General features: G+C 38.3%; 1 protein-coding gene and 2 pseudogenes across 5 annotated transcripts; all 3 read right to left on the bottom strand.

Moving 5' to 3' along the window:
* Positions 1–46656: 46656 nt before the first annotated feature.
* LOC118983170 (COMM domain-containing protein 3-like) lies at positions 46657–60516 on the bottom strand (annotated as a pseudogene).
* A 3540-nt stretch (positions 60517–64056) lies between these two features.
* On the bottom strand, positions 64057–287354 carry TP63 (tumor protein p63). Of its 5 annotated transcripts, none has more exons than XM_037038458.1 (14): positions 287259–287351; positions 199870–199998; positions 198932–199064; positions 135819–136073; positions 93724–93910; positions 91674–91789; positions 90450–90559; positions 89657–89793; positions 87696–87778; positions 84558–84694; positions 71159–71316; positions 68914–69058; positions 67461–67554; positions 64057–64586 (listed from the first exon to the last, which is right to left on the bottom strand). In XM_037038458.1, exons 1-14 carry the CDS (start codon positions 287318–287320, stop codon positions 64290–64292), a joined length of 2043 nt encoding a protein of 680 aa, XP_036894353.1. In that variant the 5' UTR covers positions 287321–287351; the 3' UTR covers positions 64057–64289. The 5 variants fall into 5 exon arrangements, with proteins under 5 accessions (XP_036894353.1, XP_036894429.1, XP_036894489.1 ...); XM_037038534.1 differs by having other exon boundaries at positions 89669–89793; XM_037038652.1 differs by lacking the exon at positions 67461–67554 and having other exon boundaries at positions 64481–64586; positions 287259–287353.
* LOC118979458 (acyl-CoA synthetase short-chain family member 3, mitochondrial-like) lies at positions 233398–262808 on the bottom strand (annotated as a pseudogene).
* Positions 287355–288358: the final 1004 nt, after the last annotated feature.

The raw sequence follows: 288358 nt of genomic DNA, 5'->3' as shown, positions 1-288358 counted from the left end.
GTCTTGTTTTGAACCTGGTTGATTCCTTCTGACGCATGGAGACAGGGAGCGTCAACCACCTCTGAGCTCACTGCTGGGCTGAGCTGCAGACGCCTGCTGTCAGAGCTCCCCCAGTTCTCCTCCTGCTGGCAAATCACAGTGTTTTCTGTGCCCGCTGCTGACCTCTGAGGCCAGACGACGTCAGGTCTGGAACAATCCCATCATTGATTCTGCCTTGCTGTGCAATGGATGATGACATCAGCCGTGTGAAAAGTTGGCTTAGTGAGTCACCTCTTCCTTCAGAGACCTTGTTAAGGGCTCACCAGAAAAATAACCAAACAAAATGTTCCTGCCCTCTATTTTCCTGACACACATTCATGAGGAGGAAATGTGAATGCTCCGTTCAGTCCACATATAACACGTGTTTTTTTTTGGCCACTTTATGTGATTTATCTGGGGGGACAGGGAAGAAAAGGTGAATGGGATGACTGTAGCCCTCCAAAGGTAGGTCACCACAGAGAATGTCAAGGATACAGGAGAGCTGGACAACCTTTTCAGTCTTTGTCCTAAATTGACTTCTGCTCTGGGATGGCCGACCAGCTGCCTCCTTCATCTAAGTCTCCACTTCGGAAGTGAATTGAATGCCTTCCATCTATCTGCAAACTCTCGCCCTCGGCCCCTCCTGTCAGATTTAGGTGCCTTCCCTGTTGGTGGCAGGGTGATGGCACGTGCCCTGGAAATTTTATCTAGACCCTACTTAAACCCTCTTTGCTCTTCCCAAGCTGATTTTACCTCTGAATCACTATATGATGGTGGGTGGGGATAGAAATGAGAACCGGGCAAGAAGCGTTACCTGCTATGTCTCATCTTTTTCCATTTGTAAATCATATATCCCATTGTTTCAAAGGGTTGTGATCCTGGTCGGCATTTATTACGTTCTTTTATGGTCTCACAACATTTGATGATCATACATAATTGCACAATTATCCTGAGAGACACAGTGCAATCTGCATGCTGTAAGCAGAGAAAAGGAACAGGTACAGGGAAGGTAACATCGTGAAGCTCTGCCCATTTGTGAATTAATTCTTTAGTCAGTTTCTGAGTGGCCACTCAGTAGCAGTTTTAGGGAAGTATTCAGAAATGACTAAGGCTTTAATCTTTTCTTCATGGAATTCAAAGTAGTGGGAAAAATAGATGTAAACAAATGAAGACTATAAAGCTAGGCAAGGGCTGCAACAGAAAGGTTATGGCCCAGGCAAGAACAAAATAAGCCATGTAAGTTCGGAGAAGGGAGTGGTTGGAGATCGGGGGGCTTCGCCCAGCATGTGACAATCTGAATGTCGAGTGCCGGTTCTGCCACCAAAATGCAGAAATAAATGAGCCATGTGATCTCTCATTTCACCACAGTGTCCTCAACTGACAAAGTGTTGAATTAGAACTGGATGATTCCTTGCACTCTGTAATGTTGAGCTGTCAGAATAGTTGGGAGAGCTCCTACTAAAATTGGTCTTTTGGAGGTGGGCTGGATGGGGATCTCTACTACAGATCGCCCCCAAGAAAAGCACTGTAATAAATACTGTGAAAATCCAAGTAAATACCAGTTTAAAATGAAGCTTTATTCTCCTGTGAGGAGATATAGTTCCGTGGGTGCGGTGCAGCCATCAAGAACCGCGCCTCTTACTAGGAAGCATGTGAGCAGCAGGTGTCAGAGAAAGCCGAAGTGAACCCCGTCCTTCAGACTGACGTTAATGAGCTCTCCCAGGGGCATCTTCTTCTCCTACCCGTGAGTCCAGCACGCTTCATGTGCCCTGGAACCAGTGCGTTCACTCAAACCCTTACATGTGCATCTCAGAAATGGAAATAATTAATAGAGTCTTGCCACCTGAGGATATTCAGGTGTGTTGTCTAAAAGGCCTGAAGAAGTTGGTAACATCAGTCAAGTTTTTATTAAAACCAGAAAGCTATGTAATGCTTTAGGAAAAACATCGCTTCTAATGTCAGATGGAATAAGGTGTCAGAAGCGTTGGGAATGCTCATAAGCAAATAATCTCTAACAGGAGTGAATGGGGCTCATTTAAAACCAGACAGCTGAAATAGGACACCATGCAATAAATGTCCAACACACACTTATGTTTGTTCCTTGTACCTGTTTTTGGTTCCTGAAACTTTGAAAATGCCTTTGAAGGTCTTTGGCAATCATACTGCTTAGATTTAGAATAAATATGGAGTCCGAGGCTTAGAAACCAACTTCACTTCTTCTAGTCACCAGAGTAATGTTCTGGGCTTTCACGACATCCCAGTGTTTAGCAACATCTACCCAGCAGATCCCAGTATTTCTACTGTACTTGGAGTTCAGAGTTTCAGGATGTGTTTTTCTCACAAGATAATAGGAATTAGAATTCTACTTCCTTGAAGCTAATATTGAAAATTAAATAAAAACTATTTAGTCATATTCTCTCCTCCATGTCCAAGAAGAAAGTGTAACAACATTTTTTAGCAGAATTGCATTCTGAGTGGTCTTAATTTTCAGTTTATTCTACCTCTAGCTGCTTAGCACCAAGTGAAGACCAGGCATGAAGGCATTGACTAGAGACAGTCAAGATTCAAAGAACAATGTCCCGTGTTCCTTCATCAGTCACCATTGTGATCACTAAGCATCTCACAACACCCTAGGGAAACAGAAAGCCAGAGTAGATGAACAAATTGACCTAAGTCAAAGATAGAGGGTAGACGTGTTTCCTGAGTAAAAAAAAAAAAAAAAAGTGGTTGTACACTCTAAGGATATTTTGCAGTTCTGGCCAGTTTTTATGAATAGCTAGAAGGCAGGAGGAATTAGTACAAACTTAAATGACCCCAAGTCTCAACACTCCTCCACGCCCTAGTGGAAATGCAGAAGGAGGCTACCGTCTTCAGCAAGATGGTTGCTGCCACGCTGGGGAGTGTGCCAGGTCTGCTCTCAGCTCTGTTCGAACACGCTCTGGCTTCCTGGCGGGGAGCACTTTGAGCCTCCTCTGAACTTCCAGGCCACAGGGCTGAGCACAGGGTATAGTTTTCTTCCAGACGTTTGGCTTCTGAGTAATGTTTTTCTTGTCTCTAAGGGTAATAAAATTGTCAGATGTTGTTCCTTGTACCATGAACTTGGCTTTGAAGCACCAGTGAGCCACTTCAAAGGCTCAGCACCACTTGGAGATGTTTTTCCTGGGGACTCTGCACTGTGAAGGTGGGCCCATCCACCTGGGACACCTTGCCCACCGAGGCACCTACCAGTGAAAGGCTAGTTGTTGGATATGGCAAATGCGACAAATGGCATACTGAAAACTTCACACTGCCCTACCTTTACATTAATGTAGCTGGGATTATACCAGTATTCTAACGCAATATCATATGGGTATGATTTCTTAGCACAGTCGGCATAGACTATACATCATGCTTTGGACACTGTGGGGGAAACATGCAGAATGACTTACAAATTAAATAGGAAGATATCCGAATGGCCTGCAAACTCAAACTCATGGGTGCTTTTGGTGATTGGATTGTTTATCTGAAGTCCACATTGAACTATTCAGAGCTGGTTAGACTGGGAAGATCAAGCCTGGGGTGGCCCCTTCAGAATGACTCATCACCACAATAAGGCTCTATATTTGGAGCTCCACAATTGACTGGCACTACCAGTAACAAGCTCCAAGGTGGAAGGGGCCTTAGAGAGTATTTGGTCCAGCAACTCTTATTTAGAGTTGTGGAAACTGAGGCACAGAAAGGAAATGTATTTATTCAACTTGACTACAAGTTTCTGGTAGAATCAGGATTTAAAAGCAAGTAGCCTAAATCCCAGGCCAGAGCCCCGTCCTAAGAGGAGTCCAAGGTGAATAGCAGCAAGGAGGAGAGGCTTGTGCCCCCTGGACTTATGCCCCTTGCAGGCCCTTGCAGGGGCATATGCCCCTTGCAAGCAATACCTACCTGATGAGTTAGCAGGAGAGTTAACTGATACAATAGAAGGAAAATGCCAAGCACACAAGAAGCAATCATTAAAAGGCAATTGTTATTTTTACTACATATGAGAACACCTGAAAAGAGGGAGAATGAATAGGGCTGTGATTAGCAATCCTTTTCTAGCTCTCATGACTTTTTTTAAAAATGCTTTCTCCCATGAAGCATCTTGAAATCTTCAGAGTTAACTTTCATGTAATTAGATTTAAAAATCATCTCTGGCCATAAATAACATACTTTTTTGCTGGGAGAGGGGCCCAGGAGAAGAGAAACTTGTTATACCGAATCGAGAGAGTGTTTTCATTCCCAGCTGGTTGTCAGTCACCAGTCTAGAAAGGAGATTCTCAGCTGACTCCCTAGCGTCCCCTGCACTGGACCTTCCTGCAGCTTTCCCAGTCCTCTCTGTCCCAGCATGTTGAAAGGCACAATTTGAACCTAGTTCTCTTCCTAAGCTTTCTCTCACTTGCTTGTCTACTGTATAGAAAACAGACTCATTGATAAGCAGCAGAGGGCACTGTCAACATATTTTGCTTTAAGGGGTAAAAAAGAGGTGCCTCTGTGTATTCATTCATTTATTCATTCATTCATTCAACAAATCCTGATTTAACATCTGTTTTTGTGTTCAGCATTGACAGGGAGGCTAACCAAAGCTAAGAGGTGGCGCTTACAGTGCAGGTGGGAAGACTGCGTGGTGGGCGTGGTACCTATGTAAACACAAAGGAAGTATGTTTTGGAGGGTTTTGAAGACAGCAAAGTTCAGGGCAGGCCTAACTAGCAAGGGAAGGAGTTTTGAAGAAGTTGGTCTAGAGCTCTTCTTTAAATAAAGAGTGGGGCATGGGATGGCCAAGACGGAAGGAGCGGAAGGAAAAATGGGCAATGACAAAGGGTCAAGCCCCCATGAACATCCACGCTAGAGCTGCGACAGACACTATTCTGACGAGCATTATCTCCAACACTTACAGTAATCATCACACCTCACACAGGCAGGTGATTTCATAACCACGATTTCATTTGGCCCTTCTTGCAATTCGGTGACTTTGGTTCTACAGGTAGGTTAACCTAATTTGGCTAATGAGAATATTGAATTTCTCAGAGGGAAAGTGACTTGCTTAAGGTCACACAAGCAGTCTCTGGTATTGCTGGGATCCAAAAGTAGATTCCTCACAGTTAATGCAACAGGAAACCAAAGCTCTTATGGCACAGATTCGCACAGCAAACGAGGTCTGATGTGGAGAGTAAAAGGATAAGTTTCAGCTGTTGGTCTGGCTTCAGGTTACTGAGGGCTTGGCTGAAGGCTAGACTGCGGTATTGGGGCTTGATCTTGGAAACCTCAGGAAGGCTTCTGAGGTTTGGGGAAGCTAGAGATGGGTGGTTATTTACTATAGTTGCATAGCAAAGTTGGCATAGGAGGGATTAGAAGGAAAAGGACAGGAATCGGGGAGACCGAGGAAGAAAACACCACAGGATTAGAGGCCAAATCAGGGAGTGGCCTGATCCTGAGGAGAGGCGATATTATCATTGGCGTCAGCGGCTGGCACATAGAAATCTTACAAAGTAAACTGACTTCAAATCCATTGTTTTTAAGTTCCCTACAGACAGCACATCCCCTCATTGCCCACACCCAGGGAGGTCCAACTCTACTTCTGCACCTCCCTGCGCCCACACAGAGGCCCTTAGCCCATCACTTTCAGGCACCAGGTGAGGGCAGCCTGATCAGGCTCACAGATATGGGGCTTAAGAGGTAAGAACAAAGAAGAGACATTTTGAAGAAAAAAGCAATAAAGATGGTGCCTGACAGAATCACCAAGGAAAGAATATGTACATCATGAGTCTGAGATTTTGAGGTTAGTAAAAACAATAACATCATTAATACAAATAGGGAAATGGAAAAAAACAACAAAACAAAACCTAGTTTTATAGGAATGTGACCTTATTGGACATGAGGACTTCCGAGTCACAACTGGACACTCAGTTAGAATGTTTTGATGCAAATATATTTCCCACTCTATTTATTAATTTCTTTCTTTTCAGCTCTCACCTGAAACTTGCACAATGTGGGTTTTTTACGGCTCTGCTGCAAGTAGGGCAATCAAGGGGATGGGATAAAACCGCCAGGTCATTAGTGTTACAGCCCTTACTGGCAGACCGTGTGCTTGGCGTGATGGGGGAGCCCCTACCCATTGGCCAGGGCAGCCGCAGGGGAAAGCTCTTAGACCGAGTGCACAGAAGGCCAGCACGATAACTGGGTGGAGGAAAAAGCCCTCCTCCCCCCTTCTAGTCCCCGATTGGGAGTGGGACCAGGGAAAGGCAGACACACGTGCCACAGAAGTCGAAATGGTGGCTGGGGAAGATGCTGGACCAAGAGGCCCGTCAGTCTAGCCGGGGGAAGAAGGATTGTTTGGCACGCATACCCACCGGCATGAGAAAGCACCTAGTGCATCCCACACCCAAACTAACATAGTCCCAGAGGAACAAAGAAGCACTTCTCGCCCACCTGGTGACGCACTGGCCAGTGCCTTTGTGCTACCTTGAGGGCCCAGCAGCCACATGGCTCATGGCCACGCCGGCTCCACGCACAGGCCCCAGGAGGGAAACTAAAACAGACGGTAGCCAAGAACAGGCAAAGCTACCTGGACGACTACATAGCAGCTGCCTGCAGGCTTCAATGGACTGTATTTTACGGGGGAACACTGGCTTTTGTCTCGGTCTTGTGGAGGAGATGGGCTTTGAGATGGGTGTCTGCCAGTCCCCCTGACATTGCAGCACATGAATAAAACCCCTTTTCTTTTTCATCAGCATCTGCTTCACCAGTTTGGCTTTTGTGGCAACAGGCAGCCAATCCTGTGTATTTGTTTGGTAACAAGTTATGCTTAAAACCCCTCCACTGACATCAAAATGAATTCAGTGGTTTGTTTGTTCTTATGGCTCACAGAACTTTGTGCTTTGGGGCCCTGCCTACCTCCTCTACATGTTGCCATCTCCCCACTTTCCCTCCCAATCCCCAGAACTCCCCTCTCCTGCCTCTCAGATGTTTATAATCTGTTCTTTGCCCAGAACACTCTCATACTACCCTCCACCTCTGCAACTTTACTGGGAAACTCTCCCAGTACACTAGTCAACTGGCTTGCTCCTACTGGGACCGGGGAGTCTCGAACCCAGGATAGTCTCAGGCAGACCTGGGAAGCTGGTCACCCTACAGCTGGTGGCCGCTTTTTCCCTTCATACTTCTCCTTCGAGGAAGTCTCCCCTGAGCTGATACAGCTCCAGGCTAAGTTCCGTTTCCCTGCTGAGCAGCCCAGCTCCACCCTTCACTCCCCTGCTGTGACCCTACTCGTTTTCCAAATTACAGACTGGGTTTTCATGTCCATCTTTCCTGCTGTTCACAGTGGCTGTCTTTGTGCCACCTCCAGATCACGTCACTCCTCTGCTCAAAATCCTCCCCGGGCTTTCCATCTAACTGGCTAAGTCACTGCAGAGGCTCATGAGATCTGGGCCAGTTACCTTTCCGCTCCTACCTCCCCTGGACTCCTGTGAGCTCCAACAGCCCTGGTCACCCTCCCGTTCCCACGACACACTCAGCACGCTTCTGCCTCTGGGCCTTTCCATTTACTGCTGTTTCCGCCTGAACTGCTCTTCCCTCAGGTGTCCACACGGCTCATCTACCGTGTCCATCAAGTAAAGATTCAAGCTCTCTTTCTTAGGGAGGTGTTCCATGACCTTGCTTTATCCTTGAGCTCCTCCACCTGACATTCCTTCTCTCCATTTCTGCTTTATTTTTTCATAGCACTTATCACCACCCAAGCTTCCTATTTACATTTCATCTAATTTATTTTGTCTATTGTCTGTTTCTCTTCACTCAGAATATAGTTTCTAGGGCAGGAATTTTATTCATTGCTTTATTTCCAGAGATCAGAGTAGTACATGGCATGAAAATTCAGGAATATTTATTACATTCATGTAAACGTGATTACATGAAGAAGTGAACCAACACAGTGGGAAAAAGTGGTTGACTAAGTCACAAGTTTTAGCCTAGCCCCTCAAGGATTTGGATTTTGATGAAACTGCTTTTCTTTTCCCTTCTAGTTCAATTTTTTCCCAGCTGTAAAATGAAGGTACTGGACCCAGGACTTTTTAAGGATACACAAGCAGTAGTCTCTTCAAAGTCCACCAGGTGTCAATGAAAGGGTAAAAACCAGAATCCACATTTGTTGTTAAACAAGGCTCAGAAGCAAGATAACATCAACAAGGGAAAGACAAGCATTGCACAAGTTACAATTGAGAAAAAAGTGTTTAAGAGACACGAAAATTTGAGTTATAAGGAAATGCCAAGAAGGCAAATGGCTGAGCCAAGCTGACACAGACAGTTCATGATATGGCTGGGACTGAGCTCAACCCAGGGATGCATTGCCCCCACAGCCTGGAAACGACACCCAGGGCGGGTCAGCCCCCATCTGATTACAAAGCCCCACCTGATACAATTTGTGATTAGAGAACTGCTTGGAAATCTTTGCTCGTACCCGCCTAATGGCCTCCAGAGTGGGCGGATTGTCAAATTAGTCATATGAGAACAGAGGTTTAATAGAACCGAGATCCAATCTAGGCGCTTTCATTTGGAAAGCTATCATCCCTTCAAAAAAGGAAAGTAATTCAAGATGCACACTGTTTTTTGTCCATTGCATGCTGTCTCGGGTGGGAGAAATGCACGGGTCACCATCTCAGGGAGGGTACTTGGAGAGATGGTAGAAGGGGCTAAATTAGTCCACTTAAAGAAGACATTGCGAGTGTTACAGCTGCCACACCCCGAGTGCCAGGAACCAGACTGGTTATTCAACTTCTCCTGTGTAGCTACTGTGTAGATACAAACTTGAGCCCAATAAGGTCAGTGAGTTACTCGCGGTAACCAAATCCACGGTGTTGCGGTGATTATCAGGCTGACCTTCCCCTGGTGTTGTGGTTGAATAGGATTCGCTAGTGCCACCTTATTTGTACGTGTTAGTAGCAAGTGTTGCAAGTTTAATTGTCACTGTTGACATGTCTCCTTGGCAGTTCTGTGTGTGTACCTGTGTCCCACCCCCCTCAGTCCTTTCAAAGAGGCTCTGGGAACTTATATTCTAACTAGAGGAAGTAGTCCTGGGCTGGATGTAGAGCCAGCTAGTAATCTCACAGCCCTAGTTCACAGCGGACATTGCATTGAATGCTTTGTAGGGTTCTAACACCCTGGGGAATGGTGCCGTGGGTTCCATTGCACAGATAAGGATACAGAGGCTTGCGGAGGCTAAGTAGCCAAGTCAAGGCCCCAGTGAGAACAAGTTGCCAAACCAGGATTTAAGGATTTGTTCCCCAAACACCTTTAAGAAACATTTCTTAAATAAAATTATGGGAAGAGTACCGCTGTATAAAACAGGAGACATCCGGGCTGCTTGGGTAGAAGCAGGAACCTGGACTTTGGAGCCCCATCCACTTGGCTCTCCTTGTCTGCCTCTGCAGGCTCCCGAAAACTGTGGGGGACATATTCCAAAAAGCTCTCTGGGGGAGTCTAAGTTGCTCCCAGCTCCAAAGCGCTATGCATCTATGATTGCAAGAAGCTCCTACTCACATTAGATGCAGGCAGTCGACTCCTTCCTCTCAACAAGTACTGGCACTAGTCCAACCTCAGATACAGGAATCTGAATATTTTCATAATTTACAGAATCATACATAGGATGTTAAAGGTGGAAAAGACCTGGGAAATCAGCAAGTCCCAAAACTTCATATACTTAATATTATGAGAGTAAATTTAATTTTTATTGGCTGATAGAAGCCCAGAAAAAAGAAATGATTTGCTCAGGAAAGTCAGTTCATCAGTTTTGCTCCTTCTCCCAGACAGGTGACATTTACAACACACAACAACTAGTTTGTTCTAGCTGAGGCGGGGGCAGGCGAGGCCTTTCACGGCAGGACTTACCCTACCGGTTGCTGGATTGTGAGAATGCTCCAGGGGTCCTAGAGCAGGGATGGAGGTGGCTAAAGCAGCAAGGATGGAGATGGTCCAGGACCAGGGCTGAGCTGGGGGAAGTGGTTATGTAGAAACAGTCTGGAATCATTTAATCACCAGTATAGCCATCCTGGTACACAATGGTAGACCATCAGTCCTAACCTTTCAGGATTCCTTCAGCAGAATACTCAAAGTTGCAGGGTTACTTAGTGATTGCTAAAACTTTTAAGGCAACTGGTACGTGCTTTGCCACACTGTCAATTTGCTTTTTTTTTTTTTCAGGATGGGATAAAAGAGGCAAGGAGGAGCAAAATTTCTGCCAGCCAAGTGTCACATCAAAGAATTCCACCCATATGCACCCAGGTGCAGATACCTGAGGGGCATTGCCAGGAAGATACAGCTCTTTCTCTGGTAATTGGGTTGACATCATCCAGCAGCCTCAGAGGATTTGAATCCCTTCCATGACTCCTGTCACCTCCTGTCTGGTTGGAAGCTGGGTAAGTATGCAAAAATAAATGCAAGGAAACTTAAAGTCTCTCATAAGGGAGAGACTTTCTCCTAGGTTCTGATCCAGATGCTGAAGAAGAAAAGCACCAAAGCCCGAGTCGCCTTTGATTGGGCACAAAACAGGGCTGAGTTTGTTCACAGAATCATAGGCTCATGGGGTTAGAAGACTCTTTAATGGTCACTAGCTCCAGCCTCCTGTTGAAGGCGAGAATCTTCAAAATGAGCCATCTCCAACCCCAACCAGGAATAAAAGATGCTCTGTTCCTGAATAAGCCTTGGCCTCCCTTGCTTCCAGATCTTTCTACATATAGTTTCCTCACCATGCAGTATCCTTCCTCTTTCCCTGCTACTCCTTGGGCCTATGTCCTACTTGCTTTCCAAGTCTCATTCCAGGAAATATTCAGATAAAAGGATGCATTAGCTGTCCCTTAGAACATTTCTATAGCCACTGGAACTTCAAACAGGTAGCATATTTTCATTCTTTGCCTCCAATGGCTATGAGCTACATCAGTGGAGAAACAGCTCTTGTTATGCTTACTCAGCAGGGCCTAATACCAGGCCTACCATGGGATCTCACACAACAAAGGTGCTCAAAAATGCAAATGAATGAATGAATAAATGGATGGATAGCTACATCCTGGCTGCTAATAAAGTTTTTACATTCATAATCTAACATTATGTTTGCACCATGCTTAGGAAGATGGTAAGACTTTTTATATTTGTGGGAAGTAATACTTTATTTCCTATTCTATGGATGAGAAAAACAAGCTTGGAAAGAAAGGAAAAATAAAACCCTGATGTATACTTAGAATATATACGAAATATGTATATTCATTGTGCTAGGTACTTTCAAAACTTTTATCATCTTTACCTTATGATCAGCCTTTGAAAAGATATTTAAATCACATTTTAACAAGTACTTATTTTTCAAATGCACACACCCTTTTCAGTGTACAGTTATGTTAGTTTTGACACCTGCGCAGAGTCCTGTGGTCGCCACTGCAACCACAGCACAAAACTATCCCATCACCCACACGTTGTCCTTGGCAGCCGTTCCCTCCCAACCCACATTTTCTGGCAATCACTGGCTTGTTTGCAATCCCTAGAGTTTACATAATCACATTTTTAAAAAATAAAACCAAAGCTCAGAGAGTTTAAGCAACTTGCTCAAGGTAAGCAGCTAATGGGTGATTAGATTTTGCCTTTGAAGCCAGACTTCTGATTCTCTGTAAAAATGGAAAGCAGGCATGTGGAGCCAAAGAAAGCACATCCCTGGCTTCATCCCTTACCTCTCTCCCACCTACCTCCCACCTACCTCAGAGTGGGCCCTGTCCCTAGTCAGTGTTGTGTGAGAGGCAGGGCAAACACAGCCTCATTACTGAGGGCAAAATCTGATAAAGCTCCAACTCTGATCATTCAATAGGTGCTGAGGGAAGACTGTGTTCCTTCCTGGTGGAATCATTTGAAAACCATTATAATCTGCAGGCTGCTTGGCAGACTATGATATAAGAGGTTGGTCTTTTTCCAGTGTCTTCACCGATCTCCCAGACAAGAGGGTTCTGAGAGGAGGTCACGGCTAAACATTTAGCCTCCCAATTCACCAGCTTCCTCACCAAGGCCCCAGGGCCCTTTTCCAGACTGGGGTTAAGAGAAAAGGTGAGCTTTGCTTGCTCAAGGTGGGTGCTGCTGCTAATTGGGTTGATGTAATTGACTGTCACAATTGTTCACCTGGGAAGCCGGCCATGGTCTTAGCATGAGCAGCCTCACCGGGCTAGCCCGCCGCTGTGAGCACAGAACTTACTGGAGCTCTGAAAGCAAACAGGATTAGAGGCCGCTTCAAAAGTGGGAGAGGGCCATATCCCTGGGTGGTGCTGGCTCCCAGGGCCAGGAGGGATAGAGAAGTCGTTTTATCTTCCTACTGCATTTAATCAGGGGTAGCAGGATATCGGTGCTTCAAGAGTCTAAAGATAATCTCTTTTCTAAATAAAAAAAGAAGTACTTGTTTGGAGCTGAAGGAAGGTGAGCTGTGATCAGCCCTGGCAGATAAAGGAAATAGCCGTCAGTGTTCTGCACTGCATCTATCCCAGGCTGCACTGCAGCCTTCTCCACCAGCCTGAGACCCCACCCATCTGTCTTTCTTCCCTCAGAAGACACTTCAGGAAGTAATTTGCAATTCATGAGGGCTGATCCTTCCCTTCAGGTGACAGCCTTTGCTGCAAAATGCCATCTAGCTCTACCACCTGACAAACTTTAATTTGCTTGTGAGGGCTTTTTAAAATCATTAGCTATGACATTTTAGGGGCAGGAGTCTCCAGAGAACCCAATCTTTGCATCCTGTGTTCTCTACTCAGGCACTGCAGCAGTGATAATTGACCAAATCCAAGGCTCTTGGCTAAAATGGAATAGTGCTGTTGGCTGGAGGGTCATCCCATAAATGAAAAGTTTGCAAGTTCGATCCCCAGTGGGCACATGCTTACAAGAGGAACCAATCAATGTTTCTCACATTGATGTTTGTCCCACCTCCCTCTTTCTCTAAAATCAATTAAAAAAAAAAAAAAACATGGTGAGGATTTAAAGCAAAAATTTACAGGCTGTGAAAATCCAAGTTTCTGGTACAGTTACTAGCTAGCTGGGTGATCTTGAAAGACCTACCTTCTGTATAACATTATCTTCTCGTCTGTGCAATGAAATAAATGATACCTATCTTACAGAGTTGTCAAGAGACTATTGCATGCCAAGTGCCATACAAAACACACTCGACAGCAGTAATTATGACCATCCCTATCATCGTTATCACCATTACTCAACACAGTTTAGTTTAAACAATGTTTGGGTATTTTTGTAAATTATATACTTAAAAAGTTCTCTGCTTTTGCTGCCAATCCACGATATAATACATGGGATGCTTCGGGTAGTGCCCTGTCTTTGTTACTGAATGGCACTTCTGCCCAGAGAGCCCACTGTCTTTCACCTTAAACTTGGTTATACACCCAGAGCGCAGAGCCCAGGGCCAAAACTCCAGTCCCGATGCTTTTCTTCCGTACCTTACCTTGGTCTCTCTAGTCCCCAGATTGAAGTTCCTTCCTAAATGGAAAGCAACTTCTAGCTAAAATGAAAATATGGTGGAAACAACTTCAAGAGACCACACACCAGCAATGGAAAAATGAAAACCCCAAATCTTTTCCTTTTCTTACCCCAACAACATTCTCAGTTGAATGGTGTAGGCGCTGAAGATGGGTGCCGTTCCTCAGACCAAGACTGAGCATTTGCCCATCTCCTTCGATCTTTGCCTAGTCCATACAGAATTCCCTTGTCATGACGTCTGGGCATCAGAGGAGAGGGTGTGAGGCCCACAGAACGTGTATATCCAAATCATAAGTGAGATTATTTGAACACAGAAAACTATCTTTCTTCTACTAGAATAGGGCTGGTTGATGTCTTGATTCACTCTTTGGCTATTCCCAGAATCTAAATGGTAGTCAATCCCTTGTCTCATTCTGTTTTGAGCTACCACTCTCCCTTCCCTTTAATACTGGGCCAAGTGCCCTGACCAGTGTGGCTTGGTTGGTGGGCAATGTCCCACAGAGCAAAGGGTCACGGGTTGGGTTCTGGTCAGGGCACATGCCTGGGTTGTATGTTTGGTCCTGGTGGGGGCACGCACAAGACACACTGATGTTTCTCTCCCTCTCTCCCTCTTTTCCCCTCTCTCTAAAGACAATAAACAAAATCTGTAAAAAAAATTGTGCCAAGTGAAGGAGGCTACGAATCAGGTAAAAAATTAACTCATAAGACACTCCCTTACAAATCCTGGCAGTTTGTATGAAGTCAAAGGTTAATTTAGCTGGTGTTTTTACCAATTAAACATACATAAAGTTTTCATCACACAATTACTTGGGATTTAAAGATCAATCTTTATCTCAGGGCTTTGAGCTAGCATTGACATTGACTCTGAATTCTCTTACCTCCTTTGGGAGGAGAGGGGAATTAAGGATCAGGAGAAATTTTAAGATGTAAGAAATGGTCAGTTGACTGAACTTCTCATTCTGAAGTTCTTCCAGGCACCTTACAGTCTCACCACCTTATAATCCCTTGTCCCTTAAATAAAGATCATAATTACTCTTTTCTTAAGGTAAGAGAAACTGTATTTAAAACATATGAAGAAGAAATACCTCAAACCAAAACTACTTGTTTCTAAATGGTGGGATTATAAATAAACTTACTTTTTTGTTTTTATTTCCATATTTTCTCATTTTTAACACAGAACAATGTATCAATTTTATCCTAAATAAGTATCATAATTACATAATTTAAGGCTGTGTACAGTGAAATACAAGTCTTCTAAGTAAAGAGACATAACACATGTGAGTGTTACTGCCATTCAGTTATTGTTCAGTATCTCAATCATACTGTAAATTCTTAGGCCCTGTGGCACATTTTCCTGACAACTAGACCCCCTAATGGGCCCTAGTTTCAAAGGGTACTCAGTGAAGCACCTTGTCCTCTCCTAGTCATTTAAAGGCACAGTCACATAAGACTGTGCATTCCTGCATCGGTGCAGAATGTAGCCAGTAGCTCAGTCATATAATCACATCAGTCTATTTAGCTTCTCAAAGTCTAGGCCTGGCCGAATGAAGACAGCTGATGGGTGAAGAAACCTGGGGTAGAGAATAGGGCACTGAGTCACCACATTCTCACCAGACCTCAACTGTAAGGCCTCAGCCCACTCAACAGCCTTAGGCAAAGTCCCTTGGCCATTGTTTCACCACCTGTGCCCCCCAGTGCTGACCAGCAATCCCCTCTGGCACCTAATAAGGGAAAGCTAATGACAAAACTTACCTTGCAAGAATGCTGCAGAGACCAATCATAGGGGTGAAACCACAGCACCAGAGGCACTGTGACTCAGTGGTGGAGCTGACTTCCAACTCCTACTTCTGATCACCCTCCAGCCAAAAAATGAGATGACCTACATGACAAAGGCCAGGAAAATTCACATGGAGCAAGCCACAAGAATAGTACATGGCAGTGGCAGGTCCTTAAAGTGCTCAGGAAAGCAGTGGTTACACCTGCAGTGTCTGGAAGGAAAGGGAAGAGGCCAACCGGCTCATCTATCCCTTTGTTCATTTTATTGGTGTATCGTCTGCTCCTGACATATTAAGATCTGTGTTACTTGCTATGGGGAAATCAAAGATGAATCATATAGTCCTTGCCCTCGGGTCCAGTTAGAGGAAAAGATTAACCATATAATATTAAATGCCTTATAGTTTCTATAAAAGAAAATATACACAAAAGCCCTGGAATTACAAAGTTATGAGTAGCTTTCAGCTGAGAGGGGAAATGAAAGCTTCTCATAAAAGTTAATCTTAGCTAGGTCTTGAAGAATGACTAAGATGCTGCCTCCAGTTTCTGGAGAACCCCCCTTTCATCCACAGTTCCCACTTTTGGTCAGTACAAAGCATCCAGTTATAGGGACAAATGCAAATACGTGACAGGAACAACTAAGGCAGAGTAAATGGGCCAGCTTTTTTGAAAATTAATTTCATTTTCTAAACAACATTCCATGGTTCTCCCTAGCCATGCCATTCTCTAAAATTATTCTGAAAGGTTCACCTCTGTACTTAAAACCCAGAGGAAGATTGGTATTCCCAAAGTAGTCCAGCAAGTCAAGAAAGAGAGAGGGGGACATGTAGGAGTTAATTTAAGGCATCCTCAAAAAAAGAAAGAAAGAACCCACATCTTTTCACTCAGGGCTCCAGGATGCTTTATCTTAGAATTCAGAAACCCATCCTAAGTTGGCTCTGGGTGATCCTCTCACTGCATTTGTCAACTTCATTACTTGATACAGCTTGACACCAGGATGGCTGGGAACCACCCAACAGCCATCTGTGTGTGTATGCATTTTCTAAATGTTGTCCCTTCTTGTGTTTCATCTTTTGTTTTGTTTTTGTTTTTCTCATTTCCCACTTTACCCTGGCTGTGGGCGTGCAAGGAGATGTAAACCTTCCTGTTTGGCATCTTTAGGGGGACCGTTCTGTACCTTGCCTACATGGGAGTCTCCAGGGCACTGATGTTCACTTTTCTTTTTCTTTTCTGAGAATAACCGCCATGAGCAAAGCTGTGATATCTTCTATGCCTTTCAATTCTTCTAAAGAAATAAGGAAATACAATGCAGGAATAACAGATGAGAAGAGGCAGATACTTGGGAGACCAGAACGCATTTTCTTTTCTTGTAGGCAGATATGAACAGAGGTAGAGTGTGAGCCAATGAGCATGGACCCATTGCCACTTATTAGTCAGCAGACCATAGGAACATTGAAGTTGTATTCCCCTCCAGCCGATTTTCAGATGATAAAATAGTATTTCAGGGAGCTTATATTATTAATAGGAATAATGAGAATAAACTACAAATATTCTGACAGTAATCAGTGCTCTTGTAAACTTGTAGTGTTAACGCAGGAAATGTCCAACCTGTAGAGAGTTTTTATACAACTTTATGTGATCAAAAACTGATGATAATGGCCAGGAATCAAGACCAACATAATCTGGAGAATCACAGTTTAAAGTTTCCTTTTATGCATTTTAAATGAAGGAGGGACCACCAGGAAGATTAGGTGAAGGTGGGGAAAAGGCAAGGCAGGCATTAGATTATACTATAGTTAATAAGATTATGTGGTCTCTTGAGGCTGGTTACAATAATTTCAAAGGGGTGTTAACCTACATGCTCAAAAATAATGGACAGGGTTTGCTTAAGGCAAAGATAAATTCTTTTACTAAAAAAAGTCATATGCCTACCCACCATGATGTGGCCAGTTAGGAGTTATAATCAGATGACCCTGTAAGGTTAATTTTTGTAGAATCCCTTTTTTACCCACAATTCTTACTTCCGGCCATAAGTCATTCAGAAGGAAATATTGATGACCAACTTCAGTCAGATAGCGAGGTCTCACAGTGCTAGGAAGGCTTGTTCCTAGGAATTCTCATTATCAACGTCATCTTGTTGAAATGGTGGACCACTGGGGGTGGCACACTGACACAGCCCTGCATAAGAGTTTGTTACCGAAAGAATGGGGTCCTGCTGCCCTCTGCCAACCTCTGGGTCAGGGGTGTCAGATTCATTTTCACCGGGAGTCACCTCAGCCTTGAGGTTGCCTTCCAAGGACCGAATGTAATTGTAGGACTGTATAAATGTAACTACTCCTTAATAAGGAGAAAGGAGCTCAGCACTGCAGCCTAGAAACGAGGTGCCAAGCCAGGTAAAACAAGGTGGAAGGCCGGATTCAGCATGTGGGCCTTGTGTTTGCCACCTGTGCTTTAGGCAAAATTCCAGAGGCAAAAATTCGGTGGTAAAGGAAAGGAGTCTTTATCCAAAGGATTCACAATTTTGGAATAACAGCTCTCCACTCCCATTAGTCACTGAAGCCTATCGATTACTACTAGACTCTTTAACTCTTTATTCACAGCTTTAATCACCTGAGCCTATCAATGAAGGTTAAACTCTTCCTCACCTGAGTTCTTATACCATTCCCCTTGTTAGTTTTAATTATCTTATTTCTATAGGGTTAGTTTACAAACTAAAACAACATGAGATACAAAAGCTATACAACTCTGGAAGAGTGGCAGGCTTTTTCCTCAGAGCTAGTTCCATCTGGAACACCCGAAGAAGAATAACCCTCTGCCAGGCCAGCCCTAGGCTAAGCTGCCCCTCGAGTTTCTTCTCATCCAAGATACCCTCTGTTGGGAAACACAGGCAGCTGCAGCACAATCTTCCGGGCATCCTTGAGGAAGAAAAGAGAGAGCCAATGAGCCAGCCCCAAAGCCCTAGAGCACAGGTGGCAAACATGAGGCCCTCGGGCCAAATCCGGCCCTCCACCTCGTTTTATCCAGCCCGGCACCTTGTTTCTGCCCGGCGGCAGCACTAAGCTGCTTGCTTCTAGTTAAGGACGAGTTACATTTATACAGTCCTAAAATTACATTTGGCCTTTTGAAGGCAACCTCTCAGCTGATGTGGCCCCCGGTGAAAATGAGCGTGACACCCCTGCCCCTAGAGCTCTAGCTCCCCGGAACCCTAGAGCCTGAGAGCCCTTCTTTTATTGCAAATCCTCTGCCCATAATTCCATGCACTCTGGATACACTGAATTTCTCAGCCAATCTTGTCCTAGACTGCTTACCATTGCCTCAGGCAACCTCCTCCTATCGCTCCTCCATACTCCTCCCCAGTGATTTGATCAGATCTTTCTATATCAAGTTGAGGACAAATTTTCCCAAAAAGGGAAAGCAAGGGTAAGTTGAAGGCAGTCACATCTTTTGGTCTTCATTGCAGAAAACCCTCACAGTCATTTCTATTCTGTGAACTATCATGATCCAAGTTTTGCCATCTGTCACATTTTCTGTATTTTGCATCTAATATAACATTTACATAAGCTATTAAAAGATTACTAAAAGTTATCTTACACGTGTTCAGTAATTAGAACTAGTTGGACTGTAGTAGGAATGAAAGGCCAGGTACGGGGGGGTAATCAGAGGGGAGAGTCCTGGTACCTAGTAATGGTCAAAACTACCAGCCCTTAAATGACCACTCCCTTAAGCATTAACTCCAGGAAGATGACATCTAGACTTCAGCTGTGTTTCAACTCCATACCCAGAAAAGCAGCAAAATCACACTGAGTGATGCCATGGCTGGTATCAGAACCAGTTGCATTGATTAACAATCCTCTGGCCCCAACCAATCAGTGAAGACCACAAAGAAGCAAACCTGGAGAACTGGTGAATGTTCTCCTGAGATACTCTGAGGCCCCAGACAGCCCTCAGGAGAGAGAACCCAGTGCACACTCTCTCTTTTCCAGAGCACATCTGCATCTCTCCTCCCTCTTGTGTCCCTCAAGGCACATACCTCTCTCCCTCTTTGTCCTAAGCTCCACAGGCCCTTCTCCTACCTCTGCAACTTTCTCAATGAGCTTCCCCTTATAGTTTGAGTTTCTTGTCTCTAAATTTTTTCTTGTCTCTAAATTTCTTGTCTCTAAGTACTGAGGTTGCTGAACTGAGGTCTGGCCAAACTGATCGCCAGTGCCTGGTGCCATTTTTCTACTGCTAACAGGATTATATAGAAAAAAAAGTGTAACTGTTATTATGGCTAACATCATTAACAGACTAGGAAAGGCAATAAACAATTCACGTCTAGGTTCAACATCAGTTTGTAGGTATATAGGCCTTGTTGATGTCTTGGGATAGCTGCCTGCCTCTGATGTCAGTGGCTTCTCGTCTTTCAAGTCCTAAAGTCTCGGATCGTATAGGAGACTTTTATGTCTGTTTTAGGTGGAAGCAAGTGTCAGAAACAGGTAGATGTGCATTCATAGCTAGGTGCCAGATAAAGTCCCTTCCAACAAGGTTGAAGAGTGTCTTTTTATCTGATGTCATTTCCAATAAGCAAAATCAGTGGCAATCAGTCAGTGATCTTCAAAGTCTTTGTCTCCTGGGAGCCTGGTGTGAAAGAGTAGTTACTAATTTGGCATTTTCTTGAAGTGACTTTATCAAACTTTGGCAATAGTTTGATAAGATGTCTCCTTTCAATATCAGCTTATAAATTTCTTCATCTAACCTAAGTTCAGCTTAAATACACTATGATTCATGAGGGAATGTAAAATTTTTTTTTTTTAAAAAATGGGGTTTGTCAAGGAGGCTGAGAGAACCACATGGCTGCCCTGGGTTTCCCATAGTCCTGGCTATTTGATTTACTACCATTGTTTGTTTACCCATGCAGTGTACTCTAGAAGTTTTTCATCACTCATTTTACAATGCTTCTCATGCAAATTAGTATAAAAGACAAATTTTTGAGATGTTCCAGGGGCCCTTCTGGTACACCACAAGTAATTCCTAGTTATATTAAAATTTTAATTCTTAAAACCTCAATTGTCAGTGAAACTTAAGTAGCAGGCAATTAGCATTCTTTAACTTGAAAGATCTACAAAGACATTTTATAACCTTTTATAAATGTAAATGCTTCTACTGACAAATATACTGAAATATACTTCTACTGAAATATACTTCACAAGCCCAAAGTAAGTAAACCTATGCTCAGTGTCAATGATTTTTTTTGTAAACCCAAATAAAATAATGACATGTCTGTTTTTATTTAAATCCACAAACATAAACTAGCTTATCATTACTAAGGATTAACCTTAGATCACATGAACTTGATACACATTTGACTTAGTTTCTATATTTCTGAGAATTTTAGAATACACAATCTTTACAAGTGCTTACCTTTAAATTAATTTTAACAGTATCATCTGGAGGTAGAAAACTATCTCTCATTTACAGGGTATGTAGATAAACATACATAGAGAGACACAAACAAAGGCCTTTTAGCCATGAGAAAAACTCATCAGTTTATAAAGGACTGGTTGTATCTAAATTTTGTCTTGGAGGCATCTACAATTATATGTTTTTGACAAGTCGAGTTCCATATGACCTCCCCCTTTTAAAACGAGGATAGCCATCAGCCATTTTTAATACCTCAAAGAGTTGGGTTGACACCTAAATGACATCATAAATTAATCCATTTATCTAAATCCTCTTTTTGAAGCTTTCAGAGGCCAATTAAATACACTTCTCAGTTATTCGGCATAACTTTATTGCTGGCTTTTTCTCATAGTGCTTGCAAAAGGTTTTTTAGAAGTATCAAAGGAGCCTCATCTCTGCCATCTGAGTCTGCATGGGAGGCACACTGTCCGGGGACTCGTTAGCCTCACAGGCATGACTTCCCTTGTTCATTCCAGTTTTTCCTCTGAGACCTGTGGAATCTGAACATACCCACAGGGAAAACCAGCTTTTGCAGGCTCCTCTCCAGAGGAGCCAAATGCGGTGGCTCTACTCCTAGGACCACGTCACACCTTTCAGGGGTGGCTAACCTTCTGCCAGCTGGCCTCATGCAGCCCAGGATGGCTGTGAATGTGGCCCAACACAAACTTGTAAATTTCCTTAGAACATTATGAGATAGCTTTATGATTATATGTCACAATTTATTTAATGTATGGCCCAAGACAACTCTTCTTCTTCCAGTGTGCTGCAGAGATGCCAAAAGGTTGGACGCCCCTGATTTTTTCCTTCGGGCAGCCTCACAAAGATTCTTAGTCACACAAGAATACCTGAGCAAAGGACTGCAAGAGCTTCTCAGATGCTCCAGAAACCACAGCACTTTCCAGGGCACAGACCTCTCTTTCAGGATGCATCCATTTGGGACGCCCGTCCTTCTTCCTGGGGCTCTAGCAGGCTTCTCCAGGACCAGTTGCATCACCTCACTGCAAGCCTCGCTGCATGCATCTTCCCCACCTACAGATTCTGGGATCTGCATCAACTTCTGTTTCCCCTTCACCATTAACAGTGGGGAAGCAAGTGTCTTTTTTTTTTTTTTGGTGTGGGGGGAACTAAAGAAACTTCAGTCCCTCATTTAACTGCCAAAGTATTTTGTTTGTTTGTTTGTTTGCTTTTCAGACTCTTGTTAGGTAGAAGTTTAGGAGGAAGGATGGGAGAGGGTCCATAGTAGTCGCAGAAAAAGCTCCTAAATATCTTTGATTGACAGCCTCAGGCCACATCTATTTTAATAGGATAACAAGAGGTGGTCTGGAGCAAGATAAAAATCTGAGTTAACAGACCACCACCTATACTTATGCTCAGGAGGTCATGTGCTCCCTTAGAAGACTATGCAGCACATTCTCCCACCAAATCAATATGTAATTCCCTCACCCCACCCCACAAATTATATTAGTCCTCAGGACCAAGAGACTGGGTGCCCATGCCTTTCTCACTCACATTGGCTAGGCAGTTCTCTTCCATGAGAATGTGTCACTAATAAACTTTGCTTACGTACTAATAGCCTTATTGATCTGTAACTCTTTACTGATTTGGCAAGAACTGAGCTTCCCACAACACTCTCAGTAAGTAATACAATTAAAAAGCTGAAATTAAAAGCAGCCACTTATTTTTCTTCTCCTCTTCTTGGATTATCTCAACCTTTATCCACCTCAACTATTTTCTAAAAATAGCCCAAATTAAGTTAGACTTTCCTACTTAAACAAAGAAAGTCTGGGGTTCTGAGAGAAAAATTGCCTGAGTTCACCTAATGCAGGGCGGGGCACAATGGGCCATTGCTGGTACCTCACACCAAGTTCGGGTTCATGGGGTGGTCCTGAGTGGGCTTCTTTTGAAATTCTGCCAATTCTGTCAAGTAAATGTTGACATAAGAAATATACAAATCTGTAGAAGATTTTTATGAATTTGAGTTCAAACTTGTGATAGTTGCTGGGAAGCAAGACTTCAAATGCTCTGGAGAATGACAGTTTTTCAGTTTCTTTTATGCATTTAAAGTTAAGAAAGAGCCACAAAATACAACCAGAGGCTTTGAAATAAAACACACACACACACACACACACACGCACACACACAAACTGACAGTAACCAGAGAGGAAGGGATAAGGGGGGGAAAAGGGAAGGGTCAAGTCAAGGAGCATGTATGAGGGACACATGGACAAAGCCAAAGGGGGGTAGGATTAAAGGTTGGAGGTTGGGATGGATGGGGTGGGGGAAATGGAGACAACTGTACTTGAAAAACAATTTTTAAAAAATTAAGGAAGAGCTCTGGCCAGGCAGCTCAGTTGGTAAGAACATTATCCTGATCCGCCAAGGGTGTAGTTTGATCCCCAACCAGGGCGTGTACAAGAATCAACTAATAAAAGCATAGATAGGTGGAATAACAAATTGAAGTTTCTCTCTCTCCCCTTCCTCTCCTTCTCTCTAATCAATCAATAAAAATTTAGAAAAAAATAAAATTAAACTAGTAAGAAATATAAGGAGGATTATAGGAAGGTAATAGAAAGCATGGTAAAAATTGAATTACAGGATAATTAACAGGATTATGTGCTTTTCTGAGAGTGGTTATACTTATTCAAAGGTGTGTTAACTTGCATCAAAAGGATAGACAGGGCTCACTGAAGGCAGAGATAAACCTTTTACTAACAAATTTGTATGCCTGGAGTGTGACTGACTCTGATCAGTTAGGACTGTGCCACGCTGGGAGGTTACTTTCTGCAGAACCCCTTTTCAGCCCACAGTAGTGTGTTACATCACACTACCCTCTCCTCGCACAAAAGGGAGCTACAGAGTTTCACATATAAGGAGACATTTTGTTTCCAATCCTGACACACGGGGGCCTCTGTAGGGTTTTCTGGATAATAACAATCTTACTTGTAACAATTCTATACTTTAGAAAATGTCTTCTTTGCTTCAACATGACACTGAAAACCCCCAACATATTAGTGATTCAGAATTACTAGCACTATTTTGTAGATGAGGAAAATGAGACTCAGAAGGAATGCGTTAGCTACCAACCGTTACATGACTAGATTAAAGCTACTCTCAAATGCAGCTCTTCACATTCTTAACATAGAATTAAATTTGAAGGAACTATGGGAAAGAACGTAGTCATTTTGGGATGTTGCCCTGAGGATCAATGGCGGCGGTAATGGTGGATTGCTGGTAGAGATGATTTCAAGCCACCACGTAGTGAAGGGAGTGAATTGTAAGATTGATGCTCCGGTGCAGCTAAGTCTGACGGAGACTGGAGCAAGGTTGCAGGTCCAAATGTCTTTGAAATGATCAGAAGGCTGAGAATGATAAATAAGGTCTCTGCCAGGTCATTCTGGTTCAACGTGCTCCTCACTTGTACCATGTTTCTCTTTAATTTCAAGATAGAGTTGGGGGTAGGTACTGATCTCTATCAAAAACAAACCATTGCCTCCTTTAAACCTAAATTAATATTTTATGAGGTAAAAGACCTTATCTAGACTGGCGCCGGAATAATTTAATGGTTTTCTGAACTAACTGTACCCAGAGGCATGTGCATTGAATAAATTGAGATAAGCTATGCTTATACCCATGTGGGTAACACATTTCTTCTTTCCACCATCTTCTATTGCGGTCGTCACCCGAGAAATGTGACTCAGTCTCACCTGAAGGGAAATGGAACTGATGACATGTGGTTTGTGACTAAGCATTCCCAGAAATGAAGGGTTGATCTTTTCCCCTGTGGCAAGGTACAGTATGGCAGCTGTTTCCCTGAGACTCCCCTGACTTGGTTGCCAATTTCCTTGATCCCAGACGGTTAAGTACCTAAGGGAATGAATCTATGTTGCAAGACTGCCAGAAAACAACCATTTGACAGCTCTGCTCATGCCCATGATAAAACATTGTTGATTTATGGTGAAAGTGGAGCTGATCCCAGAGAACTGATTTTACAACAGTGCTTTATAAATACTTGGTAAACTCGAATGAGAGTGAGCCATTTAAGGATGGTAAAAATTCAAGAATTGGTAACTCCATCATTCTTGAACATGGCTGCACATGGAAATTGCCTGGGGAGTTGTAGAAAATTAGTAGTGTCTGGACATCAGAAATTTTGAAAGATTTCCCAGGTTCTATGACAAAGCAGAGTTTAAGAACTAATATAATACCCTTTTATTGTGGGAATTTGTTGTCCATGCTCTCTTGCTTCTAATACCCCATTTCATTGCTCTAACCATTGTCTACCACGGTCCAGGTGGGTTTTCTTTCCAGTGTATTGAAGGTATCAAGAGTGTTAGATCTAGGCAGGCCTATGAGGCATGAAAACCACCTGGTGAGAAAATGGCACCATGGGAAGCTGCCTGCAGACCCCACCCAGGAAGATTAGGGTCTGGGGTCGGCTTTTCCAGCATAGCAGGATGCAGCTTTCACCCAGCAACCTGCTCTAGCCGGTCAGATTCTATTACCCCAACTGCAGGTTTAAAAACCTGATCTAAGCCCTGGCTGGTGCGGCTCAGTGGATTGAGCGCGGTTTGATTCCCAGTCAGGGCACATGCCTGGGTTGCAGGCTGGTTCCCTGCAGGCCAACTCCCAGCAGGGAACGCAGGAGAGGCAACCAGACATTGATGTTTCTCTCCCTCTCTCCTTCTCCTCTAAAGATGAATAAATAAATAAATAATTTAATTAAAAAAAATCCTAAAAAAACTATTAAAAAAAACCTGATCTAAGACTGATCTAAGAACAATCAAGCAAGTCCCCCCCCACCCTTGGTTGGCTCCCCAACCTTCCTTGTTTGGCCCCACTTTCCTCTTCACCTCCCTCAGTTGGCTCCACTTTCCCTCTTCTTCCCTGCTAATAAACCTTGCTCTCCTTAGCTCCCTGCATCTGTCCAGTTTCTTGAGCGACTCTGACCTAACAAAGGTCACACAGCTTGTCAGAAGCTCATGTCCGAATTCTAACTTGGTGCTTTCTTCTAATTAATAGCTAATGTTCTCCTTGGAGTGAGTGATGGTTAACTGTTAGGCAGAGGTGTTCATGTTTAAAAGAACACATTTGTATAACAGGTGACATTTGTGGTGGAATATTTGGACTCTGAAATCTTTTCACTGTTTTATCAAACAGCTTATATTTTAAAAAGCATGGCTGTAGAGAATTATTTCTAATGGTATTTGCATTAAATCCACCTTAAAAATTTTGTTAAAATGCAGATTCTCAACCCCGACTCAAGAGGATCTGATTGGGTCAAACTGCACTTTAAAGCTCTCTCTGGTGGTTCTTAAATCTCCTGGAGCTAGAGAACCATTTTGCAGTGTTGTTGCCTGTTGTCCAACTGCCCACCTTGTGGTTCTTTACTCTGGGATTTAGAATAAGATTTATCAGTTCTGTTAAAACCTTTCCCCAATTCTGCAAAGCAAGAACCTATAACACTCCTCAAAATCTGGTAGTTGACGTATAAGAGATATTTTTCCCAAGATTTCAATAAGTCTGAGTGTCAGACAGACAAACCTGGTGAAAATAAGAACCATGGCAACACCATAATATGTCTTTATATGTATATACAGGTTCTGGTTATATGGAGTCAAGAAATGTCTTACGCTTCTAATGTAAAATCATTACAAATGTTTTCTACTTATTGCAGAACTGTACATGACAGACTACAATGAATTAGTAGCACATTCACTGATCGAATTTATTTTCAGAAGAATCGAGCCATAAGTTCTACTAATTGTCAATGTAAATTTGTGTAAGTCACTTAAATTTTCTGATCTCCATATTTCATTTCCAAAAATGGATCAACACCTGCCAAGCCAGTGTAATAATGTATTGTAAGTTTCAGATGATATGTTCAGTATGAAAGAACATCATTTATTATTATTTTTTGTTCAGAAAAACATTGATTTTGTCCATCTTGTGTTAAGCCATTTTATTACACTCTCCTTTTTTATAGGAAAAATGGGGGAATCGAGCAAAACGGAAGGAAGACTTAGACATGATGACAGGGTGGCTACTGCTGGTGGGAGGGGGCATAAGAGGACTAAAATGTAATGTAAAATATATGTATATAAAATAAAATAAATGATACGGTAAAAATGCATTATTTTATTCTATAATTCTGTACAATTATAATTTAATTAATTAAAATTTATGAAATGATAATGTTATACACAACTATAAATGCCAATAAAACTAATTAATTCTATATAAATATAGTCATTTCATGGAAGATACAATGGAGTCTTTTTTGGTAGTCTTCAAGAATTGGGACCTTGCTTTTCAATAGACCACTGTTTTCTTGTTTGGTTTTTGAGACGAATGTGTAAGTCTCTATCCCTTTTTTAATCCTCACTTGAGGACATTTTTAAAATTTCTTTTACAGAGAGAGGAAAGCAGAGAGGAAGGGAGAGAGAGAGAAACATCAATGTGAGAGAAGCGTTGATCGGTTGCCTCCTGTCCGCACCCTCTAGGGATTGTACACGTCCAGACGGGGGGCCCATGTGCCCGTGTCCAGAGTAGGGATCAAACCCGCAACTTTAGGCGTGTGCCCTGACCAGAAATTGAACCTGTAAGCTCTCAGTTATGAGACAAATTTCCAGCCAACTACACCACACTGGCCAAGGCAAAGGATGTGTAAAATCTTAAGAGAAAATTCCTTTGATAATATTTATCAATATAGTACAATAAAATAAATCTGGGAAATAGACTGCATAGTTTCAATATTTTTATCCTGGGACCAATGTAATATATTTTATTATAGTTAATCTGAATTTGTTTACTGATACATAATGGAATTTTATGTAGTGACTGAACAGTCATGTTTTCAAAGAAAGTTTATAGACATGTTCACAGTGATAAATAGAAAAAGAAGCATGTGGATTGTATATATAATACTATACCAATGATACTGAACAGAAAGTGGGGTTCTGCTGCTGGCTGCCCAATGGGCAGCTCTGGAGGCAGAGGTTTGGTGAGAAAGGAAAGGGGTCATTCATTCAAATGTTACACAGTTTTGGAAGAATGACAGTCTTCTGCTTTAGAGCCCATTCCCTCTAAAACACCCAAAGATAAGTAACCCCACAACCTTTTGCCAGATTAGTTTAAAGCCATGCCTGGAATTCCTTCTGCCATTTAAAATACCGGCCTTTGGGAAAAACACACGGCTGCAGCATGATCACCAGGCAGTTTTAAGGGTCCCCAGTTGCTGTCTGTGTTCAGGGGTCTTTCTGGAGTCAGTGTGCTCACTAGAGTCCTAGTTGTGCACACTGCCCTTTCCTCTGCCCCTGCCCACGTGCCCCAGCACCTGTGCCCTGTCTTTCTGGCCACAAGTCAGCCGATGCATCTATGCACCTGCCCAGGCAGGACCACCATGCAACACAGTGCCAGTTGCCCACACAGCCACAGCTTCTCACACTGGGAGGGCGGCTCCAGTGTCACTGCCACACCACATGGTCTTCCAAGCCTGCTGGCCTGAGAACACTTGAGTCCCTGACCAGGCCACCAAGGGGAAACAGAGGGTCTGAGCTTCCACCTGCCCTCTATTTAAAAATCTGGGACCCAAAACCTATGTGCCCCACAAGCATCTAGCTTTTCTAGTCAATCCTGGCTAGACTGGTAGGTCACACCTCCCCCTGACCACCATGACAAACTGGCACAGTGTTGCTGTGACCTCTCCAGCCCATGCATACCCTGTGCGAGCTTCCTACCACTGTGTCACAAGCTGGCTAGTTTGTTACCTCTACCCAGGGGTATGCAAATCTATCGCGTGCTGGCTGGGGCTTCAGTCCACCACGTCCGGCACTTCCCCACCACGCCCTTCTCAGGGGAAGGTGGGCTCTCCTGTGCCACTTCGGGGTTTCCTCCTCACTCCACAGCGATCTTGCCAGATTCCCCCTGTAACACCAATATCCTAAGATATATAAAATACAAATTAATTCAACAAATATTTTTAGTACATTCTAACATAATGGAGAAATTTTCTCAGAGTCTTTGGTGGTAAGCACAACTGTTGGATAAAAAACAGTCCATTGTATAATTATTCCATAACATGTGTGACCAAGCTGTCCTTAATGGCAATTTTGGTTACTAGTATTCCTTTATTATTGTTACTGTACGGTGAAATCACAACAGAAGCCCTAACTCATCAGAGTGTTACCGAACAAGGGTCCGAGGGGGGGCAATACTTGGCCCACCGAGGGATGCCAAAAACTACTTCAGAAAACAGAGGCCCCTCCCAAGGACGGTACACTAATATCTATAGGGCTCTTCTGTCCGCCGCCAATTGGAAAGACATCTCTCAATGCCAGAGATTTGTGAAAAGGAAACAAAATGTTTATTTAATGCTATTCAGGCCTAATGACTTCCTTAACATATTAAAGTCTTTAAGGGTATACACCTACACACACACACACACACACAGCGCTCCCTTCTCCCACTGTCCCAACTTTGGGTACCGTAAATTAGGAAAAGAGCACACGTCCGTTTTTCAGGTCACTGGCACTGTGAGCTGTGTTGCCTGTCCAGGCAGGATCTCCAATTAATCCAGAGTCATGTGGCACCTTTCACTGGCAAGAGTTCTTTGTACCAAGTTCCAGTCAAAGTCTCTCCCGCTTTCCAGGCCACTCAGCCAAAGGGAGCCCCCCAAAGCCACGTGGGCCTCTTCTACCAAAGTCGCACTCCACCAAAAGTGCGCGTCTTTCTTCTCCACCCGGCCACAGGGATCTCCATTCTGGCAAAGCTGCGTGGTCTTCCCTTTCACCTGGCCAAGAAGGGGTCCTCACTCTGCTGAATCCGCGTGGCTCTCCCTCCTAATGGCTGCAGGGGTCTACATCTTTCCAAAACAGCGTGGCTCTCCCCTCACCTGGCCAAGAGGGGGTTCCTCACTCTGCTAAAGCCACCTGCCTCTCTCGCAGGCACTCTCTCAGAGAAGCAGCCCCAGTTCCCACCTGGGAAGCAGCCACTCACTTCTCCCTGACCCAAAACTTGGCCACAGCTATTTAACATATCTATGAAACCAGTTAAAGGTTATAGATATGTTAAGTGACCATTCCAGAGGTTAGCTTGCAAAACTGCTGCTATGCAAAACAGCTCTCAATGACCCTGCTGAATTTGTCCCTTCCTCCAACTGACACTTGCGGGGGGGGGGGGGGGGGGGATGGNAATTTGTCCCTTCCCCCAACTGACACCTGGAGGGGTGGTGAGAACATCTTAATATTTCCTCCAATATTCCTGTACACTTTGAGTTCTGGACACCATTCCAAATCTTTTCTGCCCCCCACCCTTGGCTGCACCCTGTATCAAGAGGATCTTCTCTGGGCCCTCGGAACCTGTACTTCCTATTAGGCAATAAGCAATGCTGTCAAATTTGTGTCTGTGTGTATTTGTATAATACATGCACATGTGTACTACTTGGTATCATAACATTTTAGTTATTTTTAGTTTATAGACATTGCAGCTCTGTAAACAACCAAAGATGATGAAAAGAAAGAATGTTAGTTCAAAATGCATCCACTCTGTTGAGATAGTGCCTAGAATCTAAAGAGTAGGAATGGAATGACCCCGAGAACATAGAGAGAAAAAGGACCCAAATCTGAGAGAAAAGTCTAATTGGTCAGCTTCTGGTCACTGTCCATCACTACTTTGATCAGGCTCCAAGACAGGGCAGTTTCATGGAAGATTTTCCTCTCTGAAACTCTTTGAGGAACATAATTATTATTTTTTTTGTCTTTTCTATTCATCTGACTGTGAGCTGAGGGCCTCCCTAGACCAGGCTTTTTGCCATCCTTAGGAAACTTCTTTTTCTGTCAGTTTAAAGACTGGCAGCAAAAGATCTGAAAGATTGCCTTTGCCTTTGCCGGGGCGGGGGTGGGGAACAACTGAGTTCCTAACTAGTTCTGGAGGTAAATTGGTAGCTCCAATAGGAAAGTTAAGGAATCTTAATTACCATAGTTTTAAAGTTTAAGTTCAATGTATGTTTCTATTCTTACAAACGATCATTCAGTGAACTTTCTTACACATAAATATTTACATGTATCTTTGATAAGATTCTCTAGTAGATTATTAAAAATGAAAATTCTAGGTTAAAGGGTAAGATGATTTAGCATGCTGCCCAGCTGATTTCCTCAACGATTGTGCTTGTTTATATTCCCATTGAAGTGAATAAAGTGCTTACTTGACCTTACCTGAAACAAAAGTTAATTATTGAAAATTTATAAACAGGAATCAAATAAAGATTTTTTAAACCTTTTATTACCAATGCAATTTTGTTGTTTTTTCTTTTACCATTAAGTATGAAGTTACATCCTGTTTCCATGGATGGATGCTGCGTAGTAGTGACAGTTCAAGGCTGGACAGGTTCATGGTGCTCGTGCAGACGGAAAAATATTCACGGAGCCCATGGGATGTCCGGCCTGCCTTTATTCATGGGAGTGGGAGCCATACACACTGCAAGCTGGGTGTCTATCTGCATGTCTCTGCATGGCACATATCATGGCCCTTGCTCCCCAGCATGGTACCTGTCGTGACACCTGTCCCCTTGTGTGTCTCTTCATCATCAACCCCAGCAGGGAGTCCCTACCTGTTTAAGTACTAGAGGGGGACAAGGCCAGAAAACTGCCAGAATAATACATAATAACATAATTCTGTGCATGTGAGCCCACTTCATGTTATGGGAACAGTTTATTGGACCCAGCCTTAAGGCCACGAGAACACTGGTTATCAGGCCCCTCCAAGGCTATGGGAGTATGTCTGGGGAATTAACCCTTAGTTACCCAGACACCTGGGTGAGGAAGCCAGACTGTCTCCATTTACTCTACAGATGCCCTTCTTCAGTTCAAGAAATTGCCTTCTACTCCTAGGTTGAAGAGAGTTTTTTAATCAGAAATTGGTGTTGAATTTTGTATTTCTACTTAAATGATCACCTTTTCCTATTCAGTTTATGGGATAAAAACCATTGACTAAAATGTCTAATCATCAACCAAACTTGCATTGCTGAGGGGAAAACATTTAGTATGATATATTATCATTTTTATATATTGCTTAGTTGAAGTTGCTAATACTTTGATAAGAATTTTTCTGCATTTGTGTTCCTGAAGAATATTGGTCTTTTAGATTTTTTAATAGTATTTCTTTCATTTGATTACAGTTTATATAGTATATCTAATTTTAACCTGAGTCTTTATATGTAAAGTGTTATTTTGTAGACCACATATAGTTGTATAGTCTTTGTTTTTATCCATTCTGATGTTCAATCTTCCCAAGTATATTTAGACCATTCTCATTTTAAGTGATTGTTGATATATTTGAATTGAAACCTATTTCTTATTGGTTGCAATTGTTTTTTGTTTCTTTTTTCCTCTTTTTTATTCTTTGGTTAATTTATTGTTTTATATGATTGCATTTATCTCCTTTCTTAGAAAATCTATTATACTTATTTTAAATTATTTCATGGCTGCTCTGGCCTTTGTAATAGTCATTTCAAGTTAATCCAAGTCCACCTTCCACATGACACTAGGCCCCTTCACCTGTAAGGCAGGTGCCTTGTGACAGACGGTTCTCAGGTCCTGCCCCCTAGTTCTGATGACACTTGTGTCATACATTTTACTTAGCTATACACTATAATACCCAATATGTTTTTATCATATGTTTAAAAATAGTTATCTTTTAGATCAAGTAAGAAAAAACATTTTATTTACTTTTATTTGCTCCTCTTGTGATATTCTTCCTTTTAGGAATGTTTGAACAATTTTAATTTACAAGCCATTTGTGTCCAGAAAGTGTTTTGTGAGATGTTTAAAAATGACAAACTAAATTTAAAAAATCAAACGTAGTACTATTTAAATGTGCCCTCATTTCCTGTGTTCTGGTAAATTATGACCTGGGGAGCTTGTTCATTTTATGTGACTTACAAAATTATTGCTCAAAAATTGTTCTTAACATCCTTTTATTACCTTTCTAATATTTGTGTCAATAATCATGCCTGTTCTTCTTTCTAACACTGGCAATTTCTACCTTTTTAATTTTCTTTATCAATTATTTTAGAAGGTTTATTAATTTCATTGATTTTTTTCAGAAACCAACTCTTGGCTTGTAATATTCTCTACTGTACCTTTGGTTTTTATGCATTATTTTATACTCTTGACTTTATTCCTTAATGTTTTCTTTGTGGTTAATGTTATTTTCCTAATGTTCTAAAATGAAAACTTAAATCATGTTCTATAGCTTTTTTTTTGTTTCTAGCTCATGCCTGTAAAGCCAAAAGTTATTGCTTTATGTTAGTTATAGATGCATACTATGAGTGCAATATGTCACATTTTTGTATGCCATTCAAAATATTTTGTAATTTACATTGTAATTTATTAATTGACCTATGAGTTAATATGCAAACATTTGAGAGTTTTACATCGTATTTATAAGTATACTGGGTATTATATTTTATAGCGAACTTAGGCTCTATTGTTTTTAATACTTTGAGACATTAAGATCATGTTTATTAATTATGTAGTTCACACTTCTATTTGTACTGATTTTGTCTGCTTTTTCTATCCGTTATTGAAAGTCTTAAATCTGCCCCGGCTGGTGTAGCTCAGTGGATTGAGCGTGGGCCTGTGAACCAGAGGATTGCGGTTCGATTCCCAGTCAGGGCACATGCCTGGGTTGCAGGCCAGTTCCCTGCAGGCCAACTCCCAGCAGGGGACGCACAAAAGGCAACCATACATTGATGTTTCTCTCCCTCTCTCCTTCCCCTCTAAAGATAAATAAATAAATAAAATCTTTAAAAAAAAAAAGAAGAAAGTCTTAAATCTCTCACGCCCATAGGTAAACACAGCTCACCTCCTTGCACAACCACATAAAAATTACAAATATTGAACAACCATCACTCAAAACCATCAGAAATTGACTTGAATAGAAGTCTGACAACTATGGAATTAAAGAAACCACATCCATCCAGACTGGTAGGAGGGGTGGAGATGCAGAAGGGGCTGGTCCCACATCCGTGTGTAGTGGATAAAAATTCAGGAGGTGGAGCCAAGATCAAGGAGGAATAAGTGGAAGCTACACTAACCTCCTCCCAGGACCAATCTGGAATCACACCTAAATTGTAAAGAAATCATCTAGCATAACCAATGGAACATTAGCAGGAGAGAAGCCTGATAACCAGGAACAGACAGAAAAAAACCACTTTACCACAACATGACTGGTGGGGACTGCAGAGAAGACTTGAAAGGGCTGGCTGGGCTCCAGTAGGTGGCAGCTGAAGAGCTGGAGGGGTATTTCAGTGGCTGGGTTCCCCACTGAGAGTGTGGGGTATAAACCCCGAGCTGGGCTCCCTAGCTTATAGCACCAGAGCCAGAAAGGAACCCAGATAACAAGTTGTGACTAGCAGCCGAGGTTCTGTCAGCCAGGGAGAGAAAACTGTAGACATGGAAAACCTCCTGAAGGGCCAAAGCACAAAATTTTACCTGCAGTCACCTACCCTAGACACCAGCAAAGGGAGGGCAGAGTGGACTAGAGATGATTGAGGAGAGTCTGAGATTAGGACCTCTGGGGAGAACAGCTGCCAGGATCCCTGTGCTGAGTTACTCCCCAGGCTGTAGGATCCATCACTCTCAGATAGAACACTTCTCTCTGAATGGTATCAGCCTGAGGGCAAACAATACCCCTACCCCCAAGAATCACTCTGCTGCACCCCAGCATGATTAAGCCAGGCTGCTGATCACAGTTTGATTAGATTAACAGCTGATCACTTTAAGGGCTGATCAGTTTAACAGCTAAGGCAGAAAATGCAAAGCAGTCACAATAGGAAGACAAAACAAAAAAAGAAAAGAAAACAAACATCCCATATAAAATAACAAGTAAATTTTCCAGAAGAGCTAGGTGAAATGGAAGTGATCTATTTATCAGATAGAGTAATGGTTATAAGAATTATCAACAAGCATGAAAAAAGACATATAAACCATAAAAAAGGACAAGTCAGAAGTAAAGAATGCAATATCTGAAATAAAGAATACCCCAGAAAGAATTAACAATAGGTTAGACAAAGCAGAGGACAGAATCAGTGTTTTGGAAGGTGAGATAGAAAGAAGCACCCAAGCAGAGCAGCAAAAGGCAAAAAAATTTTAAATGAAGACAGCTTGAGGAACATTTTGGACAACGTGAAGCATAACAGCACTTAACATAATGGGATTACCAGAAGGAGAGCAAGAAAGGGATTGAAAACCTTTTGAAGAAATAGTGACTGAAAGCTTCCCTAATCTGGTAAAGGAAAAAGTCACACAAGTCCAGGATGCACAGTGTCCCAAACAAGCCAGACCCAAAGAGGCCTACACTGAGACACATCATAATTAAAATGACAGGGCTTCGAGACAAGAAGAGAATCCTAAAAGCTGCAAGAGAAAAGCAGGGAGTTGCCTGCAAGGGAGCACGATGAAACTGGCATCTGATTACTCAACAGAACCATTTCAGGCCAGAATGGAACAGCATGAAATATTCAAGGTGGTGAAAAGCAAAGACCCACTACCAAGGCTACTTTACCCAGCAAGGCTATCACTTAAAATCAAAGGAGAAAGTGTCTCAGATGAGAAAAAGCTAAAGGATTTTAACACCAAGCGGTACTGCAACAAATGTTAAATCACTTGTTTTATAAAGAAGAAGAAAAAAAGAAAGAAAGCAAAAAAAAAAACAGAGGAAAATAGTCTAACAATAAAAAGCATTACCTAAGTATCTATCAATAATCACCTTAAATGTAAGTGGCTTAAATGCTGCAACCAAAAGACAGAAGGTAACTGAATGGATAAGAAAACAAGACCCATATATATGCTGCCTCCAAGAAATCTATCTCAAATCAAAAGATAAACACAGACTAAAAGTAAAGGGTTGGAAAAAGATATTTCGTGTAGATGGAAGAGAAAAAAAGAAGCTGGGGTAGCAGTACTTATATCCAACAAAATAGATATTAAAACCAAGGCTACAGTAAGAGACAAAAAGACACTACGTAATGACAAAAGGAACAATCCAACAAAAGGATATAATTCTAGTAAACATTTACACAGCCAACGTAGGAGCACCTAAATATATAAAACAAACTTTTTTGGACATAAAGGAAGATATTGACTGAAATATAGTCATAGTAGGGGATTTTAGTATCCCCTTGACTTCAATGAATAGATCTTCCTTGAAAAATTTGAAAGGGATAACTCAGGAGCAAGGAAAGCCAACCCCATTCCAGGCCCCACTGCCCAGGGTTACAGTGCCAGAAAGATAAATTCCCGTATCTTTTGGCTCCAAGGACTGAGTCAGAGTGAGGAACTTCTGGAGTCCCAAGCAGTCCCCCTTAAAGAACCTACATATGGGCTTATTCAGACCTTACTCAGATGAACTCCCTCTGAGCTCCAGCACCAGGGTAGCAGCTTAAAAGGCACCAGTGGCATACAGGGAAGAACAGAAGTGTCTGGCATCAAAGTGAGAGCTGGGGGACAGTTTTCTTCCAGACCAAAAAACGAACAGAGGCCATTGTTGTTTTTCTAAACACTCCCCTCACAGAGCCTCAGAGCTGGCAGGTAGGAGCCATCTGAGACTACATCAACCTGGCTAACAACATGTTTGCCCCACCCTGGAGATCCCCTGAGACTTCCTTCCCACCCAAATTATGGGCCCACCCAATCTGTTAAAACTGACTTTTCCAAATGAATGGCTTTTCTTGGCTCATGATTCACAACTTCCTAAATCCTATCAAACAAGCAACACCAGACCTCAGTGAGCCTCTAGCCCCCATACCTCTTGCTAAATGGCCCCAAGCTCAGCACTAACAAAATCAAGCCAAGATCCACAGCTTAGCTTCTCCTGAGAACTCCAAGCCCAGAATAAGTAGCAGCCATCTCAGATTGGTTTATAGTTCATCCAGGGTGGAACTGGGCATAACACAGGTGGGGACTGACCTTGGCCACCACCATCCAGAAACCCCAGAGCCTGTGCACCCAGTGGACAGCTACAGACCATGTTGGACCACCACCACCTTGCCCTTGAACAGCTGATCCTCCTTGGAGGGCAGAGGTTGGTGGTCAGAGGTCATAGCCAGTCCTTGCAGCTGACTGGATAAATACCTCACATTGACCTGCCAACAGCATTAAAGGCTCAACTATAAGAGGAGGATATACTCAGCCCACACGAAAGGTGCACCTTGAGTACACAGCTTGGGTGATAAGGAGGCTGTGCCGCTGAGCCTTGCAGGACACCTACCCCAATTAGCCACACTACCAATAGAGCTCTACCTAACACATAGAAAAGTGGCCAGAGGCCATTCCCCAAATCAGGAGACAGAGAAACATGACCCACGTGAGAGAAAAGATCAAAACTCCAGAAAAAGAACTAAACAAGAGGGAGATAAGTAATCTATCAGATGCAGAGCTCAAAACACTAGTTATAAGGATGCTCAAGGAACTTAGTGAGGACCTCAACAGCATAAAAAAGATCCAGTCAGAAATAAAAGATACACTAATTGGAATAAAAAAGAATTTTCAGGGAAATAACAGTAGAGTTGATGAAACTGAGAATCAAATCAGTGTTTTGGAACATAAGGAAGCACAAAACAACAAATCGGAACAAAAAGAAAAAAAAAAGAATCCAAAAAATTGAGGATAGTGTTAGCAACCTCTGGGACAACTTCAAACATTCCACCATTCACATCATAGGGGTGCCAGAAGAAGAGAAAGGGCATGAAATTGAAAATCTATTTAAAAAAAATAATTTTAAAAAACTTCTCTAATTTGGTGAAGGAAATAGATATGGAAATCCAGGGAGCACAGAAAGTTCTAAACATGGTATATACAAAGAGGCCCACTCCAAGACGCATCATAACCAAAATGCCAAAGGTTAAAGATAAAGAGAGAATCTTAAAAGCAGCAAGTGAAAAGAAGTTAGTTGCATACAAGGGAGTTCCCATAAGACTGTCAGTGATTTCCCAAAAGAAACTTTTCAGGCTAGAAGGGATTGGTAAGAAATATTCAACGTCATGAAAAGCAAGGACCTATAGCCAACATTGCTGTACTCAGCAAAGCTATCACTTAGAAAAAAAGGGCAGATGAAGAACTTCCCAGACAGGGAAAAACTAAAGGAGTTCACCATTACCAAGCCATTATTTTATGAGATTTAAATAGACTTATTTAAGGAAGAAAAGAAGATTCAGTCTATGAACAATAAAATGGCAATAAATACATATTTATTAACAACTGAATCTAAAAAACAAACTAAGCAAACAAGAAGAACAGAGATGGAATCATGGATAGAGAGAGCAATTGATGGTTGCCAGGTGGGATAGGATGTGGGGGAATGGATGAAGAGGTGAGGAGATTAAGAAGTATGAACAGATAATTACAGAATAGCCATGGGGATGTAAACCCCAGTACAGGAAATGGAGTAACAAAACGACTCATACTCATAACCCATAGACATGAACAATGGTGTGGGGCTTGCTTGAGGGCCAAGAGGGTGCTGGGTGGAGGGGAGCAGAGGGGTAAAAACTGGGACAACTGTAATAGCATAATCAATAAAATATAATTTTAAAAAGTTTCTCACCTTGACTATATTCATGTCACATCTTACTTTATATATCAAGATTGTGTTTTTAGGTACAGATTTATAATTTTTACTCTTATTATTTCTTATAAAGCTTTTTGCCTTAAGGCCTACATTGACTAATATTATTAAAGTAACATTAGGTAAATTTGGTGATTATTTGCTTAGTGTATCATGTTCCAATTTTTACTTTAACGTTTCTTTATATTTAGGTTTAAGCTGTGACTCTTATTACTTTAATCAAATATGAACTAGGTAGTCAGCTTACAGATAATGTATCGTGTATTTTTTAGTTTAAATCTGCCACCCTACTCCTTGCTTTTTATTTGCCCATCCTATCCTTTCTTCCCTTTTAGTACTTTTCTTTGTAATTTTTCCAATTATGATTTTATTTTTTAATCTATCAGTTTATTAGGTATAAATTATCTTTTTCTTCTTTTAGTGTTTACTCTAAGAATCTCAGTATGAATCCTTAAAATTATTAGTGCCAAATTTTAATCAGCATTTTTGTCCATTTCTCAGAAAATGTGAGGACTTAGGGACATAAATTCCATATTTTCCTGAATTCAGCCTTTTTTGATATTATTAATTATTTGAATTTTATCCATATTTTAAACTCCACATTTTTTAAACTATCACTATTTGCTTTGTATTGTATACTATTAACATTTTATACTATTGGTATTTCCATTTAGCTACAAAGTTACACTTACCAGTAATTTCTTTCTTATTTACATTTGTCTAGAATAATTTGCTTGCATTTCTATTCATAATCTTTTTCCTTCTCCCAAAAGGACCTTTAATATATTTTTTATTGAATACTTGCTGCTAATAAATTTTCTCATTATTTGTAATTTTTTATTTTGTTATTCTGAAAGATATTTTCACTTTATATATAAATTTAGATCAGGATTTTATTTTTCAATATTTTTATAATGTCATTTTCTTGTCTTCTGGCTTTCCTCATTTTTTTGAAGAGCTATTTTACTAGTCTTTTACCTCTTTGAAAGGACTATGTCTGATATTCCTGATACTTCTAAAATTTTCTTTTTGCCTTTTTTTAGTAGCTTTCCACTGATATGTCCAAGGATGGTTTTGTTTGTGTTCATTCTGTCTGAGATATATAGAGCCTTTTGAATCTGGATTAATTTCTTTTTGTCCATTTGGAAAATACTCTTATTCTTTCTCTATGTTTCACCTGTTGGGTTGTTTATGTTTTTTCCTCTTCATCATTTAATCTTATTCTTGGCCTAACTAGTAATTTTGGATTGAATACTTGACATCGTATATAAAAACTACTGCATCTCCGTATCTCCTTTTCAGGAGGGCGTTTTATTTTCTTTTGGGTCACAGATAGCTTACAGGTAGATCATCTCAATTCTAGAAGACATTGTGATAGTTTGAGGCTCAGTTTCAATCTTGTTTGTCCTGGAACCTTTCCAGTTTCCCCTTTCTCCTAACCAAGTCATGTGAACTATGTAATCTTGTGTTGTTTCATTGTCTTCCTAGAAATTAATGTTAATTTTCATACTCTAGTACATTAACTATATTGACTTTGCTTTGTATATTTACTTCTTGTTCTTATAACAAATATTCATTTGTAATTTGTCTTACTGTAGTTGTGCCTGTTATTTTAAAGATTCCTGTCTACTCCTTAGAATTTATTTAGTCATCATTTATATAACCCACCTAGACTCTTTGGGGAACAAATTGGGCTCTAAGTAGGGCAATGAATACAAATTCCACATTTCCTAATTTGGACTTGCAGTCAAATATCAGAGAAGTAAGAGGCAAAAAAGAAGAAGAAGAAGAAGACTGGAATTATAGAGAGTAGAAAAACTATGTAACAGTGTGTAAGCGATGAGCTATAAAAACACAGACAAAGGAATGTTATGGCTTGTCTAGAATGATGAAGGAGAACATGAGGGTGGCATTTGATTGGACACCTGAAGAATGAGAAAGATTGCCAGAAGAGGACCATTATTTCAGGCTAAGATAACCATACGAATAAAGGCATAAGAAGAGAAAAACGAGGTATTTGAGAGAAAAGCGTGGTGGAGAATGAAATAAATAATGTGGAGGATATTGTTGTAATAGTGTGCTGGGAATGAGTAAGGCTGATTTCAAAACAAATTTTTGTAATCCTGAAGCCAGTGATTCTGTTTCTAGAAATCGGACTCATTGTTATTCTTTGGTGATTTTAAGATTTGTGCTGGTTCTGTAATTACCTCTCAAGGGATGTGTTTACTAAGTAAAAATCAAGAGACAATTGCTGCCTCCAGGGCTAAGAGTAACCAAGGAGAGAGAGGCACACCTGCCTTTTTGGTCACCAGTACTAATATTTTACTTTCTTGGGTTTGAATAGTAAGCTGAAGCCTGAGGTTGGAGTGGAATGTAGGCCACTCTAGGGTGATGACTCAGGCTGACTGTTAGACTTGCAAAACCAAATGTGGGTGGTTTTGTTGTGTAATCGTTTGCCTTCATCTTTCTGCCTTTTAATGGACTGCTTTGACTGTCTCTTTATGCATATGCCTGTTAGAAGTAGGACCTGCATGGAGTTTCTTAATGGAAACTCATCAAATCTAAAGTCATGATTTAAAAAGCCCTATTTAGTTATAGAATAAGAAGAAAGAAAGAAAAGACAAGAGGGATCATTAAAACCAGGTTGAGCAGTTGGTATTTTATTTTGAGAATTTAAAGTCCAGAAAAAGAATGATTTGCTCAAATTTGTTTTCCATTTCATGTGAATTTTAAATATGAAATTTAATGTAAAGAGCTAGTGTTTATATGTAGTGTTAGTGAGCAAATTCAGATATAAAGAGAAAAATATGTACTAAACAGTAATTAAATCAAAGATTGAATATTTTGTTTACCATTTAAAAAAATCAAACCTTCTCTCAAGCAGAATGCCACAACTTCAACTGTTTCTCAATATTTCAGTCAACATTCTTCAAAGAAAAAAAACAACATGTATTGAACATCTACCATATGCCAGGTTCTCTGCTAACTTCAGAGATAGTAATGACCAGAAAAGTTACATGCACAATTCCTGATCTCTCAGAGCATAGAGTCTAGTGAAGATCATCAGACAATTGTTAAATAATCACACATATGGAGAAAGCATTCTGAATCTGAGCACAGTACTCTGAAAAAAGTACAATTCTATGAGGGCCAAAAATAAAGGCATTATAAATAAAACCTCTATTCTTTGTGGGCCTCAGGAGTGGCTGGCAAATAGGGAATTGGTATTTTGGACAGAACAGGAGTCTTAGAATTAGATTGTTGTTGTCAAGACAATTAGGGCTTCTGCATCATGCCCCACAAAAACCAAAGGTTCCTAAGAGGTTCCTAAAGCTAGGTTTGTTCTTCTCCTACCTAGACCAGCGCCTTCACTAGTCCTTTGCTTTCCTCCAATCCATGTCCATGGCGCTGCCAGAAAGAAAATTCTGAAACTCAGTTCCTACAGTACCTCAGTCTGAAGTTTCTTCTTTACAGGGTTGGATTTCTTTGCTCCGTGGCAGACAGGGTTCTCCATGATCTTCCCAGGCTTCAACCAGCCTTACCAGATATGCCTTTCATCACTCTTCACACCCCATGCAGCCCAAATTCCAGGCTCAGTTAACATTCACTTTCCTGAAACAGGCATGTGCTATTTCCTTTCTCTGGGAAGAACTCCCCACCTTCTTTGCCTGGAAACTCCCCACTCATTCCACAATATCAAGGTCAAATGTGACTTTCTCACTGAAGCTTTCTCTTACCCCACAAGGCAGAGTTAGTCATTTTTCTCTTGGTGATACCTCAATAGCTTGTTCTAGTTACACCTCTCATCCCATTGTGCTGTACCTATTTAGTTTTATTTTGCTTAATAAATTAGATGATGAAATTTCTGAGGGTGAGGAGTAGGTCTGATGGGTTTCTATAATCTTACTTTAGTTCCTTCCAGGTACATACTTAATACCATGTTTTGCACACATTAATAAACAATTGTGCAAGGAAGGAAGAGGCCTGAGGGTCTCTGATGCTTGCCTTTTAAAATTGCAACTAAATGATGATCTTTCACGTATTGCTAAAGTTTGATGGTTATTAAAAGCAAGACTTTGAGGGCCAAATTAGGGAATTCTTTGATTCCTAGGACATCAAGAGTGGCTCCTAGCCCATAGGCAACTGCGCAAATTGTAAAAGAGTGACATTTCTTCAAGACCTTTATTTATTTTTATTGGAAAAGTGGCATTACATGCTGGTTTTGTTAGAACAGAACACTTTTTTTCAGGTCTTCATAATTGTTGTCACAAATACACAAGTATGTAATATCTACAGTAAGGGTTACAAGTTTGAATGTACTGATCAACTTGCATTGACTCTAAAAAGTGAGATTTGGGAAAGAAAATATGATCTCTGTTATAAGAACAACAGATTCTTGTTTTAATAAAAACAGATTACAAGTTGATCTTCAAATAGACATCATGACCATTATCATCATCAAGAACAAATGCCTACTAAATATCCAGAATATGTAAGCAATTGTGTGAGCCTTGGGGAGGATGAGAACCCATCAGGCAGAATTGATTTCTTCGGCATCTCGATGTTTAGATGGAGAAGAAATCAATCAATCTCAATATTATCTCTTCTTTCTTACACTTTATTATCCCCATCCACTTTGGATTTTTGAGTTATTTTATATATTCCATTTTTAAAGCAGAATCTTCTGGGGCTTCTGCTACTATTGGACCTAATTTTAAGCCAAGGGGTTATTTTTAGCATTTGTTTCATATACAACAAGACCAATGGAGGTAGGCAAGTGGAAGAGTCTAAACTGACTCCTAAGTTAATGGATTAGGCAGAAGAGAAGAAAAAGTTCGTGCTACTTACTAAAATAATTACCATAGGATAACATTTCGTGCTCATGATCATATTTTTTTCCTGGCAGTTTAGCTATATGTGCACATACCTGCCTATTCAAATCAGCAGTTGTTCTAGTCTTACTGCCTTAGGAAAAAGAAGTTTCATGATAAAATTAGAAATTGATTTGCTGGTGCTTTCCTGAATTTTGGTTATAAATTTCCAAACCTAAATTAGAGAATTTAGACAGAGACAAAAAGATTTCAAAGAAGACAGGAGTTGGCTCTTCATAGCCCATATACTTTTTAAAAATTGGACAGAAAGAGACAGGATGTGAAAAGGATGAGAATGTAAGCATCGTTGACACTGAAGAGAAGAGCCGTGCTTCCTTCTCTAGAGTCTGCGGAAGGAGCAAGGCTTCAAATACGGACATAGTCTTGTGTGAATCTAGGCAGGAGAAGCCCAGAACAGAGTCAGAGAGGGTTATCGTGCTTCTAAGCCTGCCATGGAGAGAGCTGCAGGCCTGGATGAGCATTCACATGAGAGAAAGTTCTAAGAGAGAACGCTTACAGAGTACTGACTAGAGGCCATCTTGGATCATGGAATTCTTAGCAGATATCTAAGTGGACAGATGGCTGAATAGACCTAAGCCCTCCAACAGAACTTAGAATAAGCATCAGGCAAAAAGGAAGAAAGCCTTTTGAATTGACCGAGATTTTTCCATATTGGCAAAAGGAGAGCTTGAAATAGAAACTGTCGAGGTTTAATAAAAATAAAAGACAAATTTCTTGCATGTTTAAGATCATGTACTTAGATTCAGATATGCTAAAAAGTAGGGAAAAAAGGAGTAGGTGTGTTGGGAATAGTCAGAGGTGTGAAGTCAGCATGATTGAACATTGATGACTCTGATGGGAAAGTCAAGTGATATATGCAGAGTATCTAGAGTACAAAGACATGAATCATGTGATCCTGACCTTCAAGACATTCACAGATGCCCCATATTGATAACTGTCTTCTTTAAAAGATCAGTGATAATCCAAAGGATCATAGGCTAAGTGTAACAACTGCGTTCATATGAAGAAATGATCAGTGAAGGTTTAGTTGTCAGGGAAGGCCCCCGACAGAGGTGGGACTTAAACTTGGCAAACAAAATGAATAGATAATGACTTAGCAGTTAAACTGTGCATGATGTTTGAGAGTCAGTGAAGACTTGTTGCATTATAGCAGATGATTCCATTGTGTTAGAACATAGGTAAGACATGTTGCAGGGGTCTGCCTGGTCCAGGGAAGAGGAGGTATGAAGCACTCAGCTATGGATTGGACTTCAGACTGTAGTCAGTGAGGAGTCATCAGAGGGGTGTGAATGGAGGAACTTTTCATGAAATGAGATACATTAAAACAATTTCAAACAGTGTGTAATTTTGCTTCTAGAAAACCAGGCAGGTTTGTTACTTACGTAAGATCATCTTGGAGCGGTTACTTTGATGGGAGAGACTCTACTCCAAAAAGGCAGAAAAACTAGAGATATAAACTGGAAAACAGTAAAATAAAGTAACTGTAGATTAAAAATACTCTGGTAGTACATCTGCAGCCTCGTCTTTAATTTAAAATTTGCTTATAAAGACTTGCTTTGCAAATAGTAGAGATCATTACTACTGCTGACTGAAGGACAACATAGCAATGTGAATGAATGAGTAACCAATGTCTACTGTTAACATTTAGCTTGCTCATTGACCTTGGGGGTTGTGTGAGATCCAGAGCTGTTTCTTGAAAGTAATTCTCATAGATGTTCTTGTGCTCTCAGGAGCATGTGGAGAAAACAGTAGTCTTTTCAAATCATAATACAGATTTAGCACTGTCAAACTTTCCACTAATTTTCTATCACTCTCCAATTAAATAAAAGTCACACTGCTTACCTTAGGTTACATGGCTCTATGTGATTTGGTTTGGTCCTGGACACTATGCCTTATCTTCTAGTACTCACAGTTTACTTCACTCCATTGTAGGGCCACTGGTTTCTTCTTGTTTCTGTAACATGTCATATTCTTTTCCATGGCCTTATCTCTTACTAAGAAGTCTTCTCAGACACTACTCAGATCTTTCCATGGCTCACTCATTCGTGTCTCTGTTCAGTTGTTCTTCCCAGAGAATACAGATCTCAAAAGCAAAAAGAAAAAACTTTTGGGAAATGCAGCTAATAAAATCCCATTAGGATAAGATCTAGATAATCTCAGAACAATATATTTGGGTTTATTGTTTGTTTTCTAATTAAATATTTTTTATTAAATATGCATCCCAGGCTTTGGTATATTTTACTTCCAGTAGCCCGTAGTTATGGCTGCATTTGGGAGATCGCTCCTGGGTCCTTTATTGAAAAACATGAATAGCTTAGAAGTGCTTGGAAGTTTATATACTCTTTGGAGGCCTTTTACCAATGACCCAATAGGTCCAGGATTATGAAAACTCAAGCACTTTGGCCTCATGTTGGAACCTTTTTGCGGCAGCTTGACATTCCAGAGTTCAACTTCAAGTTGAAGTTGAAGCTGCTCCCTCCTTTGTTTGACACTGTACCCTTGCTTGCTTGGCATTTCCCCTCTTTTCTTTGCTATCTTACCCACCCTTTTACTGTTTTCCCTTGGAGCACCTTGTCAATAAATCACTTGTACCTTATGAATCTTTTTCTTGGTCCACTAGTGAGAACTCTAACCTAAGACAGTGCATCACCTAGTTATTTGTATAAATGAGAATACATTGGTCACAGTTCATTCACTTTTGATAGGCATCCATTTACATTCTTCCCAGACATGTAAATATGAGATTTTTATTCCATGGAGCCAAGTACTAGGGAAGACTTACTGCAAAGGAATAGTATTTTGCAGCAAGATCACCTTGGGGTGTACAGATTCTAGTTACTTGCTTCATGGAGCTCAAGCATAGATTTGACCTAACTCATTTCCTCCCCACATTTTTGGCTGGTAGACAAGGGCAGGGAGGAAGGAGAAGCTGAGTCACTAAGCCTTAATTCACTTCGCTATTTTGGCCCTTAGAGCTTGATTTAATAGAAGAAGCTTTCAGTGGGATTAGCTTTACCGTAAAAAAGCATCCTGGGTCTCCTTTCAAAGTAGGCCCTTGGCTGTATTGGAGCAGTGTTAATACTTAAGGCTCTTTTAAAAAATTTGGTGGAAACTTGTTTATTCAAAATGTAAATACTGTGTACTTCCTTTTACAAGACTTGAAAAATGGTCAAAATGGATCAATGCACAGTTAATACTAAAGATTCAAATACTTAGGCAGAATTTCCCTCTTAATTCTTTCACAAGTATAAAAATATTAAAATTTATAAATGACACAAATCCAAAAATATTTTTTTCTTCTAAAAAGAATGATATCCAGCTCACACAAACAATGGTTCTGCAGATGGTAAAGAGTTCCTGGTGTTCTTCTAGACCTGGGCAGATCGCTAACTTCTCCAATTACCATTGAGTTGCTCTATTCAGGCTTTTTGAAGCATCGTTAAGTTCCCCCACTAAGTCCTGTAATTGTTCCATGTTGCAATTAAAACTAATCTCTCGGTGGGATTGGGAATGAGTGTTCTTAGTATTTGATATTTCAAATACCATGAAACATCAATTATATGAGAGAGAGATCTGCCTTCCCAGCAGGGTTTTAGGGAATACTTACTATTATAGAATACTTAATATTCTATGCAAAACAGCTCTATTCACTCTCTATCAAATTTACAGTCTCCTAGATGTGTGCTTGGAGTCCATTTGTCAGCTCTTTGCTTTGCTGCTTCCAGTACATAAGACGCAGCTGCTGCCTGATAGAGTCTTAAAACCACTGGGTGGATACGTTTCAAGCCTGGCTGATCTAACATGACCTTGTCCCCCTTAGCATCCAGCAGATTTTGGAAAGCTTCCTGGAGGAGAAGCATGAAGGCATTGGAGTCAAAGGAACCAGGATCAGCCAGCGTCTGGAAGCCTTTCTGCACAGACTCCAATATTCAAGGCCTTTGAAGGATAAACGTATGTCTCTCCAATGGGACCCACAGAAGTCACCTTCTCCTATGTCATCTCTGTCTCTGCCATAGAAATATTGTTAGAACAGCAGTGTGTGGATGCATCGGCACAGGTTACTGCATCAGACTGGAACAGGCCTTCACCCCTGAGGCTCAGGTCGGGTTCCCAACACTCAGAAGATTTAGGGAAGCACAGACTTGTCTCTTTACCGCATATGACCTGAACGGTGAAGGCAGGTTGCAGACCTGACTTCATACTCTAGGAAGTAATTTTCACTGTCAGGATCTTACGAGTGACTATTGCTTAGCTGAAGCCAAGCTGGGGCATGCTTGGCACAAGAAAATCAGTGAAGCTTTTAGGAATTTTATTATTACCGTTGAGTGATAGAAACAATATTGCAGTAGATGTGAAGAAGACGCCTGGAAGTGACCCCAGCTAGATCACTGATGAGCTGTGTGATTTTAGAAGACTTGACTTAAGTCCCTATGGGGTCATCACTGCAAGCATTCTCTGGTTTAGTCATTCTCTCAGTAGTACCCAAGGTTTCTCTGATCGTTGGGTGGTCCTCCATAAGCTACTCTCAGCACAGAGGACTGAACCACTACTCCTATGGCATTTACCCCATGTTGTCAGATCTGTTCTGCTCTTCCCTCCATATCTTGGGAAATAGAAAAAGAGCAAGTTACTTCAGGGGTAATAAAACGATTGCCTAAATATTCTGGGAAGTAGCTGGTCCCACTAGCAATTTTTAAATACTTAACTGAGTTGTAGAGCACCAGAAAAAGTCTTTTTCCAAATTCTGTAATCTTTTCAAAGGCAAAAATTTCTAAAGTAGATGTAGTAGCCTCTGCTCCTGGCCTTTAGTCACATACAAATGTGACACTGTAGGTTCCCATTCATCTCCCTAGTTTAATTAAGTCAGGTAGTGACTGGCTCCCTACACTGTCACCCAAGTGGTTTGCTTGTGATACTCATCACACAAAATAGTCCAAATGCTGCTGCTTCTCTGACACCAGCTCACATCTCTCTAACCAAAAGCACCTTTCTTCCTCTAGTCTTTGCCAAGTAGTTCATATCACAGTCTCACTGTGAAAGCCCTTGTAGGTATTTATTTGTTTTTCTGTATCTTCTGCTACCTTCATGCCACATCATCGAGCTTAAGGTATTTGTTGACACTAAATCTTCTCTCCACAAGAGGAAGTATGTCTCTGGTAAGCTGATGGTCAATCAAACCATATATTTCTAACTACAGAGGTATAGATATAGAGAGATATGTGATGTTCTTTTCCATTTTTTTCTCCCAGAGGATAAAGGAAGTGTGGTTTATATGCTATATCACAACAATTAAAATTATTTTTGCACTCAGAAATACAACGAAAATGAAAAAGTCTTAAACTCAAACTGAGTTGTGTAGGTCATTTTTACTGAATCGTGGAAATAGGAATACAACTAAGTGCTATACAATCATTCTTATGGTGGATAATCTGGGAGATGTTGCCATGGAGGTGATGTTTGAGTTAATCCTTTAAAGATGGTAGCCCTGAAGGATGTTTGCTGAGATAGATGAAGGTGAAGTCAGGGCATTGTATTAGAGAGAACAGCATGACAAAGGCACAGAAACATGGCAATTCAAGAACTGTCTGTTTATTCTACAAATAGGTCTTGAGTGACTACTACATTGGGATTCATCAGTGAACAACACAAAGAACGCTGCCTAGTGAAGATTACATTCTAGCACAGAATGTTGAGTAGTTAAAATTGGTTGGATGACATTAGACTTAAATAATAAACCAATGACGGGCTTTGCATGGGATTTATCCTGTTGCCAATGGCCTTTGAAAGAATATCCCTTCAATAAGGGGCAAGGATCATTGGGTATAATCTGGGGCTGACAGATTTTGCAACTGCCTAGCACAAGGCTACAGTCTTCTGCTTCCTAAGTGTGTATTGTGCAGCTCAAAAGGACTGATCCACTAAAAATATACTTGTTAATTTGGAGATAGTAGTACCACATAAGAGAACTCTAAAGTAGAATGCAAAGACTTGGTGTGATCCCTGATTCTACCACAACTAGCTTTTTAAACTGAGGTGTATATGTAGTAACTTCTCAGAGGCTCAGCTCTCTCAACTGTAAACTATAGCTGATAATATTTGCTTTACCTTTGTTTATTTCACAAGGTTGTGGAAATTAAAGGAGACAATTGACATAAAACTTGTTAGTAAAATTCAAATCAATATCTATGAAAAATAGAGAGATTTAATACTTACTTATGCAATCTAAATCATAAGGCCTCTTATCAGGTTTTCTTTAGTTTTATTTTTCTTGGTAGGTTAGTTAGTTATTTATAATGAATGATCTGGAGAATTACCACTTCTTTTCCCTTGTGTTGACATTGTCTTTTATTTACTAAGAAATTAAAAGAGGATGCCTCAGCTGGGAAAGGCGTGATATGAAGGAATAATGTCATGGAAAACACCTATAGCTTTTGCACATATCTTTGCTTTTATCCCAGGGATTTCCATCAGCATCTCCCGCAGATTTTACCTAAATGATATTAATTCTTATGGCCTCTTAATGTTACTCATGTAATGTCCGTATGTAGTCAAGTCCTCGTTGTCTTCCTCAAATGGTGAACAACCTGCTGTAGAACTGTATGTTTCTAGCATGTTAATGGTGGAGGAAAACTTTCATTCTCTTAGAGATAAGAAAGATTGAGACCTACATGTCTTTTCCAAGGATTCACATAAGTTCAAAGCAGAGGGGAGACTAGAATCTATGTTTTGGACCCTCCAAGCTGGGTTGCTCCCATGCCTTATTGTATAGCTCCTCTCATGTCTATCCCTTCTTTCTTCTCATTATCCTGGATTTAAATTTCCACGTGCCTCTGAACATGAAATGGAGAAAGAAAGTCTAATATCTTCCTTCTAAAGTGTGGAAGGACCTTTTTTAGGGAAAGTTCTTCTGCAAAACTTTGAGACTCAGCCTGGGAGGTTTAAACTGGTAAATTCCCAGGACTCACTTATGACAAGTATACAGAAGTCTTCTTATTTTAAAAAAATAATAAAATAAAATAAAATTGACATTTAGAAACTATTGAATATGTTTTAAGCTTTAAAAAATGCTTTGTGGGTATTAACTCATCTAGTTATCACAACAAAGTATAATGATGTACCACAACTATTCCCATTTTCCACATGAGGCCAACTAGGCAAAGAAGTTAAGTAACTTCTCTAAGGTCACCAACCAGTGAGTGTGGAAGTCTAGATGAGAACCAAGAAAGTCAGATTGCAGAGCTTAAACTCTCATTCACTCTTTAATTCAGCATAAATTTTCTCTACACACTCTTCAAAGCAAAATACTGACTTACCTACAGTGTGGGAGATGTCATATGAAACCATTAGGCCCTGGCATTTTCTGGCCCCAGGAAATTGTTCAACTGAGGAGGACACTTGACGCAGTCCTGCTAAGGGTACTAGGCTTAAAGTAAGAACTATGTTTTTCTTGGGTCCAGGAACACCTAGGTTTTCCAAAAATAATTTTTGATAGGCAACGGGACTGTCTATATATACATTTTTATTATATTTGATTGACTATACTATTACAATTTTCCCAATTTTCTACCTTTTTCCCTCATTCACCCAGCACCCCCCACCTTCTCAGGCAATCTCTACACCATTGTTCATATCCATGGGTCTGAACTCATGTGTATGAGTTCTTTGGCTACTCCATTTCCTACACTGTATTGTACATCCCCATGCCTATTTTGTAAGTTCCTATTTGTACTTCTTAATCCCCTCACCTATTCACTTATTCCCCCATAACCATTCCCATCTGGCAACCAACAAGACACTCTTGGTATCCATGATTCTATCTCTGTTCTTCTTGTTTGCTTAGTTTGTTTTTTAGATTCGGTTGCTGATGAATATGTATTTTTTGCCATCTTATTGTTTGTAGTTTGGATCTTCTTTTTCCTTAAATAAGTCCCTTTAACATTTCATAAAATAGTGGCTTGGTGATGGTGAACCCCTTTAGTTTTTTTCTGTCTGGGAAGTTCTTCATCTGCCCTTTTTTTCTAAGTGATAGCTTTGCTGGGTAGAGCAATCTTGGTTGTAGGTCCCTGCTTTTCATGATGTTGAATATTTCTTGCCAATCCCCTCTAGCCTGAAAAGTTTCTTTTGAGAAATCACTGACAGTCTTATGGGAACTCCCCCATAGGTAACTAACTTCTTTTTTCTTGCTTCTGTTAAGATTTTCTCTTTCTCTTTAAACTTTGGAATTTCAATTATGATGTGTCTGGGAATGGGCCTCTTTGTATTTATCATGTTTGGGACTCTGTGCTTCCTAGACTTGAAGCTCTTTCCTTCACCAAATTAGGGAAATTTTCTTTCATTATTTTTCCAAAACATTTTTAATTTCTTTCCCTTTCTCTTCTGTTTCTGACATCCCTATTATGCAAATGGTGGAATGCTTGAAGTTGTCCCAAAGGTTGCTTATACTATCCTCAGGTAGTTGAGCCTTGGTTACTGTTGGCAGGTCAATGGGTGGGATTTATCCAGGCCAGTCAGCTGTAAGGATTAGCTTTGACCACTGACCACCAACCTCCACCCTCCATGAAGGATTAGCTATGCAGGGGCAGGGTTATGGTTCTTCAAAATGGTCTGTTGTTAACCATTGGTTTCACAGGCTCTGCAGTTTCTGGGCAGTACAGGTCAAGGTCAGCCCTGACCTGTGCTATGTTCATGGCCTCCCTGCCTGAGCTATACAGCAATCTGAGATGGTTGTTTTTTGTGCTGGGCTTGGAGATTCCCAGGGAAAACCAACATGTGGATCTAGGCTGCTTGCTTCTCGTGCCAGACCGGGTCCCCTTAAGAAGTGGTATGGGAGCTGGGAGTTCACTGAGGCTGGCCTTTGATTGTTTGAGAGAATTTGGGAAGTTGTGAAGCATGAGCTAAGACCAGCCATTCATATGAAAAAGTGGATTGGGTGGGCCCATAAGTTGGATAGGACAGAGTTTCAGGGGATCTCCAGGGCAGGACAGACTGTGTTAGATAGGTTGATGAAGTATCAGATACAGCACCAGCCTGTGGAATCTGTGGATCTGTGGAAGAAAGGCTCAGAAAAGGGACAATGGCCCACCTTTCTGTGGGAGAAAGTTGTCTCCCAGCTCTCACCTTGATGCCAGACACTTCACTTTCTCCCTTTATTCCACTGGTACCTTTCAAGATGCTACCCCAGCATTGGAGCTCAGAGTGAGTCTAATTAAGTTTGTGCATGGGTTCTTTAAGAGGAACCGCCTGGGACTCCAGAAGTTTCTTCCACTGACTCAATCCCCACCAGTTTTCTCAGCCAGAAATTATGGGGGCTTACCTTCCTGGCACTGGAACTCTGGGCAGGGGAGCCTGGTGTGGGGCTGAAACTCTTTGCTCCTAAGATAACCCTCCAGAATTTTTATTCACCACACATTTATGTGGGTCCTACCTGTTCCATTTCTTCACCCCTCCTATCAGTTTTGATGAATGTGTTTTCTTTAGTTCTATAGTTGTCAGACTTCCATTTGACTTGATTTATGGCAGTACTGAGTGACAGTTGTTCTATATTTTAGTTCTAATTTTGACATGGTCATGTGAGGAGGTGAGCCATGTTTACCTATGCTACCATCTTGACCAGAAGTTAATTTTTTTATTAAAATGATCTGTGTAGTTAGAGATGTTGTTATTCATTAATCCAGGCACCACAATGAACATCATTTTTTAATAATTCAAAAACAAAATTAAAAAAATGAAGTGGTGGAGGCAGCAGAAAGGGATCTGTATAGCACCAATAATATAAAAATCCATGATTGGTTCCAATACATCTATTGTATGGATTCCAGAGAACTTTTCAAGCCTGGAGTATTTGTGGCTTCAAAAAGCAAGGGAACAAGAAAAGAGTAAAGCAAATAGAGGACAAGAGAAAGATTCACTTACAAGCAGTACCTAAAAGAATTCATTGCCAAGTTCCACTGAGAAAGAGAGAGTAACAAGAACAAGGACCAGAGGAGAATCTTTCTGTAGCACAGAGAAGAAGTCTCTTCTAAGTAGAAGTTTGGTTTTGTTTTACTAAAAGTGGGAAAGAAAGGTCAGGATCAACTGGTTATTCCTTGCTATTGACCACTTGGATGCAGCTCTGCTGTGAGATACTGGACAGTCTCACTTCCTGCTGAGACATTGTTTCCTACTTCATTAAATGAAGAACTTAAACAAGATGATTCCTAGGTTCTTTTTGGCCTGTGTTTCTAAAATCATAATGTGGTATCTTTCTCAACCCTGAATTTCACACAGTTCCTTGCACAGACTAGATACTATCAAGGAAAGCTGAATGACACTTTGAACAGAAAACACAAATGGAACCCTCATAGCACCAAAGCCCACATGCCACCTCTGTGCAGACCTTTGCTGAGCTCAGTCTGACCATCAGATTCTCACACGTTGCCAAAGTTTACCACTCTGGTTCCTCATTGTGAATGCACCCAATTCATTCAACAGGAGGAGGAGAGCCTGGTATTACACAAGAGTACTACAGAAATAATTGGAGTAGAGTTCGTAAGAACGTAGTCTCTTAGCCAAAACACAGGGACTTTTCCTCTGGGCAGGAAATAATGCATTACAGTCATGGGACAGGGGCAGACATTCACCACTGCTATTCCCTAAGGGAGGTCAAAGTGCTACAGAGGCTGTGATGATGAGCAAAGACTGTGGCATTGCACCCCAAGACAAGAAGTAACGAGGCTAAGGAGGTGAGATATGGAGGAGAAATGCAGCCTAGCTATGTTTCATGAATAAGACACTATATGAAGGAAGGAGAAAGGCAGTACCCAAGAAGACAGAATTCTCATTCATTGCCAAGTGCTGACTGAGCACAAGCCAGCCATGGGGCAATACAATGCCTTCTGTGGAGCTTTGGTAAGATTGTACCTGGATGTTACTTCCAATTCTGTATGTGACACTTGAAGTTATCACAGGTTTGAGGCTGGGAGTCATAAGAGTGAAGAGGCAGGCAACTAATTCCAAAAAATGGCTTGAAACTCCTGGTCAAATACAAATAACTCTGATGCCCTATCCTATGCACCAGAGAGGGGATTACCACTGACTTAGAAACAGCAAGTTTGAGTAGAGAATGAGATAGGATGTGGATGTCTTTGGTAGAGAGGAACAGAGAAAGACAGGTAAGAAAATAGGAAGGTTCCAAAGAAAATTATCACACCATTCTGCTGAGAGTCTTTGCTGCGTATGAATAGATTAGGTAGAGTGAAACACCTTAGAGTCCATGAAAAAGAAGAGGATGTTAAAATGCCTCATCCCAAAAGTAGTAATGGAAGAAAAAATACAAATGTGCACACATGCACATTTCCCAGTGGCCTGAAAATCATTTTGAACAGTAGGTATTAGATATACTTCCCCTGGGGATCCTGCTTCCTGAGTGGTTTCATAAAGTGAATTTCCTAGAATATTTTTTTTCCAAATTCCATGTTGGAAATTTACAAATATCAGGATTTGTTTTAATATACCAAACAAGTTGGCACCTTGATGCCACTGTGATTCCAGAGTTCTTGGGAACAAACGCTCTGAATATATCCATCACCTGCTTGGCAGGAGGCCCAGTGGAATGACACAGCAGAATTTCTATTCATTTTATAGCCCAGAACCTAACAAGGGGTTGAACTTTGTGTCCTTTCTCCTTTTTCTCTCATTTAAAATTCTGTCTTTTCTGTACCCTAGGTATTATAAATGCTTTCTCTAATTTTTACTCATTAATGGAGATGAGTAGTATTAAGAAGGTGCTGGTAAGTTGGTAAACAATTGAATACGACTGATAGGAACTTAGCTGAAAAGTGGTAGGAAAGAACAGTCAACTCAGAGAAGGTAGTACCTAGAGTTTAGAAATATAAAACTATTGTACCAAGTCATCATAATTTTTTACAGATAAGTCGTGGTATTCCAAAAATTATGGTGCCACAGTCAGATGAGTTGAAGACTCATAAAATTCTTAATTTACTATCTACTGTTCCCTAAACCAAGCTTTTTTGCTAGAAATTTCTTTCCCTTTCTTGGTCCTGTGTCTCTAACTTTTACTCAAATTACAAAATGTTGTACCTTGAAGATCCTAGACCTAAAATTCTGATCAGAATCACACAAGAGAAATTTACCTGCCAGTACTTGCCACCCACTTACTTGGCATACAAATCCCATGGAGAGTTACAAATCTCATAAATTTCAAGTACACACCCAACATTGACTCTAAAAGTACCAGTTTAAACTACCGCTTTGAACTACCCTTATCTGAAAAAAAATCTATTTATCCACCCATGTATCTTCCCATTTATTGGGGGAGGGGAGAGAGAGCTTTGAGATTTTAATTTGTCTTAAAATTATAACCACATATCTATTGGCAGAGCTGTTTCATGCCAACCTTCAGGTCTCTCCTAAAAAATGCTATCATAATACTAACAAGTCAGGCATTCACATCCCTCATTTTACACATGCTGAAACTGAGGTGTAGGGGGTGAAATATCTGGACCCAGTCACCACACTTTATTCAGTCTGGTGTTCTTTCCATTCTACTTTGTATTTGCACAAAAATTTACACATCTGCATCACCATGAGTCTGAAACACCAGGCAAAAACGCAGTACTGTTTTCCTTAGCCATGCAGAAGCTTTTAATTTTCATGAGATCCCATTTGTTTATTCTTTCCTTTATGTCCCTTGCTCTAGGGGACATATCAGTAAAAATATTGCTGTGTGGAATATCTGAGATTTTCCTGCCAGTGCTCTCCTCTAGGGCTTTAATGGTTTCACGGCTTATATTTAAGTCTTTTATCCACCTTGAATTTATTTTGGTGTATGGCGTAAGTTGGTGCTCGAGTTTCATTTTTTTACATGTAGCTGTCCAGTTCTCCCAACACCATTTGTGGAAGAGGCTATCTTTACTCCATTTTATGTTACTGCCCCCTTTGTTGAATATTAATTGACTGTAGAGGTTTGGGTTTATTTTTGGGCTCTCTGTTTTATTCCATTGGTCTATGTGCCTGTTTTTATGCCAGTACCATGCTGTTTTGTTTACAGTGGCCTTGTAATACAGTTTGATATCAGGTATTGTGATCCCTCCTACTTTGTTCTTCTTTCTTAAAATTGCAGCTGCTATTAAGATAAAAAGAGAAGCAACAGTTTGGGAAAACATATTTGCCAATGATACCTCAGACAAAGGTTTAATCTCCAAAATACACAAAGAATTCACACGACTGCACTCAAAGAACATGAGCAACCCAATTAGAAAATGGGCAAAGGACTTGAACAGACACTTCTCCAAGGAGGACGTCCAAGAGGATCCAGAGACACATGAAAAGATGCTCGATATCGCTAGCTATCAGAGAGATGCAAATTAAAACCACAATGAGATACCACTTTACACCAGTCAGAATGGCTATCATAAACAAAGAAACAAACAACAAGTGCTGGAGAGGTTGTGGGGAAAAGGGGACCCTAGTTCACTGTTGGTGAGATTGCAGACTGGTACAACCACTATGGAAAACAGTATGGAATTTTCTAAGAAAACTAAAAAGGAACACGCCTTTTGACCCAGCAATTCCACTGTTAGGAGTATATTCTAAAAAACCTGAAGCACCAATCCAAAAGAACCTATGCACCCCAATGTTCATAGCAGCACAATTTACGATAGCCAAAAGTTGGAAGCAACCTAGATGCCCATCAGTCAATGACTGGATCAAAAAACTATGGTACATATACACAATGGAATTCTATGCTGCAGAAAGGAAGAAGGAGCTCCTACCCTTTGCAACATCATGGATGGAACTGGAAAGCATTATGATGAGTGAAATAAGACAGGCAATGAAAGACAAATACCATATGATCTCACCGTTAACAGGAAGCTAAACAACAAAATAAACAAGCAAGCAAAATATGACCAAAGACACTAAAATACGGAACAGGCTGACAGGGTCCAGAGGGGAGAGGGGAGAGAATCACGGGGGAAAAGGGGATGGACTCACATGAACAACTATAAAGGACACATGGACAATAACTAAGGGTGGGGGCAGAAATGGGAGGGAGGTGGGGAGCACTGGTGGGGGGGCAGGGCTGGGAATATAAGACAGAAAACTGTACTTGAACAAGAATTAAATAAAAATAATAATATATTTTTTTAAATGCAGTACTGATCAAGTTCAGAGAAATAATGGACACTAAAACTTTGCAAAGAGGATACTGGGAAATCCATATTCAAGGCTAGAAGTGTCTGATGCTCTAGTTTATCTGTACAGGGACTGTAAAATGTGAAAGAGACAGGACCACTGAAGGGAGAATGAACACACCTCTTGCCAATGTGTGAGTGCTCTGATTCAAGATCTCATATATCTTCCCTGGGTCTGGAAGGCTCCAATGTATACCAGCCACTCATGCACAGCCCTTTATTGCATTATTTTATTTTGCTATCAAGAGTGCCTTGTAAATCACTAGGGTCCTTTGGTGACAGAAGGTCCTTCTAAATAATACAGAAGGTCTAGACAAAAGCACAAATATGATCTCTGGATCTCAGAAGTCTTTGCAATTTTTAGATAATTCAGGCATGTTTAATTGACATTGTCTTTGTTGTTTTGTAACTACTAATATGGGACAAGTTATTCTAATAACTAACAGGAAAAAGTCATTATGTATTATCTGCACCTTATTAATTCTTTTAAAATATTGTATTAAAATTGTGAATGAAATAGAGAAAAGATAGTGGAAAACAACATCATCAGAAATTTTAATAAGAATTTAAGTACAGTACACCTAAAATTTTGTTCTTTGTTTTAATGATTTTAGATGTACATAGATACAGGCAAATGAGAAATATCCTCTCAATGACATCAACTGCTCATGGACTATCATGCAATCAGACATAACCATCTTGTAAATGTTAGTGTCAAATATGATCCAGCTTATTATTACTTCTGCCTGTTTATCTTGCATTTGCATTATCAAAATGCAATACTTGAAAAAGTTTTGGAACATTTTATGGCTCATAATTTTGTTGAAAAGATTACCATATTTTTTGCTCAAAAATTGAAAAGTATTTTAATTTTTACATTTATAACTTCCAATTACAATGACCCATTCAAGGACTTAAATTTCTATGTGATCTGTTTTCTTCCTATTCCTTTTGATACATAGCAACCTCCAGTATTTGTCCACTTTTAAAGCATATTGGGTAAATTTCAGTGCACAAAAGTCATGAAAGAATACTGTTACATGGTCTTCTCAAAAATAGGATGGTCAGGCTCTTTCCTTAAAAATTTACATGGTAAAGTTCTACTTGTTGAATAATTAACTGCTAAACAGAAACATATATCTGTTTCATTTTGAGAGCTCTATTGCACAACCTTTGAGCTTTTTGTTTGATAAAATTCATCTATAGTATCATAACACAAAGACTTAGTTTGAGATTTAACTTAGACCATCCATTTTACCATCATTACTAGAGCCTACAGTGGCAGTTTTTCTTAAATAGTCATCTTTGACGATAACAATTTTGAAACATCCCCTTCTGTTAATTTTAATGTCTTTGCCATTATCAGGAGAGAATGAAAAGCTCTGAATTCTTATGAAAAACTAAAAGCAGACTATAAAGATAAATGTGTCATATTATTCTCTACCTTTTTGAAAGATGATACAATAATTTTGGGCCGATAGTAAAAAAACTGGATAATTATGAATAGTAAATTTATTTAATCACTCTTCCAGACTCTTTATGTATCATATTTCTAGGCCAATTGTCCAACAGAAACATAATGAAAGCCACATACGTAATTTTAAATTTTCTAGTAGGCACATTAAACATAAGAAGAACTAGCTAAAATCAGTCTTAATAGATTTTATTTAATCTGATATTATCTTTTAACATGGTATCAACATAAAGTTATCAATGAGCTATTTCACATTCTTCATATTTATTGCAAGTCCCTGAAATCTAACATATGTCAATCTGAAACAGCCACATTGCAGGTGCAGAGTAGTCACTTTTAAATAGTGTCTACCCTATTAGATGGCACAGTGTCGGACAACTCCACCGTTTTTCCTTTTTCTAAAACTTTAGTCTTTTTTTTTTTTTTGGTTCGTTTGAATTGGTTGATAAGTAATGATAAAGTAATTCCTAGAATGGTAAGAAGAGAAACTATCTCAAGATTTGGAAAAACAAAATCACTAACTTTCCCTTCTGCATTTTAGATTTGTCAAGGGTCTAACAGACCCTATGATAATTGCAACAAATAAATTTTGTTCTTTAAAAAAAAAGTTCTGGAACTCTCAAAACAGTAATAAGAGAATAGACAAGCTAATTAAAAAATGGGCAAACACCTTAACAGGCACCTCACTAAAAAAATATACAGATAAAAATATGCACATGAAAAGATGGTCCACATACATCATCAGGGAAAAGCCAATTAAAGTGGGACAGCACTACACACCTATTAGAATGGACAAAACCTGGAACACTGGCCTCACCAAGGCTGGTGACACTGTGGAGCAACAGGAAGTCCCATTCATTGCGGGAAATGAAAAATGGTACAGCCACTTGGATGGCAATTTGTCAGCTTCTCACAAAACTAAACATATCTTTACCATTCAATCCAGCAATCACGCTCCTGGGTATTTACCCCAAAGAGTCGAATAGTTATCCACAAAAAACAACAAACAAACAAAACCCTGCACACAGATGTTTTTAGCAACTTTATTCACAATTGCCTAAATGTAAAAGCAACCAAGATGTCCTTCAGTAGGTGAATAGACAAACTGGTACATCAAGACAATAGGATATTATTCAGCACTAAAAAAAAAGCTATTAAGCCTTGAATAAAACTCAAATATATACTACTAAGTGAAAGAAGTACCTCTCAAAATACTACATTCTGTATGATTCTAGATATATGATGGTCATAGTTAGGAACAGGCAAAACTGTGCCGATGATACAGAGATCACCAGAGGTTAATAGTGGTTGCCAGGAGTTTGGAGGAGAAAGACTTGAATAGGATTTTTCTGGCATTGAAACCATCTGCATGTCACTATAATGGTGGATATATGGCATAAATATTTGTCCAAACCCAGAGAATGCACAACACCAAGAGAAGTGAATTGTAATGTATACTGTGGACTTTCGGTAATAAAGATGTGTCGACGCAGGTTTCTCAACTTTAACAAGTGTGCCACTCTCGTGGGGTTGTTGATAATGAGTGAGGCCAGGCACATGTGGAGTCAGGGGCTTCACGGGAAATATCCGCATTATCCCCTCAATTTTTGCTATGAAACTAAAAAAGTATTTTTGGACTTCAAAGGACAGCTAACAGAATAAAAGTCACAAACTACCAATCCATACAAATGGTTAAAACTACTCAAAAGTAAATAAATAACTACAGTTGAATCCAAGGTGCCTTAAAAGTATATTAACTACTTTCATTGCTTTTTATGTTTCTTTTTACAACAGCATTATATCAACCATTTTGAGGGAATTTATCACTTACGTTTTAAGGAATGAGAATTGCAATCCTTTGTCACCCCTAATTCAACCTGCCTTGCCTATATGAATGTATATATTCATAATATGATGCTATTTATAAAAAGGAAAACATCTTTAAATAGTGTATATTACATACAATGTTATTCTGTAGAGTTATCTATAACTCTAAGGTATTAAACTGCCATCTGATGTTAGCTCATATAAGAACGAGCTTTCTCATTTCTTGAATAAAATAATTAAACCATTTTGATAGCAGATATTTTATTGACTGAATCAATGCATGTAATTGAAAGGTGATATTTAATATGGAATTTACAGGGCAATATGTGCAGAACCAACCACCTGCAATGCAGTTCCCACACACGACTAGGAAATCTGCGCCCCCTCCCTGCAGTGCTGAGCTGGTCCTCAGGTCATTGCTAAGCACTATGGCAAAGCACCTGTCTCAGACATAAGTGGTATCTCATCTCTGCTCCAGAGCACTTTCATTCTGACCTCAGAGTATTAAATCTGTGAGTACCAAATGAGAATATCTTCCTGGTCTTTTCTGTTTCACGGATTGGCTAAGATGAGAAAATAATGATTATATTGTTCTGGGATAAGAAGCATCAATATTGGAACCTCTTTAATGTTTTCTCAGGAAAAGTCCCTTCATTAATGAGTAAAAATAAGGTGGCTAAAGACACACAAACACACTATCAACACAATTTCTCAATGCCTTTTTATTTATTTTTAAATTTTATTGCATGTCTTGGTAAACATAAGTGACTTATAGATTTGCCTCTGGCTCACTAATGGCCCATAATATGAAATACCAAAAATCAAGCAACTGAAGCTTTAAAAAAAAAAGGTATCACATATATAAGAAATTATTTTTTCAAAAACATGAATAAGGTACATAAAACATTTAACATTTACTAATCTTTGTACAATTATAAAAATAAAAAAAACCCCTTAACATTCAACACCCCACATACAGCATTTAAGGGGAATATCGACAGATAAATGTTAATGGATTTAACAAAGAAAGTTCTGTTCTCCATTTGTGTCTCTAACCACCTCCAAACAAAAACCTATCCATTCCTCAGCTAACTGCATTGAGTTGAGGCCACAAGAACTTCATTAAGCACACTCCCACTCACCTGCCCTCAATATTCTATCACCCCGTTCTCCTAGCTACTCACATACGCAAAGAGTTTCCACCAGGAGGTGAGGCCAGTAGTTGCACCTGGGCTCAGCTAATGCCAAACCCATGAGATACAGTACACAAATTTCTGAGTCCCTAGTGCTATCGAAATAGTGCTGAAGTAGGTCCAAAGAAGCCCTTACATTTATTCAAACACTCAGGACAACAGAGGAAGCCATTTGTCCTCTTAGCTTTGCTAAGACACAGCTTTCACTCTTCCCCTCAATAAGTTTTCAAAGCTGCCTGCTTGTTCTACAAGTTAACAGTGCTTATTACCACTGAAGCACAATGAAACTTTGAAATCCAGGACTCACTCTCTTTAACATACAAAATAAAAATAATAAAAAACAACTTTCCCTCCCCCCATCTTACAGTTATGACATTTTCTTTAATTTGACCTCTTAGTTTTACTAACTGATGTTTCAATGAAAATATAAAAACAATAATAATAATAATAATATAATAATAATAATAAAATGTTTCCACTGTGGTTCTGAAAAAACCCACTAACCCAAAAAGAAAAAAATAACAAACACGAAATATGCAATTTCACACTCAAATCATATATACACTTTCAGATGACACTCATACATCATATTTTAGAGCCACATTAGCCCTTTTGCACTTTAAAATAAAAATGGAAGCTTATGGGCAATAAGAGCCCTTTACTAGAAAATAGAAGAAGATTTTAGAGCTCACTGACATATATACAAAATATGTGTTTTACAGTGTGAAAAAAGTATTTGCTACAAAATATGCTTCTGAAATTTTTAGTGGAATATTGTCATATTTTTTAAACTCTGAAGACAAGTCTTGGTTTATGTGGTTCAGGCAACAGCTCCTCCCATAGAAGGCTTATCCTCGGGACTGTGGGGACATTTTTATGTCTATGCACAGTCCAGAAGAGAGAGAATGGGGAAGTGAGTTCTCACAGTTACTTTCCAACAAAGTGAAACCCTCAATGATCAAAAAAGAAAAGTGACATAGTGATCTAACTGATGCCACAGAAAAAAAATAATCTCATAATTTTATGTTTTCCAAATCACTACTCCTGTTTTCAACCTTGAAGAGAGAAAGATAAACTAGCCTCTACATGCAGAACTTTATAAAATAGGAGGGCCTTTACAAGAAACATTTATGAAATAATACTATCTCTATTTCAAGAGGTCTTCCAATTTCAATTCATGGCTCACTGGGATCTCTTACTGTTTAGTGGAGCTTCATTATTTCCATATAATATCTGCTTTTCCTCGATATTCTTCTTAATAGACATTATGATTTCACTGTAAGAACTAGGTAGATGGCATTCATCCCAGTCAACTCAACCTTAATTCTATCTAGGGCAGCAAATGTGTAACTGAGTTAGCCGGTCTAGCCATAAATTTCAGTTTTAAGGCTCCTATAATGACCACAAATGTTTTCCCAGTAAATACTAAAAGATCACGTGTCTGGTTTTAAACTGGAGGGAATTATTGATATATCCAGAAAAATGATACCAGGTGTTTTTGAAATGGCTGCCTTGGTCCTTTTGAGTTTTAGTCATCACCCAAATTCCAAGCAAGAGAGGACACTTCCTCCCTGTGGTGTGTGATAATGTGAATATGAATTTTTTTGTAATTGGATTAAATAACTCCAGAATGAATCACCATCACTAGTAGGGATATCAGTCACATAAACACACCAACACAGGGAATCATGCACATATGTATCTGGTCTCACCTACATAATAAGTAATGATAAGTACAACCTGATCTACCCAAAGCTTTGATGTGGCATTTGTTTAGCATCAAAAGGACTGAAGGCCATATACACAACTGTCACTCACATGTGCCACAAGCTCTAAATAGGTATCACCAGGTATGCTATACCTTGAGAGAGGGGGTATACATAAGCCATCCAAAACAAGTAAATTAAACAAAGAAGTTGATAAGTGCAACTTGATTTCCTTTCCTTTAAATTACATTTTAAACAATATTCAATGCCCCCCACTCAAAAATATATACTGTATATTTATATATTTAAATATATAGTCTTAGACTATAAGAGTGAAAATGCTTTATAAAAGTCAATGAGAGATCTCTGCAGCTTAAGAAGACACTAACTGCTTTTTTGCTCATTTCTACCTATCCACAGCAACTTTAGTCTTACAAGCAATAGACTTGAAGGCTTAAAGCCAGAATCAGAATCAGACTTCAGGCTGGGTATCAGATAACTGTAGCCTCTTACTTCTCCTTTCCTTAATACACCAGACTGAGAAGAGGATTAGAGAGAGAATACTTTGAAGGTCAAGCTGTAGGGCCTTGTAGGGGGCGGGCAGATGGCAAGAGTATGGAAAGAGATCACCTAGCAGTGCTCACTCCCCCTCCTCCTTGATACGCTGTTGCTTGTTGCGACGAGCATCCATGTCAAAGTTGAAATCATTCCACTCATCCCTGGGTGGGAAGGAGATGGTCTGGCGCAGGGTAAAGCGCACAGCGTCAATAACACGCTCACCCCGGGCCTCACTGGAGCCCACACTGACTGTCGAAGTACCACTTGGGGTCCGCAGGAGGTGGGGAGGGGAGGAGAAGTCATGTAGCTGCCGGTGGTCCAGGATGCCTTTCCAGATAGCATGTCGGAATTGCTCAGGGATTTTTAGACTTGCCAAATCCTGTGCAATAGGAAAAGGAGTTAGGGAGAATTAGGACTGAGAGACTGACATTTAGTCTATACCATTTTGTCATTCCCCAGTGCTTTGGTTTAACTGACCCGAATTTATTGAATCCTATATTAGAAAATAAAGTAACTCTTCAGTAACCTCTGGCACCACATGCAACTAAGCACAAGGGGACAGCCTTGAGAGGCCACCTCTGCTTGCAGACAGCACTTCACTCATTCTTTACTGGTCTCAGTTCCTTCCTTAGTAAAAGGGGGACAACAGTTAGATCAGAGGGAAAAAATCCCAAAACAAAAACGTCAGGTAAAAGAGTACCTTCTCACTATTACTACCACTCAAATGAGGCAATGAGAAGAGATTACTATTAGTTATTAAATATTTTCTACATGCCAGCCTCTGATCTAATTATTGTACATTCATAATTTCACTTAATGCTCAGATTAGTGGTAGATATTATTGCACTTATTTTTAGGTAGGAAAGCTGAAGATAAGAGAAATTCACAAGTGTAAATTTGCACAAGTGAATGGACTGGGGACTCAGGACAGCCTCTGCACCTAAAACTACCCTAATGGCCAAAAGTTTCCTAGTGCTCAGATAAATGAGGGTATCAAAATGCAGAGTATGTGCCCCTGTTCTATGGATGGGGGTAGATGGCATTATGAACATGGTTGAGCTTAACTAACGGTCATGGCATCTCTTACATTTATCTATAGTAGCTCTTCATTAGCTTGTTTTAGTGATGGCACATTTATTTTATTTTATTTTTCCTTTTTTATGGAACAGCATGGTGGGTAGAAAGAACATTTTTCTTGGAGCAAGAAGACCTTGACAAAGGTTCTGCTTGCACTGACTGGCTCTAGACCTTCATCAAGTCAGTTATTCTCTACTGGCCTCATTGGTAAAATGGAATACAATTCCTTTTTAGGTCATTGTGAACTCATGTAAATCTGGATATTAAAATATTTTGCAAGTTATAAAACATAATATATAAATCTAAACCATTTGTATTATTACTGTTGTATTACTATTTGTATTATTATATGTTATATTACTATTCCCCATCCTTGCACCTTTGAGGGGAAACTTATAAAAATTCCCAAACTCAATGGCATTGTTTTTCCAGGAAGGGGTGCCAAATAACTTAGACTGGAATGGAGAGACAAGATGAAGGAGAGGTGTCTATTTCCAGGGATGAGACGGAAGAAGTCGAGGTGAGGAGGCAGAAATTAGACAGCTTCCCAATCTTTCTTGATTTGGAAATGTGCAGTACAGGTACTCTAATTTCCTATTCTAGCAGAAGAATACATTATAGAGAAGGTGATCCATAAATAGAAAAATGAGCATAGTTCTTTAGGCTTTAGAAACTCCAAGGATTTTCAAACCTCTTTGTAAACTGGGCTCCATTAATCCACAGGACTCTCTAGATATATTTTAATTTATAACTGACAGGTAAGAAAGCTGTGGTCCAGACACTGGCACAAGACCTGGCCAACAACCAGCAGAGATGTACTTGTGTAGAACGTCTTCAGATCCTAATAGCCATCATGACACACTTCCCAGTGGGGACAAATGAGCAAGTAGAAGGTATAACTTTCAAAATAGGGAAGAGACACATTCTCTGTCCCTTCATGTAGGGCTCTCAAACACAGGGCACTGTGTCTTCAATGGATGGGTGTCAACGTAAAGTTACCTAAAACTTGTCAGAACTAACTCTGAAAGCTTTCTCTATAGTTTTCACCACCAGGGAGCAGCAGCCAGAGCTGATTTATGGGGTGAAGAAGGGTGGGCATAGGGGCAGCACAGCATATACATGTCACCACAGGGCTGGGGCATTCTCATGCTGCAAGGGCATCTCTGGCATCGGTGCTCAAGGAGAGGGAAAAAAGTCCCAACTACAGAAGCAGAAGCGGAGGCAGAGAGGATCTTCCACCGCCCAAAGGGACCTTTGCAAGCTGGTAGACAGGATAGTTAACCCCAGAAAGAGCAGCACAGAGGGCAGCCTGGGAGGAAAATCAGATTAATACAAGCCCCTGTGAGCAACAGTTCAAGAAGTGATGTAGGAAGCAAGAAATGCCCCCTTCCATCCAGCTTGCTTCAAAATACAAACCAAAGAATAGAAAAGACAGAAGTGTGTGATTTTGAACCCAATTTGATTAACTGAAGCCCAAAGAGACAAAGTGATAAGCATAAGTTTGCATTGCTACTGAAAAGCAGAGATAGAATGTAAACCCATGACCAGTGGTCTTTCCCAGTGATCAGGGCTGTCTGAGCCCTATTCTGATAGAATTGGAAATGAAGGAACATATGGCTCTCACTGAGAGGAGCAGCTGATCACCTTAAGGTCCAACTTCAAGGAAAGTCAGAAAAGGCCAGTTAACAGAGTTAAGGGCCAGAAGTTTATACCTCAGGGTTATATTCCTGAATCTGTCATCAACTCATCATGACAAATGCCTATATTTCCGTCTCCATGTTTTAAAGTGAGAAAAGTATCACCTGCCTCCTGCCATCCTCCCTGGGATCTAATACCAATTAATGAGAACTTCCCAGAAGTTCTCTGAATTTAGAGATTATAAATTTCCTGAAGGTGGGAATGAGATCTCCTCTTCCCACTCTGAACATAGTACACAAGAAATAATAACTGACTGATCAGATGAGCTGAGAAAGGTTGATTCTTAAAGCATCTCATACGTGTACAAACTGAGGTGTGTGAATCTTTCTAATAGGGTTATGGATTCCATCCAAACTGAGGATTAGGAGTATGACCAAAACAAATTTTTAAGCCAGGGGGATTAAACTAGAAGGTGGATGTCCCCAGAGGGAGGGAATGAAGAAATAAAACTCAAGAGAAAAGTCTAACAGTTACTTACATCCATGGAGTAATGCTCAATCTGATAGATGGTGGTCAGCCCCTGGGTGGTGAAATAGTCCAGACATGATGAACAGCCCAACCTCGCTAAGAAACTGCAGCGGGAGGAGGGAAGAGGAAGGAGGAAACAGAAAAAGAAAGTTCACCCCAACTGCATTGGCGAGATAAAGGAAAACCCAACATTTTGCCCTGGGATGCCCTACAGAGAAGACTCGAGAGAGAGATGAAAAGTATGTGGCGCTTGGCTTTGAGATTTGGGGATAATTAGTGACTTGAACATTAGGTCTAGAAAAATTAAAATCAACTGTAAGGATTGCTGCAGGGCAGCAATTTTCAAACGGTGACTGAATCTTAAGGGCCTCTGTATACGTGCTTTAGGAGCCATTGTAGGGGGTGAATGGGAGGAGTTCAGTGGCCAGGTTCTCGGCCCTCTTGCCTCCCGGCTCTTCACTTTCAGAACAGCATCTCTACTTGAACTGTTTCATATATGAGAGTTCTGAGAACGGTTCTGAGAATGGATCCTGTCCTTAGGATAGGTTCATGAAACTATAATAAATTATAGGCCACTCTCTGCCATGAAGTCATTAATGAGTTTTGAATTTTTGTCTTCCTCAGAATACAGACTCCCTCCATTTTTGGTGCTCATCTCAGACTGATGATGCCAACACTGTCTGTCACAGAACCAGGCACTGGGTGGGATAGGTTATGCATTTTACCATCCCTCTGACTGCCGCTGCTGGTTTTATTGCACCAATCACATGGAGATCGACACACATTATTCTAGCAGCCAAGTGAAAGAATCATTCTGCCCATGAAGCAGGGGCAGATGATGGGCCCTAGGCAAGAGATTTGGGCATATACCCTTGCCTCTGTGGGAAACATATCTTTCAGGCTTAACTCATTTCTCTCTTCTTGCTATCTGAACTGTGCCTCAAGTGTTCCCATTTCCCATATAGCAAAGCAGCAGAGGTCACCAGCTCCTTGAAAGTCACTGTCATTTTTACTGACATGAAAACTCTTTATGGACATGCAACTTCAAATTAATCATTCCATGGTGGCTGAGAGCTATGAGGCCTAGAGAGCAGAAAAGGGAGCAAGATAGCAAGTTTACTGCCTTTTTGGGAACCCCAGCCCTGGGCACCAATTTGAAGGCCAAAACTGACAGTTTAAAAATGTGAGGGAGGAAGTAGGGAGCAAGTGAAGCTGGGGGAACAGGCGTGAAAAATTATATGCCTATAAAATTATATTTTCATTTTTCCCCATGTTGATTACAGTGATGTTCCTTGATTATACACTGCTGATCACTCCACAGATCAGAGATAATAGTAGCTGAACTTCAACCACAGGGATGCATTCTTTCTTTCCAACTGTGCTATTAACTTTGGACAGTGTCCACCCTCCACCACCCAGAGATGTTTAGGACAGGCCCCCAAGGGCACATGCTGTGGACTCACCTGACAAGGCTGCAATCTGTGGGGTACGGAGGTGGGGGGGTGCAGTGGGAGGTGGATGGCATGGAGAGTGGGGGAGGGAGGGCCTGGGTGGGGCTGAGTCCATTCATGTCTCCAGCCATTGGCATGTGGGTGCCCATCATAGGAACTGAACAGAAGCAGGAGGAACAGACAGGGTTACTACCATCATCATGTACAAGCATCCCAGTGGTCCATTTTGCCTGGTTTAATGTACCTATCTACCAAGCTTCATTTCTAGTCTTACCTCTCACTACACCCCTTGATGTACCCTACATCTCATCAGTCAGAATAGTCACCGAACTAAAAACTGATAACACACTTAACTTTTGTACAATCTCTTCCCATTTTCTCTAGTTCTAAAGCTCTATCCAATTGCTCATTGCTCTGATGTTAATATTTTCCTCATTGCTTCAGCCTTTGTGGGTTATATTTCTGCCTCCCCCTAGATTAACCTCCTCAAACATGGAGATTAGACCTTGAACCTATCTCCAAAAATCCTCAAAGATCTTAGCACAGTACCTGGCACAGAGCAGGTGCTCAATCAACTTATGTCAAGTGAACAAATGAACAAATCTGTGGATGAGGGAGTTATATTTATGTAGGAATAGGAATAGGAGGATTTATTACAGTATTTGTAGAAATGAAAGGAGAAGTGAAATAAAAAATTCTAGCTCTTTGTTTTGGCCCATTTCAGGATTGTATTTGGGAACACCATCAACACACTGACTTTCTTTCTTTCTTTCTTTTTTTTTTTACTAAACCATAAACTGTGAGCTTTCACTTATAGAGAAGAGAAGCTTAATAATACTTATTAAACCAATTTTGCTCCAGGTAAAAAAATATCAAAACAACATGTCTACAAAAAGATGAAATGTAATTTGCTTCTACTTTAGTGAGCAGTAGTGTGCCAAAGGGCAAAGACCTTTGCCACTGACTGGCCAGCTAAAGAGCACAAGACACTGTGTCTCACCGGTTCCCCTCTGACTCTCTGACTTTCCTGATGATGGCAAAGGAAAAAGTAGACAAATCAATGTTACACAGATATGAAGGATCATTATCATTACTACTATTTGGTCATCCCAAGAAAAACTTGAGGACTCTAAGATCTCATAAGAAAGAAAATCAGGGAAAAGGTAAACTATTACTTTTTCTTTTACCGTCACAGAGTCAGGCTTTGGGTCTCAGGTTTCATTTACCCCTACCGAGAAGGCATTCTGGCTCTCATGTCTTTGTCGCTCTACCATGTACATCTCCAGCTCACTAAAGTCCGAACATGTGGCATCAGACCGTAGAGAATCCCAACTCTACCCTGCGGGAACTCCTTTAAGAAAACCCAGTCTCTTCAAAGAAACACTGAAAATGCAAAAGGCTTGCAAAAATGCTGGAAGATTTCAAAAGAGTATTGAGGCACCATTTCATGAAGCGGGGAGGGTTACAGGCTGCGTGTACAGTATTTAGGCTCCTGCATCCCTGAGGAGATTGCACATCCTTCTGCATTTTTATCACCCTTTTTCTTCCTTTCGCCTTTGGGTATCCACTTTGCTAGATTCAGTTCTAGTGGAAACAACAGTTATATTTACAATGAAACTGTACACCAATCTCCATCTACTTGGGTGCCCATATCTGACTTTGTCTCTTGCCGTTATACTCAGGAAACAAAGGTATAATTTGTGCTTAAGTTATAGTTATTATGAGAAATCTGTGTGTAAATAAGTGGAAGGGGAACTCCTTTCCCTACGTCATTTCGTTCATGATTGTGAACAGAATGGATTAGACAAGTGGAAGGCCAAGATTGCAGGGACACAGAATCGTAAAATGTTAAATTGTGCAGAGTAGTGATTTTATAAATGAAAAGCTGAGCATTAGAGCAAAGAGGTGTGCTGTTCATAGTCACGTAGGTGACATTGCAATAAAGACCAAACTGTGATGTATTTTATAGGTTTTAAGTCCACCACACCACACTACTTCCCACATGTTGGATGTATTTGCCTTTGACTATCCCAAAGGATGTAGGAGGTGAGCCTCTACCTACATTGATAGGAGTAGACTATTCTTTTCACAGAGATTCTTATTCCTACTAAAGAAAAAGCCTTCTTCACCTCTACCAAAGTACTTTGTAAAGAACCACATACTTCAAAAGCAAGCCTCCCCCCACCCCAGAGCAGAGTCTTCCTCTCACATTAGCCCTGGGGGTCCTTCAGCCACTGCTAAAGGGAGATGCTCTTACTGTTGGCTGCCATGCCGTCGGGAATGGTGGTGGGAGTGAGTGCGTTGCGCTGCTGAGGGTTGATAAGCTGGCTCACGGAAGGCAGCTTGTTCATGCTGTTCATTTTGTTCAGAGGTGGGGAGCTGTTACCGTATGAGGTCTGAGACTGCATCGAGGTCCTGGGAACAAAAAGGCCGGAATGATGGTGAGCATGGGACACCGAAGCATGGGGACTGGTCATTTCCAACAGGTCTCAGATTAAAACATAGCCTTAAACTGTACATTTGCAAAATGATTCCTCTAGAATCAACAAGAAGTTATCTGCACTCCCCCCCTGAGAACATTTTCTGACTAGGGAGGGGTTACAATGCTATCATCAAATTATATTTTCTCTGAATGTGTAGAGTACAAAGCTGAATATCTTTCTTTTTTTATTTAATTCTTATTCAAGTACAGTTTTCTGTTTTATATTCCCTGCCCTGCCCCCCCAGTACTCCCCACCTCCCTCCCATTTCTGCCCCCCACCTTAATTATTGTCCATGTGTCCTTTATACTTATTCATGTGAGTCCCTCCCCTTTTCCCCTATGATTCTCTCCCCTCTCCCCTCTGGATCCTGTCTAAAGCTTCTCCTTTGTGAGAGGCAGAATAACTGCACTCTCCTCTTTCCTTTACCATTTTCTCTGTCCCTTTTCCCTTTCTTGCCTGTCAACTTAAACAAGCTTAAAAATCAGTGAGGGAAAAGAACTGAGTGAAGACTCAAAGGCTTATGAAAGATGTGGAGATGCCAAGTTGAAATGGTAACTGAGGCATTTCATTTGTAGCTGCCTAGGCCATTTGGTATATCCAGAAAATAACTACAAAGCCAATCAGTCAAACAGGACCTTTGGCAGCAGAGCCTGCTTTTATGCAGAGGCCTCAGCATGGAAACGTGGCTTTGTCAGTTTAGATGTGCATGGGCCCTAGACTAACCATCTGGAATACCAATAGCCGCTATTCGCAGGAGAGCCCCGGCGTCCAAACAACTGTCTTGTTGACTTTCCACAAGCCTCCTGGGAGACGAGGGAAAAAGTTTTCCCTTCAGCATAACTTCAATTTGGAAATTTACCAGAATTGGTTTGTCACACTATGCATTATATTACATATGATATTCCAGATTCAAATGCCATTCCTGACTTCTTCTTTGAATATAGATAGAACTAGTGATGTCCACTAGAGTCAGGACAGATGTAAAGTCAGAAAACAGAAGTTTGTCTTCCTCCAGCATATGTTAGGAAGCTCTAAGTCCCTGTGCGAGCCACAAAACATCCCTGCACTTGTTTTCTCATAGGGAAACTGTATAAACTAAATACATATATACACTTGCTGTGGAAATAAGATGCCAGAGGAGGAAAACCAATGAGAGGTGGTTGCACCTTTGGGAAGCTCAGAGAGTAGTGGATACATGGGGAAAATAATCCAACCTACCTTGTAGGACTGTAGTGAAACCTGAAATAGATGATATGAAAAACTATATAGACCATGTGGCATTAGCAGTGAATAATTACTGTGACCATAGCAGTGAATAATTACTGTGACCATGCTCAAGATTAGACTTTGAGCATGTTTCAAACCTTTGATGGGAGAAGCTCCCCTTTTAGACTTATCAACAAACTGTGTTTTTGTGTTTCTGCTTGTCTCCTCACTGCTGCAGTGACACTTATATCACAAAGAGAAATAATGTTTCTTTCCTTTTTATTTGCATGTATACATGTGTATGTATGTATATACACACACAATGATATATAAAATACAAATCTTGAAGGCTCCATAAATAAACCCAGTTTTCAAACAAACATGGTATAATAATGTTTGAAAACATAATAAAAATGGTTCTAGTACACAAGTGTTACAGTTGTATACTTGGTCTGTGATGCTGCCACACTTGTCCTCCAGGATTACACAAAACACGGGTGGCCCCATTCCACAGTGAGGGGAATGCAAACAACATGCTCTACACACGTTTGCATAAATGTACATGACAGTTAATGCATGATTAACAGTTCAGCTGCATATCAGCATCACTGCCGTTAAGGTAGGAAGGCACTGATTTTTTTAGTCCTTCTCAAGAATTCGAAGTTACAGATAGATCCATGTTGCACAAACAGATGTTTATATTATTAGCTTTCCTAATTGTAAGATACTAAGCTCTCCTTTATCCATTTTCTAAAAGATTCTCACATCCTTGTGGAGGAGGACATAGTATGGCAGGGGAGGGGTGGCAATAATCATTATGCCTACTACAAAGATGGGCAAATATAAATCTCTAAGAAAAAAATATGCCCTAGTCACATATTGCCAAATGATGAGTAGAGAGGTCTCTGGCCCCTACTCCCACTGCTTTTCTTTTTTCCCCATTCTCTGGCACCTTCCCAGAAATAAGAGGGTGGTGTGCAATAGGTCACAAAATCAAGAAATGCGTGAAGTCACCCTGGCTGGCATGGGTTTTGTTTGCAGGTGCCAGCCTGTGAACCAAAGAGTCACTGGTTAGATTCCCAGTCAGAGCACATGCTTGGGTTGTGGCCCAGGTCCCCAGGAGGGGGCATGCAAGAGGCAACTGCACATTGATGTTTCTCTCCCTCTCTTTCCCTCTTTCTGGACATAAATAAATAAAATATTTTTAAAAAAGAAATGGGTGAAGTCGTAAGAGAAATGTGGGAGACTGAAACAGATCAGGCAGCAACAGATATAGCAAAGTGGGCCTCCCAGCTATCATCAAATCTACTGCACGACGTGTGAGAGTCAGCCCAGTTGGATATACTTAAGAACGTCTGTAAGTCCATAGCAAAGCGCAGGAAAGCACAAGCAAGGTGCCCAAGAGACGTTTTGTTAGGTGCTTCTTCTTCCAGCTTTGCCTACCACAAATTACCTAGGAAGCCTGTTTTCCCAGACTCCAGAGGCGGGGGGTCTGTGTGACCTAAAGAGACCTCTATCTATGTCTCCCATTCCCCCAAATCAGTCAAATACACAACAAGAGCTGATGGAAGCATTATTCGAACCATTAATATCCACCAATAGGAAAATAAAAATATAGTAAAAGCTTTGCATTCTCCCTGGACCCTCAGTTATAGTAAATGCCTTCTTCAAAATCCTATCACAAGTCTCTTTTCCCTGTCCCTTTATAGTCTGCATTTTTGGCCATTTTATTAGTTCATTTCTTACAAGCCACCTAAACTATTTTTGAGGAACGTTGTTTAGAAACCACAGATAAACAAAAAAAGAAACATGAATTTTGGGGTCAACCAAAACATTTGGGGTAACCTTCTAGATCTGACACAAATTAATTGCCTCTGTTATGCCAGTGTCCTGAGTCTCATTTCCTTAATCTGTACATTAGCCATTATACACATTCTAGAAGAGTTGCTATGAAGATTAGATTATATAAGAACCCCAGAAATTATCATACAATCTTTAGGTGCTCAGGAAAAACATTGGTTACCTTTACTCTTCCTCTCAAGCCCCAAATGTTTAATGCTTTATTGTTTGGTTAAGGGAATACGAGGTATAGTTTACGAATAGGAAGAAGTGGCAAGCATTCTTAATTTAGCAAATACAGAAATTAGGATGAGTGAGTGAATGGGAATAAGAGAGTCTAGAAAGGTCAGAAATTTCAAATGCTTCTCCTTTCATGAAGAAGTGAATATTAAAGCCCCTCGGTGAAAGATCAGGGTAGTTTGTTCAACATTAAGTTTTCAATGTCTGAGATACAAATAATATTCTGATAACCACTATGTGCTATAGAAAAGTAAGCATGGCTGAATAAATTTGAGGCCTTGAAGAACATTTTAAAAAAATATTTTTTCTTTACAAACATAATGTCATAGTTCTTGAGTAGACCATCCCAAAGGCTGATGGTACATCTGAAGAAATGAATAAAATATTCAAGCACAACAGGACCTGTGCTATTATGGTTTTCATACCCCACTCCCACCACCACCAAATCAAAACAAAACAAAAAAGTAAGAACTTAGTTCTTTTAAAAAAATAACAAGGTATAAGCCTTGGGATGTTTTCTCCAGAGGCATACTAGATTCTCCTAGGAATCCAACATAAGAGCAATAAAAAAGAGGCATGTTTCATGCATTTCTACTTTCACGGAGCGATCCTGGTAAAGTGAAGTCCCAGTTCTTAATTCTAACAACTTAGGCTCCTGTGCACATTGCTAAGATTAAATTCAGCATCTCAGAGCTATGAATGACATTTAGATCATCCAAGATTAGAAAGCACATTTTCTGATTTTAAATTCAGTACCTATCTAGGTCACAGGTGGCAAACACAAGGCCCATGGGCCAAATCCAGCCTCCGCCTTGTTTGATCTGGCCTGGCACCTTGCTTCTACCTGGCACCTTGTTTCTACTCCTATTCACAGAGCAGTTACATTTATACAGTCCTAAAATTACATTTGGCCCTTTGAAGGCAACCACAAGGCTAATTGGACCTCAGTGAAAAATGGGTTTGACACCCCTGCTCTAGGTGGTAGAGAGTCAAAATTCTTGGGAAGACACAAATTCAGCATCATCTTCACCACTTTGCTGGAAATGCCTAGAATTCCATGAAAGGTTTTCTTCTTTTGCCTTAAATCTTCCATTGCCCATTAAAAAGCAACTCTTTAGTGTAATTTGGTGGTACCTCAGGGTAAACCTATTTCACCAAACCATTTCTGGAGTAGAAATCTGAGAGGGGAAAGAGGTTTGAGTGGAGCAAAACACCCCTGGCGTGAGGAAGGCCATAAAAAGGGAAACGTGAATCATCAGAAAATGACTGTTAATTTTCCACATTCCACCCTCTACAGCTGTGCTCGTATACTTTCTCACCAGCTGGATAGTTGTGCTTCTAAATAAAAAGGCAATATTTTAATTTCTTGACAGATCAACTAATTATAAAAAATTTTCCATCAGTTTGAATATGTACATTTATATAAGTCACTATAAATACATCAATATACTTACATAAAATAGGGTAAAGAAAAAAAACTTCTGAAAGAAGCAAACATTAAAGAACTCAACATAGACATTAACCCTTTTGGGATTTGTAAATCAAAATTATTCGATTAATTAAAACACTCTGCAAATGTAACAAGATCACCTGATTTTACTAATATACTTTTTATCTCAAAGATGTTTTCCTTAAGTACTGTTTAAGACATAAACTAATTATTTTTATTTAGACCAATTGTTTTTGAAGCTTTTAACACACCTATTCAAAGATGGAAATATATTGTTCTTTATTTTAAAAAAAGCACTGGACAACAGCCTCCACTAAAATTTCTAGATGAAAATTTTTAATGCCTGTGTCATAGAAGCATGTATTTTAAAAAATCTTACCAAAATTGTTGAATTTTTGTGTAGCCATTTTAATATTGAAGATATTAAATCTTCAATGGAAGGAAATAATCAGCATTTTAAGCATATTATGCTTTATTGTTTCAAGAAAGGTAAAAATGCAACTCAAATGCAAAAAAAATTTTGTGCGGTGTACAGAGAAGGTGCTGTGACAGATCAAACGTGTCAAAAGTATAACAATGAGAACAATCGATGTTATACCATATAGAGAGAGCCAACATACTCCATATATTCCAATCAATAAAGTTACTGGTGAAAATCAAAAATGTGTCTTTCGTTTTACAGAAATAACTAAACGGACTTTTTGGCCAATCCAACAGTATAGTGCATGTTTCCTTATGATAAAATTAAATACACAGCATTAAAGTATATTTTCAAGTTAATGTAGACATTGCAATTTTTTTAGGACTGATGATCTTGATATAGAAAATATTAAATACAAGCAGGATATAATGACCGAGTGCATCTAAAACCAAAGTAACTCTTCTTCTTTAGAGTTACACATGGTAGGTATAGGTACTTGAGGCACGACATGGAAATATTCTAATATTTGAAGAGTTTTTAAAAGGCAAGAGAGACAGAAAAGAAAAACTGCAGGATAAACCAAGATGCAAAAGTTTATTGAAAATTAAATTCACACATCCATAAAGCAACAGCCTCAATAACAAGAAACCATTTTTGTGGTGACACAGAGTCAAGAGCTGGTGACCTGGTGTGGGGAGATGAGGCAAAAAAAGGAGATCCTTAAACTCTTTAAGTCCTTATATTATTTTAAAACATGTTTTTAAAATGGGAAGAAATAAGTTCTCTAAGCTCTTTGAACAGAAAGAAAGAAAGAGAAAAAGAAGGCAGAAAGAAAAAGAAAAAAGAAAGAGAAAAAGAAGAGAGAAAGAGAGAGAGGAAGGAAGGAAGGGAGGGAGGGAGGGAGGGAGGGAGGGAGGGGGGGAGGGAGGGGGGAGGGGGGAAGGGAGGGAGGGAGGGAAAGGAAAGGAAACAAGTCATCAACTCTATCTTTAATTTTTAGGCCAAGAGTGTTGGTTTCAATATGTGTCTGCTTGGACATCACACAAACAAAACAGCAGGCTCCTGGACAAAGGAGGTTGAGCAGGGTCAGTGATGCGGCTAGCGTCACAGCAGAACAGAGGAAGAAGACTGCCAATCAAACACATTAATCATAGATTTGGTGACAGGACTTGTAACTCCATTTTGGGAATTGAATGTTATATAACTGCCTAGAACAACATCACTGGAGTGGTTTTACCCTCCTATTAAAATGACAAAATAGGTTTACCTGCCTTGGTGTCTAAACAACAGTCTTGGGGGGGTAAGTCTCTAGGGTTTTCATGAGCAAGGAAGGCTATCATAGATGCTGACATATGGTGGCAAGGGTGGGATCTGACATAAGCATTAATGATCTTTCTACCTACGTATGAGGAGAGGATACTAATAACACAAGTTCTTCCAAAGAATGAAAGAACGGCTCCCACACTAGCTGCTTACAGTAATTTTCACTTCTCTGTCCAGCAGTACACCTGACATCTTAGTTTACTATTTGCAATATTATTGCATGACCAGCATTAAAAGGGCCTGAATGAATCTCTCGGTCACCTATAATTTACTTATACACAGACAATAATAACTTTTTCTCCTTTTCTTAAAAAGTCATCTTAAGTTTGAGACCTGCTCAAAAGCTTCTTTATGAGTTTTAGAAATACAACAGAAGGTAACAGAAAAGGGTTCTAATAAACATCCTAACGCCCCTTCCCAACTGAAGCTCCTCCCTCCCGAGAAACAACATCAAAGCTCATAAACACAGGTGTTCCTGACTGGCCAATGCTAGATCTAAGGATACAGAATCTGTGGAAAATGTCCTTCTTTGTAAAGTTTTGAGTCCCTTCAAAGATTGTTTCTCTAGTGACTTTGAGCAGTTGTGTCTCTGAGCCAGTGTCTTCAAGTCCTGCTTTCAAGGGCTGGATACACACACAAACACATACACAAACAGACACATATACAGAAGCACAACAAATACACACACTCGAAATACAAAGAAGGGGCTTTACGGGTACACTGATCGGTTTGGGGGGTTGGAATGTCTAAAGAAGACGTCAGACTGTTTTGGAGTCTCTCTCCTGGGCTCCACAAGCTCATTCCTGAAGCAGGCTGAAAGGAGACTGCAGAGAGGAACCAGAGAAAACAAAAGATGAAAGCTTAGGACTTCATATATTTAAATCCACTGAGTACAGAAACCCATCCCCCTACGTTCATGATCATAGGATAGAAAAAAGAATGCCTGTGAAGCTGTTTTTGTCCCTTTCATCTTTATTCTCTTTTAAAGTTACACAGAGATGATTCCTCACAACTTTTATGAAGAAATTAGAAAAGGTGGTGATAATGAATCAGAAGGGTCTGAATCACATATAATTTTTAAATGCATTTTCCTGGATTCTTTGTGAGACCAGGTTGGGGCCCAGGTATGTATGTATGTGTATGTGTGTGTGTGTGTGTATTTTTTTAACAAGCTCCACAACTGACCCAGGTGAGAATTACTGAGACAAGGTAGGTCAAGGTTGTCAGCACAGTGGTGGGCATATTAGACTTGATTATTTGCAAAAGGGAACACAGAAACAAGAATTAATCTTTTGAAAAATGTCATCTGCCCAATTAAGATACCTCATTACTGTTCCTGTCCAGCCTACCTATGAAGTATGAAGAAATATGATCTTATCAGACTGGGGGGCTGCATCATCATGCATTTAAAAGGACTATTAATGAGCATTTGTATGTACCCAGATTGAAATGGATAAATATCTTAATCCTTTAGTCACAAACTTGGCCTATAAATGCACATATCAAATACATGAAAGCAACTTTTACATAATTAAGAAATCAATTATACCACAAAGAGGCCAGGAACAAATCCCTTTATTTTGCTAAAGGTTATGCAATTCCACGAACTGTTTGGAAATTGTTTCCCAACTAGCTTTTAAATCACATTTAGTTACTGCTTACAAAGGAACAAAGACATTGTTACTTGGTGAGGGCTGGGATTCGGAAAACTATCTCACCAGCGAGAGCTGGATCATCTTAAAAAATATGCCAGAATATATGTCAAGAAGTAATGTACCGTCAGCTAAAGGACTATAGCTTTTACTACTCATTTGGATGTTACATTTGGGGCTTCTCGTGGACTAAGGCCTGAATGAGACAGCACAGAGAAATTATGTTTCAGTTAAGATAAGAATGTATGGGCCATAGGAGTTCAAACTTTGAGACCTAGAACTCAGATAATTTCTGAGGTGAGATACGAGAGTTTAGAAAAGTGATCTGTTCTATCTGAATTTAATTAATCTAAGTTTCTACCCTCATGACCAATTCAGAGCTATTGAATCTGCCCTGATGACTTCCTAACATAGCACTGAATGAAGTTCAGAGAGTAACACTGTGCACACTGTATAAAGCTTGTGCAGTTCTATGACCTATAAGGTTAAACCACATGACATTGCCAATACTCATCTGGTTTTTGATCTATGCAACTGGCAATTTCAAACAAATACTCTGGAAATGGGTAAGATTTTAAAATAAAACCTAGAAATATGATATTAAGCACATCTAGCATTGAGATTCGTGTCCTCTACTTTCCTACATTTATGATCCTGAAAATACCACTTGCTTCATCCTCAGATATATGAATTGGAAGAAAAATTATCCACTTTATTGAAAGAAATCATGTCCAAATTAGCCTAAAGAGACTGGATTTTACATTGAAACCACAAGAATAAGTATCAGCTGACTGATACAGAGGCATAAAAAAATGGAAATAGGTGCTTGCTTTTGTTTTATTATTACAACTTTATTAATTAGTGAAGTAGATCAGAATACTACAAAGAACTGTACCTTCCAAATCTGATTCTCACCTTAGCTTTATTATGAACTGGCCATAAAAATCACAGATGTAGTTCATTGGGGCCACAAGGCATTGGGACTATGGTCTTGAAGATCCTGCTCTGTGCTAATATTCTCTGACCTGTATTACTAATGAGCCACAACCGTCAGGTGATGATAAGGGGAAGGAAAACACTAAGGGCTCCTCAGTACATCACATAATCATATTAAAATTAAAATGAGTCTATCCTGTAGAATGTCAAAAATATTGTAACTTTCCATGGGAAATCAAGAGTTAGGCAAAGTAAAAATTTAAGTGATGTTGGCCAGTTATCAGGGTAGAAGCCAAGGAGAACAGAGTACAAGAAAAATGAAAAAATAGTATTGGTCTAAAATACACGAAACAAAAGATTGCTAAAAATGTTTCAAGTGGGTCTGCAAAGCTACCTGAAGAGTTAATGTTCCTTGAACATATGAAGAAGGTGTAAGGTGTTCAGTTCAAAAATGGGTCCCATTTGTTCTCCCCTTAGATTCTGACCTCTATAAATATAACCCCTGTGTTTATTCCATTGTGGGCAAATCAACTAAAATCTCACTTAAAGGGGAAAAAACAATTTTACCTGTAACAATTTGATTCACAAAAAACTCACTGTAAATTTTATCCTTCATAAAGCCTATGATCATGAAGGTAATTGGGAGGAAACTTTTGAAAAAGAAAAACCATGCACAAATCAAAACCAAGCAGAGAGAACACATGTAATGAGTACCTAATAGAAGTAATTAAACTGAAAATATGTTAGTACCACCTTGCAGAAGTATATTCCCTTCCCATTGATTTTCCCTCTACTATAAAGAAAAGCATAAAGTTGATTCCTTATCAGCATAAACTTGGAATTATGTGTTTGGAAAGAAAAATCATAGGCTATTGTAGGGATTTCCAAGCTGACTTATTCTTTTCAAATGATTGCCAGGAAACTAAATTTCTATTTTTCTTTGTCTAGTTATTCATGCACTTTCTGGGAGGTATGCATGAAAATAAGAGAGCTGAAAAAACTCAGCTGAAGAATACAGCAACTGGAGAATTTATATAGATACATATCAATCACTGGAGAGCCACATATATATAACGTAACAAAGGCAAAATCAGACTAAACGTCTATATTTTGCAAAGATTTCATTTTGCAGTCTGTTAGATTTCCATGCACAAGTGGTCATATCCAAAGTTAGGTCTTATAAGACTGAGGAAGCATCTCAAAAACATGCGATGATACTTTAAATGGACACCCCAGGTCATTATGAGGCTGCTCATTCCTCACTATATATCAGTGGCTACACATACAAAAAAGTGATAATATATCTTTAAAATTTTGGGTTTAAAAAAAAATAACACAATTTTAAGATGCATTTTCTTCTTTGATGAAATAGATTGCCTTATGAAATAAGAATTAGAAAATAATTTCTCCCTAAACAATGCCCACCAGTCAGACAGTAAGCACCAGATAACTGATCGCACAGAGGGGCCAGGCGATGTATTCTCGTGTACGCCACGTAGACAAACACTGACGGCAAGTGTTCTGCACTGACGGAGCGGGATTGTCCTGACTTGTAAAGTCTCTGCAACTAGACACCAAGCTCTTCCCCTTATTGTTTGACTTTGGGAAGCTATCTCAAACTGTCCTAATTTACAGGATGCTGAAAATAAATGTTCAGAGCTTTCCTAAAATTCAAAAGGTGTTCTGGCTATAAATCCATCACTAAATTGTAAACCTATGGGAAGGCAGGAACCTCATCTTTCTTATGTCTATCCTAGTGCTTTTCACTTAGCATATTTTTACTGCTACTTCATTATAGGAATCCAGTCAACTATTACAGTCTTAGCTCATAATGGGGTTGCACCATTATTCACATTTTGAGTCTGAAAGGGCGTGCCTAACCTTCTGGGACAAACAAAATCTCTAATACCTCTCCACTTCAGAACACACATATTAGCTTCCAAACACTCCTGTTAAAAACTCTGAGCCTTAAGAAACATTGAAGGAAGAGCCACTCATGTATCTAGAACAAGACCTGCAAAACGAAGTGAAGGGGCCAAATCTGGCCCCTCGGTAAAGAATGTAGTTTATATTTTTAAAGGGTGAGAAAATTTAAAGGAGAAGAATATTTCTCAATGTGAAAATTATACAAAGACCAAGTTTCCGTGGCTATAAAGTGAAGCTCTGCTGTTAACAACCACTCTCCTTCGTTTCCATATTGGCTGTTGGACGCCTTTGTGCTACAAGGGCGGAGCAGGGCATCGCACCACAGAGCCCATGGAATTTACTATGGGTGTGTTATAGAAAAAACTGCCAACTCTAAGCTAGGTGGTCAGATTTTTTTAAATCACACCCCTTAACAGGCATCAATTTGTTCTGGCAATACTTTTCCTGTACTAGAAAGAAGACCAAAAAGAGATCTACAGAGCAACTAGGCCAACAAGATACACTATGGTTTTATTCCTCTGAGGTCATTTTGGCTGAGCCAAACATTTCCAGAGTAAACTGGAGACAATTCCGGAGAGTTTCTTAGTACCATAGCATGCATATCTTAGGGAAGGCTCTTATCCTCTCTGGGTTTGTAAGTGGCATTACAGGTCTGTTTCTTTCTTCCCTGTTGTATGGTTTTGTAAGAACTAAATCAGTTTTCCACTTAAGTGTGTTAACATATATTTCCATCTGATACCCTAAAACATCTATGGGATTGGCAATGGGAATTTTGCCTGCAACTTCCAGGTCAAATTCTGCCTTGGAATACTCCATGTCCCCTAGGAACCTCATGGTTAACCTTTCTGCTCCACCTTACTTAAAAGCTTAAAATTGTGATTTGCAAAATTTTCATGGTAAAGGTAAATGGTGAGATCTCTTCCAGGTACAAAGGTTCTTAACACTCAAGAGCCTAACATCCTTTAAAAGAACACATCTTTTATATCCCTTTCCTGCCATCCCACGCCCCATAGCCGACAAGGCTTAGAGGATGCCTCCTGACTACGAGAGATGCAGTCCAACATCCTCAGTTCTGTTTATATTTCTTTAAAAAAAGAACAACAAGCCTTCTTTATTATACCCACCATAGCTACTTCTCTATGGTTGTTAATAATATATGAGAAAAATTTATGTATTGTTCATTTATATTTCTACTGTAAAAGATAATCTTTGCCTTCGGCAAGATTGTTGGCTTCATTTCTTTTTGCCTGAAAAGTAAAGTCAAATGTTTGAATTACTCAAGTGGACCCAAAATGTATACATTTTACATATATCTACAGGGACTCTGGCAATACTTCCAGTCCAGACATAGTATTTTAATTAAGCTAACAAGTGCTATTCTTAACCACAGTGGGGTAAGTATAAATAGAGTCCTGATTCACCAACTTCCCTTCCTTTTGTAAGAGCTATTCTATTCTGGTTAGTCATAAATCACTTCACATTCTCCCAGATCCAAGAGTAAAGGTAAAAATTAATATATAAAAGGTTGTATATACATGTGGTTCCAAGCCGGCCCAATTTATGCACAAATATATTGCTGGAAGACAACCTAGAACAGGGATGCTAAAACATGACAATATGATGCTGTGTTGCACTTCTGCATGCAGACATTTTCCCAAGGAACATGCACTAGGTCTCAGAATCATTCCCAACACAGCACTCAAGCAAGTCACTTATGGTAAAACCTATGTGCTATCCCTACTCTATAATGGTTTTTCCCAAATGTGGTTTGTGTGTATCCAGGGAAATGTATAAGATAACTCATTGGGATAAGGGAAGATTACATGTTTTGAAATATACACATTATTACTTGAATAGAATGCATACTCAAAATTTTTATATTGTTAGATGTGTATGGATCAGGGTAGAGAGAAGAAAAATAACTCTGCTAGTGTCTCTTTGTAATTCAGCTGAAATAATTTGGATTCAATTTCAGAACACAGGTGGAACTTCTCAAAGGGAAGGTTATGATAATAAACACAGAAGGCTGTTGAAACTGCAAAAAGGTGCCCCACACTAGATCGTCTGAACCTATCATGTCTTGCTGTCTCTCAACCTCACCTCCTGCATTACCCACCAATCTCCCCAATGGGACATCACTCTGACTAATGCCTCCTAAAATGACACATGGACACACTCACTGTTTCTGAAGTAAATGCTGGTGCTGCTGCTGCTGCTGCTGCCTGTATGTTTCAATTGTGTGCTGAGGAAGGTACTGCATGAGCTCCAGAGATTCCTTGATCTTCAACAGCATTTCGTATGTCTCACGGCCCCTCACCTAGGAAAATGGGCAGAAGGAGAGAAAGAAAAATGATGACCTATAGAACCATCAGCACAGCCAATCCTCATTTTTCATGGGTTTTACGTTGATGAATTCACCTACTTGTGGACATTTATTTGTAACATGAAAACCAGTATTCCGCAGCACTTAGTGGTCATTTGCAGCTAGGAGCAGAGTGACAAAAATTTGTGTTGCCCATGCATGTTCCAGCTGAGGCTGAACATGGCCCGACTCTGCCTTCATGTTTCAGTGCTTGTGCTATGAACATGCTTCTTTTCTGGGGGCTATTCAGTGCCACATTTCCACATTGTTTTTTCTGTATGTTGGTGGTGAATTTGCTATTTAAAGTAGTTCCCGAGTGTGGTGCTGAAGTGCTGTCTAGTGTTTTGAGCATAAGAAGGCTGTGATGTATGTGCCTTATGGAGAAAATACAGGTTGGATAAGCTCCGTTCAGGCTTATAAGCCAATATAGTGCTATTGGCTGTGAGTTTAATTGTAATGAGTCAACAGCACATATTAAATAAAGTGCCGTTAAACAAAAACATGCATAAAACAAGGTTACATATTGCTCAGGTGCTGAAAGTGCTGTGACCAGAGGCTGCAGAAGCCTAAACCTGCATTTCCCCTAGGAGCAATGAATGGTTCCGTATTTGCTAGTACATTGCTTGCAGTGACTTTTTAAAGTGTAACTATCACAAATAATGAAAATTACCTGTAACTACCTCTGGAAGGACAGAAATCTTCAGCTGGGGTAAAATGTTTTTCTCTAAGACAGTCTCTTAAAAGCTTTAAAATGTATGAGCAGGGCCAGGAGTAGAGAGAGGCCAGCAGGGCACTTGCAAGGCCCTGCAAATGAGGGAGTGCCTATTTAAATTTTGCACCCTAGGCACTTCACTTGCCCCACCCCAAGTCTTCACCCCAGTCCCCACCCTTGATATGACAGCCAGAATTTGTCAGAATCCAGAAAGATTTACTCTACCCTTTGTTGCGTTAATGCCTATTCACCCAGCTCTGGGATTGCCCTCACTGAGAAGCTTTTCCTGATCTCACTCTTTCAAGCCTAGTCTTCTGTCCTTCCTATGTACTCCCACAGTGCCATGCACTCGACATCTCTACTGAGATGATTATGTAATGCCATTATACCTGTTTTTCTCCTCACTAGAAGGCGAGCTCTCTGATCCCTAAAGGCTTGAGGTCTAGCGTAATTGCCACTCAACAAATACCAATCATAGTCATACTAGGTTAAGAGTTTCTTTTTCTTCACACACTTTGGTGTGACTAATTGTTTTTTAAAAATTTATTTTTCAATTATAGTCGATATACAATATTATATTAGCTTCAGGTATACAACCTAGTGATTAGACATTTATATAGTTTATGATGTGATCACCCTAATAAGTCTTGTACCCATCTGACACCACAGACAGTTATTACAATATTCCCTATGCGGTACTTTACATCCCTATAACCTTCTTACAACTGGAAATTTGTACTCTTTAATCCCTTTCACCTTTTCCGTTCATGTCCCTCCCCCTACCCCTTAATCTGGTGACCATCAATTTGTTCTCTGTACTTATGAGTCTATTCCTATTTTGAGTACTCGCTTATTTTATTTTTTAGATTTCACATGTAAGTGAAGTCACGTGTTTTGACTAATTTTTCACTAAACATAAGATGTAACTGACTACAGAGCACCTCCCGTCACTAGGACAAACTGAGATTTCATTTAAAAAGAGATTTTCAAGGGATTCCTATGTCAGAAGCTAAAAACACACTAGGTTTTTTGTTTTTGTGTTTTGCATTCCAGTTGACCTTTGAACAATACTGGTTCGAACTGTCTTAGTCCACTTATACACAGATTTTTTCTTCAATAAGTATACAGCCAGCCCTCCATATCCCTGGGTTTCTCATGCATGGATTCAACCAACGTCTGATGGAAAACAGTATTTCTGATCCATGGTTGGGAATGTGGACGTGGAGGGCAGACTCTATGCATTGCTCTATGCCGTTTCACATAAAGGACTTGAGAATCCTAGGATTTTGGTATCTGCAGTATCTGAGGGGATGGAAAACTGTTTTTAGTATATCAGCATAATGCTTACCTTAAAGTTCACAGGCCAGATTCTATATGTAGCCTAAGAAACATGACCTTGAGAATCTTAGCGAGCTCACCACGTGACTGTTCTACCATCCACCGGTCTACTTCCCTGATCGTCAGGACTCAAAGAAAGTAGTGGACAGGTATGGCACACCCAAACCTGTTGAGTTGGTTTAGTTTCAATCCCAGGGTGGCAGCTCCCAGTCCAGTCTGGCCTTGATTGCCTGTGTCTCATGTCAGGTTAGATGGCATCAAGGGCTAGACTGGTTACCAAAACTTTGCCGCCACTCTAACTGGCAAAGACCTAAGGGAGTAAGATTTCAACAAACCACAACCACAGACTACAACAGGCACCCTAAGGATCTTGAGAGGAATAATGCCCCTTTTCAGAATGAACAATTCTCTTATACAATGATTGGGCTAAGTCCTCTGGCCTTTCGCATATAACTGAGGATTCTGCCTTGCTTGGCTTTCTCTGTAGCACTCCATAAAAGAAACCACAATCGCTTCTCTATAAATGTTGTATGGCTGATTTTGTGAACTTCTTTTGACAAAATTTTAATCCTAGGTCAGTTTGGCCATGTCGTCTAGGGTAATCTTATCATTCTTAAATAATCAAGTACAATTTAATTTTAATTATTTGAGTAAGAAAGATTCTCTTAGGAGAGTAGCTTTGACCAGGTGAGTAGTAAGTAGAGGAGCTCATACTCCTAATATATTTCAATACAATGAAGCGAAGGGATTATTTCCTGATTTAAAAAAATAGTTTCTCTGTCTTATCTCACTAGCCCTCATTACCCCATCCTCATTGTCACAGATAATAAGAGTATGACCACAGAGTAACAGTCATTCAAAGAAGGTTAGAATGAAGCAATCATGAAACACTCAAGGGCGACTCACTGGTAAGTACAACAGTTCGTCATCTGGGGATCTTCGTTTCTTGATGGATGTCATTTGGATGCCATGTGTGTTCTGACGAAACGCTGGTAGAGGAAAAAGGCAAACTTTATCCTGGGAACATTTCTGAAGCAATAATACATTTCCTAAAAGACACTAGTACCAGCCATACCTGCATGATTAGATTTTCTAGATCTGAGCACCCATTTAATTGGTGATGATTGCATTTACATTAAATGCAAACCTAATGATAATAAGGTGGGGGATAAGTGAGGCAGAGCAAGAGAAAGGAAGAATTTGGGGATGTAAGGAAATGGCCTGTGGTTCAAGTCTTGTGGCAGGAATCCCTGTGTCTCACTCACTGGCTTGTGTCTGTGAACAGCTGTTACAGAAAGGAAGATAAATTGGTTCTGTGTTGCATTTTTCAAGTCATTTATCTTCCAAGGTGGTAAATGCTTGTTACAGAGGTTGTCTTGCCAGTGTATTCAGACTTGTGCTTTCATCCCTCCCAGGTTAGTATACGCAGCACGTAACTCCTGACAAGCAGGCTCACTTCCCAGCACCTCAGTTTTCTCTTCAGTAAATTAAGCTCGTACATCCCTGTGGTTTCCAAAATTAGAAGCTACATCCAGGATCTAGGGTATAGAAATGATCTTTCCACCAAAGTTTAGATAATCCATTCCCACCGATATTCATTATTTTGTAAGGCAATTGTGAGGTGCTCAGGAAACACTACAGGAACTATGTGACCAGGCGGCCTCAAGAGCAAACTTAGGGTGGGAATATAATAATATTTATGCTTTTTATATATTATTATATTTAAAATTAGCTTATATAATTCATATCCTATGCACATGTAAACTATTCAAAATGAGCTTTTGAGAAATAATCAGACAGAAAGAGCCTAATAGGAAGGGCAAATCATAATGAACAGTTAGAACTTGATAATGATGAGACATCATAACATTTTATGGTTCTCCTGCAAAATACAATATGATTTCTGTTTCTTCTGGATACTAATTAGTAATAACATTAAGAGTCTTTCATGAAATAAGTAATAATGTGCCATACTTTACAGAATTTGTTGCAGTGATACCAGAGTTACGCAAGACCCCTTCTAGAATCAAACCTCCCCAGTTGGAGGCAGGTGTGGATCCCCGGTTGTCACCCTTTGTTAGCTGAGGGCTGGGCCTCTGAGGGGTGTGCCTGGCATGCAGACCACCCCCAGCTCCCGTGCCCTTCAACGACAGCCCCGCAGCCTTCATCCAGTTTTCACTGTGGGTTCCTTGAAATATGTCATTTCTGAAAAAGCTTGTCTGCTTAACAAAACAAGTTTGAAAACAACTGACCCAGATCATTAGCCTCACTATCAGTAAGATAACTGTGGCCTCAATGTCAAGACTCAGTGAGACCCGGATCTGTATATTCTCAGACAGTGCTTTTACACAGTGTTCTTACATCTCACTGTCCCCACAGACGAGGAGGTTGGCAGATGTATTTTCAGCCCTTGTGCTCAGTAACAGAAAGATGAAGTGATACCTACAGGCTAAGGTACTGATTCGCAAACTTCAGTAGCAGTACAGTCACCTGGAATGCTTATAAAACACAGGCCGCTGGGCCTCAAACCCAGAGTTTCTGATTCTTCAAGCCTTGGAAGTGAAAATTTATATTTCTCCCCAGTTTCCAGATGATACTGATGCTATTGGTGTGGGAGTCACATTTTGAGAGTTGCTAGACTAAGAAATCCTCACAATGACTGTTTTTTGTCAAAGTGTAATGCACACCTTGAGCTCATTTCGACACCTCCATCAATGCAAGAGCCATTCCCACTGCCTTTGGGGCAACAAGTCATACTTGCCTCTAGAGACCTTTGGCCCTTTATACAGCTTCTCTAATATCACACCCCACCCCTATAATCTGCAGATAGACTTAACCCTACTCCATTGGCCACTACAGCTACTTACGGCGCTTCGTACCATCACCGTTCTTTGTGCTGTCCGAGACCTGCTGCTTTCTGATGCTGTCTTCATCAGCCTTCCTGTCTCTCCCTGGGCAAGCGCAGATCCGGGCCTCAAAGCAGCGTCGGCCCAGGACTTGCCCACTAGGAAGGACAGAAGAGGAGAGGAAAGGATCAAATTAAAAGAATTTTAAAAGTCCCCTGAAGTTCTATTTCCACTGCTGGTCATCACCAGTCCATCACCACCATCAGCTCAGTCCAAGCTGCTTTGAGAGTGCACCCCAAAGCACTTGGCAGAATCCAAAAGTGATTACATGCCACGAGCAATATTAGTAAATAACATTCCACTTGTTCTGCCAAGAACCTCCAAGCCATTAGCTGAACAGCTGTATTTAGCTACATATTTTGAAGGAAGCTTGAATTAAGCCAGTGGATGTCTCTGGATAAAACCCCCACAGGCAGCCCAGACTCACTCAAAGAAACTGTTAAATGCCTTGGGGGGCATGAGAAAACAAACACTATCTAATAGAACTATTCCAGTTAAATGTCAGGAATTCAGGTATGAAGCGACTTGCATGCCTTCCCTCTTTTTTTTCCCCTCTATGTTTACCCACCCTGTTTTGTCTCTGCATTCTTAGATCTTTTATGTAAGTATTTGCAGCAAGGATTTAAAGCACAAAGGATAAAATCAAGGGTAGCTCTCTGCTGTGCATGCAAAAGTAATGATAAAGCAAACACCATTTCCCTCTGCCCTCTGCCCGTGTTTTCTGCAGAATGACAATTCTGCCTGTGCCACTTACTCTCTGGTTTCCAGAGTAACAATGATTAAAATTGGACGGCGGTTCATCCCTCCAACACAACTGCTGTTACACATGAAATTGTACAAGACTGTCGTGAATTCAGTGCCAACCTGAACACGGGGGAAAAAGAGCCTGTGTTAACAATTTGACCTAATGTTTTTCCTTCTCAGTTCTTCCTCTAAATAACAATTCCACTTCTGAAGAGGTGATGTTTTTTTTCTAGGAACACAAATTCCTAAACCCCATTAAATTTCTCTTTGCCTCACCTCTTGGAAAACTGAAAGCTAATGTTTGCAATATGGGACACTATAAGGGTGATAGGCCTTTTAAAAGAATCATCTTTGGCCCAATTCATTTGAAAGCTGATACGTATCACCCAATTCAAACAGTGTTCACCCAATATCTAAATATCACTGTCAAGGGAGAACCGAAAAGATTATCAGCAACGGCAGCAATGCTCCATGAATATTTTCCCTAATTACATAGATTTGAAGATACAATTCCATAAATAATAACACTCTGGAGCTTAAAAGGTCCTCAGCATTAAACCTTCTAGTCCAAAGCAACTGAAGTTCAGAGAGTAGGAGTAACAGTTAAAGGTTCACACAGCAAGCTGGCACCTAAGACTCTGGTCTCCCTACGCTAGTGTTCTGCTTTTCTAATCTGCCACCTGTTCATTCAGATTTCAACTAAGAGTCCCTTTCAGGGTCTCCCAATGGCAGAGTAAGAATACTTGCATCCAGTATTGGTGCCCTCTGGATAAGAGAAGGTCATATATTGTTCCAACTGCAAGTTCAATTATTATCATTATCAGCCTTTACGATGGAAACTGTTCATTTTTAGATTTTATTTATTTACTTCTAGAGAGAAGGAAAGGAGGGAGAAAGACAGGGAGAGAAACATTGATGTGTGAGAGACACATCAATCGACTGCCTCTCACATGCCCCGCAGTGAGGAACCTGGCTCACAACCCAGGCATGTGCCTGACTGGGAATTGAACCAGGGGCCTTTGGTTCGCAGGCCAGCACTCAATCCACTGAGCCACACCAGGGCCAATTTAGTTTTGAAGGAGACAGAGAAGCCATGTGTGGAGAAGATGGAGAGAAGAGATACAAAAAGGTTTTGTGTTTGATAACAAGGACTAAGATAGAAATAAATGCTTGAAACACCCTCTATCACTCAAATAAATCCTCTCCCCACCCAGCCCAGTCCATATCTTTTTACCTGGGGTGGCTCATAAGGTACCAGCACACTCTGCCTTCCTGTAATGGGGTCTTCTACATACTGGGCATGGCTGTTCCCTTCCACCCGAATCAAATGACTGGGCGGGGCAATCTGTCCTGCAGAACACAGAAAGACAAGGCAGTTAGTTCTTCACCCTCAAAACGAGGAAAACAAAATGAAACCGTATAGACAGAATACTGGGGTCAAAGCAATGATTTATAGAGGAAATATATAGCCTTAAAAAAGGAAAAGCTCTTATTGCCAGATACCTGTGTCATGAAGGTGTCTCCTCCTTTACAGCAACAGAAAGGACTGAAACAGTCATATATACTGGAGGGGCCAGTCCCAGGTTTCTGCTGTTTAAGGTTAATGATTCAAGATTTTAGAGAACTCATATAAACATATCTTTGAATCTCAAGAGGAGATTTTGCTAGTTGATGGGAAATGGGAGGAAAGGAAACAATTTAATTTTAAAAAATCAGCTTGAGATCAGAAAAAAAAATAAACAAATGGCAACAGATGGCAAGAACATCACTTTCCCTTTGCCTATTTTTTTCTCCAACATAAAGTCTCCAACTTGAGATCTTGCTTTGGTTATCAAGACGAGGCACTTACTGGTTGTGTTGTGCTGAAGGAGCCCAAGGGTGAAGAATAAGAAAGGGAAAGCAATTTTGTAAAAAAGTGTAGGCAACGTTTCACAAAATTATGATATTGGACAGGGATCCAAAAGAAAGAGGCTGATCCAAGAATTGGGAACCATAAAGGTTGTTTTTAACCTTTGACTATGTATTATCATTCCCCCCAAAACTGGTATTTAAGAACAGTGAAAAGCTAAGTGTGTCAAATTGCCCTGTGAAACATCATCTATTATGTTGAAAAGTAAAAACAGCGATTATGTCACACTGAGAAAAAAATAAACAGTTACGTCACCTTGATGGATCAAGGGCCGTTATAAAAACCTATAATAAAGCTTGGTTTTAGGAAATACTCTTTATGGCATATTGTTAAGTGGAAAGCAAGATGCAAAGGTATGAAAGGTAAGGAGGCCCTGTAGAAAAGAAGTAGAAGTTAGTGTGTAAAAATTAGGTGTGTTAAGTGGGAGGATTTAAACCTTATTTTCTAACTTGAAATTCTTATCCAACTTTTTCTTCCTCTACTAATTTTTCTCTACTGTCTCTTATATTCTCTACATTCCTATATTCTAGCTACCAACTAATCTTTCATTTTAAATATGTTTTCTAAAGAAAGCATTCTGATTCCCAACCCTCCTACATCCTCATTGCTTTTATGAATCCTTTACATTCTCCTATCCTTCCTTTCCACTTCTCTGGGTTCTTAGACTTCCTTCACAGAATCTTAGAAGGTAAAATGTCAGTGAACCCATGGAAACACTGAGCTCTCCTGTAAAGCAACTGCTAGATTTGTGGCTCAGAATACAGGCACAGATACAGATCCTAAAGGTGGGCCCAAGACACCTGTTCCCAGAAGCCCAGTCCTTCACTTTCTTTCCTGCCTGCTCCCTGCCTTATATTGTAGATTTTTATCTACTCCTCTTGCCTATTGCTTGTCTTCTCTCCTTTTTCTTCTTTCTTACCTTTTCTATTTTTTCATAGTGCTCACCTATCATGCTCCTTCCTCATACCCTTCTAGCATTCAACTGGTCAGGCCTTTACTATCATTCTGGGAAAAGCATGAAAGCTGGATTCTCTAGCCTGTGCTGAATAGACCAAATGGCCAAATACTATACTGTTCTTCTTATACCTCATATTTAAAAGGAGAAAATAAGAAGTAGGGAGAAGAAAGGCAGGTCCAGGTTATCCAGTCATTACTAACATTAAATTAAATAGTTCAAATCATTGTGAGTCACTGTGAAAGCCACATATATATTGATCATTAGTCTCAGATACTCTGTCAGCTGTAAAAGGTAGACCAAGCTCCCATCAGTTTGCAGAGGCTGGAACCAGGAAAGTGGGCTCCAAACAGAAGTCTTCATAGAACCTCTATCCTCTAAGAGCTAAGTTGAATGGCCAAAGAACCCTCTTCTCCTTACCCTCATTGAATTCACGGCTCAGCTCGTGGTTAGGGCACCGTTTCACCACCTCAGTGACATGCTCAGCTTTCTTGTAGACAGGCATGGCACGGATGACGGCACCCTGAGGAGGTGGGGTCATCACCTTGATCTGGATGGGGCATGTCTTGGCAATTTGGCAGTAGAGTTTCTTCAGTTCAGTGGAATACTGCTTACAGATAGGCAGGTGATGGAAGGAAGAACATATGGAAGATATTGTTACACCCCAAGTCAAAGCAAGGAAATTATGTCTCCCTTTTAGAGCCTTTATAGTTTTATGTTTACCATTGGCTACTACTACATGACAGTGAGCAATCTTAATAGAATGAGTTATATTCTTTAATCAAGCTAATAATTTTCTACTTTAAATAAATAAAATCTAATGTTTACAAAATGTTTCACATTTTTCAAAATGCATTTACAAAATTATTTCCTCTCTTTAGGATGAAGAAATTGGGTTTCAGGGGGGTTTAAATGATTAACACCATTAACCGCTTTATAGAGCACCAGAAACCAAATGGAAAAATAATGTTCACATGAATTGAGTGATTTTAAACAGATTATAATATATCCTGCCCTTACAACACTCTAGAAAAGACTCCCAGGAATTACGGTTTATGGGAAAAAAATTTAAGATGAAACGTCTGGCAGTGAGTGAAGGGATTTTACCCAAAGTTAACTAGCTAGAAAGCAACAGAGCAAACATGCCCCTACACCGCCACACTTGACTTCTAACAACATAACCTAAGAGAATGCAAAATCTGCAAGTGGTCACTCCACTCTACACTCTCATGAAAAAGGGCTGGTTTCAAGATGGAGACTTCTTCACCCGCAAGTGAGTGAAACCTTCCCTGAACACGCTTCCTTCTGCAGGGGGAAGAATTTTAGCGGTTGGTTGTTCCACTGTTTGTTGGTTATAGAACTGGCAAAATAGGATTGAGAGAATATGCGACCAATTAGAAACAAAAGGGGGGGGGAGTCCTATCTTGTGTTGCTTTCTCTTCCCACCTCTGAACCAGTACAGAAAGTCTCCATTCCAGCCCTGTTGTCGCATTAAGCCCTAGCACCCCTGTTCTCTGGGTCAGTCCCCCATCATTGCAATCCTACTCACTTTGATGCTGGAGTGAAACCACCCAGGCACCAGAATTTCCAGCCAAGAGTGGAGCACCTAGTAACACTCACCCAAACAAGGGTAAACATACACACACAGGTTGTAATTATAAGTTGGCAGCAACATCCTTCTCGGGGAAAGACGTGGGGGAGCAGGAGCCAAAGAGGCAAAGAGTAACTATCAATATGTTCCAACCCAACACTGACTAAAGGCAAAAGCACATTTAAAGGTGCTTCATCTCTTGCTTTTTGAAATATAACATGCATTTAAATAATTTTACTTTATATCCCAAGTATTTCAGCATATTAAAGGTTCAGTTAAAAACTTCCTAATATTAAGAGTGTATTGCATAATCAGCTCTCTGTGCCCGCAGGTCAAGGATTAAATAAAATGAAAGGATTTTGAGTAGCTGGAAGAAACAGGCCGCATGCCAAAAAAATCAACCACAAAAATAAAATTCTGCTCAGGAAGCACTGATTGAAATCTAAATGGATATTTTTGCTCTAGTGTTTTTAACCGATGACTCTAAAAACAAAGACATTTTCTTAGGCCACGTTAAGAACTCACATTTATTGAGAACTCCAAGAAAATAAGTTGTATTTTTATTAGTAATCTAACTGCGAGTTTCATAAGGTGCACCACAGGAAAGATGGCTGAAAAGAAAGTCTGTCAGCAAACACCTGAAGGCAAATACGGCATCCATCCAAGTATGTAGATTGGAAAAAGAATACGTGTTTAGAGAAGGACAGTTAAGAGAAACATTCCAGTTCAATAATTGATATACTATAAATCAAACTTGACAGACTAAAACACAGATTACTAAGAATATGTTCGGGCCTCATCAGGTGTTCATTCTCACTTGTCCTCAGGGATGGAGAGAAGGGAATCTAATTTTTGAACTTAATAAATAAGAATAGCTTCTCCATTTTATGAATTCTCTTGTGAGAAATTTAATCTGCGCATAAGCCTTCAAGGAAGGTATTATAGATATATGATCTCTTATCTGAAAATCTTGGGGCCACAAGTTTTAGGATCCAGAATTGCCTAGATTTTAGGAAGCGAGTGAAGGTTGTATAGCATATATTGTAAACAGCTTCAGCGGAATCCAGGGCAATGCCCCATAACCAAACCTGAACATTACTGCCAAATTCATGAATATGCGCACCCTCTGGGAAAAGACTATAAAGCCTCAAACTCAGCCTGCATTTCCCCACCAGATGAGTTTGGTACAAACTTATGAAACTAAAACAAAACCAGTGCTGGTTTTCAGAGCTCTTTGAATTTCAGAACTGCAGATAACAGATAATGAATCAGTATTTTCACACCTACTTTACAGATAAGAAAATTCAAGGCATAGAGAAAATTAACACTTGTCTGAGGTTACAGAGAAGAGCTGGCCAGCAACCAGCATATAGGAGTCGGTCTTTGTCTGGTGATAGTCCCTCATTCCTCTATGCTCTTGACTTAGGGGTGCATATTTCTGTACTTTCACATTTTTCTAATTCTCAACAACATGGCTATTTTTTTTAAATCAACATAAAGGTATACAATCTTCTTTAACATTAAAATGGAACTCAAAATTTGTCTGTTTAACATCAATAATTTATCTCTTTATTTCTCAGCATAATAATATTTGTTCATTTAAGTGCAGGGAGAGGCAGTAAGTAAAAGAAGTGAAAGAACCCTGGAAGCCACCTTGAACCCTCATACTGTACCAGCTGTCTGCTAGGACTTCCGTTATAGCACTGGGGAATTCACGAGCAAGGTTCTGCTCTTTTGCCTAGTTTATGAAGGCCCTTTATGTTCTGGCCCCATCTCTTCCATTCTCTCCCTTCACCCCACCAAACTCACACACTTCCATCCCATATTCTGCACAAACCTGTGCATGCCTCAAACATACCACCCACGATTCAAACATGCTATTCCCTATCTGGAGCATTCACAGTTTTCCTCTGTTCTCCATACCATGCCAGGCCGATTTAGCTATCATTTCTCAGCTAGGATTGATCTAGTACTGTAGACCATATTTTCCAATTTTAGTGATGAGGATTTTCTATTGACTACATCTAAATAGGTGACTAGGGCCAAGAAACATTAGGATTATTGCTTCTGGTTAAGCTACTACGCCTGCCAGTCAGTTACTAGAGGGGCCAAAGTGATCTGGCATGGTCAGTTCTTTACAAAGCCAAGCTTCGCCACTGTATTAGCTTTACTGCTTGTTAATTGGTTCTGTGAAGACATTTAATATATTCCCAGCACTAAATTCTGTCTCCCTGGCCTATACCATGTTCATAATTCCTTAGACTTGCCTGCTTCCTTAGTCCCTACCAAATCGCCACTCTCATCTTCACCAATTTTCCAGGTTCCTGCAAGATCACAAAAAATGAGAGTCCGCATTGGAACAGCTCTGGCTTCTCTTAATGCCTCTCTTACTTTCTCACTGGGACTTTTAACATTCGGCTTTAAAATGCTCCCAACATTGATTTGAGATCTTTCATTCTAACACCCAATCTCTTCTTTTGGGTATGTATGTTTTGTTTTAATCAGCCTTAAGACATCATTTACTATAAAGTGCATCAATTTTTAAGTGTGCAAGTTGATTGCTTTAGGCAATTGTACACACTTGTGTAACCACTAACACAATCAAGATATAGGTGATTTCCACCCTCTTCCTCACCTCCCTCCTCATCAAAATGATCTTACGCTGCTTTGCAATTAATCCTCTCCCCAGCCCTTTCCCAGGCAATTGTATACCTGCTTTCTCTCACTGTGGACTTGCCTTTTTAGAATTTTATAAAAATGGAATGATACAGTATATGATCTCGTGTGTCAGGCTTCTTTCACTTAGCATAATGTTTTTAAGATTCATTCATATTTTTCCACATATTCCATATTATTTAATGGAATCCTATTATTTCTCAATTCACTGATTTTTTCCAGTTTGTATTTACTAGGAATGGAACTATTATGAATGTTCATCTACAAATCTTAGTGAGGACATACATTTTTATTTTTTTGGATTAGGACCTAGAGGTGTGATTGCTGGGTAACTGTATGCCTAACTTTATAAGAAACTGCCAAACTGTTTTACAAAGAAGCTGTGCCATTTTACATGGTACCAGCAATGTAAAATGAAATGTCTGAGCATTTCCTATCTTTGCCAGCACTTGGTACTGTCAGCTTTAATGTCATTGCAACCAGTATAAAGTGATTCTCCTTGTGGTTCAAATTAGCACCTCCCAGATTATTAATGACGTTGAGTGTTCTTTCATATAGTTATTTTGTATACATTTATAATTATACTTCCACATAATAAAGTAATACACTTACTTATTTTACATGCCAATTTGCTATTCTTTTTTGAAGTGTTTGTTCAAACCTTTCATACCCTATACATTTTAATTATATTGTTTTTATTCTATTTTGAGTTGAATATGCTCTGTATGTATTCTGAATACGAGTCCTTTATCTGATGTAAGTTTTTAAAAAATATGTTCTCCCAGTCTGTAGCTTACCTTTTTTACCCCATTTTCTGTGCTTCTCCAAGACAGTTAATTTTGAAGATGCATCAATATTTTGCCTTTAGTGCTCAAGTTATTTGTGGCCTAATCAATCTTGGTCTAACCCCACGTTAGAAGTATTTTTGGTGTTTCCTGGTAGGAGATTCATGACCTTCGCTCTTGTGTTTAGTCCTATAACTACTTTCAGTCTCTTCTTTGATCTCTTCTTCCCAACCTCCTCCTCCTTTCTCTCTCTCTTTTTTTAAATGAATGTTCAGTTGTTCCAACACCACTGGTTGAAAAGATTAGCTTTATCTTTTCCCCCAGTTGAATTGCCTTGACATCTTTTTTTGAAAACTAATAGGCCATGTGTGCTTAACTTATTATCTGGGCACTGCTTTCTCTTCTATTGTTTTATGTGTCTACTCATATATTGGTATCTCACCGCCTGGATTACTCTAACTATATTAAAGTCAGTCTTAAAATCAGGTAATCTACATCTTCCAATTTTGTTCATCTTTTTCCAAATTGTTTTGGCAATTCTAGGTCCTTTGAATTTCCATGTAAAATATCCAGCGTCAACTCTGAAGAGAAGTGAGCAAAGGCTATAGTGATGGCAGATAAGGTCAGAAGTCAGAGACAATATGGGGGCCAGGTCATGCAAGGCCTTATAGGCCAAGGTTAAGGACTTCAGCTTTTTTTGATGTGCAATAGAAAGCCACTGGGAGAGGTTTGAGAAGGTGAGATGGTTTAATTTCATTTTAATAAGATTCTAGCTGTTATGTGAAGAGCAAAACAGATTTTAAGGTTCTAAGACAGAAGCAGGGACACCAGGAAATCAGTAAGGGAGCTACTGCAAATACCCCAAGTAAAAAATGAGAGAGGCATAGACCAGCTATGGAGTTGGTGAGAAACAGTTGGTTTCCCGATACATTTTAACCAGATTTGCTAATGGATTAGTTGGAGATAAAAAAGGAGAAAAGTAAATGTATTCCACCAAAGTAAAGAAGAAGAGTTTCATAGAGGTTGTGATATTTAAGGTAGGCATTAAAGGCAGAAAGCACAGTTTCCATGAAGAGAGAACATCACAAGTTTATGAAGATATCACATAGTTCATATCTCCATGAAGCAAGGAGATATGAACTATGGTTGAAATATACAGATGGGCTGGGAGAAGGACAAGGAGGGGTAGAGCAGTAAACAATGAGTCTAAGTAAGCTAGGAAGGCAGTTACCAGATTCTGAGCATCCATGCATTTTAGAATGGACTCGACCAGCAGACAAAGGAGAGTCACTAAGGATTGTAAAGCGGGGAAAGCCCTAGTCAGTTCTATGTAGCAAGTTAAATAAAGCTGGCAGGAGCAAGTAGGAATTAGGTAGGAAGAAGAGAGACTTACCAGGAACAATTTAGGCAAGACATGAAGAGGGCCTAACCTAAGGCAGCAGAAGAAATGAAAAGATGGAGAAATGGAAGAAATGTTTTAGACTTACTAAAAGCCAGTCTTCTAGTTTTCATCTTAAAAGATATGCAGGGAAGCACCGGGACAGACCAAGCACTGTTATTCATTAGGAAAAAAAGATGATTACACAAATAATATGTTATTTGCTTATCCCTTTTCTAAATGCAAAGCAGAATGAATGAGAGTTAGTGTTCATACAGGGCTCTCAATATTCAATAGGTAAATAGTACCTGACTTAGTCAATGGACTCTTGTACAAATGGAAAAAGGAAAAAAAATAATTATTTTACTTTTGGACAAAGAAAATAAAATAACATGAGGTAACACTGGAATTAATAGGCCAATTTTGTTGTGAAAGAGAAAAAGGCTTAGTTCTCAAAGCCAAGAACATTGGAGAAGGACTCTTAGCCAACACCAACAACAGTAAGCAACTTTACTGTACTAGGGACCAAAGACGAGATTTGATTTCTGCCTCTCCTATTTATTCCTAGGCTTTTATGCAGTCACTTTACCTTTTGCAAAAGAAAAAAATTATAATATACAATATGCATCCCTTAGAATGGAGGGAAAAATTACAGGTATCAGAAGCCTTAGTCAACTGCAAAGAACAACGTCAAAGCCACATATTATGGATAATTACTGAAGCCTCATCTTTCTAAGATTTTCCACATTAAGTGTTTAGTGTAGCTTAAGCAATTTGGGGAGCATTGTGAAAACACTATTTCAACTTTTTCAGGAAGTAGTTGTTGCCAGATAATAAGTAGCCTGCTGGAGTTTGAATATTAACCATTTATAATGAATCACACATTTCATACTGATCTGCTAGTAATCACTAAGTTCTAAACCATGTTATTAGATCCATTTGTTTTAAAACTGAATGAATTTGGTTTATCTGCTTCTATATACTTAAAATACTCATACATGTGTTCATAAGTGCATGTACTATAATTTTGTGTCCTTAAAACTTACTAAAATTGTGCTGCTCAAAACTTAATCTTAGTAATCTGCTATTTGCACTTCCTATGTTTGCAAGATTTATCCATGTTTTTACCCATAGATGTATTTCATTTATTTTAATAGTAGGTGACAGAGGAATGAGATGGAATGAAGACCCTCTGCCTTATCTGTAATGTTCTATTTAAAGAAAATATTTAAAGCAAAATGGAGCTTTTTAACATTTGGTAGATATACATAAGGTGTCTAAATTTACTTACCATGTTTTATATGCTTGAAATCTCTCTCTCTTTTCTAAAGATTTTATTTATTTATTTTTAGAGAGGGCAAGAGAAGGAGAAAGAGAGCTAGAGAAACATCAATGTGTGGTTGCCTCTCACATGGCCTCCACTGGGGGCCTGGCCTGCAACCTAGGAATATGCCCTGACTGGGAATTGAACTGGCAACCCTTTGGTTCACAGCCCACGCTAAATCCACTGAGCTACACCAGCCAGGGCCTGAAATATCTCTTAATTAAAACTTTTAATAAATGAATTTGGCACAAGCAACACTAACCTGTAAAATTGTTTCAGACTTAGAATTTTAGAAGATAGACAACACAGAAATTAGATGTCAGAACCCAGAAGTAACCTTATACCATGTATTGTCCAAACCGTCTTTCCCCCTTAATTTTCAAATGTAAAATTTAGGCTTACAGAAGTGAAACTGGTTAATCCAATAGATATTTAGTGAGCACTGCTTCATGCCAGGCTCTGTCCTGGATCCCAGGGAACTGGCAGTATCTCTTACCCTAAGGGAATTGGTTTAAGGGAAATACTGACATTAAACACGTTCTTCCTAAAATTGTGATACATGTTCTGAAGAAAAAGTAGAGAAAGACACACCAAAATGTGGGGTTCTACTTAGTCTGAAGAGTCAGGAGAGCACCCCTGAAAAAATAATTTTGAAAGGTTACACAACTAAATCTAGGCATTGTGGAGATGAAGTTAGATTTCCTTTCTCCCGGAAAGCGAATACCTTTTCAAGTACATCACATACTCTAGTGACTGAGTTTCTACAGAAAACCAAACTGATATTTTAAACCAAGGACTTGAATTTATGCTTCTATTGCTGAGTCACCTGTTCCAAGGCATTTTTAGTTCAAGAGAACATTCCTAAGCTTTTCTTAGAAAGTTAGACCAGGAAAAGCTTAGAGATGATTTGGTTCAGCCACTTCAGTTACACAGGAAAAATCCAAGAACGAGAAATGAGACAAGATTTGCTCCAAAACACACAGCAACAAGGACCATCTTGGCCCACGGACCAACATTCTTCCCCATGTACCATATAGTCTTAACGCTCATACTATAGGGCCAAAGTGGAACTGGTATATTTGCCACCAGAATGAATTACATAATTATACAATGTGATTAGAAACACAAATATAAAGCCCAGAGGTCATCTGGAAAAGAAATATGATCACCAATTTCCTACAGGATTATAAGGTTATAATATGAGAATCTTGAATACAGGAATAACATGAAATGCCCACCAGTTGTTTTAAGAACCAATTTTACTCCTTCAGGTCCTAGGCTTGATAACCGGCAGTGGGCTGTACTAATCCTTTTTCCTTTTACATATTTAAGTAAGACAGCACAGAAACTCGTGCCTCTTTAAATTAGGCAAATCTTCATGTAAAATTAGAAAATGAAATACTGTGATAGATTTTTTAAAAAGCATATGTGAAAGATTCACTTCTAAAGATGGAAGTAATTGACCTCTCAGACGAAGTCACAGATTTCTGACCCTCCCTGAGAAATTTCAGGCAACCCCCGTGATCTCCTGAAACCCTGAGTTAATAAGTCAAAAGAATAAAATAAGGGAGCTATATCAGTTCATCTACAATGCTTCTTCTATTTTGAAAATTTTATTCAATGTTGCAAATTTGTTAGAGCCCAGTTACCAGGTACATGTTGACAAGGAAAACTCTTTAAAAAGAATGTGGAAGAAAAAGTATTGATAATCATTCTGATTTTTGTTCAGAAAAACATAAAAAGTATAGGAATCAATGTGTGTACTTATACAGATGTATGCATGTCAATAGTGTGTTTATTCTTAGGAAGTAATAGCCTATGAGCAAATGAAGAGCCATTTTTTTCTTGAGCTTTAAACAAATTTCCTCTTACACAGTCTTAAACATGCACACAAACAAAGGATTTCTACAGTGGCATGGAACAAAAATACCTCAAAACTAACACACAAACTAAACCCTTGCTACACAATATCCTTAAAAAAAAAAGGAAAAGTGAGCTTTGCCTAAGTTTTGTTTTGTTTTGGGAGGGATGGAGGGGAGGGAATTTGACATACTGAGGAGTGAGATGCTCAGAGTCAAATATCATGTTCAAATAAAATGATTCCAGGGGATTTTGGAAAACAAGAGTAAATTCAGCTCCTCTACTAATAATATGTTGCAAAGAGAAGGGGGTGGGGAGCATTCCTGTAACTACAACCTCCTCGTCACCACCTGCCTCAGTAGACATACTCTATTACATGCTCTTGGCTGCCAGACTGGTAATTCGGTATCACAATGCATAGAGATGCCAGCTAACATCAGCACGCACCTGCACCATTTTTCAACAGCTCCCTTTCCTGAAGGTGCAGCAAAGACCGCACCTCTCCACTCCTCAACAAACAAACAGACAAACAAATAAACAACAGACAACAGTGTGGTAGTTACCAGAGGGAAGGGGGCTAGGGGTGGTAGGAGGTGGAGGGGGCCTAATACGTGGTGAGGGAAGATGGTTTGACTCTGTGTGGTGGACACACAGTGCAATACACAGATCTCGTATCCTAGAAACATACCCTTGAAACCTACATGATCCTGGTAACCACTGTCACCCCAATAAGTTTTTAAAAATTCAAAACTTCACTCTATTAACCTCTCCCAGAAGAAAGCAACGTATCTTATGTAAATCCCATATCACAAGGCTACCCTGACCCACAAATGTCCAAGGATATGGATACAATAAAATTCCATAAAATAAAGAAATCAATAATTATGTTACCACCTCAAGACTCAATCCATTGTCAAGGGAAGCAACTCTACAGAGCAGTGTCAAAGCCATCCTGTCAGCTGCCAGACAAACCCATATCAGGCACGCACAAATGCTAACGGGAAACGTTTCAAAGTTTCTGTAATGTGACACTATGCACATTATGACCTATTGGCCATTATCCCACAGAGCTCACCTCAGTACATAAGACCAGATGTAGCTATGGCCACTAACACTTAGGACAAAGTAGCTACCACTGAGGGTGGGTGGGGCTTAGTGAAAGGTAAGTTAAGGCTTAAATACATCAATGATATTTTTGGCCTTCTGAATAAATTTGGGTTGATTAAAATAAAGTGGAAATAAGGAGTTATTCGGCTTCTTTTAAAAACATTTAATAATTAAAAAGTTACCACGTCAAAAAGTTGTAGTTAAGCAAATATACTCTAAACAAACAGGTTAGTGTGTACGATGGCTGTGATGGATGGTGCACCCAAATACCCAACACTAAATGAGAGAGTGCATGCATGTATACAGCTTGAGGGTGAAATGGGGGTGTTTCCTTGTGAAGTCAACTTTAAAAGGTTAAGTGGAAAACCAAAATATCATTCAAGAGCTAACTAATAATCCTTCCTGGGACTAGACCAGTCTTAGCACCTCATTTCTATCCTGCATCTGTATAACGGCACAGAAAATATTGCCCAAAGAATTGTGGACAGGAAGTCAAGAAGACAAGGTTCTAGTCTTACACCTCCCCACTGACTTCCTGCATTATCTTAGGCAAGTAATTTCCCCTCTTGGGCTCCAGTTTCTTTACTCACAAGTAAGGCATTGCACTTCAGACGGTATCTACTTCAAAGGAATGGGAAATCTGCAAAGTGAGCTTCCAAGCAGGTCCTGAGCCACCATATCCCATTGGATCTATCATAATGATCGGCAGGAAGAGATCCCAAAACTGGCCCCATAGTCGTCTGGCAAGGCATTCACTTCTCCTCCCCGTCTCCCTTCCTGCCACAGCTGTCTAGGTGCCAGACATGTACGAATTGTGCTCTTGATAGTTTTACAAAAAATCCTTCCTCCGAGCACTTTTCCTGATGGCCCCAGCCAAAGGGCCGCCTGTTGCCACCTGTCAGTTGTGGGGATTAATTACCTGAGCTGAGGCTGGGAGCGGCACATTCTTCCCGGGGCCGCACCCACAGATGTTGACATCAAGCAGGTGGGCTGTCTGCTACCTGCTCACCATGAAGACCAGCCTGGAGCCCACAGGGCCTGGCAGGTGTGTGTTGGGGGTACCCAGACAGCACCACAAAGCAGCAAAGCCTTGGCAGGGAGGAATGTGCCCTGGGACTAATCTGGGAGGCCACAGGCAGCCCTGTGGTCAGCTCTGGACACCAGCCTGGGAGGCAGCTGCAGCCTGCCTACTGAAGAGATGGCATGTTATCCCCAACCCTGGAATAGAGTGGGGGTGGAGCCCACCTGCTTCATTCTAGCTGCCTGAGGGTATGAATTTGCAAAGCCAACTTGAAAAAAAATTGACAGGCCTGATAGGTAATGTTGCAATTTTATCTCCCTAGGAGAGTAAAATGACCTTTCATTTATTGCCTTCTGCCACCACCACTGCCAGCCAACCCTACCTGACCAGTAACACCATTTGCAGTCACCTTCACTGGAAGGCATCTGTCAGAGTGCCTGGTCTACAGCAGAGATGCCCAATCAGTCTTACCTTCCCTTGGATGTTTCCTGAAGTCACAACAATAAGGGGGAAAAAAGCTGGGATAAGATGCCTTTTCTATTTTCCATGTGCAGAGACTGGGGCGTGAATGTTTAAAGCAACGTTCCAATGAACAGTAGAAATGAGAATGCATGTCAGGGAATTTGTCTTCTTTTCAGCACCAATTAAACACTTACAAACAACTGTCCTGACTACCTGTCATACATGTGCTCCTTGTCCCTCAGTAAAAATAATTTCAACATTCCTCAGCAATACAGGGAAATACAATTATCTGGCGAGCAAGAATTCTCCTAGCAGGAACCCTGGTGGGCAGAGAACTATTCTCCCTCACACCCCGAGACATAGCTCGCCTAATTCTTCAACGTATAAATGAGAGAAGAGACTCATAGGAAAGGTCACACCAGAAGTCGGCAATAAGACAGAAAGAATTAGAACCTGTGACTCCAGCTGCCATCCCCATGATCTTTTCAGTATAAAACATTCCTATGGCCTTTTCTCCGAGAAGGCATTCTCCCGGGGCAGGGTTGGTGGGCACATTGGACAGCTTCCTAGGCACACATTCTCTAGACAGGAGACAATCTGTGCCAATCATCTACTTCCCTTTAACCATGGAAGTAGCCGATCTGACTGACCAGGTCGCCCTCCAGGTTTTCAGCCATCATTTGCCCTTAAAGAAAAGCATCTTTCCTTTCCTTCACTATGTCTACCTCACTGTTCCCAATACCCTGCAAAGCCCTGGACTCTTACACCCATTCTTTCTCTCCCCTTGGGGCCCAAACCTGATGCTTTCTCCTTCAACTCCACTGTTTTCATAGCCCCTACCTTGGCATATCAAGAAGGCAGCCCTGAGACACAAAGACAGTGGTCCTGCCCACAAGGAATATGTCATTTTCCCTGGTCTAGGACAGTGACTCACACTACGACTCTTGAATGAAGCAAAGTCCTTCCTGGTGGCAGTCCTTCCATCCCCCAACCCAATGCTAGAGCTACAGTTTCTGTGTATACTTCCACACACATTTGGTGTTCTCTCTGAAAATGGATCACAGTGTACAGTTTCCAAACCTCTTCCCAGAGAACTGAAACATTTAGAAACCATTCTTCACTGGAGGCACATACACCCCTATTACTATGTAGTATGCCAGACACCCTTCGCAAGATAATAGCACATTTTTTGACTTTCTTCAGCTCCACTGCTTATTCTGGAGTTTCATTTAGACATCAACCCTAAACGTGAACCCTCTTCTCCAGTCAGGGTGATTCGTTTAAGCCTGTGGACCTCTCTTTCTACGGGAAGGCTACGTAGGAACAGGTGGGAAAATACGTCTAAACAATAGGAAGGGTCATAGCATCTACTGATTTCCATAAATGACAACATTACCCACCCATCTGGGCCATCCTTAACAATTTATAGAGCATTTTCATGCACATTATTCGTCTTTCAGCTAACACTATGAGAAAAGCATCTGCATCCCCTTTTGTTAATGAAGGATCAGGTGCTCAAGGAGGTAAACCAGTTTGCTCACAAAGTGAGGGTAGAAGATGAGGTCAAGCCCTTAATCTGGCCTTTAATTTCAATCCCAGGGCCCTGACTGTACATATATGCACATCATATGTTACACTGCAGGATGTCCATGCATTCATGGAGTTCTTGCTTGCTCACATCACAGTGTCGCATGCTAGGACAGAAAGAGGTGTGGACCAAGTCCATGCCCTCCACAAACTTACCACTTAGGAAAGGTCAATGTAGATAAACATTTATGATGTAAAGCAGAATATATGATTAAGACACACACACAGAGGAAGCATAAATACCACAAAGTGCTTTCTGCCTTCAAAGTCCCAGAAGGTACGGAGCAGCCTTGAAAAAATTGTTATCACTTCACCAGAATGTAGGTTTACAAAATTGCAGCTAATACCATCCAAACCCCTATTGTGTGTGCTTCTCATTACCCATTTATTTATTTCTCTCTCTTTCACACACATACACATGCATACAACTCTGATTTAGAAAATCAAGAGTTGTACATGTTTTTTCTTTTGAGAAGAAAAATAACTCAATTCATTCCTGAAATAATTGTATAGCTTCCAACTTCAGGTTCCAAACAGTAAAATGGACACGTACAGTTTTCTTTTTAAAGATTTTATTTATTAACTTTTAGAGATGGGGAAGAGAGGGAGAAAGAGAGGGACAGAAACATCAATGTGTGGTTGCCTCACACACCCCCTACTGGGGACCTGGCCTGCAACCCAGGCATGTGCCCTGACTGGGAATCGAACCAGCAAGCCTTTGCTTCGCAGGCCCATGCTCAATCCACTGATTGAGTTTTCTTTTCTTTTTCTTTTTAAATTATTTTTTTGTTATTCAAGTACAGTTATCTGCATTTATCCCCCATCACTTCCCTCCCCCAACACCTACAGTTTTGAAGATTACTGAATGAAAAGGGAAAATCTGCATATTTTAATGAGCCACAGTTTCTGCCATGCCTAATGTATGATCCAATAGTCCCAGCACTAGGACCTGGTGCAGCTTAAGAAAACAGGATCCATGTTGAAAGAATACCCATTTTTAAAAACCTAACATTTACTGAGCGTGATTTAGTCTAGGTGCTTTGCTTAGTTCTTTATGCCATATAACCATTGCAGTAACCTGGGAGTAGATTATTATTATTCTCATTTGCCAGCTAAGTGAACTGAAACTCAGGAAATTGAAGTAAGTCGCCTGTCTTCCCCAGCTGTTAAGTAGCAGGGCCAGGTTCAATTCCAGGCCCCCCTGCTGGTAGTGCCCTTGCTTCAGCCTGCACGGCGACGGCTCAGGGCAACAGGGAAGAGGACAGCCAGACTGGCTGCAGAACCTTTGCCATGTGGTGAAGCCTGCCCGAACCTCAGTCCTTCATCTCCAAGACAGAAGTAACACCACTAACTGCCAGAAGCTGGTTGTGGGGGGTTCAATGGTAAGGAAACCACGTGACGTTTGTTTACAGAGCCCAGCACCAGAGCAAGATCTAGACTAACAACAGCTCTCATCATTGCATCACCGTGGTGAGTCTCCGCAGTTATTCTCACCGGGGAGCTTTATTGATAGACCAGTGAACAGCAAAATTAACTTAGTGACACAAATTATTTCAACATGAACTTCTAAAGATTAATCCTTGACTCAAGTACTAGCTAAGACTGTATGGGAAGCTATGCTTCTGGGTGAATCAGGAAACAAAGAAATGAAAGTAAAGATGGAAAGAAAACAAATTGGAAGGGTCAGTTTTACCACTATAACTTCAATCGATATCACTGGGTTCTCCATTCTATTTCTGACATTCCTCATAAAGCATCACGTTTTATTATGTTGTTTCCTGGTGGGGAAAGCATTACAAGTTCCACCTTATGCTTCTACCCACAATATTTAAACTGCAATCCTACTGGACTGGCCTTGTGTCAGGAGCTAAATCAGATTAGCAAAGGCGGTTAAATCTCTTCAGCAATCATTGTTGAGAATCACTGTTACTCTGATATTTTATATCTTTCGTTCCTTCCACCTCGGAGAAATGGATGCCCAGGTGTAAATATAATAGGGCTTAAAAAATGAGGGAAATGAGTAGCAAATGGATTTCAAAACATAAACAGAGGCAATGCACGCTGACCTCCTCTGACTTACTGTATTTTTATGACACTTAATATACCAGGTGTGTTTAAGTGTGCTATAATAAATTTGTGATAAGTTTAAGGGACTTAAACTCTTTTTTTTAAAGTTTCCTGCGACTACAGCTGTCCCTAGGGTTCCAAGTAAAAAACAACGAGATTAATTTCTTTCAAGACTACACCATCTTACAGGCAAATTGCTGAGTTTCTTTATTACGGATTAGTACAGTAAGTCAACATGCTGAAATGCTGAGACTTCAGGAGTATTGTTAATATACTGCCAGAGAGGAAAGGTGTAACTTAATAAATTAGATCAGAATTGCCTTTTAATACCTTTAAGCCAAGTCTTAAACTTTTGCTCACCTCCCACTTTGAAAACAAATCCGTAGGAAATAAAATAACTCTGAGCTGTCTGGTTCCATGGCTGGTAGTTTGGGACCGTGAGGACCACTGAAATGTGTCTGTGTTTGCTGGGAAGTAGGGGAGGGAGTAGGAGCTGGTAGGTGGGGAGAAATTTAAGCAAACCCTTTCCTCCACTTATAACACTTCTTAAAGGGTTATCATAATGTTACTTCCTATTTCTTTACAGTTCATTTAAGATGGAAACATGCTTCATCTTGCTCCTTTTTTCTTCATTGTTTATAAACTTGATATTCTAATTAGCCCTGACGCAGAAAAGAATGCAACATGACTGTCTTAGACTGTGAGGTTATTAAGTACATCTATTAAAATGTTGTAGCAATAATAAGAAAAATATTAGAACAAACCCGTAAGGAGCAGCTGCCCTTGCCAACAAAGCTGAAACATTACCAGGAGAGACAAGAAAGGAAGGAAAGACACATGGTATTTACAAAGAAAACAGAAGACGGGAAGGCAGGGAGGGGGAGAAGGCTAAGGATAAAGAGAGAGGGGAAAGAGGATAGGAGGAAGAAAAAGAGACACAGAGGCTGTGGGGGACACGAGTGGCAGATCACCTTGTATTCAAACTCATGTGCAAAATTTTTGTCACCTCACTAATGCTGAACTAATGCTCAGTTTGGTGAAAGGTATAGAAAATTCATTGCTACTTAAAGAGCTATTGTTTGAGATGGGAATTTGATGGCCAGATAAAATCCAGCACATTTAGTTAAAATTTAATTTCAAGAACAATGATGCATTTTTAGCATATCTCAAATATTGCATGGGGTACACTTATGTTACAAATGTTTTGTTGACTATCTGAAATTCATATTTGACTTGATATTTTGGATTGTCCCCCCTAAATCTGACAACCCTAGTTGGGAAAGACACATATAAATATTTATTAAAATGTTTAAATGTATTGAATTCTATAGATGCATCACCCTTCTTCAACAATTAGTGACATTTTGCCAATATTGTTTCAGGACAAAGGGAATTTTGACTATTTTGGAGAGAGGGAGAGTAGAAAAGCAGGCACCGGAGTGGAAGCAGTGAAACAAAAGCGTCTTCCGCTGACGGCACAGAGTATGCGTCTGGACTCAAGGCAGGCGCACAGTGAGGAACAGAGGGGCGGAAAACTCACTCCCTGATGCGTCAAGCTGGTGTGCGATCTCAAGGAAAGTTACATAGCTCTTTACGCGAGAAGTAAGGGTGATACCTGCCAACCGAACAGGTCTGTTATAAGGATTAAATGTGGTAACATACATGTGTGTTTTGAAAAAGATAAAGCATTTTACAAACAGAAAGGGATTATTATTATTATTAGCGGGACACTGGGCCAAAAAGGAACACTTGAATCAGAACACACCATGCTGAGAGGTCAGCATGCAGTCACCGAAAATGGTCCGTCGGTGATCCTTCATCTGGGCTGTGTGTTAGAAAGATCCCTCCATCTGACTCTGAAGATGAGGAGCTTGGATGAGCAGGCATGGAGCCCATTGCACTGGCTGAACTAGAGGTATGTGGGCTTGCTGGGAAAGAGAAATACTTAGGACAGGTACAAGAGTTATTGTCAAAATTAAGTCAGCAATATGCCACTGTCTCTAAGTTTCTGGGGAGAGTGAGATGAAAAGCAGTGGCATAATTTGGCTAATTGATGTCATTATATCTACAGGTCACCAGGCAGACCTTTTATGGTTTGTCCAACCCTAGAAAAGGTACACTTTCTAATCACTTACTAGTCCCAATCTTAGAAGATATTTCCTAAACAATTCCATTTTCCTTCAGGGAAAATACCATTAATAAGTGCTGGTGATTCTTGTAAACGTCCAACACTTATAGGCATATTCAATTTCATAACATATATCAACTGAAATAGGAATATTTCCTTTTAAAAGGAGGCTTCTTGGCATTCTAATTTGCACATTTACATTTTATTTATCTCAGAGAAACCAAGTAAAAAATATTTCTTCTTCCAAAATTGCCATTTTCCTGAATGTGGAGTGGCACAGAATCAAGAATGAAATCTCCTGAAAACAGCACATACTCATGGAAATACCCCACCATCCATTTGGCCAAAGGAATGTTCATTCTGAGCACTTGCTTCAAAGACAGACCTGCTGATGGAAACGTCGGACTTGCAAGCCAAATCTTTCCTAACCCACTTCTGTGGGACCCCTTACATTGATCTGAACCCAGATTTGCTCTGGTTTCAGGCAGATGGCTGCCAACAGGACAAGGACTAACCGAGAGGTAAGAATGTATGGGGATGCTTTCGTTATGCTCATTATACCCGAGACACCAAAAGCCTGGTACACAGACACCATCGCCAACAACTCTACTCACTTTATCTTACTGGCCACCTGATTCACTACCAATTAGGACTTAGACCAAACAGAAAAAAAAAAAGCTCAAAGAATCCCCAGCAGACTAATGGGAGCGAGCTAATAAAGATTTCTTGTTTTAAAGGCTGTTATCCCTACAATTTCTTCTCCCTCCTTTTAGTCTGTTAGCCTTAGCTGTTAAAATTTATCGAATTTAATCATCTGTCTGTTATTTTTTCAGACTATACAAATCACTCTGTGTAACTTCATAAACTATACAGAATCTGAAAGTATAAAGCTCAAAGGAATTTAATTCTCAAACCCTGTAAGTTTACATGTGTTGGATTCAAATGTGGGTCCAAGAATGGACTCCACTGAGGTCACAGTGAATCAGGGACATATCGAATTAAGGATTCAGGCTTTCTGCCTTACAGAACTCCTTCATGGGACCAGACCGCACATCTCTATTAAAATCAAGACTAAAATATTTAGAAATACATGATCCAGTTCTCAGTTCTCAAAGTTGAAACGTATACCCTTTGACAGTTTAGCAAAAGAAAAAAGGAAGAAAAAAACAAGTCTATTAAATCAACATCCATTTATTATATTTAAGCAAAATATCAACAGACACATGATTTTCCCTTCCAAAATGACTGGAGTCTAAGCTGAGGCTTTGGTGTAGAGATTTAGGAATTGTGTTTTCTGATGGAAAAAAAAGTGGAGGGGCTGGTGTACTTGCTCTGTTTGGTGCACCAAACTCCCATCAAACCAGTTGGATTATGGTCTTAGTCACCATCACAGATGAAAGCAACCTACAAATTCGGGAACCCATAGTCAAGGTACGAGGAAGAATCCATCCTGTGGGAACAGCAGCAGTGCAATTAGGAGACGTGTGCTTACGAAGTGCTAGAATAAATGGAGTCGTACTTTTGTCGGTTTTCAGTAGAAAGCCCTAATGGAAAATTTCTGATTTAGAATTTATTAAGAGGAGCAATTCTAAAATCTAAACAGAACAAAGCCCACTCCCCTCCACCCTGGCCTGACTAGCAAGTGAGTAAGCGTAAGAGGCTATGCCGTCCAAACAGATTATTAAACTTCCCCCAAGTCTCTCCTTTCCAAAACTTAAAAAAAAAAAAAGAATCTGTCAGACTATCAAAGCATTGTCAGTGCCAGTAAAACACATCATTAAGGTGAGTAATTTTCCTGTTTACTTCAAACACTTTTTTTCCCCAACTCAGACCTGGACAGGTCTGATCAGGTAAGGCTTTGGAACGAGTAAAAGCGTCCCCAATTTCCACATAAACGCTGCAGGCCATGGGGCAGAGACAAGTCTCAACGGAACACTCCACAGTAGTCAAGCTTCCCGGCGCCTCTGGTCTTGTCTCCTTCATACCTTACAAGTATCGTCATGTCTCTTAACCTGCAAAATCTGTTTTACATGCGCACACACATCCCGTTTGTTTTCATCCTTTTACCTGTAATTAATATATATGTACGTTCTGAACAGCTCTTCACAACAATTCTTTCTTTCCTGTGTATCTTTCAAAATAAAATATTTTCCACTCTGAATTCACAGGTTCTTGATCTGAAGGCAAATGACCAAGTGCAAAAGAATTATCTTCTCTAATTCTTAAAACACTCTAGTTGTGAAATCAGTGGAGCAGAGATCTAACTTTTCCCTTTTTGGGTGGGGAAACAGGTACTACTGTCTCAATAAAACAAGTGTTTCAAGATCTACTCTTCATGCAAATATATTTACTAAGTAATCTGTGTCTTCCTTGCTATAAAAAAGGAAAGTAGAGAACACTGCTTTTTTTTTGACATTAGATTGATCTTTCAGTGTGGTCTATTTCTAAGGAGAGAGGAAACTGGAGTTAGTGTTTAGTCCTAAATCTATTTTGTCTATGTGGAGAGATGAGTAGAAGTCTCTGACTTGATTCCCCAGTCTATAAAATAGGGCATTAAAAAATAAAACTAGAAGGCCCCCAGACCACAGGTGTACTGCGTGTTCCACTCTTTGGGTGAGAGGTGTTGGGCTTGATATTAAGACACTGCACTTACAGAATCCTAAATATGCTCACAAATGGGGAAGGCAGTTTTCAAGTAAAAGGCACAATTTTTCTTACACTAGAGATAAATGTATTCACATATCGGTGTGAAGTACTTACTTGCCCCTTCTCATTTGCCCTGTCTCCTTGACGCCAACACTATCACCACTACAGCTGTCTTGTCCACCACCCAGACCCCACCGTCCTTACTTTGTTTTAGGTAGAGCAGAGAAACATGAAAAAAATTAAGTAATGAGTGGCACACACCTTACGCTGAGGGGAAGTTCATTCATGTCCCCACCCTGGGGGCAAAGTAAAGGAAGCAGAATGAGGGAGAGCCTGAGCAAAACTGATTCCATTGACTGTATACCAATCAGAAATAAGGAAAGATCCAGCTCATCATTGCCCTTGATCTCTTTATCACAGGGGAAGCACTTAAAATTAGACAGGCAAAAATCATGGCCATGATAGAAACAGGTACAAATACGGAAGGTCAAAATACTAGCAAGATGGGCCCTCCTCTCAAGGGCCATTTGTTCCTGAACTGAGAGCGCGGCTCTGCTGTGTATTCGCCAGATGACTTTAGGCCCAGAGAGGGAAATAACTCTGCGTCCGTAAAATGCGAGTGGTAATTGCCTCCCTTGCAGAACTGATGTGTGAATGAGCATAACGTGAAGTGCCTTATGCAGTTCTTCGCCTGATGCTCAACAAATGACAATTCTAGTTTTATATCCATCATCTAAATTTTAGAGTTGGTCTTCAGTTGCCAACTTCCGACACCATAGTACCATACACAGAAGAATAAGCATAATCAATTCTACTGACAGAGGAAGAAATGTAAAGTCAAACATTGTATTTTGTAAGAAAATGAAGAAAGGAGCAAACACTTTTATTTTATTCATCCTTCTCATGTCATTAGTATAACTTGCGGCCTCGGAAGCTAAGATGTCTCTAGCTCCAGCTATTTCATGTAAGCTTTATCAGAGCTACTAGTCAAGAGAGCTGACTCTGCGGAATGTCCTTGGATTTGGGATGTTGCCTCCAACAGCTGTGTATCTGGCAGTCCTTGGGGTTGACTACAAGATTAGCCAAGCCCTATGCAGAGGAGTCTCAACCAACTTTCATGTTTCCCATTAGCCAGTCACTTAGTAAAACCCAATGAGAAGAAGAAATCTGAATGTGCACACTGTCTGAAGAGTTGCATCTCCTAAGATGCTCTCCATGAGAGAGAGCACGGCAGCTTTTGCGAAACACCAAGTGCCAAAGCAGAAATCAAAATGGAAGCCCTATATGTTATAAATTACAACCTACTATTTATCAGCCAAATGCCCACTTCTTTAATCACAGTACTCCTGTAATCGAGGAATCAGATTAGAAGGGGGGAGGGGCCCTGAGTGCAGGGGCTCTGAGTCTGCGCTCAGAGTGGGGACAGACTTGCAACCCTACTGCAAAATGAACAAATGATCAGAAAACCAGAGTCCTAACACTGCCACCTAGCAGCCTAGGGATTCAGGTTTCTCACTTCACCTGTGAGCTTCCGCACCCTCATCCTTAAAAGGAAGATGAGGACAACACTGAACTGGGAGTGCTGTGAAACTCAATAGCATGGAAATGAAAATAATCTGTACATTATAAGTGTATAAATAAAAATTACTCAAAAATAATTTAAGCAATACCTCCATGAAAACTATGAAACTCTCTCCCTACTTAAGCTATCCTCTTCAACAGATTTATATTTAACTCAATTCACTAGGTGGAGAATTAATAATAAAGATAACTAATCAATTCAAGTGCAAATATTTCATAGGCACAGAAAGAACTCGGGAGCCAAGGAACCTGAACCAGCAGGTTTAAATAACCATCTTCCACATCAGTATCACAAGGCTTTTTGTTGTTGCTGTCACTGATACAAGCTTGTTCTCACCTCACTAGACTCTGAAGCCCTATCAGTTTTCATTTCAGGGGAAGTTCGCAGCTTTGGCATCGGACTGGGAAACCAGGCCGGCAGCAGGGGCAGGCTGCTTGCTCGTCTGAGTTAGCACTTCTCACCCACCTCGTTCAGAAAATGCTGGTACAGGAGCTTTTGGGGTTTTTCCATTTCCCTAGTACTGCAATGGGACAATTTTATACAATGTTTTATACCTTACAGGATTCCACAGGATTTTTTGTTTGAATTGCTCCAGACCTTCAAGTGATATTCATTTCACGTTTGCACAGCCAGTCCTTTATTTCAACTTTTACTGAATGCCTATATACTCTCTTACTCCTTCAAAGCCCCAAAGAAAATGAACCTTTGCTTTTTCTGGTGATACATATTAACTTGTCTTTTATTATAATTATAGGTCTCCTCTGTTTTCCCTGCCAAAAAAAAATGAACTCCTAGATGGAAACCTCTTACCTTATCCATTTTGACTCCAGCAGAAGCATACTAAAGCAAGGACAACAAAATTACATTCTATGTAAAGGAAACTGACACATACAGAACCAATAAAAGGAAAAATATATTTAAGATTAATAAATGTATCACTGAGGTCTGTGATACAAACTCATTATCATAAAAAGATGCTAATGTTTTCAACTCGTATTACTAAACCCGAAGTTTTTCACTCCAATAAAATTCATGCTGATATCCAATTTCCAGATGGTTTCAGGATGTTTTTTTAGTTTGCTCAAATGAACTTTGTCCCTAACCTCTGCTTTGAAAATGGGAGTTGTAGTAAATCACAGTTGAAAGGTAGATTTTGTTTTGCTTTGTTTTTCAAACCCACAAGTTATCAATCCTTTGCATCAAGAACTGTGACAGATTGTTAAAAAGGGAGCTTGTACATCCCATTACTAAGGTCTAGCTTTATTCACCACCCAGATTCCCTCTGTCAGAGCTCAAGTCCGAGCTCCAGCGAGGCTGTGCTGCCTTTGTTTCAGTGAGAGCTTCATACTCTCACCAACGCCCCTCCTTCATCGCACCCCAACCCCCATAAATGACCACTCGCCTTTCATTCCACAGTCTGAGAAAATGCAGGTCGGCTGTATAGCTAACAGTTAACCAGTATTGATAGCTCCCAAATTGTACACAGAGAGAACATTGTATATCAGATGAGATGTGCCTGTGAAATAAAAACAAATTTACCCTGGAAAAAATAATTTATCTCAGTTGAAAAAAGTTAAGGTTACATTTGGGTTGCTAATGAAATGATTAAAAGGACAAATATCAGAATAAAATTCTCAGAGCAGTATAGATATCATTGACACTAAAATATAGTTAGAAGTAAATGAACTAATTTTTAAGGAAGTTGTTTCAAACACCGCCTAGTTACAGCTTTAAAATAACGCACGCACTCTTCTCTGGCTCTTTTGTTCCCACCCTTAATATCTGGGTCAGATAATTAGGCGGAGGGGAGGAGGAAGCAGATTCTGTATAAACTGAAAGTCAGATTCGAACTTGTTTGCATGGATCTAGACTTCAGAATGGGTGTTTAAAGTCCTTAACCATATTAAATGTAGTATCAATGAGAACAATCTGTGTGGCACACATATCAGAAACAGCACATTCCAGCCACTGTGGTGAGAAGAAACATTTAACAGGATTCCCGATTCCTCTTTTCATACAAGTTTCTGGTCAGGGGTTTGCATAGTCTTTTCTCTTAGTCCAGTTCTCATCGCTAGATTTAGAAACCTGGTATCAGTCAAACATTTTGAATCTTTCTTTGGGTACCAATAAAAATGAAAAAAGTTTATTACCAGTAAATATCCTTTGTTACATATCCACGATATCTAATGTTCAAAAAGGAATAAAAAGATTCATAAGTGAATTCACTAAGTGTTCACTGAGGACCAACTATGAGTCAAAGCACAAAAACGTGTTTCTAGTTAACTGACTTTATAAAAATAACAATGCCGTTTTTACTAGCATTCTTTTTTTCATTCCCAAAGCAAAAGATCCTTCCATTTTATTTCAGCTACTGTTAGATATATTCTCTTTTACTCAGTAAAAGGCCAAAAGAGTTAATCCTTATATATAGGATAAGAAACAGGAAGAAGTCTTAAGAATTTAGTCCAATACATTTCTCAGATAAGAAAACTGAAGCCCCAAACTGCACAACAGCCTGGCCAAGGACATCAAGTCAGTCACTGGCTTCCTTGCCAGAGCGCTCCTTCCATTAATCAATACAACTTTCTCCCAGAAATTTCCAGTGCAAGGAAGAGCCAGAGAGAAGAAAACATGTTCCTTTATCTGGCTGACTATAGACCTGTGGGTCCTCTGAAAGCAATGGAATGAATAGCCAAGACTAATCCTAAGAGAAGAAAGTAAAGCACAGAACCCCAAACTCCCCAGACAGTTGAGGGATACAGCTGGTTACCGCACTGCTGGTGAAGTGTAGCTCTAAACAACTGTGTAGAAAATGATACTATGTTAGGATGATACAAAAGCACCCTGATTACGGGAAGTGGGTTTCTAGCTCTAAAATATATACTGCAAATCAACTCCCAACCTCACACACACTCTCACTTCCATTTCCTCTCCCCCACCTCTTACCTAAATTATTGCAACAGCCTCCCAATCAGCCTCCCTGCCTTGAGTCTTCTTCCCACCTGCACAACGCTGCCAGTTATCTCCCTTCAGTAGAGTATTAGGTCACCTTCCCCACTCAGGGCCCTTCCATGTTTCCTCGCTGCCTGCAAGATTAGAGCCAAACCCTTCAGGATGACTCAGAGCCCTTCCCAGCCCAGCTCTGTGGACTTCTCTCCAGCCTCATTTCTGCTTCTCTCCCATTCTTCTAGACGCTGCAGGGCCCAAGCACAGCAGACGGCTAACCACTCCTACACTTACACAACATGCTCATGTCTCCAGGCCTTAACTCCTGCGGGTCCTCCCCCTGGAATGTTCTTTTTCTTCCTCTCCATTGCACAGCCCTGATCGTCTTTGGAGAGCCATCTTGAAACGTCAAATCCTCTGTGAAGTTGAGGTAAATCAGTCTGTTTTCTGTGCTACAGCACACTTTGTTCAGACAAGGAATCTTTTTTGTTTTTTGACAAATATTTGTTCAGACCCATTCTATGTGCCAGCATTAAGACATGAAGATGAAAAGACAAAGTTATTGCCTCTGAGTCCACAGGGTAAAGGTGAACAGGCACACTGTGCACTGTCATTCTGAATATGTGAACAAAGCGTAGTGAAGATAAGAAAATCCTGAGCAAGTATGCGTGTGTTGGGGGTAGCACAGTGACAAGGGAAAACTTCATCTACAATTAAGGCTCCCAGTGACTTTTAAAAGATGAGTAGGAGTCTACCTGGCAGACAAGGAGGGTGGTAGGTAGGGGACATTCCAGGCAGATTATAGCACCTGTCACACTGAATTATAGCTGGCTTTGTCACTCTGCCCTGATATACTGCAAGCTCTTTGAAGAAGGGCTAACTTACCTACTCATATGATTACTCCACAGCATCTCACTCTGATAGTAACCAGAATGATGTATCAAGGGGCAGGCACTGGGCTGCAGGCTTCACACATTGAACTCCCAACAATCTGCATGGGTGGCTATCAACACTTCAAAGAGGAGGACATTGAGTGTCAGAGGACTCTGGTCACTTGTAGTAAACCATGGAGTTATGTCTGTTTTCACTCAAAGTGTGTGCACATTCTGGTGCTCAAGAGATGCACTTTGAAACTAAAGTTGTGATTTAGTGAATTTTAACAACTGAGACTTAATGATATAGGGTCTTCAACTTAACTTCAACAAAAGCACCTAGGGACATGTGTGCACATTCATGTGATGTAAAATATACAAAGCACCAGTTGGAGAAATCCTATGCAAGCCATGATAAGTGTACACTTCATTATCCCAGTGTGGGTGGGTAGTAATTCAGAAGCTTCTGAGAAGATAAAATGTAAAGTATTTCAATGAAATCCATTTTAACTGTCTTTTTCATGCAATTACTGAGCTCCCCACATAGCTGGTATTTCTTAAAATTACTGATTAAGGGTCTTCCTTATTTTTTGTCGGGGCATTTCACTCAGATGTTTACTTCTGTATTCATATGCTATTCCATAAATTTAATCCAGTCTGTATTTTCTTAATATTTTCTCAAGCAAAAGTTGTGTGTGTCTTGAAGTGCCAAGAAAAAATAAAAAGAAAAAACTAAAAATAGTTAAAATGAAAAATATGCATAGTCTCACTTCCTAGAGAGATGCACTGTTAATGTTTTGGTGTCCATAAAATCATTTCTAGATTCTTTATGAAGAAAAGGGAAATTAAGTTTCTGGAAGCAATTAACTCCTTCCCAGGAAATCAATCAAATATGATCAACCCAGATTCACTTCAGTGACCAACTGCTTCTGAATTTCCCAAGCAGAGGGCAATGCTTGTTCTTGCTGCAGACGATACTTATGGAGTCCTCATAAGTATCGTCTCAGAAAGTATGACAAGATTTGGTTTTATGGGCAAGAAATCTTTCATTATCCTAAGCCCCCCTTTTAGAAGTCCCAGAGATTCATTTTATGGAAAAGAACTACTAAACTTTAAGTTTGGAAGTACCCTTACTATTTTTCTTATCATTCCCTACCCTTTCCTTGCTTTCTTTGTTTTTGGTCCATGTGGTTCATGTTCTGGACAGAACAAAACAGGCGCCAGGAGGGGAAAAGAGGAAGGGAAGACAGCAGGGCTGCAGGAGTAGTGGGGAGCATCCCTCTTTCTTGTGAACCCCGGATGTTTGTTACATATACAGCACATTCCCAAAGGTGTGTCAAGACGTAGATCACTACCATGAAATACCACTGCTTCTCAAAGTGCATAGATTTAGAAAGGCACACAAGTAATATCTATGAAACAAACAAACAAAAACAACAGCTGGCTTCTCACTACCTCTCCCACAGGACATTTCCGTATGTGTGTGTGTGTGTGTGTATGTATATATGAATGATAAAGCAAAGGACAGAGAGGAACAGAGACGATTAAAAATCCTGCTGTCTAATTGACTTTGACAGTATTCAAGTTATTCTTCCTTATTGACTTATGTCTCCCCTTCTGTTATTTTCTTTTTTGTCAAGTTTTGAGCAACACCTTTGAGTCCCTTGGAGCAAATATCCAGGTGCTTCTCTTGTTATTCTTTGCCCCAAATCTCTATCAAGATCATTTTAAAAATTTAAAAGCACAGTTTCTTTTTGTGTATCACTGAGTTAATAGGCAGATTCATAAACTACCTCTGACATTCCTAATACTTATGCATCCACTTTATGTTAACAAGCATTTTTTACCACTTGGGTCCACGTTGGCATTGCCCACACACCATGAGGGATACATTCTAAGCATCAGGCTATAAATACATATACTAACTATGAGAAGAAATAGCATTCATTTTAAAAGGAATCCTCTAAAACTTTATAAATCTTAAAAAAATTCAACATGTTTGAACAGGCACCAAAACACAAACAAGTCTTGGCCCTGTCTTACACGGAATGGGTTGGTTGCAGATACCCTCCTGCAAGCTCCATCCTGCCTCTTACAAGAACATCCGTCTCTCAAACACATCATTTCACCTACTCTGCCTGAAGGAAAACAAAACACATGCAAAAATCCCAGCATTTTAAAACGGTTATTATTAACTCGTAAGAAACCTCTTACGCTCATTCTACATCCTTAAAGAGGAGAAGAACCCAGTGTCTGATTTCTAAAATGCCACCATCTGATGATGGTTTGGCTTGCTTTCCCTGTGCATAGACAGCTGACCATAGGGCAATCTAACCCACGCCTTTCATTTTTCTTACCTGCAGGACTGATGCCTGGACCAGCACTGACTCATGAGGCTGGAGACGTTAGCTCATGACAGTGATTCAGTCATGAGAATTCTGACAGGAGCCTCTCCCCTGACAGTTCTTCAAGGGGGAAATCAGTCCCTGGGAGGGATGGCTCATGACCTAGGCACAGTGTTATTGTGTCTGTGATTAAGTTCTGTAAAAAAGGTGCGATGTTATCTGAGTGATAGCAGCCGTTCTAACGATAACACAACTGTCTGCAGAGGGAAGCACCTGGAGCACACTCCTGTTGGAAGGGCCTCATAAAAAGGTCCTCATCTCCCACAGCCAGCCATTCCCATCAGCCCAGGAGAAGAGTGTGAATCCTGTTCTAGAGACTCCTTGGGTTTCTCCTCAGCAAGAGAGGAAAGGCGACAGGGTAAAGAGTTCGCAAGCTAGTCGGTTTCCTGCTTTTATTACAAGGGATGAGAGAGAAGATGGTAGGGAGTTTTGAAATAGGTTGGATATGAATCATCTCACTCAACCAGAACCTTGAGCTTGGACCCCGGGTGAAAGAATGTGGATGCAGCTTTACAAGATGGGAGAGTCCAAGCCTTCTCTGCTGTGTGTCCTAAAGCAGCAGTAACGGTGGTGTGGGGATAGGCTTCTGAGTGTACAAACCATTTCCCCTCATTATCTCATCTGATCCTTACAACAACCCTAGCAGTTAGGCATCATGATCTCACAGTACAAGATGACAAAACTGGGGTATGAGGGAGGTAAAGTGATTTACCAAGGTCCCAGGTAGAAGATGGCTGACTGCCCACCCATTACTAACAGATCTCTTCTAGTGAGGCAGTTAATCATGTCAGCGCCTCGCCTGGTCTCCATTCCTTCCCACTGCCTTCCTTTGCACCCCCCAGGAGCAGGGTCTTTGGCAAGAGACACTGGCCCTCTCCCATTTCTGTCTTTTGCGTGCTGAGTGCACTACATGACAGAGTGAGGGCTCGACCCCATTATCTCGTGTCTGCACAACCGTGGCCTTTTCTAAACTGCTGCTGTCACTCCAATCCCTCTCCAGCTAACCTCCTCCATATACTACTAGTTAATTGACTTTACGTACAGATCTGAGAATGATAATTCCTGTGCTCAAAAGTCTTCGGTGTCAGGACATGGCCCATGGGGTATAGTCCATATGTCTTAACCTACACAGGCCGGCCCCCTCCCGCCCCTTGAACCTTACTTTCTCCAGTTTCTTATACAAGACCCCAGTTCTAGGCAGAAGACTAGTGTTGGTGTCTTGCAGGGAGCACAGCAGGCTTGTCCCTGAGTTTTTACTTTATCTGCTCACATTAGCAGACTGGAAAGTCTACCCTCTTCCTCACATCACCGAATGCCTGGCCCAGAGTAGGCCCATAGTCGTCCTCCTCTTTCCTGGTAGCCAAAAAGACCTTCTCTCCTGGATTCACAGAATTTTCCATTCACGGGGAACTTCAGCATTCTTTTCCTCACCTAAAACCTGTGTCAGTGTCTTGCCTGCCTCTGTTTTCACACTGAATAGTAGCCAAACACTCACTACCACTAGGGGCAGTGCATCCCATCCCTAGAAAAGCCTGACCATTCTTCACTCTGGGCTGGAACCCGCCTCCTTCTTCTGCGGTAATTGTGGCCTCTGGGGCTCTCCAAACAAGATCAGTTTAGAGCTTGGCTATTTTCAAGAAAACTGGCAACAAATAAGGAGCGCTGCGCAACAGATTAACAATATCACCATTTCATAGCATGAGTCCTCGCAAGTTGGGAGCTGCAGCTGTAATCAATAAATACACCTGTGCTCCATCCAGGGCACATTAATTTATCTAAAACTGTGCTGCTTAAGAAGTTGTTTAAGGTACTCGTACATCGGAAGTGCTCATGGCAGTGTGCCTGGGTAAAACTCAAAGCCACAAGGTAAATATTACACATCTTCCTGGAACTTCAGTTTGAAAGACATTTTTTTTTAACGAGGAGAGGAGACATTTATATTTAAATAATATATTTATAATGAAGTGCACAATTGAAACAAATATTACAGGACAAAAACCAGAAATCACATGTCTTTTATTGAACACTACAGATTTTAGCCTCAGGATGCCCAATGTGGACATTCATTTCCCACCGCTCCTAACTGGGGTAAAGGATTTAAAGTACTGTTGTAACTTATTGTCTCCTCCACACAGTGGAAGGCTAGGCACCAAAAGGTAGAGTTATTCCATAAAGAGGGTACCTACCCTGTTACAGACCTGATGAATCTGTGAGTGGGGGCAAGTTCAGTCTAAATTATAACCCTTACGTTATGATCCATCCTAGTAAAAGTCAACATCTACCAGGCACATGGTTGACAGTCTGAGGCGCCTTCCATGCATTATATCCAATCCTACCAATAACGCTGCTACCTAAGTGTCTTGCCCAAGGCTATTCATAGAGGGAGATGGGACTCAACCCCAGGTCTATCTGGCCATAAAACTTGAATTCTTTCCACTCACCACCCTGCCTCCTTAGGTACTTTAGTTTGTCCTTTAGTAAAAGAGCTATAGCTCTGCTTTCAGGAGGAGGCAAGGATATGCTCGGAGCTAAGCACTAAGAAAGTCATAAAATGTGTTACCTTCATTTTTGCAAGATAACTAAAACAGGTGTACTACAAGTATCTCTCATAGTACAGGATTATGTGCTTTATACCACATCTTGTTATAAGTTAGCAGTTGAAAGAACATTTTTATTTTAAACCAAGAATTTATAAAAAATAATTCCCTATTCTGCTTCAGTGTTTCAAAGTACTAAATTGTCTGTTTCTGAGGTCTAAATTCCAATGTCAAACAAATTAAGAAAGCAACAAAATAGGAGTAAATCTATGCCATATAACCATATGCCCAAGGAACAACTTCAAAACAAATTTCAAACCATTTTAAAAAAGTGAAAAATCTGTTAGCTTAGAAATGCGTATAAGCAAGTCTTAGAAGGAGGTAACCTCTCTCACACTGTTCATTTAACACTGTGAGCAGCATATAGGCAAAATACACCCATTCCAATTCCTCTTCTAATTCACTTTGTCTTGAAGTGTTTATTCTCCATGTGGTGAGCATGGTTAACCCTCTTTTGAGACCAGCGATAAGAAGATATCCAAGTAGCTCTGGTCATTCCTTTGTAGTATATGTGGATATTTTCTGTGCAAAGGCAAACAATGTCAGAATCAAATCTAAGCTCTGTGAGTTAAGTTGTGTTCTAAGTCAGTAAGAAAAAAAGCTTAAAATAGAAAGTAATCATAGTAAAAGAATCCATCTAACAGGTAGAAAAGAACATTTAAAATTTTTTCAGTGTGTCTGCATGGAAGCACTGCTTTAACTACATTATGGCACTAACTAAAGAGTCAAGCCCCACACTTACTAAAATAAAACTATCAGTACTACAAACAAACAGCACCTTAAATTTTAATTGCTTATCTTTATTTCACTAAAATACAGCCAGATAATTATGGAAACCTTTCTTGGAAATTTCAAAGCATTTTAGAAAAAGTATAGAGAATGACATATTTATCATATTCATTGACTAAGACCACCTAGTATTGGATTTATTTTGAAAAAAAAAAAAACACCACAGTTCTCAAAAAGAAACAAGACTCTCTAGACCAAAGAAAGTCAGAAGTTCCCTTTCTGCTCCTTTCCTGAAATAGCTCAATTTGCCTAAGAAGACAATCAAAGAAAATGAGTATGCTCTGATACTTTGAAGCAAAAACTTGCAGCAAACTATAGAAGGCAGTGATCAAGAAAGTGATCAATTCTACATTGAATTTGAACATTCTATTTGAATTGGTTTGGCTGTTTTCCTCTAAACTGATGCCTATACCTTGAAAATATACTTCAAAAGCTGAAAAATCATCTTAGGAAACACCCACTAACACATTTGAAGTGAGCACGCTGTACTTTTCTAGAAGGACCCAGTCACTATTTTCTAAGCATTTCACTTCCTCTCTTTCATATCCTTCCTTTTGATTACCCTCTCCCTATTCTTACTCCTAATCTCAAAGTATTTAAGATGATAATTACACTTGGTTGGGGGTTGAAGAGAGAACCTATAAAAACTTAAATTAAAAAAAACTGTTCCCAGTTCTTATGCCTTTTAACACCTACCTCCAATGTTCGTGTAAAGAAAAGCATCACAACTGAAAACCGAGGAGTGCGAGGGAAGAAATCGAGTCTGCAGTATGAGTACACTGTAAAACGTCTACAAATTGCTATGTATTTAACTGCTTCCTGAGTAGGAAACTGGACCACAAGAAGTCTGTATTTCCTGTGGTTCTGCTACTGAGTAAAACATTTTCCTTTTTCTAGAACACAAGTTCCCAGTCACCTGACATTCCAGCTTTTACACCAAAAGGTTCACAGGTGAGTTAATGTTTGTGAAATTATATGATGATTCTCAGACATACTCTTTGAAGATATATACAAAATATAATCTATTACCAGTGAGTACTATGAAAGAACAACGTAAGTCTATGAATGAGGTATCCATGGTAATTCCTACAGGTTGATGCTTTTATTTTCAGTAGACTGATTAAAATAGTTATTTGCCAATTGTCTTCATAACAGGATAGATTTTCTATGCATCCATTTAACTGTGGAAGGACAGAAAATATTATTCCCGACTTCTATTATGAAAATACCTTCCCAGTTACCTGTTGGTCAATCTGCCTTACCTAAATTATCAATAAACACTATTTCCCAAGAGCCTTCCCCATTACTTCTATGGTTTTGTATAGAAAGGTTAGACAAGTGTAGGCAATAAACTTGAACAGTGTTTAAAGTGTTTAAAGGCAACACCAACCCTGTATCTAATACAAAACTTGTGTCCTTAAATACCTCACTATCACCAAAACAAAGGAACAGAGCTCTGTCCATCAGCACTCCTAGCCCTTCTCAGAACCAGCTGCCTTTGGGACATTTCATCCTCTTAGCACACCTATGTAGAGAGCACAGTGGCACGCACACACAAAGCCTATTATTTTCAGATTAAATAAGATCCAATTTTTTTAATAGATAAAATTCTTAGTACTATCTTCAAAAGTTGATCCAATCTCTGAAAGAATGGTCTATACTATAGAATTTCTTTTTCCCAGTATCATTGTTGGCAATGTTGGATAAGTGTTTATTCTAATTTCCTAGGGAAAATTTTGAGAAACATGAAATTACTACACATCAAATGCTTCAAAATCCTGGCATGTCAAAATGCTAAGTAAAACATTAATTATAATAGCATATCTGATATTGATGTCACATTTACAAAAATAACTTAAACTTTTATGTTTAAGTAAACTTAATACACACATGTCAAAGCACATGAGACATTTCAGCAAATTTTATAGGACTGTGAGAATGACTCTGCTATTTTAAGTGATTACCGTGATTTACAGCAGCCAGGGCTTTGCCTGGTGACGCAGAGTGAATCAGATCTTTGAGGCGCTCGATGACAATCCCTTGCTCAGAAATGAAATCCATAATTTTAACATTGTTCTGATGGAAAAATGAAACTCGCTTTTCCAAGAAGATAAAGGAATGAAAAAAAAAGAGAGGTGATTTCCATCGCTTAACATCAGGGCTGCATATTCATAAATACAAAAATCTCAAAACAAAGGGTAAAAGAAAAAATAAGTAAAAGGAGAGAGAAAAGGAAGAAATACCTTTCTCACCCAAATTATAATTATTATAAATTAACTCTTTTGTTACTCAACTAGAGTAACATACTTGAACTTATGTAAATATGCATATGTATTGCATTTTAAAGAAAAAGAGCAAATGTTCCTATAATGATTCGGTCAAAATGATCAGAATTCCAACTTTGTTATCGGTTTCCTAAAAGTTAGCAATAAAACTCTGAGATTCCAAGAAAAAAGTAAGTAACAGTTACAGGACTCAATTAATTTTATTTTCTTTTTTTTTAAAGATTTTATTTATTTATATTTAGAGGGGGAGAGAGGGAGAGAAATATCAATGTATGGTTGCCTCTCGTGCGTCCCCTGCTGGGAACTGGCCTGCAACCCAGGCATGTGCCCTGACTGGGAATCGAACCGCGATTGTGTGGTTCACAGGCCTGCGCTCAATCCACTGAGCTATGCCAGCCAGGGCAAATTTTAATAAAAATTATTTTATGTTAAAATATGTATATATACACCCATATGTATTTTATCTCACTTATTTATTGGGATTTATATGTCACTATTTTTCACTTATGTCTGCTTCTAAATGGAAAAGCTCCGAAAACTGCCTGAATTGTAAGCATGGGTATGATTCTACATAGTCATGTATTCATACAAGTAAATGTTAAGTCTGCCTAACATCCTCTATAGGTTCTTGGAACAGTGGCAAAGCGAGTTATAAAGAAACCAGTTTTACCATCGGCTCACTGATACAAATAAGAGTTAAGTGCCTACAGCAGCTCATCAAAATTATATTGAAATGACAGTATTCAAGGCCCTACAGTATTCCGGTACCTATACAACAGAGGACAGAGGCTGAACATCTTGCCTCAGATCACACAGCGTCACATGACCCCAAAGCTGTTCTTTGGAGCCCGGTGTTCTACCTACATCATGAACCACACTCTTCCCAGGCTGTCAGATGACTTCTTAAATTCAAATTAGGGTTCTTGTTAAGTAATCACTAGACTTTTTATTTAACACAACTTGAAAACCACTCAAAGAGAAGTCTTTTGAAGTGGTGTCCTCTTCTCATTCATCGTAATTTTCACAAGATTTATTGATGTGGGTTTAACAGCATAAAAACTAAAGTAAAAATAAAAATGAAATGAGTAACCCATGAAGGAACACCTGACTGATGAACTTGAAAATTCAGTATTAATTCTGTGTAAAACAATCAGAAATTATTTCCAATTCCTCCGACATTTCTAATATAATATTATGGCAGCAAATTATAGGGTTGTTGTTGTTTTCACTAAGAAATCAGGATTCTTCACTATTAAATTCAAAGAAAAAGAGAAGGCTCATTCTATTTGTAAAGTGAGAATGCCTCCCCAATTTGCCTCACATAAACTAGATTTGGGTCTCTGGCTACCACCAATTTTGTTTTAAATTTCAGCTGAGAGGTACCCGATGATGGGGCTATAACGGTCATCAAAAGCCACAGGAGAGAGCGCTGCTCAGATCATTGCCTTTAGGCCTCTGTTTGCCTGATGACAGGACCCCTTGTTCTAAAAACCATTCCATGGCTAGAAAACATCTGCAGGACTTCAAAGAGCTGAAGATGTTTCCTTTCTATTTCACAATAAACTCTTCTTTAATCTCAAAGAATTGGAGGTCGTTGGGCAGAAAGCTATGCTATCTCAAGTTGCCTTCTGGTCCTAGTGCCTTGAGCAGACACACTAATTGCTGCTGATAGAAAACTATGAGGATTTATTTCACGTGCAGTTGCTTTTACTCAGGACGTGACAGGTGATTGCTAGACACCTTTCCTGAGAAAAAATACATCTGCTCTTTTCCACCAGAACTTTGGGTGGGAACTTCCGCAAGACTTGGCCACACTCCGGAAACGGCTCACGCTGGGGGAGGCGAACAGAAGGCGCAACACTCCTACGGGAACGCATCGCGAGCAACGACCCCACAGTAAAGGGCCAACCTCGTTCAGGGCTGACTCGAAGGGATCGCTTGCGGAGCTTAATGATATACTGTGTTTTCCCTGAGTCATTAAAAAATTCTCGTGACATTATTCCCTGTTTATATGTCCATTTTCAGGTGGTTTTTGTTCCTGTGCACTCTCCATGTGCCAATTAGAAACATCAGTTAGTGGGCTCAGAAAACTGACTGGAAGCCTTTTAAATCCTGTTGTCCTTTTCCAATTACAGATTTGGCCAATTTTAGAGTTAAGTTACAGACACGCATACAGTCCGTAATGATAAAAACAAAAACAAACAAATGAGATCCTTTCTGCAAAGGATCCAGTACTACATAACTTTTTTTAACAAAAAATTTGTTTTTTGTTATAAAAAACAAATTTTTTTAAATAAAAATTTATAAGAATGTGGAGGTCAGGAGGTCATTTACCACAAAAAAACAAATTGAGAGAAATCTACTTCGACAATGTATTGCTTAGGTTTTTGAAGGAAGAAAACATTTGAAAGGGATAGAGAATTATTATTCCTGAATGGAATATATTTATTAGTAACCTTTCTCTTAGACGCTTACTCTAGTTTCCAGTCATTTTATTCAAATGTTATATAATCATCCCTTGTCATCATTAATATGTTGTAAGAATGGCATTCAGCCTGCCTATTGCTTTGTTTGGTTTGTAATGTTTTACAGCTTTAAAAATATATATACACGATCATTTAAAAAGATGGAGCTATTGTATGCAAATTCAGGTTTCTAGCTGTCCTTGAAAAATCTCTCCTTTAACGTCAGCCCCGCTCTCCTCCATGACGACAGGCTGGGCCTGCACAGCAGCCACCCCTGGAGACAGGCTGTGTGAGCTCGTCTCGCCCCGTCTCTGCCTGCACCGCGAGCCTCAAGTATGCTGCCTTCCTGGGTCCCACTGATATGTAGGGTTGCCATCTCCGTTACCAAAGTTACTTGTTCAACGAAAAGGGCTTGATGACCACATTCCCATTTTTGGAAATTTCCTTGGTGATCAATTCATCTTTCCCATATAAATGCACCATTCTGAGAAAATGGAGCTATAGTGAAAAAACAAGGTATTTAGCGGCTGGTAATATCCCCCAAATTAAACTGACCACTATTACTGACAGCAGGAACAAAGGAGGAGGAGAAGAGGAAAGAAAGGAAAAGAGAAAGGTAGGAGGAAAGGAAGAGGAGCAGGAGAAAGAATAAGAAACACAAAAAGCGTTTTTGCTATTATGCTTTTTGCAACAGTACAAGAAAAGTCAATTTTATTTAAGTTTTTTATTTATTTCCTTTTAATCAGTAGTATGCTCTAATATTGGATGCAATGAATCAATATTAATTTTTAAATAGAAACTCTACAGTGCATTCAATATGTTACTCAGTATCATGTGGTGTGGGCCATAAACAATATGTTAGGGAAACTTAGATTATTACAAATGTATTGATCTAGAATCAATTTCACTAAGTTCAGGCAAACATGCTGATTAAGTTATTCTGCTCTGGACTTGAGACAACACCTCTGCAGCACCTCTTACAATGGAAATTCATTTGTAAGTCCAAAGTCAAGAGTTAAGTAAGTAACACGAATCATTACTAAGAGTCTCCAAGTACTTTATTTACAATATTCTTACTTAATACTCTGAACTAAGAAACAGCTTAGGCAACAGGTGAATATGCTCAACCTTATTATTTTTTCAATCACGGAAAAGGTATAAAAAAAGGTATAAAAAGGTACTTCTAAATGTATGTTGGGAGATTTATAAGACGGCTACAACAAGAAGTGAAAATAACTTTGTTATGCATGATTAACAAACATATCACTGGCAGGAGACAACTCATTTCTCTCCGGTCCCTCACCACTGAAATCCAGCAGCCACTCAAATGTAAGACCAGCTCGAGCTCCAACTAAAGGCTCCAATTCTTAGGGGAGAAGTGTTCCCTTTGTGAAAGGAAGCTTATAAATCATATTCACCATTGAAAAGTATGTCTGTACATCACGTCCTTTGATGAGCTATCCTTGAGAGTCCCAAGATTCCAGAAAGCCACGTAATGGGCTGGCTTGCATTGGGTTTCTGCAGGGCTGGCAGCCTTATTCTGGAAGTCTTACATTTCAGGTAACCTGATGACTGGGAGGGTGGGCCACAGGCACACATCTCACCCCTCCCTGGGAGCCAAGAGGAGCAGCTTGTAAGGCCGATGTGCTGGGATCAATGAAACTCTCCGAGGAACTGGCTGTTCCCCTTTCAAAGGCCACCCCCTTAGACTCTCCACTTACTCAAGTCAGACTCTTCAAAGCTCTGAGCACAACATGAGGCTGGCGCGATTAGGAAAGGCAGAGGACGAATGCTCTCTATTAATCATGGGTGGAGGTAAAAGGGACCAAATTCATGGACACTTAATAATCCAGATAAGAAAGAATTGTGAAACACTCCGTGGAACTATAATTGTTTCCTTTAACCATGAGGGAGAAATAAATCTTAATATTTATTAAGGGCCTGTTATATGCTAGACATTGTGCTTGGCCCTAGGTCAGAGTGCCTACTGTCCACAATCTTTAAGTTTATGAAGGAAGAAATAATCTGCACCAAAAAGGGGTCATACATCCTAAGGCTGGGTCTCAAAGTGAGCACAACCAAAAAACACTAATCTGAGAATTTTCACAGTGTTTGCACACAGAATATAGTGTGCCATTGGTTGTGGGAGGAAAAAAAAATACAGCTCTCAAACTGAGAGAGGTACATGAGTCTAATAATCAAGACATTGACCTATATTCACAAACAGGCCTCTTCACTAGAGCAAAAGAAAACACTCGGGCCCCAGAAGTGGTGTCCTTACCAATACTCTCAATTCTTAAGTAGGTGCCATAGAAAGCTTATCTTTCCCCCACTAGCACTGCCAAAAGCACTGCAGATCAGTACTTGGGATTCTTTTAAATGGACATAGAGTATTTTCCTATATGGATAAGCCACAATAATATTTCCTGGGCCAGTTCCGCACTGGTGAGTGCTTAGGCGACCTACAGTGCTTTGCGACCACAAATGAATGTGCTGACCCTTCAACAAGTGTGGTTCACTGTTATCTGTTATTTAACATGGGGAATACAAGAAGCTATCCCTATAAATTGAGTGGCAGGTTAAAAAATGAAAAATAGCCCTGGGCAGTGTGGCTTAGTCAGTTGGAGCATCATTCTCTGGACTAAAAGGTCAAAAGTTTAAATCCTGGTCAGGGCACATACCCATGTGGCAGGTTCGATCCCAGGTCAGGGCACTTATGAGAAGGCAACCAATCTGTGTTTTTCTCTCATATCAATGTCTCTTTTTTCTCTCTCTCCCCTCCTATCTCTCTAAAAGCAAAGAAAAATATTCTCCAGGAAAGATAAAAACAAAAATAAAAATGAGAAATAGATGCCGGGAGTCTATAGGTTCTTAAATCTGGAAAGGGCCTATTCTTGAGCTGGCATCTGCCTGAGCAGACCTAGGAAAGGAGCCCAGCCAGCCTGAAGTCCGTCTATGGGGGAGTCTGCTATCATCCTATGCCATCTATTCATATATTTGGATGGTGGATGATTATCACAGTCTCGAAAGCACTAAGAAAAGAAGAAGAAGCTATTTTGCTTTGCATTCTTTCAAATTATTACTTGTACAAATGAACCCTCAACAAAACTACAACAAGCTCACAGAACAAAGGGATTCAAACTCGTATTCATTGAACACTTACATGTGCCTGTGACTAGCCAGGTGCTGGTAGGTGTCCCTACACATATCATACAACCCTCGTGAGAAGAAAAGTATTAACATCTCCATTTGTAGGTGAGGAAAGTGAGGTTTAAATAGGTTGAATTCTTTGGGCAGGTTCCATATGCTGCTAGTAATTTTCAGGGTTGAAATCTGCACCGAAGTTTCTTGCCATTTCCAAATTATCATTCTGTCAACTATCCTATGACTGATGATTTCTGGCTACAATACGAGACCAGCACTCCATTAAATTAAACGGTAGGCCTTGATAACTAGTGGCAAAAACACTGTAGACATAAGAAGTCTGAAACTAAATCCTGAATTCAGTGTTGATGTGTGTGTGTATGAAATAGAGAATATGGAACAACATTATCACACTTCATTTCATTGGGAGAAGTTTAAAATAAATACCATATTTTTACAAAACTGGAAACACAATCACATTTGTTATTTAAAATATAGAGAACGCAAAGAAAAATATGCATATAGACTTTAAATATATTAATTACATTTTGGCAGTAATTCTAAGTAAAGCAGAAATTAAAGAAAAGGCTCAACACGAAAGGATGACAAGTGATAAAATGATACTAAAAAGATTTTGTTAAAGAATCAGCAGAATAGTATGCAATAAGTGTGGCCTCTTTCTAAAGACAGCTGCTTCAGCTGCTTCCAGTTTGTGGGCAGCTTTAGAATACAGTATTTCATTCTGAAAAAGTGCTTTAAAGTACACAAATGCCTAAGAAATAGGTGTTATGGAATATGGTGTAGCAATCTCCAAACTTTTCTTGTGAGACAATTTACTTCTGTAAGAGAGGGGCTGTGATTAACGATGGGTGAGGATTGTGCTAAATCTGAAAAAAAAAAAAAAAACCAAAACCCTTCAAATGTCTGTATGAGGAGGCAGGGAGGAAGGAGAGAGGAAGACTAGTAGGATGTTGTACCTGTATCAACCTCCATGCCTATAGTTCTTAAACCATTTTAGAAGAGAAGTGATTAACATTTAGTGGCTCCAATCTGCCCATCATCCCTTCAGACATGCTCGCTTTTAATACAGAGGGACTTTGCCTGAGTGTGCCAAACGAGAAACAGCCTTGAACAACCGTGATTACAAATGTACAACTTGTGACACTTATTCCAAAATCCATCAATGCTCTATTTATGACATGCTTATTTGATTGTTTCTTCAGCAAAGGATCACTTAGATTGATCAACCAATATTTATTTAAGGCCTATGGACTCTCAGTTGACTTACCTTTCATGTCCATCTTCAGGATTATTACTATAAAAGAGACTAAAGTTTATGACACAATTGATAAATAACACATGAAGGAGAGATCAAATTTTAAGCTAATACTTAGACATCATGGTTGAAATGTGAACCATGACAAAACTGCTTCTTAAATCACAAAAAAAGCACAAAAATAAATTTTTAGATATGTGGGACATCCTGATGTGAAATGGTGAAAAAAGGAAGGATACGATTTAGTGGGTGAGAGCAGAGTCAGAAATAGGGCCAGTTACACAAAAGCCTCTGTAACTTTAGGAAACTCACCTGACCTCCACATTGTTCAGCTTTCCCTGCTAATAAAATGGGAGTTATAAAACGTGTTCTACCTAGTCCACAAAGAAGTGAGGCCAAAACGAGAGCATGTGTAAAATTATGTTGGAATATAGTGTTGCGAATGCAGATTATTTTATAAACTCTTTTCAATTGGATTAAAACCTATAGTGAGTGGATCCTGTAACACAAAAAGAGAATGCTTTCCCAAGAAGCCTATTTGCCAGTGAGGGGGGAAAAAACTGTTAAAACAATTTTAAAGCTACTTCTCAACAAGATGATGATATTTGGAAGCATTTCTATAATTCATGAAAACATTAAATTATTTGACAAACATGCATGGTACTTTGGTCTTGGGCATTCTTTGATCAACCAGTTAAAACCAGTCTTATAGGTCCCCTCCCTTATATTTGGTCTTACTGATATTATAATGCATTATAAAATAAACTTTAAACATTCACATAACTTTCAATTTTTAAAAATATTTCCATGTTTTCTTAGAAAAGTTATATATGGAAACTTTTTTCAGTGTTTTAAAACAGAATATTTTTGGATTAATTTGGGGCTCTAATACATAGTTTTAGAGGCTTCTTTGGGGGGGAAATGTTTCTAAGTAATAAATACATATGTATCAATAAAATATAATTCACGTTATAGAACCTACATGTATAAACAAACTTAGGCCTGTGTTAATAATGAGGTTTTAATTTCTTGTTACAGATGCTGTATTTGTGGTTTTATTCTTTATTTTTTTTAATCACCCCTTAATGTTTACTTTTTCAAAATATGAAACTGGTAACCATGTTACATTCTAGGGACTGCAAACACATATCCTCTGAGTATGATAACTCTTGTTGGCATAATGCTTTACATTTTTCAAAAAACTTAACACGTAAAGAAGTTCCCAGCAGCCCGAATCACGCAAGAACAAACACATCCACTGAAACTGCTAGGAGCTCGCCAGAACACAAGGCTTTGGTTCCCATATCTGGGCTTTTCCCACTAAATGGCACTTTTCTCTCTTTCAGTGTTAAGTATTCCAACACAAAATGCCCTCAGAGGACAGGGGGCATTTTTCCACCATTCAATATGGTGGGAAAATCTCTCAGCTTTGAAGAGAGAGAAGTCTTTGGGGGGTGTTAAAGATGGCCCTTGTACTTAAGGTCAGGTTTAATGGCGTGTCTTTGGTTCTCAGTGCTCTTACCGTCCAGGTGGCTGACTTGGCGGTGCTAGACTGCTGGAAGGACACGTCAAAGCTGTGCGGACCCGGGTAGTCGGTGTTGGAGGGGATGGCAGGCGATGGCGAGAGGGCGTCGAAGGTGGAGCTGGGCTGAGCGTAGGGCGAGGGCGCCGTGACGCTGTTCTGCGCATGGTCTGTGTTATAGGGGCTGGTGGACGAGGAGCCGTTCTGAATCTGCTGGTCCATGCTGTTCAGGAGCCCCAGGTTTGTGTACTGCGGCTGCAGGACACCCAGAAACCCCAATGTTAGCCATTTAAGCTGCAGGTCAATGCTCCTAAAAAGACATCATTTGGCGCATGCATTCCACAGAGTTCAACCGCAGGTCTCTAACAACCGAGGTCAAATGACCAATTGGCGTTACACACAAACAAGAGAAGCCTCAGCCCTGGCTGGCGTAGCTCAGTGAATTGAGTGCCGGCCTGTGAACCAGACGATCATGGTTCAATTCCCAGTCAGGGCACATGCCTGGGTTGCAGGCCAGTTCCCAGCAGGGGACTCACGAGAGGCAACCATACATTGATATTTCTCTCCTTCTCTCCTTCCCTTTCGAAGATAAATAAATAAAATCTTGAATAAAAAAATTAAAAAAAAAAAAACAAGAGAAGCCTCAGACATGCCTGTGTATGTATGTATGTTGTATGGCCTGCACGGATCACACAGCTCTTGGATGCAGCCTTGGAGAGTGGGGCCTTCTCAAGAGCATTTTAAAGTAAACTATGTTTTTATTCACAAACAGGGCAAAAAGTGCCCAGTCCTGAGTAGTTGCTCAGGAATTCTTCAAAATTAATGAATGCCTCCTGCTTTCCCTGTCCCCCGCCTTTTCTTCTGTCATGCTGTTCAGAAAGAGAGCACAGGGTAGACATGTTCTCGAGGGGATTTAAGCATCAGATTATTGTATATGACACATATACATTATATAGTTTTATAACTCTAAATTCTGTTCCAGGGTATGCAGAGTTGACCCCAAGGGCTAGATTCTTAAAGACTGGAGGGGCATGGGTAGCAGGATGAGAGCCAGCTATGTAGTTTGAAAGGTAACAACATGACAGTCCAGACACAACCTAATTTTTAATCTGTTCTTCAATTTCCTAGTAGTTTATTCTTTTCTAGAGTACAATATATATAAGCAACACCTCATAGCTATGATTAATATTCCATGTTCAATATAATTCAGAAGTGCAGTAGCTCATGTTGCTATCCTGCCAAATGCCTTTTGTGAACAGAACTGAGCACAGAAGAGGTACTCAATACGTTTATGGGAAGAATGAATTAGTTTCTTCTTATTTAATCTGCAAAACAACTTTACTATATTGCTGTCGGAGATGGGAAACAATTTACTTGAGCACTGGCTAATGAGCAAAGAATGGGGATTCGGGAAAAAATCTTGTGGTTCAGAGTCCAGGGCCCTGCCAGGCCACCACAACTGTCAGCCTGATCAGATCATGCAAGTCATTCCTGAACTGAGTCAAACTGGACACTTTTCCAGAAGGGGGCCAATTGTACAGTTGTTCCTTTGTGAAACCTTCTGACACATGGAAATCTCATCGTTCCTACCAGTTAATGAAGGGAGGCCAAAGGAAAAGCAAGAAGGAGAAGAAGGTGGCAGTTCTGTGGTACTGTGTGTGGTACCTATTTTAATCAAGGAAATAAGGAGTTGTCTGGCTCTTCAGTTTATATAGAGGGTAGGAAACAGTAGGTTTACAGTTGTTTGTTAGAAAATTTAATAATTAATAAATAATAATACAAGAATAAACTCTGTGTATCACATACTCACAACTGTAAACCTACTGTTGTCCCACCCTGCATAACTCTGAAACTCAGACTACATAAAACAATGGAAAAGAAAAGGCTCACAAAAAATAGATGCTTGAAAAAATTGAATTAAACTTACTGTTTAATAAAAGCATTGTCCTAAACCTTGTGTATTTCACTTCATGTGGGGGGAAGAGATGAAGTCTGCCATTCCATTCAGTCCAGAGAGCATCTGTCTAAATGTTAACGGCCGCTTGCTCGTTCCATTACATTTATACATTCACATTCCACTGCTGGATTCCACATCCCCATTTGCTCTTCAAATAACTATTAATCTCTTTACACTTATCCCCATGCTGACAAGAGCAGCTGTTCGTCTCGCCTTCTCTCCCCTCTGACTTCTACATCTCTTCTCCTCTACCTTCAGCTTCCCCAATTGACAAGTATAGCAAAAATGTAGGTAAGACAACTAGAGGGGGGAAAAAACCCCCGAGGCCCATGCAAACGCATCCACACCCCTGGCTAAATTAAAGCTGTTAGGTTTCCAAGCATGTGGCAAGAACCTAAGAAGGGGATTGAAAAGATATTTGTGTTCGAGTTAAGGGTCAATATACAAAGCACTTCCAAAGGTCCTGTGGGAATCAGATAATGCTCCCAGAGGCACGTGCTTCCCTACAGCAGTACAATTAGGGAGGCAGCCATCCCTGACCAAAAGGACAAAGAAGCTTGGAGGAGCACTTTCTCACAGGCAGTAAAATGCCTGCTGGGCCACCCCTTTTCCTCCTCCTCCACCCAGAATGAAACTTAAGCTAATTGTGGGCTTGGATGAGAATAAAGAAACATGGCCCTTTGAATTTTCTTTTCAATATGTGTAAAGAGTCAAGTTTTGGGACCCAGCTTTAAAAGCCAATGAGCAAACACTCAGTGCTTCTCTTAAAAGAAATGGAAACTCCATTTATCTTAGAGACACAAAGGAGACCCCTGGACTGAACATATCGGGTGACCACAAAGTAGCAGAAACTGTATCCCAAAAATCATTAAACATGATTTTGAGTGCCATGATTTTAAAAAATATATTTATTTATTTATTGTTAGAGGGAAGGAAATGGAGGGAGAAAAAGAGGGAAACATCCATTTGTTGCCTCCCACATACCCCCAACTGGGGACCTGGCATGCAACCCAGGCTTGTGCCCTAACCAGGAATCGAACCTGTAAACTTCCAGTTCACAGGCCTGCATTCAACCCACTGAGCAATACCAGCCAGGGATGAGTGCCATGATTTTTAGTTCCACATAGTTCCAGGTGAAATATTTTACTTGACCACAATGGGATTTGCCTTCAAAGCAAATGCCTCAATTTATAACTTAAAACTAGATTACTCAGGCTTGGGCAAAGCTGCTTATTATCCAAGATAAAAATGAAAAAAGACATTTCAATTTAAACTTTTCTCAAATTTCACTTTAAATAAACATAATCCATGGAGTATGCTCAATAACATTAAAAATAAATTAAAAAGCATAAAATCAAAACTACAAACTTTGAATTAATTAGCTGAAAACACAAACAACAAACCCATCAACGAAAGAACTGTATTATTGGAAATCTACTTGGGTACTTCACACAGCTTACTTAAAAATCAATGTCATAAACTTGCCTTGGGAAACAGTACTTTAGAAGTCCATTTAAAACACATTTAGTTAACAACAACAAAAGTTTATTTGCTTATTCTTTGATTTGAAAAATGGATATGTTGACAGTGTACCACAGGAGGTGCTGACAGACCAACACAGCCAAGAAGAACAAGCGTTACATAGGCAGGACCCACAAAATAACTTCCAAGGCTCATTGTAAAATGAAAATGCAGGGTCTCTTCCTCATAAATTATTGAGAGTTCCAAAATGGTGACAGCAGGGCATTAAACCAAGGACAGGGCTTCTGTGATGGCACTCTGCATGTCTGTGAAACTGGTTCTCTACCAAGTTAATGTGCATGATATTTGTCCTTTATTTTCCAACACAGTGAAGCTGGTGGAGTGAAGGGAACAGTACTTATGCCCCTTCTTTACTGTCAGTAATTCCACAAACCGAGGGGAGAAATGTGCATTAAGCTGGGATGCTAATTTAATGTCTATTTACAATGACAAAAGAGGCTCAGAAGTTAAAACGTGACATTTTCATATCAGTCATAGAATCTGCCCTTGGAAGAGCTCTGTGGGGGGTCCCCTTTGTCCCATGTGCTTCTCATATAACAAAAGCTATTAGAATATTTGAAATGAAATAGGAAGCAGACTGTCCCTTTCTAACCACTAGGTACCTTGATCTCTGAATAACCTTAACGTACTCTGGAGATAATGAATGAATGAATGAATGAATGAATGAATGAATGAAAAATGTTTTCTATTTCTCCTATCACATCTATAAAAGGCAACAGTCTTCTTCCCACAAAATATAAAAGATGGAAATGACCACAATTTGTCTGATAGCTACTGTAAGCCTGATAAAATAAAATAATCAACTTCATTTGAATTCAGACAGATGTCTCATTTCTTATAAAACAACTTTCACATAGAAGACTCACTGCCTTGGCCCAGGAAAATTACCAACACTTATAGCTGGACTTATGTTCCGGTTCATTACAGACTAGCTGATTGGACCACGGAAGGGATGACACAGCTTTGGTCACAGAGACTCCACACACTCTGGATAATCACAGAAGAGCCTGGGGTGCTCTGAAATGTGAAACTGGTGTGATAAGTGCAGGGAGACCCCCGGGGCTGGACCTCAAATTGCTTGCTTTAGTCATTAAGAAAAAAACAGTATAACTAACTACCATTGCCACATATAGGAAGAATGTATTCTTTTTCTGTTTTTACTCCCCCTCCCATAAGCCATTTTGCATTCTCATAGCATCTACAGACTCTAATTTATTTCTTCACTAAAATTCAACTTGGATGCTTAGAATTAAAATAACAATATAAAAGATCAAAATATTTTTCTGACTGGTCAATGCTTTAAAAGTATCCTATAAATGCAATCACTGATTTCATTGTATTTTTCTTTTCTGGATTACACTGTTTAATGATCTTAAATTCTGAATGTAGCACAGGCCTGAATTTTCTTCTCGTCAACTAAGAAATAATGTATCAGTAAATATTTCTATAAATAAAATTCATTATTGAATACCTGGATTTATACTTAGTTAATGCACTTACCTTCCTCTAAAGGGATTTAACATCAGAAAAGTATTCCAACTGAGTCATCTGATCAGTACAATGAAAACAGGGGCTTAGATATAATTCATGTTTCTGAAAACCTCTTTCCTATATATTACTATCTATAATAACTACTCTATGGCCCCATGGCAATAACAGCCAACAATATATGGTAAAAGGGAAATGGGAATGAGAGATAAATCAGGGATTGGAGAGGTTACTGTTAGAATATATAACATAATTCATTTACCTCAATTCGAATGTTCCCTTGTCACAGGAAATAATTATTTGCCCACATTTCATTTGGAAGAAATTATATTTATAAGCACTGAATGACTGTTATCTGAGGTTAGGGAATTGACCATTTTTCAGCACTCCTTATATTCCTGAAAGAATCCTATCAATGTAAAAGAACTCTGGAACTCTGGACTTCAAACTCTGGTGATGCAAGGCTCTAGGTCCCAAACCTATCCCTAAGGTGTTGCCTGTCCTGGGGAAGGTGCTGGAACAGCCTGGATCTTAGTTACCTTCAGGGAGAGGGATTCTGATAATCAAACATAAGACTGAATCAATTCTAATGTTCTTCTAGAAATGAAAATGCTCATCTGCAGAGCTATTTTAAAATGCTATAAGATTACTTCAAAGAAAATAACTTTTTTTCTTTATACAAATTGCCTAACCAAACCTAGAAATTAGAAATGGTTCAGGCAGCATACAGAGCTTCCTCAGCTGGTATAACCTTTCACCTCCGTTTTCATGGATGAGCTTTTGGGAACATTCTAAAGCCCCTTCTGGGACAAGAAAAACAGTTTTCTTCATGACCCTGGCTTTACAAGGCATTCATTGGCTTATACTCTAGCCGACATTACTACATTTTCATCCGCAAATATCAGCAGGACAGTGACTTTTCAACAAGCGCTGCCTCAGGGAGAAATACTTGTCATTTTTCAGTCTTCTACCACCTGCCTCACCTCAAACAATAGTAGTTTGTTTTATGCTAGAATTAAACACAATTACTTAAAGTGCTCCATTCAAGGTCTAGAAGATATTTGTGTTATAATGTCAAGTTAAAGTACTTTCTTTCCATCTTAAGAACATATTTAGCATCACAATTTTCTCAAAACCAGATTTTGTCAGATGAAAAATATTTCACCTCTTTTGTAGTTCAAATGATCCTGAAGAGTAAACGTTTGGAAGTAAAATGCACTCATACCTTGTAATAAACAATATGTAAGAGTAAAGCAATCAACACACACAAAGCTAGAAAGACAGTGTGCAGATCATTTACCAGAATGTATTGTGTTCTGACACAAAGTGTCAAGATTCCTTTGAGAACCAAGTTTCCATGATCTAGGAGAGAGTTTTCTAAAAGCCCCAACTAACATCAGTCCGACAGGAGAGACAAATAAATATAAAACTGGCTGATGAGGTGGCCACAGTGTCAACAAATGGTAGATATTGTATTTGAAAGCCAGGAAGTGTGAAATGTATTGAAATTAGAACTTGATCCAAATACAGCTAAATTACTCTGTGTAGAGCTCAATTAAGGAAAAATAAACTTAAAATTCTATGACTTCAGTAAGTACTCCCTTCTAGTAATAATGACAAATAAAAAAATTATAATCATGAGCATCTCAATTCTGAAATAAACCTATATCACTTTACATACCAAGGAAGCACTGGGCTTAGCAGAAAAGGGAAAGATGTAATTTCAATATTCAGTGATTCTTGATCCAGATAATAGAAAAAACATACAGTTTCAGTTTCTTTAGTGTGAACGAGGACTTATTAAAGCTGGAACAAAAATATGTTTGAGGACATATTCAATCTATAACAATCCCTGGTTTTGACAATTTACTTAGCAAACATAATAACATTAAGTGAAGAAAGGATACAGTAATGAAAATTTGCAGTGAAGTTTAAACCATTTATATGAAAAGCATATCACGGTGACTTTAGAAGCTCATCAGTAATGCCTTGTTGGTTTTTAAAGTGAGTCTAAAATATTTAAAAATATTTTATACCAGAAATTATTAATTAAAACAATGGGATGATTACATGTGGTGAGCATTATTTTTTTTTTAATTCTTTCTCTCTCTCTCTCTCTTTGTTGTTCAGGTACAGCTGTCTCCATTTTCCCCTCACCATTCCCCTGCCTCCCCCCGCCCCACATTTTATCACAGGGAATAGCTTTGCTCACCATGATCTGAAACTTAAGACATCTCAATTTCAATGAAATAATTGTGACTATCGAGATTATTTAAAAGTTGGCTTATAGCCTTTTAGGGCACAAGGGAAGTGCTGTGGGGAAGGAGGGCCCTGAGCCTAAATGCGCTGAACCTCCCCAAGGTTGGAATATTATAAATAAAGGCCTGTCCCTTCCAAAATATTATTTAAAAGTATGAAACATATTGAACATCCATATTCCATCCTCTAATACTCAAAAGAGTGTTAGGGATCACTATCACTTCTATTGGGAGCACTCCGAGTCAGTACTAAGTTCTTCACAATGCTCGGGTGTTTGTATGTATTTACTCAGCCCTTATGAGCACGGTGGCAATATTATCCCATGTTTTATACATATTTTATAGATGAGGAAACTGAAGCTCCACTAGATTAGGTAACTAGCTCAGGGTAGTCAGTGACAGAGCCCCAACCTGAAACCTGTAAATCTGGTTGTAGAACCCGCTTTCTTAAGTAAATCAGAGTCACTCAAATTTCTGCCTGGAATTTTTTTTCTAAAAGTTGCACTCACTGCAAGCATTCCTTTTTTATACCTAAAAATATTTTCTATTTATTAAAGACAGGATACCAAGCTTTAACTGCTCCTGGAATGTGAGTAATTACAAAGAGGGAGAGACCAAGCTCCTCGGAGCTACCACCTGCAGTTCACTGCAGAGCTGATCATGTCATACCCATGCTGCAGTAACTGGAGTGTGTTCCTGTTCTCTCAAAATAAAGGCCTCAAGTCTGTAACATGGCTACTTGAAACTTTCTTTTGCTCGTTAAAGAAAGACCAAAAAGCCTTTTCTTCAGTTTTTCAAAAGTGAAGAGCTCATTCAGTCCTCAAGCCTTTTGCACATGTACGTTTTTCCCACTGCTTTTGGAACTTTAACTTCACGGGCATCTCTCAGGGAAAGCCCCCTTTATTCAGGCAGGTGTTCTTTGTTTAACACTGTCATAACACTCTAACTTTCCCTTTGTGTCATATAATTACAATTACAATTGTACTAATAATTTTTAATGCTGGATTTCTCTGCTAGACCATAAATTTATGAAGATGAATTTATTTGGCATGGTGAGTGCGGAGTCTCATATCTGGAACAGTGTCTGAAACACAGTAGGTGCTCAGGAGATATGTATTAAAAGAATAAGGCAAAACCTTTCAAAATAAAAACCACTTGCTGAAAGTATCCCCTTTCTTCTAACACAACTAGATACTGATTTTTAGGCTGAAGTCTGTCTCCCAACTAGATTCACCTCTTTATAAACTACTGCCAGGTGAAGGTCATAGTGCATCTGCCAATAATCTCTGTGGCCTCTGCCTTGTGTGGTGCTTTGTTTGGGGAGGTGGGAATTGTGCTTTCAGCTTCAGCTTTTGCGGGGAACTAGTAGCAGAATAGCCAGTCCTGTCACTCACAAGGCAGTGACTAATCCTCAATTGCGCACACCTAGCTGGGAAGTTTATTAATGAGCTTCTACTTCCTTAAAACAAATGCATTCACATTTTTGTGCCAGTGTGGTGTTTCGTTTTTTGTTTTTTTTACCTGGTGGTCTAGATTTTGTTCCTAATGCATCTAGGTCAGCAAGAAGAATCCAAATCTTTTTGTTCACGCAATCCTTTAGTTCCTACCAACAGTGCTTGTGGTCAAAGACGCATTGCTTAGGAAAGAAATCACCCAGAAAAAAAGCTGAGAGCAAGACATTAACTTCTGATAGATGGGCCACAAAATTGGTCCCTCTGTCTTTAAATTCCATGATTTTCTGCCCAGTTACCCAGAATGCATTTTAGAATAAAGCCATAATTAGGGGCTTACAAATGTATGTTTTGAGGAACTAAGATTGTAGTTTATCAAACCTAAAGATCATTTCCTACTAATGGTCTGAATTTGTGACTTCATTTTCCAGACTAGAAAGCAGACACTCAGAGGTTGAAAAAATGGAAAACTAATGAAACAAGGAGTATTTTTCTCAGTCACACCATTTCATACGTATTCAAATGAGGAACACTGTTTCAAAAGTTCTAATTCACTTTTGCTCGCCAAGTTCTTCTCTGATTGATACATTTTTCATTATGTTTGAGATAATTAAAGATTTTAGTTGTTTACTATGCTTTGTAATTAGACATGGTGACTTATGAAACACTCGGCTATTCCCCTTAAGCTGTCACTTTTAACAGCAAAATAAAGATGAAGTCTCCAGCTGTGCAGAAGAATACTTTGAAGGATACCCCTCTATTCATTTAATTCTGTTTACCCCATTAAAAAAGTAACAATCCATCACTTTAGTAATTACAACAGCTTATTAGTGTCTTATTTTAACAGAAAAAAAAAACCGGGACACCATTTGTAAGAGCATAATGACAAAGATTTCTCACACACCCTTTAGTAGGAACCATAGAAAGCAAGAAGGGGAATGTGTTTGCGTATCATCAAGCTTACTCATCCATTTCAAACCACCCTCCTCTCTGCTGATGATGGAGAGACATGCAGGGGACAAAGTGACTCTAGGGAACAGTGTGGAAGCAAGTAAACACTTTCAAAAAGGGACTGCAAAGCCAGATAAAAATCTGATTTGTTCAGGGTTTTTTTTTTAATCAAAAGCACCCTCTGTCTTCATGAGTAGTCAATTAAGTGAAAGCAGCATACGCTTTACAGTGTTTACCTCTGTTAGAGTACATGTCATTCCTCAGAAAACTGCCCTGTCTTTTGAAAATGTTCTTGCCACTTGAAATATGATTGAAATAAATAACTCTCTGGGCTCATTATACACACACATACACACACACACACAAAAGACTAGCAAGATGTCAAGGAAAACCATATGATTCATAACATACAAGCAGAGACAGGATTTGTACAATGTGTGCAGTTGCATGACTTTTTGCACAGATCAGTTACAAAGAGCTATTTCTGTAAGTGTACACAAATATGCCACGTTGTTAGGTGAAGGTATCCCTTCCAGCATATCACGTACCCTCTGCCCTCCAAGATGGGGAAGAAGGGACCAGGTCCACATGGAAAGTAAGGAGAGAGGAACAGAGAAGCACAGGAGTTCGGAAGAAGGGGCTATTCTGAATGGTGCTGGGCGGCAGGGGGGGGGGGTGCTGGGAGTTCTGAGAAATTTTGAATGGTGAAGCGGCCCCCAGGAAAGCCTTAAAAACTATAAAGGATTTGTCCTGGAGGTAAATAATTGGGCAGTGGTGTTGGACAGCAGAAAGAAGTCAGGAAAAATATCTTCTTTAACATCTCACTGTTCAGATTTTTAGCCTTTCAAGCTGGTTGTGGTTGTCTATTGAAATAATTTCCCAGGCCTGAGGCTCACAAAGAGTGTTCTACTCCACCCAGTGTAACCATTTCTCTGTGTCTGTCTTGTAGAGTCCCCAAACTCAGTCTGGTGACAGAGTCTCGCATGCTCTATTTAAAAGTAATCAAGCCATTCCCAAAACATCTGATGTTGCCCTTTGAGAGGGTAATGGTTTTCCTTTTAATTCTGACTCCATCAATAGAGTGACACTAATCCAGACTGATTTGAGTAAACAGGGCATATTCCTCATTGTCTCTGTGATCTGAGAAAGAATAAACTTGAGAAAGATCACTGCCTGGATTGGAAATGGCCCCTTTGGGTGTTTTGTGCAAGCTTAAAAGGAAAAAGAAAATGCCCGTACAGAGTTCTTTCCAAGGCAAGCTCACTTTGGGGGTGGTAATTCTCATAGGGGTATTATGTTAAACTACACCTATTAGTGGCTTTAGCACCAATAAGAAAGTAGAACAATTTCTTTTGTAGTGTTTCCAGAAGAGCTGACGAGAGTGTTTCATAAATTTCCGCCTCTGGCAACACACCATATAGTTTGACTCAAAATTCCCTCTTTCAGCTTTCATAAGCATTTTTTTCCCATTAAGAAACACAGAAAACATTCACTTTGGATCACAACTTCTGCATGAGATATCAGCTTACACTCTACATACATCCACTAATATTCCAAACGAGTTTCATTCTTGCCAGTTATTCCCTCACCTAGAACCAACGAGACCTTTCTGCTTAACATCAGTTACTGAATTTTAACTTGGCAGGCGAACATTGTCCTATGAAGCCATCTTAGCTTAAACCTACAGGACAGTACTATTGTCCCTTGTCCTTGGAAAAGAAGGTTAATGTGTATAAAGTTAGTTGTTGTCAAACACGAAATAAGAGACTTTCCTTTTGGTTAGTGTTGCAAAAGATAGAAAGGAAAATTTTTTAATAGTGTAGATGTGTTATACTATCAGTCCAAATAAGAAAACCAAATGTGGGGAAGTGCAAAGTAGTATTTTTTAAAGGACTTGACAGATACTTTGTTTAACTTATTTCTGCAAAGGAGGTTGTATAGCAATGTGGCAGTTTGTGGAAATTCATTATTTCCCCTAATGTTTTCACACAGTTAAATGCAGGACAATCACATGCTTCCACTGGATAATTTTCCAAAGACAGTCTACGCAAGTGGAGGATTCAGTGGGAAAGGAAGAGAAAGAAATGAGCGACAAGCTTCAACATCCCTTTATTTATCCTAGAGGCCAGTTCTTCCTCCCACCTACTCCTAAGGCCTTTAAATCAAGTCACTGAGTTGCCTCCCCCATGAACCTACCTTTTCCTACCCCACTATTATCCCTTTAATTGCCTACATTTTCTTCCTGGGTGGAATGGAAGTAATGAAGGAGGTTGTGGAAGGAGAGTATATTAGTATGAGTAAACACATGTCTTGGTCCGATATTTCTGTTCAAATTTTAAATGCAAATGTGTATCCTTAAACAAAATGTAATGTGAAAAATTTACGGCAAAGATTTTTGTTTGAAATACCAAGATCTTGATTTTTATTGTTGGGGTTTTTTTTTGCTGTTGTTGTTGTTTCATTTCAGGGGTTGTTTGTTTCTTAAATGGGACTTCCACATTTGCTTCACCTCTATCAATTTCCAATTAGAATTGGGAATTCTCATTCTTGGACAAATGTCATACTTGGTGTATTATCTCCCATTTAGCTTCAGGATAACTGTTTGCATTTAAAGCAAGTGTCCAGAGAACAAGGTTTTCTTGTCCTGATCCTAAGATGAACACTCAATAAATTTGATCCTAATTAACATAGAGAATCAGTGTGGACTTTGTTCCCAGCTTTGATTAACTTTAAAATGTGATTACTGAATCCCTAAATGGGTAAGACACCTTATCTGTCTAAGGAATGAGAACAGGAAACCCTCACTTCACCTGTCACCAGCAATTCTTTGGGTTATTTTCTCCCACCTTGCATAATGCCACTTACCATACCTGAAGCACACAAAGTTTTGAATCTCGAATTCTGAACACTCCCCAGGCTTTTGAAATGGGCAGTGTTCTAGCTTCTAGTGAGATAAAAGCCCGTACCATCTTTTGTTGCTATTTCTACAAAATCTTTCCATTTTGACCTACGTAATGGATACAGATCAGTGTTTAAATCAACATTCTCTTTCCAAGTCAATATATCATGCTCTTTTATCTGGTCCTGTGTTGTTCTCCTTGTATTTTTATTTATTTTCTACCCTTTACACAGAATGACCTTCCTCCTTTCCACCCTGGGCTAAATTCTGACCCTCAAACTATGTGAGATATGACCTTCGTCATGAACAGTCTAAAGCCATTTCACTGCCTTTGAGACCTTTTCGTGTCTCTTACTACATTCCGTTTTATACTGAGGTCATTTACGAATGCTTTATGTGCACTCTCAGGTTGTGAATTCTCAGAGACCAGTGACTGCAACTTAGTAATTTCTGCTTTCCTCATGTTGCCTACCGCAGTGACTATACTTAACTAGCTTTGTAAATGTGGGGTTATAAGAAAATGCTTCTTTTTGTGGGGGAAATCATCTAAACAGCTTGGGGCTTGGATATCAAAATCGCTTTATCTGGTTTACAGTAGTATAAGTTTATAAACTTTATCATTTTGGAGTCAGGGGTTGGGAAAATAATAAACTAGAGAGTGAGGTCTTTGTTTATAGGATGGCCATATGCTTTGTCTTCTAACTGGAATAAGTTTGAAAGTGCAAGTGGTGCTATTAATAATTATATTTGAATAGAACATAATTACATAAGGACAGACCAAAACTAACAGTTCCCAACTTATCTGTGGCAGGGGCCACAATCATTAAAGAGAGCTGAAGGCAGAGAACACACACGTCATGTGAGAGTTTAGAAACAATCCATTTCTACTCTTCCACAGGTCCCAAAGAAGCAATGGATATTCTCGAAAAACAGGCAGCTGATGTGCAATGCAGAGAAAAGGGTTTTATACTTGTAGGCAGCCTTAAGCAAAGCCATTTTTGCTCCCAAGTGCAGCATACAGATCCCATTACACCACTCCTCAGTTTGAAACCCTTCTAGGGCTTATCACTGCCTCTGTATTAAATGTGTTATGGCCCTCTGTGAGCCATTCCACCTTACATTTCCAACTTTATTTCCCACTTCTTTTATGCTTTCAATTCTGTTTGAACTTTTTGAGATTTCTGAGTACACCAGCATTCACTCCACCTCTGCTCTTCTGCTGAGGCTTATTTCTTCACCTGGAATCCTCCTTCCCTCTTCTCTTTCTAAGACTCAGAAAGCTCGTCCTTCCAAGTACAGCTGCATCTTCCATATACATGTTGGCTTCCTCCATCTTCCTGCTTCAAGGTACTCTCTTCTGTGACCTTTACACTATTTCTCACACTTTTCATATGACATTGAAAATATAGTCTCTGTTATGGATGTATACTGTAATTCCCCTTATAAACTGTTAACTTTTTGGTGCAGGATTTGTTTCTTACTCATTTTTATAGCCATATACCATTCTATATGTAACCAATACTCAGTAAACATTTATTTTAAAAGGGTAACTCACTCCTTCTTCTAACCTCAGTTTCTTCTCTTCCGTACTATTATTCATGAATATTACAACTGAACTGAAAGATAGAAGTGGAAAGTATAAAATGCTTAGAAAAGTAGTACATGGATAAGCCACTGCTTACTATTTCCTGGTACCTGTTTTACCCCAATCTTTCAATACAGTCTCTTCCAAAACCAAAATTCACTCCCTACTAGATATCCTTCACAGGCAACCCAGTGCACTAAATCGACACTGAACAACGATGATATATCAGTGTTACAACTTTTTTTTCTCATCACACATTTGAAAGAAGATTGAGCTCATTGGGCTTGGAGAATTTTTATTTTCACAATAGTAAGACTTTTATGGAAAGAGCCCACTTCCTTTTTAACTGAGATATCATCTAAGCATCTGTCCTGGCTCTTCCTTATTTATTGACGTAAAACAATTAGGAGTAAACACGTACTCAACAAGGGAAAAAAGTTTAACTTCACAACATCGCTGTGCAGGAAGGACTTTTTACCTACACCCCTCCATCCCATCAGCTGAGGTCCCCCAAAGGAATCATACCAGCGCACAGAAAGCTTGGGTGTACTTGTAGTCATATATTTCTCAATAGTTCAACGCATATCCTTTCTTGAAGATCACATAGATTCCGTGACCTCAAATGTATACTCTCTTAATAGGAAAAACATGGAATCTACATAGTCTCATTATCTAAGAAAATTTTAACAGCTTTGCTTCAGAAAATGTCTGATATGGTGAAGGAACGCCCAGGATATCTTTGGTTGGTCTGGCTAACCCAGGCGTTCATTCATGCTTCCTACTGTACTCTCCACACCCCTGTTGAGGATCACTGCTCTTCTAAAAAACAAACCAAACCAAACATACCTTTTCCTTATCTAGGGAAAGGATAAGTGATTTATTACCAGCACTCATTTCTCCAATAGTAGTGGAGGAAGGTATGATCTAAGCTCTCTTTCTCCCAGTCCCCTCTGGGCTTGAGGGCAACTGATTGTAAAACAAGAAGTGCAATCTAAGACGGAGACACAGAGTGAGAAACAGCCTGGCTGACACCTGAATTAAACCTGCAGCCTCTGCTCCTTGCTGACTGTGCTTACGTCTAAGGTGTTAAACATTTCAGGGGCACAGCACGGACAAGCTTAAGATAATGCATTTATTAACTAGTCAGAGAAAAATGACTCCCATGTGGAAAATAGGATGCAGCCCTTGGAATTAGTACTGACAGGAAAGACTATTTCCTTTGACCATGTGGGCCCTGAGGACAATTATGGCAATGACCTGGACGCTGAGAGCTTATATTCCTGCCTCAGCATTTTCTTTTTGCTCTCTAGATTTGTGCATCTGTTCTCCATGTAAAGTCTCTTTCCTTGTTAGTAAAGAGAAGAAGGTTAGGTAAATGGGACACATGTCTAAACCTATAGCTCTCTCAAATACAGAAAGAAAAATTATTAACCTCATTTTGTAAAGAGAGGTATTTTAATATATAAACCGTGAAGTCCTGTTTAGTTTTAGAATACTGTAACCCTCAAAGTACCATTCCCTCAAAGTACCATTCATTCCCTCAGCACCTAGGACACCAGATAGGGATTTTTAAAAAATAAGAATGGCCTTCTAATGAGTTTGAATCTCTCTCTCAGTCTCTCTCTCTCTCTCTCTCTCTCTCCCCCCCCGCCCCCCCTCTCTCTCACACTCACACCCCCCCTCTCTCTCCCCCCCCCCTCTCTCACACTCACACACACACACACACACCAATTTATTGGCAGAAAGTTGAACTAAAACTTAATCTGTCAAGAATTTCCTTTCTTTTTGAACCTCTCTCTCAAAGTCTAAGACCAGTCCCAGAGGCCGTGTCATTCCAAGCCTGGCACATTGGTGCAGTGATTGCTTGAGGCCTCTCCATTGTACCCCAAGGGTGGAACCTTAAGCCTTGCCTGTTACATCCTGCCCATGCTCTCTTCCCTTCCTATTCATTAACAGCTTCCCCAGATCCAATTCTGCTGGAGGGGAAGGAACTGGAAATTTACGGAAAATGCTATACGGTGTTCTTATATTATTTTTGAGTTATCAACCCAAAGAAGTTACTAGCAAATAAATTTAAAAAGTACTTGAAGTTTGAGAATGGGTTATAGTTTTAAAATAACATTGACTCTCATAGGACATTATATGTTTTTTTACTCTTTTTTTTTTTACCACCATAGCTCTGTTTTTATTTCAGCAAGGTAACATCATCATTTGCCTTTCCAATCATAGGTGGCTCCATTATCCAGGAGGCCTATTATTTTTTTGAGTTATACCAACCTGTTTCTAGACACCCGTCACTACATCTATGTCCTCTACATTTAGTGCATGCCTTTTTATTCTTCATAGGCCCAATTTTTCACAATTCTTCTGTGGTAATAGCAGATTGCTGTTTCTGTATTGATAATTACTGATAAACATTGCTTTAAGGTGAGTCCCAAAATGTTATAAATTTGAGTTAAGTTTCAGGATTCCCAGAGCCACATACTTCTGGGCACTTCATATACTCGACGTGGAACTACATTTTTACAGAAGTTAAACACAACCCTATACAGAAAAAGAAAGCTGTTCATAAGAATAGAATGCAAATCAAGCCATGAAGACAATGCCTAGTACAGGGACTGCCAGAAGAATATGACATTCACAGTGACAATATACAAAAAGAGGCAGGGACAGAAATCAGCCACATTTCTTCATAGATATCTTCTATGTACATTAGCAACATTCCAACAGAAAATGGACAATTGCTACCTTTTGAGCACTGGACCACATATTTCTCTAAAGTTTTAAAAACACAAACTCATGTAAAGGTATTTTCTTTCATCATAAGGATGTCATACTCGCACCATGCCTCCATTAAAGGCAATGATTCCCACACACAACCTCTAGTCACAGCACTTATGCACGGGTTTTTTTCCTTTCATGAGAAAAGATCATTTCTTTCCACTTTATGTCAACTTTATTCTTTTCTTATAGATATCACTAAACCAACATTTGCCTCTACCCCACTATACTCAGACACACAGAGTGAAATCTCAGCCTGCTTATGCACACTGGTCGTAAAATAGCTCATGAACAAACACAAAGTCAGATATATGATTGATAGATTTTTTTATTTAACGATTAAAACTGGACCACCTTGGATCAAATAGAAACAAGATACTTTCTAAAGTTACCTCTATTTTTTTAAACTGTTTTGGTAACATTTTAAGCTAACTTTCAATATTAAGTAAAACAAGAAACTCAAGTTTCTCCACTGAGGACAAGCAAGCCTGCTGAATGTTTTAAAGGAAAATAGGCACTTCCTTTCCCTTCACTAGAAAGCTTGATGTTTCCCCTATTGTATTTACACAGTTCGGGTGTCTAGACAATAGCGTGGTCAATGTGACAGCGCAAGCCCTGCTCTGTTGCCTTTGCTGGATTCTCCCCTTTGCCGTCCACGCCAGAGCACCATGCATTTTGTGTGAACGTTTGGGAGCTCTAGTCTACTTTTCCAAGCGTTCACCTGCAAGCATTTTCATCGGAAACACTGAACTGGCTCTCTTCACACAGCACCCCCCCCCCCATGTGATTAGTGTCAACACAGCTGCCCTATTCTGAGGAATGTAAACTAATATTGTTGTTAGACCTCCCTCAACCTTAGGAAACTTCCTCAAAGCCTTTCGGTCCCTTCAGGAGTTTTTTTCTTATCCCTTTGCCCAGTGATTTAAATCCCTGAGACAAACGCCAAGGAGAGATCAGAGAGGCAGATCATTAATTCCTTAGATGAAATGCTCTATGTAATAATACACATTTATATGTGTGCATGTATAAATATTTAATATCATATTGCTCCAAAATAACACAGCAAAAGTCTAAGTCAATCACCAGACAATAGAGACATGATTGAAGTCTCCTTGGGGGGTTAGGTGGGTCTCCGGATTGACAAAATTCAAAACAAAGATGACTTTAAAATTCTTGTCTGATTATTTTGAAGTAATCTTTATCTGCTTTTAGGATAAAGTCTGAAGATAGAACCAAGAACTTAACTAAGTTGAGACACATTCAACTATTATGTCTTACTAGTATATGAATACTCCACAGAGGAGTCATTTCAATGTATCTAGCAGAATGTGACCTGCTCTCAGTTTATTCTTATAAAAAGTGATTTTTATAAACTCCTGAATATTAGATTTTTCAAATGTATAATGCCACCGGAAAGTTTTCTTTTTCCGTTTTTCCTACTTTTTCATGTCCTACTAAAGAATAAAAATCTTACAGTCACCACAGAAAATATTAACCAAGAACAGGAGATTCCTATACACAATTTACAAAAAACATTATGCTGGGTAACTGAGAATCACAAATACAGAAGCTTTTATTTTTTTAAATAAAAATGAAAAAACATCTCTAAATGAAGAGCTGAAATCTAAAATCCTTACCTCACTAAATTGAGTCTGGGCATTATTTTCCAGGTACAACATGTTAGCTGTAAGATTGATCAGTGCCGCTGTCCGTTCTTCTGGCTCCAGGATTTTGCCAACCCCCCCACCCCCTCTGAGACCCTTACAATAGGAATCTACTAGGAAGATAACAGAACTCAAGTCCCTCTCTCTCCTTCTCTCTCTGTACATAATTTTAGGTTCCTTAATATATACCCAACTATAGGCATGAGGGGGCGGTACTCTTCTCTTTACCTGTCCAATCCATCAACTTCCACCTGGACTCCTCCACTCCAATGGAGTGAGGCCTCTCCCATCTCATTAAGTAGTTAGAATTCCTTATCACCAATCTTTAAAGAAAAAGAAAGAAAGAGGAAAAAAAAAAGCAGGAGAGACAGACAGGTAAAACTTTCCCTTGTCTCTTTCACAAGAAAGGCCACCCTCTCTTAAAAACAGCACCAAATCTCCCCAAACAAACCACAAAGCATACCACCACCAAGACTCACAGAAGGTATTTCAGCAAGTTATTTTACACTTTGCAACTGAAAAGTAAAACTCAAGGAAAGCTTTTGGAAAGGGATTGTTGTCATTTTGTTGTTGTTTTTTTTTTAACCTAGATGTGGAGTTTCAAAAATGATTACACAAAGATAGAAATAAGTGGAAAATACTCAAATCCATGGTTATATTTCCTCAATATAAAAATTAAAATCCGTTGCCTGATAGGTGAAAAGTTCCAACTCATTCTCTCCAAAGAAATAGCAGTGGTTTCATACAAAACTATGTCAACATTAGCCACTTGATTTTTCAGAGCATGGTCCCGTTAACTTGTAAAAACAAACAAACATCCATATTATGGGCAGGAAATAGAAATTCTGGGAAATGTGCCCATTTTTTTAAAAGCCCTTAATAAAAACTGTTTTTTTTTTTATCATAATCTCTGGAGACATGAATCGATGTAATAAATAGCTCATCTATTTCAATATTTATTTTCTTTATTACATATATTTTTAATCAATGTCCAAAGATAACATACTTTCCTATAAATAAGTAACAAATTATTAATAGAAAGACTTCATCTTAAAGTATGAGAGACAAATTAGCCTTTGCCTTAAAAATAGATTTATATAAATACATAAGAACATGGCCTTAGTTACTGTGGACTTAGTAAGGATGAAATGCACCCTGATGGTTATTGTGTGAGTCACTAAAATACTCTCATTACTGGAGAGAGAGTATTCTATGTAATTCAGTTAGATTTACATCTTAACATCATTCCCCACCCCCAACTGGGAAGTCAGTTCCCTTCGTGCTGCCTCAAAATTAAAACTGGCCAAGATACTTATAAGTGAATATTTAGACTCCTTCTAAAATTTAGAAGACAATTACAAGAAAATTAAAATCCAGAATAAATTGGCATATAAACACTAGAAATAAAGTCCCCCAGTATATTCATGACCTTGCATTGCCTTCTCTTTACTTCTCCTTTCATATCAACACAAAACATGCACATAAAGTATGATGGAATCTTAGGGGTGATATTTATTTTAAAGCCTCTCAGTTCCTAGTAAGGATGTTTCTTTTTTTTTTTTTTTGTAAAATGAATTTCACTTGATCTAAAGTATCCAGAAACATGACAAATTTATATCAAACACATTTACTTTCTCACTGAAATATTGGGAAGATGACCTCTTACTACCTATAATTAATACCAAATAATCACTGACTACAAGGCAAACAACAAAAAAATACTTAAAAAGTACAGTATAATTATCTGTATCATGTATTTAAATTCTACACCACTGCCCACTTTAGGGTCAATAGTAGAAAGCAGGTGGTGGCTTCCTTAGACCTGTGCTGTGTTCCAGTGGTTCACAACCTTGGGTGACCCCAGGCGCTTTTAAAAACAGACATCTGGACCTGCCCCCAAACCTCCCAGAGCAGATGCTCCAGGAATGCGGCCCCTGTGTCTGTATTTCACATGCCTAGAAGGCAGTCCCGAAGGAGTCAGGCTTGGGAATCTGTGCTCTAGAGTAACTACCACTAGGTAGCACAACTTCCCAGGAAGTCATTACTGGATTCGTTTTTACACTACAGGGATATTGCAACTGTTGGGACCCCTAAATCTAGGGTTCATGGTCTCAACAATTGGTGATGTCCTATCGAAATGTAAAGAAATTTCATTTTTCACAAAGTCAGAAGATTTCCCTCAGAATTTGATGGGCTAAGAGTCAAATTTCATCTATCTGTTACCTTAGCTTTCAGTTCGATCTAGTCTGACTATGGTCTCTGCCTAACATAACTACTAAGATTCTGGACAAAATCTAAGACCATCGTATCTTAGATATAAGATATATCTGTCTTGGCTGCTTTGGGTAGTTGAGGGAAAGGAGCTCTGGACTGGGGTAACAGGAGTAACTAGAAGACACAGGCTCTGTTCCCAGCTCTGTCTTTAGCTAGCTCTGTGCCCTTGGGGCAGGTTACTTAACCACTCTGGACTCAGGTTCCTCATTTGCGAAATGAGGGGCAGAACTAAATGATTTCTAAAGAGCACTACAAAGATAAGAGTCTCTGTCCTGAATTCACAAAGTGGTTGAGAGGATTATTTGCATTTCTCTTATTTTACCTGAATATTTGTACCTTAATCTGCTCATCTTTGAACTGTATAATTGAAGCAGTAGAGTTCATTGCACAAATACTAAAATGCTGAAATGACAAAGGAAAAGGTATAATGTTTGGGAGAAAGTTTCTGTCTATTGCTTTAAGATATCCTCACAACAACAACAACAAAAATGCCTGATAGTGCATTTAAATTTGAATTTAGCACAAACATTTTTGTAAAGGAGCTAATTAAAGTATATCTGATAACATTTAATTTCAGAGTTAGCTTGAATACCTGATATAAATGCCATATATTTACTTAAGCTGAAGGCTATTCACTACACTTGCCACAAAACAATGCTTATCCTTGGATCTCAAAGGTTTAGTAATGTGTATTAATTTTCATAACAACCTAGTGATGTAGGTAAGTACTATTACCCCCATTTTGCAGACAAATTAACTCAAAGAATTTAAGTGGGTTTCCCAAGCCCTCAGAAGTCAGCACAACTCTATTTGCAGCTCATAACTTTCTATTCTTAGCCATTTCTTTCAGATTTATCAAAGTTTCATGGCCTTAGAATTTGGGGTCAGCACCTCCTCCTGGAAGAAGATACCACTGCTATAAATGAAGTCTGCTGGCCGCAGAAATCTTCCGAGATGAGGGGACAACACATAGGCTTTCCTGAAATAGCACTGTTAACATTTTGTTGAATAGCCTTCTTAAAAGTTACTTGTGGAAGAGCTCTTCATATGTTGAAGATATCAACCCTTTATCATTAAGTGCTGAAGTATTTTTCTCTAAGGTCAAGTAAAGACCAATATGGTCCCTATAGAACCCTAGAAAGTAAAAACTGGGAGCATTTTGCCCTTCTGGACCTATGTCTGTGTGCAGTGGTTGGGGAAGGAGTAGAGAGTAGGGAAATGCTTAGGTGTCATGAAGCCATGGAATGAAGATAAATGTTTTAGTGGGTTCCCTCATGAAGACCTTAATTCCATTGAACTATAAGAAAAAAGAAGTTAGAAGAGGGTTTGGTAAGTTTTGCTATGTCTGGGTAGTCATTTATTAAAGTAAGGTTGTTTTTATAGCAGCAGCTGAAGCTCCAAGAAAGAATATGCACCTGGTTCTAAACAAATCAATCTTTCTATGCTTAACCCAAAATTTACCTGAGGGAAGTTAAAAAAAAAAAAGAAATCCAACACTGTCTCCGACTTTCTCCCCTCCCCTTTAGAGTTTCCTCACCGTCAGTTTATCTTTCCCAAATAACTCTGATCATGTCACTCCTCAGGCTCCTTCAGTGCCAATGTGACAAAGCCAGTGTCTCCATAGGTACTCAGGGCCCTTCCAAGTCTGCTCCCAAGCAATCTGCTTCCCTCCCCTTCCCCATATTTCTCTCTGCTTGTCATACTCTGTCTCCCGATGACTTTTCTGTCCCTGGGCTCAGCCTGGTCCCTGAGTTTAAAATGTTTCCATTCTATTTAGCTGACAAATTAAAACATTTCCAAATTTTTAAATGCCACCTTCCTGAGGAGTTTTCTGATCTGCAGTTGAATTTCTCTTCTCTTATATGAATACATATCTAAAGACAATGAAATACAATCTTACAAAGCATAAAGTGGTATACTCAGTCTCCCCCACTAGGGCTATGCACTTTGGAGCCTGGAGTGTATGTCTGCTCATCATATCCCATTTCGTGTGGAAAAGCTCGAAGAACTCAAATGAACAGTTTAATTCTGTAAGAACTGGAATATCGAACAGTAGATCCCTTACCCAAAGTGTTCGTTATGACACAGATGCCTTTCTTGTAGAAATCACTGCACACTATCTAACTGGAAAAGGAGAGGAAGAAGTGACGCTTTCAATCTAAGCACAGTACCTCAAACCCTCAATAATTATTTATCAAAAAGGAAAATCATCCACATTATAAACCTTCAATAGTCAAAACAGACTGGACTTTTATAAAGCCATGTGTAAACTAAGTGAAAGCTAAGAAATATTGGGACTTTCCAACTGCTGCAGAACTAAATCAATTACCGGTAGGTCACTTTAACTCCTGCTGCCATGAAGCCAAAGGGTGACCCACAGGACACTTGGAGTAACTGGCAAAGCTCTAATCTTTCCCAAGTCCAGTGACTTCTTTCCCCTTCTGCCTCAAATAGATAAGAAAATTAGCATTTGTAGAAAAAACTGAAGACCACTAAATTAATTCAACTAGATTAACTATCTTTTAGTTCCAGATCAGATTCCAAAGCTCTGAAAAATGTGTAAGCCTTATGGGCACAGGATAGGAGATAAGTTTTGTCCTAAATCTTACAGTTATGCTCAAGCTATAATTTATTTTTGTAGACCTTTGAGTAGAAGGCACAATGGTGGACAGGGTTTAGATTCTCTCTCTTGGTGTTTTTTAATGGGTCAAGAACTCTTCAAAGATCTTTGTATATCAAACTAATTTAATTATAAAAAATATACAATTTCAGTATTGTTCTTATTTCTATATCAGATGAAGATGAAGACACTGAGGAGCAAATACTAAATTTTGAAATCAAGATTAGAACCTGTATATTTTGGCCCCCAAATGCACTTAAACCCTGTGCTGTACAGTCAGCTTGTGTCTTCATGTATCCTCCAACCAGAGTTCACCCTCCTTCAATGTCATGTCTATAGCAGTGGTACAGCTCATTGACCAGCTAGCTCACTCTATGATTGTAATAACAACACTGTCTTTAACCGCTTCCCCGGATTTAAATAAATAGTCTATTCCTTTTGAAAGGCTCCAAAACAGTTCATGTCAAAATAAATGTAGAGATGTTTTCTCTGCTCACATTTTCTTTCATTTTGCATTTAAAAATTCTTAGTTTACAAAAAACATTATTTTCATAGACAAAGTTAAAAAATCAAAATAAAAAATAAATGTTGCTTGTTCTTCTGTGTTTATGTACGTATTTTGTAAACACAATTAGCATCACATTCAATATAATTTTTTAAGTTATTATACTATGAGCATTCATGTATTCTTATAATTAAAAAATACTGGGTCAAAGGTTACATACCTGTTATTTGTTAGGTATAAAATTAAGTCACTTTCCAAAAGGACTGCATCAAATTGCATTTTTATGAGGATATGATCCACATATTAAGGATTATATTTTCCAACTTTACAATAGAAAAAATATTTTCTTATTTTAATACGAATCCCTTTGATTGCTAGTGAGATTTTCTTACCTGTATTTCAATGTTTATTGGTCCTTTGTATTTATTCTTTAAATGACCTATTAAAGTCTTTTGCATTTCCCCCAGCCCTCCGTAAATACAGCATTGTTTTCCTCACTAATGAAGTTATTGACCTTTTAACGTATTTTCCAAGTTTATTTGCTTTTTAATATTATGTATATTAGAAGAAGAACTCTGATTGTTTTATTGCATAAAAATAACATCTTTTGTCATTTATTTCAGAATACAGAGGTAATCACTATAATAATTTTGATATATTTTCTTCCATAGGTACATATTACATTGTGATTGTGTATGTTTTACAAATTGTACACATGATAATATGCATTACAATATATATTTTGTTAAGTATGCCTCTATGTGTCTGTATAAGTATTTGTCTAATTTAAAAAATTAATCTGTTATTAATATGCATGCATACTTGGATAATTAGATATATATTTTTAAATAATGTTTTAAAACTGTTTCAGTCTTATTGATTTAATTTAGCTGTTTCTCATTAATAGGCTTTCAATTTGCTTCTTTTTCTCCAACACTATAACCTTAAAGCAAAAAGTACTACACTATCAGAAGCTAAATTATTATTATTATTATTATTATTATTTTTAAGATTTTATTTATTAATCTTAGAGGGGAAGGGAAGGAGAGAGAGAGAGAAATATCAATGTATGGTTGCCTCTCGTGTGTCCCCCACCGGGAACTGGGAACCGGCCTGCAACCCAGGCATGTGCCCTGACTGGGAACTGAACCGCGATCGTGTGGTTCGCAGGCCTGTGCTCAATCCATTGAGCTACACCAGTCAGGGCAGAAGCTAAATTATTTAATTAAGAAAATAAAAGTGTTTTAAAGGTCAATAGATATTGCTACAATGATTTCCAGATATCACACCAGTTTATGTTTAGATCAAAAACATAAAACAAAGCTTGCTCCACCACAACATCATTAGCAGCTACTGTTTTTTAAAGTATTTTTGAAATTCCAGAGTAAAACCTCACAAACAAAATTAATTTCCTCCTATTGCTAGTATATATTGTTCATTAAAGTACACATACTCATCTCCAACACCATTGATTGGACTACTTGTGTAAGAGCAAGTCTTTAAATCAAACCAACTTGTGTTTGTTTGAAAACTGGTACGTTTACATAGCTTTTAACAATCTTTGTTGGTAGCCCTGGCTGGTATAGCTCAGTGGATGGAGCGTGGGCCTGCGAATCACACGATCGTGGTTTGATTCCCAGTCAGGGCACATACCTGGGCTGCAGACCAGTCCCCAGTAGGGGACTCATGAGAGTCAACCATACATTGATATTTCTCTCCTTCCCTTTCCCTCTAAAGATAAATAAATAAAATATTTTTAAAAAATAATCTTTGTTGGTAAAATCAAAATATCACCTCCCATTATAACATTTAGCTTCCTAGCCAATCATATAGCGATAATTAGTTTATGATAATTTTTAAATAGATTTTAGTACCCTTTTATCACATTGTTTACCCACATCTGTAATTCTGGGCATGGCTATTAAATACCTTCTATAAAGTCATAATTTTTTTAAACACAAATCTTCTAATGTTTCAATAGTAGTCTGATTAAAATGATATTTAATTACTTTCCTATCTACTTCCTGCCATACGCTCCAAATGGCTGCCACCCCAGTAGGTGGTCACAGACCATGCAGTCAGTTGCCAGCTTGGAGTCCGGAAAGGGCACTGGAATCCACAGCAGAAACCTGAGGTCCAGTTCTCACCTCTGTGATTCTGAGTTACTCCTTTTTGTTGAAAGGATAGATGAACAAATATTCATTCAAGCTAATTGCACAACACATAACCTTTCCTTCTAGTTCCACAATGGGCTATATTCCCATATAATACCAGCTTTTAAATAATTCCCCCTACTGAAAACCATAGGCAAGACAGCCTATCTTGCCTTTAAGTATGATGCCTGTCCCAAGAGTCATAGACTTCGGGTTAAGTTCTGGTTCTGCCATCAATGATTATATTACCCAAAGAAGGACATTTCACCTCCATCCTGAACTGTTTATTGGACTCAGTTTTGTTATGTACTTGGCATCCTATACTGCTGTGATTCTAGTCTTTTGGGAGTTCATGTGTGGCTCTTTAACCATGGTCTGAGATTCACTGTTGATAAAGACACACGATATCCTTATCAACTTCATATTTCACACCTTTTTCCTTGTGGTATTTTCTTCCTGAAGAGCCTGTGAGGCAGTCGATTTTATGAACCAGTTTATTTCTATCAACTTTTCTCTCCTCAGCATAAGTAATAGGTTGGACAGAGGACGCCTCATTCTTCCTGGATATTGCATTTGGAGGCAATGCAACTTTCTTTATTACATAAATCCTCTGTTCCCTTTTAGGAAAAAAATCTAGGCAAAATACAAAGAAGGTGTATTTGCCTTGGAGTCCTGGATGAACTCCAGGGGACAAAGTCACATTTTGTCTCTTTTAATTCAGATGCTCAGAGAGTTCCAGTGTCTTTTCTCTATGGCAACAGACCATGGGGAAAAAAACGTCTCTGGAAATCATTTCCACTCACTCTAAGGGTGAAGTGTAGGAGACTTTGGCCTGCAAAAGTAATAAAAACTTCATGCACCCCTATAGTCACTGCAGCATTATTTACAATGGCCAGGCTATGGAAGCAACCCAAGGCCCATCAATAGATAAGTGGATAAAAAAGCTGTGGTTCATACACACATGGGGTATTACTCAGCCATAAAAAAGAAAGAAATGTTACCATTTGCAATAGCATGGATGGATCTAGAGGGTATTGTGCTAAGTGAAAGAAAATACTATATGACTCTACTTATATGTGGAATCTAAGGAACAATATAAACACACAAAAATACAGAAATAGACTTATAAATGCAAGGAAAAAACTGATGGTTGTCAGAAGGGAAGAAGCTTAGGGGAATAGGTGGAAAAATGTGAAAGGATTAAGAAGTATAGATTGGTAGTTATAAAATAGTCATGGGGATGTAAAGTCAATAGGAAATATAGTCAATAATATTGCAATAGCTACGTATGGTGCCAGATGGGTATGAGAAATACCAGGGGGAACATTTTGCAAAGTTTGTGATTGTTTAACCAATAGGCTGTACACCTGAAACTAATACAAAATAATATTGGATGTAAATAGCAACTGAAATAATAAAACATAAAATAAAAACTAATATGATTAGTAATAATAAGGACATCAAAGTAAGTGGCTTTCTGGTGTCATTTTCACCCTGAGTAGAGAAGAGAGTGAGGCATCCCTGGGATTAGAAAGCAGGGCCTACAAAGAAAGGCGAGGGGGTGAAACCTGGGGTTTGTTCACCAAAATGGAAAACAAAGTCCAATTTCAAGAGTACGTACCAGTGTTGTGGTAAGGACCCCATGCACAATTCCAGTTTTAAAAATATTTGCTATTTCTGGCTAGGATGATCTTCATCAAGTCCTTCTACTGAAAAAGTTCTGTTAACGGCCAAAGAGGGCAGCAGCAGTGTAGAGCTAGTCATAAGAGCATTGGGAAATGTATCATGCATTGCAGCCAAACAGTACATATACCTTATATTTCATAATTTCACAGCTTTGTTCACCCAGGCTCCTCTATTCTCTCTGAAAGGCAAACTTGTCTATGTTCTCTAACACTCATATAAGCCACTACCTTCATTTTAGTGAACATCTGAGTGTGTGCCACGTACTCAGAATTGTGCCAGCATCTGTGCACCCATGCTTGTCTTCCCCAGCCAGCCAGTTGCTTTTGCCTCTAAATATTTATACAATTCTGAGGATACATAAATTATGATAGATCCATCTCATTACTTGTTAAATTCTGTTTTCACGAACCCCACACTAAAATATGAGCTCGAAGGCAAGGGTGATGCCTGATTTAGGTCTGTCATTCCTGCGGATTAGGAAGTGTGCAGAATCAGCACTGAAATTCTGTTTGCCAGATGTCTATTCTGAATCGAACCATAAAATATGCCCGATTCTCAGATAATGAGTTCGAGTTACAGCAGAGTTAAATGTTATATTCAAGTTCACACACTAACCAAGTTTAAAGCTGCGTGCTCTCCCGAGCCACCGACGTTGCTCTGTCACAGAAGAGATAAGCCCCCTCACATGCACACCCCAATAATGGGGAGTAAGTCTGTCTGGAGTAAATCAATTTGTCTGTAGGGGAAATCAGAGATCCTGTGGTCACAAGTGACTCCCAAAGATAGTCTTTCACTTTCAGTAGCTTTTTTCCTCTTAATGTTGATCTCCTGAGCTTCCTTCTGCTACAGACACAACAAACTGACCTCCTTCCAGCTGCCCAAGCCTGATTCACAACTGGATTAAAAAGTGGAACAACAAAGTGGGTGTGCCTCTGGGACCTGGGTGGTTCAACTAGATCTTCTGGCCTAAAGAGGCCACTGGTCTGACTTTGGGGGGAGGAAAAAACAAAAAAACATTATCTGCATGGATCTTTAATTGGACTACTTGCAACAGTTATCGCAAAGAGATTAACAAAAAGACTCAAGGGGAGTGTCGCTATAAAATACATAAGCAATCTCTAGCAAAGACTGAAATGTGCTTTAGAATTAAAACATATGTTGCTTAAAAGTGAAGGGAAATGAAGTATTAGAGCCTCATAATAATGATGAAGAAGTCATTTCTTCAGAAGGAAACAAGTACAGTTGTGTTCAGTCCACAGAAAGGATAAAGAATATGTGGCAAATAGTCCAAACTCTTTATAGATTACCTGAACTCACATGCACACAGTGGGGCAGCTGGCCCCTACAAAAGGAAAGATAAAATTAAGAGATTATTTGCTAAATCAGTCGCTGAGTGAATGGAATGGGTGTACTACTTTCATCTTAATCAACTACACAGTCCTCTTTAATGATTCTTTCTGTCACAGATTTTGTAACTCCAACAGATTTCTGCTGGGTAAGGTATTTCAGCTACAGTGTCAAAGGGCCAAGTCGCTGACCGTGTTAAGTGGTATGTCCTGAATCTGTAAGATTATGACCAAACCATAGTACAAATGCTTCGGTCTGGGCATCTGTCTAAAGGACATAGTTAACTTTTTCTCTTTGAACTCATTTCTCTAATAGGCCACATTCCTATCATTTTTATTTAGCAACCATTATAAAATCTTAGTCACGGTTAATAGCTTGAAGACTAGGTAAACTAAAGTTCATGCACAACACCCAAACATCAGACTCCTTGCCTTTTGATTTTCACAGCTATTCTAGAGAGAGACAGGTCAAAAATGTTTAATCGGTTTACTTCACTGGGGAAATTCTCAAATTTGAGTTTTACCTCTTCTGTCTCCTTAACTGGGGAATCTAGACATAAAAATGAAATTCAAGGCTAAAGTAAATAGTAGCTGATTAAAAATTAGTTGTTTTGATTTTATTCTAATGTAAAATCATAAATTCATTTGGGATATGTTAATGCCAGAAGGGATATTAAAGACCATTGGTTGGAGACTATTTTATTTCTTTTCACTCACACACCTATACATTTCATTTGAAGCATTCAATTTATACTTTATTGTCTATGGCCTTGCAATGAGACCCAATGAAGAATAAGATTCAGCACCTGTCCTCAGACTTCCTAATCTGGTGGAAGATTACATAAACACACCAATACATTTACCACCAAGATGGAATATATATATATATATGAAATAGTAATGAAAATAAATGCTAAGTAAGTGTCAAGTAGCAGTTCTATGGGAACAGAAGAAAGAGTGATTGATTCCCTATGAGGACATAAGGAGCTAAGGCTTTATGGTTGAGCAGGATTTTGAAAGAAGAAGAGGAGGAAGAGGAATACATTCCTAAAATAAAACAACAACATCGGCCAAAAGAAAGAGACATTAAATTATGTATTCAGAAAACTAAGACAGAACTTGGGCGAATGTGGAAGGACATGGGGGATGGAGATACAGTAGGAGAGATATATTGGTATGAGAATGACTGTGGTAGAGTTGAATTCTTTTTATATTTTTCATTTTTAAGGGAACTAAGCTTTTATGATTTTAATTTACAATTGAACTTCCCTGAAGAGAAAGGTCTGAAGTAGATTACCTCTGGTTATGGTTTCATTTTTCTAACTCTCTGGACTAAAAATAGAACGTCTTCATGTGAATTGACAGAATATCAACAATACTCCAAATTCAAAGCCCTGTCCTCAGCCATTGCTGTCACCAAAGACCATCATCAACTGCTATTCTCTGTCTCATCCTCCCCAGAGAGGCATTCCTTCCAAGCCTACCCAACTGTCACAACAGCGTTTGCCCTCTGACCTTCAGCAAATGATGCACAGAATGCCTTTTAAACTGCTGGGTGCTACCTCCTTGTTTCTTTAAGGACTTACCTACAAGGCTAATTAGAAAGTTCACTGCGCTCTCCGCCCAGAGCTGACATTTACAGTTAGAACTACAGGCTTGGAGGATTCTAACCCAGCAGGAGCTGGCCTCTGCTCTCAGGATGACTTAGGAAATCAAAGACAAAGTCTCATTTCTTCATCATCGCACTTCTATAAGATTATGAGCCTCAGTGGTTAGTAACCAATTAAGCATTGGCTCATAAACCCTTCTTTCCCTTATTTCCTAGGAGTGTAAGTGGACACACCCATAACAATAGTGTCACTTTCCCTTCTTGTGCCCCAGCGAGAACAGCAGGAAAAGAAGACAGGGCTCTGTCACTTTTTTGAGAAAAAAAATGGTATTTCAAAGAAAAGAGATGGAAGAGAATGCCTAGCTTATAGTGATGGGAATGTATGAGCAGTAATTCTAAGCAGTGGTAAAAGTGGAACTGAAGAAAATGGCATCATTAAGAAACTTTAGAAGTCACATAACCAAACACTTTCACTTTAAAGACAGACAATATACAACTCAAAAGAGAAAAATAAGTGCTCTGATGCTTTGCAACTATTTTATGGATGTGAAATGGTTCTCCTCATTCTTAGCACTACATCCCTATTTGAAATAATTGCATTACCCACCTCATTTAACTAAGAGAAGTACATGTTTACATATGTCACCATGACTTGTCTTCCAAGGATACCAGAACTACATCTCATGGGCCAGCTCAAGTTCTGCTTTGAGATCTATAAAATTTTGGTTGCTAGAACAGGATTCCTAATAAACGCATTAAGGTATTAGTAAATGCTACACATACTCTCTCTCTCTGGTGGTGATATTTTCATTTTTTTAATTTAGGCATTATAAAAAGTAAAGGAAATCCGTGAGTTAAATGAAAAGGGGAAAGATAGAATATTAGTAAAAATGATGGCAAGATGCTTCAGACACTTGCAGAACAGTAATGGGTACACAAGTATATTGGAAGATACCTCACAAAAGCCCAGAAGCAAAGAATACACCCAAGCAAACAGCATGACAAAATGAAGTGGACACAGGAGGAAGAAGTGACGTTAGGATCTTGGTAATTGTGTGGGAGATAGTTCTTACCTTACACTGAGAGGGGAGTGCTTAGAACCTAGCAAGAAGAACAGCACCCTCTAGATACATGGTGAAAAGAAAAAAAGACTGATTTGGGGGAGAATGAGTTCACAGTCTTACAAAACTTATCTATCTACTAAGTTAAATCAAGTATACTCAGTTCATGTCAAATTCTTTTCTGTAAGGTGTTCACTTGTACCCAATACAGCTGATTGAGTTCCTGGGTCTTGAGGATATGTTTGGTGAGAGGATATACTAACACTTTGTACAGCACTTTACAAAGACAGACTGATGTGCTGTATCTGATGCTATATTTGAAAGCACTTTAAACTAGACTTGGAGAGCGGTGTCTTCAAGTCAAAAGGTCTGCCTCCAAGTCTTGGTTCTAACAGTTGCTAAATCTGTGGGATAGAGGAAAACCTAAAACTTCATTTCACTTTTATCAAACAGGGATATCACCCACTACTTGACCTCGTGTTCAAGGCAACTGAGGATTGTCAAACGAGATAGTGTTTTATAAATTATAAAGAGGAAGATAAAAATAGAGGAGATTAGAATAACCAATAGTATATTGAGATGGCCAGAAACAGAGATACATGCAGTATCTGTGTGTTCTCCTTCTCAGATCCCTTCCCCACAGACACTCACAGACATACATGTGATTTCTTTCTTCCATTATCTCAACTAGAGAACCATCGGCTCACAAAAAATTTGGTCACACTGAAAAATGGCTGCAGAGGCACAGTTAAGTACACACAGTTCTTTTTTATCTTCTGCCAAGTATGAAATGTGTTTTAAAGGAAATTTGTTAAAAGAAAGCAAATTTGTTTTTTGACAAAATGTAAAACCTGAAACATCTAGCCACGAATCAGTGGTGTTTTTTCTTCATATTTTACATATCCGGTGATATTTTATGATCTTCAGGGAATTCAGATTGGGTGAACCTGTGTTCTCTTTCCTCCTAAAGTTATGCCAGTTCCTTACATATTATAACTATGGAACTAAAGGTCAGACTGCTTGGGTGGTTAGATCTGATGACCTTTAAGATCTCTCCTGACAGCTATCATATTAAAGTGCATTTAAAAAACTTTAAAAAAAAAAGATCTCTCCTAACCATAACATTTCTTTAATTAAAGAAAAAAACAAACAAAATTTACACATGGACCCAATCCCATGCACACATTGTAAAGTAACAACAGCAAAAAAAAAAAAAAAAAAAAAAAGGCAGAGATGGACAGGATGATTCAACTGTATCTTTAATATCACTTAGTATTTGTATTTGGTGGTTGAATTTCTAGAAAATCATTCTTGTCTTTTTAAAATAAGGAACAGAGTTGCCTCTAAAAACATGTGGCAGTCAGTATGGTTCTCTAACTCTCCTAGGAAGTAGCTTCTGAATTTTGAGTCATGGTCTCCTAAAAGGAAAAACTTTGGCTTGGCAACTTAGCTTCCTTATCTGAACTAACAAGATGCACACAAAATTAATGAAGGTATACTCAGGGAGATCTCTAACTGGATCCATCAACCTTACTAAACACAGCTTCACTTCACAATAGTTCCTTGGAGCCATAATGGCCTGAAGCTGTCTGAAAGATTTACTATCTAAGGACTTTGACCCAAAATAAGGTTTACAAGGGACATTTTTGAGGTGGAAAATAAATGCAAGAATAAGAATTACTCAAAGGGAGTCAGTGAGCCTCACACGATCAGAAGAGATTTAAAAATACAGTAAATGCCTTCATTCCTATGGTAGAAGTTTTTTTATATATTTTTCAGATCCAAGCATTATAGAGGAAGTGCTTAGAGAACATTGCATGAAGATCAAGCTAACTTTTAGAGTGATTGCTTCATATCCTGATGGCTTACCTTCCAAGAGAAAGGAAATAAAAATCTTTATCACTGGTTTTTCTTTGGGAATTTTTTCAATGATTTATTGATAGTGGAAGAGGCCACCAAGTAAAAGTAGAGACCCTATTCTCTCTTTACATGGAGGTGCCTTGATGTTTTTGAGGATAGAGCTGCCTTCAGATGCTCAGATAAAAGACATTAAGTGAAAAGTAGTAGTATTATGTACTTATTACCCCACTTATCTGCTTATTTCTTCCTTGAAGTCCTACTTCTGTAGCAGTATCAATCACTTCTCTGGCAGCTTGTCTCACTACAAAGAGAGGATCGGATCCCCTTCTTAGCCCCCCAGAAGCCGCAGACTCGTGCAGGACTAATTCATTATACCACCGAGGCTGCAGGAGGAGTCTGTCTGGGGGGTTGGGGTGGGAGGCTCTTAGAGCACAATTCTTGAAAATGAAACAGAAATTTAATCCACCTTTCCATCAAACATGATCATCTAGGCACCACACTTGGCATTGAACAAGCACCAAACACATTCGAGGGAAAGTCTTCATCCTTTCTCCAGGTAAATAAGAGCTGTATTTAAAAAAATGACAATGTGAGAGCAACCATTGAACCTAAGCCAAAGAAAAGTTTAGTAGTCTCAAGTTGGTATATATCAATTGATGGAATATAGTTAGTTTCAAGATATATATATATATATCTTAATATATATATATATCTTTATATGTATATTAAGATATATATATATTAAGATATATATATATCTTAATATATATATAGTAAGGAAGCATCACAGTACAGTGGATACCAACAGAAAACCTAGATTCTAGGCTGGCTCTTTGAACAACTGGCTGGGTAACTTAGGACTTCTCACCTCACTTCTCTGAGCTTCAGCTTCTAAATTGGTTTTAAAAAAAGCATGTGCTACTACATGATTTTCTAAAGCTAGTTAGAAGCACTGGCATTCTCAGTGAGGTAGTACAGTGTTAGGCTATAAATTTAAAAAGCTGTCTTTCCATTAAATTCAAAATAGACCTTCTGCTTGGAAAGAGAAACATAAAAGTTTGGGCCAAGGACAAGAGGCAAATTTGCAGACTGTGTCTGTATGAACTCCCAGATTCATTATTAAGATTTGTTGATTTAACTGTCTTCATTAGCTGCTCTTAGTACATCAAAGGAGTGTTTCTAAACCCTTACAATTAGCCATGCAAACAAAAGTACAATTTATCACTTTGCCATGCTCAACAAACAAGGTTTCTAATACACACTACTAAATCCTACTAAGGAATATCCCAACTAAAACCATTAGGTTGGGCGTACAAATATTAAACAAGGTCTTGTAGAGAGAAAGGTTTCAATAGACTTTAAGAAGTGAATCAATCAATGAATTTGCTGAATGTTGATCAGAAATGACCTATTGACCAACATTAACTGACGCTGCCCAGACATTTCCTGCTTTAATTGAATGAGAGCCAAGATCTCACTCTCTGATAACCAATCAACCAAACCTTTATTTAACCCTAAGTAGTAGTGATACTACTGAGTGTGCCCAACTATTCGACTCAGGAGGTCTGAATAGAGTTTTTAGTATTATTAAAAAGAAAACAATCAGGACTAATTAGAGAGAGTAAGGGTTTCTTCATGACCAACCAGGCAAGCAATGCTGCAAATACCTTTCCTGGTGGCTTTATTAAAAATGTCACGCGCAGGCAGCAGATGAAACAATATTAAAGAACATGTATCTTTGAGATGCTATTATTTAAACTTGGAAATCCAGAACAAGAGCCATATTTTCAATAGTTTAACAGTCTAATATATTATGGATGTCTTTCATTTAGTCATACATACTAACTTGTACACTAATGAAGTTAAATGGCTTTTAATAATACTTAATTACACCAAAAATCCAAAGAGTTAATGTAATTAGAATGGCATGAAAAATACATTGCATGTGGTTGTGAAGATCAAGGATGATAATGGGTGTGAAATAACTTTTAAACTGCAGAAGGTTATTCAAACAAAGTATTTATTTGTTTGTTTTTCATGAATAGGTACCATTTTCTAAATCCATAGTGCAATTAACTTTGATTCATTCAAATGAAAGTCTGTGACATAGAACATGATTTACACACTGAAAGTGACTAATTTCAAGAAAAAAAAACTTGCAATATTAAGCGTTTTGTCTTGTCTAATAATCTTGAGAGAGTACTTGGATTAGCCTCTTCAAATTTGCATAAACTCAGAAAAAAATGTTCTTCAAAGATAAAAAGAAGGCCTTCTAGGCACAATCCCTTTACATAATTCCCTGAATGCCCAAACTTCTGCTGCTTAATTCTAATGCAAATTGCTTAAAAGAAGCATTTCAAGTGGATATTTACACATTCCAGATGAACAAAAAATTGATAGATAACATGGGAAATAGCAAAATAATCCAAGCAGGATGGGCAAGAGATTGTTGGAGGTGGGATTGCATCTACTTTTCAAACCTTACATCAAGAAAGTGGCAAAGTACAACTGGCCTGATTTTATTTTCTTTTTTAAATATTTAACACTTAATTTTTATTTTAATTTACTTTGAATCATAGGCAGCATTAATTAATTTTCAGTAACACTAGTAATATTTTCTTCTTTTGGGTTACAGTCTTCCATATTCTTTTTTTTTTAATTTTTATTTATTTATTTTTAGAGAGAGGGGAAGAGAAGGAGAAAGTGGGAGAGAAACATCAATGTGTGCTTGCCTCTCATGTATCCCCTACTGGTGAACCTGGCCTGCAATCCAGGCATGTGCCCTGACTGGGAATCGAACCGGTGACCCTTTGCTTCACAGGCCCGCGCTCAATCCACTGAGCTACACCAGCCAGGGCCAGTCTTCCATATTCTAATTAGGTACTAGCTATGGCATTAGGGAAAAAAAGAATGTAGCTATTGGTGTTTTCCCTGTGGATTGGATGAAGATGGAAGCGTTTGTTATTGCTGTTCTCCTTCTTTTTCAGAGAAAAGTACTGGGAAAATGATTTCTTTGTCTCCATTACTTTGGGATTTATAAGTAATTTTTGTCAGTTCTGAAATTTTAAGTCCACACTATTGACTCTGAAAATAAACTGATAGGGTTTTAAAACTTTTCACCCCAAAGTTACACAAAGTAAAAATTTATTTATATAGTAAACTTCAAATAGTCTTAATAAGCAAATTTTACCTTTAAAACCTGTTAGGTGAAGGAAGAAGCTTTTCCTGGCAAGGAAAACAGTATTAAGAAAAAAATTAAAAAGCTTATGTTAAGGAAATATTTGCTGGAGTAAAGGATAGGCTGGGAACCAATGTGGATGGGAGGAGGCATGAAGCTGAAAAATAATTAGTAGCCATATGCCTGATTATTTATTTTTCCTAGTTGTAGTTGACATTCAATATTATAATTGTTTCAAGTGCACAGCAGAGTGATTACACATTTATGTAACTTATGAAGTGATCCCCCAATAAGTTGAGCATCCATCTGACCCCATAAATAGTTATTACAATATCATTCATTATACACCCTATGCTGTACTTTACTTCTGTGACTATTTTGTAACTGCCATTTGTACTTCTTAATCTCATTACTTTTTTCAGCCAGTTCCCCAAACCTTCTCCCATCTGGCAACCATCAGTCTGTTCTCTGTGTCACTGAGTCAGTTCCTGTTTTCTTTGTTTATTATTTTTTAGATTCCACGTGTAAGTGAAATCATATGGCTTTTGCCTTTCTATGGCTGACTTATTTCACTCAGTGTAATACCCTCTAGGCCCATTCATGTTGTCACAGATGGTAAGATTTCATTCTTTTTCATGGCTGAGTAGCATTTCACTGTTTATATGCACTTCACCTTCTTTACTTAAAGACTTATTGATGGACATGGGTTGCTTCCATAGCCTAGCTATTGAAAATAATGCTGCAGTGAACATAGGGATGAATATATCTGTTCAAATTAGTATTTTGGAATTTTTTTTATATTTACCCAGAAATGGAATGGCAGGGTCATAAGGTAGTTCTATTTTGAATTTTTTTGTGAAACTTTTGTACTTTTTTCCATAGTGGCCATACCAGTTTGTAACCACAAAACAGTGCATGGGGGTTTGCTTTTCACCACATTCTTGCCAACACTTGTTTGTTGATTTATTGATGATTGACATTCTAAAAAGTATAAGGTGCTACCTCACTGTGCGTTTAATTTGCATTTCTCTGATAATTAGTGGCATCGTGCATCTTTTCATATGTCCATTGGCCATCTGTATGTTTTCTTTGGAGAAGTGTCTATTCAGGGTTGCCTATTTTTAATTGGATTAAAAATTAAATAAAAAAATTAAATGTTTGTATGTGTGTGTGTGTGTTAGTTGTATGGGTTCTTTATATATTTTGGATATTAACTCCTTATCAGTTGTACCATTGATAAATATCTTCCTCCATTTAGTAGGTTATCTTTTCATTTTGTGGATAGTTTGTTTTGCTGTGCAAGAAGTTTTTAGTTTGATGTAGTCCCATTTGTTTATTTTTTCCTTTTATTCCCTTGCCCAAGGAGATGTATCCGAAAAACTATTACTAAAGGTAATGCCTAAGGTTTACTACCTATGTTGTCATCTAGGAGTTTTATGTTTGGGGGGTCTTATATTTAAGTATTTTATTCATTTTGAGTTTCTTCATGTAAATTTTGTAAGAAAGTGGTCTAGTTTCATTTTTTTGCATGTATATCTCCAACTTTCCCAACACCATTTTGCAAAGAGACGATCTTCATCTCATTGTATATTCCTGCCTATTTTGTCATAAATTAACTGCCCATATAGGCATAGGTTTATTTCTGGGCTTTCTGTGCTGTTCCATTGCTCTATGTGTCTCTTTTGATTACTATAGCCTTATAGTATAGTTTGATATAAGGTAGCATTGTACCTCCAACTTTAGAACTGACCCCATTTTAAATTAACAGAATATTAAGGACTTATTATGCAGTCTCCTTTGGGTTCTGTGGGACACTCTAAAAGTTCAGTGTGCACCACTTCTTTCAGGAGCCCACTGTGCCTCCAAATCATTAAAATACATTTGCTAGGCACCGACACCAAGCTTTGTAATGTGTTTTACAGAGAGAAAGTATTATTTTTCCTTTCATGGAGCTTTGAGCCTGGGGAACAATCTGTTGTAATTTATAAATCCATTTGTGACTCATTACTAAAATACAATAAATGGTGAAAAATCTTTAACCTTTAAAAAAAATTAACCAAAAATGTATTCAGCACTACCACATTTAATGTGCAAAGTGAGTGATCAAATTGCATAAGATAATTCTAATTGAGAAAAAAAATCAGCATTAAAATAAGGACACATTTCCTTATGTTCCTGATAAGCTTTCACTAAAGATGAGTGACAAGGTGAAGGGCCAGGAACGGAATTGCCCAAGGTGGTCACTTTGAAACATAGCACGTCTGAATGTCTAAATGAGTTTAGTCATTTAAAAAGTTTTGTTTCCCTTTTGATGCATCCCTGACAGAGTACATAAATCATCTCTACTGTATACTGTTTATTATAATCACATTTTCACTCAGAGGCTATATTTATTCTATTTGATTAATTCTACCAAGTTATTATGCTTCAAATGCCAACTAAGTGGAAGAATACCAAAGAAGGATCGAACATAGTCTCTGTCAGGTGTGTCCAAATTTTTGGCATCTCTGAGCCACACGGAAAGAAGAGGAGTTGTCTTGGGCCACACATTAAATACATTACAACAAGTAATCACCCAAAAATCTTATAATGTTTTAGGTAAATTTATGATTTTGTGTTGGGCCACATGCACAGCCATCCTGAGCTGCATGCGACTCATAGGCTGCAAGTGACATACCTCTGGTACGTCCACTGGGCATAAGCTCTCTAACTGAAATAGATAATAAATCCGGTTTCTCAGACATAAATCACAATAAACACACACACATGCACACAAAGGTAACAATATCCATAACATTCCCAAAGGGACTGACTAGAGATAACATTTAAGAAAATAAAATTTGCTTTTTTTATACACAATAAATTTTTACTCTACCATTTAACTTGATCACTGCATAGAATCATAGTGTTGGAGGCTGATAGAAATTACAGTACCTTTAAAATTAAACATTTTAAAAATACACATATGAACAGAGTCAGGAAACAGCAATAGCAAATTGCTGTTTTTTAAGCACTAAGAGTAGGCATGATTCTCAATGCTTTATTTACATGATGTGATTGAACATTCACATTAGCATATGAGGAAGTTAGCATTATAATTCACATTTTACAAATGGAGAAAGCAGCACAGGGAGCTGAAGTAACTTGCTGTATGTCACATCACTAGTTAAATGATAGGCATGGTCTTTGAACAGGGTTGTGCAGCCAAATTAACCTGGTTTTGTGCCAAAAATGGAATAAAACTTCTCTGGCCACAATTTGTGCCCATACCAGTACTTCTTACAAAAATGTCATCATTGACCAGAAAGTTGTGCACCTGTGGTCTTTTTTTTTCCAGACCTGCACTTTATCCATTAGATGCACTTGAATGTCCACATGAACTCCCACTATGGCATTCATGTGTCACTGCCAAAAAGTTTCCGTGCACGGCCTTGTCACAGCCTAGTGCTCTCAACTACACAGTAAGTCAGCCCCACTGCACAGCAGGTGGTATTACATCACAGGTAGTTTTAATGCATATGATAGAGTTTGGATTTGGGGTCAGAACTGTTTAATATTTTATGATAAGAAATAAAAGTAATTGTTTGATAGAACTCTAACTTAAAAAAAAATGTTCATGTTGCTCTTTCAGGATTTTGGAACAGTTCAATAAGCAATTATCCAGAGAGTTGGCAAGAAAGTGTAGAAAAAATAACTTGCAACTACTTATAATCTTTGTGATTCAACTTTTTAAAAAAAGAATTACACAAGAATTAAAACAGCACCAAAATAAAATAGGAATTGGATCCTGAGCCATGTGGAACAATGTAACTTCTGTACAAAACCACGTCTTGCTTTGTGTTTGTTTAAAACAACCCTTTGTGTTTCATGACTGATCTAATAGAAAATATTCTTAAAACTCAATGTTTATGGAGCTATGTTATTGGGACAATCTCTTTATATTTAGTGTCTCATTTAATTTGTATAATAATCGTATTAATCTCATTTTATAAAAGAAAAAACCCTAAAGCTCAGAGAGGTTTAGTGATTCATATACCCACAGTATTAGAACATAGCCCAAAGTACTGATCCCTTGAAATAAATGCGCAATAAAATACGACTTGATTTATTTTATGTGTTGGCATACTGTGTGAGATTTCACTCTTATGGGTTGTTCTAGGAAATCCTTGATGCCTAAGTCTAAACACAAAATTTGAATGTCCATTGTCTAGATTATTTTGTAAGTGAAGAAACTGAAACTAGAGAGGGTTTGTGACATGTGTCGGATCACTTAGCTCAATGGCACAGAATTCATGACCAGCACTTCGGCTCCCAAACCCCTTCTCTGCACAACAGTCTATTTGCATGTAGACTGTACAGTCTATAGGAATGTTTGCAATGATAACTTTTTCTTTTTGTAATTCAATCATAAGTTAATGGCTTGTCTCTATTGCTTATTAGACAATTTAGTTCTCTAGACTCTACCTGGTAAAAATTAAGAATCATGGATTTCTAACCATGAGCTACTCTTTAGCTGAACTCCTTGACAGGTAAATAAGGTTAGTTTTAGCATGTTGTTATAGAAGGAGAATTAGAAATTAAAGCCGAACTTCAAATTTGCCAAACTTGAAGTGATTCTGGGAATTTCTTCAAAAACAAAAATAGCAAATAAAGAGCCTATTTTGTTCCATGCCATTTACAATTTCACTAGATGAAGCAAGAAATTTAAACTCTACAACACTCTGTATCAATGTACAAATTCACGCATCGGCTCTTTTACTCGTTTTGTTTTCCTCACTGAATTCAAATCACAAACTATCCCTGTTGAGTTTAGTTTAGTTTAGTTTAACACATAGTCAGAATAAGAAAATCTTATGTGAATCATTACCACTCCTGATTATTAGTAGGACCAGATGGGCAACTAGGTCAGAAAAAAAGACAAATAAAAACCTAACAGATAACCTCAATTATTGTCTGAGACACTATTATACAATGAAGTAAGTTTTGAAGTACATTATTCCATAATTATTACACTTCACTCCTAGATTAACACCTTTTTATATGTTTATACGAAGGCCAGATTTGTTTCGTGACAAAATTTATGTCAGTCTGTAGTTTATATCTTTTGCTTCACATTTTATTATTTGTTAATTTTGAAATTCCAGCCAAGACATCATACACATAATATTTTCATACAATCACCCTTAGGCTGTAGGATAAGGGATCAAGGAGGTGTGCGTGTGATAAGCAGGAAAGATTACATCAAAAGAGTTTAATTCCTGTCACCCCAAAGAACAAATGCAACCCAGAAAAAAGTCTTCTCTTTAAAAGGAGCAAGGCAACTGTTGCCCTAATTGCTTTCTTTGTTGTTGTTATTTCAAGGTGGGGTAGGCAAGTTTGCTTGTGCATGTTTTTTAAACAAAGAAAAGATTTTGTGTGCAACATTTAGCAATGTTTTTTTAAGGTGATTTATGCTTTTAGAGAGGTTCATTTTCAGAAGAAATCTGAATGAGGAGACAGTCTGTAGAAAGACATTCCAATGAACTGGTTAGACAAGTAGTTGCTTGGAAGGAACGGTGCCTCCGGGACTTGGGAAGAAGCTAGAGAGGCATTGCTTTAGAGGAGCGAGTGGGAGAGTCACAGAAGGAGTTAGCTACTGCTCCTTTCACCAGCTCCAGACAGTATTCGTACTCATGACTAATCTTTATGAGTGTAATCCCTCACCGCCCACCTCGCCTCCACAAAAAGCACCGGTTAGGAAGCATTCATTTCTCAGATATAAAAAAGTTGCTTGTGTGTTCTGCTTTTTTGCAAGTCTCCCCAGACCCCTTGCTCCACAGAATAGAAAAAGAAAGATAGTCACAAACCCTTTAGATTCCATGCGACATAACTTATTATTTAAAGTAGGTTTTATTATACGTTTCAAACAGAACACACGGGTGTAGGGTGTATATGTGCTTTCACGAATGGTTCTGGAAAATGTGTGCCTGGCTTATGTTCCCATCAAAGACACACTAAGACACAAGAGGAGTCCTGGCAAGACTGAATTCGGAAGAAAAGTGTCGGCAGTTTATCTATCACAGAGAATGAGAGAACTGAGTAATCACCTAGTCCAATTTTGTGTTTTTGCACATAAAGAAACTGGGGCCCAGTCGGGGAAGTAAAGTCAATTAGCGACAAGAACCTGAGGACTAGAAGCCAGGGTTCCTGACTCTCAGGACACTGTTTTTTGTTTGTTTTGTTGTTGTTTTGGGATTTTTGTTTGTTTGTTTGTTTTTGCTAAACTTCATGACTGCTGAAGTCTGACTGCCTTTCAAAACTCAAAGGATAGTAAAAGTATAAAACTTAAAAACTTAAATTTCCTTCTTAGTTCAAAGGACCTCTTACAAGCTCCATTTTACATGTAATGTTGAAATACCCTGGTTAGATGGGAGGTAGGCTATATCTACTTCATTCGGTAGCAGAGATGGTTTGCGCTGATTCCCTGCACCCAAGGCAGCCAACATCACTAAATCCATGATGCTCCACTAAAATTCAGTTTATGGAAAAATATTCTTGATATCCAACCCAGACATCTAAAAGACAGGGCTATTTTTCAAAACCTATTTGATAAGGCCATCTAATTTTGATTTGAACGAAAGAAGGTCATAACATCTATTGAAAGAAAGCATACTTCCTTCTAAGACAAATCATGTGGATTTTACCTCTAAAACTGTAGTTTCTGATTCGCTACTCTGTGCTACAGAGGTACAAAATTGAGACATTAAAAATACTTGCTCTCTTTTTACTTCTTTAAGAGGGTGTGGTGAGAAATGGCTTGAATAATATCCATTAAGAGCTCTCAGCTTCTTGGAAGGATGATAAGTAAACACAGTGAAGTAAGAACTGTTTTTTTTTTTTAACCTATAGGTAAATTATGTCTTTCCTAAACACAAAGAATAACTTTGCTACACAAAAGAGACCAAAATTAAGCTCAAATCGCTGCAGACTTCTGATAGACACTCCACTCAACTAACACGTATCAACAAAGTGAGAGGCTCGCACTGCACAAACCGAGGCACACACACACACTTTGAATTTTACCTTTTACCAAATGAAGACTCTCATAATCTCTCTAACCAGAAATAATCAACCCAGCTACTGATTATATCAGCCTTTTTGTATATCTGTACAGCATTTTATCAATATGATCCTTGTTGTCTGGTTAGTGAGGTTTGCACCTTTATCCCATACTAGGTTGTAAAGGGACTTTTTCTCATTTTCATCTCTGGTCCTACTTCAAGAACTGGCATTTAATATATTCTGAAAAAAACACTGAAGAAAGTAAAGGAGAAAATGAATAGGTCCCATGGTCCTCCACAGAGATGTAATCACAATCTCAACGCACTGCTTCCTTTGGCCATAAGCACATGACGTGGCAGAGTTTGAGATCACAAGCACTGCAGGCACCTCCACACCTCCAGCCACCCACCCTCTAGTTACCACACATTCCATGCCCTACAATCCATTCAGCAAGGCCATCAGGTTAGAATGTCTTATGATTTTCCTCAAACTGACCCCAGCTCAACGATTTGTCTGTTCCCATACTCCTTCTTTTGCCTGCTGGGTTCCAGCCAAACCAAATCAACCCTCCTCCCATTACACAATTTACCAGATCCATGAATACACTTAAGTCAAAGAGTCTCAATATGATCACCATAAGTGTGTGTGTATTCTGTTGTTCTGTGGGTCCAGATAATTAAACAATAATAATCACTACATTACTAGGTGATGCACGTATCCCTCAGTTTTCTCTAAGCATCACTATTTCTCTTCTCTTTTCACTGACTGCCTCACACATTTAAGCCTATCCCCTAAAACACATAAATGATTCTCCCTGCCTAAAACAACTTCTCTCCCTTTGCCTTCATATGGCCAATGTATTCCCCAAGGTTTCAAATAGAAACCAGAATTCAGGTTCATCAGAATTCCTGCTGAGTTTTATCTGTACCCTCCTCTGGTGCTATCCACTTTCTAACTTGAGAGCAGTTTGTGCGTGTCTACATACAAAATAGGTGGTCTTTGGAAGCAGAATGTGCTCTTTATTTATTCACAAATTCTCCAAATTCTCTCAAGTATAGCTACCATTAAATGTTTGTTGGAGGCAGGACCACTGAGCTGCTTGGTGCCTAAGAGTGCTCATTTCCATAGAGTATGATATCAAGACTATCTCTGAAATCATACAGTCAGGCAGTCATTGCTGATGACTGAATCTGGTCTGTTGTTCCTGATGGATACCCATTTATGGTTCATTTATCCCTCAGTGCTAAGCATCAAATATTTTCTTGGTATGATTATTTAGAAAATTTATAATCTAGTTCATTGGCCTTATATTTGTCTCCCCGCCTGACTCAGCTATTATATCAAAACTTTGTGCCCTGAGCAGTGTAACTTGAACTTAGAAAATCATCATCAAATACTTGTTGAACTGGTAAGAGTATAAATTTGAAATGCAAGCATTTTGCCAGGAAAAAGACTCCTATGAATCATCTCTACCATTAAAGAAATACAGATGTGAGAATTTCTTTAACACCATCTTACTGATAAAGATAAATGTAGCCAAGCTATTTCATAAATCTGAGATCTGTCCTGAAAGTATCCAACCATGTGCTATGAAAAATAGAGACATTTATTGAAGACGACACAAGAAATATTGTATACAGGACAGTGGTGCCTCAGTCCCTTTAAAAGTAGGCAACTTGGAAACTCACACAGTTCTCCCAATTGCTACCAGGGGCCCCATTGTATTTTCCTGAATCTTATCAATGGTCTGGCCTGAAATATTTTCCCTTTCAAAGGTGATTTTAGTTTTAGGAAAACCCAAAAGTCACAGGGTGCCAAATCTGGGCTGTAGGGGAGCGGGATGAATCACCTGGATGATTTGATGTTAAGCAAAAATCTCTGCATGAGACATGGTGCATTTGTTGTGATAAAGCTGCCAGTCACCAGTTGCCCGTTGCTATTGCCTTTCGAATCATCCGAACAGTTTCCAGGGAGGCATGTTCAAGTTTAACACAAAATTTGATACAGATTCGTGGCTCTACTCACTCATTTTAAAGGCCAAGGCCACACAGCACACATGCCTCTTCAACAGTGTCTAATGGCCCTGCTGACTAGTACAGTGAAGGTGACGTTTTTTATTCATTTGTGTTCCAGTCCTCTCTCCTTGGCTGCCAGGTTACATGAACATGGCTCAAACCAGACTCAGTACATTAACAATGGCTGGACTTTTTCCAGATGTACCTCATTGTATATTTAATTATTTCTTCTAAAGTATTTTACATTTTTATTCACTAAATGCCATAATCCTGAAGACAACTTCACATGTTTTAAGATGAGTGACAACTATACATATTTCAAAATAGAGATTGGCCTAAAAGTTTCTTCTCAACATGGCTCTGTACCCTTAGGTAAGCCCCTCCGCATTTGAGGCCTGAGTTTCCCTGCCTATAAAAATCTGTATGTTGAATCACTGGATTTCCTTAGTGATTCTCAAACATCAAAATCACTTGGAGGACTTACTGAAAGATGGTTTCCCTCCTTCTCCAGTTTTTGATTCAGATATAGAGCAGAATCCCCCATATTACACTTCATATCAAGTTCTTAAGTAATGCTGATGCTGCTGGCTCTGAAACTATACTGTGAGAACCAATTTATTAAATTATCTAGGAGTCCATGAAGCTGCAACTTCATTATCATGTTATAATTCAAACCTCCGTGTATCAGTAGTATATCCAACTCCAAAGCTTATGCTTTAATTACTATAGTGAAATATAGAATATTTCATTATTTCAAAACTACTGAGTATTATTTAAATAACTAAAATTATATTTAGTCATTCAAATTTTTTGTCTGTGAAGTCTATGAGAACTAATAATAGACACAAGGGACTATCAATTGTTTGTTTCTGAAAAGAAAGGTAGAACACCACATACAGGACCCCATTTGGATGTGTCTGAAACCTTGGAAGCTTGACTACCCTACATTGTCCTACAAATGAACCGCGAGAGCTTGTTTGGTGGTTCCAGCAGGGGAGCACAGCTACTCGTATATGTGGGACTGAAGAACAGTCCTCTCCTCTATCAGGGAAGGTTGTCCTCTTCCACCAAGCACCCAGCTTCAAAAGGGATGCACGTGGAGTGGTGAGAGAAGAGTACACCCATCCAGGGAGATCATCCGAATCAACTCTGGCAATCAATGGGGTGACAGATGTTGCAGCCAGTTCACCCTCCCACTCACTATCGGCTTTTAAAGAAGTCTGCTCCAAAATTTGATTTTAGCCCTGGCCAGGTTTCTCAGATCTGGTTTGGTTGGAGTGTCCTCCCATATCCCAAAAGGTTGCGGGTTCAATTCCTGGTCAGGGCACATACCTAAGTTACAGGCTCGTTTGCTGATTGGAGCGCATACTGGAGGTAACTGACAGATATTTCTCTCTCGCTTCAATGTTTCTCTCTCTCTCTCCCCCTTCCTCTCTCTCTCTAAAGTCAATAAACATATCCTTGGGTAAGAATTAAAATAATAAATTACCTTAATTTGAAGGAAAACTCCACATCATCTAGCTTAAAATGGAAAAGAATGATCTAGTCAGATTTTACAGCATGCTAGAATATCTTCAAATATCACTTTCCTTTGGTGGAAATACCAAAATATAAATCTATACAAATTATATTTTTCCTGTCAGTAATTGCTCTAATTGGAATTAACGATCACCATTTTCCAGATTTATCATGTTCGAATGAGCAACAGCAACATCATCACCACTAACTGACTGCATGCAAGCTACCATGCCGACTGCTTCGTATGTCATATCTTAAGTCTCAAAAGAGCTTTTCTAAGATGTGTCTCCCACGCAATCATCCTCATTTGACGGATGGTGAAAGCGAGGCTCAGGAATACACCACGGTTTAGCCATGGTCATCCAAACAGTGAGTAACAGCTGGATTCAAATAGAGGCAGCCATCGACCTCCAGAGGCTGAACCGTTTACCACTCTGTCTGATAGTAGATGGATAGGCAGATCTAGAAACTCAGAAAGTTGGGTTTAATCATCCACACACTATTACAAATGTTGAACTCAACAATAATCAACTTGTACTTTAGTCTTCCCTTCTGTTAAAGGAAAGCTGAATTAGAACTAGATCCTGCCTAAAATTCCTAAATCTAGAATTCTAGAAGTTTTCCAGTTTTATAGATTAAAACTCTATTAAATAAACTGGTTGCCAGAGTAACATGAGGATTACTTCAAACAAATCAGATTCCCTTTAAGTCAGCGTGCTAGGATTTCAACCTGATCGGGTTTTAAGAAGAGCAAGGTCAGCATCAGCTCCCCTGTTTCTGCTCAAATCCCTTTCTGTTTATCTGCCCTCTTCAACTTTGTCATTCTAAATGCATACACAGGGAGCACAGTGTCTTGAGTAACATTGTTGAGGTTACACCAAAGACAGGTGTTAGGGGAACTATTTCCCTGGGGCTATCATTTCCCATTCTTCCTCCTCAAAAACAGAGGGAAGGGTTTCTTCTTAGATTAAACACGAGGACTGCAAACACCTCCCCGCAGGCGAGAAATTCTCTGCTGGCAAGTGCAGCCGTTTACCCAAACGCCAAAGCAGAAAGCAAACAGCCCCTTTTGTGAGGGAGGAGCTGTCACCTATCAACTGATGTTTGTGTATTTCTAGAGAAGAAGAAAAACCCTTTCCTATATTTTATTAAGCAGACTGTTTGTTCAAGGTTTGAAATGCATACTTGTGTTTAAGGTAAAGTCCCTGGCTTGGCACTCCTGAACAAAGTGGTGCCTTCCGATTGGCTACACTATACAAAGAACAGAAAAGAAAAACAATCTGCCCTTCTAGGGACACCTGAACTCAGTCTAAACTAAATGAATATTGAGCTACCTCATTAGCAACATAAGTAACTAAAACCCATTTTCCAAAAATTACAGGGGTTTTGTTATGTGTAATATGTTTTTGTTTCATTTGTGTTCATAGAACTAACTCATAAAATTCTATCTGGCATAAATTTTGGTTGAATAATTATTTTAATGGTCCTAGCCATAAATGGGGTTCCTTTTCTTTCTTTTTTTAAATATATTTTATTGATTATGCCATTAGATTGTCCCATTCTCCCCCTTCACTCCCCTCCACCCTGCACACCCCTCCCCCACCATTCCCCCCCTTTTGTTCATGTCCGTGTGTCACAAGTTCTTTAGATTCTGTATTTCCCATAGTATTCCTGCCTTTCTCCGTCTATTTTCTACCTACCATCTATGCTACTTATTCTCTGTACCTTCTCCCCACTTCTCCTCCTCCCACTCCCCTGTTGCTAACCCTCCATGTGATCTCCATTTCTATGTTTCTGCTCCCGATCTAGCTGTCCTCTTAGTTTGCTTTTGTTTTAAGTGTGGTTATTAATAACTGTGAATTTGCTTTCCTTTCACTGTTCATATTTTTTATCTTCTTTTTCTTAGATAAGTCCCTTTAATATTTCATATAATAAGGGCTTGGTGATGATGAACTCCTTGAATTTTACCTTATCTGGGGAGCACTTTATCTGCCCTTCCATTCTAAATGAAAGCTTTGCTGGATAGAGCAGTCTTGGATGTAGGTCTTTGGATTTCATGACTTGGAATACTTCTTTCCAGCCCCTTCTTGCCTGTAAGGTCTCTTTTGAGAAATCGGCTGACAGTCTGATGGGTACTCCTTTGTAGGCTATCCCCTTATCTCTTGCTGCTTCTAGGATTCTCTCCTTTATTTTAATCTTGGCTAATGTAATTATGAGGTGCCTTGATGTGTTCCTCCTTGGGTCCAACTTCTGGCAAAGGAAATAGACTTCCAGGAAGTCCAGAAGCTTAAATAGGGTTCCTTAAAGAAAGAGTTCAGATTGTTGGATGGAAAAGGAGAAACATTACATCCATTACTGTATTTAAGAGTAATTCTAGGGGAAAGCTTGGACTTTGCCCAACGTTCTTTGCCTATCCTTCTTTCACGGCCTCCTTCCTTGTATTGTTTTTATCCTAATTAGGCCTGCCCACTCCACTCACATATGCCCCATTCTCCAAAATGTTCTACTCAACTCCAGTCAAAACTTCTACCCCCTTCCACAGATTACAGGTCAAAGGTGTATATCAAGAGGAACTATTTCATCTTAATGTGCAAATGACAAAAAATTCCTTTAATCACCCAGAAGTATTTGCGTATTTTGAAGAAGAGATTGTATAACCAAAATTGAATTTGAGTTTAGAGACAATTTTGCATGGTTGGTGGGAATGCAAATTAAGGGATAAAAGGGCTCATGAAAAGAAATTTGATAATAGGCATCAAGAACACTGGCATTCATACACTGTTGCTTAATGACTACATTTCTAAGTATCTAGCACAAAAATAACTTGTATATAAATATTCTTAAAAATCTTTGAGTAAAAGAACAGTTGAATATATTATTGTATATCTATGTAATTATATATAATACAGCAATTTAAGTTGTTTTAAAGATTTAAAAATAAAAGAATGCTTACTATACAATGCAAATGAAAAGTAGATGACAAAGTGTATATGACATGATCCAAATAGGTTTAATGAAATCTATTTCTTCTAGCAAAATAACTTGAAATATTACTAAAATGTTTATAATTTCCATTACTAGGTAGGAATTATATATGCTTTTGATACTTCTAAAGTTACTTTAATTAGTATGCATTGTTCTTATAATAAGAGTGATATATTTATTTGTATTTCACTAAAAAAGTACTACATATTGACCTATCTCACAGAATTATTAGGAAGATAGCACAGACAAGTGATAACCAAAATAATAATTTTTAATTGACTATATAAATTTACATGCTAGGATCTTTGAATGAAAACAAATCAGATAATGAAAATAACCATCACAATTCTCTGAGGCCTATGGTAGATATTATATCTATCCACATAAATGAGCAAAGAAAGGCTCATGGATTATCAAGTTCACACAGCTGAAATTGGTAAAGACAAGATTTCAGCTTCACTATTTCTGAATACAAATCTCATGCTGTAATTCTAATGTAAATAATGCATCATAAAACCCTATTTAAAATATAAGGTAACTAAAAAGTTTTTTTTAAAAAAGCCTTTATTCAAATCTGCCTATACTGTACTGCCATGGTCTTCTGGAAGACCAGAAAAGAGGAAGTGGAAATAGGGGAGAATTAGGGAACTTGAAAAGGAGCAAAGGAATGAATAGGAGGCACAAGAGGAGGGTGGTAGCAGTTGCTGTGAGGGTAGTTCTGGGAGCCTGAAGAAGACCAAAATAGGAGAAGAGAAGGAAGATAGAGATGCTGTCCTTGAAGTGAGCTATTGACATTGACGTCAGACCTACTATTGGGTAACACTGTGCATCTCAAGTGCCTGGAGACCAAGACATGTAGAAAATAACTGATGTTTGTGTGGCATATCGGAATCATATCCTTTCTGCTTTTTGACCCAGGACAAAGCATGTAGGAAGGGAGATTTCAACTGTTGGAGTGAATCCTGCAGCAATGCTGCCAACCAACCCCTTGCAGCCGAACTGAAGTGACTTACTGAAAACTAATTTGCACACAGAATATCTCACACACACACACACAATTTGCATAGAGTATCATATATATTTATATACATGACACAAATTATCATATATATATAATTTGCACAAAGAGTACCATATATATATAATGAAAGCTTAAAACACTTGGCATAACAAGAACTATTATGATGCTATTCTAGAATATTTAAAAATAGCTATAGATGTGGTACAAATTGGGTTATATGTGAGTGAATGTATAAAGATAAAGAGCTAAAGAGCTAAAGAGCTATGGAGAGAATATTTATAAACTTTTGATCAATTAAAAATTCAGCAATTTAGAGCTCTGACATAATACACAATCTTACTTAGAAAATACAAATACTTATTTTTCTTAAAAATTCATTCTGATAAGTGAAAATATTCATGGAATTTTGTATTCTTCTTGATAATGTCTAGTGACAACTATGACTTTGATACAAAGGAAGGGCAGCATCAAGGATAAATATTCTGTTCAATAAAATAGACTACTTGAGTTCTTTAAAATACATTAGACAGTTGAAAGTACCAATTATAACACTGCCTTATGAAGTATTCAATGTGTGTAGATGTAATATGTGCGTGTGTGTGTGCGTGTGTGTGTGTGTGTATAAATGACGAGAACAACATCATGGGAGAGGGGTATAAAACCAACATTGTGGTCAGTTTTCTAGATTGCATTTGAGGTGGTAAATCAGTGACTATCAATACACTGTGGAAAATTATGAATATTGAAAAGTCCTCAGAGCAACCACTAAAAATATGCAGAGATACAGCAGAAACCAAAATAGAAAAATTAAAAATGAATACTAAAAATAGGTCAAATAATCTATACAGTAGTTTAAAAAGGAAACAGAAGAACAGAGAAGGAAACAGATGAAATACAAATTATTGAAAAATATCAATAATTATATTAAATGTAAATATACAAATTAATAGATAGAGATTGTCAAAATGAATAAAAAACAATCAATTGTATATTGTCTAGAAGATACCCACTTCAAATATACTAATAAATATAGGTTAAAAGTAAAAGGATAGAATAAAGATTTACCAGGCAAACATTAATCCAAATAAAGTTAGATTGGTTATGCTAATTTAAACAAAGACATTAACTTGAGAGCAAACTAAATTATAATAAAAATAAGTATAATGATAAAAGGACTGATTGAACAAGAAGATGGAACATAGTATATAAAAATGAAATCTTATATGAATCTTTTTTTAAGGTTTTTTTAAGATTTCATTTATTTATCTTTTAGAGGGAAAAGGAAGGAGAGAGGGGGAGAAATATCAATGCATGGTTGCCTCTTGTGCATCCCCTGCTTGGAACTGGCCTGCAACCCAGGCATGTGCCCTGACTGGGAACTGAACCTCAATCCTTTGGTTTGCAGGCCCATGCTCAATCCAGTGAGCTATACCAGCCAGGGCTTATATGAATCTTTGGTCATATAAAATATAAGGCATTATGCTAGGTACTGTGATGTAACCCTTTCCAAATACAAGCACACTACCTGCTCTTTTGATATGTAGAGGGGAAGAGTTTTCAGGTATATCTGGGCTGCTACAGTAAGCATTTATAAAAATGGATAGGTTAGATAATTATCACTCAAATCCCTAGGGAAAAATTTAATTCAGCCAAACAGGGCTTCTTTCAAAATATAAAGAATAAACAAACGCAAAATTAAAGAAGGGGACGGGCCAAGTCAAGGAACATGTATAGAGGACCTATGGACAAAGACAATGGGGGAGGAGTGAATGTGGGAAGTGAAGAGTGGGTAGGGGAGGGGAGAGAAATGGGTGAAAATGGGAATCACTGTAATTGAACAACAATAAAAATGTTTTAAAAAAGAATTATGTAGTTTGCAGCAATCATTTCAATAGAACATTCAGGTATTAACATCATGATCCACCTCTTGAAAATATGATAGACATGATTCGACAGTTCACAAATATAAAACTGAGATGTAAAGTCATATATCAGATGACCAAATACAGAATCAAGAGTCAGCAAGGGCCTTGCTAATCCAAGGCAGCACATTCTTCAGTGACATTAAAATCAGTCTAATGAAAAAGGCACAAACATTCTCTACATTTCAAATTTCTTTTGTTAATAACCAGAACAACACATTATGATCTCATTTCAGGACTGGGTGTTAAGGTGAAGGGTATATAGAATTCAATTTCAAGATTTCTGACCTTAATTTGACTTGTCATTTCATGTCTGCAGATTCATATTTCTTGCATAGTAAAACAATGCTTGGCTGAGATCCCAAGTTTTTATATTACATTCAAGAGGAAAGGAACTTATGTGCCGAGTTTTGGAACTGCATAGCTATTAACCTATACACAGAAAAGTAAAAAATACACTATCACATAGTGGAACAAAAGAGCTCCACACCAGTCACAGCAGCTGTCACTTTAGAAGGACTGGGAATCTGGGTAAGAGGTAGAGGGTCCTAGCTCTTACCCTCCAAAGCAGCACACTAGTTACAACCTCTGAGCAAGCCTACAATTTTGCCACCCCTGTTGCGTAGAACTAATGTTATTATCTAGTCCCATCTATGCGGCCTTCACATGTGGACATATAAGAGGATGTTGGAATAGTTGTCAGACAGAGTTAGACCCAGGCTTCATATAGGCCAATAACTTATTACCAATGTTTTAGTTCTTTGGAAACAAAAATAAGGCCACAGACAGGCAATTTTTAAAAATTAATTAAGTTCATTCTTACTTTATTAGTACATTTCTTTCAATAGAGCTGTTTCCAAGTAACCTATTTTGTGCCCTCCACTGACAAAACCCCATATTCTTTTGTTTTTCACTTTTTCTTACTTCAATCCTACCCTTTATTTCAAATTTTTCTATCCTGGGTGTTATTTTCTAATTTATTGTTACCTTCAATTTGATCTGGTAAACAATTTCAAGCTCAAAGGTGCTAATAAATGCTAGTCAAATTCTGTTTCAGCAATCCTAATTAGCAACAGTATCTCTTTAGAGGAGTGAGAAGTGTGGAGATTCTGTATTGTACGATTACCCCAGGGGGGAAGGGTGGAGATTTCCCATATAGCATCTCTAAAATACATAGAAAAAGAAGCACACAAGAAGAAATGGAGATCAGGTTCTTCTCCAATGCAATACTTGGAAGGAAGAAAGTTCTTTAGAACAGGACTGTTTGAAAACAGAACTTTTGACTTCTTAAATAACTTCAAAGTCTCATTTTTTTAAATTCAAAAATTCCTGAGGGTCTACTATGTGCAAAACACTGTAACAAATAAAGGACATGACAAAACATGGTCCCTACACTCTTTAAAATTTTTTGCATTTACTTTTTATTGTTGGTCAAGTACAGTTGTCTCCATTCTTCCACCACCACTTTCCCTGTCCCACCCACTCCCACCTCCAAACCTCAATTCTACCCTCCTTTGGCTTTGTCCGTGGGTCCTTTATACATGGTCATTGATGACATTTCCCCTGTTATGCCCCTCCCCCTCCCCTCTAGTCACTGTCAGTTTGTTCTTTACTTCAATGTCTCTGGTTCTATTTCCTCACTTGTTTGTTTCATTAATTAGGTTCCACTTATAGGTGAGATCATATGGTATATGTCTTTTACCCCCTGGCTTATTTCACTCAGTATAATGCTCTCCAGTTCCATTCATGCTGTCACGAAGGGTAGGAGGTCCTTCTTTCTTTCTGCTACATAGTACTCCACTGTGTCAATGAATCACAGTTTTTTGGTCCACTCATTTACTGATGGGCACCTAGGTTGCTTCCAGCACTTGGCTATTGTAAACTGTGCTGCTCTGAACATTAGTGTGCATAGGTTCTTTTGAATAGGTGTTTCAGGATTCTTAAGGTATAATCCCAGAAGTGGAATTGCCAGATCAAAAGGCAGTTTCATTTTTAGTTTTCTGAGGAAATTTCATACTGTTTTCCCCAGTGGCTGCATCAGTCTGCAATCCCACCAACAGTGAACTAGGGTCCCCTTTTCCCCATAACCTCCAGCACTTGTTGTCTGTTTCTTTGTTTATGATGGCCATTCTGACTGGTATGATATGGTGTCTCATTGTGATTTTCATTTGCATCTCTCTGATGGCTAGTGATGCTGAGCATCCTTTCATATGTCTCTGCACCCTCTGTATGTCCTCCTAGGAGAAGTATCTGTTCAGGTTCTTTGCCCATTTTTTTATTGGATTGTCTTCCTGGAGTGGAGTCATGTGAATTATTTATATATTTTAGAGATCAAACCTTTGTCCGAGGTATCATTTGCAAATATATTTTCCCGCATGGTTGGTTTTCTTTTCATTTTGCTGATGTTTTCTTTAGCTGTGCAGAAGCTTTTTAATTTGATGAAGTCCCATTTGTTTATTCTTTCCTTTCTGTCCCTTGTCCTAGAAGACATATTGGTGAAAATATTACTGCATGGAATATCTGAGATTTTCCTGCTCATGTTCTCCTTTAGGACTTTTATGGTGTTGTGACCATATTTAAGTCTTTTATCCATCTTCAGTTTATTTTTGCATATGGTGTAAGTTGGTGGTCGAGTTTCATTATTTTTCATATATCTGTCCAGATCTCCCAACACCATTTTTTCAAGAGGCTATTTTTACCCCATTTTATGCTTCTTCCCCCTTTGTCGAATATTAATTGACCATAGAGACTTGGGGTTATTTCTGTGCTCTCTATTCTGTTCCATTGATCTGTGTGTTCTTATGCCAGTACCAGGCTGTTTTGATTATAGTAGTCTTATAGTACAGTTTGATATCAAGTATTGTGATATCTCCTTCTTTATTCTTCTTTCTCAAAATTGCTGAGGCTATTCAGGGTCATTTATGGTTCCATATACATTTTCAAAATATTTGTTCTATATATGTGAAATATGCCCTTGCTATTTTGATAGGAATTACATGAAATCTAAAATTGCTTTGCATAGTATGGACATTTTGATGATGTTAATTCTTCCAATCCATGGACTTGGTATGTGCTTCCATTTATTTGTGTCTTCCTTAATTTCTTTCTTTGGTGTTCTGTAGTTTTCTGAACACAGTTCTTTTACCTCCTTAATTAAGTTTATTCCTAAGTATTTTATTTTTCTTGTTGCCATGGTAAATGGGATTTTCCCCCTAGTTTCTCCTTCTGATATTTTATTGTTGGCATTCAGAAATGCTTTCAATTTCTGAATGTTGACTGTGTATTCTGCCATTTTGCCAAATTCATTTATCAGGCTGAGTAGTTTTTTGGTGGAGTATAAAGGGTTTTCTGTGAACACTATTATGTCATCTGAAAACAGTGATAGCTTTACTTCCTCCTTTTCAGTTTGTATGCCTTTTATTTATTTTTCTTGTCTTATCACTGTGGCTAGAACTTCCAATACTCTGTTGAATAGAAGTGGTGAAAGCTGACATCCTTCTCTTGCTACTGATCTTAGTGAGAAAACTTATGGGTTTTGCCCATTGAGTATGATGTTTGCTGTTGGTTTCTTGTTTATGGACTTTATTATGTTGAGGTATGCTCCCTCCACTCTAACTTTGCTGAGTGTTTTTATCATAAATTAATTCTGTACCTTATCAAGTGCTTTTTATGCATCTATTGATATGATCTTATAATTTTGGTCTTTTATGTGATTATGTTTATTGATTTATGAATACTGTACCATCCTTGCAACCCTAGGATAACACTCAACTGCTCATGGTCTGTTTTTTTTTTTAATGTATTGCTGGATGCAGTTTGCCAACATTTTTAAAAGGATTTTCGTATCTATGTTCATCAGCAGTGTTGACCTACAGTTTTCTTTCTTTGTTATGTCTTTATCTGGTTTGGAGTTTAGGATGATTCTGGCCTCATAAAAAGAATTTGGAAGTCTTCCTTATTCTTGGATTTTTTGGAATAGTTTTAGAAGGATAAGGGTTAGATCTTTCTTAAATGTTTTGTAAGATTCTCCTGTGAAACGTTCCAGTCCAAGGCTTTTGTGTGCCAGGAGATTTTTGATTACTGTTTCAATTTCACCAGCTGTTATCAGTTTGTTTAGGTTTTCTGCTTCTTCTTGACTCAGTTTTAGAAGAATATATTTTTCTTGAAGTTTGTCCATTTTACTCAGGCTTTTGAATTTCTTGGCATATATTTTTGTAGTAATTTCTTACAATCTTATGTATTTCTGTAGTATTGGTTGTAATTTCACCTCTTTCATTTTTGATTTTACTTATTTGGGTCCTCTCCTTTTTTTCTTGAGGAGCCTGGTTAAAGGCTTGTTGATATTTTTATCCTTACAAAGCACAAGCTCCTGGACTTATTGATCCTTTGAACTTTTCTTTTAGTCTCTATATCATTGAATTCTGCTGTGATCTTGATTATTTCCTTCCTTCTATTTACTCTGGGCTTTGTTTGTTATTGTTCATCCAGTTTTTGTAGATGTAGGGTTAGGCTTTTTATTTGAAATGTTTCTATCTTTTTTTAGGTAGGCCTGTATTGCTATGAATTTCCCTCTCATAACTGCCTTTGTTGTGTCCCATAGATTTGGGGGTCCTGTGTTCATTTTCATTTGTTTCCAGAAACTTTTTCATTTCTTCTTTGAACTCATTATTAACCCATTCACTGTTTAAAAGTGTATTGTTTGGTCTCCATGAGTTTGAATGCTTTTGAGTTTTTTCTTTGGGGTTGGTTTCTAGTTTTAAGGACTTGTGTTCCAAGAAAATGCTTGATATAATTTCAATTTTCTTGAATTTGTTGAGGCTTGTTATGCATCCTATCATGTAGTCTATCTTTGAAACTGTTCCATGGGCATTTGAAAAGAATGTGCATTTTGCTTCTTTGGGATAAAATATATTATTTTATATTGTATACACACACACACACACACACACACACATCAGTTAAGTCCATTTGATCTAATGCATCATTCAGTTCCACAATATCCCTATTGATATTTTGTTTGGAAGATCTATCCATGTTAACAGTGGATATTAAACTCCCCTACTATAATTGTGTTACTGCCTGTGTTTTTCCTGAAGTCCTTCAAGATTTTTCTTATATATTTAGGTGCTCCTATGTTATGCATATATGTTTATAAATGTATGTCTTCTTGACAGATTCTTCCCTTGAGTATTATGAAATGTCCTTCTGTGTCTCTTTTTATGGCATTTGTTTTGAAGTCTATTTTGTCTGATATAAGTATTGCTACCCAGCTGGTTTTGTTTTCCTGTCCATTTGCTTGGAATATTTTTTTTTCAACCTTTCCCTTTCAGTCTGTGTAGGTCTTTTGTTGTGAGGTGTGTCTCTTGTAGGCATAATGTATATGAGTCATGTTTTCTTATCCATTCAGCTACCCTATGTCTTTTGTTTGGAACAATTAATCCATTTACATTTAAGGTTATTACTGATAGGTATCTATTCATTGCCATTTTACCCCCCTTGTACCTGTGTTCCTCTCTCTCTCACTCTTTTTCTTCATCTTCTTAGCATATCCTGAAGTGCTGGTTTGGTGGGGCTGTATTATTTGACCCTTCTTTTGTCTGAGAAATTCTTTTTTTTGACTTTATTTATTTATTTTTAGAAGGGAAGGGGAGAAATATCAATGTATGGTTGCCTCTCGTGAGTCCCCTGCTGGGAACTAGCCTGCAACCCAGGCATGTGCCCTGACTGGGAATCGAACCACAATCATGTGGTTCGTAGGCCCGCGCTCAATCCACTGAGCTACACCAGTCAGGGCTGTCTGGGAAATTCTTTATTTCACCTTCCATTTTAATTGAGAGCCTTGCTGGGTAGAATAGTCTTCGTTGCAGGTCTTTAATTTTCAGTGCTTGGAATATTTCTTGCCATTCCCTTCTGACTTGTAGAGTTTCTGCTGAGAAGTCAGCTGCTAGTTTTATCAAGGCTCCTTGTATGTTACTTCCTGTTTCTCCCTTGCTTTAAGATTCTCTCTTTGTGAATTTTGCCTTTTTAATTTTAATGTGTCTTAGAGTAAGCCTATTTAGATGCCTCTTGATTTGGACCCTCAGTGCTTCCTGGATTTGTGTGACTTTTTCTCTCATGAAATTAGGAAAGTTTTCCACCATTACTTTTTCAAACAGATTTTCTGCCCCTTGCTCTTCTTCTTCTCCTTCTGGTATCCCTATTATACAGACATTATTACATTTCATGTTGTCCTGCAGTTCCCTTAACCATTCTTCATTCTTTTTGAGTCTTTTTTCCTTCTCTTGTTCTTTCTGAGAGTTTTTTTTTTCTACCTTGTCCCCAGCTCACTGATTCAAGCCTCTACTTCTTTTAGCCTGTTTCTTATTCCTTCTACTGATTCCTTTTTGATTTCTTCTTGGTTCTTGTTGGTCTTTTTCGATGTACTTTTTTCATGTTGATATAGTTTGCTGTAAGTTCTTCATAGCTCCCCTGTAGTTTTTGGTAATTGTCACTGAGCTCATTGAGTTTCCTTATAACCATTGTTTTGAACTCAATATCTGACAGCTGACTTGCCTCTATTTCACTTAGCACTCTTTCTGAGGATTCCTCATTTCCTTTTGATTGGAAGTTCTTTGTCCTCTTATTATTTGTGAGACTCTTTGCTTGCTTCTGCTTCTTAAAATGATGTTTTGACCCCCTGATTTTGTGGTTATATATTCTATGGTAGGAGATCTGAGAGATTCAGTGGTGCATTCTCCTTGGTCTCCTGAGCCTGATGCCCTTGGGATGCCCTTTATGCCATTTATGTTGGCTTTCTGGATGCAGTTGGGTTTTGATTGTTGTTGGGTCAGTCTTCAGTGGGTTCTTCCCTTCAGCTGATTGACTGAGGGTCACTCTGCCCACTGCGTCTTATATACTATTGTACAGGTGCTGCCAGAATGAAACCAGAGCCCAGGAAACAAACCCACACCAGCAAAAATACCCCCCCCAATCCCACTACCAACAGCAAATGAACCAGTATTAATAAGGGTGTAAAGAAATTAAGACTATTATAAGAAAAGAGAGAGAGTATGAGATGATCTATTGAAAGAAAAATGATTTCAAGAGGGTAGATGCAGGAGCACTAATAAGCGTTGGGAGTCCAAGCAATGGGAAGAGAGAAAGTGAAATTTGCTTTACAAATAAAAAAAGGAATGAAGAAGGCAGAATATGCACAAGGTGGAATATCCATATGGTGGATAAAAATTAATGTTAAAAAGCTATGTAGGAAAGAAAATATCACAAATCATGGAGAAGACTACAGTGGATCTCATATTGGTAGCCTCTAGTATTTACCAGTTTTTTCTCGCTGGATACTCCTCTGGTGATGTCAGATGTTGACCCCATCTGACCTTAGGCAGCTTGTTGGAGACTTCCAGGGGTATACCATCTGTGGCCCTCTCAGTCAGTTGTTAATCTAGTCACCCTGCAGTCAGGTTTAAGCCCCATAGGGTGGGACAGAGTCCCTGCTGGGGTTGGAACTATTGTTTCCCCTGAGGCTGCTGCACAATGGCTGCTGCAGTATGGTAGATGACTCTCAGCACTGGGATCCCAGAGTCTACTCTCTCAGTTCTCTCCCCAGGGCTTCAGACCCCAGTTTCTCCTCAGGCATCTCCAGCCCATTCTGCTCCCACCTTTGCCAGAGCCCTGGGTAAGTGGCTGCAATTGAAAAATTGTGTGCTGGCCCCTTAAATGGTTCTTTGCATCTCTAGCCGTCTGTCTCTGGTGGACAGCAACTCTGCCATTTGTTATCTGTGTACTTTTTGGGCTCTGGTGTTTTAGGCTGGAGATCCAAGTTTAGGGTTTAGACCCCACTCTTCTCAGGAGGGTCCAACAAGCTGCTTAATTATTTTTTCACACTGCCATCTGTGGGCACCCAGCCAGCCTTCTGGAATCTCCATCACACCAGTCAGGTTGTGCTGCATTCCCTGCACTCTTTAGAGACAGAGAAATGAACCGTAATGTAGAGTAATCAGTAATATGCCTGAAATATATACACAGGATGCTTCAGAGGAATGATCTCTAATTCAGACTGGGGGATAATAGTGGTAGAAAAAGCTTCCTCACAGAGGCTATGATAACTCGGTGTTGAGGGATGGATAGAAATTGGCCAGAGAGGAGGAAAAAAATGGGATGTTCTCAAGGAGAAAATCTCTAATAAAACAAAGAAGCAAGAAATAGCACTATGCATTAAGCAAAATACTTTGGTATGGAAAAATATAACGATAGGAACTTTAAATGAAAAGGATTGATTCTCAATTTTCAACTTTATAACTTCTGCTTACTTTTATGAGTGCAAGAGTAAGAACAGAAAATCTCTGAAAAAATATAAAAAGATATGTTTTTATATATATATACGATATAAAAATATACTATATACTAATAGGCAAGTGCTACCTATTAGTCTGAGCCAATATTATTCAGTAGATCAGGACATTTCTAAGTCACTGCCAAATCAGAATTTATACACCTTTATATTAAATAACAATGCACTCCAAGGCCTTGAATGACCCACCCCTTGGATTTATCTATCAGTTTCTTTTCAGTAGTTCAAGGACAGCTGAATACTATATTCCTGTTAGAATGGAAGGAGCCAGGGAAGGACAACATTTTTCTCTGATCAATATAGTAACAAAACATGATGTATTTGCAAAGTGACAACTTTTCATTTGGGGTTGTTTCCTCTATTTCCCCACTCCAGCTTCTCTCAATAATAAGTGCAATATGTATCAAAAAGTATATTGTGAAAATTCCTGTAAAATCTTATATTAGACAGGATAGGCAAGGCATTTCACAACATCTACTTAGCTCCTTTCATTTAGGCCATTCCATAAAATAAAGTCATTTAATACTCCCCTTCCAAAAAAGGTATTTTATAAAGCTCTCTCTTTTATTACATCAGCAGATCCTCTACGATACCCCATACTCTTTCTCATTTTTTTAAAAAAAATTTCTAGAAGTTTCTTTTTGTTTTTAATTTTTATAGAAAAAAACAGTAGGACTTGTGTAGTAAGTAAAATATGTTTTTAAAAATGTAAGAAGAGAGAGAGAAAAAAACTCCCCAACATTAAGGACTGCACAGATACAAGAAATTTTATCTAAACATCTCAGAAAAGTGTTTTACTATCATTAATCCATTGTGCTCCTTAGGTGTCTAGTAGGTATGTGGCATGTAAGTTCTCATCATTTTATAGTTGAGAAGCCAAGGCTTAAGGTCATAAGTGACTCAGCAGTAAAGCCAAAGGAAGCCTGTTTATACATTTGTTATCTTCTTTCTTCCTATTCTATTATTAGGTAATGAAATGTGTGTTCTCAGAGCTCCTTCATTAAAGAAGGACAGTTCCATGAGAGATGCAGTCTGCCATAGTATTATAGAAAGTGCTTTGACAGAATTCAGATTAGATTCTGGTTCTGTCTTCCCCAGTCAAAACTCGGGCTGGTACCATGCCCTCTAACTCAAAATAGGCATGAAGAGCAATTCACATAAATGATGTAAAAATTATTTTCAAGCCTACCCCTCACATCAGTGGAAACATGTGTTATGGAAAGGTGAGGCAGATGCAGAATCTACAAGCTCCTACATTTTTCTCTGCTGACCAAATTGACTCACTTTCCAATGGCCTTGCCCATTAAGACCCACCTGCCTATTCATATGCCATGAAAAAGCCAGGCACAGCAGAGGTTAGCATGGCTCACGCATCAAAGGAGAGACCCATGCCACTCACCCACATGGGATCACTCAGGTCCGAGTCCTGCATGCGGATACAGTCCATGCTAATCTCGATCTTGTTTGTCGCTCCATTTTCTGACGGTTCATCTACAAAGTTCAAGTCAATGGGCTGAACTGAACATATGGGCCTATAATAAAGGAAAAACAAACAAAAAAGTATGTTAGGGTTTGGAAAGGGACTAAACCACACTTACCAGTTGGTAAACATTAGCTCTGTCTCAGAGTTGGCCAGGCTCAATGGTTTCTATCACAAACCCTAGATTTGAATCTTGGCTTAACTACTTACCACGTGTATAATCACATGAAGTTCAAACCTAGGCCCTATTTGTAAAATAGGAATTATGAGCCCTGCCCCCATCAAAGAATAGCTGGGTGGAGCACGGGAAGAAACAAAGGTATCAGGGATGGAATATTTTACTACTCTTCCCTTATAGTCCCCAGTGCTCTGATATTCTTTCATCTTCCTTTTAATTTATTCATTTATACAATCCAGATCTTCAGAAAGAAGATAATAATCCTTCTCTTAGCAAGATACAAATGACCAACAAAATTTAGTATTTTACTTTCTTTGTGGTATATTCCCACTGTGAGAGTAAATGAGTCTTTAAGTCGAACAAACTTTGAGTACCAGGGAATTGTTGGGGAGGTTATTTTGGGTTGGGCAGGAGTTACATTCGGATCTTCCCAAACTACACCACCTTGGAATAATAATGATCTTTTGGTGTTGGAAAATGGTATTGCAGAATGTAGTGGGTTTCCCACTACATTTTAAACACAGAGATACCACTGGAGAAAATAAAAATTTTCTGATAATATTAACTGATTTTTTAAATTTTAGAAATATGCCTTACCAGTACAATATTGTGTCAATTCATATTTACCTAATTATACTAGTTAAAATATAACATTTTTTCCTGCTGATTTGATACTTACTGTTCCAGAAAGTCCCAGATATGCTGGAAAACCTCGGGACTAAGGAATTCACTTGTCTGTGTGCTCTGGGACATGGTGGATCGATAATAACTTTCTTTCCAAGAAAAATGAGCTGGGGTTTCTACGAACCTTAAAAGGACAAAAATAAAACCATAATTATAGTTTCTGTATTTATGCATACAAAATATTTATTTCTTTTTAAAATTTATTTAATTATTTTCCAAGTACAGTTTTCTGTCTATTACTCCCATCCCATCCCACCAAAATATTTAAATCATACTTGAAAAAGAAAATCAAGTGAATCTTCAAAATCATTCAAGTGTGTGTGTGTGCGCATATATATATATATATATATATATATATATATATAGTAAATGTTATAGGTTGCAAATTGTATTTCTTCAGGTAGTGTCACAGATCTCATTTTGCAATAAAATCAGGCAATCACATCTTCCACCAAAGCTTGTCTCTTTAACTAATAATGTTGCTACACCTTACACTTCTGCTATCCAACATCTATCTTCCATATATTTCAAAAAGAAAATAAACATTCCCTCATTAGGTCTGACAGCAAGTCTGACCTATTATTAAACTCATTTTATAAGTGTCTTAACTGATCATCTGCTCATTCAGCCTCCAGCAAGTAAAAAGTAGAATCAGAGAACAGAAGCAAGTTCAGAAACTTAAGTTTCACCCTCAGCATAATCACCCTTCTCATAACTACCAGCTTAGCATCATGCCCAAGGACAATAAACTCAAGTTTCTGGACCTAGACTTTTTTTTCTTAATCACTAGTTACCTACTTTGATGTGTGTGTGGGTGGTTTTTAATAGCAGAGTGGAATTCTAGTTAGACTAAAGGATAAGCAAACATCTGAATATGTTGCAAATGAATCTTATTTCTGTTTGTTTTATTTGGCTGCTGGATCCTCAAATTTACCTTTACATTTAAAAAATTAACCTTGATTCATATATATGGAAAGGGAAATATCAGCTTTCAAAGTGGTACTTTCTCTAAGTCTGCATGTTATCTGCACAGATCATCTTAGTATATAGCTCATTATCATTATAGGTAGACTAATTTTTTTCCGGGATGAAATTAGCTAAGCTGTTAAACATTACTTCTATTGTTACAAAGAGTTAAATAGTATACTAGAATAGTCAATCATTTTAAATTTGCAAATGAATGCTCTGGTCTTGTTACATAATAGGAGATAACAGCACTGAATTTACTGCTGATTTCAGAACTGTATGGAGAAGCACTTTCATTTGCTAAAGTCAAACACATACACAGAGCCTCTATTATTTGCCAGAGAGTACAGTGGGCACTGGAAATAAAAAGCGAATAAGATGGTCTCATTCTCTAGGAGATTATGGTGTAGAAGGTAAGACAGGAAAACAAATCTCTAATAAATGTGGTACTAGTGTGTGTAAAATTACAAAAAACATAGAAGAAATATATCATCTCATCTAGGGGGGTCAAGGAAAGAACCTTCAATGATGAGAAATTTGCAAGGCTAAGTGAGGACTAGTAGTACGAGTGATCAACCTATGGCAAGAGCACAGGCAAAATACTAAACTGGGAAATAACTTGATGTATGTAAGAAAATTAGATGCAACTTAATGTTAGTACAATGCAAAACCTTGTGGTGGAGAATGTTGGGAGGTAAAGTTGAAGAGGGAAGTAGAAACTTGTATGCAATGGTAAAATAAAAGCTCAAATACTTCAACAGTTCTGAGTATTGAAGAATACTTTTGCAAGGTACTTTTAAGTAAACTTTTCATTTTGAGATTATTGTGGATTCACATGCAGGTATAATAAATAATACCGAGTGAGCACAAGTGCCCTTTATCCAGGTTCCCCCAATGGTAACAACTTTCAAAACTACCATGTTATATCATAACCAGGATATTCACATTGATATAATCCACTGAACTTATTCAGAAATTCTTACTTTATTTTATAAAACTAAATACACATAAACACACACATACAAATGAACATGTGTTTTGTGTATATTTAGCTCTATGAAATGTTTAGAACTAAAATTTTTCACATATTTAGGTTAGCGCATCCACCTCTACAGCACTGGTGCAGTTGGATTGACGCAGGCAGAATATGTTTTATATTGATACACCTAACCATTGAGGGAAGGAAGGATTTAGAGCAGAGCAGTTACAGGCAAATGGTTATTGAAGAATTTGGTGCACCAGTACCAATAAGACAATAGAATGATAGTAGACATGGGGAGGCAAAGATGTGGACAAACTCGATTATTAGGGAAAAGGCTAAATCAAATATCATGTACATTATTAATGCAGGGAGAAGGAAGATTTCAGGAAACCATGTTTGCAGTTTTTTTGGACTGAGTGACTGATGCTCCACCAACGAAATCAGTGAATATAGTTGGGGGACCTGGTTTAAAGTGAAAGGAGAGATGAGTCCCACCTTAACATACTCAGCCTGAAGTACCAATGGAATATATCAAAAGTAAGGCAGACAGTTGAGTAAGCTTCAGCTTTGGAAAGACAAATGGATCAGAAGTTTAGAAGCAGAAATCCTCATTACAAGGCAAAAGAGAATCGATGAGGATGGATACCGTGACCCACGCACAGCAGGGTTAATGAAGAAAGGGGGGATCTATTAGGACAGACTAAGAACTAAGGAGTTCACGAGAAGACACGGAAACATTCATGAGTCTTAGAAGCCAGAAGTAAAATAATTTTTAAAAGCACTGACACTATTGAATGTGGCAGAGAGGTCCTTAAACTCATCTATTAGGTTTGATAAAAGTAGGTCATTGGGGTCGTTGACACTAACACTTTCCATAGATGAATGAAAACACAAAGTACATTTTAGTGATTTGAGGAGTAAATAGGGGATAAAGGAAAATGTTACGTTGATATATTTGCATGAGAAGAACTTGAATTATAATTGAAAAGGTAAAGCAGAAAGGAGGCAACCAGTAGCAAGAGAAATTTAAGACACGGGGAAAGGGCAGGGGTGTCCAGCCCACGGCCCCATGGGCCACATGGGCTCCAGGATGGCTATGAATGCAGACCAACAAAAAATTGTCAATGTATTTAAACATCATGGGATTTTTGTTTACATTAATGTTTGTGTATTTAATGTGTGGCCTAAGACAACTCTTCTTCCAATATGGCCCAAAGACACCAAACTGTCGGAGACCTCTGGCTTAGAGAATGGTCCGGAAAGAAGCAAACAGAAAGGGGTTAATAGCAAAGGCTGAGATAATAGCCTTGAATCAAGCCACTAAACCCCTCATTCCAGGATGAAATGAAGGAGACAATATGAAAGGTGGATATATGTATATACAGGGGACAGAGTTCATGCCCGATAACCTCAGTTTTCTTGAAGCAGGAGGTGAGGACATCTGCTAAAAATGAGGGAATAAGGCATTGAGTAGCTAGTTGGAGATAAAAGATGAAGGTTTAAAAATGTTGGTGAGGTTAGAAAACATGATTTTTCCATAGTCCCAGCTGCACAGTTTTGTAATTCCCTCTGGCTTATACCATTTGAGCACAGTAAGAGAAAAATAGGTAAAAGCATCATTACTATGGTTTCACCGAATATGTTTTGGGTACCAGACAACTGAGAGAACTGTGATGAGATCCAAATCGAAAAGAGCAGAAAAAGGGGCTAGGACAGGGCTAAGGCTGGAGGAACAAAGAAATTAGATGTCTGTACGAGTCAAAAAACATGTATATATAGAGGAGGGTGAGAAATTCAAACTTGTGGAGAAAGAAGTAAGAGTGGCCTACCAGAGTAGGCGTTGTCCCCAAAGACCACACCTAAAAATTATCTGTAGTTAGGAGAACATCTGAATACATTACCTTTAAATTGAAAGGGCAAATTAATTGTCCTTATTTTCTTTTTAGAGTTGGGACAGACTTGGTTTGTACACTTCCTACTGGTGAGTAAAAAAGAAGTAAAATTTTATAGCTTTAATTGTGAAGTAAGCATTATGAAAAATAATTCCACGAGTGACACTTTTAGGTAGGCTTGATTTACAATAAACATTTTCCTCAGGTAAAACTGAAAGAGAAGAAAATGGGGAAAATATAAGTAAAAGAAATTCCTTCACAGTGACAAATATGGAGGTGAAGAAATGAATTATTCAAACATCAAAGTGCAAATAAATTTGAATTGTGATGTACGTAGACCCACAAGTTCATCCAAAGACCCATATACACTATGACTGGTAGCCTGACAGCCAGGTGAGCCCTCGAACATCAACACAGAACTTGAAGTAGATTCTCAGCAATAATGCTAGTCACAGTGTGAGAATCAGTACAAAAAAAAGCGTGCATATTTTTAAGTTGGCAGAAACTTAGATGTAGTTTCTGAAAAGACTGGTAGTTAATCTAACCTAGATTTTTTTTTAAAGAATTTTATTTATTTATCTTTAGAGAGGAAAGGAAGGAGAGAAGGAGAGAAACATCAATGTATGGTTGCCTCTCGTGAGTCCCCTGCTGGAAACTGGCCCGCAACCCAGGCATGTGCCCTAACTGGAAATCAAACCGCGATCGTATGGTTCGCAGGCCCGCGCTCAATCCACTGAGCCACACCAGCCAGGGCCAACCTAGATCTTGAATAACAAAAAAATATAGGATTGATTCAAGGAGTCAGTGGAATAAAGAAATAGTCCCTCTAAAGCAAAAGAGAAAAATACCATTGGCCCCACAGTCTTCATCTGTTTCTGTTTCTTTCAGTATTTCCCCACGGAAGTTGTGTTTTCTCTCTGTGCTCACTCTGCCATTCCACTGTTTCACATTTTCCCTCTAGTTCCTCTCTGACTCCTTTACGAAAACCTTTCCTGTGTTTTGGACGTCACCACTAACCAGCGGCAAAACCTTGGCCAAGTCTCCCTACCCCGGGAACTTGAGCTTCCTGACGGTGCCCTCTACTCTGCAGACTGTCAGGAGTCCACCCAGTCCTAGGGGTTCTCCTCCCACAAGGGGTGGCCTCATCCCTTATTTAAAATATGGTCTTTTTGAGCAGAGGAAAGACTGGTTTTGGAGTGAGACAGACTTGGGATTCAAAACCTAGCTCTACTATGGACATACTGTGAGGTCTTCTTATAATATGCTTTCTTTGTGGTTTGGTTGAGTTACTTGAAATTACGTGCCTAGTAGTCAATACGGTGGTCTTATTTGTATCAAGTAGTGCATAATTTGTATCCAGACAATAGTTACTGAAGTGAACTAGTTTAATAGTGCATCTGAAAGGTCCAGTAAAGATATTAAAGTGCCACATGAAAATAATTTTATTAAACCTGAATTATCCTTCAGTTCTCTCCAGTTCAGGCTGTTCTTCTTCTATCCATGTCCCTGGACCAAAGCAGTGCCCCATCACCTCTTACTTTTTTCTAGATCACTTTTGTCTCTGGCTTGTTGCAGTGGCTTGGGCAACTTCCTCATTCAGGGATTCAAGTTGTAAGGAGCTTCACTATGGAAGGTGAAAGTAGGGGTTTCTCATTACAGATCAATGGTTTGCAGACTGTTTCATGGAGCCCTGAGGTTTGCAGTTGCCTTTGTGTTCACATGTAAATGACTAGCAGTTTACACACGAATAGGTTTCTACACACCCTTCCTTCTTAACACCAAGTTGTGTGGCTTGTGCTTGTCTCAGGGTTCTGAGCAAGATTTCATTTGAGAAAGGGTGCTGTTAAAGATAAAAAATCAATGGTCTAGCTCTGGCTGGTGTGGCTCAGTGGATTGAGTGCCAGCCTGTGAATCAAAGGGTCCCTGGTTTGATTCCTGGTCAGGGCACGTGCCTGGATTGTGGGCCAGGTCCCCAGTGCAGGGTGTGAAAAAGGCAACCGCACATTGATGTTTCTTTCCCTCTCTTTGCCTCTATCTAAAAACAAATAGATGGAATCTTTAAAAAAATCAATGGTCTAGGTTTGGGGATCTTCAAAGCCTCTTCTTTGAAAACTCAGCTTCTATTCCTATTTTCTGAATAAATATGTAAAACATTGAGATAAAGAAAGGAAAGAAATCAGCTGGAGGGCAGGAGGAGTGAGATAAATCCTATTTTCCTCCAGGGCTTCGCCCTTGGGTGAAATCTCAGCATCAATTTACTCACAGATTAATCACTCTGTTCAAATGGTTTTGTCAAACCAGTCATACCCAACACTAGAAAGCCTGAATTCAATTTTTTCCAGTTTGTTTTTCCTAGATTAAGTATTGCACATTCTTTGTATTAACTCAGAAAACAAAACCCAGACCAAAGCCATTCTTTGTAGAATTCACCTGAAAACATGAAGGGATACCTGCTGACCATTTGCATTTCTTTCTGCTTTTCCTGTTTTGCCCTAAAAGTCACCACCCAAGTTTGTCTTACATGTAATTCCCTTTAATACTCCCAAAAAATCTCCAAATCCCTAAAATTTCAGAGTTTTAAACAACCTTAGTTTTATAGGTGGATTTTAGAATTAATAGATTTCAGAGATTAATTCAGTTTTTCTTATCGAAGAAAATGCTGAAATTTAAAAAGAACTGGCCCACTCTAACTATAATGTATTTAACTTAGGTCTTTACCAGTAACCAATAGGAATAGGTTTATGCATCAGATACCAATTCTCATCATGAATTACCCACCTTGTGGCCTTTTGTGCCAGTTTCCAGACTTATAATTTTCTGGATATTTAAAGCTTCCTTACCCTCATTTAGAACATCCAAACTTAAAGTTATAAAACTAGAAATATACTTGATTCTATATGAACCGCTAACCCACTCAATAAAATGGAAAAAAGCATTTAGTAGTGACTCAGACCAGAAGCTCACTGGCTGCTATTAGATTTTCTTACTCAAAGCCCCCTTGGTAGAGTGTCAGTTGTTTCTCTAGAGAGAAAATGTGCTACCAGGAATTTCCATGAGAGCAGACCCTGTGGGGCCCCCTCACCAACGGAGCTCACAGTTGGGAAGATGGGTTCACACAGGAGTCTAAACCTCCGAAGAACTTATAGAAGTCTACACTGGCTGTGCCCTTAAGACGGCCTGGTACTGTTCCGTATCTTACAGGAAACAGAGGCCTGGACTGGAAGAACTTTCCCTAGATTCACTGCCGTGCTGAGTATCAGGTAACGAATGCAGACTTAAACTTCCTGGAATTTCCCAAGCCACTTGTTAAACACAATCCTTGTTATCATTTATTATTCTAAAATATTAAACTTATATTAAAAAAGAAAACAAACACTTAAAACTGATCACTTCCTAGTTATTTTTCTATCATCAGTTTTTGAAAGCCACTTGAAAAATATAGTAAAATTGCTTGGATTAAACAAAAACTAATAACATTCTGTCTAAATGTATTTCAATGAAAGGTTTACGTGCAAAGGATTCAACCATATGTATATTGAGTATTTATTATGTGAAAAGCTATGTAGAAATGTAGTGAGGAATGAGACATTTTGCTCTTCTGAAAGTTTTTTAAGTTTAGTCCTGGAAATAAAACACTTTCAATGTTTGTTTAATTTTTATCCTTTGTCATACCCTCTGTGTTCCAACTGTTAACTTCCCAGTGGATGGTGAGCTTCTTAAGGGCAGGAAAACCAGCACCGGTCATTCATCCTGGTTTGTGCCCTATTTGCCTGCTGAGTGGCAGGAGAGAAGTGCGTGGACTGTGGGAAGCTCTCACAGCACGGGGCCTGTTTTTCTCCTTTACACGGGACAATCTTTAGGCTCAGAGAGGATAAGGAAGTCATTCAATGTCATTCACTAAATGATGGAGCTGCGAGTTAAAGTTACGACTATATGCCTTCAAAAGCTATGCCTTATTAAATTACACATATGACTTCTAATTTTTATTCATCATAAAAGTTGGGCAATAAAACTTGAGAAGTTTTCATAGTTGACATTATTATTTTTTCTGTAAAAGGACAAACGATCCTACTAATTCTGTTTTATCACAATAGTTACCATTTTTTCCCTAAAAGTAAGCGGGGAAATGGCATGAGAAAGCTAGTACTGATCAGTGAATGACAGTACAGAGTATCTGACCTTTCTGCAGATGTACAGGGTTGCATAAACAGCTGACTGTTAAATGTAGTGTTAGACAAAGTAGCTGAAGTCATTATTGCTTTACAAGGGGAAGAGAACACACAATTACTCTGGTAATGTCCCCAGTTCTCAGATAAAAGTGGTTCAAAATCCTGAACATGGCTTTTCTTCCCTCCCTCCCTCCCTTCCTCCAACCAGTCTATTAATCCATTACATTATTGCTTAAGCCTGTATTACCAGCCTCTCTGAATTTTCCCCAGACAAGTCTTTTGGTTGGCCTCAGGAGCATTCTAAATCACACATTTCCTTTTATATTTTTAGTACAGAAACATTCCCACACTTTCAGTTTACTCTGCTATTATTGTAACCATTATCATTATAAACTATCATGCTTAGTTTTAAGGATGCCAAAGAGCACCTTGATGCCTTTTAGTAAATTACCTCTTTATCGCACCCAACAGTGCCCGAGTGCCCTGGAGAAGAAAATTTATTCACACGCTTCAGATAAATCCTTTTCCAGAAAGTCACTCATATAATCTAAATCAGGTCCACTAACAACTTTCCTTTGTTAGATGAAATTTTCTTCTTCTCCACTTTGTGATGAAAATGACCAGTTTGCTCCTTCACTCTGCTCACCCCAAAGTCAAACCCGTATGTCAGCTTCTTGGCAATGAAACTTAAAAGGGTAAAATGCACTGAGAGTACAACTTACACCTTAACATTTTCAGTCTGCCACCATTTGAACAGCAATGTTTCTTCACCAAGGAATTCTTCTTTGTATAATTTTGCTGAACTGGTAAACAAAAGTCTTGAGAAAACCTCTTTTGTGCTTCTAATGTCCATTTCTCCCTCATTATACCACAAATAGTTGACTTCCCTTTAATCTTCAGTAGGCTTTTCTCCTCCCACTACCACCTGTCTTAAGACCTAATGGCCCACAGCTTGCTCCTTCCATAACCCTTTACTGTGCAACCCAGACCCCAGATCCTCTCATCAAAGTTCTGTGCATCCAGTATTAGTTCATCAGTGGTGACCTCTGGGTAGTGACCTTTCCCTCTCTCAGTTACCAAATCCTCTAAGTCTCATAGGTTGTGCCCCACCCTCTGTCCTGAACAATTACTGCGTTAGCAGCAATACCTTAAACATACAAGTTGACAAAAGGGAAGAAATGGTTTATATAATAAGAAACCACAACTTTTTAGAGGGTTTTTTTTTTTTCAGAATAAGATCTGACGCGGTAAAAGATAGTACCTAGCAGTAATGCCTTATATTTAGTCATAGATCATAAGGGTTTATTTATTGAGCAACACATCTGTGGAAAACCATTGTGAAAAGAACCAGAAAAAAATAGAGAGACCCCTCCACCTCTGGTTCATCTTCTATGTACTACTTCTATGTGTCTTTGTCGATCACTTACTTGAAAATGTATTGTGTATTTACTTGTCTGTTGTGAGTTTCCACCACCAGAATGTAAACAGTGGGAGCAGATTGCCTGGTTCACTGCTGCATTTTCAAGACCTATAATACTAGCTGGAAGTACTCTAGAATGCGTGTGGGTAAAGAACGGGAGCAGGGGGGATTTCATGGACTGGAATCCTCCTATGTATATTTAACTGTATCCCTCTCCTACCTTCCAGAATAGTCCCTGGCACTTCAATGTTAGTTATTGCATCAGTTCCACTTAGACATGTGAGGAAATTATAGCTATGAACAATTAAGAAACATCTGCATTATAGCCTCTTGAAGATACAAACTTACATGAGTATATATATATCTTTGCATCCCTATAAATAACAAAATTTCTGACATAGTAATGGAACATTCATAAAAATTTGTTGAATGATGAATAAATGGCCTTTGCTTACACAGACTTGTAGGGTTAGCATAAAAATACAGGTTAGATCGACTTCCAAATCTTTACTTTTCTTGATAGGTCACAATGACTTCTGTGAGGAGAAAAGTAGGTACTTTGCAACAATGAAAGAAAAAATTTATGAACCAAGCACGAGAACAAAGAGACACATACCCCTCAGAAGTTCCTGAAGACTTTGCTGTGATAACACAACCCCAAAATGAAGTTCCCCATGGTGATCCTGCGTCACTGAGAGCAGTTTACATAGTACACACTATTCTTGGCTTAAAAAGATGCAAAGTATGCTTTATTTTCGGAAATATCTGCATTCCAATATAAAAGGAAAAATAAAGTACTGTTTAAAGATCTTATGTGTATTAGAAAACTCAGCTACTCAAAATGATGTATTTCCTACAGTCTTCTAGTAGGTAAGTCCCATTTTTACTAAATCATTATGGAACTTCTTATTTCTTTCTGATCAGAAGCATTTCTTATCTTATAGTACAGTTTCTTATTTATGTTTTCTACTGACGGGGTTGGTTCTTAGAGATAAAAAGCTCATTTACATCAGTTTCTGGCCTTTTTGGGAGGCTTCATAGTCTAGCCTAGTACCTGGCACCAAGGGGGTGTCACATATGTGCTTGCTGAAGAAAATGTGTGGAAAGTAGAGTAGAAATAACAATGTGAGCATCTGTAGTAGAAACAACAGTTAATATTTCACCACTTCCATGGACAACAAGGTCCTCTGTGATGTGCCTGATGTGTTAATTTTCATAAGTTTCTATGAAGTGCACACCAACATTTTACAGACAAGGAAACTGAGGCCTGGTGGGGATTCACTTCCTCAAGATCATGTGGTAACTGGCTAGATGGTGATTCTGGGGTCTTGAGGATTTGGTTGCAGAGCCTCTTGTATGTTATTTGCAAAGTTAATGATGCTGGACAAGTTATTCAGCCTCTCTAAGCCCTAATTTTTATACCTGTAACAGTGAAAAAGAGAACAGTACCTACCTCACATGGAGAAGGACCTTGGATCCTTAACAGACGATGTTTTCCTGATCTGGAGTGAGACTCAGAATCAGCACCTTACAGAAAACACATGGCTTTGGGATTCACCTAAATTTAGTATCTTTAGAGTTTTTAAATCTGAATTTTTTCCAAATATCCATCTTCAGATAGGCAAGTTATTATCACAGTCTCGTTCACTGTGCTATATTTTAATCACTGAATAAAATGGTATGGTGGCCCTGGCCAAGTGGCTCAGTTTGTTGGAATGTGGCCCCATGTTCCAAACAATTTTGGATTTGATGCCTGTTTGGGGTGCCTATGGGAGAAAATTGATCAAAAGCAGTTTCTCTCTCACATCAATGTCTCTCTCTTTCTCTCTCTCCTCCTTCTCTCTCTGTTTCTCTGACTCCTTCAAATCAATAAACATATCCTCAGGTGAGGATTAAAAAACAATATGGTGTAACAATTACAATTAATATATAACACATAAAAATGCTGGGCATTGTTTTAAACACATTATGGATATTAACTCATTTAATCCACCCCATAACCCATAATAAAGTTAGACACAGAGAATGTAAGTAATTTCACCAAGTGAGGACAGCAAACCTGCCAGGCTGACTCCGTAGCCTGTCTTCCCATTACACTGCCCTGACTCTCCCAGTTAGTGCAGACGGAGGTCGGAGCCCTGGCTTACAGGTGATATTTGGCAAGTCCCTGCACGTCTCTGGGATTCAAGTTCATTCTCTCTGAAGTGAGCGGGATGATTCCGATGATCTCCACGGCTCTCCAGTCCAAAAGGTCTATCATTTTGACTTTACTATCTCATGTGCTAAAACCTTGTAATTGCTGGCATAAGATACACTCTCCCTGCTATAACTGCCCAATTATTATTATTGTTTTTACCTGTCACTTCAAAAAAACTTCCTTCTGAGTCATTTGTCCTATGCCATTTTTTACTTGCTGAGGAAGCCAAAAGTTCTTCAGCCTGGAGACAGAGATGGTGTCCTCAAAGATTTTCGTCTAAGCCCTGCTGTCTTTGTGTAATCGGGCTTCCACCTGAGGCTGTTCGAACCGCATTGCTCTCCCAGAAAGGCCCCCCAGCTTCTGGCCCCTCCGTTTCCACCCTCCTCCTGAGCAACGGCCCTCTTCTGACCTAACGCATCTCCTCAATAACAGCTCCCCAAACAGTTCTTCTAACCTCTTCACGTGTCTGCTATTGCCCCCTTTCAGGCTCGCGCTCCCTCTCTCGTGGTTCTTGTAGCTTCCTATTTCTCAAACCTATGGTGGAATACCTGAAATGCTTCAAATATAGATGCCTAGGCCCTACACCAAACCAACGAAATCAGAATTTTGAAGAGTGGGATCTGAGCAGGAGTATTATTTTAAAATGTAGACGTTTTGTGAGCGATTCTAATGTGTGGCGTGATTAAGGATCATTGTCTAGCTCTGTGAGTCTCAAGTGGGAAGAATAAGCAAATCAGAGTCACCTGGGCAGCTGGTTATTGCTGACTCCCAGGGAGGGGAGTCTGGGCATGTGAAATAAACAAGGACAGACCTTCCAGGTGGTTTGGAGAGGTCCCTTTATGAAACAAAGTTCTAGCTGAACCTCGAAAGCAGGAGGGGTCACTATACCCTCCCGACACTCACCTTAGCAGAATAACCCAAGTCTTCTCATGGTGTCCTGCACTGCGTTACTATTTCTAATCACAGAGAGCAATGCAGAAAAAAGCACTTGGGAGTAAAATCCATGTTCTTTTTCTCTGTCTGAACTAACTGCCTAGGTGACTTTGGGGGAATCCCTTTTCTAAGGCTTCACTTTCCCCTACCTGTAAAAGAAAGTTATTAAATTACTAGATAATCACTAAGCATCCTTTCTATTTTATTATTGTATTATTTTAAGGCCTCAAATGTATTGTTTCTCAACTATTACAAAACCAGGCCCACCAGACAATGCATCTAGACATGCCTATTTCTGACCCCTGGTGAAAATTGCCCATTGCAGGCCAATACCAGGGCTGCAAGGGCTTCTTCAGGCTCCCTCACTATATCAAGATCTATCCCTGCCCACACTTCAGTGTAGGCCACTGAACCTCCACAGCGATCTTCTCTGTCAGTGCCCTCTGATAACAACCGCATCTCATAGCAACCCCCTTCCATGTTTCTGGGCTTCCCACTTCCTGCAGGAAGGACTCCTTTCTGAACATGACTTAGAGATGAACTGTGTTCATGGACAGGCCCTCTGCTCTCACCACTCCAGCAGCCCAGTGATGCTCAGGAAGTGGTTACAGGTGGTTGCAGTGTGGCCCTGCGACCTTCCCTCCCTCCATGTATATACCCGACCGGGGATCAAACCCACAACCTTTCAGTATACTGGACAGTGCTCCAACCAACTAAGCCACGTAGTGAGGGCGGCTTGTGCATCTTAAATGCAATTCTACTTACCTAACCCATGCTAGTCATAGGTTAAAGATGATAAAAAGCATGATCATATTAAAGATATTTACCTACATTTCAGAGAAAACAATTTCAAAACAGTCCAGAGAAAAGGACAGGCATAATTCCATAGAAAGAATTTCTCAAGGGAAATTTGGATCAAGAAAAATGAAAGACTCTCATCAAAAACAAGAGTCTACAAACGACCACTCACAACACCTACCGTTGCCTGCTTCGGTAAGTAAAGTTTCTGGAGCACAGCCAATGGATGCTTTCAAACCTCAGTGGCAGAGTTGGGTAGTTTGGACAGAATTGGGTAGTTCGGACAAAGATTCAATGGCCAGCAAAGCTGGAAATACTAGTTGATCTTTTCCAAAAAGAAAAAAAAAAAGGTGTTTGCTGACCCGACCTAAAAAATAAAATTTTAATTATACTTCAAATTATAAAGGAGAGACTGGGCAAGTGTGTCAGTCGGTCAAGTGGAATGTTTGTGAGAATGGTTTGGGTGTATACAACTCTCGTGACAAATGAGATGCACAAAGAGCACCCACCTGGGGAAGCTCGAGCTATGGGCAAATCACCAAGGGCTAACAGACTGAATGTGATTCGTGCTGCAAGATCAGATTAGGAAGCTTGTAACTCAGAACAAGCTTTTCTCAATAAAAGCTTGATTTTTTGGAGGGATTTTGGATTTGGGATTTTAGACAACACTTTAAAAACAATCTTTACATCTCAATAAAGCTACAGATGAGTTTTAAAATAGATGGTGTATGAGACTGCATGATAGAAAGTCATAATTACTAGGAGCGGCATGACTTCCCAATGAACAAGACCCCTGCCTTCCCCCAGAACAATTTGGAACACTGTTTTCTGTGGATGGTTTTTTCCTCTTGCATCTATGCATTTTATTTTTGCCAATTTTTTTTACAATCCTCTTCAATTTTGCCATTTGAGAAATCTTCCCATTTTCATGCAGTTATGTCCCTGTTCCTTATACAGAACACTTAAACTGGAGACAATCCCACATCTAAATTCTCTTCATTATATTCTGACTTACATTAGATGTATTTCTCTGCAAAAATATCTACAACAGCTGATTTTTTTAGGTAAATGATTCAAGGTAAGTTTCAAATTATTTCATCCTGTTTCCCCCACCTTCCTACCCCAACAAGCCAGTCTCACATTCACAGTTTCTCTAACCCCATGGAAAAGTCAAATCTCTGTTAGTTGGCTATTTTAAAATGTGGTATGTTTCTTTAACATATGACTAGCATTCTCTCTAGCTTTCATTTGATTTCTAAATGATACGGCAACGGTCTTCATTCTTGGTCTGTGTAATGTTATTTATGCAGTATTCTCCGGTTTATTTTTCCCCTATAACTAGTTTATTCAAAATAAACACAGTATCACTCCTAGTCCAGGAATCTATGCCCTCGTCTTCAGTTGTGGTTCTCTGGTCGCTGCCAAGCTGTGCCCGGGGAACTCCCTCAGACACTTGGTAGCTGATGTTTGTTTTTTCCAATACGCAATCTCCTGTCCTTCGGAGCATTAGATGTCTTTAACAATTTTTAATTCTAGCTTCCAGGAGCCTGAGTGAAACTGCAGATTACACAGTAGGCTTTCTTTTTTCTCCATTAATATATTTCTTAATTTATTCCTTGACTATAGTACATTTTCTATTGCTACTAAGTCTATGTCTTCCTTGTCTAAGCTTAGGATAAAGAGTGACCATTGGAGGCTAAAAGAAAAAAATTTAAAAAGGAAGAAAACCGCTCTAAAGGAAAGAGCTTTATCCAGTGCAGAATAGCTATCCTCAGGACTAATCGTCAGGTTTTACATAAGTGCAAACAGCTTAGGGATTAGATAAACGTGATTACTTGTGATTAATGAGATAAACCTCTTTTAAGCAAGATGTTTATAACCCTGATATCAGATAGTCTCTGTGACCTGCAGGCTTGTGAGGTCACATTGTTACTGTACGGGCTCAGAACAATTCAAATTTAGTATATTTGTTTTTAAAAAGCTAGACAAAGAACATACATGCATCACCCACGGACACGAACAATGGCATGGGGATTGACTGTGGGAATGGGGATTGGAGGAGAGGGACAAGAGGGGGAAAATTGGGACAGCTATAATAGCATAAACAATAAAAAGACAAAAATAAAGAAGATACAAACATAAAAAACTAAACAGCTATAGGCACAGCTGTACGAGGACAGTACAGCTGTCTTCCCTCCCCATTTTTATACACCCAAACCATTCTTACAAAATTTTAGATCTTTCTAACAGCAGCCAGCTGCCATTTGTAGTTATGTTCTTCCCATCCTACTTATCAAAAAACTTTATTTTTCGAAGTAGTTACCTTTGTCACAATTATTGCAAACACCCTCTCTCCCAGCTAAGTAAATGATATGATCCACATGAAAGGTGATATTTAATAGATTATTTATTACGAGATGGTCTGTGGTTAGTCGAGTTGATGTTTATATATTTGTGTGTTGGGAAGGTCATCGGACTATAGGTAACTATACTTTTGGAGATGCCGAAACACAGGAGCAGCTGTAGGGCAGAAAACACGGTGTGTTTTTGTTTACACATGGGTGCAATTATGTTTCAGGAAGCTGTTGCAAGCAATGTTGTGAATTTGATCTAAAGATACTTGGAGATTCTGATAGCACTGGTCTCCTCCAAGAAAGAGTTATGACACATAGTTGCACTGAAGAAAATGTTCAGAAAATGAGATTAGTGCCACGATGGGTAAAGGACTCGAATGAGGTAACTGTTGTTTCACTTGGGCTCATTTCAAAGGCCTGGCTGTAAAATTCAGGCTATCATCAAACCCTTCAGTCCTGCCACAGTAAGAGCTATGGATTTCTGGCATCTCCAGTGTTTACTGTTGTGAAAGCTGAATTGTTCCTCTCCTAATGAGGCCATTCCAATTTTGTTACTGTGTGAGAAAACAGAGTGGTAAATTCCATCTCTTTAAAAGAGAAGTGATCTTGGAATAATGTTTCCCTGGTCTTTTGAAATGCAAGTTCAAAATAAGAAGAACAGAAAGTGAGTAAATTATTACATTGTTTCTACTTATATCCAAAGTTTGGTGACTGAGAATCTGAGAATAAATTGTGATGTAAACTCATTACAATGTAATGGTCTTGAATAAATATGATACCCCTTGCCGTTGGGCCTCACTCAAGGAAAGAGGGGATAATATAAATATTTCATAAAAGGGGACATTAGTCATAAAAGAGAGGTAACTAATACACAATAATATAATGAAAGCATACAAAGGTCCATAACAGGAGCATTGAGCATTGATTAGGAACATGGATTTTGGAATCTTGGCTTTGCCACACTACTGCTGTTCGACCGTGAGCAAGTCACTTAAGCTATCTAAGCCTCAGTTTCCTCATTTAGAGAACAGGAATACGAATACCTAATGCATTATGTTTCTGTAAGAGTCAAGCATCTAGCACAGTACCTGGAAGGTACTCAGTGAAAGGGAGGTAATGGTTATAACCATTCCAGACTGTGGTCTAAAGACAAATCCTGAGAACCCTGGGAATGAGGAGACATAGGCGTTACAATGAGGAGTATGGGTCGGTTTCTGGGAGACTTAGTATTCAAGGAGTTTTAGAGTAAATTCTTTGACAAGTTCATGGTATCTTTTAACAAAAGAAGAACAAACAAACCAAATCACTGGACAGGTATTCATACAATAATAAATCCTTAGTATCCCACACTAACGTCCATTGTGATTTATATACAGTGCTCAGATTCTTCACCTGACTAAACGCTATAACTTTTAGCATCAAATTTACATATCATGGTGACTATACCCCAAGTCACCACAGTGATGGTCTCAGACTCCACACTTTGACCTTATTAAGGGTATAGTCACCTACCATCAATGGTAGTATGAAATTGCAATAATCCAATTTGCTGACATGGACACACTTATTAGGTCTTTATGTTGATCAAAACATATTCCCTAGAAAAACAAAAGTAGTTCGTTGATAGAGAGGCAAAATATATGCCCCCTGATAACTTCCTCTAGCTGCCAGGTCATGCCCTACCTGTCCTTGTTTTAGAGTAAAAGCTAACTATAGTGAAAAACAAACTCCATGGTCTCAAAACAAATGCCACAATCAAACTTTATTTCTCACTCAAACAAAGTCTTACAAAGATAGTTCCTTTCAGGCAGCTCTCCTGAGCAGCTCTCTACAGGTGGTGACTCAGAGCTCTAGAATCCTTCCATCTGCTGCCCAGGCCACCCTCTGGGGCTCAAAATAATGCCTCAGGGTCCTCTCTATCCAGCCTGTATGCAAAGAGAGGAGGAAAGCCCAGGGGAGTGATGGGAGGGAGTAAGAAAAGAATGTATGGTAATCTTAGGTTAGGAGGTCTTGACATAGCTTGCCACGCTCCTGTCCATGGTGTGTTGCTAAGAACAAGGCTACATGGCCACATTAAACTTAAAGGGAAATTGAAAAACATGAATAAATGTGCCCAGAAGAAAAATCAAACAGTTTGCTTAACACATACCAAAAATTCCTTTTTGAATTTTTTTGAGGGGTGTTAGATTTGGGATTTTAGACAACACTTTAAAAATAATGCCTTTTAGACCCTGGCCAGGTAGCTCAATTGGTTAGAGCACTGTCCCCATATATCAAGGTTGTGGGTTTGATCCCCAGTCAGGGCACATAAAAGAATGAACCAATAAATGCATTCATAAGTGGAATGATAAACCAAAGTCTCCCTCTCTCTCTCTCTCAAATCAATAAATTAAAAAATACCTTCTATGTAAATGTGTGGACACATACAGGCATATGTGTGTAGAACTGACTCAGTAATTCTGAGAAACATGCTATATAAAATCTTTGGCATTTTTTACCCCTTCATGCTTCCTCCTAAGAAACCATAGACCTCTCATTTTTGAGAGAACAGTACTTTGGAATGATGTAAAGATTATCCCCAACCAAGAGAAATCTATCAAAATCTTTGAAAGAAAATCTTGAAAGAGGTTTTTGAGACATTTACTCGAACTAGAGTGGAAAGAAAACTTCTCAGGATTCTCAGACACTTGATTTAAATGCACACCTCACCAAACCTCTACTAAAGCAGGATATGTTATATGTACTTATCTTTTGAATGTTGATATCTCTGTATTTTTCTCTGGTAAATTCTATGGCATGGGTAATAAGTCTGTACTATGAAAAGGGATCAGAGTTAAGACCTAATCACTTTGCATGTGTCTCTGTAAACTTTCTGGACAAACAGAGCACCGGGAATAGGAGAGAACACTGGAAACATGACCACCTTTCAATATATCATAGCAGGGAAGAGCACAGAACTTGAAGGGAGAACACTTAGAAATTTAATAGGGCTTTTCCACATTCCAGCTTATGAGGATCCTGTGCCATCATTCATCACACAACATGCACGCACACAATTCAGTTTGCATAGTGTGCTTTAATTTACCTACAGGTAATAACAACATACCACTGAGTATTAATGACAAACCTATACAATCTGGAAAGTTAGACATCCAAATTTATCCAAATTGCACATATGTTTCAGATATATTAAGCAAAAAGGGCAACTATTAAAAACATACTTTGAAGAGAATACAGACCAAGCTTTAACCACTCTTACCATAGTGGTTAAAAAAACTATAGTGGTTACCATAGAGGGACAAAAACTTCCCTCAATCACATATTTCCTAATTAGAGATTTTGAATGTCTCTTAAAAAACTTAGAAATTGATTTGTACTTATTATATTATGATTGGCTTATTTATCAATATAACATACAACTGTAAATGTTATGAAATCATAATGAAGGAGACTCACTTCAGGAAAATGAGCTATTTATCCAGCTACTCACAGACCAAATGAAATTACCCAAGGCCAGTCTTCTGTCCTGCTCAAAACCAGATGCTCCTGTGTGGATTGTTTACTCAAGTGCTGATAACCAGGTTCTTCTCCGCAAGTCTGTAGTTTGTCCCTTTAGCAAACATTCACTGAGTACCTACTACTTGCTGTGAAGTGTGTCACATGCCAGAAATACAGAGAATAAATCAAATGCTATGAGAGCCCACAGGAGAGGTGGAGATGGAGATGGATTGGCTATCAAACCCATATTAAGAGCTAGGTTTGTGCATTTCAGTGTATATATCTGTCCCTTAACCCAAATAATCTAGAGCTGCAGCCCTGGCTGGTTAGCTCAGTTGGTTAGAGAGTCATCCTGACATGCCAAGGTTGTGGGTTCAATCCCTTGTCAGAGTACATGCCAAAAGCAACAAATGAATGTATAAATAAGTGGAACAAAAATATCTCTCTCTCTCCTTCCCCATCTCTCTCTCAAATCAATAAAAAATTTTTAAAAAATATGTAAAAAATTTTACTCCAATCCTGACATATGCCCCTATGTCACGGTGATCTGAGGAATTCTCAGACAAATAGAGCTCATTTCTGGAGCTATAATATGTGGCAATAAAGAACTTCCTGGTACACCTGAGTTCCTACATAGATTTGCCTGTCCCTTCATGTCTCAGACATCTTCAGTGGCTCCTGGTTGAATTAAGTTCAAACTCAATGACATGACTTTGAAGCTGTGTGAAGATCTGACCCTAATTTCATCTCATAATTAAGTATAAATCACATCCTTGTCTTAATTTCTAAAATAATTCTTGCATTTTATGGTTTACTCTTTCCATCAATCAAAATAGTTTTTCATATTTGTTTACTAATCAACAGCTAATCTTTACATCTCACTTCAAATATAATTCTTTAGAAATATTTCTTATCCATTTTAAGTCTAAATAAATCTGCCTTCACACTCCCATGGAAAATTGCCAGCTCTTACTGAATTCTACCTTGTGCAATAGTTAGTTGCTCACATGTCTGTCTGCTTTTATTCCTTATAACTAGAGACAAGAACAATGCATTACTATACCTCAATATCTACCACTGTGCCTATTACAGTGTTTGTGCAAGTATGTGCTCAATAAATTCACATTAACTTGAATTACTCTGTGTTTTCCTTGTCTAGACTAGGTGAAACTTTCAAGAAAAAAAGCAGGCTCAAGTCCTGCCCACTCACTAGCTACTACTTTTTCCCCCCAGGGACTATAGGCCCCCAGATCATCTCCACTTTGGCCCTTCGATTCTTGCTCTTCCGTCCACCCACCAACACACAGACCAACAGCCTTCTATTACAGAAGCTCCCTCAAACCACCTATCCCCTTCCATTTTTTATTTAAGCAGAAGGATCACAAATTTAATGCCTGTAAATGCAGGGCTTAGGATATAAATGCAAGAATCCAGCTGCTGTAAGGTAAGATGTAGAGCTGGAGACAATCTACCCCTATGAAGTCAACCAGGCTGTTATTTTCTTAGTTTCCAGACAAACATGCTGTTTGTATAATAATACAGTTACAATGCTACCACTGCATCACAAGGCAACACACCATTCTGATAACCCACTAAGCTCCATTTTCTGTATCTTTGTTTACGTTTGTTCTCTCCACCAGAAGTACCTCCATTTATCTGTCTTTCAAGGCCTGGAGCTAATGTTACTTCCCCCTCTAAACTTTTCCAATCCTTGCAGGTGGAATTTGTATTTTTCCTCATATTCCCATTGTACGTTTTCAAGAACTTTAGTATACAACTCATCAGAGCTAATCTTGTACTAGTCGTAGTATTGTATATCAATTAGCCTTTTTGTATGTTGTCAACCTCTACTTCACTCAACATAGTGTCTTGCATACATAAATTCTGTACAGATATTGCTACTTAAACTCTTGTACCGTTTATTCCTTCGCTAGGCAGTAGCAACTGTGATCTTGGCCCTAAACACCACAAAGCAGGTTTCTGAATAGCACTATACCCACATAGTGGATGGAAAAAAAATCTGTTTCAAATGATTAGGCAATGTTCCTTGACTCAATTAAAAAAATAGTGGCAAATCAAGGTCAGAAGCTGTATCTGCCAAAACAAGACCCATACCGAGTTGCCTTAGACATGGGCACTCTTACCAATGTGTCTCTCCAAGAGAATAGACAGACAGTATAATTGATGAATACACTCTTGATATTGAACTTATAGTTTTTGACGGGTAAGGAGGTAGTTTGGTGGGTGCGCTGTGAAAACGCTAGGAACTTGGAAGCAACCAGTGTAGAGAAATTCCCCCCACTCGGCATTTTAACAGTGCTGTGATTTGTGGACATCACTATTTAACGAAGCACACAGCTGTGCAAGAAGAGCAGGAGGCAGCATTTAGCAATAAAGGGCCAGTGGGAAATCTGGCAATCCTGGTCATCTGGAATTTCCCTAACTCACAAGCTGCTTCTCCTTCCAATGTCCTCCTCTAGCTCAACCTCCAGTCACTCTTGGAAACAACATTTTAATTACATAAATAACTGAGCCAAGAAATTGCAGTATAAGTCCTGCCCTTTAACTCATCTTTAGCAAGTGTATTTTTATAATACACACCAGGACATGGAGTTCGACAAATGAGCAAGATAAAATAAGACATGATCTACAGCTTCGGCTAAAACAGTAATGGAAACATTGAGGGAAGTTAAAAAAAGAACTCTCTTTGGGTAATGTAAATTATTTCTTTTAATTAAATTAGCTCTGTCCTTTCCTATGTTAGCTGCAAACAAAAGTTTCCAAAGCAGGAATTAGAAAAACTTTGTGATGCCCTGTAAAGCTGAGTTTTGCAGTTCGACTTAAATCCTTAGCTCAGTAACTTATTAATTGTCAGACATAAGCAAGTCATTTGACCGGTTAGAGTTACATTTCCCTCCTCTACAACATGGGGGTAATAGGATACACCCGATGAAGTTGTTAGAAGGATTACCCGAGAAAGTACATTTACAAGATCTAGCGCCTAGGGATACCAGTTAGTGTGTATTTCCTCTTTTCCTTTCCTTCCCCACCCTTTCCCCCCAACACATACACAGAGCTGCATGGCTTGATGGTGTAGCGTAAGTTCAATAAAAACTAGACTGCTTTTTAAAGCATAATAGATTTAAGTACTTAATATCTGTACTTCTTGCTATTATACATCTTCTTGCTATTCTTCACACAACACATTCTGCTTGCTATTACTAAGTAAATGATAAGTGCCTTTATTTTAGGAATTCAAAGCATTTATTGATACATATATTTATCCATTTCCAAAATATTCCTGTAAAGTAAAGCAGAGGCACAAACATCATTCCTATGGGTAAAGAAAGGTGAAATTGCATGACCCAAATCTCTAAAGGGAACTGCAGCCCTTTGGTTATACACTTCCTTTCTTATACTACACTGCCTCAAGTTTTTCAAAATTGAAGACAAGATGAATAATCCACAGAAATATTTATGAAAGTCATTATAAATCAAAAAGCAGCTATAATTCTTTAATAATGAAAAAATCAATGTCTGTTTACTATATTTTTCATTAAGAATAAACAACATAAAACTCCATCAGGTATAGATAAACCTAAAATAAAGGAAAAGGAAAGTTTCAACATTATATTCCAGTTTTAAAGTTTGTCCTCATCATGGAAAAAGAAAAAAAATTAAACCAAAAAATAATGCATGTCAGTCAAAAATAGATCTTGATGTTTGCCAAAGACTGATGAAATAAAGCCACAAGTAGTCAATAGTCAATTCTTTTGAAAAACAAAGGTATTAAGATTATAAGTAGGAAAACTTCGTGCTAATTTTGTTGCAAAAGCAAACATAAAAGCATACCAAAAAAGGAGAGTAGTAGTTTATTTAATGTTTATTTAATATTCTATCTTTCTTGTTTTCTTTCTTTTTTTAAATCATTGTATAACCTAATTGATTTTATAGGTTATACAATTTCAGCAGTTTATAGGAACTGCTGAAACTGGCTCCACATATTAAGTTAACTGATAGTACATATTGTTGTTTGAATTCAATTTTAGTAAGCCATTTTATTCTACATATTGTCAAAGCTGCTTTTAAAGAATATCTATCAGTCTGTAGGTAAGATCAATGTTATGGGCTACAGATAGCTTAAGAAAAGAAAGGAAGAGAGACAGAAAGAGAGGTGGGAAAGTGGAGGAGGAATAAACTGGAATGGAACAAATATGATATATCAGATCCTAGTGCATGTAGTCTTATGAAATGTCATGGTTCAACCTATACAGTGGGGTCTGTCCATAAAGTATCCAGCCATATACAATGAAAAACAGACACTTATTGAAGAAGATACAATAAACATTGTACATAGGACAATGATGCATCAGTCCCCTTCAAAGTAGGCACCTCGGGACCTCACACCATTCTCCCAATCAGCATCAGCTGTCCCATCCTATTTTCCTGAATCTCATCAATAGTCTGAAATCTCTTCCTTTTCATAGGTTGTTTTAATTTTGGGAAAAGGCAAACATTGCAGGGTACCAAATCTGGGCTATGAGGGGCTGAGTCAGCTGGGTGGTTTGATGGTTTGCCAAAAAACTCTGCACAAGATGTGATGCATGAGCAGGCAGGTTGTGGTGATGAAGCTGCCAATCACCAATTGCCTATAGCTATGGCCTTCTGAGCCACCCAAATAGGTTCCAAAGAGGAATGTTCAAGCTTAATGTAAAATCTGATACAGATTTGTTGCTCTAGTCACTCAGTCATTTTGAACTCAATGGCCACACAGTACACATGCTCACTCAAGGGCATCTACTGCCCCCATTGACTAGTACAGTAAAGTCATCATTGTTCACATATGTGCATTCCAGTCCACTCTCCTTGGCTGTGAGGTTACATTGATGTCGGACAAAACATTCTTGTAATATTAACAATGGTTGGACTTTTTCTGGACAGAACTCGTGGATGTTTATGTCTGTGTATGAATATGTGTGTGCTCCATACACAGCATATTTTTATTATGGCTAATGTCAAAAATATTAGAAAGCCACTTCAAAGAATAGTTAAGATAAATTTTTAATGAAGTTTCTACTTATGTAAGTATACTAAATGTTTAAAATATTTTGAATATGAGCTTTAAATTTGCCTTACTGATTTTTTTAAAAAATTGTTACTTTTATTGTGGTATAATTGACATACACTATTATATTTGTTTAGTCCTACAATATAATGATTTGGTATTAGTATATATTGTGAAATAATCTCTACAAAATTAATCTAGTTAACCTCTGTCACCATATACAGTTATAAATTTTTTTTCTTATGGTGAGGACTTATAAGATCTACTCTCTTGCTACTTTCAAATATATACTAGAGTATTATTTATTATAGTTCCCATGTTTTGTATTACATCCCTTTGACTTATTTATTTATAACTGGTAGTTCACACATTTTTACTTCCTTCACGAATTTTGCCCCTAACCCAATAAAATAATCACTTTATGGCAAATTCAGAAAAATGAAGATGTGAGACATGTAAGTAATAGAATTTTATCTCTGCTATGAATATAGTTATTCAAATATTATGCAAACATCCAGCTAGATATTGGACATGAACTGGAAAATAGGAATGTTTAATTCACTGAAGTAATTAACAGAACAGTAGATGATTTTTTAAAACTCTGCTTTTGGCTAATGTTATCATAAAATTGTGCTATTAAAAATTATATGTTAGTACAGTTCTAACATCATTCAATGTTGACAGCAATTATCAGCAAAATTAAAATGCTCCATCCACATATATATATACCACTAAAATCTTAGGTTAGTGAGCTAGCAAGAATGCTTTCAAGAAATCACAATGAAACAAAATGAGAAGAGACCTAGTATATAGGGGGTGTGGGTCTTTTTGTGGGAAGAAAAAAATATGCAAAATGTGAAGGATTGTTCCTCCTGAGTTTGGGGGCCCCTTTCCATTGAAGCAGCAGGGTCTAGAGTTAGGACTCCAGCTTTAGGCAATGTTTCAACATCTCTCTCTGGTCCTACTTTGTCTGTCAAGCAAAGCAGGAGACAATCTGCATTCCTTGGTATTAGATACCTTTCTCCTGGCTGATATCGAGGATCTAGGTAATTCTGATTTGTAGGCGTTAGAGAAGTTTGCCAACATCAGATGTATGGCTGGATGTCATAAGGTGCTAAAGGCCCATGGGCAGAAGATAGGAAGAGTCTCTGGTACATAAAACAGAATTAAGGACAAAGGTCACAAGGGCAACCTGACCTCTCTATTTTCTTGCCAAAATAATAGTTGCCATAACTGTCATCCTGTGCACCAGTTATTTGTATTGGGGGTGAACCCAGGGGACAATCATAAAATATTCCAATGTAGAGATTTTCTCCATATTTAAAAAGCATATTTCAGATGAAAGTAAGAAAAGTCCATGCCTTGGTAGACAGGGTACCAGATAGGCAACATAGAATTAATAAATTCTTCCTTAGTTCTGCAAGCCAGGCCAATCTTGGCTTTCTTTTAGGATACTCCAGGCCCTGAAGTGTCACTGTTCTTGTTAAAGGGCTGCTGGCATTGTTCATCCACAGAAGGCTGCTGTTTTCTTCCCAATATGAGCGACTTAAAATGGCAAATGGTCTCCTTTCAAATCTAAACCAGTCTCCCTTTCTACTTTTTGACATGAACAAAGTCTTTCACACATTTGGAGACTCCAATATATCCCCAAGAGGATGTTCCTTTAGAGAATGTCTTAAAAGCAACAGGCTTCTTTTCAGTTTTCTAAATATAATTTTTTATCTTATATTAAATCTGTTTTTATGAAGTCTACATGCTCTCCAGCCCATTAGTGGTTCTGATTTAACTTAAGGGCGAGAGGCATAACCCCTTCAGGGTTGTAACTACCTCACAATAATGAAGCTGTGCTTGTGGTATTAATATCCTTATTATAAATTAGGGTGTCACCATATGGAATCAGTTTATGAAGTGGTTCACTATTTGATGTAACACTGATTGTTTGAAGACATGTGTTGTATATTGCACACTAACTGGAACACATATTCTTAGCACTTCTTGAGATTGGTGAATTATACCTGCTTCATTTCATAGCCCTCTTATTTTTCTGCCCCAAAGGCCTAAAAATGGTTACTTAAATTTTCAGCTAATAAAAACATCTGTTATTATAAGAATATTTTTGAGAACCCAGATAACTAGATACATTTATTTTAGTAGCTCAAACTTATTTACCAACTATGAATATATATTAAACACTATGCATTATTAGCCGGTATTACCAATGAACCCTATTACCCAGTTAACATTTATACTAATCCTATCAGGTAGGTTTCACTGTTACCTTTATTTTACATATGAGAAAACTGAAGCACAGAGTGGCCACGTAATCTGCTTGCAGGACACACCCAGAAAGTGACAGAGTAAAGACCATGACCCATTCTGATGCTCAAGTCCCAGCTCTTGGGCCTGTACCATACAGCTTCCCAGATAGCTTCCCAGATAGCTCAGGCATGGGAAAACCCTGAACTGCCAATGACTAAGTAACATGTTTAATGACCATGTGTTATACAAAAACATTACACCAATGTGGACAGTACTTCTAGGAAGTCATGCAGCTAGATACAGCTAGATAAAACTAAAAACCATAGCATTTTACAAATATTTGGGACACTAGATTTCTCTATACTTTTTCCTCTCAAAGAGAAAAAGTCAGTTTGAGGAATTTTTCTAGCTGCCTGGATTTTTCAAAATTTATAAAACTTCCATGGAGAAGGGATTTCAGCATATTTTATTCATTTTACTATTATTTCAAAACTTTTTTAAAAGTGCCAACCTTGTACTGAACTCTAAGGAAACAGAATTCAATGATTGTACAAGTTACAAAAATGTATGTATAATACAAAGTGCCACACTACTCATTCAGCAAGAAGTATTTATTGAGCGGTTTTCTGTGCTGAACACTATACCAGGTCCGCAGGAAACAACGCTCTGAACGAGAGCTTGGAGCTCTCGTAAACTTAGAGCCTAGCGAGGGGGACAGACCTGGACTGGACACAGTAATCGCCCGCACACAACTCTGACAAGTGTGTGAAGAGAAAGATGCAAGGCACAATGAATGTATAGGTAAGGCCCGAACCTGGTATCAGGGGGTTTCCCTGAGATGGTGGCAAACTAAGATGTGAACACTGGATAGATAGTATCTAAGTGTTGGGCTGTCTAGAGAGCTGAAGAAACTGTTTTATAAGCTCTAGGTTGCTTCACAAAGGAAGTGATGAGAGCTGAGGTTTGAAAAGTTAATTCAGTATTGCCACATCGAAAGCAAGATAAAGAGTATTCTGGGAGAAAATAGTGTACGCTGATATGACCTTGCTATGTGACCTTTCAAGTCAAAACAATACAGACCCACACACAGGTGTCCACACAGCTATCCACACACACTCACTCCACCATGCTGATCATTTTCCTGCCGCCACTGTGGTTCTTCCTTCTTCAAGCCTATTGCACAGGACTAGCCTAATGCGTAAATAAAATCCTTTGGTAAGTGGAAAAAGGATGTATGTGGCTTGGTTTTCCAAACAGAAACCCTGAGAAGTGCTCTCTGGGACAGGTAACAACAAAGTGTCTTTAACTCACACGTGTGATTCTATCAGGTCCTCTCCAGTGAGTAAGGTTTTGTTAGAAATCATGAGGCTATTCGTCACCTCAGTTCCTCCATTAGAAGCAGGTTGAGGTTGCACAAGGCATGCTGGGGACTCGTGTTCCAGCCTTGGTTCTCCCAACAACTGACTTGTGACTCTGGATAAGTCAGCACACATTTATGAGTCTCTGCTTCCTTCTCTTTTGGGAATAAGAACAAGTCGCAGAGCTCTAAATTCTACGGACCACTGATGACATTGTAACCAAACCACAGCGTTGGTGCATTTCCTGGCTTTCCTCTCTCTTAGGATTTAAGCAACCGGATTTTGAAAACTACTTTTATTTAAAGCCATAAATAACTCTTTTTTTGTCCTCTTCTTTCAATCCATCATATACAAACTCAGCTCGGACTGGCAGACCTTTTCACGTAGGCAGCCCTCTGGGTTGGGCCCCATGAAACAGCAGCCGTCAAAGGGGAGTTATGGATGTGAGACGGGCTTTGGAGTCAGGCCTGGCTCTAGTGTTGGCCCATTGGCTGGAACAAAGTTACCAAGTCTAGTATGTCTCATTTGAACAATAAAAATAAAAATGGCACTTACTCTGAAGATTGCAAGGTGATGAAATGTGAAAATAGTATGGAACACACAGCATATTGCCTGAGTCAGTGATCAATTCCTATTGTTAATGATGTGATTTATTAATTTTCTAATATTCTTTATATATACATTATGTTTCCTTACATTCACTATTATCAAGAACACTTTGAGAAATAAGCTATTTAGTGAACTTAACAGAAGAGGAAAATAAACATGAGAGTTCAGTGCTTCCCAAGATCATATTTCAAATGATAGAGCTAAGACTCAGATTCAGGTTTGTGCGTTTTGATCAGTCCTGACTCTTTATCTAGTTCAAAGCAGAGTGGCAGACGGGACGACGCTTCCCCACCCCACCCCAGCCTCCCCAGCACCACTCAGCCTGGGCTTTATCCTTTGGTTCTTTCCCTTTAGCTTCTGCCCTGCTCCCTACACCCTTGGTAAGGCACAGGCTGATTGCCTTGGGATCCAGGAAAGGAAGAAAGCTTGGTGGAATGTATTGTCAGAGTCCAACTTATCTTTGAATGAGCAAAGAATTTAAAGGCCTTAGGGAAAAGGTGATTTACCAATCAAATCTTCCCCTCAACAAGTCACGAAACAATGGAGAGATAATCTATGACAGCCAGAAAAAGGCTCTCTAATGCTCTAAAGACCCAGAGAGGCCCCTGGAGGTTTTTAAATCTGAATCATTTTGGCCCAGGAGGAAGTTGGCTTCAAATGAATTTGGAAAGTGGAGATGCATTGTCAATTCATCTTCCCTACAGTTTCTCTCTGATGTTTCACATTCACTTAAAACCTTTAATTCTCTCAGGGAAGCTCCTAAAACAACAAGAGATCCATTGGAAGCTTAGTAGCCAACACACTAATGCACCTCCAGAGCCGAGGTAGTCCCAGAAGGCCAGTTCAGCAGGGCTAATCCTCAAGCAGAGATAAATTTATAATTTATAACTAGTGAAGTTGAGCATCTTTTCATATATATGTTGGTCATCTGTATTATCTTCCTTGGAAAAGTGTCTATTCAGATCCTCTGCCCATTTTTTAATTGGGTTTTTGCTTTTTTATTTTTTTATGTATGAGTATATTAGCCCCTCATCAGAAGTATCATTTGCAAATATCTTTTCCCATGTGGTTGGTAGCCTTTTTGTTTTGTTGATTTTTTTTTTTTTTGCTGTACAGAAACTTTTTATTTGATGTAGTTCTAGTCATTTACTTTTGCTTTTACTTCCCTTGTCTTTGGGGTCAAGTTCACAAAACCATCTCTGAGACCAAGGTCCATGAGATTAATACCTACGTTTTCTTTAATGTACTTTATTGTTTCAGGTCGTATATGCAAGTCTTTAATCCATTTTGTGTTATTATTTTTATGGTTTCAGACAGCAGTCTAGTTTTATTCTTTTCCATGTGCTTTCCAGATTTCCCAACACCATTTATTTAAGAGGCTATTCTCTCTCCACTGCATGCTTTTTGTACCTTTGTGAAAAATTAGTTTCCCATAACTTTCTAGATTAAACCATGAAGAATTGGAAAACCTACATGAACTGATCACTAGTAAGGAAATTGAATTAATAATCAAAAACCTCCCATAAAACAAAAGTCCAGGACCAGATGGCTTCATTGGTGCAGTATATCAAACACTCAAACAATATTTAATAACTATCCTTCTCAAACTCTTTCAAAAAATTGAAGGGGAAGAATACTCCTTAACTCATTTGCTGATGCCACCATTACTAAATACTAAAACCAGACAAGGAAAACACACACACACACACAGACACAATGGTTATAGGCCGATATCTCTGCTGAACGTATATGCAAAAATTCTAAATGAAATACTAGCAAATTGATACAACATTGCATTAAAAAGATAGTAACTCACAGTCAAGTGGGGTTTATTCCAGGGATGCAAGAATGGTTCAACATATGTAAATCAATCAATGTGATATACAACATTAACAACATAAAAAAAATCATATCGTCAAGTAAATAGATTTAAAAAGACATTTGACATCCAAGATACAAAATCTGTTTATGATTAAAACACTCAGTAAAATGGATATAGAAGTTAAATGTTTCAGATTNTCAAACTCTTTCAAAAAATTGAAGAGGAAGAATACTCCTTAACTCATTTGCTGATGCCACCATTACTAAATACTAAAACTAGACAAGGAAAACACACACACACACACACACACACACACACACACAATGGTTATAGGCCGATATCTCTGCTGAATGTATATGCAAAAATTCTAAATGAAATACTAGCAAATTGATACAAAGATAGTAACTTTGCATTAAAAAGATAGTAACTCACAGTCAAGTGGGGTTTATTCCAGGGATGCAAGAATGGTTCAACATATGTAAATCAATCAATGTGATATACAACATTAACAACATAAAAAAAATCATATCGTCAAGTAAATAGATTTAAAAAGACATTTGACATCCAAGATACAAAATCTGTTTATGATTAAAACACTCAGTAAAATGGATATAGAAGTTAAATGTTTCAGATTAATAAGGCCATATATGACAAATCCGCAGGCAACATCATATTTAATGGTGAAAAACTGAAAGCTTTTCCTATAAAATAAGAAAGAAGGCAAGGATGCCCACTCTCACTGTTATTCAACATACTACTAGAAGTCCTAGCCAGGACAACCAGACAAGGAAAAAAAAATAAAAGGCATCCAAATTGGGAATAAAAAATAAAACTGTCACTATTTGCAGATAACATGATTCTATATATAGAAAATTCTGAAGACTCCATCAAAAAACTACTGGAACCAACACAGTAAAGTTGCAGGGTACAAAATTAATATATAAAATTCCATCATATTCTTATATGCTAATGATGAAATATCAAGGAAAAAATGAAAATAATTGCATTTATAAATGCAAAAATAAAAGATAAAATACCTAGGAATAAACTGAAAAACAGAAGTGAAAGACCTGTATACTGAAAACTACAAGTTGAAAGAACTTGAAGAATACACACAAAAAATGGAAAGATATTTTGTGTTCATGGATAGGAAGAATCAACATTGTTAAAATAACCATATTACCTAAAGCATTATAATACAATGCAGATTTAATGCAATGCCCATCAAAGTCCCAATGGGAATTTTTCACAGAACTAGAGCAAATAATCCTAAAATTTATATGAGATCTCAAATAACAAAAGGAATCATGAGAAAAAAAAGGATAAACCAGAGTGATCATAATCCCTGACATCAAACCACACTACATAGCTGCAATGATCAAAGCAGCATGCTATTGGCAAAAAAAAAACATACCCACAGGCCAATGGGACAGAACTGAGAGCTCAAAAAGATAAGGGTATCAGGATCAACTTCAGAGGGCTTGTTCTGAGTGTTAAAATGAGGCAGGGAGTGCGGAACTGCTGGGGCAGAAGAGGTACTGTGATTTGTGAAGGAAAGAATTTATTAATTTAAAAAATAAACAGGAAAATTAGTCTTTTCCACTAGACTGTAAGTTCTGTCAAAGCAGAAACCATGCTGGTCATTTCACTGTGGGCCATGAACTTTACCATGGTCAGTATTTAGCAGGCATTCAATAACAGTTTAATTGAATCTACTTGTATTAGTTTTTACTGTTCCTTTTTATTCCAGTAGAATTTTTGTGAGGCAAGTGTAATTGATATTAATCTGTTATAGACTGTCAATTCTATAGTAGTATAGTTCTATATATAAATAAAATATCATATAAAGTAATCAAATATTACTCAAAAACTTACCTTAAGCAGTAATCTAAAAATCATTTGGTTTGAGTAAAATCAATAGGCCTTTACTTACAGTGGGCAAAGTAATGTGCTAAGTGCGAGTGATAGAGATATAATAATAAAAAGCAGTTGTATAATTTACTATATGCAGATACTGTTCTAAGAACTTTAAATGTGTCAATATATGTAATTCCCATAACAAGGCAGGTCTTATTATTAGTCTATTTTTACAAGTAGAGAAAATGAAGGAGTAATGTATATATGGCTTTATAGCCAATTAAAAAGTAAATCTGTACTGTGAACTCAGATATTCTGGCTTTAGAAAAATATTAACTACTCTATTTCCCTCTATGAAGTATAACTTATAGCTCTTACCTTAAAGAAAGAAATAATTGCCAGCCCTAATTGATGAAAAAAGCAAAATATAAAGAAGCAAGGAAAAAAAACCTAATTATGAAAGCTCAAGAGACATTTGAATTAAACATGTAAAAATTATTAGACCATGTGAACAGGCTAAAGAAGAAAAACTATGCAATTATGATAATTGATACAGAAAAAACATCTGATATTATCCAATATTCATCTAGGGAACTAGGAATTAAGGGGAATTTCCACAAGTTTATCAAGAATATTTATAAAAAATAAAAATAACACTGCTTATGTCACATGTAATAGCAAGAAACCAGACACTTTTCAAGATCCTAAGGTTGGGAAGAATGCAGGGTGTTCTCTCTCAGGTGTTCTATTCAAAATTGTACTGGGAGCCCTAACTGGTAGAATGAGATAAGAACAGCATACAAAATGTATATGAATTGGGAAGGAAGAAATGAAAACTTTGTTTATTCATAGATACATGATTGTCTGTGTAGAAAATCTCAAAGAATCTAAAGAAGGCTCTTTAACTAATGAGTAAAATTAGTTCACAAAGTACAAGATCACTATGTAAAAGTTAATTTCCTATATATCATATATGAACAATTAGAAATTAAATTTTTTTTGAATTTACGATAATACCAAAAAGAAATATTTAGCATATAGCTAAATATTATAACTAACAATATTATAGCTAATAAACTTAGTATAGGACTTATATAAAGCAAACTATGCAACGCATGAAAAATCAAGAAAGATCTGAAAACTTGGAGATATATTTCTGGTTCACAGACTGGAAAACTCAGTATTGTCAAGATGTCAATTTTTTTTAACTTGATCTATATGTTCAGCATGATCCCCATCAAAATCACAGCAAGTTATTTTTTAACTTATTTAAACACTTATCTTTGGAAATAATTTAAAAGCTTGACTTCGATTAGAAAATAGACTCCAAGTGACTAAAAAAAGTTATGACGCCCATTTCAGCATTTCTTCTGCATGACTAAAAATGCTGGGGTCTTCGACTTAAGCGTTAGCAAGTACGGTTTGCTGTTAACAAGGACAGACAGGGCTGCCCCAGAAATTTTGTCAGATCTGGTTTTGAGTAACTGACACACACTACCTTTTGAAAAGTAGCCACAGGGCCCGTCCTCTGTCTAACCTGTTTCACAATTTCTTTCAAAACTTGTCCCTCAGTTGTATGTAAACCTTTTCTCAACACACAGCGGGCTAAAGGGACTTGACCTTTCAAAAGATCCTCCTTGCCGACAACAGCACAGGCGGCCAGGCCACAGAGCCATGGGAAAGGACAGACTTTTCCATGGGCCCTGCAGAAATCCTGTGACCAGCAACATTTATCGCGTCATTAACTGGACACATATATGAAATAGCGTTTTTTTGTCCGTGTGACCGTCATCCATGGCATCATAGCATCTAGGAAACTTTTCAAAGGGTAAATGCTTGACTGTTTCCTGATTCTTCCAGAGTCCTGAAAAAGCCCCAGGAGTAACAGCAACTTTACCACAACATTTCCTAAACACCAAGCCTTTTGTTTTTGCATGTTGTCATCCCAAATCCTAACTTTCCATGCCTAGAGATGTCACTGACTTCATGGAATATCTATTTCTGCCCTGTAAAAAGGTCTTGTGTCTTTGTGTAAATACATCTTCCGGGTAAAACCAAGTGATCCTCATTTTCTTGACTAGTCATTGCCCACCGTATCCTGAAACACATTTTGTTGTTCACAGTGATACTAGTAAACTGATTCTAAAGTTTATGTGGAAAGGCAAAAGATATAAAATAGCCAACAAAACAAAGAAAAGTAAAATTGGAAGACCCTATGTAATTTCAAGACATACTGTGAAGCTGCAGCAATCAGGACAGCTTGGTGTAGGCAAAAGAATAAACATTTACGTCCATGGGACGTGGGTGGATACAGATAAACAAGGGGAGCAAGCTAGTTCATATGGTAATGGATAAAAGTTGGGGACATCACTTTAAATTCATATTTAGCTTAACATAGAATAGATAGTTGTACATAAAACTTGTTATAAATTATACATACTTTAGTATAAATATTTCCTTGTTCTGTCTGTTGAGATGGCCTAGAAGCAAAAACACTCCAGCAGCAATGAGAATACCTAATGTCCAGATCTTGGTTTATAATATTGCTCTTCAACAAAAGGAACCAGGGATCTTTGAATAAATAGTTGACTCTGGAACTGGGACAGAAAACATGCAAGATGAGCCTGGAACATATTGTATAAGCATAAATTAAGAAAGAGCCAAAAACATTTAAAAGAAACAGTAACATACACAGACAGTAATGAAAGTATGTCAAAGCAACGCAGAAAGCAACCAATGGCCCAAACTGGAGCAATTTAAACAACAAAATAAAGAAAGTGGTACTGAATTATACCCCAAAGTATGAAATAACTATTTATGATATGACTTCATACTCATATCAAGAAATAATTAAATAAATAAGTAAATGTGGAAGAAAAGGCAAATTTGCCATGTGGAATAATTTCAAATAATTTGTGCAGATCCTCAACCCTGAAAGAGGTAGAAAATAACTCCCCATGCTGTAAGCATGGGCTGTACGTAGTGACTTTCTTCCAAAGGGAAGTGGGGGAAATAAATAGCTTTACACTAGAGAAAGCTGATAAACAGTTCATCAGCCCTGTATCAACAATGATTATGCAAGTTAACAGTATGTATTCTTAATGTGATGTGGTGAAAATGTCACTATACCTCTGTGGTTTTCCTCCCCAAAACCCATAATCCCAGTTTTATCATTAAAAAAAATCAACAAATTTTAATTGAAGGGTACTCTATAAAATACCTGACCAACAGTTTTTAAAACAGTCAAGTTCATCAAAAATCAAGAAAAATCTGAGAAAAATGTCACAGCAAAGAGGAACCTAAGGTGATATCCCCAAATAAGTGCTTATGTTTCAGATATTCTACCAATTTTAATTCATGCAGAAAACCTGTCACACCTCATTTCCCTCTCCCTTGGGTTTTATTAATGTGTACTTTAAAGGAAAGCATTTCCTTGGATATCTATTGCTCAAAATCCAAAATTGTTCTGAGGAATATGAATGTATAAAAAATCTTTAGTGAATTAGTTAAAATAATGTGAGTACTTTGTTGAACACTATAATTGTATTCTTTAGCCCATTCTATGTGCTTTCTTCCTCTGTTGAACATTAATTGACTATAATGGTGTGGGTTTATCTCTGGACTCTCTATTCGGTTCCATTGATCAATGTGTCTGTTTGTATGCCAATACCATGCTGACTTGATTACTATGATCTTATAGTACAGTTTGATATTAGGTAGCGTGATTCTTTCAACTTTGCTCTTCTTTCTTAAGATTGCTGTTGCCATGCAGGGCCTTTCATGGTTCCATATAAGTTGTTAAATATTTGTTCTAGTTCTGTGAAATATATCATTGACATCTTGATAGGAATTGCATTGAATCTATAGATTGCTTTGGGTAGTATGAGCATTTTAATGATGTTAATTCTTCCTACCCATGAACATGGTATGTGCTTCCAATTATCTGTGTCTCCTTCAGTTTCATTCTTAAGTGTCTTATAATTATCTGAGTACATGTCTTTCACATCTTTGGTTAGATTTATTCTTAGGTATTTCATTTTTTTGAAGTAGTTATTGTGGATATTATTCCCTTGTTTCAGCTGTTGTTTGTGAACATCATCAATCATGTAGTGGGTGGCCTTTCTGTTTTGTTGGTAGTTTCTTTTGCGGTGCAGAAGCTTTTTAGTTTGATGTGGTCCCATTCCTTTTATTTTGCCTTTATATCTCTTGCCTTTGGGGTCAAATTTATAAATCCTTCTCCAAGACCAAGCTCCATGAGTTTAGTACCTATGATTTGTATGTAATTCATTGTTTCAGGTCTTATATTTAGATCTTGATACATTTTGAATTAATATTTATGCATGGGAACAAACTGTAATATATTTTCATTCTTTTACATGTGACTTTCAAATTTTCCTAACACTGTGTATTGAAGAGGCTTTCTTATCTCCATTGTATAGTTTTGGCTCCTTTGTCAAAAATTATTTGCCCATATGCATGTGGCATTATTTCTAGGCTTTCAATTCTTTTCCATTGGTCAGTGTGTCAGTTTTCCTGCCCAAATCATGATGTTTTGAATATCGTTGCTTTGTAGTAAAATTTGAAGTTAGGTAGTATAATGCCTCTGGCTTCATTCTTTTTCTCAGGATCATTTTGGCTATGTGAGGTCATTTGTGGTTCCATACAAGTCTTATGGTTTTTGTTCTATATCTTTAAAAAACAGCATTGGGATTTTTATGGAAATTACATTAAATTTGTATATTTCTTTGGGTAATATGGGCATTTTAACTATGTTGATTCTTCCAGTTTATAAACACAAAATGTCTTTCCATTTCGTGTGTCTTTTTCAATATAATTAAATAATGTTTTGTAGTTTTTGGTATATAGGTCTTTCACATTCTTTAAGTGATTCTTAAAGTAATTCCTAGGTATTCTATTCTTTCTGTTGCTATTGCAAAATAAATTTTTATACTTTTTTATATTTTATTCTTAGTATATAGAAATGAATTATACTTTTATACATTGATTTTGTCTTGCAACTATACTGAAATGGCTTATTGTTTGTAAAAGTCTTTGAGTTTTTTGGTGGGGTCTTTAGGGTTTTCTGTATACAGAATCACGTCATCTAAAAAATAACACTGCTTTTTTTTTTCATTACCAATTTGGATGCCTTCTATTTCTTCCTCTCACCTGATTTCTCTGGCTGGGACTTCCAGAATTATGTTGAATGAGTGGTGAGAGATGATGTCATTCTCTTGTTCCTGATTTTAGAGGAAGAGCTTTCAGTTTTTCATCATTGAGGATGATATTAATGTCAGTGTGTCACGTACAGCCTTTCTTATGTTGAGATACTTTCCTTCAACACCCATTTTATTCAGTGTTTTAATCATATATGAATGTTGTATCTTACCAAATGCTTTCTGGTTCAGTCAGTTTGTGGTAGCCATACTTTTTTTCTCCCATTGTTCAATTGCTCAGAGTCTTTTCCTTCTCAAATTCAGGATAAAATGCATTTATGCATTATATTTTGTGCTTTTTGTTACATTTTATTATAAATGATAGAAAATTTATTTTCATTTATGGAATGAGGAAAGGTTCTATTTTTTCACCATGACTCTTGTCTATTGTTAGCCTATTGTTTAGCCATAACTGCACGTTATGTCACATTCCTATTGGAATAAAGTGTAATTGATATTTAAAAATGTAAGGATGGAGAGGAAAAGGAAGAAAGCAAATAACACAAGACATAAATAAAAATAAAATGCAAAGGCAAATAAAGAAAATAAAAAAGAGTAGAATGAATGAAAAATTAGAGAATAGAAGGAAAGAAAAGAAAAAGAGAAAAACAAAGAGCATATGTTCTAAAAACAAAATCAAAGTCTTTCAGAAGTATTTTACATTTTTTAAAGTAAATGTCAAGTGCCTAAGGAAACAACTTAAAAGAAAACCAAGCTCATAGAAGCAGAGATCAGATTTGTGATTGCCAGAGGTAAGGGATGAGAGATAGGAATGTATTCTACCTCCAGTTGAAAACACGTGTAAGGTATCACGCAGAAGACTTGGATACGCTTCTAAAAACACGTTTGTAATTTTCAGAAGGTGCACTAATAAATATAATGAGTAATACCTAGATTGCGTTGATCTGGACAACAGAGAGGGAAAATTCAAAGAAGATTTAAGTAAGCCAATAACAGACCTAAGGCATCATTCCTTATTTTCCCTCATTTTATCCAGGTTTAGGCTACTTCTTGAGGAATTCAATTCCTGGACTGTGAGAATATCATCCAAGATCAATGCAAAAAAATGTCCCTCTAGGAAGTTTAGCAAGGAGAAGCTGTGAAGGAATCATGCAATAATAATAATTTCCACAGATTTGATGAGACTTCATTGACAGCTAAAGAGACAACAGAATGGTAGGACTAGAAATAAAGAAGAAATCTGTTTCAGCTACCATAATCTTCAGAAAAAGGAAGAGAGGTCCTAAATGGGGATGAAGAAGAATGACTAGTTCAATGTAAAAGAAGAAATTAATGTTGGAGCCAGAATCCTGCTCTGCTGAATAGCTTGACCCCCGTTAAACTGATGATGGACATGCAGGTTAAGGAAAAATATGCTCTATACAGTATTCATTTGCTTTTGTATATATTGTTGATTTCACCCATGCAGTAGAAAGCTCTATATTTTATTTGACTGAAAAGATTTTCCAGGAGATTGGAAGTCTGAAAAGGCAACTTTTCCAAGATACAAAGCTAGCAAGTAGCAGAGCCTGAATTTAAACCCATTTCATCTCATTCTAAGTTCAAAATAGTTAATTGTTTGTGTTATTCAGAATTACAGGGGTGTAGTGAGGCAGAGGAAAAAAAGCCAAGGATTACCATTACATTAGAGATGAAAATACCCAAAGATTTTTGTGGATAAAAATGTAAAGATTTTTATATAAAAATACACAAAAATTTACAAAACTGACTCCTTGTTTTCAGTATCTACCCCCATCTTTCTTTAATTGCCTGTCCCGTAAAGTAGATAATAATATCTAAAGCAGACCCACTTATAGAAATATTACTTTAACAAAGACATGAAGAGCTCGAAAGAGTGTTTCAATAGTTCAAGGCAGAATCTCCTTGTGTCCATGAGCTTCAGCCATTTTTAAAAATCATAACTGCCATTAAGAGCAGGTAATCTAAAACACACTTATTTTTAGGGGCCTCAGAACCTTTTTGAAAATCTAGTGGAAGTTATCAAAGCTCTCAGAGAAAGGTACACATTTGCACACTGTTTTGACATATTTTCACATACTAACAATTCATGGAAACCCTGGAAGCTCACCAACGGACCTCAAACTGTCAGGTGAAGAAGCTTTGTGTTAGAACAAACTCTGCCACGAAGTAGATGCATGACCTGGGAAAAGTTAAATAAACCCCAGTGTCTCAGTTTCACCACCTACAAGGAGGTAGTTGTGTGTTGGCCACTCTGTCCTCCTGTTGCTGGTGGACGCAGGTCAGTATGGTGGACAGCATTCTAGGATTCGGGAAACCACATCTGCCTTTTGAGATGTGTGATTCAGGGAGGTTTACCGTCTCTTTCTGGGGCTTCATTTCTGCCATTGTAGAGTGGGACATTAGTACCCGATGACCTGTAAAGTAGCTTGTGGCTATAATGTTTTGAGATTCTTAATTCAGCGAAGAGTAATGTGGTGCAGGAAACAGTTTTATCTCTCTAATAAGCATGTAGAGTTAGAGTCACCTGCTGTAAACAGAAACCTTCCCATGACCTCTCAAGCTACCACTTACATAGTCAGGGCATCTACTTGCTCCTGGCTAGGTCATAGGGTGTGACAGGTGAGTAGGAATGCTGCAGCAGTGGATAACAGGTTTTTTGATCAGCTCTCTTGCCAAACTTTGTGACCATAAATCCCTAGAGGATTGAATGCTATCAGCATCCACATCTTCACTTGCTAAAGAGCACAGCGATAAAGACTCAATTGGGTTTGGGGGGCAGAATGAGTCAGGAAGTAACTTCAGAGCGAGAGGAAACTAAACAGCTGTTTCTTGGATAAAGGGGCGTTGTGGTCAATACTTTTAGTGTCAGAAGTGTGTGTAAACTGTATCCCAAGAGTCTGTCTGCAATCAAGGAGGTTTCCCCAGGTACAAAGGGCCTGGAATAAATCTTTCTTAAATTAGGAAAGATCACACCCTATAATCACATTGACTGATAACATTTCTACACATTTGAGACTTGGAGATCTGGAGACTTAAGTTAAATTATATCCCTCTTCTGGGTTCGAAGTTATTCATTTCTACGATTGGTGAGGGGCAGGGTGGAGGGAGGGGGAGACGACCCCTACAGCATTTAAGTTTTAAGATTTTACTGTATTTTTGTCCAAACCAAAAACATTTCTTTAAATTCAGTCCCTAACACCAAATTCTTTCTAAGGAACCAGTCATTAAATCTTATTTCTGGACTTTCTGATACAGTCACTGCTTTACTTTGTCTCCAATAAAATTGCAGAGCATAATAGTTAAGCAAGTTGCAACTATTCAGACCACCGTGCATTAAAAGTTTCTTTGTAATGAAAAGGAAGTGAAGAGCAATAACACATTCTAATCTTGATAGAAGTCCTTCCAAACAGACCTCCAATTGTTTGCTTCACATTTTATATGTTCACTCAGTTAGCAGGTATTTTTGAACTCTTGCTACATTACAGAGAACTGTGAATAAGACACCATTGAGAACAATCCTGATATGGTAGAAAAGATATTGGGATAATGATAGCATGATGTTCGCAGTCCCTCTATCATAAAGTTTTAGATTTTGAAGGTGCTTTAAAAGTCAGGGAGTGCAACCCAGACCCTCACTCCATTGACTTGAAGTGATCCTGCTTCTTCATACTCTGTGAAACCTGACAGAAGACTTTTTCCTGACTGATGAATGGTGTGACTTATTTTACCTGTGTATAGGCCTATAAACTACTTCTCTCTTATTCAGAGTGTGAATTTTCAGTCTTGCAGTAGCTCAATCAAAATGAACTTCTTATTTCTAACCCTTAAAAACCTTGATCTTTCTCTCAATAGACATGTCAGTGATTTTTTTAAACTGGTGGTGTGTTCCCTTACCTGGAAAGATAGTGAACTTTAGTGAAAGATAGTAGTTATTTTTTAGCTCTTGGGTGGTTTTTGAGTTATTTGTTTTCAACTAAGTGCACTATAAAATCCTATCTAGTTTTAGCAGTCCATGAATCTTTGTTTCTGAAAATGCAACCTGCAATCCACTCTTCAAAAACCAGTATGTGAGGGTTTATGTTCCCAAAGAGTCAAGGGCATTCTGCTCCGCCATGTCTCAGTTTCTCTGAACGGCATCCCCGCCCTGCCTCCGAGTGAGTCCTGCTCCTAGACTCTCTTGTTTAGGTTATTCACTCTCTTCCTTTCCCCGTCTGTGTGGAGGAGGACAGGAAGCAAAGACTGGTTCTAATTTTTTTTCTCACGAAAGAAGCAAGTAAGAGGAAGGGATAAGCTTAGAAATCAGTGCCTGGGATGGATCTGGACCTGAGCACTCAGAGCACACATTCTTACCCAACTTTCCTCTCCCAGAGAACCTAGTCACGGCTTTGCACTCTCTCCCTCTCCCTGCCCTTCTACCAACAAATGTATGGACTTTCTAACTCCTCACTGTACAGGGGAAAACTGTGACTCAGAAACATGAAGGGCAACATTCAAGACTGCTGAGTTACTTGATGGATAGCAAGGCTGGAATATGGGGTTTTCAGTTTCCAAAGCTGTGCTCTTTTTACTGCTTCTTACTCCTTTTCCTGCTTGTTTGCATTTAAATATAATAGTCTCACTGTGTGTGTGCATATGTGTGTATGGGGGTATGGTATGTGTGTGTTCATATTGTTTCCAGGTTGTTGCTTTCTTTTAAAAGGAGAAATATATAAGTTCTGATATGTCCCTTCACTCTTTAAAGGTAAGAGAAATGCATTAAATGAATATTGTTCTCAAATTTCTAATTTTATAGAAAAACCAACGGAGAGAGGAGGACCTTTCTTTTCCTTCTGTTCTCTTTTCTATCCTTCCCTCTTTCTTCCACTGGACACACACAGTTATTGAAGACAGACTACAAACCAAACCCAGAAATAGGTCCCACATGGGCTGTTATAAAAATAATGGAATGACACAGAAAATAATGTCCTACAAGAGAGGTTCAACATAAGCGCTGCAGGAAATCAGATACAGAAGACAAAAATGGCAGGTGGAATCTAAAAGGTCTCATCCGCGAGGGGCCTTAGAAAATAGAAGCAGCTGAATAAGATGAGTAAAAACAGGAGGGAAGAGAAAGTAATATACTGAAGGCAAGGAAGAAAACTGTTGGAAATACTCAAAACAAAGTGAGGCCAAGGAGGGGACACACACAAGGGACAGCAGCAGGAGGACAACCGGAAGAAGAGACAAAACCCACCTCCAGTCCATTTGGCTCTGGGTCTTTCTACAAACTCTGACTCGTCCAGATCCTTTAAAATCCCTGCCACAGCCTTTCCTTCAATCCCTCCTACCTCATGCAATCTTCTCCCTTCTCTGGAGTCCCCTTCTGTGGTTATCTATTCACTCGTCCCTATCTTTGGTTGTATTAAAAGTGATCTCATATATTTTTAGGAACTGCTTATCAGTGTCTTAGTATTCTGTTTGGATGTCCTCATTTCTAGTTTTCCTGGGCCTGTCACATTTCATGCTCTTCCCTATTCTCTTCTTTTAAAGATATTTTACTCTCTCTATATTTGTTTGTCTTTATTATTATTTCATAATACATTAGTACATTCCCATCAAGAAATTCAAATAATATAGATGATTACAGAGTAAGACAACAGAGACTCTCATTTTTACACACTCTCATTCTTCTCCCCACAGTTGGTGTCATTAACAAATCCTTTTTTTATTTTTGCCTCTACATCCATATTTGTTTATATGCCATTCCAAGAATAAATAGCTGCAAATACCCTAAAGATACACAGATTAAGTCTATACCCCTTAACATAGATTAAGTCTATACCCTTAACACCTGTGTCACCCACAAGGTGACACATTTTCTCCTGCCTTAAACTACTCCCACTTTTTGTCTTAAGCTTCAGACACACTAAACTACCCGTAATTCTCAAAACACAGCTCTATTCATACCTTTTTGCCCACTTACATGTAATTTACACTTGCTGAAATTCCCTTTCCCAGCATTTGTTAAAGATTTTATTTATTTATTTTTACAGATGGAAAGGGAGGGGAAAGAGAGGGAGAGAAACATCAATGTGCAGTTGCCTCTCATGCACCTTCTACTGTGGACCTGGCCTGCAACCCAGGCATGTGCCCTGATGGGTAAGCAAACCAGTGACCCTTTGGTTCACAGTTGGGTGCTCAATCCATTTAACCACACCAGCCAGGGCCTTTTCCCAGCATTTTTGACTTCCTATAGTAGAGTTGTTAGCTCTGTCTATTTATCTTTACAGCTCCCTGTCTAGCTGTTCACCATAGTATTTACATGCATGGAAATTGTTTGATTAACCATCTTTCTTTCCTGTAGGATGTTACCTTTTGAAAACAAAGAATATATCTTGCTCAGTTTTATATTCCTGGCACCTGGCAAACCATAGGTACCAAATAAATGAGGAACTACTGAATCAGAGAATAAAAATAAAAGAAAAGCATTTCTTTTGGGCAATATGGCCCAATAGCAACTATTCTCAACCAGTGTGCTTCAGAATTTTTAAAACATTTGATAGCTGACTATTTAGTCAGGGGCACTGACCTTTATTCCCCAGAGATTGTCAAATAGAAAAATGACAACAGCCAACACTGGCCTTCTGGTATGAGTGCCCATAAACCATATTTATGATTTTGAACCATAAATATATAGGTCATATAATAGAGCTGCATCTTATTGGTCATGTCACATAACAAGGTCTCATCTGATTTATTAATTCTTGGTACCAAAATCCTTATATACAAATATAGGCACCTGATTTTTTTTAAAAAGTCACTTTGGAGCAAAAAGGGTAGGTAATTACTATTTTTTTTTGTAAATCAGTCAGAATTATACTTTTTTATCAGATAGGCAAAAGATATAATATAGCTTTTGGTGTGCCATAGAACTTCAGTAATTAGTTTATGTGTGTCATGAGATGAAAAATGTTGAAAAACACTGCCCTGTGGTCATGAGGAGTTGCCAGAATTCTAAAGGAAGACCACATCACACTATGAGTTCTCTTACACCCACTCACACCCATATATTTAGTCATAATGATATTTCACCAACTGCTTTCCTGCAGTTGTTGAAACTGCAGATGTCTAGGATGTAATCAAATCTTGCTACTGTCCAAAACTTTGAATATAAAACCTTACTGATCCTAGGTGACATGTCTGAATTCTACAGATTTCCTTCTGGTGAGAACATTGGGCGCTTTAACACTTTGAGAGCAGGTGCTGAGTTATTATTCCTGGTCATGCAAGATAGAGATTCTAGAGATTCAGAAGTAGTGAGCAGGGGTACGACTGGCAGGCTACTGCGATGACTTCATGTTCAAGTATAAAGAGGAAAGCATGTTCCCAATGAAGGAACAGGGGATGAAGTCATCCTCTGGGCCGTGTTTGGAAACTGAGGTTGTCCAACTATACGGTGAGATATTCAATACACTGCATATGATAGGGGAGGAAACTGATTCACCGGATGCTGGGGAAGAAATATAGCCCATCGTCTTTAGAAATGGCATTTCTCCTGCTTCTTCCTGTGTCTGCTACTCTGGCATCTTGTATTTCAGTAACCAAGTTTTCAAAGGAAGATTTGAAAACTTCCTTTGTTTGCTTGTAAATGAAGCAAATAAGTTTAGCATGTGTTATAAATTACCAAACATTGTACAGATGGTAGGGGGTTCCCAAGGTAGAAAAGGGTAATGGATGTGGCTTCATTGAAGCTCGGCAACTCCCCAGCTGTAAACCCTGGGGCAATTTTTTTAAATTGTTCTGTGACTATTTCCTCATGTATAAAATGGAGGTAATAATAGTCTCCATTTCATGGACTTGGTGTTAAGCTGAAATAAATGGATACACGTAAAGCAAGTAATACAATGCCTGACACATAGCTATTTAATGTGAGTTAGCTATTATTGTTTTTAGGTCTTTATAATCATTAATAGTTTGATAGTTAGAGCAAGATAACCCTAGGCTCATTTCTGAACTTCACTGCTTATCCTAAGTTTTTTCACCTTTACAATGGAAATGTTAAAAGCATACAAAGCATAACATTTTTGTGAGCACTAAATGAGATATTATGTGGAAAGTGTCTGGCAGGCTTTTTGGTGTATTTAAGAACTCATCAGTGTCATGTATAATGCTCTCCTCATGTCATTCCATAACTGTGATCCTGGGGATCCAAAGATTCATCCTCTCTAAGAACCTCAGTCCACTGTAGGAAGCGAAAGGGCAGTTTTGGTGCAGTGGGGTCAGAATCCTGGAGACATGCAGAGAGGATTATGGAGTCACAGGCAGGAGTGATGCCTGTGTTACTTGTGAGTAGGAATTTTTAGAGCAGAACAAGGGCAAAAAGCTTCTGAAGCAAACTCAATTGTTGAAAGCCATAGAAGACATTTTATTATTGATTTCCTTTGGGTCATTTTTTGCTATTGTAAATATTGCTTCAATGAAGCACTTTGTATACAGTCTACATCTGATTTTTTTCCCCTTAGAATCAATTTCCAGAAATGAATATGTTAGCTCAAATGGTGAGATTCCTGAAGGCTTTTGCAAAAGATTATCCTCTTTTCATCCAGGATGGCGTAACGATTTTAAACTAGCCATATAAGGAGTTACCCACTCAACAATGAGTATTAAATTTAAAAAAGAAAATAAATCACCAATTTATTCAGCAGAAAATGACAGCTCATTTCTAGTTTGGCTTTTTGTTTGTTTGCTTGTTTCTGGCAAAGTTTAGCATTTCTTACTTATGCACTGGTTATTTGCAGTCTTTGGCCAAAGAGCCCTGGCAACCTGGACTTGCAAAGAATATGAGGTTAGAATATATTTCTGATCTCTAAATTTTTTAAGTTACCTATATTTTTATAAATATTTAAAAAATTACTTATGGGCATAGTGATTTTTTCTATGTAGAATAACACTAAATATTTTAATTTAATAATTGTCCTTTGAGGAAAGTATTTCTAGAATATACTATCTACTTCCCAGAATTAGTAAACAAAACCTAAACTGTGCTTTCAAATTTGTGTCATAGATTGGTTCTTCAAATTGAGGTCATGTCACCTCAGCTTATTTCTGATTTCAGGGCCATTCCACACCAGTTCGGATCCACCACACAGCGATGGAGTCTCGTCTCAAACTCTGCGTGTGCTGCATTCTGCTTCAAGGCTTTCTCTGCTGCTACAAGAGTTGGCTCAGCCCAGGTAAGCGGAGAGTATTAGAGGACTTAATGCTCCCCCAAATAATCTTTAACTCATGAGTCTGTGGATAGACGTTCTAGTCTTCATTCTCTTAGTAGAAAATTCCTGGACACATTTTGTATGTCTCTCAAGAGATCCTGGTGGAAGCAAGCCCCCAACGCCCACAGCAGTAACCTTTATAAATCACTTCATAGTGACTCTGCTTCCCCATCTTACGTCCCCTGTAACTTTCTTCTTGCTTCCTGGGGCCATCACCCAAGTAAACTCCAGTCTTTGTCTCAGCGGTCAAGTCCTTGTCTCAGTCTCTGCTTTTAGAGGGAATCTGAATGAAGACATTTGAGATCCTCATTCCAGATAATAATGAGAGTTATGATTTTTGGTGATATGCAAATTTAGGTGTATGGCCCAGTATCTAATGGGCCGTGATTAGAAGTCCTGATCATCTTAGGGGAAAAATACCCTTCATACCGACACACTCTTGTGTCACTTGCCACTTCTGTGGATATAATAGGTACACTAGTGTGTTTACTACCTACACATTGTTTACTACTTCTTATGTTCAGAATTTAGTGGTGAATACAGGACTAAAGAAGCCTGGTTTTCTCACTATTATGAAAATTAATAGTCATTTATGATATAAATTATATTTTGTTGGCTTCATTTAAAGCCTTGCCCATGATTTCTTTGTTACTAAGTAGTAAGCACAAGTATCTCTGTATCTTATCACTCACGATTACAAAATTATTTCCATTTGCTGAGCCTTTGTCCCATACAGGCTTTATGCCAATTATTTTACATATTATATTTCTAATTCTATTAACAACACATCTGCAAAGTGGATTTTAGTAACGAAACAGTTTAAACTAAGTACACTGCCAAAGAGCTGTAGATGATGGAATTGTCTCCAGAATGTCATACATTAAAACAGATAAATTTCTCTCAATAGTATTTCAATATAGTCGTTGCTTTTGTTAAATTTACTCCTAAGTATTTTATAATTTTATTTTTTTAATTTTTAAAAAATATTTTATTTATTTATCTTTAGAGAGGAAGGGAAGGAGAGAAGGAAACATCAATGTATAGTTGCCTCTTGTGAGTCCCCTGCTGGGAACTGGCCTGCAACCCAGGCATGTGCCCTGACTGGGAACTGAACCGCGATGGTGTAGTTCACAGGCCCACACTCAACCCACTGAGCTACACCAGCCAGGGCTATAATTTTATTTTTATACAACTGTAAGTAATACTGTTTATGTTTCAATGTGTTTTATAGATATATGGAAAGTTAATGGATTTTCTTGCATTTATACCATGTGACCTTGCTAAACTTATTTATTCCAATAGGCTGTTTTTGTAAATTCCTTAGAATTTTCTTTTGTTTACTTTATATGTTTCTGATCATGATTTATTTTATTGTGCATGTGTTTGTTTTTTGTTTTTGACTTATTGTCTTCACTGGAGACTCTAGAATAATATTGAATATAATTGGCAAGAACAAACTCCTTTTTCCCCACTTAAGAAATAATTCAATGTTTCATTAAGTAAGGTATGAGCTGAAGGTTTTTGTAAATGTTCTTTATACTAAGAGAATCTCTTCCTCCCTAGATTTACTACAAAAGGATGCTAAATTGTATCAAACACATTTTCTGAATCTGTTCAGATAATTATGATTTTTTTCTTTAAGTCCAATAATGTGGTAAATTAAATTGATTGGTTTTAAAATTTTAAATAAACTTTAAATTTATGGGGTAAAACAAGTTAAATGTCATTAAATGTTGTTAGTTTTTATACTGCTAATATTTTTGTTAGGATGTTGCCTGTATGTTCATGAGAGATATTGGTATAAAATTTTCTTTCTTTCATTTTGTAATGTTTTAACCACATTTTGGCATCAGGAATATGCTGGTTTTAAACAATGATTCAAGGAGAGTTTTTTCCTCCTCTATATTATGAAAGAATTTATGTAATATTCATATTACTTTTTGCTTAACTATATAATTAACTTCATCAGTGAAACTTTCTGGGCCTAGAGTTGTCAGTGTGAGAATGTCTTTGATACACATTCAATTTATTTAATAAATTTAGAGCTGTCTAAATTTTTTTCATTTCTCTGTGAGTCAATTATATTGACAGTTATATTTTTCTAAAAACATGTCAATTTTATCTGAGTTGTCTAATTTATTGGCATAAGGGTGCTCATAGCATCCCAATATTCTCTTTTTGCTGTCTTCAGCATCTCTGGTGATACCTCTTCTTTTATCCCTGATATTGCCTTTTGTGATTTTTTAAATTTTTTTTCTTGATTGGTCTTACTACCAGTTGGCTTTGTTTATTGTTTCTAGGGTTAATTTCTGCTTATATCTTAATTTTTCTTTCTTTTTATTTTCTCAAGCTTCAATTTGCTCTACTTTTTCTATCATCTTAATATAAAAACATATCGTTTACTTTAAACCTGTTCTCTAACATAGATATTTAAAACTATAAAATTTCCTCTATACTACTTTGACTGCATTCCAGTTATTTATTACATCTGATGCTGTTTATTATTTCTGCTATATTTGAGATCCTATTTGTTATAATTTATTTTTAGCTGGAAGAATTTTCTTTAACATTTTCATTGTTGGTACAGGCTAGATAACAACAAATTTGATACATTTTTTTTCTGAATATGTCTTCAAAGCACCTTTTTTTTTTGAAGGATGTTTTCACTCAATATAGCATCCAGGTGTTTTTATTTGAAGGCATGCTATTATGACAGCTGTCACAATATAATCTAACAATTGTTTCAAATGAAGTTAAAGACAACTAAGCGTTAGTAAACCCATGTTACAGAAAAAAAAAATGAACTTTTTGGCCAGCCCAATATTTTTCTGCTTGGAGTTTCCTGGGTTTCTTAAATGTTGATAAATGTATCTTTTTTATAAAATGTGGGGAAATTTTAGCCATTATTTATTTAAACACTTTTGTCATCCATTCTCTCTTTTCCTTCTAGAACTTTGACATTTGTAATATTATTTCATATTGCCTCATATGTTCTTGAGGTGCTGCTATTTTTTCTTCAGTCTTCTTTTTTCATGTTAGATAATCTCTGTTTGCTTCAAATCTATTGATACTTTTTTCTTCTATCTCCAGTCTCCTGTAAAGCTCATATGGTAGATTTTTTAAATTTTACTCATTGCACATTTGAATAGTAGATTTTATATTTTTGTCTTTTACATTTTTATTTCTCTGCTTCGATTCCCTCATCTGTCTATCATTAAACATATATTTTCCTTTTACCTATTGATATTACTCATTATCATGCCCTAAAATTTCTGTTTGTTAAATCAAACCTCAGGGCTAATTCAAAGTCTATTGATACTGACTTTTTTTCTTGCCTTGTAATTGTATGAGGTAATTTTATACCGAGTATTTGGGGTCATATGATGTAGGTGCACTGAATTTTGTGGGGTTTTTTTCAAGTTTGTGAGTTTTTATACAAACAAGTAGCTTACATACTGAGTATTTATGTTGAACTTATATTAGCTTAGTTTTATGCTTTGTTAGGACATATCTGTATAGACCTAAAGTGTTTCTCAACCTCCTCTAACTTGGTAAGACTTAACCTATAAGCTCTGTATCTTCCGTGGGTATTATCAACACTTAGTTTTAGGCTTTAAAAAAGTAGGTAGAGAGTAGGCCTTAGTCCAGGACAGGAGTTAATGAACCATGGCTTGTGGGTCAAGCCTGGCCAAGGCTAGGCTACTTTGTAACTAGTTTTATTGGAACACAGTCACATCTATTTATTTATATATTGTCTACAAATATTTTCATATTATAGGAGCAGAGTTAAATCTTTACAACAGTAACCATATGAGCCAGAGGCCTTAAAATTTTTCTCTCTGGCCTTCTACAGAAAAAGTATGCTGATGTCTGCTCTAGAACGTAGCCCCTCTTCTTAAGGAATGGTCTCTCTGATATGTCAGCTGAATGCTGAGGACATTAACAAGAACCTCCACTCTATCTACTTCTGGAACATCAGTATCTCCCGATAAGACACAGTCTGCAGTCTTTCTGTTCTGCTCTCATCTCTGGAGCACTTGCTTGCTTGTAAGCCTCACATTGTCTCTTCCTGATCTTGGGAAGCTCAGCCCTCAGCTGGAGACCTGATAGAAACACCTGTGCAATTTTTGTAATTCTCCACTCAGCAAAGGTCCTCCTCCTGGTGCCTTCTCCTTCAGATTCCTGCTACAGCAGCAACCCTAAATTCTGCCCTGAACTCCAACATCGGTGGGACCTCTGTACTCTGCTTAAGATTCAGCTTCCTGTGTCAAGAGTTTTAGGACATTGTTCTCAGGTGGAAAGCACGTACAATCAAGGAACACACTTCGTGATTTTTTTTTCTTTCAAATATAGCAAGCTTTCACTATTAGTTGTCAATACCTGAAAAGTTTTCTCATATATTTTGTCCAATGTTAGTGTTTGTATATGGTCACAAATATAAGTTCCACTAATATCACTTTAAAATAGCAAATCTATTTTTTGCAAATATATATGACTGAATAAACACATATAAATGTTTACTTTTTAATATACATTGAGCCAATTACAAGATTACATTCAAATTATCTTACTAGAGAACCATCAATTAAAATAAGCTTAAATTTAAAATAATGCATCATTTTGTTCTTCTTATAAGCTGCAAAGAATTTCTTTAGCTGCCCTCCAGATCCCTGATAACTCACAAGACAAAAAAGCAAAAAATCAAACAATATTGTATTTTTACAATTTCACTGTCTAATCCAAATCACTTATTAATATTAATTATTTCTTTTTCTCCCTCACTTTTCTTTCAATAGAATATTGGAATTCAGAGTGTAGGTTGAATTTGAACACTTTCCATTGTATTTTTTTTTTAGAACATACGACACTATACTTACCATAAAAATCTATTTCACTGTTCTTGGCCCCTCTGCTGCATAGAAGAAATGACTCCCCCCTAACTTGTAATCATTCTTTTTGTGTCAGTGGTATTACTTTTGTCCATTAATGTGACACTTTACTGGTTAATGTATAGCGTTTACTTCTTATTTATTCAACAAAAATGGAGTTTCTTTGTTAAGGTATCATATTTTTAACAGTATAAAATCAGCTCAGTAGATGTTATTTCTAGAGCCATTTGTATGTCCAAGGAATTGAAAGAATGGTGTTTAATGAAATGTTACTCATTGGTTTATACTTGGATGCATGCTTACTGATAACATATTTGATAAGTAAGTATGTTGTAACTATAAACAGCCTCCAAAAATAAAAAAAGGCGTAAATATTTAAATAACTGAATTCTTATGTCACTTATTTTGCTAGAGAAAACTATATTTATTTGAGGTTAGATATTGAATATTTGTCATAGTCATCAGCACTAATAATTATGTGAATATAAATTTGGAGTTTCATACTTTTTAAAAAGTTTCTTTCTGATTATGTTTTACATAAAGAACTTAGGTTCAAATAACACTTTCGTAGACTGGAGGCTATAATTAAGTCAAAGTTATACTTAAAATTAAAAATAAAAAAACAAGCCTTTAAAATAGAAGTGCTAATAAGACCTTAAGTGAACTTTCTTGTCTTGGCTGTAGAAATTAGCTGACTTTATCTATAAAAAGGGTAATTGGTATATTAGCTAGGTTACTTTCTGTTGTAAGTAATAAGCACCCCAATTACAAGTGTCTTTAAAATAATGTATTTTTCACATTACAAGATGTCTGAAATGTGAGTCCAGAATTAATTCATTCAGTGGTTTGATAAGATCATCAATGACTGAAGTTCTCTTTCTTCCTCTACCATCCTTAGCATGTTGGCTTTGGTCCTCAGAGGTGTCCCCTCACAGTTTGAAGCAAGTAGTGATGGCTGCAAGTATCACATTTACCTCGTCCCCAAGTTTCTTAGGCTCAAATCTATTTAGGATTTTTTACATAGAATATACCAAACTGGGATCTGATATTGTACAAAAGGAGTTAACATAAGCACCAGATTAAAATATCAAACAAGGCTTGCCTTTGTGGCTGGAGGAGACAATTGACATTTGTGATATTCTCCTGTTCCCAGTGGCATGCTGATACATGAGGAAAATATCCCTGGATTGCAGTATATGTCAATTTCCATTGTGTAACAACTACAACCAAGGCCAACTTTAAACCATAGAAACCGTGACACTGAATGCAGAAAAAGAAGAGATGTGTGGTAGCGCTGTCTAATAAGGCTCTGCCTCACAGATGCAATGAGTATAGACCTGAAGAGCATAGTAACAGTAAAAGAATTAAGTTGATAAATCTGATTATTTTTGCCTTCATTTTTAATGTTATTTAGCTCTAAGTTTATGTACTTTATTTTTAAATATTGCCTTTGTTTAAAAACTGGTTTGCAAAATTCCTGAAAGTTTAATAACAAGCTATTCTGAGCATATATGAGCAGTTCCAGCCATTCCCCATATGCCTTTAATAAAATTATAACCTCATTCCATGTGGGCATGTGAAAACTTAAAAATTTTATTAAACACTATACAAAAAAGTTATTATTTTATTCCTTATAATAGTAGGTAAAACTAAATTTTATTTAATATCCAAGGCAGAAAATTGAGCAATAGCCTAAGAACACTAAGATATTTTATCAGCTAAAACAGAACAAAAACATACAATTAATAAAGTCTTATGATACCATTTTGCTGGTATTTTATCAAGAAAAAACTATAAAATAGTATCTTGAATAAACTATGTGGCCATAAGTCTTGAGTTCTGAGGCAATGTTTCTTTTTTTTTAATATATTTTATTGATTATGCTATTACAGTTGCCTCAGTTTTCCCCCTTTGCTCCCTTCCGCCCAGTACCCTCATTCCCTCCAGCAATCCCATCCCTTAGTTCATGTCCGTGGATCATGCCTAGTACTAATATCCTGTCCATTTTGTATCTACCAATTTTGCTTCTTAATCCCTGCACCTTTTCCCCCATTTTTCCCTTTCCCCCTCCAAGCTGGTAACCCTCCAAATGATCTCCATATCTATCTATGATTCTGTTCCTGCTCTGTTTGTTTGCTTACTTTTTTTTAGATTCAGTTGTTGATCATTGTGAATATGTTGCCATTTTAATGTTTATGGTTTTGATCTCCTTTTCCTTAAATAATTTTTTGAACATTTAATGTAATAATGGCTTGGTGATGATGATCTCCTTTAGCCTTATCTTGTCTGGGAAGCACTTCATCTGCCCTTCCATTCTAAATGATAGTTTTGCTGGATAGAGTAATCTTGCATGCAGCAGGTCCTTGCTTTTAATCACTTTGAATATTTCTTGCCAGTTCATTCTTGCCTGAAAAGTTTCTTTTGAGAAATCAGCTGACAGTCTTATTGTAACTTCTTTGTAGGTAATCTCTACTTTTCTCTTGATGCTTTTAAGATTCTCTCTTTATCTTTAATCTTTGGCATTTTAATTATGATGTGTATTGGTGTGGTTCTCCTTGCATTCAACTTATTTGGAACTCTCTGTGCTTCTAGGATTTGTATGTCTATTTCCTTCACCAAACTGGGGAAGTTTTCTTTCATTATTTTTTCAAATAAGTTTTTAATTCCTTGTTCTTCCTCATCTCCTTCTGGCATCCCTATGATTAGGATGTTGGTACATTTGGAGATGTCCCATAGGCACATTATACTATTTTTTTCAATTCTTTTTTTCTTGCTGTTCTGGTTGAATGCTTATTTCTTACTTATGTTCTAAATTATTTATTTGAATCCCAGCTTCATCCCCTTCAATGTTGGTTCCCAATGTAGATTTTTTAAAATTTTCACTCAGTGTAAACCTTCATTTTTCCCTGTGTCTTTTTTATATTGTTGTACTCAGTGAGTTCTTTGAGTACCCTGATTACCAGTGTTTTGAACTCTGCATCTGATAGGTATAGTTCTCTTTGAGGGTTTTGTTCTATTCTTTCATTTGGGCCATATTTCTTTATCATCTCAATGTGATAGACTCCCTGTGTTTGTTTGTATCAGCTAGAGCTGTTTTGACTCTGTCTTAGTGGTGTGACCTATTGTAGAAAAGGCACCTGTGAATTGTGTGGGGCGGAGTCCTAGGTAATCACCAGAGTGAAGCGACCTGCTTCACTGCTTTGTGGCTCTGTGTAGGGGCAGGGTTTGGGGAGGGGACAATGGGGCTGTCCGGATTCTGGAGGTTTGCCTGCCACATGCATTCCTGTGTGACTGGTGCCCTTCCTGCTATTGCTCTGATGTTGAATTACGGAACGGGTGAGTCTACACAAGTTTTAAGTTCATATGGTTGCTTCAAGTGGCGTCTCCAGTAAATCTGGCTGTTTCTTCCGCTGCCCTAAACCTCACTGGTTTTTACAGCCAGAAGTTATGGGGATTTATCTTCCTGATGCTGGAAACATGAGCTGTGCAGTACAGCCTAGGGCTGGATTTGCTCACTCCAAAGATATCCCTCCCTGTTTTTATTCACTACATGTAAATATGGGATAGCTTGTTCCACCACCACCTCCTCTCTGTGCCACACCTTGTCTTCAAGCTTCTCCATCCATCTCTGAGTCTCTGCCCTTCCTACCCTTCTAGATGAATGTGGCTTTTTTGAATCCTTGGTTGTCAGACTTCCATATAGCTCAATTTTCTGACAGTTCTGGGTGTTAGTTGTTTTGAGGTCTAGTTGTAATTTTCTCTGTGGTTGTGTGAGTAAGTGAAGCGTGTTTACTCATGCCTCCATCTTGAGCGGAAGTCCTCAATGTTTCTAATCTAGCTCTGGTTCCTATGTGATCCTGGTTAAGGGAAGCAATGCCAGACAATCTTGGAAGACTATTCTAGCTTTAAAGTTTGTCATTTTGATAGTTTAAAAAATGCTGACTTTGAATAGAATTCTTCTAACCTTTATATTTTCAATTTATTATATAAAAAGGATGTGAGTAATGAAATAAGACTCTCAACAAACAATTTGTTCAATTTATGTTGACTAATATTGCTGGGTATTTTATTATTGTTGTTATTGTTTTTGACATTGTTTTTGCCTATTATTGTTTTATATGTCTACTTCTCCTCCAAACCTCTAAGTTCTCTAAGGGCAGATGTTAGGGGAAGAGGTAAAGAAGGTAAAAGAATAAAGTCTGTGGGACAGTCAGGTCTCAGTTAGAAGGTCAAATATGCATTTTATCATCTGAATAAGCATAGACAAGTAATGTAATGACTTGTAATCTCTTGTCTCATGGAGATAAGTAATGAGTCTCCGTGTTATTGTCTTTAAAATATTTTGAGAATTAAATGAGCTAAAACACTTAATTTGTATTCAAGAAATTATATATATATATATAATTTTCTGTATCCAAAGCACTTAACATTGTGCTTGGCACATATTAGAAACATACTGTTTGCTAAAAGCATAAGTAAATTAAAGAATGACAACAAAAAATGAATGAGGCATTCAAATTATGAATTAGATATTTTAGTTTATCTTGCTTAGAACTGACATTGACATTCTCTTAGACCTATAGCAGCTCATTCTCATGGACTATAAGGAATAGTGTAAAATATCTGAGATCCTTTGATGTGCTGTAAATTTATTTTTCCGAGTCTTGACTACCACCTCCACTGATGAAATAGGGCTTAAAATGACATGGACTCCATGGTTCTTGCCAACTTTGAAGTCCTTTCAGACTCCATCCTCTACTATTAACTATCATCACCTTCCTATAGAACTCAAATGGTGTTTTAAAAATCAGTTGTGTATTTACTGATATTTGTAAACATTGGTAAAGATTAGCATCCTCCAGATGTTCACAGAATGAAATTAGCAGGGCAAGAGAGTATTAACCATTTTATGGGTAATAGATGCTTTTTAGAATTTGGTCAAAACCATAAACTTATACCCCAGAAAAATTTCTATTTTACAAAAACTCATTTTAAAAACCATTTCAGGGCTTTGGGCCCTGGCTGGTGTATCTCAGTGGACTGAATGTGGACCTGCAAACCAGAGGATCATGGTTCAATTCCCAGTCAGGGCACGTGCCTGGGTTGCAGGCCAGTTCCCAGCAGGGGACACACGAGAGGCAACCATACATCAATATTTCTCTCCCTCTCTCCTTTCCTTCCCCTCTAAAGATAAATAAATATAATATTTAAAAAATAAAAAGTAAAAACCATATCAGGGCTTTATAGAAACTACAGACTCCTCATTTTACACAGAAAAAAAAGACTCCAAGAAAATCTCTTAGTGGTCAAATTTGGATTCCAACTACATTTCCTCATCTTTACTAATGTTCTCTTTAAACTATATGTTTAAGAATCTGACGAACCACTACCCCTTCCACAAAAAAGACTGGTTGAAAGAGCAGATAGGAAGTGATATATTTATGTAAAAATACTTTCCTTTTTTTTCAGTAACTTTAATTTTAGAATGGGAGTATATCATTCTAAACTCTGAATAATTACAGAGTTACAGATGACTGCTGGTGTTTATCTTGGTCACTTGCATGGGCAGTGTTTGTTTGATTTCTCTCCTTAAAAGTTATTCCTTTTCATCCTTTTCCAAGCTATGTTCTTGGGGAGGAAGTCATTATGTGTAGTCTACGTTGAAAGGGTAGGGATTTCTGACCCACCTACTTGAGGAGAGAGTACCTACATAAATTGTTTAGAACTCCTCTGTTGAGGAAGTTTGCCTATTCTGTCATTTTTTTATTTACTCAGTCATGTAATTGATATTGGTATGGACTCGAGGATAATGATTTAATGTTTTTATGATCATCCAATACTACTTTATTAATTTTGTTTCTCAAATGGTTTCAGCTTTGGACTTTGGAAGCTTTATGTTTGGTTCCTTTGTCCCTTAATCATAACCCCATTGCCGTCTTTGTGGTTTTTAATCTTAGTAAATCTTTACTTTATAGAACTACAAAATGCTCCAGATTCATCTTGTGTATTTGCCCCAGTCCAAGAGTAAATTATTTTTCCAAGAAGCTATAATATTAGAGACAGGCATTAAAAACCAAATTCCTGGTGTTAGGCATTCTAATTGCTATTGGGATGATAATGCTTCTAATTCTTTAGCTGAGAGAGCAAAGAAATGTATAGGTATTGGTATCAATATTAAGCAAAACATGCATGAATTCATACTGATGTCTCAAACTCTAATCCATCATCACACGGGTCAGTCTAGTTCCCTCTCATTGCTTATCCATAACCTCTCACTCCAGTGCTGGGAAATCTGGCATTACCATCCACAAATAATGAACTTCACTACTTAATTCCAGTATACAAGTATAGTGGTTTCAAACTTGTTAAACTTTATCTGCATAGGAAACTGCATGCTGTTTTCCACTGTGCCTGCACCAGTCTGCATTCCCACCAACAGTCTACCAGGGTTCCCTTTTATCCACATCCTCACCAACACTTGTTTGTTCGTTTAGTTTTGGTTTGTCTAAAAAGTGTTTCTCTTCTACTTTTGAGAAATAGTTGCACCGGATGTGCAGATTTCTAAGCATGTGTGTGTGTGTGTGTGTGTGTGTGTGTGTGTTTTAGTGTTTCATTCTACTGTCTACTTTTCTGAATAGCTTCTCAGAAGTCTGCTATAATTCTTGTTCCCTTTTTATCCTTGTTTCTTTCTAGGTAGGGTGACTCCCCCATATCCTCCAAATCTCTCATCTTTTCTCCAGGTTTTTCTTAGTCTTTGTTTTTGTTTGTGTTTGTTTGCAGCTTAAGTATGATGTTCCTATGTATGTGTATGTATGTATGCATTTGGTTTTTAGTACTTATCTTATTTCTTATTATTTGAGCTTTTAAGATCTGTGGTTCTTTGTTTCAATACTTTGGGAAATTTCTCAGCCATTGTTACTTTAAATATTTCTTTTGGCCAGTTCTATCTTCTTCATATATTCTAATTATAAGTATATTACACTTTGATATAGTCTCAAAGCTCTGTTTTATTTTATTTTTGCACTTCTTTTTCTCCTTGTACTTCAGTTTTGGAAGATTCTGTTGACCTACCTTCCAGTTCACTGCTTTGTTCCTTGGATGTGGGCTATGAGTCTACTGATGCACTCACGGAATTCTTTTTTTTTTAATTGAATTTATTGGGGTGACATTGGTTAATAAAATTATGTAGGTTTAAGGTGTATAATTTTATAATACATCATCTGAATATTGTATTGTGTGTTTGCCACCCCAAGTAATGTCTCCCTTCGTCTCTACTTATTCCTCCTTTATCTTTTTCTACCTTCCCCTTCCTTTTTCTCTGGTAACCACCATACTGTTGTCTGTGTCTATGTAGAAGGCATTCTTCATTCCTGGTTTACTGGTCTTCTTGTTTGGTTTGTTGGTTGTGTTTGTTTTCTAAAATCTACTTTATTTTAGGTACACGATCTCACCCAGCATTAACCAGAGTGGCGTATTTATGACACTTGATGCACCTAAAGGCACCATTATCATCCAAAGTTCACAGTTTACATTGGTGTCCACTCTTGGTATTGTACAGTCCATAGGTTTGAACAAATATACAATGACATTCGTCCACCATTATAGTATAATACAGAGTAGTTTCACTGCCCTAAAAATCCTCTGTGTTCTTCATATTCATCCATTGCTCCCTAAAACTCAAGCCATCACTGATTCTTTTAGCATTTCTATAGTTTTGCCTTTTCCAGAATGTCATACAATTGAAATCAGATATTATGTAGCCTTTTTAGATTTGGATTCTTTTACTTAGTAACATGAATGTGAAGTTTCTTCATATATTATATTTTTATAACTCATTTAAAAAAACACTGAATAATATTCTATCATCTGGATATACCACAGCTTATCAATTCCCCTACTAAAGTGCATCTTGGTTGCTTTCAGCTTTTGACAATTATGAATAAAACTGCTACAAATATTCATATGCAGATTTTTGTATGGACATAGGTTTTCAACTTACTTGGGAAAAAAACTAAGGAGCACAATTGCTGGATTCCATTATAAAATTACATTTGATTTTGTAAAAACTTGCCAAACTGTATTCTAAAATGGCTGTATCATTTTGCATTCCCATTACAATGGACGAGAGTTCATGATACTCCAAGTTGCTGCCAGCATATTGTGTTGTCAAAGCTTTGGGTTTTAACCAAACAAATAGATGGAAAGTGGCGTTTCATTGTTCTAATTCAAAATTCCATAATGACACATAATGTCAGGTATCTTATTGTTTATTTACTATCTGTATATGGTCCTTGTTGAGATGTCTGTTCAGGTGTTTTGCCCACTTTTTAATGGGTTTGTTAAATTTTATTTGAGTTGTTTGTATATTTTGGATAACAGTCCTTTATCAGATATGTCTTTTGCAGGCATTTTCTACCAGTCCATGGCTTATTTAGTCATTTTTGACATTGTCATTTACAGATGAGAAGTTTTGAAAATTTTAATGAACTCCAGCTTATCAATTACATCTTTCATGAATGGTGCCTTCTATGTTGTAGCTTGAAAATTATTGACATATCCAAGATCATCTACACTTCTCCTGTTATGTTTTAGCAATTTTATAGTTTTGAGGTTTACATTAAATCTGTGATAAATTTTGAGTTTATTTTTATGTAGAATGTAAGTAAGGTTTGTATCTAAAGTATAACTATTGTTGGTTTGGTTATTTTGTTGTTATTATTGCATATGGATGTCCACTTGTTCCAGCACCATTTATTGAAAAAGAAAATATCTTTACTCCATTGCATTACTGTTGCTCCTTTGTCAAAGATCAATGGGCTCTACTTACATATATCTATTCCTGGGCTTTATTCTGTTCCATCTGTTTCCCTATTTTCTCACTAATACCAAACCATCTTGATTATGGTAGCTTTATGTTGTCAAATCTTACGGTTGGATGGTGTGAGTCCTCCAACACTGTTCTTTTTTTTTATATTTTATTTATTTATCTTTAGAGGGGAAGGGAAGGAGAGTGGAAGAGGAACATCAATGTATGGTTGCTTCTCATGCATCCCCTACTGGGAACTGGCCCCTGCCAGGAACTGGCCTGCAACCCAGGCATGTGCCCTGACTGGGAATCAAACCACGATTGTCTGGTTCACAGGCCCGCTCTCAATCCACTGAGCTACACCAGCCAGGGCCCAACACTGTTCTTTTTTAATAATGTATTTACTATTCTGGGTCTCTTTCCTTTCTATATTAACTTTAGAATCAGTTTGTTAATAGCAACTAAATAACTTCCTGGAATTTTATATGGGTTCTGTTGAGTGTACAGGTCAGATTGCAAAGAGCTAACATCTTGGCAATATTACATCTTCCATCTCTTTAGTTATTCCTTGATTTTTTTCATCACTGTATTATAGTTTTCCTCATATAGACCTTATACATATTTTGTTAGATTTATACATATTTCAGTGTTTGTGATCTACTGTAAGTAGTATTGTGTGTCATTTCCAATTATGCTTGTTCACTGTTAGGATATAGATATGCAATTGACTTGTGCATATTAAATTTATATGCTGCAACTTGACTTAGAATTGCTTATTAGCTCTAGGAGTTTTGGATTGATTCTTTCAAATTTCTTATGTAGACAATTCTGCCACCTACAAACAAAAAAGATTTATTTCTTTCCAACTTATATGGCATTTATTGCATATTTTGTCTTATATTATCAGTTAGGATTTCAAACATGATATTGAAAAGAGTGGTGAGAGAGAACATTTTTGCCTACTTCTGATCTTAGGAGAAAAGCTTCTAGGTTTTCACCATTAAGTATGTTAGCTGTATGTTGCAGGGGTTTTAAAAATTATCTGAAGGAAGTTCCATTTATACCTAGTTTTCTAAGTATCTTTTATTATGAATGGGTTTTGAGTTTTTCAAATTTTTTTCAGTTTCTATTAATATAATGTGATTTTTCTTGAGATTACATTGATTTTTGAATGCTGAACAAGTCTTACATGACTGGGATAAATCATATTTGGTCACAGTGTAATAGTATTTTTCATGATCACATTTCCTTTTTCTTTCTTAAAATTTCCATTTCTCATTTTATCTCACTCATCTATTCTTGCATGTCTCCTGTTCAATAATGCCAGCACCTGTGTCATATCTGAGACTGTTTATCTTGATTATTTTGTTCATTTTGTAATTTTCTACCTTTACATGCTTCGGAATGCTATGTTGAAAGCTAGACATGTAATAGGGTAATAGGACCTGAAATAAGTTGACCTTAAATGTGATGATTTATGTTAATGTAGCTAGAATTCAGGCCATGATTAAAATTTGTTTATATATCGATATCAGAGGCTTTGACTATACCCATTGCCCTTACCATTATCTCATTTGACTTTCCTCTGTTACAGTCTGTTTTTCAGCTCTTTCATATATATATCGATATCAGAGGCTTTGACTATACCCATTGCCCTTACCATTATCTCATTTGACTTTCCTCTGTTACAGTCTGTTTTTCAGCTCTTTCAGCTATAATCTACTGCAATTATACTCGAGTCCAGTTGCTGTAGTGGTGAAGTATTGAGGAGGGGAAAGGTTCTGTAGTATTCTAATTAAATTTCAGTCTTTTAGTGGGTCTGTATTACAGGGTTGTTATTTTCACAGCTATTTCTCAATGGTATAGCTTTATTTCCTCCAACACTTATTCTCCTTTCTGACTGCAATATCCCCAGTCTGTTTCCTTGAAGTCCTGACCCCTGTCCACTATGTTACTTTTCTTAAAACATCAAGCCTGGTTGTGGCCTGAGTGGGAAGATCCCCAAGTGATAAACTTTCTGGCAAAGTTTTTTCCTCAGATCATGGGCCTGTGGTGGAGTATGAGAAAAATCTCTATATATTTCTCAATGATTCCTCATTCCCTCCCCTTCAGTGAGGGAGCTTACTGAGACCTTCAAATTGAACATTTGGACAGGTTCCTATAAGAAGCCCACAAAAGTGTGGGTTTCCCCAAAACTGCAGTTCTAAGGGGCCTCTCACTCAGCTAGTTAATAAAACTTCAAGTAATTCATCAATATTATCAATTAAGTGTTCCTACCACTTTGTGGCTTCTGTTTCAACTAAGCAGATCTCTAGTATATTTCTCTGAATAAACTATCTTTTCAGATTTTATGATGCCATTTGTCCTGCAATCTCAATTCTCTGAAAAATATTTTTAAAAGTTACTGATTTTTAAAATCAGTATTTCTAAATTCAGTTTGTCTCACCAGACCATAGCCACATGAATCGAAGAAACTGGAAAATCTACAGACCGAAGTCTGGAGAGTAAAGCTGCTAGTCTCAAATGTCACGCTTTGGCGATGGTTTGTAGCACCGACGTTACAGATACGGCTCAGCAGGCCATTTTTACCAGAGGCATTGATGATGAATATCATGTCACTGAGGAACTGGCTTCTGTAGTGCCATTAAAGGACACAACTTAATCAAGAGATTTACATGAGGCAGTAAAAAATACATTAAAGAGATTTTCCTTGTCTATTGTCGACACATCTGGTGTAGTTACAGATGGTGCCTTGGTGATGGTGGGTAAGAGAAGGGCTTGTAGAATTAAGAGAAGACAATGTAATTGCCACCTAAAACTCCCTTTTGGTGAAGTATCATCACATAGTAGAACAAGAAAATTTATGCACAAAAGCTTTACAAATGGATAACATCATGCAAATCATCATTAAGACTGTCATAAGGGCCAAGGGACTAAATCATAGCCAGTTCCAGGAATTCCTTAAAAGTATTAATGCTGACTATGGCAACATCATTTGCTTTCTGGAAGTAAGATGGCTAAGTCAAGGCCATAAAATGTTGAAAGGATTTTATGATTTGCGACATGTTATCAAGTCATTTATGGAATCAAAAAACAAATTTGTGCCACAACTTGACAATGAAAACTGGCTTACAGATTTACATTTTTAGCGGATTTTATTGCTCATTTAAATGAATTAAACATGCATCTTCAAGGTGAAAACCAGCTTATCAATACCATGTTTCAAACCATAACAGCATTCGAAATGAAACTGAGATTATGGCAATCTTAAATTAGGGCGAACAATTTTATGCATTTCAATACATGATCTAAACACAGTCCTATGAATAGCAAAAAATATGCAGCCTTGCTTTTTTATTTGATATCAGAATTTGAAAACAGATTTCAAGGTTTCCTAGAAAATAATCAATATTTTGCTATCTTTGTGGCTCCATTTTCAGTTGGCATAAATATGTTACCTGCCAATTTTCAAATGGAACCCATGGAGCTTCAATCTGACCTTTGACATAAAGAAAAACTTGATTATGTCTCTTTACTGGATTTTTATAGATTCTTTCTTCCCAGAGACAAATGTCCCTTGCTTCACAATCACACATTATTCACATCATCGCTATTTGGCAGCACCTACACCTGCAAACAACTATTTTCAAGAATGAAACACATTAAGAGTAAAATTAAAACCAAAATATCTAGGGCTGAGAAGATGGCAGCAGAGTAGGACAAATGATTTCACTTCCACCAACATACCGGAGAAAAACCGGGCTGATCTGTGGAGGAGCGCAGTGGATAGCCAACAGGGACCCAGCATATAGGAAGGTAGGACTCCAGAAAGTGTAGCGGATACTGAATGACCAGAGGTGGAGGAGAGGAGACAACCGCAGGTTAACAAGGTATGAGGGAATAGCGCAGAGGCTGTAGGCCCTCCACTGGGCTGCGCCAGGGCCCTGGCCGGGCTGCCTTGGTCTCTGGGAGCCAAGGGCGGGCAACAATGACCCTTGGAGAGAGCCAGTCATCATCACCCTCCCTATCTGGCAGGGCGCAGATTGGAAAACACCAGGAAAGATTGGTTTGCCTGTAGTGGCAGAAAGAGGAGTGGCCATTAGGAAGCAAACCAGAGAGCTCTGATAACCCATGGAGTCAGGCTGTGGTTGCCGGCTTGGGAGAATTGAGAGTCGCCCATGCATTCCCTGTAGCGCGGGGTCTGAGCCAGCTCTGCCACAGTCTCAGGGAGTCTCAGGCTGCTAGCAAGGCCCCTGGAAGAGAGCCAGTCATCAGTTCCCTCCCTACCCAGCTGGTGCAGACTGAAAAACACTGGGAGTCAGGCTATGGTTGCCCACTTGGGAGAATTGTGAGTTACCCTGTGTGTTTTGCCACAGCACAGGGAAAGGTCCGCACCCAAGCCTCGGAGACCAGGAAAGCCTTGCTGGGAGTACACGCCCTCACACCAGGACAGGGCTGGGAAGCCTGGGGAAAAATCTGCTCTCAGTGGGGCGCTGGAGAGTGGCGCCAGTCTGGATCTAGGGAGGGCACTGGCAAGACCGGTTGAGTTCACTGAGAAGGAAGAAAGGCCACACTAATAGCCCCTCAGGCTGCTGCAGCTAGTGAGACCAGAAGAAAAGGTTTGACCAGCTGGAAACCAACCAGAAGAGTAGGTGGAAGCAGAGAACACAAAGATACCTGCGGGAGACTGCACCACTGAATTTCACAGGTATCCTACCACAGAAGTTCACACCAGGGAACCAGAACAGATCAATTTAAGAAGCTGAGCCCAACAAGAAGAGCATCACAAACAATGGGAAGACAAAGGAACCATCCCCAAATGAAAGAAAAGGAGGAAGTCTCAGAAAGAATGTTAGATGAAAGAGAGGCAAGTCAACTATCAGATATTGAATTTAAGCACTGGTTATCAGGAAATTCAAAGAGCTTACAACGAACTACCAGAAACTACAGGGAAGCTACAATGAACTCTCCACACACTATATCAACATGAAAAAGGAAATACAAACCATCAGCAAAGGCCAAGAAGAAATGAAGAATACAATTTCTGAACTGAAGAACACAGTAAAAGGTATGAAAAGTAGGATCGATGAGATGGAAGACCACATAAGTGAGCTAGAGGACAGGGTAGAAAGAATCTCCCAGAGTAAGTAATGAAAAAGAGAATCAGAAACAATGAGGAGAGTTTAAGAGAAATGCAAGACAATATGAAATGTAATAATATCTGAATAATAGGAATACCAGAAGAAGAAGAAGAAGAAGAAGAAGAAGAAGAAGAAGAAGAAGAAGAAGAAGAAGAAATAGAAAACCTACTTGAAAGAGTAATAACAGAAAATTTTTCTAATGTGATGAGAGATAAAGTCACACGGATCCAGGAACTGCAGAGAGTCCCAATCAGGTGGAACCCGAAGGGGCCTACTGCAAGACACATCATCATTAAAATGGCAAAACTCCAAGACAAAGAGAGAATCCTAAAGGCAGCAAGGGAGAAAAAGGAAGTGACATACAAGGGGGTCCCAATAAGGTTGGCTACTGACTTCTCAATGCAAACATTCCAAGCAAGAAGAGAATGGCAGGAAATATTCCAAGTAATGAGAAACAGAGGCCTACAACCAAGGCTACTTTACCCAGCAAAGCTCTCAATCAAGATAGAAGGCCAAATAAAGAGCTTCCAAGAAAAAAGAAGTCTAAAAGAATATGCCTCCACCAAACCAGCTCTACAAGAATTACTAAAAGGGCTGCTTTAAGAAAGGAAGGAAAAGAGAGAGAGAGAGAGAGGAACACAGGTACACAAATGGCAATGAATAAGTACATTTCAATAATAGCCTTAAACGTAAATGGATTAAATGCACCAATTAAAAGACATAGAATAGCTGAATGGATAAGAAAGCATGACCCACACATATGCTGCCTACAAGAGACCCACCTCAGGTCAAAAAAACATCACAGACTAAAAGTGAAAGGATGGAAACAAATTTTCCAGGCAGACAAGAAAAAAAAGCCGGGGTAGCAATTCTCATATCAGACAAAATACACTTCAAAAAAAGGGCCATAAAGAGAGACCCAGAAAGTCACTTCCTAATACTCAAGGGAAGAATCCACCAAGAAGACATTAACATTGTAAATATATATGTACCCAAACAGGAGCACCCAAATATATAAAGAAAATCCTAGAGGACCTCAAGAAAGATATTGACAGCAACAAAATTATAGTAGGGGATTTTAACACCCCACTGTCAAAAATGGACAGATCTTCCAAACAAAATATCAACAAAGATATTGCAGCATTAAACAACACCCTAGATGAAATGGACCTAATTGATATATATAGAGAGCCCTTCATCCCAAAGAAGCTAAATACACATTCTTTTCGAATGCACATGGAATATTTTCAATAATAGACCACATGATAGGACACAAAATGAGTCTCAACAAATTCAGGAAAATAGAAATCATACCAAGCATTTACTCTGATCACAAGGGACTGAAATTGGAAACTAACACCACAGGAAAAAACCAAAAACACCCAAAATCATGGAGACTGAATGGTATGCTATTAAACAACGAATGAGTCAAGATTGAAATTAGGGAAGAAATAAAAAAGTTTCTGGAAACAAATGAAAATGAACTCACAACAACCCAAAACTTATGGGACATGGCGAAGGCAGTCCTGAGAGGGAAGTTCATAGCAATACATGCTTACCTAAAGAAGGTAGAAACATTTCAAACAAACAACCTAACCCGATACCTGCAAGAACTCGAGGAACAACAACAAAGACAGCCCAGAGCAAGTAGAAGGAAGGAAATAACCAAGATCAGAGCAGAATTAAATGACATAGAGACTAAAAGCACAATTCTAAGGATCAATGAATCCAGGAGTTGGTTTTTTGAAAAGATAAAGAAAATAGACAAACCTTTAAGTAGGCTCATCAAGAAAAGAAGAGAGAGGACCCAAATAAACACAATCAGAAAAGAAAGAGGAGAGATTACAACTGATATCACAGAAATAGAAGGGNTGGGAAAAAAAAAAAAAAACTAACCCAGGAGGTAAAAGACCTGTATGCAGAAAACTACATAACACTGAAGAAAGAAATCAAGGAAGACACAAATAAATGGAAACATATACCGTGTTCATGGATTGGAAGAATTAACATCATCAAAATGTCCATACTACCCGAAACAATCTACAGATTCAATGCAATACCTATTAAAGTACCAGTGGCATATTTCACAGACATAGAACAAACACTTCAAAAATTTATATGGAACCATAAAGACCCTGAATAGCAGCTGTAATTTTGAGAAAGAAGAACAAAGTAGGAGAGACCACAATACCTGATATCAAACTGTATTACAAGGCCACTATAATCAAAACGGCCTGGTACTGGCATAAAAACAGGCACATAGACCAATGGAACAGAACAGAGAACCCAGAAATAAACCCAAATATCTACAGTCAATTAATATTCGACAAAGGGGGCACTAACATAAAATGGAGTAAAGATAGCCTCTTCAACAAATGGTGTTGGGGGAACTGGACAGCTACATGCAAAAAAATGAGACTCGAGCACCAACTTACGCCATACACCAAAATTAATTCAAGGTGGATAAAAGACTTAAATATAAACTGTGAAGCCATTAAAGCCCTAGAGGAGAGCATTGGCAGGAAAATCTCAGATATTCCACACAGCAAGATTTTTACTGATACGTCCCCTAGAGCAAGGGACATAAAGGAAAGAATGAACAAATGGGATCTCATCAAAATTAAAAGTTTCTGCATGGCTAAGGAAAATAGTATCAAGATAAAAAGAGAAGCAACAGTTTGGGAAAACATATTTGCCAATGATACCTCAGACAAAGGTTTAATCTCCAAAATATACAAAGAACTCACTCGACTTCACTCAAAGAAGACAAGCAACCCAATTAAAAAATGGGCAAAGGACTTGAACAGACACTTCTCCAAGGAGGACATACAGAGGACCCAGAGACACATGAAAAGATGCTCAATATTGCTAGCTATCAGAGAGATGCAAATTAAAACCACAATGAGATACCACTTTACACCAGTCAGAATGGCTATCATAAACAAAGAAACAAACAACAAGTGCTGGAGAGGTTGTGGAGAAAAGGGGCCCCTAGTTCACTGTTGGTGGGATTGCACACTGGTATAACCACTATGGAAAACAGTATGGAATTTTCTAAGAAAACTAAAAAGGAACATGCCTTTTGACCCAGCAATTCCACTGTTAGGAGTATATCCTAAGAACCCTGAAGCACCAATCCAAAAGAACCTATGGACCCTGATGATCATAGCAGCACAATTTACGATAGCCAAGAGTTGGAAGTAACATAGATGCCCATCAGTCAATGACTAGATCAAAAAACTATGGTACATTTACACAATGGAATTCTATGCTGCAGAAAGGAAGAAGGAGCTCCTACCTTTTGCGACATCATGGATGGAACTGGAAAGCATTATGCTGAGTGAAATAAGCCAGGCGGTGAAAGACAAATACCATATGATATCACTGTTAACAGGAAGCTAAACAACAAAACAAACAAGCAAACAAAATATGACCAAAGACACTGAAATATGGAACAGGCTGACAGGGACCAGAGGGGAGACGGGAGAGAATCACAGGGGAAAAGGGGATGGACTCACATGAACAAGTATAAAGGACACATGGACAATAACTAAGGTGGGGGGCCGGAAATGGGAGTGAGGTGGGGAGCACTGGGGGAGCAGGGCTGGGAATACAAGACAGAAAACTGTACTTGAACAAGAATTAAAGAAAAAAAGATTTCCTGTAGGGCTATGGATGTAAGAGAGAGATTTTTGAAAATGTATTGTTTTATACTTTTGACTTTGGAACCAACTTAATAGTTTACATAATCACTAAGCAAAATTGAATTTTAAAATGCAATTTATTAAAAAATCAAAAGTAACGTGGAACAAATGAACCTTCCTGTATTGACAGTTGATGGCAGAATCTCACAGAGAAGAACTATTCCGAATGACTTTCACAACAGTTATTTGTGTGTTTGTAACTAGATATACACTAAGAACAACTGTTCTCGCTAATTATAACAGTTTTCGGTAATTATATTACTAGTAATAAAATAAATAAATAAAACCAAAATATCTGATGAGCCCTTTGAGAAGTCACTGAGAATTGCAACTATTTCTAACAAACCAGATATTGATGCTCTAGTTTCTCAAACCAGATGCTGATGTACTTGTGGTCAAACATCCTGCTAGTTCCATGTTGCCCTCTCTTTTTTTTTACTTTTATAATAAAAACTATTTTAAAAAATCAATGACTTTTTTTTACTTAGATATGTACATTTTCTATATTAGTCGTCAGAAACCTAAGGCCTGTGCAACAATTTTAAAAGATTATCAAAAGGGCCACTGCATAATTGGGTTATTATATAAAGAACTTTTTTTGCTTATGTCAGTGGCCTATCGATATTTTCATATCATGAAAATTATATACAGATCTTTATCAGTTTTTGTTAGTGTTTGTGTGTTTAACATGTGGCTCAAGACAACTCTTCTTCTTCCAGTGTGGCCCAGAGATGCCAAAAGTTTGAACACTCCTGCTTTACATGTTTGAGTTAAACCAGAACTCTATGTAGAAGCAGATCTCACAATTTTCATTTATTTGTGTTCCAAGAGACCAAAATGTCACTAACATTTTTTCCTCCCTCAAATTCTGTGAGTCAATGAACACGTTAACTATGACATTTCTTCTTAACTGATAATCCAGGCTTGACATCACTACAGAACTCACTGCAGGGTGCTGCAGTCCAAGAGCTGTCCCATGATCTTTTCATTCAGGTGTTCTCAGTGGAATGCAAATGCTAAAATTTGGCTTCTCTCCAGTAACCCAATTAAGATAGCTTCCAACTCATCAGGCTGAACAAAAACTGTATTGAGGGCATGTGACAATGGAAAATAATAAGACATGGCATGAAAAAACTGGGCTAGGAAATGTTATGTTGAAATCTGAATGTTAGGTGTCTCTGAACATAAGAGACTTCTGAATAATTAGGTCATTAATACAAAAAGAAAAAGAGTTTGTAATTTCCAAATTTTTCAACTTATTCTCGATCATTTTTTAAGGTGATTTCAAAAAATATTTCTGTAAAAAGCCATTACCATAACGTTGGTAAAATATTTCTGTAAAAAGCCATAACATTGGCATACCTGAGAAATTCAGTCTCTTCCAAAATTCAAAAACATACCATTAGTAATATTATTTTTCTCTCACAAATATACAGCTAAAAATACTTCTTAAAATTAATTTATAAAAAATTAAAAATATATACACCAAAAATGTGGGCACTTTTATCCCATGTAAATATTAAATTTCCTAAATTTAATTACTTTTCTTACACATACACTTCTGTTTGATAAGCTATATTTTTATTTCATCATAAGTGATCTCTGTCATTTGTTTCTTTGGAATGATTTTTAAAATTAAAAACTTGGTGTTAACATTCTTTCACTTAAATAAAATATTGCATTTCATATTTTAATGGGATACGTCTACTGGTTTTGTATTTGAGACATCTTTCTGGCAAATGGATTTTATTCTATTCTAGCTTAGTTAATAAGCACGAAGTTGTCTCACAAATAAATGAGAGATTAGATATATAGCATTTACTCTGAATAACATAAACACACACAAAGAGAGAATGTAATCATCATTTGATTCTTTAATCTCTTCAGTCTTAGTGGAGGGTGGGCTGAAATTCAACCATTTCTCCCCCACATACAAAGAACCACATGAAAGACTCGAGATGCTTCCCCTTAACACACTCTTTGGTGCTAAAATAACAAAGACTAAGAATAAGTTTAGATTTAATCCCTTAAAAATATAAAGGTTATAGAAAACTACACAGGAATCTTATTAGAAATTAAACATGGGCAAAAGCTTTACAAAAATTAAACACTCCAGGAATTTTTGCTTAATGATTATAGCTCATGAAAACCTGCCTGCCGTACACCTAAAAAGGTCTACTTTTAGGTAGACTGAAGTGGCATATCTGGAAAATTGGGTTGAGTTATTATGATAAAAATGGCAACTATAATCGCAACAAAATGTCCAGCAGGCACCATGACTTGAAAAGAAAACTGTATTTGTGTTGATTCAATCAATTTAAATTTAGTAGATAGCTATTGAGCAGAGTTTTAGAAGAATTTGTTCATTTATAACAATGACATATAATTGGGACAAATCAGAAATTGAGCAATAAAATTGATTGCCCTGCATAAATTCAAAAATATAGTGGATCTCTTTGGCAAGGTCCCCAAAGAAATAAAACAATCTCTGCCAAAACTACAGTGAAACTGATCAAATATATTAACACATCTCAAGGGAGAATGTGCTAGTGGATGGTGGGGGGATTTGTTGGTTGTTGGTTAGGGCTGAAGAACAAGGAGAGAGATATTCTGATGGTCAGGTCTTTAACTATGTGGAATACCTTTGTGGAGTTAGCTGTGGGGAGATGAATGCAGCAAGCTGTCGAATTATCCACCTGCCTCCCATTTTTCTGCTATCCTGTATTTACCTACAAATATGTTGAATATTATTTGGTATCCTCCAACAATGTGTCTGCAGAAAAACGTATGGTTACTGGCCAACAGAAGCTCATTCAAAGCAGCAGTATTTCTCATTTTAAGAGGTAGTACATTGGCTTTCATATTTTCATATATTAATATCTGAGTGTTTGCTTAACCAAGAAATTAACCTCATGCTGACACATAGGCATCTAAGCTTTCAAGTTTGAGAAGTACTCAGGTAATGTGCCTTCTACAGATGATACATACACCCAAAATAAGGTCCATCTCTGTCAATGTCAACACTTCTGTGGATCATCTTTTGACACGTAACTTTGACACTACCACTGTTTTCCATCTTATCTCATCTAGAACAACAGCCCTTAGACTTGGCCTCTATAGTTTCTTCCCCACCCAGCTCACAACAAAAGTTATTATTTAAAATGTAAGACAAAAAATTCTTATGAGAGAAAAGAAAAATATGTATATTCTTTACAGCCTTATTTGCTGATAATTGATATTATTTCCTAACTTCTTCTTCTTACTTTTTCTGTTCCAGCCACTCTGATCTCCTTGCATTCCATGCCTAAAATTATCTTTCCCAAATTCTTTGATTTTTCTTTTCTGATCTTTATTCAAAGGTCACCTTATGTAAGAGGCCTTTTTAAACAAACATCTCATTGAATACAGCATTCCTTCCAACACTACATTCCTTCTCTACACACCTTATTGTGACTCATTTTTATGTAGAAGCTTTCCTTCACTCAACATATCCTGGGCTTATAGGTGGACTGAAGATACAAGATCCATGATATCAGAGGTATATTTCTTCTCACGAGTGCCTGCAATATGTTATAAATGGTACTCAGTATACTTTTTAAATGAATAGTTGCAAGAAAGAAATAGTATTTAATAACAAAAAGCTTATTAGATTAGATCCCAGGAATTGAATTCTCTTTTGTCCTCAATGAAGCATCCTTGTGAGGGACGTTCAGCAGTCACTAGGTCCCTACCTTCAGTTTCTTGATCTCTAAAATGTAACTAAAAATGTCTATGTGATTCAAATACTCTATGTGGAAAGGTTTTATAAGATACAACCCTGAACAACTTGTAAGGAATTTGAACAAACAAGATGTGCATGCTTATAAACAGGATAGGTGAGAAGTTTAGTAAGAAGACCACTGAATTAATTCTGAATGTGAAATGCTGAATATAAGTTCAGATTCTCCCAGGGACCAGCTCAGTGACTTTGATTCCGTTTCCCAACTCCCTAAAGCCTCATCTCACCCCACCCCACTCTCCAGAAAAAAATTTTTCTCAATAAAAACTTTTCACTGTTTTTAAAGAAATTGTTTCTTGGTTATCAGGGAAAGCAATATAAGCAACTAAGGATTTTTTTTAAAACTGTTTCTCCATAATTCATTCAGTCAGGAGTTATTTACTGAGACATGTACTAAATGTTGTTCTAAGTGTTTGGAATAAGTCAAGGCACAAAGTGGACAAGTATCCTGTCCTCATATTTTGTACTTTCCAGTGTGGAGAGACAGATAAGAAAAAATAAACAGTAGATGAGTAAACAGTAGAATAGTATTTTGGAAGGTGGTATATGTTATATAGACAAAATAGCACAGTAAGAAAATGAGGGTTGAAAATATGTGACACAGAAATATCAAAATAAACAAGCCATCCTTTTCCCTTGAAAGTTGAACATGCAGGTTCTCAAACTTCAGTGTGCGTTAGAACGCCCTGAAGAATGTGTTACTAAACAGCCCTGTGCTAGGCCACATCTCCAGGTTTTTGATTCAGTAGGGCTTATGTGAGGCTTGAAAATTTGCATTTCTATTGCTGTACTCTCAGGACCACACCTGGAGAATTACTAGATTAGAAAAATGCTTTTCGAATTTAATGTATTCACAATCCCTCCAAGATTTATTATTAAAATATAAATCCTCATTTATTGGGACTGATGTGGGCCCTCAGATTCTATATTATTCTGTGAACTTCACTTTGAGTAGTGAGGGTCTGGTATGTGAACCAAAACTTACAAGTAAGCATGCACAAAAGACATCATGAAATAAATAAAAATGAAGACAATACTTGAAGGATAGAATGTTCACAGGGGAGATTGTGAGGGTGAGCAGAGGGTACAGACTCAGTATAGACTGTGGTGTGAGATGGGCCAATAATACATTATGACCAGAGCCCTGGCTGGTGTAGCTCAGTGGATTGAGCATGGGGCGCAGATCAAGGGTCGCCAGTTCAATTCCCAGTCAGGGCACATGCCTAGGTTGTGGGCTTGGTCCCCAGTGGAGGGCCATGTGAGAAGCAACAATGTGTTGATGTTTCTCTACTTCGTCCTCCATTCCTCTCTCTCTAAAACAAAATAAATAAATTAAAAAAAAATAGATTGTGACCAGAAAGGGAAAGTAAAAATAGTGTGATTTAGGACAGAATAACGTCAGGTAATGATGAAGTCTAGGACATGATTGTGTGGGCTGTTGTCTGGAATGGAATGGAAACGGGAACATCTTCAGTTGAGGAAGTTCAGGAACTGTGAGGCTTATATTGTAGGAAGCTTATCAAAGGAATAGAGGAATTTCCAAAGAATGGCAGAAGAGGAAAATGGAGCCAAATCACAAAGGAAAATCTCCTAAAGAGCAATGCATTGTCAGGAAGTTCAGTAAATCACTTTGATGAAAGAGACTTCAGAAGACATGGGATTGTTGACTGATAGTAGATAAAGAAGAATTTGAAAACAGTGTCGTGCAAGATATATGTTAGTTTCCTTTCTTACTCTGAATGAAAATAAATGCGTGTAGAAGGTTCTGCCTCAACTGGGTTCAATGGGCAATATGAGTGTTTTCACAGAAAGAACAGCTTTTAATTAAGATATTCTAGCAGAAAGTAAAAGGAAAAAAATCAGATATGGAGAGAAAATTTGTTCAAAAGAAGCTGTTAAGTCAAAATATCACAATAGAAAAGGGATATCATATTAGTGGAGTGGAAATGGGAAAAAAGTAAGATTAATCTTGATAGAGTTGAAAGAGGTAGAAGAGAGTTCTATCTAAATTGGAAAATTTCAATAACAGAATTAGTGTATAGTGCAGTTACAAGTTACCAACATTAAAGGAGGTAACAAAAAGAGTGAAGGATTAAAAGATTACTAAAGGTGGAAAAAGTACTGAAGAACATGTATAAAGGACCCATGGACAAAGCCAAAGGGGGCTAGAATTGAGGGTGGGAGGTGGGGGTAGGACCGTGGGGGAAAGTGGTGGTGGGAAAATAAAGACAACTGTATTTGAACATTAGTAAAAATAAAAAATAAAAAAATAAAATAAAATTACTTTTTTGCCAAAAAAAAGAAGTAGTGAGGGAAAGAAGATAATTAAAAGAGAGTTTTGGAAGTGGCCCCAAGTTCCCAAATTGGGCAGTTCCAAGCTTGGGCAGTTGCAACTTTGTGTATAAGGCCCTATTTATTCTGACTGAAAGTTGTGCATTTCCATAGGTCTATTAGATTGTCCTCAACTCTGGCTTTCCAGGGTTGTATTAATGGTAAAAATGATACTTGGTAACATTTCCCCTCTTCGGATTCAAACTATTTTACTAGAATGTGAATTAGTTTTTAGGGTCCCTTTTATAGGGTCCCTTTCTTTATGCTTAAAAATTATTCCTACATAGAATTTACTGGCCATAAAAAAACCACATTGCAGAAATAAGGATCTTACTCACCTTTGCTATGTCTAGCCTGGGCCGGTTACAGAGTCAATCAGTGCCTCAATGTCTTCATTTATAGAATAATGATAATTAGCCCTGGTTGGTGTAGCTCATTGGATAGTGCATGAACTGGGGACCAAAGGGTCACTGGTTCAATTCCCAGTCAGGTCACATGCCTGGGTTGTGGGTCACATGCCAGGTCCCCAGTGGGAGCCATGTGAGAGGCAACCACACATTGGTATTTCCCTCTCTTTCTCCCTCTCTTCCCCTATCTCTAAAAATAAATAAATAAAATATTTTTAAAAAAGAATAATGATAATTAGAGCTACTACTTATATGTGCACACCATGTGCCAGAGTCTGTCTTTAGCTATTTCAACAATTGACTCAATTACCAAAACAACCCAGTCATTTAGGTACTATTATTATTATGCTCATGTATACATGAAAAAACAGACACATAGAGATTAAGTTGACAGATCTAACTTAGAGAGAGAATTGACCAAGACACATGACCCCCAACTGCAGTCTCTTGAGCATTATGCTACTATCCCTTGATTAGCAATACATAATAATATCAAATATCTCTTTAAGTGGTTCAAAGATTAAAGTGTAAAATTAAATATTTAAAGTGCTTAGAACAGTTTCTGACACATGGTAAGAACTCCATAAATAGTAGATATTTAGCTTGTTTATGTTTCATCCTCATTTTCTAAAAATATAGGATCAAAAGTCGAGATCTTTTAAAATTAGTAATTGTAGTTTCTGCAATTATAATTGTAATTGTAGTTAATAAAAAAGTGCTAATTAAAACTACATCTCATTTTACATCTATTAAATTAGCAAAATGTAATAACACCCAAACCTGGAACTAAGGCAAAATATACCAGCACACCCTTTTAAATAGGCATGTTTTCCAGAAACTTCAAAAAGAATACATCCTGTTATTTGCCACCCTCTCACTTCTTAGGGGGCAGCATTTTCTAGGGGAGGAGGAGCAAAATCTTTAGATAAGAGTCCAGAATTCAAATTCTAACTCAGGTGAGAGTGAGAACACAAAGAGTTCCTTCCACTTGCTGGTTAAGTCACCCTAGTTAAATACTATATTTCTCTGAGAATCATTTTCCTTTTCTGCAAACTGGGAATGTTAACTAAAATATATATTTTATGACATAATGTAGGTAAAAACACAGCAGTTTGAATGAATTAAACATATATTATTTTGCTTTCTTTCACTATGTTTCCCCTGGAACAATCTCAAGTAATTAACTAAAAAAAGGTGGCTATGTGATATTTTAATTTATAGTAAAACCTATAATCAACCTAAAGGCTAAATAAAGAGAAAGATAAGTGTGTTGAGTTGCATTGCTATGAGATCATTATGCAGTTAGTTATATGATAAATGCAAACGTACATGACAAAGGGAGAGTTCTTATGTAATTTACATAATGACTAAAACATTGAAATTCTTTTATGATTTAAACTCCTATGTATAAAAAATTATCTACCTAGAAAATGACATGGAAAACAACTGTTTTAACTAGATTTTTTCCTTTGCTGGCTTCCATGATTGTTGAGAACATGTCATTTATTTAGTAAATAATTTTATATGATTAATATCCAGTCACAAGTATCTTACCTGTACCTATGGTTCTTCTAAGATACCTAAAGTGCTCTGACATTTATGTGTTTGCCTGAGCTTCAAAGATCTTCCTTTACTTCTCACTTAATTCAGATGATTCTAGAACCAGATTTGTAATAGTAAAAACAAATAGCTATAAACATTGAATTTTTTAATTGATCACATATCCAACATCTAGCATTTATTAGTAAATATTTACTGAACATATTGAATAGTTTTGTAGTTTACGAAGAGGTTGAACTCTTTCAGGCATTATTATTTCCTTTTTCCTATTCTTCCTTGTCACTCCAAACAATATTTTACATTTATAAGTATTTATGAAACCCTTTAAAATGTGCCTAGCAACTCAGATAAACTAATACTTAAAAACATTTTTTTCCTATATATTTTATCAGTTTTATGTTTTTGCTTTTGAGATGTTGCCGTTACGATTTTTCACTTTTTTTTTACAAAATGCCCAGATTTTACATTGGCAGAGCAAAGCCTGGGCTGGTTAAAAAACTGCTTTGTGATCTTTTTAGCTTATTCAGGTATATCTGTTTTCTTAAGAAGCAAAGAACTACAGAGCTCCTATGACAGAGAGAAAGACAAAAAAAGAGAGGAAGAGAAGTACAAAGGAAAAACTGAACTTTCTATTTTACCATTTCAAAGGATTCAAGACTTAAAGGTGAAATTGTATTTAAATTGTATGTGGAACAATAAGGTCAGACTTGAAATGCCAGATAGAAAGGCCTGTATCGGATTCACAGACAGGGCAATGCTGAAGGTTTTTCTCAGTGAGGAGATACTATGTTCCATTAGGCTCTATATGAGAGTGAGTCAGCGCGAGTGTAAAATCTAAGAGGGCCCACATTCATACCAGCGCCAACGTGAAGAAGTCATTCATTTATGTTTCAAGTTTTCACAGTTACTGAAGTGAAGTAATCACTATTAAAACCACATCAGCCTTTACTAAAGGCCATACTTGTGATATTTTAGGTATATATTATCAATTGAGATGTTGAAAAAAATTCACTTTGTCCAGAAGTCTTTTTGTTGCTCCTGATTTAGTGTAAAAATCTTGTCAAGCACAAAGTGCTTGCCTGAGATAACAAGTGCTTTAAAAAATAATAAGATGAAATATGCATCTTATTAGCACTTTTTACTTAGAGGAGTTTGCAATACCATGAAAAAATCGAAACAAAGTTCTCTCATTGAATAAGTAATCCAGTAAATACATTATAATTATTTATGGACTTAAGAATTACAGGGACCAGAGGGGAGAGTGGAGAGAATCACAGGGGAAAAGGGGAAGGACTCACATGAACAAGTATAAAGGACACATGGACAATAACTAAGGTTGGGGGGTGGAAATGGGAGGGAGGTGGGGAGCACTGGGGGCAGGGCAGGGCTGGGAATATAAAACAGAAAACTGTACTTGAACAAGAATTAAATTTAAAAAAAGAAAAAAAGAATTAAATGGCACTATTTAATTCCATTTTATGTGTAAATATATCAAATATAAAATAGATGTTTCAATGACTCAGAAAAAAGCTAATGATGAATTTCAAATAAAAGATTTAAAGCTTGGTATTTTCAAGAAAGCTCTAAAAATTGAGGCAATGTCAGACTATCTGGGAGATTAAGTTAAATGCAATTAACAATCTTAAGGCATAAGATACATGACTTTAAAAACAAAAGTCTCCATTGTAGTGTTAACCCTATCATGAATTTATATGTAATTTATATGTTAACCCTATCATGAATTTATATGTAATTTATATGTTAACCCTATCATGAATTTATACTATTTACTTCACTTTATACTACATTTGTAATAAAGGCTACATTAAAAATTCACTCTAGGTAACCATGTGGCTGATTAAACTGTCTCACCAGCTTTCAGTTTTGTACTTCTTGCCTCAAAATGCTTTAACAGTCTTAACCTTATTAGAAGGCTGGTTTTGCCCTCAATTATGAGAGACCTACCTAGATTAATGGGAAGCGAGAGTGGGTGGTAGCTGTTCAAGTTGGCAAATTAAGTTTTTATTCATTTCAAAAAAAACCAAAAAACAAAAACAGGCACTGAAAATTTGAAAGTGGTAAGGGGATTTTGAGCCCTTACATTTCTCTTAAACTTAATAATTTCATTTTGAACTTGAAGAGTCTAATTCATAATAAATAGTCAGGTATAAGTGAAGAATGGAAGGCAAATGATAAGAACAAGAATAGACAATTCTCTCCATCTAAATCATCCACAAATATTATGGCTTACGGTAAAACAGAAATGTTAATAACTGTCATTTCCAAAACCTTGACTAACCAATAAGTACACGTCACCCCATGTCCATTTCTCATCCTATTTTAAATGGAACAAAGTGACTTTCAGAGGTTGGGAAGTGCATAATTATATAGACCAGAGTCTCTGGACTTTGATCATAATTATAGTGCTTTCTCCATCCATCACTTGTTCCTTGAGGACTATTCCTTGCTGAGTGCTTTAAAGAAGATAGAAACCCTGTCAGGACAAATTTGAGCTGCAAAACAGCTAATCAGAAACTTGGCTCTCTCAACTTGAAACAGATTGGAAATTGCCACTTTAATCTCACAATCCATTTGGCTTTTAAGTAAAATGAGTACATGAAGTCTGTCTTTTGGAAGGCATGTGTCTGTTGTTCATACCCCTGGATACTGTTTTATGAGCTTCTGTTGAGACATTAGGTCCAAGTTTCACTCACCATAGGTAACAGTTCTCAAAATTAGGTTTGCAAACAAACAAATCAACTGAGGTGCTGGATGTAAATGCTGATTTTTAATTCCTTCTGCTGCTCGATGTCAGTGTTTCAAAGGGAGGCATCACAAAACCCAGGAATGACAGGGAACCTTACAGCACCAGAAACAGTGGTGCTGTTTTCCAAGAGCGGTCCAAGAGCTACATGAATGAAAATTGTATTTGTTTGCGTGCAATTCCAAAGCTTCACCTAAACTTATCAAACCATTGTCTCAGGGTGTTGCTTTCATATCCCTCTGAATTCCTGGGGTTGGAAGTGAAAGTATATGATTACTGTATTTTCCTGAATTTGAATTTGGTCCTCACACTTTTAGTTACTGACTAAGAGTCAGGCATACGTCCGTGTAAAGCATTTTCAGATACTTGAACAGATGCTACTAACAAAAATCACCCTTCCAGTTTGCTGCCTCCCGGATGAATGCTTTGCAATTGCAGGCTGTAGCCAGGTTGCTTGGCTTCTTCTATCCTCCCTTGGACCTTCTTGTATTATGCCTGTGCACGTGGTTCTCCTTTGGATTTTCTGAGGTCCAGGATTGTATTGGACTGATAGTTTCTACCTTCCCCCATTCAGCATCAAAATAAATAAATAAATGCATAAATTCATGGACTTTTGTAAACAAACAAAACAAACAAATTAGTTTTAGTTTCCATAGCTGCAAATGGAGATGAAAAATTCTTAATCCAATGAATTAGTCTCTTAATGCTACTATAACAAATTCCCACAAATTTACTGCTTAAACTGATATGAATGTATTATTTTACAGTTCTGTAGGTCAGACCTTTTCAGGCTTCCGGAGCCTGCCAGCCTTCCATGGCTCAGGATCCCCTTCCATCACCAAAATCTGTGGAGCCTTCTTACATCACAGCACTCTTTTTTTCCTACTTCCCACTTCCACTTTGAAGGCATCATGATTACAGTGTGTCCACGTGTATAATCCAAGTTAATCTACCTATTTTAAGGCCAGCTGATTGGTGGTGTTAATTTCTTTGCTGTGTAATATAGCATATTTGCAAGTTCTGGGGATTAAGATATGGCTACCACTGGGGGTCATTGTTCTGTCTACCACATCTACTCGCCTTCTAGGCAGATGGATACATAGTGTTATGAGAAACACTTTCTTAACTGCAAAGCTCATCGAATGTTCTACTCTTATAGAAATGGCATTGAACGGGGGAGTCAAAAGCCTTGAGTTCCAGACCTGGTTCTGCTATTTTGTTCTGTGATTTTCAGCAAATCCCTTAACCCCTCTGGGACTCAGATTTCTCAAATCTAAAATCTAAGAATTGAGGGAGATAAGCCAAGATCCTGTCCGGACCCATAATGACCTGTGTCCTTAATTTAAAGATGATACGGAGCAAAATGAAATGTAAGGTGTGTCTACAAGAAGACATAATTGTTGCTAGGAAAGACTCCCCAGTCTGCTGGTATGCTACCCACAAAATAGTGGGACTGAGCAAACACACTAGGGAAATGAATTTCACAGTTTAGCTGGGTTCATACTTAATTCTCAAAGTCTTATTTGTGAATAGTAGACCAGGTTTGTCATCCCTACTTACCTTATGAGAAATCTTTGATTTAGACAGCTTAAGTGATTTCATGAAGGTCACATAATGAGTTACTGGTAGAGTTAAAACTATTATCCAGATTCTTGGCAAGTCCTGTGTGCACTGTGCTAACATGCTTCCTGCTTCTCCGCCAGTTCAGTGCACTCCGAGCTCAGGAGTGGCATACAGCTGCTCACCATCCTTTGGCTAGTCACAGCTGGCCATAAAGGTCTTAAAATGTATTCTTGTGTAAATGGTAAGGATTTAAAGCAACTCTTCCTTGGTCACAACTGGTGGATACATTAGTGCCTGTTGATAAATTGTACCTTCATATTTCTTCATGAAATACCTCTCCTGTTCTCTGCCTTGCTCCTTTCAAGTACCAGTATGAACAGAATACCCGGACTGCAACATGCAGACTCATCCTTTTTGGTCAAATGCAGAAACTTTGTGACTATAGAGATGGCTAAAATTAATGAACTGGCCTTACTAAAAACTAGTTTGCTTATTGTAATGAATGGATACGTCCTTTATTGCATATCAGAAATTATATTGTATTATTATGTAATATTCATTTTGGAAGTCTCCCTATGCACATAACACTACGGTCATAGTTTAATTTTGTACTTGTCATGATCCTGGCAGGAAAAAGAGTACTTGAACAAAGAGTAATTGAAGAGAGTTTAATAATATTTATCAAGGGGTAAGAGATTTGGTATGGGTTTTTGGAGTTAACAGCAGCTGGGAATCACTACCACTCCTAAACTTGAAGGAAAGTGAAAGGAAGGAGCAGTTACTTGAACTCAGGACACCTGGACCTGGGGCAGGAGCCTCTAACAGGACCTACAGCCTTCAATAGAAAACCCAGGGAGGGGGCCAGGGAAACATGTACCCCAACTTCACTCTCCTTGTATCCTTTAATATCCTGCTAGAGGTTCCCAGGTGTTGAACGCAAGAAGGAACCGGAAGTGAAAGGAAGTGTCCATGGATTTTTAGAAGTTAACTTTCTGGGATACAGAACAAGAAGCAGAAGAATGGAAAGCAGATGTAAAGAGGGCACCCAACACAGAAGCACATACGCCTTTATGCGATTTTAATGAAACTGTCTCCCACTAATAAGTTCACTGTCACCACCCTTCCTTTTGAAATATATTTAGAAAGAACAGTTAATAAAGTTGACCTTTAAGCTAGAAAAGCATAAAATTCACAATCAATATGTAATTTTCACAGGAAATACTTCTTACCCACGCAGCCCTTTAACAGTTTCAGCTTCTTTTGAGAAAATTAATCTTTTAGTATTTCTTGGTTAAAATACCTATTTTAAAAACTAGATGGCAATTGTAGGGATTCAAGGAGGCCCAAATTACAACCTCTAAAATAAATTAGCAATGACTTATCTTACAAAAAGTTAAATTTTAGGTTTATTTTGAGTACTGACCTAAGAAAAAATCAACAGAGCTTATTTTATAAAGCTTTTATTATGAGGAAATGCTACTTACCCATTGGCTCTTATTTATTGATCTTGTATAATTTCAGCTATGCTTTGATATTTTGTTAAAAGTAAATGAGCAATTACAGGACAAGACATAATTCTGTTACCTTCTTTTTGTAATGGTCAATATCAGTGAAATGGAAATCTAAGCTCTGTAGTTGAACTGCATTTTGATTTTCAGAGAAGTTTTGCAAAGACCAAAATAAATTAGCATTAACTTCAGAGATCAACTAAATGCATAATATGTCAATATGCTAAGACACAAAAAACACAAAGCATTCATTCAATTTTAACTGAAAGAATGATTATTATAGCACTGTAAAATGCATACTAAAATTAGCTTTTTGGGAATGTCATTAACATTCAGTAATAAATGATAATAGCATCTCTCATTTATTCTGTTCTGTGATAAAAGGAAATTTATACATTAAGGTAGCTTGGAGTTAAAAATAACAAGATATTTTTCTTTCTGTTTTTGAAAGTTCTCTCATGACTTCTTTCTAAAGACAAGGTCAGGAAAAAGACAAATTTAACTATGTAGATGACTATGATTATAGAATGATTAAATTTGGTCTATATTGAAATAGATTTTGTAAACCGAGAACTACAAGTGTTGTCTCTTTAGAAAACCAACTCAAACCAAATCACACTATATGTATGATTCTTATACTTTGACAATATCACCTACAGTGTTTTTTCACTTATTTATTAATTTGTTTACTCACTAAATAGTATAGATGAGAAGGGATTAATAAATCACTCCTTAAAATATATGACAAAACAGTTAAGAATATTGAGTTGGCCAAAAAGTGTTTTCTTTGTTTGTTTGGTTTTTTTCCATAAGATGGCCCCAGTAGGGCTTAGTTGTCTTGAACTTCATACAAAACAATTTTTTCAGATTGTGTTGTCATGGCTGTCATACCAACATGAATTTAAAAAAACATCAAAATTGGTGAATTTTTGTGTAACCATTTTAATATCGAAGATGAAAGTAAATATGCAACATTTTTGGCATAGTATACTTTCAAGAAAGTACAAATACAACTGAAATGCAAAGAAGATTTGTGCGGTGTATGGAGAAGGTGCTGTGACTGATCGAATGTGTCAAAAGTGGTTTGCAAAGTTTCGTGCAGGAGATTCCTAGATGATGCTCCACTGTCGGGTTGATGGTTGAAGTTGATAGCGATCAAATCGAAACATTAATTGAGAACAATCATCATTATGTTAGGTTGCAGCTAGGAATGAGTGGCCAGAGGGGAAATAAAGGCAGAGCCCTCACCATTACAGTCTAACAAAGCACTTAAATATAGGAAGCTAGAAGCAAAATGAAAACAGGTCTCACCAATCGACTCAGCAGTACTGAGCTTGGTTGGATAAGTTTGCCAACTGTCCTGAGCGTTACAAGCAAAATAGCACAGGAGGAGGGGAGAGTCCCTGAGACCGTGTGTTAAGAAAAGGGACTTCTGTAATGATCTCACCAAGACCGCTGGGTGTCCTGAACGTCACAAGCAGGAGGAAGGGATACAGAGTCCTTGCGATTCTGTACTGGAAAGGGGGGCCTCCATAATGATTTCACTAAGTCAAAGAGCTTTTACTGAGAAAGAAAGCCTTTGCAGCTGTATATTACTCCCAGGATTTAGAAGGGAAGGAAGGATACCTCTAGAAGCTAGCTGAGGGATATAGCCCCCAAACCCCAATAGTCAGGGCACTCCGATTAGCTGAGTACCTCCTTGTAGCTTTTGCTCAAGTGTACAGATAAACTATCTCAACTCCACTCTGTGTGTTTGTCTCTTGCTTAAATTCATCCACCTCTTGCAGGGAGACAAGAACCAAGGTGGGGAAAGAAGGCCTCCTGACTTGGGTCTCTCTCTCCACCCTAATAATTACACCACATGGGAGATAGCTGACATGCTCAAAACATCCAAACCAATAAAGTTACAGGGGAAAATGAAAAATGTGCCTTTTATTTTATGGATAAAAAACATACAAACTTTTTGGCCAACCTAGTATTTGGGAAAATACATTATTAAATGTACAGGTACTCTAGCATTAAATAAACATTGTAGTTGTAGTTTATTTATCTTATCGCTCCAGTGTCTTGCACAGAGTAGATGCTCAGCAACAAATATTTTTCTGCTCTTTATTTTATTTGCCAGTTAAGTTTCATTACAAATGAGGAGTGCATAATCATGCCTGAAACAATTTGTTAGGCAAATAAAAATGACCTAACCACTCTGCTCTATAGTCTTGCAGTTCTCCAACATATCTCCCTCCTTTCCCCAAAAGTGACAGTCACCATGATTAAGCTCAAGGCATTCAGCAAAATTTTAAACTATTTTAAAATACTGCTACTATTTTGAAGTTTACAATATTCCAAAACTGAGCTTTCTGAAGATGTGCTCCGTGAATTAACAGTTTGTTGAAACAACATGAAAAGCAATTTCCTCATTTATTTATATTTACTGGCTTCTCTCATCAATATATTTACAAATGCCTCTATACCAGCAATTTTCAACCATTTTCATCTCATGGTATATAAACTAATTACTAAAATTCTGCAGCATCCCCAAAATATGTTTTTTGCTGATCTGACAAAAAATATGTACAAATTTGATTCATTCACACTGGCTGGCTATTGTGTTGGCTGTTGTCTGTTTTCACTTGACAATCTGAGGGAAAAGAGGTCAGCATCCCTGAATAAATAGTCAGATATTGAATATTTTAAAACTCTTGTGGCGTACCAGTTAAAAACCACTGCTGTAGACAGAGATGTACAGGATGACGAGCACGTGGGTTCCTAATCAATAGAAAACGTTTCTTCTAGAGCTGAAGTATATCTAAGTACCTACACTCAAAAAGATGCCCTCAAGGGAAGCATAATCCAACTAATGTTTCATTAGAATTATCCTTTTAGAAATGTTGTTTCAAAGGATTTTTAGTGAATCAGAAAATTTTGAGGCTATAAACAATTTTGAAAACAAGAAAAATCTTTGGTGTTTGCATTTTATTGGTCCAGCTCCAACTCCAACTAGATCTGATTTTCAAGCTATAAGAACGAACATACGGTCTCCAGAGAGAGCAGGGAAGGAATCAAACATCATTCACATTTTCCATTTCATCTTGGAAGACCACAAACTCGTTCCTTCCCTTCTTCTCTTCCTTCCCTCCTTCCTCCCTCTCTCCCTCCCTCTCTCTCCTTTTCTCTCTTTCCTTTTCCCTCTCTTTTTCTCTCTCCTTTTTCCTCTTTTTTTCTTTCTCCTTCAACCATTTCATTTACTTTTCTCTTCTGCTTTTCCACACAGCCCACCAGAAATGTCACAAAAAGAAAAGCAAAGCCTACATAGTCCGCATCAGTGTTCTACATGATAACAAATTATATTAATGAAAAAAGATCACACATCTTTCATAATTTCCTGGGCAATGTAACTGAGCTCCGCTCAGAGAGCCCGCTTCACTTCTAGTATGAGGCTCCAAGAGACACCTGTGGTGAGTGACAAGTTAACCCCTTCATAACCCCACTGTTTTCAACACCCAGAGGTCCTCTCTCATTAGCCTTATAAAATAAAGTATGAAATTCCAACATCAAATCTCGTGCTGTTGAATTAACAACATCACACTGCTACATACGACTTGAATATCTCCCATAACTTTATGACTGGAAAGACACTGTTCAGATTACATTTACCAGTTTAAAAATAGCAAACTCTAATTTGAAACACATACACACATCGTGCATGCTCACTAATATTCCTTCTTAGTGCTAGGCAAATGTTTGTTCCTATAAACATAAATAAGTTTCAGTATAACCACCAGTTTTAAAAGTCAGGCTTGTCAAAAGATTATGTTTGTTATGAAACAAATTAAGAAGGAAATATTCCTTAGAACAAAAATGGCAAGCCGTAGTCTCCTTGATATAAATACAATGGCTATTTACCTATTTTTAATAAGTTAAAATTATTCTGTGTTTATTTTGAATTTGAGATCGTTCATAAATGATCCTTATCCAATGAAATTTCTTCTTCTTGGGTGGGTGAGTGCTGAGCAAGGCAGATAACAGATCTTAAACACCTTAAAATGGTGTGATTTGTTTTTAAAGAAACCATGGGAAGATTGTCTTCGAACTTAGTCATTTTATCCATTTACACTTAAACTAAAAAAGACAAATTAATTTAAAAAAGATGACCACAGAGCACTTTAAGTCCACAGAAAGTCCGAAATAATATCACTGTGCTCATAAACAAGGGGGGGGGGGTGGCTGTTTGTAAATGGCAGAAACACTCATAAGACACAAGGCATTGCAATTAAGTTTTGACAGAAGTTTTGTCACGTTTAAACTCACCGCTGGATGTAAGGGTCGGGACAGTACTGTAGGGTGGCACACCGTGAAGTTTCAAGATTCATTTCTTCCAATTCTCTTTGATATCAACAAGTGGAGAACAATTATATGACATATACACATATACCTGTGTATATAGAGAGAGAAAGCCAGAAGGCTAACTAAAAGCAATAGGGTCGACTGCTATCAGACATAGAAGTTTAGACACTTTTCCCCTTCACACACATTTGCAAAGAGGCGGAGCGTGTCTTGATTTTAACCAATGAGATTCATCAGGGAACTAAAAGATCAGAAACAGTCAAATCTTACCAGCTGGGCATCCTCTCTAAATATGTTCTTCCTCCTCTATCACGGCTTTAGATTCCTTGACGTATAGTGGCCACGCTTGTTGGCAGCTCGAAGGCATCTCTGAACTTCTGGTCTCTCTGGTGATTGGATGCTGGCATGAATGGCATCAGAGTTTAATTTCAGCAGCCTGGACTTTTATAACAGAACCGAGATTATGAGTGTCCACTCTGCTCCAGCTAATTCACACTTCCTTGTATTTGCATACTGACTTGACTTGAGGGCTTCTGTAGCTGCTCTGGAGCTAAATTTTGTACAGAGCTGCTTAGGAAGGTTGTTTATTTTTCATCTCCACTTCCCCCCACCCCCACCCCTTTCATTCTCCCTTTCAGCCAACCGCCTGTTGTGGTCACAATCTCAAATAGCAAAGACAGGGAAATTCCTTGATTATATTTAACCTAGAACTCAGTCTTCCTCTCAACTAAGAGAAAGAGATATCTATTCACAACCCCTTAGAAGTTTTGCTTGCCCCAAATAAAAGAAAATAACCTTTGTTGGGGTTTTTAAATACCTTACCTCAAACACACACACATTATTCTTAAAATGATATTAAAATGAAAAGTACTATAATACTTGAGACTATTTGGAAGTTTACAAGATTATTTCAAATTGCCTATTAGCGAAAGCATTCTACTTGATTTTAGTCTCTATCAGTCTGTCTCTCTTTTTGTGCCTTATTGTTTTTGCTGTTTTTGGTTTTGCTTTGTCTGAACCTACTTGAGAGTAAAACTATTAAATTATTCATATATCCAAAAATT

This window comes from Sturnira hondurensis, unplaced genomic scaffold (assembly GCF_014824575.4).
Source record: "Sturnira hondurensis isolate 20B ecotype Veracruz unplaced genomic scaffold, ASM1482457v3 Scaffold0000396, whole genome shotgun sequence".
Lineage (NCBI taxonomy): Eukaryota > Metazoa > Chordata > Mammalia > Chiroptera > Phyllostomidae > Sturnira > Sturnira hondurensis.
This window is presented reverse-complemented; position numbering and strand designations above follow the sequence as displayed.

Coding starts and splice junctions, on each gene's coding strand:
- TP63 (XM_037038458.1), bottom strand. CDS start 287,320: ATGAATCTTGAAACTTCACGGTGTGCCACCCTACAGTACTGTCCCGAC. Junction 136,074..198,931: donor ACCTGAGTGATCCCATGTGG/GTGAGTGGCATG, acceptor GGTGTCCTGCAG/CCGCAGTACACAAACCTGGG. Junction 90,560..91,673: donor TACCTTATGAGCCACCCCAG/GTAAAAAGATAT, acceptor CCCCGTGTTCAG/GTTGGCACTGAATTCACGAC.